Source organism: Anguilla anguilla, chromosome 18 (assembly GCF_013347855.1).
Source record: "Anguilla anguilla isolate fAngAng1 chromosome 18, fAngAng1.pri, whole genome shotgun sequence".
In the NCBI taxonomy this organism is placed as follows: Eukaryota; Metazoa; Chordata; class Actinopteri; order Anguilliformes; family Anguillidae; genus Anguilla; species Anguilla anguilla.
In genome coordinates, this window is record NC_049218.1 from 11,595,611 (window position 1) to 11,865,208 (window position 269,598).

Sequence of the window (269,598 nt, forward strand, 5' to 3'; positions counted from 1 at the left end):
GTTGGCTTCATTTTTGTTTAGTTACTTTGTTTTCAATGTTTTCCTTTGAGGGTATGAATTTAACTGCGATACAGGTATCAGTATTCCAAGCAGTTTAGATCAGCAGAAATAGCTCTATATTGGTATCATAAAAACACTATTCTGAGGCAAAAGAAAGAGAATTAACCACAAGAACAACATCAATAATAATAATTGTTACTTGGACTTCTAATAACAATAATACTAATCATTAGAATGACATAAAATATTTATTTATGAAACAAGATAATCTCTCTTAACACTTGCACGTTTGTTTTAAAAATGTATGTCAAACAAGGATATCAGAAAGAATTTACATTTGTGCATAAAAAAATATCATACAAAACACAAAACATAATATGCTAGCTATTAAATATAAAAACAATAATGCTATACATAACAAAACAAAACAAAAAAAATCTAGTAGCTATACATTGCAAATGTCTTGATCCATATGATTCAGCCTATTCAGGTGAGAGAGTAACCTCTGAGATTACATTTCCTTTAATTACCGCACAGGGTTTAATTTCTGGCAAAGTAAAAACACAAAATAACATCTGTCTGCTCCATCAACATGGGCCCCTGACACCAGTACATGATTTACTTGCTTTTAAGTGTTGTGACTGCATCCCATCTGACAATTTATGTCCCACAATGCTCTCCTTCAATGATATATAAGCACTGGCTGATGAAATCAACACAGTTTTTAAACCTGTAACTTCTATAGCATAGCATTCTTAAAGTCGCAGTATTGATTTCGCACTAGCTCTTGACCTGATTCTTTAGAGCAGTCACAGTCTGCTTCCAGCCAGACAAAACAAAAACCATAAAAAATGATATTGTTTTTGTCTTGTAAATTCTAAGAATTATAGAGTGCACAGTTTTAATGTAATACTTTTCAGGCAAATATATCGATCAAGCATGTGCAATGTAGCATTCCCAATGAAAATGTCTTTAAATTGTATTCTGGCTTTAAAAATTTAGTTGTTTGCACTTCAATTGTGAAATCTTGTCAGTGTGAACAAATAAATAATTATTTACAATCTGACAACAACAACAAGAACAACAAAAAGGAAAAAAAGACCTATTAAAAAAAACCAACAAATCACTTTTAATGTTGGAAGAGAAACATAAATAATTTACAGAAGAAATTATAATACACTCTTAATATAAACATCTTCATCCCCCTGGCAATAATAATCTTTCAAAAAACACTTGCTTGAAATTAACCCTTCTTTGGATATAGAAACTAACAAAAACACACACCAAACTAACCTTTAAAAAGGCACATATTCAAGATGGCAGGAAACAATGTGGTAACGATAAAAAGCTATTTGTGCAATTAAGATCATTGATGCTGTGTGGTGAGAAAAGGGAAAAGCAAAGTCACTCAGACTGAATTCTGTGAACTAATATTTGTCAACTATTGTACCTGGTCACAAGATGTTCTTATATTGAGAGTGAATGAAGGTCATGCTGATAAAAAAAATAATAAAACAACAAAGAACAAAATTAACAGTACAAAAAACGGAAAAAGTGGTTGTACAACTTCCAATTATCCCTTTAAAACACTGACAATGTATGTGTTTTGCATGTTCCCCCAAAATTTGTTACATATCTAGAAAAAGGGTGTGTCATATACAAAATGGTTCTTCCCTCTGGTTGGTAGAGCAGAGAGCAAGGATTGAGCCCTGAGGTGCTTGGAATTGTGACGGTCCATTTGATTGGGTGAGCCAGCAAGGGGACCGGCTCGATGACAAGGAAGTGACTGAGGTGAGCCTATGCAGCGCTGCATCAGTTCCAATATCAAATGCAGCTCAGTTATCTACAGAAAAAAAACATGACTTATTACAAACATAGAAATATTTCTTTTTTTAAAAATTCTTAATTCTGAAGGAAACATGAAGCAATCCGTGCAAGACAATGCGTGTGACAAGCAGCATTCCCATACTTGAATAATTGTGAACTTATGAATTATTAAAAGCTGTTTATAAGCACAAGACTGAGACAGTGAGGCAGGTGATGAGCAGAAACGACACGTGTTGCAACTGCCAACACAGAACAGACACTCTCTGCCACCATTACCTTTTGAACATAGAGGGAAAATCCGGATTATCTGAGAGTTGAAACAAAGTTTAAATGTCTTAAAACATGGTTTCTTTGCATTTCTGGATCTGCATTTCAAGGCTAAAATAACGACTGTCCACAAAAGTGCAGGTAAATTATTTTCATTGCACAAATGTATAAAATGACTTTAATATGACTTTAATTGTTGGAATACTGTAATATATAATGAACTGAAAGTTTTCTAGCCTCTGTAGTCTTTCCCTTTACGAAAGATCATCAGTTTTTATACATTCAAATATTGGCACAGGAGGTACAGGGGTCATATCACTGACACAAAATGAACAGACTGAGCTAAAGTGTTACTTAATTCACCTGTACTTGTCCATTCCATTGCCCTAAATGGATATGTATGCAGAGAATAGCTACCTGGCAGTCCACAGCAAGTTTTATTATAAATAAGGAATGTATTTGAATATGTTTAAAATCCAGAAGGTTTATATTAGTGTTCCAACATGGCTACCTAGCTTTCTTGTGCAAATTCATTGGTTGTGTCTAATGACCAGAAGTATTCAGGTAACTGTTTTTACATGTGTTAATGAAAGTATGGAAACAGGGCATCCACAACTCACCTCTGCATTCATATTTGAGGTCAGAGAAGAAGACAAGCTCTTGGGAAAAGACAAACAGCCCTAGCCGACCTCCAGCAAAGGTTGTGTCGTAGATAGGCCCTGAGTCAGCCATGATCTGCTTCCCTTCGTAAACCACCACCCTGGGAACAGATTAAAGCATGGTCAAATCTTCCATTTCTCCCATGATGCATTCTGTTTGCCACATGACCAGCCCAGTGCATGATCGGCGATTACTCACCTAATGAAGCCGGTCTTTGGTCTGTGGATCAGGTGCCACCTGTAGGCTGTGTAATCTTTCCAGCCAATGTTCTTGGGGTCATGCCATAAGGTGCGGACCTGAAGGGCGTTCAGAAAACAGGACACCCATTCAGGGGCCAAAGTAGGGAGCAACTCTTTTCTTGGACCACATTGTGGAAGAAACCATTGGTGGATCATTTGGGGTGGGACCGTTTACTCGAATAAACAACTACTCACCAGAATATTTTTAAGCGCTGAGAAAAAATGTAATCGAAAAATCGGAAACTTTTTTTTTTTTTTTTTGCATCTTTCAAAAATAATTGCAATATTAACAAGTGAAAGCATGTATAGACTACATGTTTACTCCCCCCCACCCTCATCAGCAATCGCTCCTACCATCCTATCCTATTATCATTAGAGGAAGAGAAGTGAATTATGGGCCATGGCTTTTCGCCGGGCGCTCACCTGTCCCGCGGTGTTGCCCGTGTGCCACAGCGCATTGCGCAGGTGCTCTCCGGTGCCGGTCGTGGAGTTGACCACTTTGAGGGAGACGCCGGAGATGCCGAAGGCCTTGGAGGGCTTGTCCTCCCAGTATGTCTGAGTGATCTGCTTCCACATCACCACGTAGAAGCGGCTGCTCGACTGGTACCCGAACACAAAGCCCGCGTAGTCGTCGTCCCGGTCCGTGTTCACATAGAACGTGCCGCTGAAATCCACCGCGTTGAACTCATCAAAACCTACGACAGTGAAACACAGTAACATCAGCTACTCATATTCAACACCAAATTATTATATGAGTGCCTGTTTTCAGTCACACAACCTGTCCTATGAGCCACCACACCAGAAGTATAACCTTCAGGGAAACACTGTGCAGATATATGTTTATATGGCACTGTGTCACTTACCCACTGCAATGCCAGGATCTGAGTTGGCAGTCTGCACCAGCTCCTTGCCCTGGTGCCTCACCACCCAGTTGGGATCGATCTGCGTCGTGCCCTTGGGATCCAAGTGCACCATCTGGAACTTCCTGAAGTCAGTCACGCTGATCTCGTTGTTTTCGGGGCAGACGTCGAAGATATCGGGAATGTTGTCGTTGTCAAAGTCGTCCTTGCAGGCGTCTCCCCTGCCATCTCCTTTTGAAGGGAACAGAGCGGGAAACAACATCAGATGAAAATACTGGCTGGCCCTCTGTGTGAGTGTGTGTGTGTAACTGAAGACATCAGGCTTAAAATCAGGAAGCAGCAAACCCCAGTTAGCCAGACTTTGGCAGGGGTCAAAGTTGATGAATCTAGGTACAGCTCACAAAAGCAAAACTTACCCTCCAAAAAATCCAAGTAATTACCACTATACCCAATGGTATGTTTGTTTGGTTGATTCATTGGAAGTCTTACTGAGACTGCATACTTTAAAGCTTTGGTAATCTTACTTGAAGCGCTCCTTTTTTAAAAAGCAATGGAAGAGGCTGCAACTGTCTAGTTCTGGCTCACGTTGAATTTTCATTAAAATGAATGGGAAAAAAACGATCCCAAGTAGCAAACCTAGCTTGAATTCAGTAACCTCTGCCAAGTCCAATAAGAAACATCAGCCATCTTCTCATGTGATACATGTAACTCTCTTACAATGTGAAGTCTATTAAAAACAGGCGTGGCACAGTGAAGCTGAAAACCCAAAGGTTGGCTCATCGCACAAACACTAGCCCTCGATAAAAGCAGACTAGCTACAGGAAGCCCACAATAAAAGCAGACCCACTACAGGAAGTGGATTCTGCCTCCACTTTGTTATCATACACCGGCCGTATCAAGTTAATACCATGTGAATAAGTCTGAAAAGGGAGAAAGGACCTGGCAGAGGTGCTTCCTTCCAAGAAATAATTTCCTGTTATGGTCACAAACCAAATCTACTTCACTTCAGGCAACACTTGTGATGGCAAAGTTAATCAAACAAGTTCATGTCTATCAGAATGATGGCTTCATTGGCAGGAGAGAAATTTATTCAGTACGACACTGATATCATGTGGTACTCACAATGGCCCCAGGCCCAGTTCCCTTCCTTACTTTTAAGTCTCTGCTTAACTTCAAACAAAATACATATTGTGCCATGGGTCTGAGATGGGAGACAGCCAATCACAAATCATCACTGCTGTCCCTCCAGGCGCCAGGACAGGCTACTACAGTAACAGCGTTCCTTTCTGATTTGGCGAGAAGGAAATGAGGCAAATCACATGGAATACACAGAGATAACTGTGTTTGTGCATGTGTGTACACATGTGTGTGTGTACACATATGCATGTATGTATATATGTGTGTGTATGTACATTCGCATGTGAGTGTGTTATAGCATGTGCGAGTGTGAGTGTATATTTATGTGTGCGTATATCCGCGTGCTTCTGTGTATGCAGTCCTGAGCATTTCTATGCACATGCGCGCGCGCGTGTGTGAGAGAGCCTCACAGGGAGGACATCCCGCAGAGCAGACGGGCAGGGCCCGGAATGTTCCTCTGTTTACTGGAAAACCCCTGACTTACGGCCTGGCCTGCTCTCCAGCTCCTGGTTGGCCTGACCCTGGCTACTCCGACGGTGATTTCTTTCACCGCTGCTATGGCTTTGGCATGAGGAAAAGAACAAAGCTCTTCCAAAATAAATAGATCTTCAGTTGGGTCAAAGTGTGATGGAAGATTGGGCTCCATATGACTGTGGTGGCATATTTTCTTTTTCACGCAAGAGATTACGTGAACAATATATTCCACATAGCCCTCTTCTGGGTTTCAGTGTTTCAGACGTTTATGGCCAGTGTCCCGTTGTGTCCCCATTCTCTGCCCATAAAAAAGTGATTTGTCTGCCTTCTGGCTCTGTAAACAGACCAACAGATGCTGTCCAGGAATTAGCATGCTCTTCTAGTAATGTAGGGTTCAGTTGTGGATTCTGGTGCGTTGTGGAACGTCGTTTCCAGAGTGAGACATTTGACCTTGCTATGCTGACCACGGTACCGCTTCTCTTTTGTTCCAGTTAAATTCCCAAAGGCTAAATTGCTTACATAATGACTGAATGTGTCACATGTCAGGGTTAACCAGTATTTTGAAAGCTTATAATTTGAGGTTTCTACCTAAACCTTTTTATAGATTTGAGATATTTGGATTTAGAATTTTGAAGTCCCATATCAGAATTTTTTTTCTTGAATGAAAACTTGACCATGACCAGAAATTTCTGAGGATTTGCCTATTGTTCAAAACAGTAAACAGTGCCGCCCTGGATAGAGGGCAACCACTATGCAAAGAAACACAGGAAGAGGAAGACATGAAAGGTACTCATGGCTATATATTTAAGGTGGTCAAAATGGTATACTGGTATTGTTTCTACTCCATTATTTATTATCCAAACAGATGTCTGCGTTCCTGACCTTGAATTATTCTCGCCATAAATTTGCGCAGCTGCATATTTTGTTGAATGATTCAGGTTAACTGCCTCATCCCAAAGGTGCAACAGCAATATCCTTTTCTGGGAATTAAACCTGCAACCTCTCAATCACAGGGTCCAGATTCCCATCCCACACAGCCAACTCTCTGTTCTGCAGCACCCAGCAGTCCCCCGCCACCCCCCCCACCCCCCCGCCCCCCGCCTCCTTTCCCCCCCGCCCGATCTCTCACCGTCAGAATCCAGTTGGTCTTTGTTGGGAACCAGTCGGCAATTGTCTTTATCGTCTGGTATCCCATCGTTGTCATCGTCGTAGTCGCAGGCGTCGCCTTTGCCGTCCTTATCGTGGTCAGCCTGATTGGCATTGGGGATGTAGGGGCAGTTGTCCTGGTTGTTCTGGTGGCCGTCTTCATCAATGTCCTGGTTGTTGTCGCACTGGTCTCCCACTAGGTCATTATCAGTGTCGGTCTGAGCAGAGAATGGGAGAATATGTTAACGTTACTTACCAGTACATCTCAAAGAGGAAAGAAGTGGTCTGTTCTCCAAAAACAGAAATGATTCTTTATATTTAATACTCATTTTCCATGCATAAAATGTTCTGGAATACTCTGACTCTGCAAGCCTGCAGTCCCTCACCTGGTCAGGGTTGTGCATCAGAGGGCAGTTGTCACACTGGTCACCCATTCCATCCAGGTCGGTGTCCTTCTGGTCAGTGTTGTACACATAGGGACAGTTATCGTCCTCATTGAGAATTCCTGGAGGAAATGAAGCATGGTGGTCAGGAGTTGTTATAGGTAACACACCTACGGGCATGTGCGCCCGTTTACCGCCATCAGGGGGAAAAATGAACAGTCTGTTACTGTGAAGTCATCGAAAAAATGTGAGTCTGCTAGCAAAATCCAGTGTCGGGAACACGGCCTGCTGGCTGTAATATATTTCTTCACTGCTGGCATTAGTGCCATTCATTTACCATGATATATTGCACATACGTAAAGCACAGTAATTTATTTGCATCTCTTAACCTGCGGCCAAACATTTATTACTGTTTCTTCATCATTAAGTAGCGTAGTTATCATAAGAGATAATGTCCGTCACGTCTTTCAAAATGAGCTTGCCTCAGGTCAATCTAACTTCTGTGCCATGCAATCCAGTTTCAGTGTATTTTGAAGTAAAATGGATGACACATGCAAACTCAGTCCCAGTTACATATATGTAGCTCCTCCCCCAGATACAAGGACCAATCGGATTGGTCTGGTATCAATTAGACTGAAATTAAGTGGTATTAACTGAGCTGAAAGGTGCCACCATTACATAAGAAATAAAACTAAACCATACGTAATCAACAATGGCGCAGGGTCTTCATGGCAAATAGAGTATGCGGTGCTCGTTAAGTCAAGTGGCTCACGCACCATCACCGTCGATATCGACCGCACAGGCGTCGCCCTCGCCGTTGTGGTCGGTGTCGATCTGAGCAGGGTTGTGTTCGTACGGGCAGTTGTCGCAGCGATCGCCCACGTCGTCTTTGTCGTAGTCAAACTGACGGGGGTTGTACAGCAGGGCACAGTTGTCCTGAAAAAAAAAACAGAGTAAAGAAAAACATCTTTACAGACTTCCCTCTTGTAAATAATTATTTATTACAAACAGCTTTCTCTTGTTTTCCAGAAAATCTGGAATGAACCTCCCATTCTTTTGGCCAAATATCAAAAACAATCCCATTCTCTGGCCCAAATATCAAAAACAACCCCATTCTCTGGCCCAGATATCAAAAACAATCCCATTCTCTGGCCCAAATATCAAAAACAATAATAACAACACAAAGTGAAAGTCATTACAGGTACAGATCTGAGTTTGATTGGGGTGATATTGGCTGTGTCTCAGATCACCCATTGGTGCCCTCCATAGTGGACTCTAGCCATGGATTCAGCCATTTTCTAGAAGGTGGCTCACACCCTAGTTAGTACATTATATAGGGAACTAGTGGCCCACCTGAGACATTATAAATCTGTAGTCACTGTATTTCACAGCTGTTATTGAGCCATTCTGGCTTTAACATGAAGAAGAATTAAATGGCGGGCCGGCCAATGGTGGCAGCAGAGATAATGTCTTCACAGGAGATGTCTCACCCTTTCATCCACAATCCCGTCATTGTCATCGTCCTTGTCACAGGCATCCCCTTGTCCGTCCTTGTCAAAGTCTTCCTGGCCAGAGTTTGGAAGGTCGGGACAGTTGTCCTACAATGTTGAAAAAAAGAGAAAAATTAAGAAAGTTAAATTTAATGAACGCACTGTTTTTTTGAGAGATATTTCCCTGTTTTTTTCCCTGCTTATCATATTCTGCCTTTGTTCTCTGTATCTGTTTTATTGCTCAATAAAGTTACACACACACACACATTGCATGTATATGTGGTATATATTGTGTGCGCAGTGTAACAACAGTGTAATTATAGATCTTTACTAATTACATTTCAACATTATAGCCCTCCTGTGCAGTAGGCATATGTATTTAAATCTTTTCTAATGTGTTCAAATAGTTTCTGCTAGTTCTTCCGACAGGTTTCTATTTTGCTAATGTGAGCCTGTTCATGTTGAGTCTTTGAAGAGACATTTAATCTTAGTAACATGAAAATAATGAATCACAGCAGAATGAATTTTGGGGGAAAAAGACTTTCGACCAACAAAAAATCAATTTAATTTAAACAATGTGTGCGTGGCTGGTCATAGCATATACATATGTAGGGTGGATACCTTCTTGCAGTGAAAGGTTCCGTTGGAGTTGCAGGGCAGATTCTGATTGGGCCAGCCGTCCAGGTCTGAGTCCTCCCCGCAGATGAGTCCATCCCCGGCATAGCCAATCTTGCACTCACACTTGTACATGGGGTCGCTGAAGTGGCTGAGGTAGATGCACTCGGCATGTTTGTTGCAGCTGTGGGTTTTGTCTTTACAGGGGTTCTCTGGCTCACAAACCTGTTGGAAAAAGAGAGCGAGAGAGAGAGAGACAGAGAGGGGGGAGAGTTCATTTATTGGCTCAATTCTACAGTCTTACAGACAGATATATGAGCATTTCAATCTGGGAATCCACTGCTCAAAGGAGAATTAGTTCAGTTTCCATTACGTGAGGGCGCTCTCCTCATGTGAAATGGAAGCAGCACAATGCCAGATATTACATCAATCCCTCTTTTTATTCTGCACAGTTTTGGCCCCCAATTTGCAAAGCAGTAAGTTACAAACAAAATGATCGAACAATTTGCAGTGGGCGTGATGTAATACCGGTGGAAACACAAGGTCGAACCTTCTAGTAAATCTGCTCAATCAACTGCCTCCAATTATCAAGCTACTCCGAGCCAGATCTACGCTGATTTCGGCCCAGCAGTGCTAACTTCAGGCCAAAACTGGCACAGATCCAGCCCAGAGTTGCTTGCTATCTGGGAAGATGACAGGTGCAGAGAGATTGAATCACCTTCTTAAAAATCACACTCTAGCTGCAGGTTGCACAGATTTTTTTGCTCACTGATGGGTATGGAAGATTCACAAATAGATGGCCTTTCAGTGTAGACACACAGGCGCAAGTTATGGCTTGCTCAGCAAGTTATGGCAAAGCTTCGACCCCTTTTCTCCTTCAAACTGGCATTTCGAAATAAGACTGCTTTTTTCTTCTGCGCATTGTTTGAGGAAGAATGCATTTTGGAAGCCCATGAAACAGAACCCTCAGTTTTTCAAAGGCTATTTGTAAGCTAAAACAGAGCCCGTCGGTTTGACCTCTTTTCAACATCAAACGGCGAGTCGAATGCTTTGGAGGTTACCGCCCCCCCCCCCCACCCTCCCTGGCGGCGGTTTGTCAGGGTGCTGGAAGCCCCATAAGGCCCGAAATGAAACATATTTGGGCAAGCTGGACGCCAGAAGGACCCAGATGTTAATCAGGCTCGAGCCCGGCTCGCCGACCACTTGTCCGCGAACGACCAGGAACGTTTGCGGTATAGTTTCCGTGGGAACGTGGGATCCTGGCTCACAGAGAAAATCTCAATGATACTTGGCACGTTCATCTACTGTAGACGGGGTTATGATTGAGATTTCCTGCCAGCGTGGAGTAACTACTTCATCCATTAAGCTGTTGTTTCTGTTTTTTTTCCTTCTTCTTTGCCCAGCGAGGCGATCGCTGCACTGTCTGACTATTAAGTAATGCTTTAAGATATTGAGATAAGATATTCTTTATTGAACCCCGTGGGATTATTTTGTCCTCTGCATTTGACCCATCCTAGTTAGTGCCTATGAACCAACTCAAACCAACCAATGGAGGCTCAACAGAGATTAAGAATTATTTGCAGTTGTTTTAAGCGGAAGGGCTAGAGTGTGTATTTCTTTTTCTATTTATTAAGGATGCGCCAGATGAAATAGACCTGATTCTGATTTTAATTTGGCACTTGTGAATAGTAATGGGAGCGGTGTAAGAAGAATTGTAAGGAGAGTTGCGTAGGCAGTTGTGAATTGTGAGAGTCGTGTAGGCAGTTGTGAATTGTAAGGGGAGTTGTGTAGGCAGTTGTGAATTGTGAGAGTTGTGTAGGCAGTTGTGAACTGTAAAGGAAGTGGTATTGGGAGTTGTGAATTGTGAGAATTGTGAGTGGTGGAGGCTTGCCTGTTTGTTCTTTTTGGCGGCCTGCACGCCCATACCAAAGGGCTGGTTGCCTTTGTAGCGGGGTGGGCAGGGAAGGCAGTGGAAACCTGGGTTGGTGTTGATGCACCGCTGAACCCCGTTCACCTTGAAGCACACATCTGAGACCATGTCACACTGCGGAAAGAAAGAGAGAGAGAGAGACAGAGAGAGAGAGAAAGAGAGAGTTCAGTTATTGGCTCAATTCCCAGTGCTTTTAATCAGTCAAAGTTATGGCCAAAAGTTCTTTGAATCCCAGACATAAGAGTCATGGCTTTGCAGCCAACCATGCTTGTGTAAATATATATCATTTCTTTATTTTTAATTTTTTAATTAATTTGGCACACAACCCAGGGCGGGGCACATCACATTCCCATCATAATTTGGAATGGGCAATTGTCTACAACCGTAGCCATGCACATGTGTGAACCCCACTGCCAATTTGGGAGAGTGTAGACAATCTTCCATAGTTCTCCGACAAAACACATAGTGTCGCCAGCTGTTTCTTTTCACACTGCAGACTACAGCTAAGCTTCCATAGAGTAGAGTTGGTGGAAAACATTTCATACGCCTCTTTGACTGCAATCGAGGGGCGTCCGATTGCCCAGCGGGAGTCACTAGATAGCAGTGCATCCGACTGAACCCACCCATTCTCTGGGCAACACAATCGCCAGCTGCGCATTGTCTATTGGAGCTACTGGCCACAGTCTACACTGGCACGGTCCAGATTCGATCCGAAGCCACAAAGCTCATTCATGCACCATGGTGTGGAGCCTTAGCCGTATGAACCATCCAGCAGCCCTTATATATCATTTTTCCCCCATATCTGACCACAGCCTTATGCGTTCTGAACCACTCTCCTGCATTCACCCTCTGACATTTCTGCTTTCGCACCTCATTCATGTCCTCGCAGAAAGTGCCGTTGCCACGGAAACCAACAGGGCAGGGTCCGCACTCCCACGAGCCATCGGGAGCACTGGTGCAGACCACGCCCCCGAAGCAGGGGTTCGAGAGGCAGCCGTCTGTGAAGGGTACATCAAATAAGATAAGAGCACAGAATTCCACCAGCTGGGAGTTAAATGGTAAACTGTAAGATGAAGTCTGGAGCAGGACTCACCCACGGGACAGTCCTGCTTGTTGCACACGTCGGTAGATTTGGTTTCCCCGCTGCACTTCTTTCCTCCATACTGGGGACGGGGGCTGTTGCAAACTCGGGTGCGGCCCCTGATGCCACCGCCGCAGGTTACAGAGCAGGTTGCCCATGGCGACCAGGGACCCCAGCCTCCATCGACTACACATGGGCAAAGATGATCAGATGGGGTTGAAAGATATACATTAAGAGCAATGCATTCCCTGCAATACAGTGCATGCAGTACCTGAACAACATAACGCTGGATTATTAGTCTATGTTTAAAAAAGATCTGAAAGTGATCAACTACATGTGTGGTCAACCAGTTTGGGAATGAATTGCAGCTGTGTGAGTGAAGTTGTGTAGTTGTGCTCACTGGGGCAGGGCTTGGCTTCGCAGCGCTGGGTCTCTCGCCCGTTGCCCTCGCAGTCCTTGCCGCCCAGCTGTGGGACAGGTGCGTTGCAGTGTCGAATTCGGGTGATCTGGCCCTCCCCGCACGTCACCGAGCACGAGGACCACGGCGACCACAAGCTCCATCCCCCGTCCTGGCGAACTGGGGCAGACAATCAGCCAAAAGAATTATGAAATAACGACGACATAAAAACATGAGCGTGATTATTATTCCCATAATTAAGAAAAAACCAAGCCTGTGAAGGACTCACCCCCCTTCATTTAGCGATAGATAAACCTGTGACTGAAAGTGGGGGGGGGGAGGGGGCTAAAACACATTAGCCCCCCTCCTTCATATTATTTATCGCTCCACCTCTCCTCTGTGATCTGGTCTACCCTTTCTAAATTGACGTGAGTTTGAGCCAAGCCGTTCCTCCCAGCAGGTCACTGGCCTCCCTCCCTGGCCTCCATTCTTCCTAGAGGGGGGAGGGGACTTTCCAGCATTTGTAATGCAGTGGGAATAAGCAGCACTTAAATCATTGTGCCATTAAGCAGTCTCAGTGGGATGTACAGTATGGTGAAACACACACACACACACACACAGCCAAGTTGGCTGACGTGTTATTCCAAGGGATTAAAACTTGCCTTGGTCGACAATAATAGAAATTCTTCTGAAAGGTTCAGCGGGTTTCTTTTCACCAAATCACACACAGTAGAGGGGTGTCAATGGTCAGTAGTATCAGGTTTCTTTTACCAAAAAGCTCCAACTCCACCGCCCCACTGCTGGGCCCCACAGAAGGCTAGCATTCAAAAAGGACCCATCCTGTGAGGCCAAAGTCTACAGAGAGCCATGGTTCAACCGTGCCCCATTTTTCTGTACCTCAGAGAACCAGGGTTCAGTAGGCCCCACCCCACTGCACTGCATTGTACAGTCAATGGCTTGGTCCTCCTGACCTCATTCTCTAACGTCTCCATTAAGGCACAAGCAATTCTCCCACCGCCTTTCCAGCTTCTCCCTCTATCCTTTCCTCTCTTCCTTTTTCTCTCCTATCCTCCCTTCCAGATCCAACAGCTGGGTTATTACCATCACCCTCGAACACAGCCTCTCTCACACACACATACTGTAAGGACATGTGTACACATTTGCGCATGCCTGTATAAATAATGACACAGTTTAAAGCATTTCCATGACTGGAGATGTGATAATTATAACTACCTGTCACCCCTGATCTCTCATGTTGTACTAGAGTCTATAAGGTGACCGGGGCTGATGCAGCTTTTAAATGGAGAGTGAGCTCCTCTATGTTAGTACTGAGTACTACTTAAACAACATCTATACAGACTATGTATGTCCTCTGTGTAACATACATGGCCCATGCTACTTGATGTAGTATACCCCTTAGCAGTGTAGTATAGACAAGAAGCTGTAGTCCTATCATATTCGCTGATTAACTGATGTTTGTATGTAGATTTGATGATGTCATAACTCACCGCGGCTGTCACATTTTCCCAGACTGCACTTGCGTGTCTGAATGGAGGGCCCGGCACAGGGGTTGCTGGTGGCGTCACACGACCTGCCTCTCTGCTGCGTTCCTGTTCCACAGGTGACCGTGCATTCTGTCCACTCAGACCAGGGGGACCAGCCATCCTCGCTGTCCATGGCTGTTTGCCAGCACACACAGACACACACACACACACACACACACACACATACACGCACACGTAAGCAGGCATGGAAAAATGTCACGAGATGAATCTTTAAAATATGCCTTATATCCCTAATAAGCAATTAATGTACTTCTATGTTTCCATACAAATATAGACTATATAAATAAACATCTCTTTCTCGCTCTCTCTCTCTCAATTCTGAATATCTGCTGGAATGTTTATGTTTAGCTGCAGTGAGAAAATTGCTGGTAAAAAGTTTCTGCAGCTAGGCTTTCACATTACATCATCCTCCTCTGTCCAAAGTGGCCAGTTCAGAGCGTGGGTGCACTAGTATTTGCAGTTAAGGACGGGAGGTTTGAAGCAGCAATAAACCATGTGGTTTTCCTTTATAGACACACACTTTTCGTTACAATAACTGCTGTCTGTTATTAAGACTTAATAAACAGGGAGAGTTACTTATTTTGTTTTTTTTATGGTTCGTTAAGGTTGATAAAAAACATGAAGGGTGTGCGTGCATGTGCACGGGTGGTGTATGTGTGTGTGTGTGTGTGTGAGTCAGTGTGTGACTGTGCTTGTGCGGGTGCATGTGGGTGGATTTCACTTAAGGATACAAACAAATCCACTTCTCCCTCCAAAGGCACCGCGCCCAGCTATTTTGTTCTCAAATTAAGCCTTTATAAGAGCGAACTCGAACGTCGTAAATGTAGAAGCGCGTTTTAGCGTGAGAAGGCCCTCCGTTGCTGAAGGGCCGCAGTGGCTGAGCGGAGAATAACTCACGGAAACAGGCGGGACAGCACTCGCCCTCGATGAAAGAGGGGCTGGCACACGACACAGCGGGACACGTGATCTGGTGACACACGATCTTGGACTCCTGCGGAGGGAGCAGCAGGCGCTGTTACCAATTAGACCCCAGCAAACTGACTCCAGTCTTTGTGTTAGCTGGCTGCAGGCTAAGCTGGCATCCAGGAGGCTGTGCGGTTATTCATTCGCCAGAAAGGGCTGACTCTTTCAGGGATAAAAAGGTGCTGTACATGTCATTTTAAAAGTGTGTTACAAGGGAGAAACTTGTCACACCCATAACAGTGTTTTAGTCCTCTTACCACGCCCTGTCTGCAAGCCGACATTTTGACCCTGCATACCCCCTGCCACACCCTCTCCACCCCTCGGCCACGCCTGCCCCACTCCTGGTCTCACCTGGCAGGTGCACTTGGTACAGCTGTCCACGGTCCAGTCCTCTTTGTCCTCGAACAGCCTGCCGTCCTGCCAGCACATGTGCTTCTCCTTGGAGTTCTTCATTTTTCCAAGAGCGTCCCGCATCACCGTGTTCTCCTCAGTCTGAAGAGAGGGGACAGACACACACACAAACACACACACACGCACACACACAAACATGCACACACACATACAGACACGCACATCACTCAACTTGCCAACAGCTTTCCAAACTGTGTTGCAGAAACACAGTTCCTAGCATGCAGTGCTAACTGTTGACCTCAGTGAAGATTTTGAGTGAGCTCATCGGTGATTGGTGGAGCTGTCGGCTCTGTATTTACAGTGAATGAGAGAGTCTGGGCCGTGTCCTCTGTGGCTCCAGCACAGTGATGGCAAAATTTGCGCACTGTAACCTTTGACCTGATTGGAGAGGAATCCTGGCTGCTGTGCTTAACCCCAGGGAACAGTCAGTGAGTGTGTGCCAGATTCCTCTTTTATGAGGATGTGGATGTGTGTGTGTGTGTGTGTGTGTGTGTGTGTGCAGTGTGAACAGTGCCTGGCTGAGGCACACCAGTCAGTCTGGAAGAGCCTGGTGGACCGGAGCTGTTCAGCGGTTTTCCCAGGATCTCGCCCAGACAGCCTCTCTCTCTGCCGCGCGCGTCTCCCAGAGGAAGAGCAGAGCTCCTTAAGCAGAGCCAAGCCCGCCAGCGCTCCCCCTCGCAGCCCGGGGAAAACGTCCTATCTACCCAGGAAATGAGCTGCGAATCAGCCAGGGGACGGCTGCACTTCCACCTCGTCCAGCCCACCGCTGGCCTGGCAGGCAGAAGCAGGGCTAAACGCTTTCTGCTGTGCTCGCAGCTTTCCGTCTTTCACTCGGCTCAACTCTGTGTTACGTTGTTTAAGTAATCGGAGCCCTGAACACGGTTACTACGCGTAAGATTGGAGGCACTGGGTGTGAAACTAAAAACTGTGATTCCCATAAGACCTCCGTCTCCACTTTAAAATTTGTCACATAGATAGTATCCTGTACTGAAACTTGGGGAGTGGTAGAAGTGGAGCCGTTTATCCTTACTTGAAATTGATATTTCATAGCCTCGTAACATCTTCATTTGTTTCAAAGTAACCGCCAGATTAACTGGACAAATTGCATTCATTTCCCATTACCACTTCAGACGCTCCCTGAAGTGAACAGCTGGCTCAGCAGATTGCCTGGCTCTGAGTTCTGACATCCACTTTCCCACCATCGCTCGCTGACTGTCTTTTTCTGACATTTAAAAAAAAACATATTTCTACTTCTATCTCTAAATCTGTTTGGATAAAAAAAGTGAGAGGGGTAAGCACAGCAGGGGTTGCCATCTCCATTCTCAGAGAACAGGGTGTTTGTGCAGGTTTATATTTGCACCAATGATACCGGCTCAATTTGCTGACTAACTCTATTATGGTTCAGATGGTTAGACCACCATGTCTGGGTGAAATTAGACCATAGACCGTATGAACTGAACTAACAAAACGGCAGAAGTTGGACAGGCAGTGCTCCTTGCTCTCTGTCAAAGTGGACCAGCAGAGACTCACCACTTTCTGCAGACCGTCGATGAGGTTGCCGACGACAACGCGGAGGCCCTTGAGCTCCTGGAACAGGCTGCCCAGCTCCTCACAGGAGCGCTCGCACACGTCCGGGCTGGCCTTCGCCGTCTTCTGCCCGATGAAGTTGGTGGTGATGGCGGCGCTGGCGTCCACTATCTCCGTGGTCTCGTGCATGGCGTTCACTTGCTCTGGGGACGGCGAGAGGAGAGCGGAAGGAAGGTCAGGCTCAATGAGGAAGAGGAAGGAGGAAGAGGAGATGGATGAGGTGGCCAGGCACAGCAAAGAAAAAAAACACCTGGGTGCTTCTGATGAGATTGGAAAACCATGCCACTGCAAGTAAGTCTTCAGCACCCTGGGGATGAGAACGCACTCAAGGGCCTTTAAGGAAAGTTAAGATTAGCATTTTATCGGCCCGTGCGATTTGACACGCATTTTACAAGCCGACATAAAGATGGAGTGAGCTAGAAACAGCCACACAAACCACACATTTACAAGGGCAGGAGAAGCACTGTTAGCCTTCGTCCTCTCATTTTCAGCTTATTTTAAGAACCGCTGGTGAGCCTTCGATTTTAAAGCAGAACCCCATTTGAGGATTCTATCAGGATCAGGATGTCTGGACAGAGTTCACTGGAGTTGAAGGCCAATATTGGGTGAGTCATGGAGCTGCAGGTACCAAGATTCATGGACAGAACCTGGTAACATCCACCATTTTATCTTTTTACACGGCATTTAAAAAAGGAAGCGTCTCTATCCTGCTTCTCAGGTGGGACGTACACCTTCTTCTCATCAAGCCGGATTCAGTGACTTTAAAAAGAAGCGAAGGTGGCCTCGCAGTCAGGGGCTCCACGTGTGTGTCTGGGCCCTAATCAGAACCAGCACTTTCGGTTTACCACAGCTTCCCATCTGTTCAGACACACCGATGTAGGTCACCACACGAGACGTGCTGCCCGTCCCGCTCTCAGTCCATCCAGCAGCAGCGTAAACGCCGCGCAACAACCTTTCCCACCAGATGAGCCTTTCTATCGTTTGGGCCAAGTATCCAATACCCTCCCTGCTCCATGTCACATGACCTCTCATGGGAGAAAGCAGAAGTCATTCAATAATGTGTGTTAAGGATGCTTGGTTTAAAAATTGAACGGAAGAAAAGTCATCGGGTCCTATCAAGCATTTTGTATCTTCCTTTAAGAAGCATTCGCAAATATGCTTTGCCTTATTCCAGAAAACTTCCAAAAAGTACTAAAAAAAAAAAAAAAATCCAATTAATTAGATCAAAACAGATAGATAAATGCATATTAAACCACTGCAGCTAAATTTACTGATGCATCTTTCAGACAGCAGCCTTGCATTTCCTTTAAGATTAACTGGGTCCCACTGAGCGACCTTCGAGGGGCACAGACCGATTCGAACCATGGGCTAAGAGACCAGGCATGAATTAGTGACCATTTCACCCGTCAGCCATGTAGATCCAGCGAGATGGATGGAGGAGAGGGGACTCTAAATCACCAGGTCATGTTGGCCTAGTTTGCCTTAGAAACTCCCCCTGGAATCACAGCTTTATTTTCATTTTCTTTTTTTTTTGCTGTATCTGGCGAACTCATTTACAGTATATCCCAAGTGTGTGTCGAGCTCACTCTCTCTGCATCTGTGTGTGTATGTGTGTGCATGTGTGTGTGTGTGTAAGTAAGTGAGTATGACAGAGAGGAGAGAGCAAGAAAGGGGGGAGAAAGAGGCATAACTGCAAACCACACAACTGCTTCCCATTAAAAAGCTGGATAAACTATTTCCTACGTGGCACTTTTTAAAAATTATAACAGTGACTTTCTGTGCTGGCATTAAAAAATCTGGATGCCAGGGAAAAGCTTTGTGTGTCTAGACATTTTTCCACTCTTTTCCCAGCTCTGCAGATGGGAGATGCTGTGAAGCATTCAGAGTGTACACATCCAACACAGAGAGAGATAGAGAGGGACAGAGAGAGAGAGTGGTTTGCCTAAGCAGGATTTAAAATGCACTCCCATGTCGATAGGGATGCTAACTGCGTAAAATGGAACCTGTAGCTGTCAGCCCTTGGCTGGGCCGAGGGGGATGCTGGCCCAAAGGAAACTTCATTTCCCAGGGCATCTGGTCTGTCTCAGCGGCCCTCCCCCCGTCAGCATGGGGCCAGGGGCCTGTAGGGCACCCTGCCCGGCGTGAGCACAGCTTCACCAGAGAGGGGCCACACCGCCCAACATATGACCTCACTGTGTGTGTGTGTGTGTGTGTTTATGTTTGTTTGAGCGAGAGAGAGGGAGAGAGAGAGTGTGTGAGAGTGAGAGAGGGAGAAAGAGAAAGTGAGAGAAAGTGAGAAAAAGTAGGAGTGAGGAACACAGAAAGGAGTCTGTGGGTTTGCCACCAAGTGAGCTACCACACTCCCTACTCATTCTTTTCCCCACCGAGGCGAAAGGGTGCGCAAATAAAGGCCAGAAACCGCTCCTCCTTTTGTTCTGAGCGCAAAATGGCTGATCTCGCGCCAGCAGGCCGCCCCCCCCCCCCCCCCATGTTTCTGGTAAGCATGATGTAGTACAGTAAGATATTTCCACGTATCCAATTTCCTGACCCACTTAAATCTGGAGCTGAAGAAATCAAAAACCCAATCTGGTGGGGAGGGGGATTGGAGGCGGGGCAGGGGGTAATAAAAGGTTGGCTTTCAGAGTAATGTGTGATCGCTACACCAGGACAGGGAAACCCAAAGGAGCCAAAACCATTCACCTGAGACAGTGAGACTCTACATGAACTATCTTCTTGGAAATTCACTTTAATATTTCTTTAAAAGACATCTTATTTGAAAATTCTCTCCCTAATTTGGAATTGCCACTTTTGCCTCTCAAATCACTGCTATGCCACCTGTACAAAAACTATTTTCAGCAGTAGCTGGAGTGTGTGTGCTCCTCCTGCTTGCTGTGAATAAGTGACTGTTTTTCACACTACAGGTCACACGGTGCAACAGGATGGTTATTGCCAATTAGAAAAGAGGTAAATCTGTCTCTAATATTAACCAGTAGCCTGTAGGTCTCTGGCATGACATTAGCAAGAGCTAATGGAGTGGTAACCTGAGAAATTTCAGTTGACTTAAATCCACCGTAAACGAACAGTACCTTTTAACATCTTTAGGGTGATGGAAAGTCTATTTTATTGGTGCTGTGTAAAAAAACCCTTACCTGGCTTGCTGACCTCACAGCCTTTGTTTCTCAGGATGTCGTCCACCGTCGTGTCAAAGATGAAGCGGATGTTCTGTAGCAGACCCTGAGAGTGTGAGAGCATAAAAATTAGTCTAGTCTTATTCTTGCAAAATTCCATTAATAAAAAAAAACTGCTAGTGTGAACAAAAATGAGTTCAGTTTCCGTCAACAGACACTTGAAAAACAGAACGGTTCTTTGGCTTGTACCCATTGGTGAACCCTGTTTAGTTCTTTATGGAACCCACTATGGTAGATGTGAAAACCATGAAAGCTCCCATATTTAACCATTTAGCCCACCAAAGAACCATTGAACTAGACAGCGTTCCTCTGTGGGACAGCCTTTTGGAACACTTTCTTCTGAGAATGTCGTTTGGAGGTGGTGGTGTTGGTGGAAGGGGAGGGTGTTTCTTTAAACAGCAGCTGAGTCTGTCATTCACTCCCATGTTCTGTGGTTTGTTCAGTGGTAGACAATGTGTCAGAGATTACAGGCTAGGCCAGTGGGTTTTGCGAGATGCTTATATAAAACTGCTCAACGATGACACAGTTCAGCTCTATTGCAAAAACCTTAATTGCAACTCAAAGCATTAAAAGCAAAGGGCTCGTTTTTATGCAGTTCTTAATTTCAACAAAACGTCACGCTCGTCTGACCACACCAACAATAAAGTGGCAGTGGAAAATTTGAGAGTATGCACTGTTTACGATCTACAAAAAAGACCAAAACGAGGCTGAGAGAAAATTTAAGTCAGCTTTTAGCTGCCTACCATTGACTCCAGTCACCTATATGTTAAAACTTAAAAACAATCACAGGGTTTTCCTCTCTAAAGCAAACCACAGCAATTGGATGAAATCACTGATGAAGCACTAATAGGATATGGCAGCTCCACCCGACCTTATTCTCTCGACACCAGGCAATTTGTTTTAGTGGCCCCTGCTGGCCTGGAAGTGTGAATGCGGGCCCCCTCACCCTGAAGTGGTTCTCGCGGATGGACCCCTTGGCGACGAACATCCGGCTCCCATCGGCTCGGAGGTGCTCGTAGAAGGGCTCGTCCAGGATGAAGCTGTCGATAAGGCTGCAGCCCACGTAAAGGTTGGCGTTCTCGCCGTGCACGTGCAGCGTGATGTTCTTCCACTGCGAGTCGGACAGGTCCACGTCCTCGAAGGACACCACGTTCTGCGAGCCGCCGGTCCAGTACACCAGGTCCAGGGTGTTGGCGCGGCCGTTGGACAGGATCTCAAACTGGCGCTTCGTGCCGGGGCCCTCCAGGGCCACCAGGGTGCCCCGAGAGCCGCGGTCCTGGCGCATGGTCGCCGCGAACACGAAGCCCTCATTGTTCTGGATCTGCCGCAGGATCTGCTTCAGCACCGGCGCCCTGACCGAGGGCAGGTGGTCGAAGCGGATGAAACGGTACGCGGGCGTGTCGGGGTCCTGGCCCCGGAAGAGTTTTGCGCCCAGAGTCTTGCGTGTGACGTGGCTGACTTCAAACAGGTCGAACATGGTCTCATCCTCCACCTCTCCATCTGAAGGCGTAAGTGTGGGCACGTGGGGAAGGGGAAGAGCAATGAGGTTCAGAGCAATAGCAATGAGGGAAGAGCCACCTGACTAAAACAAATCACTGTGAAACACCACAGGCACAAATTCCTGGAGACCAAAGCTGACAGTTGCAGCCCCTAACAAGTAATTCTATCCTTTCGGGGCATTTATTCAACAAATGTGGGTGAGATTCTGTTCTGGGGGGCTTGCCTTGTAATGAATTATATTGATAAGTATAAGCATATGTTTTTAGAAAATGTGAAAAATAGAACATTTTCCTTGCAACAGCTTTAATTGAATTATATACTTCAACAGACCTCATAGAGAAATTAAAATTCAATTAATTCTGCAGGGCTTAAGCCCACCTGCAAATACTCCCACGAACGCTAAAAAAATCAAGTTTCTCAGCATCACATCGGCAGTTAAATCCTATTTACTCATTCAGTAGGCTCCTCTTTATAAATTGACAAATTCCACCGTTAAAGTCTTTTTTTTTTTACTTTTGAAAAGACCGGCTGAACTAGCATACATTGCCTGATGTTTTACGTGTATTTAAACCACCGGCAAAGTTGAGCTACTGTGGACAGACACACAGAAAAACCTATTACCTTGAGCCGCCGCCGAAACGTACAGAAATAACACGGGCAGCCAGTGGACACTTCTGAGAATCATAGCTCCTTCAAACACAAATGACAAAATCAAATCAAAATCACATTTGACATGCATTCACAACCGATTCACCAGGATCGACTGTTCCCCCAATTTGGTTAAACAAGATGTTACCTACGAGGTGTCTTCTGTTTCCAGCTGTTTTCTTCTGATACATTTTATTTGCTTCAGGTGCTTCATTTGCTTTAAATTGTTATTTTTTAAATCGCGTTTACTGTCGAGGCAGAATATTATCGTACTAGTCAGATGACAAATTGACCGCACTATATAGCGTTTATTCCCATTGAAGAGTGACAGTAGCCACTTTACAAAAAGAGTCAATAATATATATATATATATTAAAATTAATCTAAACACAACATTAATCGTATTGTAGTGCCTTATACACGTGAACACACTTTAATTGCATTTTCAAAAGTTAACAAAACACCGTATGTGTGTTATCTTGTCTTTTTTTCTTTTTTTAAAAAGAGAATTATTGTGAATCAGCGCTATTTCACAAATCTGATTGTCATCATCGGATGAATCAAATACGAACATAAAATAAATGCAAAAATAAAGAGAAAATGAAGATCACCCATGGTGATGGAATATTTCAAATTACCTGGTACAAAAGTACAATCCTGGAAAATAGCTCCACAATGCCCAACGAGGAGACAAAATTGCCTTCTTATAAATATGAGACAATCAAAAAGTAAAATAAAAAGGTGCGCAAAATTCCAAGTCCACTGACCCCACTAGATCCACACACGACAGGACTTAAGTGTTAGTGACTTTGGAGCTACTGCGTCTCCCTCTTATATACGGATTACTATGATGCTGTCAATCACGGTGTTTGGATTTGGTGTTGAGGCGGAATTACATAATTCCGCTCTGATCGCATAATTTGCTCATATACCTGTTTGCGAGCGGCAGTGCCGTCCCCCGTGACCCCCGCCTTCCTCTAACTCCCACCCCCGAATCAAGCCCACTTCATTTTTAAAGAGCCCAATCGCAAACTGATGTCAGGGAGGAGTCTTGATGGGGGAGAGTAGTGGAAGAAGAACGCACTCACTCTGGCTGCAGGCGCGCTACTTCCCACAGAGGCAGAAGCTGCTCTGCGCGCAACGTGTCTTCAAGACCCTGAATGTGATTTATTTGAGAATATGTATACTCAAATGAATGCTATAAAATAAATGCGACGTACATTTTATCTCCTAAAATTTCTCTGCACACAGTACGTGATATTATGTGTCCGTTAATTGGGATGAACTATTGTTAACCCTTTATGGTGTAAGATTAAAAACAATGTGTGATTAAAATGTTATTCACGGAACGTTCTAATGGTGATGAAACAGTCACTACAGTTAATTGAATGTAATTGAGTTCTGGAACACTGACTTTAAATTTTGAAGAAAATTTTTATTTCCCAAAAATTACCTACTCTTCAAAGGTTTTTTTTTAACGATATAAAATTGTATTGCCTCCCATTGCAAATTAAGTTAACGTTACTGAGATTATAATTATGGAGGAATTACGGGAAGTGACTGGGAAGAAATGCCAATGATTCACTTAACCTTTCCGGACCTCTTAACACGGGGTTCCAGGATGTCCCAAAGTAATATTTAAAAAATGCTCATAACTTTCAACAAAAACATCCAATGGAGGCAACGCAGGAAGTACCAAATCATTCAGACTACTGACGCGTAGCATTGTGACACACTGTGGTTGCTTGATTTAATGCACTTAACAGCGGCTGCGCATTTTACACCTCAGTGGCGAGGGATCAAGCCAAACAAACAACGTACTAGAACAGGTCGTTTAGTCAGTAGTTTCATTAACACAATGGTTTCCACTGGCCACAATGATATTGGGGAAATAGCGCATGCTGAACCAACGACTGGACTTTCTGTCGCGTATTTTTGAGTTCGAACAGCTGTATTGGAAAGTCGGCAGTCTGTGTCTAGAAATACATTTTTTTGTTGTTCGGAGGTTCTGAACTGTGCGGTTTCGGAAAAGAATGACTTGTCTATTTCTCGCGAAGAATCACACATTCCTGGGTATCTGGGGAACGATAATATTAAAGAACAGCGAGCTCCTGTGCGTTAATAAGCGCGCTTTCAAGACAGTTGTCTGTCCGCGCTTTTACGCACGGGGTGAAAAGAACGTACGGTGTCAGATACTATTCAAGGACGTGACGTTTTCATCAAGACAGTACTGTACCGAAAGATAAAACACAAAGTCTTACAGTTCAGTTCAGTTTTGTTAGAAAAGTATGTGTATTTTCCTCCTCAAAAATATGTATTAAATCTTGGAATATCTATCAACGCACGAGGCATATTTAAAACAGACAATGAAAGTGCTTCCTCGCGTTGCATCCAAGATGAATCCTGACAAAAGAAGCCAGAAGAGACAGCCAGCATCCTGTTGTAATGTTTCTGTTGGAATTAAACTCAGTGAGGGATTCACATATTAACTCAGTGTGTAATGGAAAGTAAGTTCAAACTGAACAATGTTAAGACGTTTAAATAGCAATATGTATTACATATATTAATAATAAAATGAGGACATTACAACTAAAAAATGAACAGCGCCATACGATGCTGGGCTTATCCGTCTGTCTGCGTGCCGATTTTAGGTTGTATTAATGCTTTGCAAACCAACCCTTTGAACTGCAAAAGCAGATTCGCCAAAATTGTTTGTGGCTGGACCGCAACAGCGGGGCCAGCCCTACAAACGCGAATGTCTGTGACTGAGTGACTGAGTGATCTGACTGAGTGATGATGTTACACCATTGGTCGGCCGAGTTATGAAGTTACACCATTGGTCGGCGGGATCACGTGTGTTAGGTCCAGCCATATACTAGGTTTTGACCTGGTCTTGTTAAAGTGGGTGCAGTGGACCACACGTTAAGCTGCACTGTGTGGTCTCCTCTGTTTCATCTAAGCAGACGTAACAGAGATGGATGCCACTTCGCTAACCAACCATTCTCCATGAGTCTGCAGCATCGAGACCGTGACGTCCTGCTACGGGTATACGGGATTTAAAAAAAATAAATGAATAAATAAGTTAATAACACATGATGGAATATTGGAAAAAGGAAACCCATATTTAGCGGATGGTCTATTTGAATCACTCGCTGTCCCTGGCCTGTTTCCATTGGTTGGTACTTTTGGTAATTCTTACGTTGTTATTATGAGAACAAATTATTACACACATAATAAAATCAATGTGAAAAATAACAACAGTTGTTGTCCCAATGCCTTGGAGGACTCAATTTCTCAAATTACCCTATTACGATAGAGTCTTTACATGTCAGGTGAAGAGCTGTCCTGTAACCCTTATTCACATGATGGGGGAATAGATGGAATAAGATGTATAGGGCTCTGCGTTCCTCCACAGCCCCCCCTCCACCCCCGCCCCCACATGATATACTCCTGACAGGGAGTTTGCCGTTTGAAATTTATTAAATTCATCTGAAGTCTGTTCTCTCATGAAGTGTATTTCCCTCTCTCTGAGTAAATTGACTCAAGAGCATTTGTTCCTCCCAATACCAAGATTTATCCTATGGGCAATGAGTCATGGTGGACTTTGGATACAACTATAGACATAGTTTTTTCTTGTAACTTGTAAGGAGGTCTGTAAATTGCCTACATGAATCTGAATCTGCAAGTGTTGGCCAGTTTCTGCAGTTAAAACACATCCATTTGGGACTGCCTTTTAAAAAACACTGGCTGAGTTAAAATATGGTATTTATGAATTAATGACGACATGTTCTTTTTGCATAAGCAATGCGACCAGTATTTGAAGGGCACTCCTTTGAGAGATTCAATCCAACCTTCACAAGAAGAGCTGTTTATAAACAGGACATATTTCTGTGCTGAAATGATCTCCTCGATTCATATTTCAGGCAACTTGAATGCTTCAATTCAAATCATGAAATATTTATGGGCTCCAGGAGGTCTGACTGTGATAAATGCTGAACCTATGTAGCTGCTTCATAAACAGAGAACAAAGAAAACATAAAACAGACTTCTGGCCTTGGTCCTATCAGATGTATCTTGCTGCAACATTCTTCTTAACTGGATTCGCAGAAACAGGGGGCTGTGTAATCAGAATTCTATAAACATTTTCCCCACACTTGCTACCATTCCATTCTGATCATTAAAGCAAGTGATTAAAGGAATGAAGTCACTTTAGAGCCTTGAGGAAATTGGGTTTCAGTTAATTGGGTGAGTGATGTGATTCCTATGAGCCCCTCCCCTTTGCAGCTGTGTGACTGAGTGAAACGCCATGGATCACAGAGTTTTCGGAGCCATAATGGGGGACCAGTATTCCATAGCAACTCCCTAATTAATTACAGCAAAACAGGATTAAGAGAAACTGCAACATGCCCACTTACTGGTGCACTGTAAGTAAACAAGTCATGTAAACAAATGTTATAATAGAAATGATTTGAAACCAATGCAATGATGTGTCACAGTCTGTATTATAGTTTGCTGTATTTTAACAACACTGCTTCATGGTAAATGGACTGCATTTATATATAGGGTGCTTCATAGGGAGTAGGCCTCTGGGGGGTTGGTTCCTGTATGTGTGAAACTGTGATATCAAACTCATTCTGTCAACTTTCACCATTTATTCCAGAGATAAGAGTTTGAAGACTTATCTTACCAGTCTGGCTTTCAGTTCTAAATAGCAACATGAGCCCTATTCCAAATGTTTTGCTTAGTTGGCAGGACAGTCTAGTGGACCTGGATTGAGAAGTACTTGTTAAACTGTAGAAAAGTTGTGCTCTAACTCTAACTAATGTATTTTTGTTGTGTCTGTGACAATAAATGGATGGTCTGAAAGTGTGATACAGAATTATTTTGAGTGAATATGGGTATACATGCATATTTCTGCATGTTTGTATCCATATATGATTGTATATAATTGCTCGTATGAATTAGTAATAAAGTGTGTGTGTGTTTATGTACAGTGGCTCATGTGCATAAAGTGTGTGCAAGGAGGCAGATCTGTGGAGTGCATGGTTCTGCATTAATACGGTGACATGGGCTGGTCAGAGTCAGTGGCGGAATTTCCATCTGTGTAAAAACCTGAAGAGGGGAGGGGCTGGTATTTGGCTGTCTTTAGACAGACTGGTTACAAGAGCCCAGGTATGACAGATGCAATGTGGAAATACCAGGCGGATTTAACTTATCAGTTCAAAGAGAAGCTAAATCATATGAATTCTCTACTCTATACAATGTATCTCTCTTCTTTTTTGCGTTGCGTCTCCTGCTACATTAAAGGAAGACACAATGAGTGTCAATAACCTTAATGCTGAATGTGTTTTGAAACTGACATTAGAATGTGCTGGAATTCTGAAATATAACTCTCCTTCTGCATTCTACCATCCATCCTCACCTGACCCTCATCTTCCTTTAGAGCTGGATCTATCTGGCAGCCAAAGAGTACAAGATTGGAATTCATGCCAGTCCATCCCAGGGGGAACACATGCATGCACACATGCACACACGTACATGCATGCACGCAGGCACACACATACATACATGCACACATGCACACACATACATGCACACACAGGCGGGGGACACCAGGAGAACACACAAACCTCACACAAGAAAAAAGGAAAAATCACCAACAAGGAAATGTGAATTACTCTACAGGCATTGCCAGCCTGTCATAACCCTGTGGGTTTAAAAAAAAAGGGTGACTTTCCCAATTCCCAACTTTTCTCGAAGGCGTTGCTTCCAGTTCAAATTGACATAGCAATATTAGATTCCCAAAGAAATGTGCATTTAATCAGAGGTGGCACAGCCCTCCGTGGGTTTGTAAAAAAGAGCACCAGCCCTCTTGGGAAGTGGACTGAACATTAAGTATTTTTTCCCAGATGGCAGTTTTGATTCTTCATCAGGAGAATGGCAGGACCCTGAACACAACCCAAACTAAATCAGGTGCAGATGGGCTTTTGACTGACCTGCACGCAGGTTTACATTATGTGTAAATATCAGCCTCTTTTCCGTGACCCAAAGGTTTGAATCTGGGATGCTTATAAAAGGGCCTCATGGTCATCTGGGCCAACATGCAGGACCTTTTGCTTGTGACAGATGGTCCTCATTCCTCCAAAATGCTTCTCCCTGCAGTTAGACGTTAGTTTTCTGATAGAATGTCACAATGCTGATGGAATGTTCTATGCGTATGTTAGTTTATTCCATAGGTGAAATACTAGGGCAGCATTGAGAATGATAGCAAGTGGGCCTTGCTGGTTCTAATCCCATTACATTGCAGTAAAAGTCTCCACATCCCGTAAATGTGCAAGATAGCTTAGAAAATGAGGTGGATCTGATCACAGCTGTGTGAGTGGAAAAGGCTTGCAGACATTTGTTTTCCCTTTCTCTCTGATTAAATAGCTGTTGATGTGCATTCAATTCTGCCTTCAAAGAGTACTTTGTTTCTCAAGTGACAAATCAGCATGTTAGAAAAGCGGTACTTGGCCAGAGAATGTTGAACAGGAGTCCGTCACGCCTGCTATGTTGTCCAACAGCTTTGTTCTTCTGCATGTATTAGTGTGCACTGTAGGATTAAATGCATGGGCAGCCAAGCTATACAGTTATACATTAAGTCCTTAATATGATGACGAGTTTGTTCGGCGAGGTCCATTTTGTCTCCTAAATGTGGGAGAAGGCCTCACGCAGTGTAGTCCTGAGAAAACATGTGGTGTGTTTTATGTTGCTGGCCCACGCAAGGACCTCCAGTCAAGCAAACAAGCATTGGGCAGGTGTTCAGAATGTCAGAGATTGACAGCCGATGACAGCTTCACCCTTTAAGTCACTCATGGTGTCTCCTGGATCATCACAAGATCCTAGGTCCATAAAAATAAGCAGCAATCTAGCAAATATTGTGCACATTTGCAGGGAGTCACTGCTCCTGTTCACCACTCCAGCATGCCAACTGACTGGCTGAACCAGGGTTGCTGCCAGAAATGTCTCTGGCCTTCTAAACAAAGAGGCTGTAGAGAAATAAATACCAGAATGTCCCTCAGTCCTCAAGGTAAATGAAGGTTTCTGATAAAATGAAAAGAATCCAGTGCAAGGAAAGTGAAATAGCTCTGAACTGGCAACCTTGAGTCTGTATTGGTATGACTAACAACAATTTAGTGGAGTATAACAGCCCTTCCTCCATTTTGTCAAGTGGTGCAGAAGCACCAGTAGCGCCAGCAGTTTCGACCTCCTGTCATTTCGATGGTTCACATCTGTATTCCACACTTACCACAGAATGCAGTTGCAAGCTACTTTTCACTTAGTAGTTCCATTATCTACCAATCATGTTTGAAAGGCACTTTCTGTCAGCCATTTTCTATCATCTGTATGTGTGTGTGTGCGTGTGTGTGGCCATGCTCAAATACGTCCGTCTTATTACTTGTCATCTAAACAATAATTCATGACTTATCAACAATGAAGACCACCATGCCTCTGACAGGCGGTAGGTGACATCATAACTCTTTGCTCAGTGTGAGGGGCGGGTGCAACTGCCGCATGCTTGACCTCAGCAACAGCCTACAACCATGACTCTTATCTTGCAACCACGTAAAGTTGATTAGAAAGCTTCACGTGCGGAAGCTTGCCACCTGCCTTTTCAGCGTTTGGTCCTGGCTTCCCACACAAAGTCCACCACAGGAATTCATAAAGGAGATCACAGCCATAACCCTTTCTTTCTCAGAATGCAAATATCTCTTTCCAAGTTATAAATATACACCATCTAGTCATAGAGCAGCAGGAAAATGTGCAGCCTGCCAGTAAAAAGAATTTAGATTTTCTTTTTGAATTCCCGTTTGTCTGAGGCAAACAGTGTACCCGTGAGAGCTTCCATCCACCACAGAGTGACTCACCAACAATTGTGGAATTGTGGCTGCAAGTTTCTTGCTGTAGATTCTGTGTCTTTTGTTTTTCGTTAATCAGGCTTTTGTTTGTTGTTTCAAGTGTTTGAGATAGAGGAATAAAAAATGTGAGAAAATGAACTTTAAGAGACAGTATTGACAAATGAATGGAAATCAGAGAAGGTAAACAGAAGAGACAGAGCTACAGAAAGGCATAAAAATAAAGCAGAACACAGACTGCATATACAGAAATAATATGAGTACAAAAGAAAAAAGAGCTGGAGAACAGTAGAGTAGTATATTAGTGTGCTGGAGTTAAACAAGGAAGAGAGAGAGAGAGGCAATGCATACGGACAAAGAGAGAGAAATGTGCTCTGGAGAAGCGGAGAGTGCACTCTGCAGAGCTGTCCAGATCACCTCAGTGGAGGAGGAGCTCATGCCTGGGGTCCCTGGGCACAGGAGGTGCAGCAGCACTGCACAGCTCTGCAGCTACACTGCTCAAATCAAATACAACACTGCACAGCTCTGCAGCTACACTGCTCAAATCAACTGCAGCATTACTTAAATCAACTGCAGCAGAAATCATATACAGTACAACACTGCACAGTTGTACAGGTGCACTGCTTTAAAAAGAATGCAGCAGCAATCATCTCTACAGCTACACTGCTCAGATCAACTGCAGCACTACACACACATACGGCTACACTGCCATACTGCAGCACTGCATACATTACCAGCAGCCCCGCCTGCCTGATTTTCTTATAGAGTATCACATGACTGCATGGTGTATTTCTAAAAAATGTTGCCACACTGACTTTCCACTGTGCAGTGTGTGCAGATTCATGCTTTTATATAGTTAAATTGCAACAATATCCTCCCACCCACTTTCAATCATGCACAAACAAGACCACACAAACACACTAGCAAACTTAATATACCGCTGGACTGGTCCAATTGAGAGAGAATGAGTATACAGCCTGGAATTGTTTAGAATACATTCAGCAGATTTGCTGATGACACATATGTGTGTTTTTTACAAGCAAACCTTTAAAATTAGAAGATGACTTGTTTTGTACAAACTATTTCTTTCCTTGTTTCCTTGTGGTTTCTCAGTCTGGTTCAGAACAATATTCTTCTGATCAGTCTTTGCCTTAACTCAGAAACACCATCAGCACTTTGGTGTGCTCCGACTCACGCATATTGGCCATCTTCTTTTGACATATTGCACTTATTTTCTTGGATTGCATCCCAACATGCAGTTCAGCCCCTGGCCTAAGCCAGACATGCCGATATTAACTCGTTTTTAAACACAAATTAAAGAAATAGTTTTTAAAGTTTGCCAACTGGTTGACCTATTTGTTCAAACAAATTATGTGTTGTTTGAGATGCGACAAGGTCTCATTTCCATTTGGAGAGGTCTGTAAAGTACTGCAAATCCCCAGTGATTTCTATCTGACTGATACTAGCAGGAATGTCTTGTTTAGGCTCGGTTACCATATGCTTGCTTTATGCATACCTTTCTTTAATGAATACACATCCTTCATCATACTTATCAGAGTGCAGAGCTTTGGGGTTTTGATGTCAGTCATTAATTAGGAACATTTTAATTTTATCTGTCATCAGCTTAAAGTGAGCCTCTGAATATTTTTGTGGCAAATGATGTATAGTTTAAAACATCTAGTGTTATGTTTCAAAACACAACAGGGGTTTAGTTTTTCTTTTGGAAATTGATACAGCACTTTTTTTTGTGTGTGTGTGCATACATCATGGAATCATGGAACAAAGCATGCATAATATAAAACTATTATATATGCAGAAAGTAAACAAAAATAAATGAATTTATTCAAAACCAAAAAGGAACATATAGCCACAAGAATCCTGGCACAGTTCTGTCAGGCAATGGATCTGCTGATGCCTGCCCAGTTTTGATCCACTGTAAACACATCGTCCTGTTACCTCCCAGTCTAGTTTGACTTGGCACAAAAACACCGCATCACGATACATGCCCAGAACAAAGAGGATGTGAAAAAAGGCAATACTGTCTTTGAATACTCTAAAAACAGACATTATTACATTGTCTTGTGTGGCCTGACACTTGGCATAACGTGCATTACAGCTGAAACTAGATGTCCTCACACTGACATCATTTATATCCCAATCACTCTGTGGAAGTTATTTCGGAATCTGGTCTGTAAAAGTTTTATCATAAGCTGTAATATGCTACTGTGGCTGGTAAGGATGAGTGTTATATATTGATTATGGCTGTGTTATGTAGGCATTATGGTGTATAGTTCCGATATAAATGCAATGCCACTAGCGACAAGCGCCTGTCTTTTGGTTGGTGACAGTGAACTGCTGCAGAACATTGTTTTGGCCCTGGGATTATGGCACAGTAATGAGTCTGTAGGTCTATTCACTGATGAAGTAATGTGAGCCTGCCCCTCTCAATACAATTTGGCAAAAAGTATTTTGGCATTATATACACCTGTTGACAGGCATTCAAAACCCTTTACATCTGTAAGCCTGTTCCAGGTAAAAGTTTGGTGATCTTTTAAAACACAATTCAGGATTATAAACTTAATCAGTAACCTGTATTTTACATTTTTAGTAAATAGTTTTATTCAGTTTTTTTTTTCAGTTTTTCCATATATCAGTGGAACTGTACAAGCTGCATGATTCCGGATGCACTAACCCGAGGAGGGGGAGTGACTCTTCAAACTGTTCTATTTGTTTTGCAGTTAACCATCTCGAGAAGTATATTAACATTTCCTTACTTTCTGGAGCAGCTGAGGTAAAGTACCATGTTCAGGTGTCATGCAGAAGATGTACAGTCAAACTTACACCCCTCTGTACCTAAATCACTACCCCATCCAGCAGCACCTTGGATTCCAGCTCCAGTAGGAGTCCAGGGGTATGGCCAGCCCCCCTCCCAGCGCCGAGGGGATCAGTTGACCCCTCGGTCGAACGCTTAAACTTTCACGCCTTGTTCTCCTCCTGACACATCTGCTCTTAATCTCGACATCCATCATCGACTGTGAGACAAAAAACAGCAGGTGGGGCAAATGCACACAACTCAGGGCCTCGACAGCTCGGGTTCGCTGCGCCTCAGGCCGTGAACGCCACGCTCCCTCTGGCTTTTCGGGCCCCGCACGGATAAATCACGACCGCTGCTCTCAGCTCGCTTGAGTCCCACATGCACGGAATTGACGTGGTCAGCCGGAGCGAGGTGTTCCTGCCTCTCACTTCCTGTGACTCAGCGAATTCTCAATGGCAATGTGTCTCGTGGCCAGACGTCTTCCACGCGGGTCCACTGGAACCTGGCGTTCCCTTCAATCATTCCACCTGAGGGTTATGCGTTATTTCACTAATATGTGAAAGCACGTTTTGGAAACATCTGTGTGATGACTGGACCCTTCTGCTACTGGGTTACTCAGTTTCACAAAATGTACGATAAGGGCTAGGACACAAACAAGAAAATTACGCAAGAGAATTTGGTGACAGAGAGTTCATTTAGACCAAGGTAGAATAATCTGAGGAAATGTCACCCAATTTTGTGATGTAAAGACAAATATTGCTAACAAAATTTAATTGGGGATAGTGTGCTACTGGTACTGATTTTGTAACTGAGTAATCTTTTGCCAAGCAGAAAAACTGTTTGTAAATATTTATCTTTCCTAAGCTGCGCACTTGATTTAGTTTATTTCAGTAATAGCACCCTATGGAAGTTGTCTGACAATGTTGCTTCGTGGTGTACATCTGAATGGCAGATCAAATAAACCAATGCATGCTTGACGAAGTGCAGAATGAAGAAGCACAGGGATACTGCCATATAGTGACATCTATTATTCAAGCCACTGGGTGTCAAAAGGAAGATAGTCGTAAAGACAAAATTAATAATTTGGTATGAGCACAAGTTCATGTGTCACAGTGACATATAATGCAGTGAATATGTTGGCAACATACAGTATTGCTAGCAAGCTGTAGACTTGTCCACTGCTAAAAGGCCATGAAACACACGTTCAAGATTCTGGGGCCAGCTGACATCAATGGAAATGCTCTGGGCTAACTCTTTCCCACCCCTATAAAAATATAGGTTATAATTTCAACAATGAAAGAAATCAAAGCCAGAGCTCAAATAAATGTTTTAATAGTACAGTATTTTTATTAGGAAAATGTGTTCTATATGAACTTGACTTCTCAGGACAGCTGTTCGCTGACTTTAAAACACAGTAGAGAGGATGGTTCAGATTTACCCCAAGTATGTGTGTGTTTGAATGGAAAGAGTATTTCTCCCAACACATTTTCATTACAGGGAAGACATGATTCTGTAGGCCAAGATGTTGAACACAACTAACTATTTCAACATATAAAACTTCATTTAAAAAGCCACAGCCAAATTTCACCCAGAGAACCTAATTTCACCACCATAACAACCCCCCGCGCCCTCCATGCCCTCAGGGTTTGGCACTCCAGGAGTAATCCACAGAAACATGAGGCACTGGAAGATGAGGTAAGAACCCCCTCCCCCCACCCCCCAATGTAAAAATGCGTGACCCTGCATGGTTGTTCAGTGTAAAGGTCCGCCTTCACCCCTCACTGAGAATATGCACTAGAAGAATTCGCAATTTTCCCTAATTTCCCATAAAAGTTAATCAAAACAGAAATTCTGGCAAGACGGTAAATTCTCACGAAGACCTGGGATATGGGGTCGGTTGGGGTCCTCACTTACCCCATGGCCTCAAATTGCTGGGGTGGGGGTTAGCCGAGGTGAAAGAGATTGAGGGCCACATTTAATTTTTTTACACAGTCCCAGGTATAGCAGGAAGTACAAAGGACAAGGGGTGAACCCTCTAAAGAACATCTACTGGACAGTAACACAAATGAAGGGGGTGAACCCTGTAAAGTAAATGGACTGCATTTATATAGCGCTTTTATCCAAAGCGCTTTACAATTGATGCCTCTCATTCGCCAGAGCAGTTAGGGGTTAGGTGTCTTGCTCAAGGACACTTCGACATGCCTAGGGCGGGGTTTGAACCGGCAACCCTCCGACTACCAGACAATCGGTCTTACCTCCTGAGCTATATCGCCCCGGGCCCAGGAGAATATCTCCTGGACAGTGCCAGGTAAAGGCTTCTCAGGAATATCTACAGGAGAGGGTCACAGATGAAAAGGATGAACTCTCTCAGGAATATATACTGGAGAGCATCAAGGATGAAGGGGGTGAGTGCTGGAAGGGCTTTAGTAGACTGGCAGGAAGCCAGTCGCATGGGTCTCATCCCAAGGGCAAGGGAGAGGGAGAGAGAAAGAGAAATCTGTCAAAACCATAGCCTTGAAATGAATCTGCAGTTTGTGTGTGTGTCTGCTTGTGTGTGCAATTATGTGTTGGGGGGGGGGGGGGGGGCATTCCTGGGAAAAGCCAGTAATACTCCTAACAAATATTTAGGTTCCATGAAGTTGGTGTGGTTGGGGTTGTGGCGGATAATTGTACAAGGTGGTAAGAAAGCCATAGCTGCCCTACCGCAGAGGACGAGAAAATGTCTTTGATGGAGGAGCAGGGAAAATATTTTCCCTTTTAGTTCATCACCACCAAACACACATACTGTCAGCTCAACCATGGTCACTTATTTTGACAAGAAAATGTGAAGACATGGGAAAGCTGGAGCTCTGACACAGCCAGTAATCCCTGACTGTATATGTATATACAGAATTTACGCCAACAATATTAATGGCAATGGAATGTGTTACTACAATTTTATTTCTTTTACTTTCAATGGTCTGTTGCGGAGCGTAAGTCAAAAATAAAAATGTAAAATCAGCTTTTATACAGAAGCTCTGCCTGTGTGTGGATATGTGGCACTGGAGGGCCATATTGTCTAATGGTTTAGGCATTAGCCTTAATATTAGAAGCCTGCAAATGCTGGGTCCTAGAAACCAGGTGTGAAAAGTTCATTGGGTAACCGACTGCTTTAAATTGATCAGAAGTGCCGGTTAACAGTGAAGTTTAACAGATACTCTATGGCTCTCCAGGACCAGAGTTGTGGACCCCCCTTTGGCAACCGAGGCAGTTTACCTCAGCTGCTTCACTGCAGACGTTGTGAATTGCTAGTGTTAGGAACCCCTGCTAATCCGATAAGATGTAAGTTATACATATCTGTAACAGCAGGGCAGACAGCTCACGCAGGGCCTGACACATATCGTACGCACGCTCTTCATGGACACACGGGCGAGAGGGAGGAGACATCACTCAGTAACAGGAGCCATCCTCCTTCCTTTTCGTATCACACCAGCAGACAAAGGAAGCAGGGTCACGTCGGGTCCGCCCAAGCTCTCCCTGTCTGCAGCATGCTTCTGCCCTCTCCGACTGATGAACTGTCACAAAGAGTTGAGGCGGTTCAGAGAGCCTGTCTCAGCACCATCTGAGCCAGAGCTGTGTGTGTGTGTGTGTATTTGTGCATGTGCATGTATGTATGTGTGCATTTGCATGTGGGTGTGTGTGTGTGTGTGTGTAATGTATGTGTGTGCATATGCATGCATGTGTGTGTGCATATGTGTGTGTGCATGCATGCATATGTGTTTATGTGTGTTTATGTGTGTATTTGTGCATGTGTGTATGTGTGCATTTATGTATTTCAGTGCATGTGTGCGTATGTGTGTGTGTAATGTATGTGTGTGCATAAGCATGTATGTGTGTGTGCATATGTGTGTGCATGCATGCATGTGTGTTTGTGTGTATTTGTGCATTTGTGTGCATGTGTGCATGCGTGTATTTATGTGCATGTGTGTGTGCATGTGTGTGCATGTGTGTGTGTGCATGTGGTGTTTGTAATGTATGTGTGTGCATATGCATGTATGTGTGTGTGCATATGTGTATGCATGCATGCATGTTTATGTGTGTATTTGTGCATTTGTGTGCATGTGTGTATTTATGTGCATGAGTGTGTGCATGTGTACGTGTGTGTGTGTGTGTGTGTGTGTGAGCGTGCTCCTGGGAGGCCCAGATCTCACTGGCTCAAGCGGGAGTCTGAGGGATGGAGCAACACTGGCGCAGCAAGCCGGCCAACATTCCTTGTGTGAGTGGATGTGGCCATTCCCGGAATCCAGGGATTCACCAGTGTATATTCATATCTCCGCATGTTTGATTAGATCAGTCTGGAAAGTGATGCGCTATCTGACTTATCTGAATATCTAAAAGCCAAACAGGCCACCGGAGGAAATTAAAATGCAGCTGGGAACGTGCTTTCAAATGCTAATCTCCAGTTGACTCGTTCAAACTTTATGGTGGGTGAGACCATTCTCTTCCTGATTACCTTGATTCTATTGTGCTAACATCCATTTAGAGAGCTGAGTTTCACTTTTATTGGTGTAAGTCATTAAGGACCATGCTAAAAATACAACAGGTGTGACCGCCACCATTCAAACCCTCATTGGCCCCTTGGTTGTGGGTGTAATTGTGAGGTAATCCCACACTGAAAGCATAAAATGATCCTTAATTCAAGAGAATAACGGTGAATGTGGGAGGATTAGGATCTAAACAATGAGAATGAGTCAGATGGAAACAGAAACAGTAACTAGTGAGAGGATTAACTGCATTTCAAAACTTCTGATCTCAGAAAATGTTTCTGTGTATTACGCAACGTCAAGTAAACAAGGGAGAATTCAGTAATTGGAGTACTTTTAAATGAAACGATATTCTGAGATAAGCAACTTGCCTTTTTAAACTTGGATCTTTTTTCCATAAAACAAATGTAACAAAGTGGGATGATAAATATCTATGAAAATATAATAACAGTGCAAATATGCAGGATATGGCATCAGGTTTCAATAAAAGTAAGTGATACTGTTTGAGATTGGGGAAATGTAGTGAGTAGTGCAACAATACAATACGATAAGTACTTTTCCATTGCATTAGTGAGTAGCAGTATAACACAAGTCCTCTTGATCACTGTCACTGATGCCCTTTAGAATGTGGTGACATATAGAGGATTCACCATATTTGTAGTGTTATCTATACATTTTCAAGCTACAATTGACGCATGCACAAGCAGCCTTTTTCTTGAATGGGGTGCAACTTTCTTTTAAATTTTTGAAAGGAAATACATTACTTTTCACAAATTCCGCGGATACGAGACAGGAGACAAATATATAAATAACCCAGATTTATTCATAACGCTTTGTTCTTTGCTAAGTCTGCTAAACCTCCCACTGTCCCTGGAACACTAAAACCTGCTGAGATGACTTAGATTTATTCCATCCAATGCTCCCGTCCTTTAGATTAAACTGAACTGTGAGTTGGGGACAGTTTTACATAGACAGTCCAAGACAGTACTAGATTTAAGAGACTTTTGTATAATTATGCCAGACCACTTCAATCCTATTTCTGGGATTCTGTGTGTTTTTCATTCTGATAAGAACAAAATGGAGTCGGTTTCCTGTCCATTCAGACTGAATCACTGCTGGAATTCTGAACACTCATTGTGAATGTTTCATCCTGGAGAAAATGTTCATTTGTCACAATGGGGTAGAAGCAAGTCTGCCAAGTTTATGAACGGTGATGATGGTGATGACATGATAAAAAGGCACAAAGAACGTAGCCTCCAGTAACTGCCCTGCTTGTTCTCAGGATGAAGGAATACGAGCAGTAAGTTCATAGTGATACACAGCTGTGTACTCTCTTACTCAAACAGCATATGGGCCCAGGACAGTACGGCTTGGCTTCAGACCGGCTCGTTTGATGGTTTAGAGAATCAAACCATAATCTCCCGGTGTCTGGCAAGGGACTCACAAGACAAAGTACCTCTCCAACAATAATGATAATGAGGAAAGAAATCGCCATTCTGAAAGCTTATGACCTTGTAATCGTAACTTCACAGCCTTTAATTTTCTAGCCACAGATTTGTTTAAATCATACTATTAAAATAAGTAATACAAGTTATGTGCTATATTTTAAATCTCAGACATTTCGGGAATATTACACTTAATAATATTACACTCTTTTAGTTTTAGTTGTTATAAGTTTTAATTGTCTCAGCCGAGTGGTATCCTTTTTAATAGGGTTTTTCTATTGGGTGTCCCAGTGAAAGGAATGTTAAGTATATAGGCAACAGTACTTTTGAGTACTTAAAAAAAAATTATGTTATGGACCACTTCAGTAACTTTTTAACTTTTTATATATTTCGAGCACATAGTCTGTATATTTAGTTTATTATTTATTTGTTTGTAACCACCTACTGACTTGAGAAGGTCAGCATTGCTTTGTCTTGTTTTCTTCTGAGAGTTATTTGCTTGTAAGACAGGAGGCCTGGTTAAGGCCAGGCTTGACACAGTGCTGGACACCACGTTTAAGCTGTAGGGCAAACGAGACGCCAAATTGGCCTGTTCTTACTACCAAATATGCTCGTGTTCTTTAATAAGTTCAGCTGGTGTACACGACTGAGGTTTGAGCCTAGGCCCTTGTTCCTGAATCTGAATTGAATGTGCTGATCCAAACTTCAAAATGCTTGCAGAGCCAATGCTGCTAAGCAAGTTTTTTTTTAAATCCTTACAAGAATTACAATGCGATAGAGAGAAACCAAATCAAGTGCTCTCTTTGTTAAATCCTGCCCAGTTCACTAAATATCATCCAACTCTCCTAACCCCAGCCCAGAGTCTGGAACATCTCAATGTGATCTCTTCATTTTCCTCGTCATCTCACTCTACTGTCCATCCAGCACAACAATTCCACCCACACAGTGCTCGCAGACTAGTCCCCTTATTATCATTATTTCTTGGTTGCACTTGAATGTTCTGTCTTAAAGATGATGAACAGCCAGCGAGTGGCTTAGCTCATATCTAACCCAGCAGGGCCAGCTGTTTTAATAAGAACACTCAGATGTCCTGACGAATGGGTGAAACTGGTGAACAGTGGAGCACGGAGACCCGGGAGCTCAGAACATGTTGTTCACAGAAAAAATTACGCAAGTTATGATTGCCCCAAATTATTTGCCCCCCTTTTCGGATAAATCAAACATGCGATTTACAAAGAAAGACGTAAGACACATAATTGTGGAAAATCTCTTCAGTCTCAGACCTATACTTTTAAATGTCACTAAATTGTCATTTCAGGGTGAAATACATTAACAGAATGAATGGACATATGTGGGAATTAACGAAACATAAATTTCACACAGACTACAGATTCTGGAAACTCCTCACATAGTGACAACACATGGAGACACTGGGACTTGTAGTCAAAGCAAAGAACTCTGAGTATTAAAGAGCAGGTTTTACCAGTGTTATATACAGTAATAACTTTAGGTAGACATGTTGAAAGGCCTACTCTTTAGCTTTGTGAAGGTATTAAACAACTGAAATAACATTTAAAATATAGCTGTATGCGGCAATCAACAGGGTCCAGCATTGGGCAAATAGACAGTCTTATCTTATCATTTGTTAGGATATAATGAATGACACAAAACACCCGACCTGAATCTTGGAATAGAAGGATTTTGAATGTAGGCCAAGTAGTCAAGAAGCCAGGGTCAACAACATGAAAATACTTGCCTCGTGATTTGTACTCAATGACCGTTTGTGGACTACAGACAGTCATGGGAATGTAAGGTTCATCCAGAATCCATGCGTTATTCAGAAGCTTCGCTTCACATCCATTTTACCCATATTTGCCACAAAGAGCATTTGGGCCAACCGCTTTGGATTACAAAAAACGATTTTGATAACTCTTCATCAACATATTCCAAAGGATCAGAATCCTGCGTTTCCTTGATATTGGCTTGTCGGTCTCGGAGGAGTTCAATCTGACTGTGGAATGCAATATTATAGGCCTTACATTTTGTGAGATACGGGTCAAACATAGAAAAATAATGAAGAATAATAATAAGCTGAACAATCCCCAAAGGATGATGATGATGATGATGATGATGATGATGATAATAATAATAATAATAATAATAATAATGGGGTTCCTGCAGCTTCACTTCTTGGACCCCTAAAAATGTAAATGTGAGTGGGACAATGGAGACTCAAGACACAATCATCAATTACAGATTGGGAAGAAAAAGGAAACAGAATAAAATTAAATAAATTAAATAAAATTAGGACATAATCTGCTAAGCGACATTCCTTTTCCAAATTAAGTTAAAATATTTTAGGGATATTAAGAAAAACCACTTTCCAGAGTGTTATGTACTCTCCATAACAGCACTTAACTTGGCCAGGTAAAAATAATTTTGGACACGATTAGAATTTCACAATTGCTTGTACTGTCCACGATCCAACTCATTGCAATCTGGTTTATTTCTTTCATAAAGGAGAGAAATAAAAGCTTCCCTTTCTCTCTGGAAAATAAACTGCAGATGTTCTCTTGCTTTGCTGTTTTACGGTTTCATTTGTGTGTAATAAAGAACAGCAAAGAAAATGGGCTTTTAAATTCAAAGGGGCTTTCCATTACATCTGATCATTTCGAGTGATTACCAACTGCAATTAAAAAAAAAGAATAATAAAAACACCACATTATAATGCATTGTCCGTGCTGACTAGGCTGTACAGCTAGAGCAATACTATAACTAGCACTCCATCTTGAGCAGATGGGGCTCTCTCTCACTTTTATGATGTCACTGCACAAAATAATATGTACATACTTTAGGCTAATGGCCTGAGACACACTCTCCTAAACCTAGAGCTGAGGTGGCCTTTTTGTTGGCTACAAGGCTTTCAGAGTTGTTACATTCACATGCTCTGTGAGTCTGCGTGCATGTCTCAATCCTGTAGGTGGAGCTGATTCAGGCTTGATTGCCTGACGATGAGCACCTGTGTCCACTTAACAGTCAACTAGATAAAGCCTGAAGACGCCTCAGCTGAGGGGACTTTTTTTTTTTTTTTTTTTAGAAATTCCTTTGAGAAAAGAGATTCCTTTTTGACACAGTCTCCCCTTTAAGACTCCCTTTGCTTTAGTGTGTTACAATTTGCTGCTACCATGTTTTGTTTTATGTTTATGTTTTGGTCCTTTTCCGTTTTAGGTTGCAGGTGGTCAGGCAGTTTTCTTGTTTTAACACATTTTTAGATGGTTAGGCCAGAGCAGGAAGAAGTCTGCGGAAGACTCACCTTTTACTTCTATTTTCATTGCTGAATCACTGCCATAATAGTACTTTCAGGATATCATTTAAGTCACTTTTCAATAATAATAATAATAATAATGTCTCATACCTGTGTGCATGTACAGGAAATAATAAAATCAATTTACAATCACATGCTGTAATATTAGCAGTTATTCTTATCAGTAATTTATCATTACACAACAGCATAAAGTTGAAAAAAGCAATGTTCCACTTTACATTTTAAAACTATCCAGGGAAAACTGAGCCCCTGATAGGAACTAGCAGTGAATTCCACAACCTAGGTGCCACATAGCAGAATGTTTCCTCCCATAGATTTAAGCCAGGGGGATGTACTAGGGAGACGGAATAATAAATATATAATTAGCCAGAGTGATGCACTGAAAGTGTTCTTCCCTGTGTCTTTTCAGCATTTGCTGTGACCTCTGAGAGAGTATTTCGGGCCAGAAGTAAAGGCATTTCACAATGCTGATGAACTCACAGACAGTCATACACACACTGACACTAAAGGAGAACCATAGTAGCAGAATATTCAGCTTCAATAAAAACAGGCTAACCAGCCATGCTGAGACAGCACACTCAGGATAAAGTGCAGCCGTTTGCAAAAGCGGAAAATACACGTCAAAACATCAAAACAGTTTTTAAACTTTGCTTTATTGAGAAAACTTCCCGCTCCGAAACCTTCTCTCGAACTTTAAACTGTTCTGGGGAGAGCTATCTCAGAAATGAGGAGTAGGCCAAGATCTGTGGGTCCTACTTCTTAATATAAAACAGAGATGCTTCAAAAATAGATACTTTGTGAGGAGACAAATTAATCTCTTTGTTGATTGTAATTTGCAGCTGAGACCCCGAACCCTGGACCCGAGACCATCCCCCTGATAAATCCCCACATCCTGTGGTGCTCTCTTCCCATCAACCCTTCCCTTCTCTCTAATCTATTTCTTACTCATCACCCACTCTTTCCCTCCCGTCAGCAACTTTCACTATGATGCTGATTAAAGAACAACTGAGAAGAACACCCAGTCCTTGAAACGCGTCGAACCTGGAAGAGACTTAGACGTTGAGACACTCCACAGCTGCCCAGCGTACGGACAGGGCGATGGGATTACAGCACAGATGGGCAGAGGTGGACTGCTGGACAGGAGACGCCGCGCATGCGAAGGACATCAGCACGTGCGTGAAGCACACTGGGGCCTTTATTAAAAACACAAGGGCTGTTTTTCGAGCTGTGTTCGGCTTGGCTACGGTCATGTGCTCTCCCCATCAACCACTCAACCCCCGCTGTGTGAGTTCCCTGGGGCGGGACGGAGGAGAATAAAGCTATTTTTGTTCTGAACCTGCCGTATTATTTAATGCTATATGATACGTGAGGCTGTAGGCATGCAGAAAAGGCCGGGGGGCGGCCAAGTGCGATCATATGGCTGCTTACTCTTCCAGAAACACTCGGCCGTTCCTCTAAACAAAGGGGCTGTTTTCACCGTGGCCTCAGATGAGCCATCAGATGGGGGGGCTCGCCAGGGCCTCTGCACACCAGCAGTGTCCCGCCATCTTGCCGTTTGCAGAACTGCCTCTCAACAGTGGCGTGAGCTCTGTCAGCGCTACCATTTCCTCAAACCTTGGATAAAAACTGACATACTTCGAATGTTACCAGCAGCACAACACCAGCTGCCCCATCGGGCACTCCCGCTTCCCGCCAACCCACCCGCACTGCTCCACCACCATTTCCTATATGCGCTAATGCGTATTATTGTTTCAGAATTTAACACATGGAAAAACTAAATAATCAGTATTCACTGCACAATCTTCTGTCATGTTTAAAGCTATATTTCAGTGAAACTAGAAAACCATACACAGCAGTGTAGACTCCTCTACTTAACACACCAGGCATGCTGGATAAAACTGTGCTTGTACAGTATATGCACAAATGCATATCTGAATAATGTGCCTGCATGTGTGTGTGTGTGCTACAGGTTTATAATATTATGACATTATGATATTATTAAGACACCGAAATATTGGGCTGAAATAATCAAGTGTAAGTACTGTGATCCAAGATCAAAGGATTTTTTAATGTGTAATACTGGAAGCCTCTTTAGCTGTGAAGAAGGTCAAGTGAGTTTATTGATCAGCTGCGAGCCGATTCAGGATCCAGCATCAGCCAAACACAGGTCCAGGGTCAGGTAAGATCAGATTCAGGGTCAGGTAAGATCAGATTCAGGGTCAGGTGAGATCAGATTCAGGGTCAGGTAAGATCAGATTCAGGGTCAGGTGAGATCAGATTCAGGGTCAGGTGAGATCAGATCCAGGGTCAGAGGACAGCAGCTCCATCGCTGGGCCGGAAAAGCTGCAGCTTTCCATCCAGGGTCCCCATCACCAGCTGGAGAGACAGGAAAGACACATGAATGACCTGAGCCTTCACTTATTCGGGGTCCCAGTGACAGAGGGAGAGCACCTGGAGGAACTCCCACTCAGTTCTTCTGTCACCAGATAGGGAACCTAATTCAGTAAATGCTGGAAATGAGTGTCTAATGATTTTAATGCCATTTTAATGAGATGTGTGACGCATCCTTGGTGTTGGCATAAGATCAGTACATTGAAGTACACCAGGGCAACATACGGTTTTTCCCTCATTAATCAGAAGAAAAAAAAATAGCGGCCGACATTGGGGCTGGCATAGGTCACTGTCAAATTATCCCCAGAATCCATTTGTGAACTGTAATCGTAAATGGTTTTTGGACGCCTGCTTTTCATTACAAGGGTTCAACAGGCCCAATGATTGAAAAGTTCCTGTAGCTGTTTTTCTTTTCTCACATGTGGAGGGCAGCGCCACTTCACCCCAATGGCTGGCCTGTGGCTTACTGTGTAATTCTGTTTAATCAGCAGCTTTGTATACACAATCTTCCAGACCCGGGCACTGCTGAAGCATATCTGTTTACAGGCACATTACAGCGTCTCACACAGGCATGCACCCGCACATGCACACACACACACACACACACACACATGCACAGAGGAAACAACATGAGCACACACGCCCCTGCTAGGCTGGAAAGCATCCCATCCTCTCCCAACAGCCAATCAGCCAGCCTGAGGAGCATTACCTCATCGCCCCGAATAGCCAATCAGCCAAGCCGGGCCGCATTACCTCATTGCCTGTGATGACCTTTCAGCTGGGTTGAAGGTAAATACAGTACATAGCAAAACACCCTTTTATTTTACCCTGAGACTGAAGCTGGACATTTCTAACAGATTCTAAGGATGATGAAAAGAGAGACACAGGGCTGAGGGCCAGCACTTCCATATGAGCTCAGTTACATGAAAACAAAAAGAGAACAAAAAACTGACCCTGCCTCAAACAGGCCCCCTTACTTCCACCTTTCAGCTATAATCAATTACTGTGTACTATCAATTACAGTGGAAACCTTCTTTTCTTTGCTAGTACATGCTTGGGATGTATTTCTGAAATAAACAAAGTTTAAAAAATAACTTCATTTATCATGCACACAGCGGACTTGACAAGATTTTGGCAGTAGCATCACAAGAATCTGGGCGCTACCCTCCCTACCTGGGGGAGAGTAAACATATACATCTAAGAGGGTGGATTAGCCATGACGTTTTGGAGCAAATAATGACTCAAACACAAGTATGAGGAATTAATGTCTGAGTCTTATTTCATCCAGCCGTCTGTGATAGTATCCAGTTGCTGCATCTCAGCTCTACTTCAAATACGGAAACCTGAAGTTACATTACATTTATTTTTATGAAGTGGAGGGCAATCTGTGTATAAATGTACATGAATATGTAAATTAAATAATGAACACTCAAGAATAATATAAAAATCATAAATCATAAAAATAAATAATGATTTAAGTGACATTATTGAAGAATTGAGCATGTGCTTCAAACATGTTATATACTGAACAAGCTATTAGTGTAAAAGCAATTGAGTTGTGTTTCGGTGTGTGTGTGTGCATGTGTGTCTGTGTGTGCATCCGGAGCAGGGGTGTTGCACGTCATTAACAGTTAGTCAGTCCTTCGTGTCAGAAAAAAAATATTTGAGCTGTCTATCTCAGGTTTGAATACCGATCGCTTAAGTAGGTCACTATTTTTCTAGGTCCACTACTCTCCCTACCCGCGACCCCCCTTCACCACAGGGACTTGCCAAGGGCTCCTGAAATAGCTTTATGAACGTTTTTAGTGGTTCAAGCTGCAGGCGGGTCAATCCACGCCTGGTGAACTGAGAAATCCCCAAATACTCCCCTTCTCTATGTGTCCCTGAGGGTCTAAGGGATACTGTTCTGTTAATGTGGAAGGGAGGAGAAATAGAAAGAGAGAGATGGAAAGAAAAAGGGAGGTAAGGGCAAGCCAGAGAGAGAGGCAAAGACACAGAGAAAGGAGGAAAGCAGAGAGATTAATTGTTTCCTAACGGCTGCCCAGCTCTAACCCACACCATGTAAGGCTTATCTCCCTGTTATCTCCCTGTTGTTTCATTACTAATATTGAAAGATGAAATCCTTATCCTAGGATAATCGCATTCCTTGAACTTGACATACTGTCATTTTACACAGCTGTTTTTTAAAAAATAAATGCAAAATATAGACTTCGGCTGTGATGAGGGATATGCAGCTTTGCTTAACTGGCAGTATACCTCATTCTCATAATTTACTCTCATAAGGTTAGTTCCAAGATCAGGTGAAAACATGCCCTCTCGACTGAAGGGCTGACCATCTGGGACTGAAGACGTGGACCAATTGTGTCACCGAAAATCCCCGGACGACTGACTAACCCCTGAGGCTCTTTAACAGACACTGAGTGGGGAAGTATCTCACTGGGACTTGATACTTAGTCTCACCGTCAGCATTTGTAATGACTGCACTAACTCAATGACATTAACAGAGAAAAAGGAATTTGTTCTATGCATAATCACGTTTAGCTAATCTGCAATTTACAGTCACCTCCAAAACTATCGGAACTGTTGTCTATTGGAGAGACACAAAATCCTCCTCCATACTTCAAAATTCAAATACTAAGCAAGGTACTAGTATAATGTAATCATTTATTTAAATATCTAATGATTGAATTCCTGAACTGTACCATACAAATATCACAAAAAATAATAATAATAATAATCATCATTATCATCATCATCATCATAATAATAATAATAATAAACGTTGACTAATCGAATACCCAGAGAGAACATCAATTCCCAAGTCAAAATAATATGTTGACTGCAAAAAATGCCTGAATGTGTTGGCAACTATGTAGTTTTTTCCCTTCAAACGCACACTAACAAACAGGCACACACATACACACTTATGTAACAGTATCATTAAACAACAGTAACAGTATTGATAACTGTTTATGTGGCTGGTCCAGATGACTCTTTATTTTTAATATCTTCTTTCGTAAAAGGATTCCTGTACTTCACTACACAAATATTTTTACGATCGACAGAGCAATAAATCAGAATTAGAAATAAACCCCCAACCTGGTGTGGGTTATGTAACTTGAGTTATTGCCGCACGCAATGCTTGGACCCAACGGGAGAAGAAACACAAATCAAATATACAGCATAAAAAATAAAGAATGGAGACGCTGAAGATATTTTTCACGTCCACCTCATTAAAGTTCCTACCTGCCATGTTTGTGAGGTCTTAAATAAAGTCAAATTTGCCAATAAAGTAAATAAAATCAAAAGGATTGCATAAAAATGAGACAATGGAAAGTATGAGTGGCCTTTTTCCCATGCCCCATGAAATCGTGCATGTGAATTACCTGGGGTGCCCATTAACATGGATATGTTTTTCATTGTACTGTTTGATCAAACTTTACTGTATTAGCACTATTCAATCAAGCATTTTCCTCGGGAATTACGAGCAACTGATACGGTGAAGGTTTGGGGTGGAGCTGTGGGCCAGTGTGCATTCAGTTTAATCCCTCATCTCGTCAGATTCGGGAAGCCCGTCCCCAGTCCCACACCTCTGCCTGCACCCATAAGGAGGACTAAATCTAAATGTTTACAGCTGAGTAACCTGCCTGTTGCTATGGTTACTGATGTGACTTTAGAACGAGAGCGCTGAGATTTGGTCCGCATGCTGCGGTTCTCAGCCGTGAGTTCAGGACCGTGATGCAGTCACTCTTCTCGTGCGCATGCGTTCGGATATCTCTTCATCCGGTGAAATGGGGGTTCACAGGTGTTCACATTTCTCCCCCTTGGAGACTGACAATTTTTCAGCTGGTTAGGTCAAGTTATTTTAGGGAGCACGAGGCAATCATAGCCCCTTTCAAAAGCACACAGAGATTTTTATATGCTGGTATGAAAACAGCTACAGCTTTATATACCCAACTGAGGTAAAATACATGCCTTCTGCGTTCCATTTTCAAAGGTTGAAAGTTTCTGTTTGTCTCTATTTTTTATGTTATGTCCGCCTATCTGTCAGTGAGTATGTTCAAATTGAGTCTGCCAGTGTGTGCGCAGTAAATGTGTGTGTATGCTCATCAGTTCAAGTGTTTCTGTTTAACTGTCAGAGTGTGTTTGTGTCTGTCCGTGTGTTTCCCAGCCAGCGTATCTCTCCATCAGCGTGTTTTTGGGTCAGAGCGCGTCTGTAACTGTGTGTCAGTCAGTCTGTCAGTGCGTGCTTGAGCCAGAGCGTGTCTGTAACTGTGTGTCAGTCAGTCTGTCAGTGCGTGCTTGAGCCAGAGCGTGTCTGTAACTGTGTCAGTCAGTCTGCCTGCGCGTGTTTGAGCCAGCGTGTGTCTGTAACTGTGTGTCAGTCAGTCCGTCTGCGCGTGTTTGAGCCAGCGTGTGTCTGTAACTGTGTGTCAGTCAGTCCGTCTGCGTGTGTTTGAGCCAGAGCGTGTCTGTAACTGTGTGTCAGTCAGTCTGTCTGTGCGTGCTTGAGCCAGCATGTGTCTGTAACTGTGTGTCAGTCAGTCTGTCTGTGCATGCTTGAGCCAGCGTGTGTCTGTAACTGTGTGTCAGTCAGTCCGTCTGCGCGCGTTTGAGCCAGAGCATGCCTGTCGGTAGTGGCGTGTTTGAGCCAGAGCGTGTCTGTAACTGTGTCAGTCAGTCTGTCTGTGCGTGTTTGAGCCAGCGTGTGTCTGTAACTGTGTGTCGGTCAGTCTGTCTGTGCGTGTTTGAGCCAGAGCGTGTCTGTAACTGTGTGTCAGTCAGTCCGTCTGCGCGCGTTTGAGCCAGAGCATGTCTGTCGGTAGCGGCGTGTTTGTGGGTCTGTCAGTGCGCATAGAGACGGAGAGCGAGTGTGTGCTCAGTCTGCTGGAGAAACAATTTCTGCAAACCGCTGGGGAAACCGAACGCAAGGCCCCGGAATGTGGCTCCCACCGGGACGATGGAACTCTACCCGTCTGCTCCGGGACGGGACCACGCTCAGTATACTAAAATCCCCACTCTGGCTGCGAGGCATGGAGCGCTGAGGTTGGAAAGGAAAACCACCCCAGCACCCAGTCAAATTACCGCTCCTAAGAATGCAGCCTTAGAAGACCGAAATAAGACAACATGCCATTTTAAATTACCCGCTGCATTTATCTTGCATGACTGCCATGCAACGTTATACTGTACATTCTATACATGCACATTTTGGACGTGACATTATTTAATTCCAGCTTGATACATGAATAAAGCAACAGTGCTTGCTTACAGAATATTTACACAGACCACTGCAATCCAAACTTCAGCCGGACTCTAATTACAAACGACAAATCTGAGTCTGGAACGTAGTCTAAAGATTAGCCTATCCTGACCCCCAGGAAAACCACAACTCAGACTTTAAAGCTATCTGCTTTACCTGTCCTGAATTAGTTTAGGAATCAATTATGGAAAAACAAATCAATTATGAAAAGCTTGGAATCAGAAGTGAACTGCACTGTGATGCAGTTTCCCCTTACACTCTGCTAATCTGACTTCAGCCAGCGAGATGAGAGAGCTGATTAAATCTTGGCAGCCTTCCCACATATAAAAGTTCCGCTCATGCTGTGCGTCAGACTGGTGCGAAATTCCGATGGAATTCATTCCCGAAGCCAGAGGCGGGCAGAGAAATCCCCGGCCCCATCTCCTCCTGTGCTACAGAAGCACGGGGGGGGGGGGGGGGGGTCAGATTTAGATTGGACAGCAGGACGGGCAGCCTGTCAGAAGATGAAGGCCGGGTTCTGCCGACCAGGCGGGCTGGAAGAGACACTGACTGCAGCGCGAGTCTGGAGAGGTTCAGGTGGGATGCGGAGGAAGATAAAGAGGGTTTAGTGAGAGTGGCCAGGAGAGACAGAGGGATGATTCATCCCTCATCCATTCGCTGCGTCTGGAGCGCGCTGAACTCCGGAATGGGGGGAGGGGGGGGGACTTTTCCCCTCCGCGCAGAGGGCTGGAGAAAGGGAATAGTCGCATCGCCGCATTAACTTTCGCAGATCAGTCACAAGCGCACCTGAAAGACGTGAGCTGGGCGCACCCGTCACTCTCATGCTGATCAGATACTGCTCGACTTGTGCTCAACTGACAACTGAACTATAACACTCCGGATGACTCCTAACAGGCAGTTAGTCCAGCACTGAAGAAGGACACTCCCTCTCCCTCCATTCATCCCATTCATCCGATTCATCTTGAAGAATCATAGGAACAATAACAGGGAGCCCCTTGGCCTGTACCACAATTTTTTGCTCCAGAAATCTTTGCTTTGAAATTTAAATCACGGAGTCGACAAATCTGTTTTTAATGTGTTCATTGAGTTCCAAAGACACAGCTCTCCATCAGGAACTTGCACGGGACATGATTCCATTTTTCGGCAGTCGTCCCTTATGTCATCGCTTCACCCGCTGAGCGCCTGTCCCGCTTGGGCCGCTATCGAGGGGCCTCGCACATCTGCCGTCTGCAAGAAAAATAACCCCCCCCGAAAAAAGCGAGGACGTGCTCACCCCATCCCTTTCCCGTCAAGTGGGACTGTTTAAATTGAGCTAATTAGGACAACCCCCTAGCCAGGGTCGCTAGCTCTGAAAGGCATTAAAACAGGTCTCCATCTCGCGAGCGGGCGATGACCTCATGCTTGGCACGGCTTCCCCGTGTCTCTTCGCCGGCCCGCTCTGGATATGGGGCCCGGAGCGAGGAAGCCGACGCCGTGCGATGACTCACCGACACGCAAAAACTCAAACAGCGTGTAGCCTCTGGGGGTATTTCTCAAACCTGACCTACTAAGCTGCTCCACTGAACTGCGATCGCCCCGGGCCGCTTCTCTTTCCGCGCCGGGCCAGGGCTGCCGGTCGGGTCCCACGGCTCTCAGCCAGGGCCTCTCGGCGGAGAGAGGGAAGGGAGGCGCCGGATCCTGGACATTCCGCGCACTACCATTTATTTTAAGGAAGGAATCAGCTGCAACCACCACCGGTCCAAGGGCAAATCTCTGCGGCCTGATTTCAGGGGAGCAAGGTCAAAAGTTTTTCTGGAGCCTTATTGTTTGAACCAAAACCATTGGCGGCGGTTACTGCGAGAGGACCACGCGCTTCCCAGTTCCTGGGAAAGTCATTCCACCAGACACATCCATGACTGTGAAACAACGATGAAGCTCAAACAAATACGGCCTATACGGGGACAGGAGCCTGTAGCGGCGGTGTATGAGTGTGACTGGGCCAAATGCCTGCTGAGGTTTTAATAGGCGGGACTGCATACGACTCACTGGGGCATTCTGTCTTTTCATGGCAGCAGAGTTAGCACTCACACAAGGGAGCTTGTAAAAGTTTACAGGGGTACGCTGCAATAAAACTGCAAGTGGGTTTACAAGAAGAGCGGAGGGACGGTAAAGTTTGGAGAGGAGTTCACGATGACATGGACCATGAAAATGACTGAAACTCATTTCAGTAACCAGGAAACCTCACAGACTTAACTAAAAGTTGTAAATTTTACAATGTAGTCTCCTTACAGTACAAGACATAATGATACCACAATAGACTTGAAATTCAGTTTGGCGTTACTGTAAAATTGCATACATTCTTAAGGAGGAGTCCCCAAGGCAAAGTATGCATTTACAAGGCTCAGCATATTGACTCATACAGATTGAATCGAACATTATGCTAATTTTGCCTATGAAGACACAAAAGCGCATGCACACACACCCGCATGCACTCAGTTGTCAGAAAAACAAATTCATATGCTTTCAACAGGGCTATATTTGCTTTGGTTTCCAGGATAATCCCATAATATCTTCCCTATTTACACTTATAGCTGCTGGCTCTGCACAAGAGCGAATAAAAAGGAAATATATCCACTCGAGCCAAACATTAGATCAACAGCAATTAAACGTAATCAGAAGCAGCACTTTCCCATCAGGCCAAGTACTGGCCGGATCATTTCATACCAGGGATGAAAATTCGCACCCGCACAAAAATGTCTGAATGACGTTTCTGAAGCAGAAACATTTGTGCCTTTGGTCCCGGCTCCACGGGAGGTGTGTTTTCATGGCTCAGGGTCAAAGCAGACTTTAACACGATGACTTCCTGAGATTCCTTTGTCAACAAATAAAATGGCAAGAACATCTCGACCCTGTAAGTATTAGTTACAGAAGAAGAAACAGGGGTACTTATTTCTAATGGAGACACATTGACACAAATTGCCCACGCTTGTTAGGTGGGAATGTAATTACATTGGGTAGCAAAGCAACGGAAGGTGTCCATGACATTGGTCAATAGCTGAAAGGACCGAGGTAAAACGAGCCTTTAAAGCACAAAGACACAGGGATGTGCCGCTGTGCTGGGAAGACAGGGAGCTGTAAGCCCCCCCGCCCACCACCCCCACCCCCCCCCCACCCCCACCCCACCGGCATCACTGCTGGAGTCTTACTGACATGCTGATCCAAGGCCAGCTATGATCAAAGTGCAATAACACCCCCCCCCTGACCTCAGCACCACATAAAAAAGGCAGTGTTTCACCAGCGTAAGTCTATTAAAGTTTGTGGCGGGAGGGCTAATAGATACGATGGTAAAATCTGTGGAACGCATGTGAAATTCATGAGGGTGTTTGTATGGGACGTGTTACCGGATGTCAGGCTCCCTCCCCTCGTGCCCAGGGCTGTTTGAGACCCAGGTTTGCCCGCCTGGTGTAGGCCTTTCCTAGGTTTGGTTCTACACGCATGCACTGTCCTGTGCTCACAGTGCTGTGTGAGCGCTTCCGAACCAGCGCTTTTAAGAATAGTGAGCCAGGGCCGGAGTCCTGTTCTGATTGGCTCAGCCAGCAGGCGACCAGGCACAGTAACTGAGCCTGCACTTCCGTCATGTTTAACCATGGTGAGCGCAGCTTCTGTTGTGCTCGGAGATTAATACTGTTTGTTCTTGTGCTGATGTCCGCTACCATGCTGTCATTTCCCTCTCCGTAGACTTTCAGTTGAGATTTGGAGCACATATGTGTGAGTTTACCTTTGCCCCGCTCCCCCCCATAGTCATTTCATGGGCTGAGATCTGAGGCTTGCCGTGACCCAGTAATGTCAGGTGTAATTTTTTAGCGGGCAAACGGCGGGATGAGCTAGGAGCGTGTCGGCCCCCATCTCAGCCCCTCCCAGGCTGCAGACACCCCCCCCCCCCGCCCCAAAAAGACACACGTATCTCTCACATCTGTTTTCTATGCATCTAATTCTTGCTCTCATTTCATGTACACTTGTGTACCAATGATCCCTGCCCCCCCCCCCCACCACATCTGTACGTAAGGTCTGCCCCCAGAGTCTGTACATACTATAAAGTAGAGAGTAGAAAACTGGACCGTTCTCCCCTCCATCCTCTTATTCAAAGCCATTGATTTATTTACAGGTGGAAACCCTTCCCAGCCCTGCCCTACTGAGGGGACCATAAATCACGGGTGACGGCTGTCTGGTGGTGGGAATCCCCGTTTTACGGGAAGAAGACAGAACACTTTCTCGTACGGTATTTGGGTCAACACATAAGTTCATACCACAGTCAGACCAGATCCTTGACTGTATAGATCATTATTACGACCCAATTACTCATCTTTATCCTGAGAAATTTACAGTGCAGACTCATATATCTTCATCAGGTCCCAGAGCTAAGGTCTCTGTGCTTCACGGGTAGCTTTGATCCAGTCTGAGGCAGTGCTATATCCCCCACCCTGCACCCTGCCAGACCCCTAAAAAACATGAGAACTGCAGAGAGAGAAGGAGGTAAACAGGGGGAGAGGGAGAGACAAAGGGAAGGAGGGAGGAAGAGAAAGAAAAGAAAGGAAGGGGAGGGAGAAAGAGGGAGGGAAGGTAAGAGACAGACCGGGAGAGGGTAAACCAACTTCTCAAATTTAAGAGAAAGAGGGAGTTCTTGGACTTTTTTTTTTCTAGAGCAGGTGAGTCTCGTCTCTGATCTGGGTGGTCGGATATTTACGGGAAAGACAGTATGATGCAGAGGGGGAGACGAGTGAGGAGGCCCAGCTTTCTACGACCGGCATCCATATCCGTCCCGCCATTGGAGGAACCCGCTTATGCAGTCAGCTTCCCCATCCAATCAGCAGTACGGGCAGTGGTGACTAAGCGCACAGGAACCTAGCTGCTCATTCTGTTTGAAATTTCTTCTTTTTTAAAATTTTGTTTATAACGTCTGACATTTGGACCTGATAGCCCTCTCAATTCCAATATTTAAAAAACACAACTGTTGCAAAATCCTTACAGTGTGGAAAATATGAAGGCATTTTATTTTTCCCTCCAATTACTCACAAGGCTCTAGTTACAAACTTGATTAGCTGACCATTTTTACCCCTTGGCAACACATTTAAATGGCCCACGGGTTCATGGGTGTACACAGAAGTTGGTGGTCGTGAATTTTCAAAGGCAATTGGCAAGAAATTCCTTTGATTGGAGCTTTTTTATTAACAATTCAGCACTCTCTACTCTGTAATTTCATTTATGTGAACTATTTAAAGGTCCATAAAGGATTCAGCCTAGCTCCGCCTACTACACAATTCTGAAAAATGCACCCTTGGACGGGTGGAGAAGCTGCATAAAGTATTCTATATGAAAATTATTTGTACAGCGTAGGCTCATGAAACACGGATAAAACTGTGAAACAAGGCCTTGAAGATCAAATATGAACCAAGATTCAGCAATTACATGCCCTATTGCTCACCCTAAATGTTTTCAGAAAAGTATTTTAGTGAAATAATTCATGGTTGATTCTATCATTATTTTGTCACAAATGTGACATATTAGCAGTTACTTTTTTTAAAGCATATTTTCTGTCTTGGAAATAAGCCTTTCTTGGAAAGGTCCCCACAAACCTACATTTCACAATATTTTCAGCAGATGTGCAGCAGATCTATAAGACAAGTGAAGGGAGTTATTTTTTTATTTATTTTGCTCTCGCCTATTGCCCTTGCTCATCATTATACAGAAAGCTGGCCTGAACATACATACGTGCATACGTGCAAAGAGATGAGAAAGAGGGTATCCCAGGACAGACAGAATGAAGCCATGCAAGATTCTTGATGTAAGAGAAGCCATCAAACTCAGCCAATCCCACTTGTGCTCGAATCTAAAGAGGAAACTCTGCTGTGAGAGAGCTGTGCGTGCGTGTACACGTATGCACATATGTATGTCTTGTATGTGAGTGTACATGCATGTGTGTGTATGTGTGAACTATGTGTTAGTATGTGTGCGTGAGTACGTGTGTATATGTGAGTATATGTGTGCATGTGAGCGTATATGTGAGTATGTGTATGTGTGTTTGTGTATATGTGTGTATGCGAGCGTATATGTGGGTATGTGTATGTGTGTTTGTGTGCATGTGTGTAGGTTTGTGCATATGAGTGTATGTGCACACTGGGCGGTAGTGCCCTCTGTTCCTCATGCAGAGTGGTGAGAAGTGGTAAGTGAATCAGCCACTCTCTCCTGCCCCAGCTCTGGCATGGAGGGAGCTCAGCTCAAAGACTGATGCCTCCCAGGGAAGACTCTGCTCTTGAAACATCAGAACAATGAACTGCTGGTCCAATGACCAGCTTTAATAAAGCTCTCCTGCGATGTCGAGCATTTTCCATCCCCCTCAAATGGCATACGTTCAAAAACCTTTTTCTATAACAAAGGTTTTTAACTGCACAGATCTCTTGGTAAATCTATTTATTAAGCCGGTATCAGAATGATATGTGATGTGTATAAATAATGAAGGCTCTGGAATGCATTCTGCTCAAGGAACCGTCAGCGGTGTCCTTGTAGATGAAGGGAAGGACTAACGTTTCTGCAACGTATCACTGTTTGCCTTTGGTTTCCGTCCAATAAGCCAAGTCAACGCAGGAGCCAAAAGATACATCTACAGATGTTTGCGCAATACAACTTCACTCTCTGAGAAATAACTCAGCCTCCCTTCGTCCTGTAAAACTGCACGTGTCCATATGGTAATGCATAAAGAAAAGGATTTGATTTAATAAATACAAAAAAATGCTGAGAACTTTGGAGTCAGAAAAAAAAATCTAATAAAATACATGGCTCCTTTTCAGAAGGAAGGATTCTTTGTTCCTGCCATGTTAAGTCACGTACGCTCTCCTAACTTGATGCTGCAGACTCCTCTGACTTATGAAATATTACAGACATATTTCTGTTAGGCATCTCATTTTCCTCTACCTCTTCCAAATCCATAAGCATTCATACTCGAAAACAAGCAAACGGCTATGAAAACAAAGTCATCCTTCGTGGCTTTGCATGATACACAACCACACGTACGCTGATGTTTCATCTGTCCTGAGAAGTAGAACGTCTCATATTCCTTAGGTTGACACTAAGGTTAACATCTTTAAATAAGACATCCCCCCCTAACATCCCACAGAAAATAGAAAGGAAAGAAAAAAGCCATATTTACACTCCTCTACTTACATTTACTGGCTCTTAAAGGTACCCATAAAATACATGTATATGCCAGTGAATGTATGATAAAGGTCCCTGGCACCACTAAACGCTCCACTGATTCATACCACTGTGAGCTCCCCCTGCTACTCTGGTGAATGTGAAGAGAAGTGAAGCATTTTGCATGTTAAAGTAATACAGCACATTCAGACTGAAAGCTGGGCTTAGAGGCCACACCACAACATGGAGACAAAAGCAAAAAAGTGACCTTTCAGAAGCAATATTTCCTGCCACTTGGAATCTGAGCAAATCAGAGTGAAGGGCCAGAAAAGAAAAACAGAGGAGAACAGGACAGGAGAGGACAAGAAAAAGAAAGGACAGGACAAGACAAGAAAGGACAGGACAATACTGGACAAGACAAGAAAGTGCAGGACAGGACAGGACAAAACAAAAAAAACACAGGACAAGACAAGACAGGACAGAACAGGACAAGAAAAGAAAGAACAAAACACAATTTCCAAACGTATCCAAATCAAACTCTTTGTCATGATGAAAAAAAAAAAATGGTTTAATGTCTTCCCAGGAAACAAAGAGGTTTTATTAGCATTGTTGAAACAAGGGCAAGGGCTTCCTCAGGCCAACGGGACAGTGTTTTTGGATGATGGAGTATTTTGCTTTGGACATGCTTCATGGAAGGGGAGACATCAGGCATTCCCACCGTTGGGGCTCTGACAGCCGCTGCTGCTGCTCTGCTCCTCTTTCCCATGATGGCTTTTCAAGGCAGGGAAGGCATGCTTTTCCCTTTTTTACCTTCAGTAATTTTTCCTCCTACAGTCGCCATTAACCAACATCTGCTAGATATTACTGTTAAAATACGGCAACTGCCAATGTTCTGTATGGCCATGAGCAGAGAGAGAGGGCATTCTTCAAACAGAGAACTATTCATCAATGCACTTCAAGAACACGCATCACTGACAGCACATCTTCAAGACAATCGACTATTTGAAATTGCTCTATGTGAAATTATTATAGCACAAAGAGCATAACTTGCAGTGTATTTGCATGATAGCTAGCATTGCCTCTTCAGGGATCTTAGCTGGGCTATGGGCAGTAAAGCGATTCCCTGAACTCTGCTGGCATCATGCTGCCTCCGTAGTTCTTGTGCAGACTTTCCATTCCAAACCACTTATCTGTTCCTGCCAGAAGAACCTGGTTATCTGGCCTCAACTTGGCACTCTTGACAAATTTACCCATACACCCACGTCCACGCACAAGTGCACCCAGACATTCGTGCACAGAAATGTAGCACCCTGGGGAACTTCACAGGTAATGCTTCATGCTGCGCAAATAGTAAAAAAACAAACAAAACCCACCAAGATACCTATTTGTCATGTGGAGAAATGAGCTTTAATTTAAAATGAGGTCTCAAAAAGAACATGAAGCACAGCCAGAGGAGAGAGAATGACTCACAGTGCACATGCTCATATTTGTTACAGCCCAGACTGTTAAGTCTTCAGGAAGAAAATAAACAAGGATAAAAAATTTTCGAAAATAATTTTCAGTAAGTCTTCAGTAAGTTACTCACAGTGAGCGGGTTTATATATTACATCTCTAAAAAAATCAGAAAAAAAGACAATGGCTATTTGAGCATAGGATGACCAAGAATATGGCTAGACGTCCAAGGCCGTCTTGAAGGCAAATGGCTGATTGGCATATGTTTTTCACATTTTAACAACGTCGTTTGTCTGGATATATTCTATATTTTTCCACAGGATAATCCAAGCCGAGAAACAAGGGATCCCTTCACTCTCCCTCCTTCTGAAAGTCTCCCCCGGGGTCCTGAATTATGCGTGGAGGTTGCGGTTTCACTGTACATAAACTCCCATGAAGCTCCACATGAATCAGCACGCGGCGCGTGAGGCTGTCTGGCCTGGCGGAATGCGCCGGAGTCAGAGTGGAGCCGGCGGGTGACCTTACCCAGCGTGGCTTCGCTTCGCTTACGTCTTACACCTCGCGTCAAGACGCCCGCCGAGCGGGGATTTACTGAGCCGCCTCAGGGTTACGACTGCTCCTCAAGGAGGAACTGGTTAAACCCCTGACAGCCAATCGCAGACTGCTTACTGTAGGCCATGGCACGGGTCACTGCACAACACGCCAGCAAGGACCGCTGCGCACACTGAGACATGCGGAATGGCACAGTCACACAGGGACACAGAGAACTGCACTCAGACGCAAAGAGCTGAACGCACCGCAGTCTCTCACATAGACACTGAACCCAATGGCAGTCTCGCACGTTGAAACGCACAACTGCACTTGACACATACACTGGAGTTACTGTGAACTTAGCATGCACTAAAACATTGAGAACTGCGCATGACTTCTAACACACAAACACGAAGTGTCCGACCCCAGGCCTTGCTACTCCTGATCACAGACACTCAATCCATCTGGCAAGCCTGTCATGTTGGGGTTAAACTGAGGGGCAAACAATGGAACCGCTTTTCAGTTGGACTGAAATAAATAGTCTTCGGTTCAAAACAGGTCATTGTGTGTATGCAGCCAGTCACAACAGAACGGGTCACAGGCTGGCCGTTAACAAGGGAGTCAGAGACGTGCTTGGACAGAGTGCAAGAAATCTAAGCCTACACATATGTGTGGACGGGTGTTCAGCACCACCTCCATTAGCTATGAACAGCTCTACAAAGGCACCAGAGTAGTACTTCCATAAACTGTGTGCTTCAGTTATTACCTATTGCTTTTAAACTGTAAAATGAATTGGTCAAATGTCACTCATTCAATTTTCCAAAAGCGTAGTTTCACATTAAACAAAGCTAAGCTACGCTACGCTACGCTCTGCTAAACGCTAAACTAAATTAGCTTAAAGAGGAACTGCAAAGATTTACTGAAATGCACATTCGAGCGAGGCGCCCTCAGCGTTCACAGAGCGTTCCCGAGGACGGCGCTGCTGGGACGGTGTCGCCAAGGTGCTCCCGAGTTCGCCCACCTCCCCGCGACTCGGGGAATGTGTCCTGGAGGGAATTCACGGAACTCGGGGCATGCGAGAATCTAAATGTGAAGGTTATAATGATCCGCCTGTGTCTGTCTGAACAGCACATATCGCAGCACCAAAGCTGCCGTCTATATTAACAACAATAACAACAACAACAAAAAGGTGGAGAAAGGATGGGCTGTGGAAACAGGAAGGGAGAAGTCGGATGATCTAATATATCACCATCTCCCTGTTGCTCTTTTGCCTACACGCTGTTGTATCAATACACATTAGACCATGGAGGGAGCAATCCCATTGGTTTATTACAGGGTCTTATTACAAGAAAATCAAATCAACTTTATTTCTCATTCCTCTTCTGTTTAGTCTTCATATTTGTCTCGCATACACCCTCTCTTTCTTACTCCCTTTTCATTCTGGCATTTCTTTCCTTTTCACTCTCACTTCATTCTCTTGATGAAAGCCCTTTCCTTTTTCATTTTGCTTCAAAAACTGTTTTTCATTCCTTACATAAAGAGTAATGGACCTGTTATTTAGTTATGTAACCGCAACAAACACCGTGCATAATCCAAACTTCCACAGAGTACATTCAGTTCAAAAAAAGCCGGGTACAAATATCTGTCTGTTTTTCCAAGTTTGTTTGGAGTCATCTTCTCTGATAACACAACACTTAGTCCGTTTGATGCCTTTCACAGGCAGGGACACCTGCAATTATTCTCTACAGAACTCCCACAGAAACCTTCATAATTTACATCTGTAATGTCTGCCTTTTAACCTTCTAGAAAAAATAAGATGAACAATTCAGAGAACGCAGATGAATCAATTGTGGTGACTTGCTCAACATGGCCACATGACAAAAGCAGTCATGTTGTTCAAATTAAGTAAGAAAAAATACTAGAGAATGGTTTTGTATGCTATAGTTATACTTAGTTGTGAAGGTTCGAAAGCTTCCGAAAAGTCGCCTTTTTTGTGTGGATCTCAAGGGGATCCACACGGGCCTGAATGCCTGTAGTAAGACGCTGACTTTAATGAACGAAGGTTCGACCTTGGAGTAACGTAATATGCTCAGCTGGCCACATATCACTCTCCAGTTGTGAATGTCAAACACAAAGAAGAAACTTGGAATAATAAAAAAAGAAAAAAAAAAGTTAAATTCTTTCAGACTTATGCCATACAGGCTTGTATTAAATTGATTTCAGCTTTGTACATGAAAAAAATTGGGCTGAAATGAGAGTTCATATTACAAACCAGTTTACTGGGACAGTGTGGAAATTGGGGCAAGTCAAAATATGCTTTTTTCTTCTTGTGTGTGCTTCATACACTTAATTCCAGGAAGTCCAACCTTTCTATAGCATGCATTTATGCATTCAACTTGGTTCCTCTCCAGATGTCCTTCAGTACCCTCGATTCAAATGATTAAAAAGAAACTTGCTCTCCTTTCATGCACAAAAACACATTTTTAATCTATTTTTCTCTGCAGTACCTGCTAGGCTAACTTGTATTTCAGATAGTAAATGGGGTTTTTGGAGGGCTGCTGGTGCTTGACCTGAGAGCTGGTAGAGTCTACCCTCTTAAATTGCTGGTTAGCTTTTTCCCACTTTGACATCCCTCAGGAAGTCACATTTATTGTCACATTCCTATTAAATGACTACTGAACCCATGGCTCTGACCCCCGATAAGACTGAAGGCCACAACACTGTCTTTGTTTCAGGTTTTCATCTCTGAATGCTTTTCACGAAAGCAGCGCTGCTGCTGCTGCTGCTGCTGCTTGGGGGGATGTGCGGTTTATGCTTAGCTAAGTTTTTTCCTTCTGTAAAGAATGCGGCTCCGGCAATCTCTTCTGCAGATAGACGGATCCCGGAGTAAAAGGTCTTGGCACCCCGACGCGCTGCCGAGTCCAGGGGTTCCTGCTGAAGGGGCCTGTCTTTTAGGAGCGAGTCATTGCTTCTGCAGCTGGCTCTCAGGGCCTGAGAGCGACGACGCTGCATGAAGTCATCGCTGCCCCGCGCTACGGCGCTATTTTAAAGGTGATGATGGAGGCCAACCGGTGATGGGCAGGATATGGAGACTACAACATGGAGGGTCAGAATGGACCTTTTCCATTTCCAAAAACGTTTAGCCCAGCTCTCCACCAATCCAAAGGCACGTCTAGCCAGAGCTTGCCAGAAACAAGGATGTAGAATAGCGTGAACTGTACCTAGAATGTGTAATCGTCTAGAATGTGACCGCATGCTGTAGCATTAACATTTGCCTACACTGAAACTAAGGGGTTGAGCCCAAACCATAAAAAACAGCCCCAGACCAAGGGGTGTCCAGATACTTTTGGTCATATAGAGTACATGCTGACGAGGTTGATACGGCGCAACAGGGCCACATGTATACACTTCACGGAAGTGGTGTGTGGTCAGAGGTCAGCTGTGTTCCTCCTGAGCCAGCTTTGTGGCACGTGCATTTTACAATTTGTCACCCACGCGACCGCCGGATTTGGTTTGGGGGGTACTTACACCCTTCGTTGGCACACAAATAACATTCCTGGCAGAGTGGAGAAAAAGCAGTCTGCTTGTACTTGTGAGGCCTGACATCTGACTGGAGCTCCCTAAGCCCTGAGAGGGCCTGTGCAGGGTTTGGAGGGGTGCGGAGTCGAAACACTGCTGACTTTAGACGCGGGTAGCGTGGAGAGCTAACAGGGCTGTGACGGGCGGAGCAGAGGCTCACTCTGGTGCGTGTCTGGCGGCTGCGGCGCATGCTGAATGGCGGGCGGGGAGGCTCGTGCCGCGGCCCCCGGCCCCCTCCTTGCTCTGTCAGCGCGCTCTTTTAAAGCCCCAGCGGAGAGCGCCGGGGGCTTCCTGGCTGGGCCACCCCAGGCGCGGGGGCTATCACAGGGATATTGGGTTGCATGCTACACCCCCCCCCCCTCCTGACGGGGGCCCTGAAGCAGGGATTCCCTCCCTAGGAGGGTTTCAGGCTACTCACTTCTCGTTCAACTGGAAGCAGGAAGCAGGGTATGTTGTCTTATTCTTCCATATCAGGTTGAATTCTGGTCTGCTAAAACATTCTACTTTGTTCTGAACAACACATTCCAATGATTCTCCACCATTACTATATATAATACATATTTTTTGTTTAAAGACACCCCTGGTCATGTAAAACTGAAGAAGAGCATGGGAGAGTGAAGGAAAGGATGATGGAGAGAAAGAGGAAGCCAGCGGTGGCCTGTGAGAGGAGCTCATACCTCAGGTTTGGCGGGGTTGAAGGCCACGGTCAGGACGGTGTCCGAGTGCCTCTGGAGCTTGTGCAGGTAAGTGCAGCTCCGGACATCATAAATGTAGGCCTGCAGAAAGAGACGACAATCCTTATCAATCAACATGCATTCACACTTTTCAAACCTTCAATTAATCATTAAATTAACAACACTTAATTAACACAATTAAACATTGCTATTAATATAAATCCTTGAAATCCAGTGCTAGCTGTAGGACAGCTCGACCATGTTAAGTGGCTGGCCATTTGATGCAATCCAGACTGCAGCTGAGCTGGATAGGTGCTTTTCTTTTCAATGCACTTAATGCCGTTGACTAAAAACATAGTGGTTTTCTTCATTTAACATGCCACCAGTCAAGGTGAGTCAAATGGGTCATTGGAAATTTGGCCATTACCATTTTTGTTTCGCTGGCAAATAAAGGCAGCTATGTAAGGATGTTCTGCTTCCCGGTGATACTTTAAACTACTCACTCAACCTTTATACAAAAACTTTGTAGTGCCGGGAGTACACTTTGTTTTTACGGTTAGGATTCCCTCTGCATCTCACTTGCAGTATAACCAAAACTTCCAAGTAAATTCGCCTTGAGGGGTTGGTATCTCCAGCAGATTTAATGACCAGGATGTTGATCATTTGTCACAGAAAACTGAACTGCCATGGAATAATCTGGACATAGTTTGAGCATAATGAGTTTGTTTGTGGCTTAGCCCACATATCAGTAACATATTTTGTTGCTGCAATAAAACTTTAAACCATCTGTCTCTGTCCTCACTCCCCCAAGTATCAGCTCAAAGTGTGTATACACACACATGCATGCAGGCACACACGCACAAACACACGCACGCACACACACCCATAAGTGCACTACAATACAAATGTCTTGGCTTGGCGAATATGGCTATTTTTGCTGTCCCTGAAGTATTCAAATACATCACTTTCAGCAGTGAAAAGCCCATAATGCATCTTCAATGCAAGAAAAAAAAACTAAGCTTTCCATTATACTAAAAAGGATGTGAGAGAGAGCGAGAGAGAGAGAGAGAGAGAGAAAAAAAAGAGAGAGAGAGAGAGCGAGAGAGTGTGTGTGTGAGAGAGAGAGAGAAAAAGAGAGAGAGAAACCCTTGTCAAAGACACACAGACAGCAATTCTGCCATCTGCCGCAAGCACAGATACATCCAGATGCCGAGCTGTTTGTTACCAGACCACAGAACTGTGGAATTCCTTCAGATGTTTTCCATTAAGCTTCCCTGAATGCAGAGTGAGGCGGGATGAGAGGTCTCACTGGAAAGAGCCCACCAGCGCCGCCTCAGCGCCAGGCCGAGGAATCCACGAGGTAGATAATGGCTGACAGAGCCGCCCGCTCTTCAAAGCCTCCTTCGTCTTCACGAGCCCGGCCGCAGTCCTGCCACACCCCACAAATCTCTTAATTCCCTCATCAAACAACCCTCTGGCGCAGACTCATTTTTTTTTTTCTGACGAGATGAAAACGTGGATGTCCAAATCTCTGCGATCTACGTGTTTATTAGGCCAAGAAGCGAGGGTGTCAGCGCTGAGGCCTCTCATGGCAGCAGATCAATCTTTGTAACTACGCACACAATCTGGCATGATAAGCGGACAACATGGTTCAACGCTGTCCTTTTGCATCACTCGCAGCTCATGAAAAGCAGATCAGAAAGCTATGTCCCATCAGGCTTTGGCCCATTCAGTAATTCTGACAGAGGTCGTTCTTCCTTGACAATCGGATGAATACTAAATTACAGGTAGACGTATGCTCGATTAGCTCTACGCTGCACATGCTGTGCATTGCTAGCTGTGGTGGGCAACAGGTGGACAGATGGTGAGTGCTCCCATTGGCGTACATGAACAGCGCACAACATCAGCAGCTAATCGAACAAAAGCAACCTAAGCCTTTGCTAGGGCAGCACAACTAAAACGCACATCGTACTAGGTCCCCCCCTAACAAAACCAAAAAAAAAAAAAAAAAAAAAACTGCTCATATAAGTACCCATAACCCAACTTCACCCCAATCACACTCCTGGGACACATGAGATACAAATCCTTATGTAGGCCTATAATTTAAAACCTATGGCCGATACATTTGCCATTTGCCAACATGCAGTTTTCTCTATCCCTTGGGAGGGGCAAGAAAAAACACTTTGGCCGCTGCTATTATGCAAAGGCAAACTACTAAAGTACACTGGTTGCAATATGCACATGCTGAAATGTAAATGATAAAACTTTAGAGCATGAGCTCGGAAAATAAGCAGTAGTAATAACAAGGAGGTTCCAATAAATATTTAAAATAAACAAATACTGTAGAACCTCAGAAACAAGAACCTTCTGGTTCCTGTGAAACCATGCAATGTCTGTAACTCTGAAAGTTAAGTTAAAATACATGCATCTTATTCATTTTCTGGAATGGTTATTTGCGGTACGTGAGCTATAAATTGTTTCGCAAGTTAAAAACCAATAACCATAAATCTGAAAGTAGGGAGCATGGTGTTCCCAACAGCAAAAGTGAACCGAGAAGCTTTCATTTAATCAACTTAGTCAAACTCACAATTTGTGCCCCTCTTTAACTTCATCTCGAGTCCATAAATAACCTTACAGAAAAGCAATATACGACATGTTATATATTATCACATATTATATATTGCCTATAGATAGAAGAGAGAAATGCACTATATGTATTTTACATAACAGATCACTTTCTTGGGAGTCCATGTACCAAAATAGAGTTACACTTCACCCCCGTTTTAGATTTTCCCTGTTTGGGGTGGAAATTCAGTAATATGAACCTGCTCTTTTCTCCCTGAGATTGTCTTGTGAAATATTAAGACAAATACAAATGCTCCTGGCTTCTGCAGGTCTCAGAGCGGCCACAAATAACGGTGAAGGAGCTCACTACCGTGCACATTCCCACTTCCAAAAAATCCTGGAATCCTTCAACCCTTCCACAACGCGAAGGCCAGTCCCACAATTAATAACAGCTATCAACATGCATATATTATAGCACTACTTTTATAGCACACGGCACCTAAGAGGAGAGCCGGATCCAGGAAGAGGAGAAGTCTTCCAAAAACCTGGCTCTGTCAAGCGAAGCGTGTTTCAGGTTCACCCTGGAAAAGTTGTTAAGGCCATTTTCCCTCTTGTCTCACTCTCTTTCTCTCAAAAAGAGATTAAACGAAGGTAGCATTTTCTTTAAACTGAATTGTGTAAACATATTTTGTTCCTTCTTGAAAATTTGAAAGAACAAAAAAAACCTTGTAAGGAGCCAATTTGGGTACAATTAAAACAGATTTTGTATCAGGCAAACAGGGCTGGCTTTTTTACTGGAAAAGCCTGACTACAGCTTCTTAATGTAAATCTCAAAACATACCGACAATATACAAGGAATACTTTTCATGGTCAAATTCAGGCCTCAAGCCATACGATCCTTCATGTCCGATCAGCAGGATGTTCGAAAGCAAGGTTTTCTTACATGCCATCTGCACGGAGTGAAATCCAACTGTAGATACTGTACATACAGTAGACACTGAACAATGCACAGCACAGCACAGGGCTATGGATGAGGAAACAGGACCAAGACACACTGAATTGATTCAAGAGGCATCTGGCACAAAGATTTGGCAGGGGAAGCTTGCTTCCATTGAATGGGGTTAAATTTCAGACATACATCACAGCTGAGGGTATATAGAGAGAGAGAGAGAGAGAGAGAGAGAGGAGAGAGAGAGAGAGAGAGAGAGAGGAGAGAGAGAGAGAGAGAGAGGAGAGAGAGGAGAGAGAGAGAGAGAGAGGAGAGGGAGGAGAGAGAGAGAGAGAGAGATGCTGGGGATTTGGGGTCAGTGGGTCTGCAGGTACGGTGACCTGCCAAGGCCGGGGAGATTTACGCTTGCAGAGAGTTGGGTTGAGCGACGGCATCCAGGTCTGCATTTCTAATTACGAGCGATCTCCAGAAACTCCGCTCTCGGAGAAAGTACACTAACAACACACGCAAAGTTTCATGTTGTCAAAAAAGATTTTTAAAGTGGCAGCCACTTCATCATGCTCCAGAGCTCCTTGCTTACTGTATTTATCTGTGACTAGGTCTATGGTTCCAAAACTCTAGGTCAGGCCCTCTTTTGGGAATAGGAAATTCTTCTAAGCCCACCTTACACACCCACACACCCACTAACCCACATCCGCATCCTACACAGTACTTTTTTCCTTCAACCCTCACCGTGCCTGTCTGTTGTCTTCACTACCCCTCCAACCCTGACCCCACCCCACCCCCCCACCAACTTTGGGAGTCATTGTGGTTTTTGGTGAGATGTTTTATTATTTGGTGTTTTGTAGTTTAATTATACCAGCAATGTGTGTCCTATTCATTTTATAGTGAATATAATATAAATTACCAATTTTTTCACATGGCTATTTCGCAATTATTCATACGATGGTGCCATGGCAACGCAAATATTTTTTTTTATCGTCCAATGCAGCCACTTGAAGTGAAAATGAACTGAACAGAGAGAGAGACTCAATGTCGCCATGAGAAAGAAAACAGTGAGGGATAAAGAGAGACAGAATGGGAAAGGCTGTTGGATGAAAAGTAGAACAAAAGGGAGGACAAGCAGGAAGAAAGGAGCAAAAAAAATAAAAAGTATCTTGACAGACACTGAACGTGTGTGCTAGTGCCCTGGTACAGTCCTGAACAATCCTCCACAGTACATGTGGGAGCAATCTGAGGAGTTTCAATTCTTTTTCTCTTCCTGTCTCTGAGACTCACAATCCTTTACTGGCTGGCTTTAATAACCTACCTCAGTGCATCAATACCAAACAGGAATCTATTCAGGCATGTATGTAAAAAAAGAAAAAAAAAAAAAGAACATATATTTTTATAAGAACATACACGTCTAAAGTAAAGTGGCTCAATGTATAGTTTATAGTATATCTCCTTTTTCATTCTGGCTGAAGAATTGCTTTGTGTGTTTGACAAGGGTTCTCTCTCTCTCTCTCTCTCTCTCACACACACACACACACATTGATCTGCTCTGTTTTCCTCTAAAAGGAGTTTCCCTGAGCTGTCAGCAATTCCCTTGTCCAAATAAAATTGCAACATGCCTGAATGTCAAACACCACTCTCTTGGGCAAATTATTCCTCATTGATGGAGGAGGGCAATGGGTTATACTGCTTATATGAATGAAGGGATAAGTTGGCTTAAATTCAAGAGAGGCAGACAATACCAGTGCTGCAATATAAAAAAAGAAGTACTTGTGTTTCTTCCAATTACACTCTGATATGGCAGCACCATGAATCTAGAAAATAATATCTACCAAATTTTCAAAAGTAAAGCAGCAGGACACAGGGGGAATGACCTGTTGGCAGTGTGAATAAGGCAGAATCTGGTGTACGCCCCTGTTGACTAGACTCCTGAATGGAGAATTGCGTTTTTTTATTTTTTTTTAAAGCTCGTCTGGGATCCCTGCTCAAAAAAACAGTAACACGTCCAACAGGAGCTATGGTATGGGGCCCAGGAAAGGGCTTTCAGCCAAGCCAGAAATGGCATAACGCATATGTCATGTCACATCGCTGTCCATGTATGCCCTACAAACTCGACAGCAAGGCTCGTCCTGTCATAAGTCACTGCTGTCCGCCAGTGCTCCTCATGTACTCACCTTGTGGAGCGGTTAGGATCACATAGTAGGTGTGTGTGAGGGTGGTTTTGAGACAAATGCGCTAAAGTTAGCTCTTTGCACCAAGCTGTGAGAAGAACAGAAGTGGTCTTTTAAAAGCACCTAGCAAAAAAAATCTGCCTTCCTTCTATTTCAGAATTTTAGTACATGAGAAATAAGGTCCGTGAAGATCGAGGGAGTATTTTGATTTGTCCAAACTGGGCTATTCACTCACCGTAGATTAAATTACTTTTAATTCATACATATTTATAGTTTATTATATACGCTAGTCGGCACAGAGGGTTGTCTGCCTAACTGACCTGTTATATAAAATGACAGTGGTGCGACCTCAGACCTCTACTCAATGTGTTCAGTCTGATGTCACTTCCCCTCTCTACATTCAGTTCCTGTTCCTGCCTTCAGTTCACACAAGCAAAGTTTTTCCATTGTGAGGTAAGACACCTGATGTCCTATCAGAGCTGAAGGTGTGCAGCCCGTCTGGCCATTCAGACCACAGTATGGCACTCGCTCTCTTTCACAGGCAGCAACAGACACTGACATTTGAAATATGCAGACAAGAGTAAACTTGGAATGGAAGACAAACCGTACCGTGAGGAGAGAGCGTAAGGCCTGCATCCTGTCTAAAAGGTTTCCCGCAGCACTGAGGCAAGGGACGATGCAGAAGAAAGTGAAAAAAGCAGGAGGAGGAGGAGGAGGAGGGTGAGTGACAGCTGGGAAAGGTGAGTAAGGAGGTTATGAGAGGAACAGAAACAGCAGCAGCAGTAAGGCACAGGGAAAGCGCTGTGGGACTCACGCAGTTGTCCTCCGAGCCGGTGGCGATGTAGCGTCCGCAGGGCGAGAAGGTGGAGCTGCACGGATGACAGCGATTTGTATGGCCCTCGTATCGACGCACACACCTGGGGAGAAAGCGACAGAGAGAGAAAGAGAGGGAGGGAGAGACAGAGAAAGAGAAAACAAGAGAAAGATAGAGAAAATATTCACAGATAAGAAAAACATATTTTAATACGATGTAAATATTCCAAAACAAATTTCTCTCCCTTACAAATGAACAAAAGCTGTGAGACCTATTACGAAAAGGTAAATACTCCATGTTTTTGCCTGTCACAGCCTGAGGGACAGTGAGTAAAACATCTCACCAAAAAAAAAAAAAAAAAAAGATTTTATTGAGAGCATTAAAAAATTTAATTAATACAGCACAATATAGTATAGTAATAGTATTTAGTAGTTATTATTTAATAAATGTTATGTGGCTGTCATTTAGATGTTATTATTGTTGGTTATTTTTAAATATGTTCTTACTATGGTTGATTTTTGTTATCACTATGCTTTGGCAATATGTATTTTTAAATATGTAATGCCAATAAAGCATTTAAATATGAATTTGAGAGAAAGATAAAGGGAGAGAGATTCAGAGAGAGAGAGAAAGAAACATCACCACAAGAACACCTGTAGAAGTCTCCTCGGATCCAAGGGTTTAGATTCTGGTGACGAGCTGTACAATATATGTGAATCATCTGTTCCAGCAGATACCGTTTCATTTGATTTGTGTCACATCACTAAAAGCCTCCAAGGCAGTCCAAATGAACAGAATGCTACCGTACCTGAGGGATATGGTCTGTGAATTCAATAACAGCAGATAACACAGTGCACTTAGGGGCCGCTCATCTCTGGCAATTCTACTGATCGGAGTAATGCTACATTAAACAAAATCTTGACCAGAGAGAATGTGGCTTTATTATCTGGGGCACTAAATTGGTCCCACTTGGACACTTGGTCCTGGTCAAATGGTCCTGGTTGCCCAGGACAACATATCTGCACCTCATCTGCTATAAAAACAGAATGAAAAATGAGTTTTGATCACAGACTCAGTTAGCATGAAAAACCACCAGGGATTTGACTTGCGACCAGCCGTGAGAGGAGGAATTCCTTCTGCTGACTCAGATTAAATGCAGGAAACAGACAAGGGTATTACCTCCGACCCAACTGTTATGCTCATCAATTTAGGTATTAGGCATGGAACTGCCTTACCATGAAACAAACAAAATTCTATCTAAGTAATTTCTCTATTTGTCGAGATTACATTAACAGTACAGCAAATTATACAACATGTATCTTGAACTATTTAATCTGTTGCACAATAGTTAATATAATTGCATATTTGACCATTTGTCTTTCAGTATTTTAATAAGCGGTGGGTCAATGCAAATGAAGGTAAATTTCATAGAAGTTTTGTAAATGAAAAAATGCAACATGTTGAAGCATTGCGCTTCCTTTGTGATCATAATGCACACAAAAAAAAATGCACAAAAAAAAAAAAAACCACGGTATTCAAAAAACATTTACAAAGGTACACGTTTGCAATTAGTGGCCGTTCTCAACTTATTTTAGTAAATTCATACCATAAATGTTTCACAGAGAGCAATCAGATTTGACACTTAAAAGGAAAGAGGAAATTTACCACCAAAAGTCACAGTTAGTGAATTTACCCCAGAATGTGTTGGGGGAAAAAAGTGATGACACACAAGGTCTTAAATTCTCCATAGCAAACAAGAACAGCATGTGCAAAAATGATCACGTCTTCAAGATGCACATTAACACAACCTGGAACTCATCGAAGCCTGGCAGGGACACCATCAAAGACAGTCGCACTCACACAGGCCACAGAGATGCACCGCGGAGGTTCGCTGCTTCTTTTGTACTGTTTGTGATCCCGTTTTCTGGGTCAGTGCGCAGAGAACATGTTTTGGCCGTGCGCTGAGAGGGAGAGATACAAGCTCAGTCCAGGAATGCGTCTGTCGAGCAGGCTGCGCCTCATTACCAAAGGCGAGTTCTCCTGGGTCTACAAGGTTTCCAAAAACCAACTCCATTGATCAAAGGCACTCATCAAACTAATTAGCAGACTTCATACTTTCTTCTACAGGTCTAGAAAAAATTCTGTATCAAAAAGCAAAAAAAAAAAGCGATAACCTTCCTTTGGTCCTGATATTGATATATCGCCAGAGATCCTTTCAATAAAAATTTAAATTCAGACTCAGTTTTTTTGGGGACTCGCTTTTCCCTGTTTTTTGGTCCAAACCTACAGAAACAGTGATATCAATCATATTATATTTATTTAAAAATAATTAGCTTCTAACTAAACTGCTAATTTATACTTTACATTTTTGCATATATATATATATATATATATATAGAGAGAGAGAGAGAGAGAGAGAGAAATGTACATTCTTTTTAAAATTTTGACTTGGTCTGTAATGTTCTTATTGAGAGTCAACTAGGGAAACAGATATGAGCTTGTGTATGCCAGCTAAACTCATTCTTCAGTATTGCAGCATTTCCGTAAATCAGGCACCAGCTCTACAAACACAAATTACCCTAATCTGCAAACGATCAGATTAGCATTTGGCGGGGGGACCTGCCCTTTCAAACTCTGAAGCAGAACCATCGCTCTCATAACCTAATATACCCAATATACGGGATGTATCTGAATGGCTTTAATAATACACTTGTGTTCAAGATTCTGAAAGCGTGCTGGAGTATATTTAGGGTTGAACATATGCGTACGGCTATACATTCTACAGCTGCTTTCAGTTTTGCCGGATTTTGCTCAGAACACACACAGGAGAGGTGTGCTTGACCATTGCTTTATATTCAAAGCAGACAGTGAGTAACGCTGTATTTCACTGGGAAGATGCTGCTTTCTGCTTGTGCAATGTGTTTTCGTGGAGACTGAGGAGGCTAGCCTCACACTTAGCAGCGAGAAACCAGCAGACAAGTATGACAATTTAATGGGCTTTAACTCACTGTCCTCCCCCCTGGAAGGGGTCCGAGGCTACATCATCTCACGGAAATGCGGTGAAGCCACAAAATACATGTGCCACGTTGTGGACTGTCATTAAGGAGTGCGGAGCAGGGTAAACAGTGGTCATTCCAGCGGTCATCATAGCCTGCAGCGGCCAACATTCAGCTGTAAAGAAATAACAAATTTGAGAACCCACAGGATATTACTCCATTCTTTGGCAGTCAAGGGCCATTGGTCATTAAGTGATAATGAAACCATGAACCAGGAGTTTCCACTGAACAAGGTATCCCTCTCAATTGTGGTTTTTGCTGTAGGTCCGCAGTTTAATTGCTGAAGTTTAGAAGGCACACAGGGAATATTACCTCTTGCGCGAGGCCCATCTTTAACCGGTCATAAACCAGAGATTTGCTTCTAATGAGAGGAGAACTCCATTAAGAGTTTTGTATGAGGCACGTGGCCATATAAAGGGATTTAATACAATTTGTTTGCATTTTACAAGTCAGTCATTCATCATCAATGTTTATGGAGCAGCACAATAACACAATAAATTAACTCCCTTAATAACACTATCCAGACTGCCAAACAATCATTTAATTCCTTCCTTCCACCCATGAGAAAACATGCTATTGACCCAGCCAGACAAAGCTAGAATATAAATCTAAACGTCAAAATAAATGGGTCAATTAATTCCACTGGTGTTGTCCTATGTGAACGCCACAGATGAACCTCGCGCACGCGCTCCTATACCCCAGTCTGATCTATCAGGCCTGTCAGTGATTTAGATACGCCCTTTATTACAAGCCAAGCCTGCCTGCTTCTCATTACAATACAAGATTATAGCGGATAAACAAAATTACTTTAATACCCCTATATTTCCTAGGTATTTATTCAACCGTTCAAGCAAAACAAACAACGATCATGCACATTGGCTGCCGCGCTGAACCGCCAATCTCATGTCTCCGTTTCCACAGTTACACAAATGCTTGCTGATGTTTTAGTTTTTTTTGCCAACCGTCATAACGTCACAACCGTGCATGGAGGGACACAAGCAAATGAGCAAAAGAAAAAGAACAAACTTCCAGTTCACAAACCTGTCAGCATAATTAAATATGACAGTGAAAACATGGGGAAGACCAGGAGTCAAAGCAAATCACCACTGACCCATAATTTAAGGGAATGAGGAAAAGCCAAAAAATACTAACAGGTATGCTACCCATTGTCAATACATGCATGTGCGCAAGGGTTTCTGTCATGGGCTTAGAGCTTGAAGACTGAACACCAGCAAAGGCATCCCTGGTCTTGGACTGCCAGTGATGTTTCAGTTTGCGTTACATCCAAGCCTGATTGCACAGTCTGAATGGTAAAACGCTGAATACCCCTAACACACGGTAATCTATTAGGGAGTGTAACAAAAACCAGGAAAGTGCGTGGCATGCCACAACCACTGCTTCCCCCTGCCTTAACCAACTTCCTGAGCTTCAAATAATTTTCAGACAGTGATTTCACATCTGAAGGCAGGCTGTGCACCATTGGGCTGGTCTCACGAACAGCGATTAAACTGGATCAGGGAAGCCTACGCTCGGATACAGCCACGAGAACCCGAGTCCAAACTAACTCCAGCGGAGCCCAGAACTCCTTGGTGTACGGCCAGTAGAAAATGGGGCAATGACCGAAGAACCAGTGCTGAAAACACACCCTCCCCCCCCCAGCCTCACAATGCTCCACAGAACAGGGCCTGGTCCAAGGCTCATTCTCATTTTTAACTCAACAGGGAGCCTTTGGCTTCCCACTGCAACACACTCAATCCAATGTATATATAACAAATCCTCCGATAATCTTTTGCAAAGTGAACAGCTGTGGCCAAACATTTCCTATTTTTCTGTTTGACCTTTTCTTTATGCTGAGATGATGTCACTGAAGCATTTTAACGAGGCCCGTGGAAAAATAAAACCTTGCCTGCTCTTTGGTACGCAGTCTATTCAGGTGCTGGACATTAGCGTGCAGCTACAGTCCTGAGAAAACGGAAAATATGAACTGAGCAGCCACCATTAAAGGCAGACCGTGCAGGATTTTGTACTTGAAAATATTATAAAACAACCATGCTAAGGCATATCTATGATGCACTGGCAATCTATATTTTTACTTAGTTTCGCCAAATTTGTGCACCTTCTACCTGTATTTGTTATTCTAAAATGTGTTTGAGACATTTCTGGGCCTGGCACTATTTTTTGTGTGGGGAGGGGTGGGTGTGGCTACAGAGCCTGTGGTTTGAGATCAGATTCCAGAGAAGCGTTTGTTGCTAGTTAGCTGCTGCAATGGCAGATGCTAAGAAGATAACTAGATACAGCAAAGCAAAAAGACAAGCAGACAGGGCTCATTTAAAAACTAGAGTCAACCTTGGAATTGCTTTTGCCAAGGGGATGAAAAGTGACACAGAGTTGGCCTTTTTTCTGTTGGACCTGTAAGTAACATTACTTTTAGCTAGCTAGTTATGTTAGGCAGCCAGATGGCCATGGTTGGGTAGCTTTTGTATTGATTTCTGTTCTCCCCCCAAGATGTCTTCCCCGCTATGAGAACTGCTGTTACTGTTTATAGTTGCAACTTAGCTAGCTTTAATTCACCAGCAATTATTTCAATCGGGAACTGAATTGATACAGTATGCATGCTGTTCTGCAACGTGTAGCCAACTTCACTAACAAAGCTAACAAAGTTGCAAACAAAGACTTTTGTCCTCATCAGGGTTCACTGATAACAAAACACAGCATAACTGCCCATTGTATTTAAAATGCATACTGTTCAGATTTAGGGAATTTCCAAGGCAAATACGAGATGGAATTTCACACAGATCCATTCAAATGAAGCATCGCGCGCGAGTCCAGCTGAAAACTGGCGTGTTGCAAGTCCTCGCTTTCCTCTCCTTTCTCCGGAGCCGATGACTGACAAGCGGAAAGTGAATTTGAGGAGGGAGGCCCTCGGCGCAGATAAACTGCACCGACTGTAGCTCCTTCCCATGGAACAACGGCGTCAAGGTGAAGGAGGGACAGGGGAAGAAAGGAATCTTTCACACGTATTTCTGCGGCGCACTCTGCGCGGTTTCCATCAGCGCGGGCGGTGAGAGCGGGTCGCTCGATGACAGACCGCAGGACCCAAACCTGACCGAAATACGACCTGGAAATAAGGTGCAAATATTTATACGGGACAGAAGGAGGATTTGACAGTATCTGGGGCCTGGAGACAAGTACGGAAAGAGACTCAGACTGAAAGAATGAAAGCCAAAAAAAAGACATTTTTTTACTTTGCCAAGAACCCAAGTAAAACTATTTTAAACACTGGTGGCTGCATATTCTGTGCAATATCCTTCATTAAACCTTATATGGTTATTTATGCACAGAATGGGAGTCGTCTCATTTTCTTTTGAATTATCTGGCAATGACAAGGAGCATTTTTAATGGCGTATTACATATTACTTACTGAACATAATTACATTATTTTTAGGACAGCTCAGATCAGCCGTGATCCATATATGTTAATTTACATTAGACTTTGTTGTATTTATCAGTTATACAGCTGGAGACAGTGTGAGGTGGTCGAAATTAATTGCTTAGTAGGTAGGTATCCAAAACTGGAAAGAAAATGGCACCATTACTTTCTGAATCCAGTGCCCTGTCCTCCACTTCACGATAATCAGACTAATAAAGTTTTGATTCTGATTCCATGAACAATGAAAAAGCGTTCCACACTCCACAGAAGGGCCCACAGTCGAGTGAAACCAAATGCTGTTCCAACAGTGGGTTAAGCTGCACTCTCTTTTGCAACCGGCCAGCCAAACAGCCCTGCTAGGATGTGAACTGTCTGGCCCTAGGCAAATACTCCTGCCCTATAACATTTGACCTTTACCCTTGCCAGTGCAGCAGGTCCAACCAGAGACTGCTTAACAAAAACTGAGACCCCCGTTCAGGTGATGGCCACCCTCTTAAAACATTCATAGGCAGACGGAACATATTACAGCTGCAACTGATTTGAATTTTTGGCCATATACAATTTACAAGCAATGATGTCAGTCTTAATAAACGTCCAGGAGCTCCTGACTTAACCACAGCTCTACATATAAAATATGACATAAAATATATAGAGTACAAAACCTCTTTTCTAGTACTATATTATGATTGCTTCACCGCTTCTAACCAGACAAGACAGAGAGCTGTCTCATGTGATGTGGGTCACACAGAACAGCTCAGGGTCCCATAGCTCTTGATATATATCTGTGGATGTGATGAGGCTGACAGATTGATGTGGTTGACCCTAAATGAAAAATCATTATAAATACCTCTGCGATAGGCTTGTCAGTAAGTTCACCTTGTGAGAAGGCTTTAAATTGCAAATACCAAAGTTGAGACGTCCTACTTCCTTTTTGCACGCACGATACGAGTCCCTCTTCGCACACCGGCCGCCCAGAAGGCCGACACGTTGCTAAGGTACGCAAACTCTCGGAGCAGTCTCTGTGTTTTATGCGACGGTGTTAATGAGAGGAAGCAGTGGTCGAGCTGCTCCCGCTCCCACCTGACACATGAGGGAAGTGCAGGTCTTGCAGGGTCAGGGGTGAGTGGTGAGTGATGTGCTGGAGGGTGTTGTTTCTGTAGGAAGAGCTCCCTGGGATGCTGTAACTGGGTAGCGGGAACCTGCCCGACTCCCTCCCCGGACGCCGCCCCCCTTCCCCCGATGAAAGACGTTCTGGTCCCTTATGATATAGCAGACTGAACGTATGTGTGTAGGTATGTTGGTTGTGGAGTTTTGGGATAGTACCTTGGAGTAGGGGAACCACATACATATGTAGTTCAGTACATTGCATAAATATTCTTGGAATCAAGACATCACATTTTTTATATGCCAGCTTGCTAACAAGTGGTTCTAAATATTTGCATGGCTTTCCTATTGATGGGGAGAGATCAATAAGTCAGACCCAGTATATCAGAAACAATTCCCAGTTAGGAATGCTGCAGTGCACACATCACTTTATTTATCAGTCTTTCAGGTAGAGCTGCCTTAACCTAAAACTTACTTAAAAATGTACAACCAGTAACCTGTGAACAATTGTTGTCTCCCTGCTTAAGATATTAACAGATTTTAGTCTTAATAACATGGCTCCCATTGGAATGGAATACATTTATGCTTCATTTTAATTAAATAAAGAACAGAGGTCTGAATTTCTATTCCAGTAGGTTTTTTTCTTTTTGCACAGCTGTACAAAGGTAATAGGGCTTCATCTGTATGCCCCAGTGTCTGTGTGGCCCTGATTTTGAGGTAGCGATATAGACAAAAAAACAAACCTCAGTCCGTCCTTCAGCAGCAGGCCAGTGTCGGACCCAGGCCGAGCCGCCAATCCGCTATTTACCTAGCGAGAGACGAAGAGCTAACCCCGCCAAAACCATTCAGAAAATGTGTGTGGTCACACACACGCTTTGTGAAGACCGCCACTTTCAGCTCCTCTTATACAGAAGAGGATCACTTGATGGCTGTGTTTAAACCACCAGAGGGTTTTAATGCTGTTTTAATTGTAGACATTTAATGGTTCAAATTTACATGCCTTTGCAGAAATGCCTACGTAATTCTATCTACGTCAAAAGCTAAACTATTCCCGTCTAAAGTGAATACACAGATACGACTAAATTATTCTGCAACATCCAAAAATTATCAGTAATGGCAGGGTGATTCTCAATGTTTGACCATAGGAAAGGGAAAGGAAAAGGAAAGATAAATAACCGTCATTAGTGGTAATAAAATAAATAAAGTACCACTACCATATTTCCAAGAGCATCACATGTATAAAGGGGGATATGTGATGCTAAAACATCAATACTGCTGGGCAAGTGGAGGTGGATGGCAGAGGCTAATTGTGAGCAGTGTGGTCAGCCATAGACCAAAAGACGCAGTGTAACTACGTTAGGGCTGTTGAATGGACATTCCAATCCGCTCCAGTGTGTCTACAGTATTTTTTCAGTGTAGCGCCTTATCAATCCACACAATAGTATATTGCCATCACTGCGAAAGTCATAGCTTGCCCTACTGTTGCTTTACACTTTGTGTTGTACGGATGGTGGATGGAAACAAGAGTATGGCGATCATTAAAAAGTAAGGGGCAACCCTCTATCCTCTCTATTCACTGGTAGGGCTTAGGAGCCAATGGAGCCCCAGTGTTGTGGAAAACGATGCAGGGGTGGAACAGAGTGAAGCAGGGTGGTGCTGGGGTCTCATCTTTTTACAGTAACTTGACCGTTAACCACATCTGCACAGTCAGTAATAGTAATGCGGCACGACATTGAGATAAATACACTGAATAGTGGCTGAGCGTGAAAGGATCGCGGTCTGCATGGCTCTCCTGCGCTTTGGCCTGCACCCTGGGCCCATTCACGGGCCTGGGCGAGGCAGGATGACCCACCTGAGAGTGCGCAGGTCCCACAGCTTCAGTCCGTCGGTCGCGGCGCTGGTCAGGAAGAGGCTGTACAAGTCGTGCGTCTGCGAGCTGAACATGGAGCCCTGCGAGAGAAACCCAACACCTTTCAGTTCCGAACACGGCGACCCCACGAAGCCAGCAGTTCTCAACTCTCGCGCTGAACAATGTCTGCTGTCGGTTAAGCTTCAGTGCTACAAAAGCCGCAAGGGAACCAGGAAAAAATTTATCCAGAACATCTTTTTCCTTATCAGCAGCAGAATACAGTGAAATTTGACAGGAAGAATGTATTCCACTGCCCCCAAGCCCCCCCCCCCCCCCCCCCCCCCCCCCCCCCGGGGTATCTGAGAGCGTTGGGCAGGGTCCCTGGGGGATCTGGGAGATTGGAAGCAGGTCTAAGGTAACCCCCATAATGTGCAGTTTCCATCATTACGCTGAGCACTGGGGCCGACAGACAGGGCCAGAGTGGAAACATATTTGTGATTCTTTTCCTTCTCCCTGCAACCCTGCACGCAGAGAGGGGCAGGCAAGATGGTTCTTTTCACTCGCTAAGACAAATAAAGACTTTTATTTACCCTCCGCAGACACTCTTGGGCTCAATTTATGACGTCCACAAAGTGATGATACAGTGAGGTGGTGGTGTGCGTGGGAGGGGGGGTTAGGGGGAGACAGAGAGGGTTTTTATACACTTGCACGCATTTTTCCAGTATGCCTGTGAGAAACAACCTGGAAACAACCTTGATTTCCAAAACTTGATTTTCAAGCAGCCAGCAGCCTGAAAAATTCCAGGTGAGTAAAGGCGAGGGTAAACTGTAAAAGGGGGAAAGCTGATTGAGACTAGGCTGGGTGCTTAGGCGGGGGGGGGGGGGGGGGGGGGGGCGGATCCGCACACAGGAATTCCCTGTGTTCATCGTACGCTTACCCTCCAGGCCCCACGCTAGAGCGAGGAGGACCCCCAAAAGGGACAGACTCCATCGGTCTCAGCTGAGTCAACACCGCCACGATGACCCAGCATGCCGTGCACACAAAGGGTGGCGTGACAGGGAGCGGGGCGTCCCCGGTGTGGGAGAGTACACTGCTTCTGAATCCGCGCAGCCGTGCCAAAGCGCTTAATCCAGGCCACTGGGGGCAGTTTACTCTGCTAATCCACGCTGCCCACCCCCCCTCCCCCCATGACGTCAGCAGCACAGGCTAAGTGAACATCTGAACAATCACGGGCTCCGCCCCCATGTGCCAAGTAGCAGCTCCCATATTTGGGGTCAGTGAGTGCACCCCCCCTTAGGGCAGGATGGGTGAGACCTTTGGGAAAAAAAAGCCTATCAAAAGCCTTCTGAAGGCCTGCAAGCTCTTGTCTTACATAACCTTCTTACATTTCAAAGATATAAATGTGTTATAAAATCTGCCAGGAACACTGAATCCCTTTGACAGTTATATACATGCTGGAATAATAACTGTACACATAACATCTTGTGGTATAATACTGAAGAACACCCCTTGGGTAGGATGCCAACCTCTTGTATGGCTTTCAGGACCCAACACTTCATTTGAAAGTATGGGTCAATTCGGCTAGCTACATATTTAAAAATCATTTAAGAGCCTTTCATTCCTTTTTTAATGGCAATTATAGCCATAGCCTTTATAGATTTTTATAATAGCTTATAATATTCTTTTTGCAATACCCATTTATTTAAAGGACTATTGCTTTAACTGAGTGTGCCCCTTTTATGAACACAAAATCACAAAACTACAACTGCCTGGCATAAACATGTAACAGACCAAAGACAGGCCATGGTATTCCAATGGTCTGTACCAGGCTCCCCCATCATCAAACAATTCATTGCTCAGTTTTGTATTTGGAAAGAATGGCTAAAGGATTCACTCATACAGCCAGGCCACTTGACATCTGATTAATAAAATGTTATGCAATTTCAAATATTAAAATAAAAATAATCATTGCCATTACTTAATGTTGTAAAATGTTGATGAAAAATGTCATTTAATCCTGATGATTGATATTATCCCAGAAATAAAGCATTAATACAGGCTTTTGGAATAGCTTTTTCATAGCTATTCCAATTCCAGATCTCTTAAAAAAGCTATGGACTGTATAAAAACTACCATGTGCTTGTCTTGTCTTCTTTGTTTCAAAGAACACCGTTTCCCATGGTCCCCATGCCACAATGTATGCCAAATATAACCCTCTTAATTTATTTTAATATCCTCCTAAAACCCAGGATTCATTTTTGTCCCCTGTTTGGGACAAGAATTTCTGGTCTTAATCTCAAGAACCATATATTCTAATATGCTGAAACCTACATTTAGAGAGACATTCAATAAAAATAAAATTAATTATATTTTTGGAAATATTTTCCCTGCTGCAACATGTTTTTGTCATCCAAAATACTTCCATGTCAAAAAAATTAAAATATGGAAACTTTTTTTTCCCTGCTGGGCCTCAGGAGGATATGGGATTTATTTTTGCTCAAGAACTCATAAAACTCAATTTAAATGTCTTGACAGTTGAAAGAAAAATGATAATCACAGTCATTGTTCTGTGTGCAGTTATGACTTTAGAACAGGAATAAAAACATAGTAAATAAAAAAGACACTGAGTGTCTCACTGAATCCTTCCCAAGTAACGCTATTTTCCAGCTCCCGTGTTAAAATTAATCAGCACTAGCATTGTTGATAAAGATTTGTTTCTTTTTTAAATAATATGAAGCAGTAAAACACACAAAATAGAGTTGTTTGGTGCAGATACAGCAGGAACTACAAAACAAGGAAAGCCTCAACCTCCACTCCTCTTGTTTTCTAACACCTTATCGATTCACCTGTGGTCAGGGAACTGGGCTTGTCACTCCTGTAGGTTCAGTTTCCACATGAGGCACTCTCATTGTACCCATCAACAAGTTACCTATCCTGAATTAATTCAGTAAAATATCCAGCTGTAAAAATGGACTGTACGTAAAGAATGTAAAGAGTGTAAGCTGTTCTGGCAGAGCACCTGCTCAATTTAAATGTACAGCTGCACAGAGGAAGCCTATAGGGTCTATAAGCCTGCAGAGGAGCTCTGGCCAGAGAGAGGCAGACTGGCTCTTCTCTCTTACCTGATTCTGGCTGATGTGGTGGACGGCTCTGGTATGCGCATCAGGGATGTCTGCGCAAATGTGTCCCACATTCATGTCGAACACTTCGACAGACCGGTCCACGCCCGCAGCCAGTACGATGTCTCAGCACAACGGTCAAGGAGAGCTTCAGACCAGATCTACTAACTCAGCAGATGAACCAATGCTAAATTATAAGGATTTAATAACAATTAAAGGTTGATTGTCCTTGTTGGAGTACAACAGATGTGTCTTTAGAATTATAACCAAAGATTCTCTGGTCCCGGGGCTACTGGATGGCTCATCCTGTAAAGGCCCTTTTCTACGGCAGGAAAGGGCTCAACAGCCTGGCATCACATCCAGACCACAGCACTACCAACAGTGGCCAGCAGCCCCGCAGGGCAACACACAACTGGTTCTAACCATATATAGTGACCCCCACTGGTCGATCAGGCACTGCATGTGTGCCTGTTGAGTTGCACGTGAAGTGTCCTCCTCCAGCTCATGTCTGTACAAGCCTGACTTGAGCATCATGGCGCAATAAGATGCAGTTGTGGGAACTCTGCGTGCTTTGGAGGAGTGCGCATGCTTATCTGTGCTCTCCCAAATCGAAAGCAAAGGTTGCAGCAATGAGTGTGGTGCTAGCCTAAGCCTTAAACACTATTCCACACAATGTAGGTATTAATTTACGCTCCATTTTTATGCTCCATTCAAAGTTTTTTTTTTCCAAAATTGTGCATCATTATCATATTAATAAACCTCTAGTTCAAAATGAATACAGTGTGTGGAATAGTGTTTAAGGCCAAGAAAGATAAATTATATGGTTTCACGAAACTAGCCTGGATAACGTGGCCATGGGTGAAAGCACTGAATCTTCAGTTTGTGGCAAAATGTGACATGTAGATGCAAATTTTGTATGAAAATTAATTCTGTAAGAAGTTAATGGTGAGGTTTAGGTGTCTGGGGTTTCACACTAACTGCTTAATGAGTGGAAGCTGTCTCTGATTTCCTGACTGGAACAATACGAACACTTCTTCAGATGAAAGCCAAGGAGTTCATTTGTAAATATAATTCAATGACTGATAGCACATGGCAGCTCAACCCATTAATTGGTGTATGATGACTCACTCACAAATGAATCCACATTAGAAATGTGAAAGACTTCGAGAAGGCTTTGTTAATCAAAGTGTGGCTAACATTGTTCCTGATTGGCTGGCCCTGATTCCGATTCCCATTCACTGAGGCTCTTTTCTTTACACAAACCAATTCTTGCTGGGCGACTCAAATGAATCTATCATTAATGACACTACAAACCCAGATGTTTAAGTGAAGCTTAACGGTTATTTGAGTCTTGTTAGCAGCAGTAGCAGTCTCCTGGGGGCCTTCTTTGGCCGGAGCTTTGACTTTCAGTCACGGTCCATTGCAAGATCTCCCCTCCTCAGGTATCACCAAGCAGGGATCAAAAAGTCTGTCCTTTTTTTCCCCTCAAAATTTTCCATAAATCTAAGCTAGACACCAATGGGAAAACAGGAAGATGAGGATAAGAATGGTTTCTCAAGTGTGAAACCCAACATAAACAGTGAAAAATCTTGTTTTAAATAAATGTAATATTCTGATAAATATTTTCCACAATATCCACAGCCAAAAGTCCAGCACCTCGCACGACCTCAGAAGGAAACACACTCCTATGAGTAAAGCTAAACAAGGACCTGGGAGCAAAGCAGATTTATTGCTAAATGTGCGTTGTATGCCTTTAACAACAAGTAAGAAGACATTCCTGAGAACTGAAGCGATGTATATGATTTACAGAGAAGGTTAGAATAGCCTCCTCCCCACCTGGAGGTCTACATCAGCCTCTTATTTTAGCAGACGTTCTGGAGGTGTTTGGAAAATGATAGCGGACCACGTTACGAAATACGGCAGACGTATGAAATAAAAATAAACCTTATGGTTCTCTTCTTTTCTGTCTCTCTCGCCGGTTGAAAGGATTACAGTGCATTATCTCTACGATCGTTAAAATTCCAGCATTAGCTGCATGAGAGTGCGGTGGGTTCCATTTCACAAAGCATTCCACAGATTAAATAAACAGCCCTGTGCGCAGATGAACTCGCTGATAAATAACAGTCTGGATTTCACCGTTAAAGAGTCCCTGCTGCAGAGAAATTAAGCACATAAACGGATAAATCTCGGCCTTAATTGACAGTAAAACAGGAATAAGATGGAAAAGCCCTAAGAGCAAAAATGATCACATTGTTCCATTACGAGCTTTAAAATAGACAGGTGTCACTGGTTTTGTTTGTCGTAGAATTAATGGGTTTATGGGCCATGGTTTTTTTGCAGCTGCTCTGAACTTAGTGATCAAAATTTTACGTATGTAATTAAAAAAAATATTTCACCCATTTTTCAGTTGGAATTGTGAAGCTTTGGTGAAAGTGCTCAACAAAAAAAAAAAACAGACAAGCATTTCTTAAGGCAAAGGGCCAAAGTGTGGGTGGGGATGGGAGTTAAAGTTCTTAATGTCATAAAGCCAATATAAACACAAGCGTCTGGAGATCTGAGAGGAAAGAAGAGTCATTAGCATTGTGTAGGATACAGGAATATAACTGGTTGATGGCAGACGTGCAGGTGATGTCTGTCCCTGAACTCATCTTAAACTTCCCTACCAGCTTGCATAGGCTCTTCTGGTGGTATCTGAGAGACAAGATGAAGATTAAGACATGTTTAGAATCATTAACAGTGTGATATCACAGTTAACAGTGTGTGATCTGAAGATGCTCTGAAGTCTTAATTCAACTGTGAGACATGCATTTATAATAAATGTAGACAAAACCAGAAATGCAGGTAAATGGAGCGGATTGACCCTGCATTGGACTGTAGAGCTCAAACCCCAGTCATAATCTATTAAAATAGTATCAGTTGGCTCTCTGCTAGAGATGCCACCCTGCAGAGATGGCTAGGTGCTGTCCAGAGGGAAACATTGCACTGTTTCAGAAATATTTCAGAAAGCACAGAATAAGACCCCGCTTTACAGGTCCTTTTCTAGCTCCATTGATGTCGCCTGTCATGCATTTATGGTTCTGACTGCGGTCAGGGGGGGAAGATGCGAGTGTGTTAGCTGGAAGGGCTACGGCCTATCTGGTTCTCCCCATCTGCTCCCTTAGCAGCCCTCTAAAAGGGGCTCTGGCAGCCTGCAGCGCGGGGCAAAGCAAGGCAGTACGGACGACGAGCGCTAGCACAGAGCACGTGATCACAGGCTGACTGAAAACAGACAGCCACAGAAGAACCGTGCGAACGGCTAATGTTCGCATTGGCTGAATAAACAAGTCTGTTTTAACAGAGCTATACATTGGGGTTTTTTTTTATTTTTTAAAACAACAGGCAAAAAATGGCGGGAGCCCCAATGAGAATCGCACTTTCCCAAATCCTTCCGCCTGCCTCACTGGTGCTAGTTCCACCAAAATATTTTCATTTATTTAGCACATCTGAACCTGGTCCGGGAACAGCTGGAGCACGCTCAGCCGCCGCTCTCCGAGAGAGAAGGCAGCGAAAGGCCACTGCGGCCCGACGGCCGCCTGCAGACGGAACGCGAGGATACGTCACGCCTGAGAGGAGGCCGCAATAACACGGCGGACGGAAGGAAAGCCGGAGCAACGGGCACAGAGTCGCTGAGAGGACCTGGAATCCAAGCCGAAGCTGAATAAATGGGGATCCACACAAAGGGCCGCGGGGATGCCTTTCTGCACTGCTGGAGTGGTGCGCATCTGGCTCACGCGTACACTTTCCAGAACCACCCTGTGGGCTTCACTAGACTGGTTTCAGAAGGCAGCGGGCCAGCCATAGACTTATTTTTGGCCACTGATGGTGCCCCCACGGAGGAACTGAACCCTCTGAACTGACTACTCCGGGAGAAAATAGCAAAAATGGGTAGAAGACACGATGCCTGACTATCAGTCAGAGCTTGTTAAGCCATTCTGGGGCCTGGTGTGGGGGCAGCACTCCTGGCAGAGGCAGACCGATGGAATCCGTGACACAAAATGGAAGTTGAACTTGTATTTTCATAAACAGAAAGACAGGTTGTCTTGTTCGACCTGTCAGTTGAAACTTACAACTGTATTTCACCGGGCAAAACTTCACATGAAGTCCTGTTTGAGACAAATATAATGACAAACAGCTGACAGAGACATTCTGTAACTGGAGTAGTGCTTCTGCTGACTTGTCTCCATCACTTTGCTTTATGTGTGCATGTCTGATAGACAAACACATTAGTTCACACACGCACGCACACACACACACACACACACACACACACACACAAACACAAAACACACTAAACACATATGAATGTGCAGGCACTTGTACATGTCTTTGAAGTAACTTTAAACCCTGTACTGTTGAACTTATCGCGAAACAAGAAGGCCAGGATATAAATCAAATATGAAACTTAAAAGGACTGAAATATTTCAAAAGAGAGAGAGGTCAAAGTTCAAATTCAGTCCAACATGCATCCACAAGACAGCGAGAAATGACTGCTGTTCGGTACTGACTACTGGGTAGCTGAAAGTTCTTATTGGTCAATACCTCTTAATGTCATCACGGGCCATATCAAGGTGATAAAGGTACAGGTGTAGGGCATTCCCTGATGACAGCAACAGGAACTTGTCCAGGTAGTAAAACTGTGCAGACTTGACAGGTTTTGGGAATTTTTCACCACCCTGAGGAACCATTGGAAAAGAAAAAAAAACAATCACCAATAAATCACACAAAAACAGTGCAGTAAACAATAATCTTTTGCAGCAATCCTTAGCAGGGCCATTTTCAATGTATACAGGGTAATTTACACATTGCAGTACATTAACATTTCAGATAGCAAGTCAGATAAAGAGGTGATATTTTACTAGATTGGCAAGGGTAAAGTACAATGCTAAGGGACACAACAGGTTTGTCTCACTTTCCATGACTTAGCTATGAGTCAGATGATTTGACCACTTCAAAAACTCAGCAGACAAAGCTATTCACTCTTAAGCCCTTAGGCTTACAGACAACAAAAAAATTACATTAGATTTGTTTCATTTGCTCACAGATTAAATCTGTGCATCAACTGATCACAACATCATGGGGTTAAAAATCAGGAATCTTGAAAACATTTTTTTTTCAGTGTTACTCTCTCCATCTAGAAAAAAAAGGTTCCATTTTTGAGAATTAACGCTGGGCTCAGAGATGCAGGAATTTTCTCATTTCCATGTGGAAAGTGAAACACAGTGAAAGATGATACCGCAGCCCAGCGGGAGAAGTGCTGCCATCACAAGAGCAGTTGGCCCGGTAACGCTGATGTGGCCTCTGCAGAGGCGGCGGCGGGCTTCTGTTCTGCGCTGGCTGACTGCGGAGCGGGCGATTGCGTTCAGTCATGCTCGGCTACATGGTTCCTCTCAACGGGCTCATGAAAACGCAACATTACATATCAGATGCGTGTGAAAGGCAGTTAATCTAGCACCGGGTCTGTCGCGGTGGATTTTTTAAAGGCCAGCACGCGCTGGCTTTCGTACGGGGTCAACACTGGCTAACCGTGTCGGCTTCTCCGCAAATCTGCGTGAGAGCATTCCATTTCGAAGGACAAAGTCCACGTGTTGTCTTTTTTCCTTTTAACTCTCTCCTTTTAATACAGCCCATATTTCACATTGCCAAAAAGTTTAAATCACGCTAATTGAAAATGAGCTCTCTGACACATAAGAGCTTTTCCAAGGCTGGGATCGCCTGGATTCAAAGCGCTTTCTTGCTCTGGCATGATAAGATATGGTGGTTAGCAGCAGCCGAAAATATGAAATCCACTTTGGCTGACAACAGGCAGGATGTAAAGGAATAAATGAATAGCAGAGGGACTTCTGGGAAGACACAGCATCCCAGTGGGGAAGTGGGAAAGGTCAGCACGTGTGGCTCTCTCCAAACTGCAAACTGGACCACGTACAGCAGACACACTGAGCCTGAGGCAGCTGCTGTCTGCGAGACCTAGCATCCCTCCAAGAAATACACTTCCCCTAAGTTTCTCCTGATTGGCCGGGGTTACCAATGTATCGAGGTGGACCTCTTTTACCCTGAAAGCTGGAGCAGCGTGAACTGGCAGCAACGACTTATGATCTCTCATACACAATATTCCAAAAATACATTAATATCATTCTAACTACTTTATCCAAAATGGAAGCCGTCCACTCATTCACAAAGCGTTCTCATTGCATAAATGTGCACATGAGAGAGAAAACAAAGAAGGAAAAACAAAACCTGGCACTTTAAGGCTAAAATGTCTGATATGCTACAGCAGAGGTTTTCAATTACTTCATCTTGTGGGCCAACTTCTTTGCGCGTACGAGGATAACATTTTCTATACCCTATTTATAAACCAATGTATAAGATGTACTATACTGTACATGTGTGTAAACTAAAAAAATATGTACAAAGTTGTTACTTTACGATGATGTCACTGGTGAGATGTATGGAGTCACGGTACAGATGCAGAACTGGACGTGGCCATTTATCTGAATAACAGCTTCCTCAACGATCACCCGAAACCATGATTGACTATCACCGCAGAAGAACTTGTGCGACCTGTACTTGAAAAACACCACACAGAGCCAAGAACAAATTCTTTTGTCTGCGAGAACATCTGAAGTAATGATGTAACAGGGAAATAACTCCTCTTTTATTATTTAAGCGAATGAAGGCGTATTTTGGACTGGAGAGTTCTCTGTAATGGCGTCAAATATTTTGCCGTTTTTTCTCAGAAGTCACAATCACAATATTAAAGACATAGCTCAAGTTTTGAAGGCTTGTTTTAGATCAATCGGAGCTGCAGCGTGCACCACATTTTCGAGAGGGGGTGTTATATTCGAGTGACTTCACTCCTTGGGGTATGGTTTTTTCCATTCTTATAGCAAGTGACACTTTGAAAATAGATAAATTATTCAGAAGGTGGGGACCAAATTATGATTTTGGCCAGAGTTTCCCTTCAAATCTAGATGCTAATAAAGATGGGATCCTCTCTGTTCTCTGTGTTAAGTCAGATAGAGGGTGCAGTATGAGGAAACTTTTTCTTTCTTTCAGGATTCATTTATAATGTTGAAATGAATGAAAAATGTGTCATAGAAAATCATTATTGCAATAAGCGAATCAAATATTGTAAACCATAGCAGTGACAATACTGTAGTTATTATAGTTATTAGTGATCAACTTTTACCTACAAAAAAGGTTAACAGAGGGCGCAAGGGTACCATGATCAGAGTGGGTTCTGCGTTCCCTATGGGCCACACCCGGGCTGTCCGGTCCTCTGACGATGTTACGACCCACTGCCTGTTGAAACTCCAGTCCACACTGTTGATGGGCCCGTCATGACCTGCAGGCAGGCAGGCAGACAGACAGACAGACAGACAGAATGGAGGGGTTAATGGACATGCATCCCCCGAGACCTTGCAGCCTCTCAACTCCACTGCAATAGAAGATGGCTCCTTCATTTAACACCTTAAGGAGATTCTATTCTTTCATCAATAAACGGTGATTTCGGAAACCGTCCACAGTCTACCTCACGCTTCTGCTGCCCCCTAGTGAAAGCCTATCTACACTGCAGCCATCATATGGTGCCAAGCTCCATTTCCCTTATCTGTGGAGTAGCTTCAGGACTTTCAGTGTGACAGATACATTTGGGTATGCAGCTTTATCAAAGCAGAGAAAATATTTATATATCTATTCTGGGTTTCATTCAACTAACGCATGCCTTTGAAACCCACCTGGCAGACTGTTCCTCTTTGAAAAACGGTGTTTGGGGGAATCACAAAGCCAGAGAATTAAGATCCTGTGTTCTGACTTCAGACAGCACTTTAAATCAGCGCGCTTCCCCTCCAAACAGAGCGTGCCCAGCAGGGCTCAGGTGAATGTAATACCGCTCATCAAAGAGGACGGAGGGAGCGGTAGGGAGGTTAATTCGGGATGAAGCGCATGAGGCGGTCGGGGAAAACGTGCCGTTCCACCCGGACACAAATGTTTGGCTGTCTGAGGCCATGGCGGCGCGGTGAAGGTCCAACAAACCGTCTCCTCGGGCTGTCTCAGCCGCACCAGAGACAGAGCGTACCGTCACATCCCTCCGCTCAGGAAAAACAAAAACTGCTGGCTGAACACCGCCGCATGTTTTTCAAATAAGTACACAAAATCCTGATCTGAAGGCAGGACAACACAGATTAGCTAAGTGAACTTCTGGATCCTCCTACCATTCATTACTCTCTGGTATGGAGCCTGTTTTAAATCATGGCATTGTGAGCGAACGTGATTGAATCTGCTCAAGTTTCACAACATAAAAACAAAGCTCAACCTACTCGGAGCATCTAATGGAAAAAGGAAAGATTAAACTGTGTACTGAACAGGCCGTACCGCATGAATTCCTCCTGACTTCGTTTTCAGTCAAAATACAATACAGTGACCGAATATCTATACGGATGAAGATTATGCCCTTATTTAGAAGCTTCCAGAAGCTCAGGTTGGAGATTTTTTGAAAGTAGACCATTTAGAATTAATGGCAGGTGGAGAATGTGCTCCCAGGGGGTGGAGATAAGCTGTTTCACAGCCATGAACGCTTGGTTTCTATTCACTACTCAGCCACAGAGGCCCTGCTTTTCCTGCCACTGTGAAGAGCTTTCATCGGAGCTCTGGGTGACCTGGTGAGGAGGAGCTCTGGAAGAGCAGGAGACACATCCACTCTGTCCCCCTCTGTTAGAAACTCACTGCCCCAGGGTTCCCCCTGTGGGCTAACATTACATTCTGAGGGATGACTGGCAGGGGAGTGCCAATGGTCAAAGAACTGGACGGGGCTGGGTTGAGCTTTTTCGCGGAAACTCATTTCAGGCTCGCAGGCAAGGAAATGAGAGGAGGACAGAAAAAGCCCCAGCCTGGTGAAAACACTGCGCTTAGCTAAAGTAAACAGCGGCCTAAGGATGTTAATCAGGGCGCCTTCACACGGCTACCTGTGTAGACAGCTGGGGTGCCAGTGAGAGTAGACTTGTACAGCAATGCCGACGCGTTCCCCAGACCACACAGGATCTGCTTTCCATCTCCTGGAGGCATGAATAAAGAGAGAAAAACAAATTACCCCCGACACAGACCTCAACCACTTCCAGGTCAATAAAACACAATACTTATCGAGCGTGAGGAATAAGCCAAAAAAATAAAACTAATACATGCATAAAACATGCATCCAAAAAAGGCCTGTAGAATTTTATCCCTCTGGAACCCTGCTCCGTGTCTGTGTTCACTCAGTGTTCTTCTCTCCCTGGAGTCATAGTCTCTAATCAAGGATCTGCATTGTTTTCACACGGCTCTGGCATTGATTGTGATAACTAGTTTGCCACGGGTAGACTGATAAAGGCTGAATGCTCCGGTTTGACTCCAAGGCCTATTCTCTGGCCCCAAAGTTTCAGTATTAGCTGTGGTGATGTAGGGACCAACTGAAAACGTGCCCAACATTAAGCTTGGCTATCACATCATCCATCATTAGACTGGATGACAGTAAGTGAATTTGTGTGTGTGTGTGTGTGTGTGTTTATGCATGTGTCTCACCTGAATACTGTAGGCAACAGACAGGTATTGGTCTTTCAGCTGTGCTTGCTTGATTGCATAAAACAGTGGGCACTCCACTGTCTTCAGCATACTCAGGAAAGATACCCCGTCTGTAGGGTGAGTGGTGGTGAGGGGAGAGGGTTATTGAAAACAGCATTAATGGCAATAGAAATAAATGTAGTGACAAACTAAACTGCCTGCTGCACAGAGCCCATCAGGGTCTGCTTACATTTTCTTCCTGGTTTTTATAAGCGCTGTGTTCTTCTTTTGTGAGCTGGCCTTGCTGGTGCAGTTCCTGAAATAGAAAAAAAAACAAAAAACTGACCACGTATCAACCTGCTGGTCAAATCCCAGAGCTCGCACCACTTAAACTGAGCTATTGACTTTCCCCGTTCACCTCATTATGTCCAAAGTTTAAACCAGCCTGTCTTCTGCAGTGGTGTCCCGACACAATCAGAGCCGCAGATTAAACACAGCTGTTCGTTACCACCGAAATGAAGTCAAGGTGTTCATCTGGGGAGCGCTCCAGGTTTTCATCTGACCAATCATTAGCGCCCAACCTGGCTTTGATACCCTCGAACAAGCACATCTAACAGGATCGTGAAATTGCTCTCCAGCGTTTCAAGTGTTGTGGAAAAGGACCAGAAGTGATCGCGAACGTAAGCCAGGACACATGCTCGTATGCGCGCCGTGGGCAAGCGGCCCGAGCCGGCCTGATTGATGGGGGCCCGGGCCGCTCCTGCTAGGAGAGGCTCCTTCAGCCACGCTGGAACTGGGTTACATAAGGTTTGCGTTTCAGCGAAGCTCGCGTTAGGGCTCGGACCACCTGGACGCCCCAGTCACAGTCTGTTTGTCCGGGGCCTGGGGGGTTTCCTTTACGAACCATAGGTGGTTCCTGGGGAGGGCGCATAATGTCGCGTTCTCACGCACATGCGAAGCCGAGCACGCTCGTTGGGGAAATATGCAACCTCTTGCGGGAACGACTTTGCTCAGTCATTTACTTTCTAACTCAAGGAAGATGTAGAAGAGTCTAAAGTTAGAGAAGAATTAAAAACAGTTTACATGTTATGACTATGGGGGAAAAAAAAAACATATATTCCACGCTCTTCAAGGGCTTTCATTTTTCATTTAATTGTTCCAAATGTCGGCTGTATCAAAAGCACATCTTATGCTCTGTGATTTCTTCAAAAAAAAACGTAGCTGTGGACTCTGTGTATCTGTGAGGAGATTAAGTTAACACCTGCCAGTTTGGACCATCATGTGGTCCAGCTGAAACTGAATTGGCCTCAGATGAGCGGCACATGAAAGCTGAAGGACGCAGAAATGCATTTCTGTTAGAACCGACCGGTTTCCTGTCTTTCAGCAGTCAGATCAGACAGAGGCTTTCCAGCCAGACCAGTACCAAGCCCAAGCTCGTTATGTGGACAAAACGAGTACCATGTCCTGGGCTAGCACACACTAGATTAAAAACAGGACTAAAACCAGGATCAGGAACTAAACGAACATTTATCACAGCGTTCATTTTCTTGGGGAGGTACTTCCTTGCTTTGCTAATTGCTCTACTCTCTGCTCAGCAGTAATGTTAATGTGACATCCAGTGTGTTGAATAGTGTGGATGAGATTAGAAATTGTACTTTTCTCAATCAACAACTGTCCAATGAGCTCCTAAACCACCCCACCCCACCCCCATTCCAAACCCACCAGGGGCGTGTTGTGTATCCTGATGACTTCACGCGTTGGTGAAAGGTAACAGGCCGGTCCTTCAGAGCAACTTTCACATCTGGGCCTAAGTGACAGAGAGACATACAGACTGTGAACATATCTGAATCATTTTCTAGATTTGACACAGCAGCAACATCATTATACTCATATTTAGGCTACATAAGAATAACGTTCCAATTAAATCAAAGGTATAGAGCCTAAATATGAGTATAATGATGCTGCTGCAGTTACTGCTTCTTTTTAAAGGCTCATATTTTACAGTATCTTATTTTACTCTACAAAATCACATCACATGGGAAAATGCTTTAGCAACGTAACATCGGACAACAGCCAGGCCAACATGGATTTCTGAAATAAAAACTACAGAAGCTGAATTATGGAACATCAAATTCAGGATTATCTGCCAAAAAGAATGCCAATGACACATACCGAAAAGTCCAGTGTTCATTTATCATTTAAACCCAATCCACCTTCAATTGGACAGTTACAGGCTAGGGCTGACAAATTACAAGCATCATTTAAAGTTTGTTTCCAAATGGAGTTTCCAATGAAAAAGGTTTTCTGGGAAAAAGTCAAGAAACAATTTCTAGATGAATCCCACATCATCCAAATGAGTTTAGGTGGAGGTAAAAAAATACGCACCAAGTCCCTAACTGCAATAAAGCCCATTTACAAAGAAATAGTACGGCCAAAAGCAAAGAAAACGTTTACGTTTCCATAGCGGCGTGTCTTTCAAACACCTGCATGAGGTGATGAGGTAAGAAAGTCAGTGGCAAGGGCACCCTGTTGGACCTGTGTGGGGGGGGGGGGGGGGGGGGTACGCAGAGCTCTGCTGTCTAAGAGAAGCAGTCCGACCCTTTTCCACACTGGAATGAGATCATTTTTTCCCCATCCATTAAAACGTGTTTGTGCGGTTTTCCAAAAACACTACCTCTGCTCTCACTTGATAGTTAGCACGTTAGCCTTACATTTTCATGTCAGAGACGTGAAAATTACTTCAAATGTTCAAATACTGTAATCAGAATAGTTATGTTAATTAACTACTGTGGACTAGAAATTAAATAAAATGGATTGGTGGGACATAAACTGCAGGGACTGGGGAGAGGTGAATGGTGAGGTGGGGCAAGGAGGGTAGCAGGAGTCATAGCGGATTGCGGGGGGCCCTAAGTGCTCAATTCAGAGTTTTAACAATGGAAAAAAAAACTCTTTTGGGGAATATAATAATGCAGGCACAATGAAAAAATATAATCCCGTACTCACTTGATAGTCTAATTAATTATGTTAAAATTTAAAAAGGAGCTTAAAAGAAGGAATGCACGTTCATTGGCATTCCCTCTCTCTCTGTCTCTCCCTAGTCCCTGAGGCCCTGTGGAACTGAGCGCTGTTTCCCTGGCCTGAGATGGCATGTGAGAGAGTACGTGAGCCACGTAATGCACTGAGCGCGCTCAGTCACTCTTTCAACTATGACCCCAGCTGTGCTTTACAGTTTCCGTATGCTTCTATAGGGGCTGTGGACCATTTTGGCACAGTCATTTAGTTTGTATTTTTTGTTTGTATGTGATACTTATTATCCAATTCCTACTAGAAAAGTACACTTTCTTACTAAACTGTAGATGGGTGGTGGTGGTGGGGGGGGGGGGGGGGGGGGCGAAGGCTACACATCCATTCTCCAGCATTCTCAAGCACTTGTATCTACAGCTTTTTTATCTTGGACAATATAAATACACCCTGGTTGCATGAGAAAAGTGCATGACAGCAAGACTTAAGGGTCCCTCATTAATAACCATCAGTAAAGTACATAGAACAGTGGCCATCAATCAAGGCGTGGGTCGGAAACCGATATGGAAACCATTAAGGTGCAAGGCAGGCCACAGTCAAGTGTTTCTGGAACATTACAAACGTGGGCCCCAAAGACGGTTATAATTCATACCATCTCTTTTCCACTATGAGTCACGATGCCTGTCTGTACGGGCCCCACAGTGGTGGAACAAACTTCCCAAAATGGTCAGGATAGCAGAATTATGGGATATCTTCTGATGCAAAGTGAAATCTTGGTTCCCCACTTATCTCCTCTGAGTGACACCTTTTCTACAAATTCCGGTTATGGTATCTTAATGGTTTTAGGTTATATTTGTATGGTTTTATGTTTCTCTTCTTACATTGTGTTACAGGTGTAGTTTGTATGTATTTACAATTTGTACCGTTGTTCTTTGTTAGCATAGTTAACTTTCAGTCGTGCTTTTGTGGTGCCACATGTTTATTCGTTTGTGCAGGACTGCCATTAGCTAGGTCTGACCCTATTGCTCATTTTAATCAGGTAAATGCACATTTAAATGCACATGTTTCTCCTTTGTAGTAAGTCACACTGGATAAGTCTGTTTGCTGACTTAATGTAATACTACATAATCCACACAAAAATGCCAGGGGGGATATGGCATGGAACGTGGAGGGGGAAGGTAGTGATGGGTGGGGGGTACAAATATTTGTGGGCTTGGGCATCATGTGAAAGTCACGCACGTGGTTGCTCCGGCCCATTGAATACCCCGTGCCCCCCACTCGTTCTCGTCTGGGGCGCTTGTATCTTAAGCAGCACTTTCCCCAGCCCCACCTGCCTGCAATATTGGCGTGCAAACCACCAGCTGAGCTCCTGTCTCCAGCAGAACTCTGTGGAGCTGCTAGTACCTAATGACAAACCAATGGGCCTGCAAATAGTCCACGCACAAGGCCTGTGTTTATACAGTGATCTCTTCAATGTCATCGGCACAGCTAGCACAGGTATTATAAGGGCTGTGATTACCCAGCCTTTAATGACACTGGCACAGCCAGCACAGGTATTAATAGGGCTGTGTTTATCCAGCGATCTCTTCAATGACACTGGAACAGCCAGCACAGGTATTATAAGACCTGTGTTTATCCAGTGATTTCTAATGACACTTAGACAGCCAGCACAGGTATTATAAGCATTGTGTGTACCCAGTGATCCCTCCAAAGGTTCAGCACTCATCTGAAAGTTGCATGGGTGTAAAGAGGGGAGTAGGGCACAGGGCATCTTACCAGGCTTCTGGATTGGCTTAGAAACCTTTGAGACCTTAGAAACTTCCTTCTTCACCAGCACTGCATTCAAAGGAGACTCAGGCAACAGCGGACCACTGCAAACAGAAAATTAGGAAAACCACGTACTGGGGTAAAAATAAGTTTCATTACTGCCCAGTGCCACCTCACTCAGCAGTGCTGTCTTGTTTACATTTAAATTGAGAAGAGAAACAGAAGCTTTATTTCATTTCATTTTTAATTAAAATCAGTGGTGAGGGTTTGGGGGCGCTTGGCTCCAGTCCGGCCCTCCTGCTGTTTGGCCGGAAAGTGCTCTGGTGCTCAGGCCAGCACCCACCCATGCCTGTCTGGGAATTTGCTGTGTTTGTTGGGATCAGCCTTGGAAAAATTATTAGAAAAACCCTGCAGGAATTACTGTGCTCCTGAAAATGCAAATCATGGATCCAGCATACCATAAGCCAATAAGAAGCTGTTTCTACGCCCGAGGAATCTTCAGTGAAGGCTGACACTGGTATTCCACTGAGAAAGGGTGTTGTGCTTGGGCGCTGTACTTGGTACTTTGCTTGCCTGTTTCTCTGCTGAACATTAATATAGAAGAGTACTTGCGTTATGATTCACATTGGCCTATTTGCTGAGCTTAACCTTCTTACCAAATGGACTTCCCATCTTGGACATTCTCTTCAGTCAGTCATTGAGGTGCACACTCAACCTTGGGTCCCCCAGGGGACAGCTGCTGTGCATCGTTTGGTTCCTCAGACATCAGGTTTCTATTAAACTCTCACTGCACCTTCCAGTTCCTTACACACTGAGGTCAGATTATCCAAAATCTACTCATCGCAAATCACAGCGGTGGCGGTCTCTGTCTTTATAAGGAAACCATTTTTTTTTTGTATTTCTCCCACAAATTCCATCTGATTTGCGTACTGCTTTAGTGGTTCCAAGATGGATGAGAGATGAGACATACAGATAAGAGCGAACACGTGCCCAGGCAAATGAGCGGAGTGTGGCCGATGACGTCATGGCAGGACACAAAGATGCTGCCATCATCTACGACCAACAGCTTCACACTTCTGTCTGAGACGTGAAAATTCACCAAATAATGCACTGTAACTAGACTGTTACTCAGCGAATGTAGACTAGCAGAATCTTTAGAGTATTGACTTCATGCGATACACACACATGTAGTCAGGAACCCTGTTTCTTAAGGTTATGACCAAAATGCTTATGTCAGGTCCCAAACATTGTGGTGCAGGGTGACAGGCATTGCGAAGACGTGTTTGTGCCGTACCTGGGGATCACAGACAGGATCTCCTCCCAAGGGCAGGGGGAGAAGGAATACTCGGGAACTTGAACCTCAAATAGGGCAATAGCAGACTCAAATGGAGATGACATCAAGCACAGGGTCTACAGAGAGCGAGAGAACACCCAATCAGAGAGAGAAATGAGGTCCCTTTAGTGTGCTGTAATACATAACTGCTTCTCAGCTGGAACAGAGTAGCCTACTTTCCTTCAGGTTGTAAATTGCAGTCAAACATTGCAAAGCTTTAGCTTTTCAAATAGCCCTGGCTTAACCAAACCATAAACTGCTAATTGCAGCGTCGTAAAAATACCAGAGGTCCTATACATGTGAACGCTGAGACGACAGCTGTCAAAAACAACTTAAAGGACAAACAAAAAATATCTGTCCGCATAAATTATCTTCATGTTTATTATTCATATGACAAGCACAGAAAGGAATTTCAGCTGTATAAATACTGCATAGAAATGTGGCAAAAAGCATGTATAACTAGCATTATGGGAAATCACAGTCAATTGAACAAATGTTTTCACAGAACGATTGACATGCGAAAAGTAAAGGGATTACTAGCCGTGCAACACAGGTTATGAAAACTTCTTCATCCATGTCATGTGATCATTTATGTAAGTATGAAAAGAATAAACAGAGGAGTAATACATACCTTGCCCTTGTCTCCTTCATGTATGGCCCATGATCCAGCCATGGAAATTGTCAAATTTGGGTAGTCTATAACAGAGAAGAATGTCAAACTTACAATGTGAAAAGTAGTATGTGCGCCTGTTCCACTCAGGTCCAGTGCTAAAAGGCCACACTAAACATAACTCTCGGGCCCTTCTTAAAAATATTATAATAATAATTTGATTTGTCAAGTGGTTTTAAGCACCTGGCTTAAAAAAAAGGCAAAACATGGACAAATAACTTATTTTACTCTACAGAAGAATGCATCTCTCCTAACCACTCCTTTGGGGGGGATATGTTATATCCCCCCCAAAACACACGCACACACCCTTGAAACACAGTGTTCCATGCTCAGTATGAGCTGCTCAAAATAAATGTGCTATCTGATCTAATCTAATGTATCTAATCTTCAGTGTCCATCTTCCCCTAAACCTCCACAACAGACCCATCTGTCATACTCCATTCAGAATCAGTGTGAGGGGACTATGGAGCCTGAGTTACAGTTACAAGTGATAGTAAACAGTGAGAGCTTTGTATCTCTAGTTCTGCTGCCATTGCTGATAAATTACAGAGACTTTAGAGACTTTCTGATCGAGGCTACGATTATGGAGGGTCATTCACCAGCACAACCTTAAAAACACACATACACACACACACACACTCACACTCAACCACACAAACAAACACGCAAGCGCAAACACGCACACATACACACACAGACTGTGTATAAAAGAAGAAGGTCTAATGGTTACCTTTGAGATACAGTGTTGTGCGGAGCTCGGCGGCGTCTATGTCCAGCACGTACAGGCTGTCTGAACTGCCAATCCAGTAGAAGTTCCCGCCCCTGCAGGACAGGTCCAAGGGGAGACATGGCTTTAACCCTGAGACCGCTGGGAAGGACAAAGTAGCCCCGCGTTTGAGAAAAACACTGCATAAGGAGAAGGGGGAGTGTTGGGATTATCCAAAGCTGGGTCTCTCTTCACACTGTGTGAATCATACCCCGGAGGCCCGGAGCCAAAGGCCCTTCATCCTGCAGTGCGAATGGGGAGAGGATGGCAGAGAGGGAGGGGTCTGGCTGACCCTCACGAGTGAAGTCAAGGGGTTTGCTGCCTCCAACACTCAACCACAAACTCCACGCAGAAGCACAAGAAAAACACAAATCTGCAAACCATGTGTGAGGCGCCAAAGATGCAGTGTCCAGATGCTACCGATTGAATGCTGGCGATTCGTGGCTTGTGGTCAGCTATGATGTACGGCATTCACGCTTTTATTTTCTTAAGTGCTTAATTTTCCCTCTTTTCCCTCTTTTCCAAAGTGGTTGTTCTTCCTTTCAATAAAAGGGTGAAAGAACACCAGTGTCCTTTGTTCAAAGAGTTCAATCCTTCCAAGAACGAAGCTTCACAAAGTCACCTAACAAGGAACAGAACCACTTCAGATCTAGGTGAGACCTGGGACACTTCTGTCCAGTTTGTTCCATTATATCCCATTCACTCAAGTCCCCCCAGTGACCTACATTAAGCCCAAGCAGCTGCCCGCCAGCTTTCTGAGTACCTGTTTACCATGGCAACTGCTGCTGTTTTTACAACCTGGGACCTTTAATGCCACTTTAACTACTCTTTTAATACACGGCTTCCTGCTGTCACCATGGAAACTCCTATACCCCATTAGTCCTTGCTAATAAAGACATATGCCCTACATATGGAAACATTTCCTGACCTATGAGCCACGTTGACACCTCTGAAACTTTAAAGGCAAGAGGTGCAATAAACGTCCTTTTTATTACGTACAGGTTTATGATATTACATTTTCCTGGAGGTTCTTCAACTTTCTGCCAATGTAAATCAGAATGGTTCGAAGTGAGGGGAGGGGGCCCTCACTGACCTAATACACTGAAGGCACTGAAACAATAAATAAACTCATTCCGGGGGCAAAGTCATCTAGGAATGAGTCCCGCTAAATAATTAGGACAGAATCATCTATGAATTAGCCCTGCTAAATGTTTATTAGAGCGTGCTGTTATACTGCCATGTCCCAGCTTGCTTCATGCCTCAGGTTCGTTTTGCTTGGCCCGCGTGTTCAGCTCACTTCTTAGATTAATGTCATTGCCGTAGCTTTAAGAAGACAGGCCCATGGAAACAAAATAAACAGAGGCAAAGCAGGGCCTCTCGTACCTCTCCTGGTCATGGACAGAACTGGGTAGCACACTGCAAGGAGAGATTCTCAGAATTGGCCGTGAGATCTCCACTGTGTCTGCCTGCTCCCCGTGGACCGATCCTGGAAAAAGACACTGGAGTTGTCTCTCTGAGAGGGAGAGAAAGAGAGAGTGAGAGAGAGATGGAGGGCAAGAGAGAAGGGGGGAGATAGTGTGTGTGAGAGAGAATCATAGAAGAGGATATAAACCTCCATGTAACAAGCCAGCAGACAAATGTACAGAGGCTAGTCTAAAGCAATTAACAATGATGGGCATGAGTTTCAAACCTCAGTACTGTTGTACATTTTATAAATAAATTGGCTGAATAAACATTGTTCTGGATAATGGTTCCCAAATGAAAGAATAAAGAATATGCAATGGAATATTAATCAACATAAAAATGTTATATTTCATTTAATCAGTGGATTTATTACTTTCACGTTTCTTGCATCTTAATTTAAGGCTTGTCTCACACAGTTAGACACCTAATCATAAATACCTGTATAAACACAGGACACATCATCATGAAATAATGATCCATCATATATTTGAAAATCTAAACAAACAAAATAATAAATAAGTCAGGCAAACATTAATGTGAAATGCACTAGCAAATTAAATGGGAAGTGATATTTTCAGCAGACTGAAATCGTACTCTTGGGGAGCAGGAGGCAGATGAAACCCAAGGTCAGGGTTTGGAAAGCGAACCAAGGAAAATGTCTATTCCTTCAACAGGAAGGCGGCTCACCAGGCTCACCGGGTAGTATTGGCATTACTTGGCATGGGACCCACCTGGCTCATTAACTGGGCTGCCCTCCACATGCTTCAGCCGCCTCTGCTCCACCTTCTGGAGGTCGACACGGGTCACCATGCGACACCTGAAGTCATCGGGGAGGCTGAAGGCCCACACCTGAGACCATAGGAAGACGTGATGCAGACACTGTGTGTTTGTGTGTGTGTGTGTGCGTATGTGTGTGTGTGTGTGTCACGAACCTGTCCATTAGCAGACCCAGTAACCAGCTGTCTTTTCTCCGCACTGATGAACAAACTAAGCAATGGAGATGCTGCCGGAGAGAAATTTGACATGCTTTAAAGCTTCCCAATGCTGCACACTATACAGTTTCAAAAGTGAGCTGATGTGTTTGCTGTGATTTGAGTTCCCATACCTGACAGTACAGCTGACTGATACAGAGTCTCTTCCGTTCTCAAATCCCACACCTTATCCAAACAGGCAATTAACCAGTCATGTAGAAAAAACACAGCAAAATTCACAGTAAATTTAGGATTATGTGTCCTCATATACAGTTTGCAAATGTATGGAATGTTTGCTAATTTAGAATTAAATGAAGAGTATAGGCCAACTGCAGTGTTCTTTGCTGGCGTTTAAACCTCAAGTTTAAATCTCTCGGCCACAGAACTGCATTACAACTGGAACAGCTAATCCTTATATCAGATCTGGATAGCTGTTTCAGTTGTAATGCAGTTATGTGGCCCACAAGTTTAAACCAGAGGTTTAAACTCCAGCTAAGCACACAGCAATTGAGCCTATATGCCTAGCCCAAAGTCCAAAACCACAGCAGCAGAACAAAATAAACATGATGTGAGTTGGAAACTGGATATCAAGCCCAGTTTTTTGCATATATTTGCTTAGAAGGTGCCCTGATTTACTAAGCATTCGCTTCTGCATATTTTCCTTTTGTACATCTGAATATTATACTGAAGCAATTCCGCTTTAATGCCGTGCAATGCATCTAAATCTCCCAGAATCTCCACCTCCTGAACCACTGCTCCATCACCTTGAATGTCCGGTCCTCTGACGTGGTCACGAGGATGTGCCCAGTCCACGGGCAGAACTCAGCCGCTGTCACAGCTCCCAGGTGGCCCGACAAAGAAATAATGAGCTCCTTCTTCTAAAAGGCAGTACAGTGTGGCTCTGCATGTTTAGTGTACCCAAAACAACTCAAATACAACCGTTCATTCTCTCAGAATTAACCTCCATTACCCAGTACAAATAACAAATTATTATTACAGGACACATCAAGAACAGCACAGGAGCACCAGAAACTCCATTTTTGATACAGAGGCACAGGGGATGAAACGGATGAGGCCACAAGGTCAGCCTTCTTGGGTCTTGTTCAGTGTGTGCACTCCAGAACACATAGGGAATGTAAATGTGAGTGTCTGAAGTGTACCAGTTTTCACTTTAATTGAATCATTCAGGGTGTGAATGGGAGTGAATGAGAGCAGACAAAATAACCGTGAAGAGGCGAAGCAAACCTACCTGCATGTGTAATATGTATGTTTTTACACCTGAGCAAACTGCCACCTTCTCATTCTCAGAACACAGGGACAGGTGCTGCACCCTTCCCAGACATGTTCCAATGACCACCCCTGATGCAGTCAGACCTAGAATACACTATTTCACTTCAGTATCACTGTATTCAGTATTGTAAAAATAGAAAAGCTCCAAAAAGTGTGGTTTTCAATCTGTGAATTCTACACTGCAAAGATTAGGCATAATGCAGAGACAAAGTCCTTCCAGTAGAAATCATTTATCTGTATTTTATTGCCATGAAGCCCTATACCCATCAAACTAGCTTCATAACAAGCAACATCATATTACACTGTTCTTTTGCTGAGCAGAATTCATTACTCGGAGTGACATTTTTAATAAATGAGACATTTGTAAAGGTGGAGATTTACTGAAACCATTTTATCAACAGTATAATAGCAGTGTCCCAAATTCAATTTCCTGTTTTCAATATCAGAATAAAGACATTGATTTTTAGGGGACATTGCATTTTGCTCAGGTTAATGACACTGTGATTTACCACCGTATACTTACCCTCAATGTCTCTTCTGTAGCAACGTTCAATGTCCCACACAATGACGTAATCGTTAGAGGCAGAGCAGAGGAGGAATGGGTCTTGCCTTGTACCAAAAGCCAGGGCAGATATGTTTTCATGGTGACCAATAAGTTTCAGGGGCTACACGGAGCACAAGATTAATCAACGTTGGGAAGAACTATATTGATAGGTTAGCATAGTGATCAGTTTCGGAAAACGTGGGCAGGCGTACAGCTGTTTTAAGATTACCTTTGCCCCAAAGTCATTGTTGATGTAAACCCGCAATTCATTGCCCTGCCATGGGAAAGCGCAGTGGGAGCTGCAGCAGGCAAGCTGGACATGAGATACCGGGGTAGGAGAGGTCATAATCAGGGCCAACTTCTCTGTGACAATCGCGACTTGTTCGTCCTCCAAACAGGAGTCCCCATCATCAGCCATATCTCTTCAGCACAACTTGGCTTGGTTGCACTAAACTAGCTACAACAATTAAAACAGTCACTTACAGTACAGTGACAGTGGTTCATTGGTCAAAGTTTGTATGGCAAACAGTTTCCCTATAGTTGTCTAATGAAATTGCAATTCAGTCAGGCCCTACACAGGGTGGGTGGCAAGTCTAAATGCAATGTTTCACTACTACTGCTGTTACGTTAGTCACCCACTTGTCAAGCAACAGTCTACAGCAGTAACTTCTGGTGATTTTCTTCTGCTAGTTTTGACTTGCAACTGCGTCAGACAAATTAGACTATAGTCTAGGATATTATCTGCAGTTCATGCAAATTTGTAAGATACCATGCTTGATACGTTATAAAAATAGCAATACTTACATACGATCTATTTTTAAAAGGAAAAGTTGCGCTGTTTTCTCATTAGTTTTATAACGTTAGATGAATCGCTTGCCAGCTATTTTTAGCGCAAGTTAGCTAGACTAACTATAGTTAGATCTAGCTCGATTGTTAATGACCAGCTCTTCGAGCTATTATAAATAAAAATTTAGGAACTGGTACAAAATAAAGTCACCAAATCACGTAAAGCAACATATTCTTTCAAAAGTCTAATTTTTGCATTTTGAAAAATAGTCATCAATATATCTAACTACCGTTAACTGAGTAGCTCTTATTCGTCTGTTAGCAAGCTAGCTAACGATAACAGCTTGCGGTTGCCTAGATACAAAATGCAACGAAAGGTCATTTGCGTCTTTTTCTAGTGTAATGACATGACTTTCCCTACTGACAATACGGAGAGATATACAAAACGTAATTTCTACGATGCAATTCGATGCTTGGTTTTTCACTCATTCTGAATCATGCATACTTTAATTTAATGTAATGAAACATGAGTTTATTGTACGCCTACTATTGTTCGGTTTTGCAGAATTATATTTCAATTCAAAGCCGTGTCCACTAGGGGGAGGCAACGTCGTGGTTATTCAGGGAACTGTAGCAATGAGGGGACACGGGTATACCGAGGCCCGTAGGTCAACAAGGTTTATCCATGGCGTAACCTCATCTACCCCCGCGAATTAAGCAGTAGGCTAACAATATCCACCGTGTGATTGCGAAAAGCAATCTGGAGGTGTAATGAAACTTTCCATTCCAGCCTTGTGTGATTGAAAGCCAGGAACATAACATGCTCATATTTGCCCCTTGGTAAAATGTCAGATGGATGGAGTTTTCTTCCAAACCCAGTGCCGTGCAGGGGCTAGGCTGCTCTTTTTGCCCTGAGTACCAAAGTGCCCTTGTTTTTTTTTTTTTTTTTTTTTTAACCTTTATTTAACCAGGGTAGGTCAATGCCCTAAAGGGACACTTCTATGCTTCATTTCCGCCATAATGTCACACCAGAGGGATACTTTGCAATACGTTTTATGTATATTAAACATTATGCATGTTTGGTTTAGTTGCTGGTTGACAGATGGGAATGACAGAGGACCATCCAAAATAAATAAATTAAAATACTGAGAGGGAGAAATGTACAATGTCAACTGTTGAATCGTGTGAATTGTACACGAATATACCATACTGAAGAGATGTGTCAGCATTCATGTACTGTGCACTTTTGTGTCAATAAGGTCAATTATCCAGGTGTTACCACTTTAAACATAAATACATCATTAAATGAACAACGTGGCATTAGAGATTCATTCAGATACGAAGCCTGACACTTCCGCCTGTCCAACATGTTTGTATTTGCCTTGTGACCATGTGACCAGACCTGCGCTTGTTTGTTTTATTGTATTTTTATTTTTAATTATTAATGATGCAATGATCTTTGTTAAAACCCACGGAAACGTGTGAAATGGCTAATCTATCAACATCGACAAGAAAATCTTTCTTTATTTCAAGAAAATTATGTACAAATCAGTTCAAGAGACCATAAAGTTATATCCAACACAATACAAAGACAGATTAGATAAACAAATCACAGAAAAACTTTAAAGGAAGTACATACATTTATAGTTTTTACAGCTTTTGAATTGGAGGAAAACTCAATGGACTTTAAATTATGTTCCGATTCCTCAATAAAAACATAAAAAGAGGTCACTTGTTTGAACATTTACATTTGCATTACATTTGTATGTGGTACTTCTCTAAAATAATAATGTGATTTATTCATATGACTGTATCTCGAATCTCTTATCAAAGAAATCAAACATCGACAAACAAGTCATTCTCCTGATATATACCCCGGAAGAAGTTTTGTTTCACCTGGGATAGTTTGAGTCATGGCGGATATGACGAATGCTCTGTGAGGGGGCGGGGTTTAAATGTGTGCCAGTGTCTCTGTATGGAGATTGGGAATGTGTGAGTAACAGGGAGATTGAGTATGAGTGAATGTACGTATATGACAGTGGAGGTCAGAAGAAATTGGGATCCCCAGTGTCGACGTTCTTTCTAGCATCTACGGATTGACGTTAATGAAATGTCACTGTGTTCCGCCAGTTAAGCCAAATAAGATTTAGCTTGGTAGCTAATAATATAACTTTGTACGAGTTGAACACATAGAGCAAGAATACCTAGAGAGATAACAAAGGAAAAAAATAACGGGTTGGAAACTGTAATATGAAAAAAGACGAGGCTGAGGTATTAGGTTTTGTCCCTCAAAAAGACATCGTCTACAATAAACTACTTCCATACGCGGACAAATTAGACGAGGAATCCAATGACATTTTGGGCCAAATCAAAGGTAATTTGGGCCGGGCAGTCCAGCTCAGGGAGCTATGGCCCGGAGTCCTGTTTTGGACAAGGAAACTTTCTACGTAAGTAAGGGTGTTTTTTCTTTCTTTCTATGCTCGTATGTTCAGTGGGGTTTTTGAAACAAAGTGCACACCGAGTGAAAATAACATAGCACTAGGCCTGGTTGGTTTGGGATAGACCAGGCCCCGAAATAAACCCCAGGCAGCTGTCAAGAATAATGCTTGTTCTTTAGTCTATGCAGCTAACGTTAAATAGCTTGTGAATTCTCAAGAAATCAACTCCTAGAACATTATCTCGTTATATCGACGGTTATTTGCCAATGTTGGCTAACTGCTGGGTAGTTGGCTAATCTTGGTTTAAATCTAACTGATCAAAGTTGATTTAAGACTGAAGCCGGGAACGTTATGAAGGCTTTTTCTACCAATTTTGTTTGGCTATCTTGTTGGCTTTCTAGCTGCAGTGTTAGAAGTTAAATTCTAGCTAGCTAGCTAACTAGAAAGCTATCCGTTGCTACTTTGCATTTATATTTAACGTGTCAGTTTCGTTATCTTTATTTTTCACCCAGACTTGATGCCGTTAAACTGTAGCCAGTCATTCCAAAGCGGTTAACGTTATAGAATCTTCCGAGTGAACATTTTGAATATCATAATTGTCGATGCTACTGTAGCTAACTCCCAAATAGCTAAGTGGTCCATGAAGACCAGTTGCCAGCGTTAGCTGAAAAAAAAAAAAAAAAAAAAAACTAGCAGGCTAGCCAGCCAGCTAGACATGTGTGTTGCTTACTAACGGTAAAACTAGCCTGGTGGCTATGTTTTTGCATACAGCTGGAAAGCTAAATATCTTTCTGGTAGTTACGATGACATTTGAACACTAAAAGCTTCATGTTTGTCGGACCAGTTCCATCAAATTCGTAGTTGTTATAGATCTACTCGCCGCGTTACCTAACTCCATTAGAACAGGTTATATAGCCGGCTAAATTGCAAGGTCAAATGCAGATTATTAGAATGTGATTGTAATAGCTATATAGTTTCTGGAACTCCTTGCTAAATTAGCTGGTCTGGCTAATACGTTTCCAAAGCTTAGTCGACCAGCTCGGCAGCTAACCTACCCGGCATGACCTATGCAGTTTTTCATTATAGCTAGACTGATAACTATTGAAAACGTTTCATTTCAGTTTGAAAGCAACAGTTATAATTTCCACAGTTTTTGTTAATGTTAACTTAGTTGCGAAAATCCATACCATCAAAAAGTTACCAAAAGCCTCAACTAGTTTGGTAACGTTAGTTAACTTAGTTTTGCAAGTTATTTGTGTTTCACAATTGTTGCCTTAGTTTGACTAGGCTGCATACTGACAATCTTTGACCAGATACAATTTAGCTAACTGAGCTAGCAATTTTTTTGGTTTGTTTTTCTATATTCGTTGGATTCATGAAGTTTACATTAATTTCACGAATTCATATCCCATCCAGCTAATGTTTAATGTTAATTGGTTTCTGATTATTTTAAAATGGATGTTGCTAGTGGCAGACGAGACGCTGTTGCAGTGTCATCAGAAAAGACAATTCGAGCTTTTTCTCTCCTGAACAATATCATTTTATGAAGCTACTGCTAGCTAATTAAAACAGCAACAGTGAATGATGCACGACACACGCCGTGGTCTTTTCTATTTGTACTGATGGTTGTGTAAGCTCATTTTTGTTGATTGATTGTGAATCACGATTTAACGGTACGTGCCAGTGTCCATTGTACATAAATTGACTGGTCAGATGATTGCTCCAATAATATGTGAGTTTAGCCCAACTTTTGTGCTGTGAAGTGAAACGCCAGCTAAAGACAAGTTGTGGAATGACTAAGGCATATGGTGGATGACAACTTATTTATTAAGGGATGCTCAGATTGTTTCTGAAAAGCAGCATGTTCTCATAAATGAACCAATTATTGGTAGAAGTTCTGTGAAAATATGCTTCGGCTTAGTTAGCTGTGTATATAAGGCTAGTCTGATACATTGGTGCAGTGTCAGTGTGTGGTTGCTGAGTCACACGTGTCTTGCGAAAGAGAGTTCTAATTTCCCTGTGGTTTCAAACTAAATTCAGTCTCTTCTCTCCTTTTTTTGACCTCCTAACATGTCTGACCAGACTCTCTATACCAGACCTAGATCATTACATGCTTCATCCATGTTTATTGGATCAGAGGTTCAGAACTTCCACTGTAACTAGAATAGTTGGGCTACTTTTACAAACTGCGTGATCCTGTAAAGTACTGCACATTTCTTTATTTATTATCATGCAAATGTTTCATGCTGCAGTTATACAGAAGTTGCTTAATAGTGCAGCACAGTGCTTTGATGAAATGTGAGGTCTATATATTGCACATGATATTTAAGATTCTGGATGGTCTGTCTGTTTTGATAAACAGATGGATAGATCTAGCCTAAAGCTTAGATTACATGGCGGTGTCGAACACAAGCTGCTGAGGGTGTTCATTACCCTTCATACTCAAGCCAGAGCAAGTGATGTTGTGGGTGAAAACAACATTCTGAGATGTTGCACAACTGGCACCGTTAGTTATTTGACTGTCTGGGTTTGCATTAGTCAGCCAGCAAGGTGCTTGAAGCTCTCTCATGAATATTTTAATTAATAACATTAATTGTATTGTTGCACAACCCCCCCCCCCCCATTAGAATAAGCTTCTTGATTTGATAACTGTCGAAGAATCAATGCGTTTAGTTAAGCCCATTAAGAAGCTTCATTAGGGTGGTCTGGCATTAGTGCTGTATTGCAGATCAGCAGCGTGGTGCTGCATTCCTCTATGTTGTGGCTAGATCGTTCCATCTTACACAGAAACAAGGAGGTCATATCTCTGTACTTTCACCACTCTTCAGAGCTAACGTTGGAGGAGGAAGTGTTTCTCTGATCCAGCCACTCTTTTTACTGTTGGACAGTGATTTATGAGCATGGCCTTTCTAAGAGTGCTGCTTTCCTGCGTAACCCATGTAGCCCATATGACCTGCGTGACGCACCCCTGTCCCAACCAGGACTGCAGTAACCTGATGTGGGGTGTGCTTTTTAATGGTGTGACATGAAATTCGTGCTTGTTTGGATATCTTTTGGCATAGTCCTGTTGTGGCTCTGCTTATGTGGTGGCATCTTCTATTGGTCTTCCGAATACATTTCTTTTTCTGACTACACCAGCGCCTCTGATTTTGAAATAAATTTTCATTTCACAAATTCAATTCATTTGACTGCAGTCTTTTTTTAATATAGCTTGTTGATTGAAAGCAGAAATTGTCTGCGAGTGAAGCTGTACTTCAAGTGAGTTGAACTACTGGCAATATGTGTGCCTGTGTGTTACTCTACGTGTCAGTTAAAAACACGCAAAAAAAATAAAAAATTGGCTTATCCAAAAGTACGTGTTTAATTAAAAGGTTGCTTCTGAATGGTATTTGCATGCTTCTCTTGCTTTTTTCTCTTCCCAAGAAATGAACAGAATAGCTCCAACTTTTACAGAATCTGTTCAAAGTGAAAATGTCATGTAGCTGATGTACCTGCTTGTTCTAGTTGTCCCTTATCCTGTATACACGCATATTATTGCTTTTCATACTAGTGCTGTCACCAGGCTGTTCTGTTGAGTTCACACTTTGGTTCCCATGACAATTTGCTCACCACTGGCTTAGATTGCACTCGGAGATGTACAAAGAACAAAGCCGTTCATTAACGTTCTTTGGCTTTTGTCGTCCTTGAGGAAAAAAGGACCGATATGGAGTTGTAGCATGTCATTTAATTACAGAGCAAGGCTTCAAGAGAAGCAGGGGATTCTGCTTGAAATATGGGTCAGGAAGAGAAGTTGTGGTGTTCTTCATCAATCACTTGACATGATTTTTTGCATAATGGCATGAACTGATAGGCTACTTGTAGTTCTAGTTAGAAGCCAGTCCTAGGCACACAACAGTTTTCCAAATCATTATGACCCCTATCCATATGGAGACTGAAATGACTTGTGTAGTTTTGAGTACAGGAGAGGTGTATTTGCACATAGGGACCTTGGAATGTAGTGAATTCAGCTTGTGCTGTATTCAGCCTAACACTGGGATATTTGGACCTGTGCAGATTCGTTTGCTTTGTGTAGATGAAAATCACCTGATAGTTTTAATCCTTTTTTTATGTGTGTGGGTGTGTGCACATCTTTCACATTGATGTGTTAATTATACCAGGAAAATGCAAAGTGCTCTCAAATGCATAATCAAAAAAAGTGACACTATTTGAATAACTGTATTGTTGTTCGTGTGACTGACTCATTATTGAAACAGTAGCAGTAGATCCTGGATCCATATTACCAATTGTGAACCAAACATAAATTGACTTCACCTCAGATCATCCACTGTGGAAGGGAGTGCTCCCACTACACATTCAGTAATGTTAAATTGGAGAATGCAGTTAAATGAACTTGATTGGGACTAGTACTTCACCTGACCCCCCCACCCTGTACATTTCATTTTCTGCCGGGGATTCTCCCTGTTTGGAGCAGGACTTTTGGGACGCGGTGGCGGAGGACATAATGCCTGTTTGGCGCCAGTCCCTGGGCCTCAATCCCTGCTGGCTCAGCAAGATGGAAACTCTGAACTCAGGAGCTGACCTAGATACTCCTCACGAACTGAGCGATCCATCCTCCTGAAGCTTCTGCTTTCCAAGATGCTTTCAAGGAGCTTAAAACCCCCTAGATGTAATATACAATGAGAAATGCCAGAGGGCGGGTAAAGGGGAGTCTATAGGATGCGCACGTCTCTGTTCCAGTCCTTTTTTTCTCCTATCCTATTTATTTTTCCTTGGTGCTGAAAAATGTACACTGCTGTCATTTTTTAGGTAGCCAGTGTTTCAGTCTTTATATGTTCATGGGTGCTTTAATGTAGTGATTTTACTCAGTTAGTCTCGGGTTGCCCTTGTACAGGGGCGACATAGCTGAGGAGGTAAGAGCGATTGTCTGGCAGTCGGAAGGTTGCCGGTTCAAACCCCGCCCTGGGCGTGTCGAAGTGTCCTTGAGCAAGACACCTAACCCCTAACTGCTCTGGCGAATGAGAGGCATCAATTGTAAAGCGCTTTGGATAAAAGCGCTATATAAATGCAGTCCATTTACCATTTACAATAGGAGCCATTTTGTGGTTTCCCCTGGCTGACTGTGTTTGAGTGCCACTGAATGTTTTGGGCACAGGATCAATGAGTCCCCGTTTCCATCTGCCTTTGGTGAGGCCTTTGGTTGAGTTGACTCAACAGGCAGTTAACCATCAACAAAACTGCACTCGCTTAAAGGTGACACCGTCCAGCTAACCAGGAGCCTGTGTCTTACAACTGAAACCTGTTCTTCTTGTGTGCAAATATGCAGCGACAGCTTAGTGTAGTGTCAGAATAGTCACATTCTGATTATAGCTACTGCAGGACTCATTGTTTTATCTCTGAATATCATAAGTATGGTCCAGCAAAATTTCAGTATATTGATATCTTTTGATATGAAACTTATATTAATATTGATTGTGACAATTTCAGTAATATTGAATAAGTCTGTATTGCATTTAGCATAAATATCAATTCTAGGGATGGGTGTGATTTTTTTTTTTTTGTACATATTATTGTGTTTGTGTGTGTGTGTGTGTGTCTGTCTGCTGGCCCATATTCTGCTTGGTAGACATCATTTTTCATTATTCTGAGTTCAGATTATTTCCTGCTTTGTCTTGCGAGAGAGAGGTTTAAGCATGAATGACTTCAAATCTTATGATGTAGAATAGTTTTTTCCCTTTCACAAACTTGTGAAACTTAAAGGGTGTTATATATGTGGGTTGCTCAATCCTTCCCTTCTAATCTCTTCTGTGAGTTGTTCTCAAATGGACGCCAGCCAGCCGTTTGTGTGTGGGTGGCGGGATGGTGAGGCGGGACTGCAGGGTTCCACACTCACCTCACCGGTTGGTCATTTTACCAGCGAGCAAGGCGGCTAACCCGAATTGCCTTACAAATGAATAATATATAAAAAAGAACAGTTTGCTCCGGTTAAGGATGTCTGGGCCTCAAATGAGCCAGCATGCAGGGCAGATGGGACTGAATGAATGGTGGAAGACACGGCGCTGGAAGCGGGGGCTGCCTCTCCCTGCTGCCCGTTTGTTGAATTTGGTGGCAGTGTTCCATAGGCCGTGTAGCTGCGTAGGTGTTGTGTAGTTACAAAGGCTGGTCTTGTTGTCAGGAGACTGGCTTTATGTTTGTCTAGGTTCGTGGCCGTCGACCTCAGCTAGTGCTTTGTCAACAAATTTAGGAGAAGGTTCACTTTTTAACACTTTTACATCTTTAAGTGCAAAACCGATGTTAGAGATAAAATGTAACGGGCATGAAAGTTTAGTATGAAGTGCCGTCCGATTGAATCTTCTGTCCTCATGTCTGCTCTGGCGCTCACAAACATGATCAGGAGTTGAGTTTTCTGGGTAGCTATCCCAGGAGCTCACAGACTGATATGAATGATGAACAGTCATCATTTCTTCTGTGAGTTATAATCAAATGTGTTAGTCAGGCTGTATTTGCTTATGCATTTCTCGTGTGAAATGCGTAGCTGTTTGCTGGCGCTACAGAGTGGGCGGAAGCGCACTGTGAGGCCGCGGGGTGAATTTGCAGTTCAAAGGTGGCGCACAGCCATAGATACACAAACACACACGATCTCAGGTGTGCCTCCAGGAATCTCCAGAGATCCTTTAATGGCTGATCCTCTGACGACACGGTCTCTAGAGACTCTGACGTCTCTGGTGCCTTCGCACTGTGAAACTGGGGGGAAATCTCTGTGACACGGCTGTCTGTCGCGATTGGTCACGACAGCCTTCTGTGTCCGTGGCAGCTGGATTCTGTTTGTCCTACAATTTTATTAGCCTACATTATGGCTAAACCAATTATGGTGTGATAATTTGAATATAAAGAAAGCGTACTCTTTTCTGTTTGCTCTTTGTTGTACAGTATATTTTTAGTTCTGGTTATGTGATTGAGGTTGCACTGGCTAAATGCGCTGAATGATTTATTATTAGTTCTGTCAGTTTTCAGGAAGGTTGGTTTTCCTCTGCAGAGTGTTTATCAGGATTCTACCCCCAGAATGTGTTCGGTTACTTGTGGTAGTTAGCAGCACTATTGGCATTTATGAATCAGCCATGTATGTTCCCCTCAGCCTGATCGTGCCTTTTCACATTCTCCTAGTTCACTTGCTTTCTGTGTCTCACCAGCCTGTGACTTTTGTGTTCATTTTAAAAATCAAACTTCATATTATTGGACTCCTGTAATTTTCTCCTCAATTGGCAATGGAATTCAGAGGCTGGTCAGTTCTGTCAGATGTAGCCTGTATCAGGGATGAAAGCAGGCTGGGGAGGTGATAGGAGAGCGATAGATGGATAGCATTCCCCCTGACGGATAGCGTGCCCCCAGACGGATAGCGCCCTTGGTGAATGCCCTTGTTGCCTATGCCTCGAACCAGCCCTGCAACAGCTGAATGCGTGCAGTGGACAGGGAAGATATGAATACTACTCACGACTCCCCTGCTTGTGATTTGCAGAATGATCTTAGTGGTGTGCTGTCCCTCACTCTGCTTGTATTCCCTCTCTCCTGCAGGTACATGCGGCTGTACGGAAGAAAGTTCAGTAAGGAAGACCATGTTCTCTTCATCAAGCTGCTGTACGAGCTGGTCACCATCCCCAAGCTGGAGATCAGCATGATGCAGGGGTTCGCCCGACTCCTCATCAATCTCCTCAAGTAAGACTTCCTCTCAGGACTACCTCTTCATGCCAGTCTAGTGCAGCATTCTCCCCATTCTGTTCCAGTGCACACCCTGATCCAAGCTTGCTACTTGCCATGGATCTGGTACAGTGCACACTGGTACGGTGCAGCCCCATGTACTCCCTGGCCTGGTCCACTGCAGTCAGGTCAAAAAATTATTTATTACATCATGATGCATTTTAGAGAAATTTCAGACAGGGCATACTATTTAGTCAAATTACATGGTGTTTTGTGATAATACACACCACACTTATGAAATCTGGATAGCTTGCAGTGTTTGGGGATATACAGTGACAGACTTCAAGTGCTTACAAAACGGAAAAGGTTAAATTGTGTTCATAGGGTTCAAAGAAAAGTGGGATTGGAAATGTAAAAGGCAAGAGAGGTTTCCAGGAACGAAAGAGTGCCCAATCTGAATGCAACCAAAGAGACTGACTGGAACAATATTTTTCAAAGTAGAACCGTGGGCATTCCAGCCTTGACCATGCATGAACTCCCTGTTTGGCTGAGAGAGAGATTGACCTCACAGGCACTCCCTCCCTCCTGTCCCCTCCAGGAAGAAGGAGTTGCTGTCCAGAGAAGACCTGGAGCTGCCTTGGAGACCTCTGTACGAGCTGCAGGAGAGGATCCTCTACTCCAAGACTGAGCACCTGGGCCTCAACTGGTTCCCTAAGTAAGTCCCTCCCCTGCCCCTGTCACTCTCACAGGGTGGCCTTTGAGCTCCTGTTGTGTGTGTGAGGGGGTCATCTCCAGGGTCAGCTCCAGGCTGGCTGAATGTCCCAACCCCATGGAGGAGACTCTCTTTCTTCATGCTCCCGGAGGGACATCTCTGGGGGCCTCTGTAAAACACTTGTGCAGTAGTGTCCCGATGACTGTGTGTTTATATAGTGTGCTTTCCTATCTGATGTAGGATTCAATGCTAGGTTATCATTTCTTTTACACACAACCCCATTGCTCTATACCCCCCCCCCCCCCCCTTTGTTATTTAATTTAATGTCATTTTTTATTTCACTATTTTTGCTGAAATAATTAGTTTGGTTGTCTGTGTTTCTCTCCTGATTGTGTTGTCAGTCTTTACACCACCTACACCCACCCTCCAGCACAGGTAGATGAGCCCTCCTACACCCCCAACCCCACCCCATCCCCACTTCCCCAGCCTCATCACGCAGCCCTCAGAAATATCTAAACAAATCCACATTTAACCGCATTCCTGCTTGTACGCACAGAGACGTGACCAGCTTCAGCTTTATTTCATGTGTTTTTCTTCGTATCTTTTTAAGAATAAAGAAATCATTTAATGAGAATCATCTTCTTGTCGGAGGTTTGCCTTATTGATCCCACAGTGACTGTATCTGAATCAGCTGTGGGTTTGAAAAGTTGACTCTTCGTCTGATTCTGGCTGATCCCAGGCCAGCAGAGTGTGCTGAATGTGTGTTCTTTGTGCCTTTTTCCCCTCTCACGTGTAGTTCTCTACGGGCATGCCATTCACCTAAACATTTAATGATTAAAACGTTGAGGAGGTGGTAAGGAAAAGGCTTTTTTTTCCCTCTTTTTTGGTTGGCGTTTCTTCTCGAGGCACTTAGAGATTTTTAATGCATGTGTCTCTGAACAGAGGCTAGAAAGCCTGCTGGATAGCCCACCTCACCCCCAAACGCAGCTTGTGTGGCTCAAACTCTTTCTCAAAAGCCCAATGTTAACATCCTGCTCATACTGTAGATGTTGCACTGCAGCTTACGGTATCCACGGTTACCCCAGTGTCCCCTGCCACGCCTGGCTGGAACCCCTGTCTGGCTTCCTTGCCCTGCTTGAGGTTTGGTCACATGATACTCAAGCCAATCAAACTCTTGGCCCTCCCCTCACACACCTCTTATTTTATGCGCCCTTTCCCCAGCGCGCCTGAGCAGTATACTAAAATGGCGGCTGCTGTCCTGCTCTCTTAGTGACGGAGAGAGAGGGTAGTGTAGCTGATGGACGATGGCGTAAGTGTGGGGTCCCGGCCGGCTCAGGCTGTGAAGGTCCGTGCATTTTCAGGTCTCAGCGCCTCTATTTTGGTTGCTGAACCCCAGTCAGCGTTCTGGCCTGCACATGCAGATTCACAGTGCGGGGGGCCCCGATGGGGGGAGAAAGAGGAGAAATGAGAGCAGCAAAAAGGTCTCCCCACCCCCACCCGATATCCCCAGTGCACCGGTCCCTGGAAGATTCCGGCATGTCCTCCTGGTGTGACCACTCGCACACTGCGTACTCCCTGGTGCTGTGCAGTGTTCCTCTGGATGTAGCGCTGAGCCTCTTGTAATTGTGCACATTGTGAGCAGAAAAAGGAGATGAGGTCATTGCAGAACTTCCCCGTTCACCTGATGCTAGGGAGTTAGGCATCCTGGGATTTCACTCTTCCAGTTTGTATGCAGTTTGCTGCAGTCACACATTTGGAAATGTGAATCCATGTCTTAAAATAATTATTTACCTATGAGTCACTGTAAATCTATTCATTTTCATTGCCAGAGCTAATTCCTATATGCTGGGTAGTGTAAGAACGACTGCCTACTCCAATGTCCTCCTGAGATTGTAGGGCAATCAAACCTTAAGAGCGTAGGGTTTGGTAGAATCATAGTCTAGGCCACAGATGAAATGCAGTCACTGTGCAGATCCTGTTCCTCCGTGATGAAATACTTGAGTGTGTTGAATGAGTGCGGTGAAGGTTTTTATTGAATCCAGTATAACATCTTGGATGGAATTCACCTGAAGAGGTAGAGGTGGCAGGTGTGCAGAACATGTGTAGTATAAATGTGTGTGTGTGTGAGAGAGAGAGAGAGAGAGAGAGAGAGTCTAAAATGTTTTACATGTATGAGAGAGAGACAAAAAGACAATCACAGTAATTCCATGCTAAGACAATCTTGTTATGGCCGCTCGTATTGGAGCAAAACTTCCCCTGAATAAGCACCAGTGAGAAACATGGTTACCATGTGGATGTTGGACTTTAATGCAACCCCACTTTGATTTTGTGCTGACACCATGAGAAACAGTGAATTGGGAGCTAACTGGCAAATATAAGAGTGAATGATTTGTAAATTAAGCTTCTACAGGCATCATTTGTCCTCTCACATCTAAATGGAACACATATCCTGAAATTCAGTTAGGACAGCAGATGATCCCTTTTTTATGTGGTCATAGCTGGCCTGATTGAGAGAGCCGATAAGTCTAGTCAACCAATAAAAATAGCTGTAATCAGTTGGTGGGTTGAGTAAATGTATCTACCTGGGCAGATTGTTAGAGAGGTTTTGGCTGTGCACGTGGTCAGGCTGTCTAATTGCATTGGTGTGGTCAGCGCACTCATTGACTGATTAACAATCACCTGTGTTACTTCACTGTTACAATGGTGTCTGTATCCTCTTCTCTCTCCCCTCCATCTCTCTCTCTCTCTCTCTCTCTCTCTCTCTCCCTCTTTCTCTCTCTCTATCTATATCTCTCTCTCTCCCTCTTTCTCACCCCCTCTCTCTCCTCTGTCTCCTCTGTCTCGCTGTACAGCTCGGTTGAGAACGTGCTGAAGACGCTGGTGAAAAGCTGCAGGCCGTAAGTACTCTTGAAGTGCTGATGTACATGTTTCAGTATGTTTGATTCCTTAGCTCATATTTGCATGTGAAACAACGGTAAGCAGGATTCCCAAGGTCAGACTGAATAGGTGCAAGAGATTGTGTGAGCTTGACCATCTTCGTTTATGATGCATATTTCAACAGAGAATATGACTAAATGTGCACCACCGATAAATGCTGATCTTGATACTGTTTTGTTACTGAATTTGAGACCGTTTGAAAATAAAATCCACCCCAATCTCGTAATAGAGAAGCAAGTCAGGAAAACACTTCACGCTCAATCCAATAATAAAGGTCTTTATTTCTGTAATAAGAGTGCGCTGGCTGACAGAGTCAACACCGTACTGAAAAAGCCCTTTATGCCCTCTGGAGAGGCTGTGCAAGCACCTGTGTGTGTGTCAGTACCAGGGACAACCGCCTCGTTAGGTGAAAAAGTGAAGCTGGTTTCCCAGCGTCCTGCTGTATCTGCTATCTCTCGTACTCCCTCTCTGCTTTCTGCTCAAGGCCTATAGGAGTTGACAGTAGACCCTGGCCTTGTGGCACCTGACTCACATGGATACTTAGCCAGCCCTTATCTGCTGGAAAATACACGCAGTGTTGAATAGGGCAGAATACATTACTTTGTATTGCCTGTAAAATACAATGTAGTAATAATAGTGTGGCTAAAAACATGTTGACCCTTCAGAGATATCTACTATCCCGTGGGTTTTCACTCCAACCCTAACAAAGCACACCTCATTCAACAGCTCTCACTGATGTTAATTAGTTGAGTCTGGTGTGCCAAATTAGGGTTGAAATGAAAACCTACAGGAAGGTAGATCTTCAGGAGCTGGTGTGGCAGCCCGGGTCTACGGCATCTTCCTGAAATGATTCAGGATTCATTTTTTTTCAAAATAAATGACACATGATTCAGCATGGAAATTCCCCTATACAGAAGTAGGCTGGTTACTGTCCCAGGAACCATGATGCAGAGCCTGCATGTGACTGTGAGGGCAACAGCTTTCAACTCCATCTACTTACTGCATTTTCTCAGCAAGTGAAAATGAGCTGTTGCTGCATCTTGACTGCTGCGCTGTGCCAACCCGAGGGCATTGGATGGCTGTGAATAGTGCTGTAGTGACCTCCAGCCTCCTCTAGGGGCACTGCAGTGCGGCTCCTGAGTGATCGCAGTCAACTCTAAGAGCTGAAGCAGACAGACATGTTGCCTGACACATAAAGCGCAGTCTCTGCCTGTGGCCTGTAATCCTATTAAACTCCCTTCTAAATCTGGCCCGTGTGAGAGTTTCCTGTTACTGAGAGAGATATATTTGGGTGTCCGTGCTGAGCAGAATGCTTGTCAGGAAGTCTTAATGAGCAGTCATGTGGAGAGACTGTGGGGGACTGGGGGGGGGGGGTTGCCTGGTCTGTGTAGCTCAGACCTCGTGACTACATTCAAGGGAAAACCTAAAAAGCAACTGAGCATGCTCAGTGGAGGATTCCTTTAAAACACACATACACATTAATGACCAAATGAGGTGACTCCAACAAGCCCACTTCCCAGTGTAGAAAGCTCTCCATGATGACAATGAACAGTTCTATAAAAAAATCTTTTTGGTTGATCTGGGATTACAGTGGAGAGAAACTGCCTGGTATCCATTATCCATTTCCCCGGTTCCTGTCAAAGACGGTGGCCCCCAATTGGCCAGGGGATATGACAGTCAGGCCTTGGACAGTGCCTCTGCCGACTGTAGCATGAGGCTAAAGTACACTGCCCTGGAAAATCCCCTGCAGTCTGCACAGGGCTCTCATGAAACAAGATAGCTGTAAAGGGATGGGTCATTTCCTGGAGTTTATAAATATTATTTCAGCTTGTGTGTGTATATATAAAAACTCCAGGAAGTGAATTATCCCTTCATTGATAATATAAAAGAATGCTTAGTCATCCCTTTCAGTTCAACTAGAACTTTCAACTGGCACCAGTTAAACACAGCTATCTACAAATAGCTGAAGTCATGTGTTGTAGTGGTTTGTAGGGGGAAAAAAAGTATTGAGCAACTGGTTTATGAGTACACTTATGTAATGCCAGTCGAAATGGCTCTCCTTTGCCTAACCTTGGGTGATGGAACGTGTGTGTTTCCCATTAGGTAATGTGTGTTTGCTCCCTGTGCTGTCGCAGGTATTTCCCAGAATCCTGCACACAGGAGATGCTGGATGAATGGCGGCCGCTTCTCTGCCCGTTTGATGTCACCATGCAGAGAGCCATCAGCTACTTTGAGCTCTTTCTGCCCACCACCCTACCACCGGAGCTGCACCACAAGGGCTTTAAGTGAGTACAACTGTCTTAACTCTTCCCCTACACCCTAACCCTACCCCTGAGTTCTACACTACATGCTAACCTTACCCCCTGAGCTACTCCCCACACTGCCCATTGTGTGTGTACTGTAGCTTAATTAACTTTTCAATCTGTGCATTTTAGGCTGTGGTTCACCGAGCTTATAGAATTGTGGGCGTCAGTCCAAAACCTGCCTGGGTGGGAAGTGGTGAGTTTGTCTTCGTGTCTTGTGTCTCAGAATGTCAAAATCAGTTGTCAAAAACATACAGTGCATTAATGCTACTCAAGTCGCTATGTACCCTCATTACATTCTGAAGTTAAGATCTGATTCTGACCTTCTTCATTGCTTCAGAATCTTGTGAACCTATTTGCTCGCCTAGCCAATGACAACATCGGCTACATCGACTGGGACCCCTATATTCCCAAGGTGAGTTGGACGCTGTCCTTTGACCTTTTTATGCCCCTCCCCCCTGTCTGACCCCAGAGCTAGAGCCGCAATTGAAGCTTCACAATCCACCTCTTGTGTGTGTGTGTGTGTGTATTTGTATTTGTATGTTTGTGTATGTTTTTCACGTCTGCCTACATATTGGAATTCCGACTTCTGACCTTTGCGCTCTATGACCTGTCCTGGCAGTGTGACTGTCTGGCCTGGCCTTCAAAGGGCCACCTGCCAACTTTGACCCACTACCCCATTGATATGGTCACATGGCAAACCTTGCCACGTCTTTCAGTTCTTCGTGCAGATTAAAGCAGCGATGAGCTGTCTGGCCCTGAGGTTTCCCTGTATAATGATGTCACTGAGAGGGACTCAGTAATTTAGTATCTTTCCTGGTGCCAGTTAACTACACCTGGCTGTGCACCTCTCTCACTTGCCTCTCGATGGTAAAAAGTGCTGACGGGTGTTCCAAAGTAGCCTTAGCCCCCATACATTGCTTATCCTTGCTCATGTTTTTTTTTTTTAAGTATTTATTTTTCTGTTGCATGAAGAGAAGTATATACTGTGATGGTGAGATGTAACTGCTTAAACGAGGAATAAAAAATTTCAAATTGTTTTAAATTTCAGATATTTACCAGAATGCTACGGAGTTTGAATCTCCCAGTTGGAACCAGCCAAATGCTGGTCCCCAGGTACCTGACAAACACATACGACATCGGGCACATGGTCATCTGGGTGTCGTCCATGCTGGTGAGTAGCAAGCAGCAATATGACCTAGTGCTATTGTATGTGCAGGTCAATGTGACTCAGCACTGTCATACTGTATATGCAGGTCAATATGACCCAGCACCACTGTACATGTTGGTCTGTATGACCCAATATCGCCTGGTGCTGTTATATGGATGTGTAATATATTGATATTTGCTGATTTAGACCAGTTTTTTTATTTATTAGTTTAGGTTAATCCTGAAACACTGATGAGTTTCCATATAAACTAATCTGAGGCACTTTTGTATTTGGACAGTGGTTTTTCCTTAGATGCTATGCTATGTATGTTGCTACGATGCTTCACTTTCATGGCATGTTACCAAGCGCCTACCATGGTCTGGACCCTGGTTTATGAACGCTGAGCTGATTCAACCAATTGGTTCTGTTGATGAACAAGGCCATGTTTCACAATCAGGGATATGAACCTTTGTGTGTATTTGTGTCAGGGGGGACCCAGCAAACAAACGCAGAAACAGCTGACTGGACTTTTCAACAGCATCGCCTCTTTCTTCCACCCCTCCAACCATGGACGGTGGCTGGTGAGTCACTTCCTGCCTTCTGTCGCCTGTTTCCTGTGAGGTCTGTACAGGTAGACAAGGTTCAAATCACTGCAGCGGAACCAGATCAGTTCTCCTACAAAGGTGTGAGAGGGCATTGTCATATCTCAGCCTAGCGGAAACCACCAGTAATAACGGAAAGTTTCATGTCCACATTGTATATGTACATTTTCTTCCGTTTGACACAGTAACAGTACAGATATTCAGTGAAAATTCAATTTGTATTTTGAGAATTTTTTCACAATTGGCAGTAAGAAAGGAGGTGCAGTGTTTATTCAGTGCAACAGAGAAACCTTTTTTAAGAAACAAAGAGACAAGATTGTATTTTTCTTATAACTAATAAGACTGCTATTCACACTTCACTACCGACATCAGAGAACACAGGATGGCACGGGGATGAAGGGTGAAAGGTATGAGAGAGTGTGAGAGAGGCTTGGCCGCAGATGAGGGGAAGTCTTTAAGGACCATTAAAGATCGGGTGCTGTCAGACTAAAATTCGTTATCTACACAAGTAAGGTTTTTTTTGATGCATTATTTACACACTGGCTTACTTTCCAGTGTTAAAGATGCATGGTGGACCTCAGGATACCTCTGGACTTGCACTGTTGGAAGTGTTCAGGGCTTCTGCCTAACGCTTGCCAGAGCATTCCTGAAGGTGTCCGTGCTGCGGGCGTCAGGAATACCGCTGAGGCGCGTGCTGGATCTGCTGAGGCTCTATAAAAGGTCGCGCGACTGCGTGATTACGCTTGGCTCGCGCTGCTGTTTTTCCCGGACCCGAGACGTCATTACCCTTCTCCTCCGCCGGCGGGCCGAGCCCTCCCTCGGAAAGACGTCTACCGCCTTTTATAGTTTTTCTTTTTCTTTCCGGTGTCTTGTCAAATGAAGCTTTACCCAGCGGCTGGACCCAGTAACATGTTTGTAAACCGGCTTTGCAGGAGAGTACGCTGCTCTCGCTTGGCTATCGTTTAGCTGTGCGTTTGTCACGCAGGGAGACTGCATTGACGATCAGTCAGCTCATTATTCAGCCTCAAACAGTTGGAAGAAACAATGCTGCCGGGTAAAGTTCCAATGAAAAATCGATTTATGAAAGTGCTCTCTGAAATATGAGTGTGTAAGTGAAATGCGTTTGAGCCGATAAGCGACACTCTGAGAGAGGACCCTTCTGCCTGTAATTACAGAGCACCGCTGACCCCCCCGTAGCGCCGAGGCTATTGTTCTGTCCTGTGACTCAGCTGGGTCCAGCTGTAGCGGATCTTCACTGTGTGGGCGCTGTAGCGCAATGCATTCCATTCCACCGCTGCAAGGTCTCCTAACCCCGCCCCCCTCATCGAGCCGTAACGAACCCTCCTGTGTTGGAGGTCTGGGGCTCTTGGCAGCCAGATTGCGTCCTTGCCAGGTTGCGTGTCTTCGGCTAGGTCAACATGATGGCGCCACCGTGCTGGTTGCCATGCCAACTGTCCATTCGGAAGGAAGCGGCTGTTGGGTGGAGCCTGCATCTCTCTAGCTTCTCTCTAGCTGATTTTGCTGTTCGCAGTGCCCCCCCCCCAGTGTTTCCATACGCATGTCCGTGTGTCCAGATGAAGCTGATGTTGCTGTTCGCAGTGCTAACTGGCCCCTCCTCCGTGTCTCTCCATACGCATGTCCGTGTGTCCAGATGAAGCTGATGAAGCTCCTGCAGCGGCTGCCGGCCGCCGTGGTGCGCCGGCTGCACCGGGAGCGCTACCGGAAGCCCACCTGGTTCACGCCGGTCCCGGAGAGCCACAAGCTGACGGAGCAGGACATCACGGACTTCGTGGAGGGCATTAAGCAGCCGGTGCTCCTGGCCATGTTCAGCAAGACGGGCAGCCTGGACGCGGCGCAGGCCCTGCAGAACCTGGCCCTGATGCGGCCCGAGCTGGTCATCCCCCCGGTGCTGGAGAAGTGAGTCCGCCTGGCCCCGAGCCCCCCAAACACCTCCTCCTCCTCCACACTGGAGGTCCTCTGCTCTTCAGTCCACCACACGTCCTAATGGGCTGTCAGACTCATGGTTCAAAGTGAACCAATAGGCAAGGGGTACTGTGTATAGGATTATGATTATGCACTCAAAGTTCTCTTGGTAAGACGTGTATAGGAGTGAAGTGATTAATGCCTACACACTATATTTTCAAAGAGCATCTAATAAGCATTGTTCATTATTCTTCACAACTTTATCTATAAGAGAAGTATTGCTTCCCAAACTTTCCTAGTCCACAACTGGCTCATTGATTTGACTTGCCCCTCAAAAATATCCAGCATTACATGAATAAATATCAAAACAACTTGAAAGGCAGTGTAACTAGTGCACTGCATGTTGTGGGTGCTCTATTTAAGTGGTGTGGATGTCTATGGAAAGTGTGTAATGTATACGTTATTTTATTCACCCCACATAGACCCTATCTCACAGCCTGTGTTACAGAGGCCTGTGACCTCGTGTAATCCCTGCTCTCTTTCTGCCGGCGCCCCCTGCAGGACGTACCCCGCCATGGAGACCCTGACGGAGCCGCACCAGCTGACGGCCACGCTCAGCTGCATGATCGGCGTGGCGCGCAGCCTGGTCACCGGGGGGCGCCGCCTCCCCGAGGGCCCCACGCACATGCTGCCCCTCCTCATGAGGGCGCTGCCGGGCGTCGACCCCAACGACTTCAGCAAGTGCATGGTGGGTAGCTCCCGGCCTCTCCCGCCTTTTCCCCAGCAGTGTCTCTGTTTCATTTAATTGTACACTTAATCCCCCCAAGTGTTAATGCAAGTTTCAGTGCAAGTGTCACATCTGTGGTACAAGTGTTCTCTAATGGGGCTATCACTTCTTCCAAAAATTGAGTTCAAACGAATTCATTCACAATTGTTCAAATTTTCTACTGTCACAATCTCTATGAAATGTTTTTAAATGTTTAATTATTATGACCCGTGACCCATGCATTAACTTTATTTAGGCTACCTAACAGTACGCCCTCAGGACAAAACAATAACACGCTTGGTGCTTATCGGTCTCTCACTAACATGAGCGCAACACAGATGACCGCAGAATGTTACTGGGCTCCTTATTTTGCCTGGACAATGGGATTACTAGTTAATTATGTATTCAGAATTTGTACTCCTGAGTACTCCTGAGATTCGAACAAGTTTGCTTATCGAATAAAAAATTGACAGCCCATACCTGATCTGGTGAGTGCTAATATACCCGATGTACTTTGTTACATCTGGTATATTATTGTTGCCTTCGTTGCTGCCTTACGGTTTTGCTGCTTTTGCTTGTCCTCACTGCAGATCACATTCCAGTTCATCGCTACATTTTCTACTCTGGTGCCTTTGGTCGACTGTTCGTCCGCCGTTCACGAAAGAGACGACCTGACGGAAGTGAGCGACCCGCCAGGCTCCGCCCATAACCTGTCAATCAATGTCTCTCTCTTAATCTTCTGTCCATATGGGTTACACATTTCATCAATTGTCACTCTTCATTCTTCTCCCTCTCTCTGGCTCTCTCTTCCTCTCTGTCCTTCTCAAAGGTGGAGCGGGAACTGTGTTCTGCCTCTGCTGAGTTTGAAGATTTTGTTCTGCAGTTCATGGACAGGTACGGAGATCTCTGCAGGAAACAGTTTGTGTGTGTGTGTGCGCGAGTGTGTGTGCCTGTGTGTGCGCGCATGCGAGTATGTGCCTGTGTGTGTGCGCACTTGTGTATGGATGTGCGTGGAAGGTGAATAACCCCTCGCGTTTCTGTGCAGGTGCTTTGCGCTCATTGACAGCAGCACGCTGGAGCAGACTCGTGAGGAGATGGAGACTGAGAAGATGACTCACTTGGAGAGCCTGGTGGAGCTGGGGCTGTCCTCCACCTTCAGCACCATCCTCACGCAGTGCTCCATGGATATCTTCAAGGTCTCACACTCACACCAACACACAGACCATATTCAGACATTACTACGTGGACACTACTCAAGATTCACACACATACACACCTAGACTCCCACAATGCTCCTCTGCTTCAGCTGTACAGCTGCTTCAAACATACTCTAGACTCAGCCAGTCTATAAGCGTCTCTTCATTCAGTACTGAACACATTCTTGGCTGTGTTGTGCCACAGGTCCTGCAGTCTAACGGCTGGCCTTGTGTGTTTCTGCTCTCCTCTCAGGTGGCTCTGGAGAAGGTTTTTAACTTCGCCACCACCAACATTTTTGAGACTCGTGTGGCTGGCAGGATGGTGGCGGACATGTGCCGGGCCGCTGCCAAGGTGCGTGTGCCTTTCTAGCGCTCTGTAGACCCGCCCACCCGCAGAGGTCAGGGAGAGGTCAGCGGTGTGTCTCACCCTGTGTTTCTCTTGCTTTATCACTTAGCAGAGTCTCTCTCTTTCTCTCCCCAGTGTCACCCAGCAGAATCTCTGAAGCTTTTTGTGCCACACTGCTGCAATGCCATAACCCAGATCGCAGTCCGTAAGTGTTCTTACAGCCCCTCAGAGGCCTGTGCGTGCGTGAGTGTGCTTGTGTGTGTGTGTGCGCGCGCATGCGTGCGTAGGTAGGCGTGTGTGATTCCACTGGAGATAATGTTCTGATGTTCTGAGTTTCTGTCTGTTTGTTCCCACAGATGAGGAGGTGTTGAATGAAGAGGAGTTAGACAAGGAGCTGCTGTGGAACCTTCAGCTGCTGTCCGAGGTGAGGTCAAAGGTCATGAGGAAGCAGAAGCAGGTAGCAGTCATGCCATGAGAGTCTGCCTGTCACCACTGGAGACTGAAATGCTGAAGCACTTTCTGGGAAAATATGTGGCACCAGGGTCAAAACCAATTTCCTTCGGACACCTGGGTCAAAACAAAATTAGTTCTTTATGTAGACAAACTGCAGACTGTCAACAAAATGGTCATCTGATTCAAATATCGAAAACAGAAGACTGGTCTTGTGTGTGTCTTGTGCAACTGAAGTGTGTGTGTGTGGTGATCATCTACTGTACCTTCCACTCTGAACCCTTGCAGTGAGAATGACCTGTCTGGCTTGTTCCTCTGCGTCAGGTGACCCGTGTGGACGGGGACAAGCTCCTGCCGTACCGCTCGCAGCTGGTCCACATCCTGCAGCTCACCCTGCACCTGAAGTGTAAGCAGGGCTACAGCCTGGCCTGCAACCTGCTGCATCACATCCTGCGCTCCACCGCCCTCCTCTACCCCACCGAGTACTGCAGCGTCCCGGGAGGCTTCCAGCGCCCCCTGCAGGACTACCTGCCCATTAAGGTACTGAAACGCCAGATCCAGACTGCTGCTGCGTGCTGATTGGGTGTTTTTACAGGAAGCGCTCTGTGCTTTGCAGTTAATGGTCTGTCCCAGTTGTGTGGTCTAATTGTACTGACTGTGTTTGAGCAAATGTTTCAAAACAGGTTGTTGCATCAAAACTTAAGCGGAGGACTTTCCTTTAGAGAACTTGTTGATCGAGCTGACATTTACATTTCAGGCATTTAGCAGATGCGCTTATCCAGAGTGTCTTACATTGCTTACATTCTTTACATACAAAACAATTTTTGCAAATGGATGTGTACTGATTATGTTGTTGAAGAGTACAACAACGGTGCCCAAATTGGGGATATCCATAAATAATAAGCTGGTCTGCCATGGCAGAGAGTAGAATGCATCGGGTGCATCAAATGTCACGGCAAAACAGGAAGTGTGTCAGGATGCAATTGCAAGAACTGCCTGGCCCAGCTGAGTTCTGAGTTACACTATAATGCATCTCCCCGCCTCTCCCTTCCAGTGTAATCTCCTCCTTTTTCCTGCCCCGCCCACCACTGGATACGGGCTCACACCCCCAGGATGGCATCATTTGCAAATGGCCGCTTGCCCACTGACATTTGCACTTGTGTGCTGCTGTCTTTAGCGCTCTCCTGCGTCGGGATCGTGTTTGCGCTCACGTAGCGCTCTGCCTTGGCGTAAACACCGCGGTCTGCCAGGGCAAACGTGACCGCTGACTTTTCGCAGAGCCCATGTGAGAAGCGTTCGCACCTGCCAGACTGACGCAGTATTACTTCAGCGCGGTCGTATTTAGTGCGGTGAGCGCACTGACGTTAGGAGTTTGCTGTGACTGGTTCGGTTGTGCGAAGCTGCCCTGCGCGTCTCCTGACCCTGGCAGCGCACGCAGTGTTCTTTCCCGCTCCTCAGTCATCGACACGGCGCGTAACGGTCACGCGCCGTGCCAGGGGGAGGAAGTGCGCGTCCTTTACTGGAATTTGGCGCGGCTGAGTGCCATCTGCGGAACCAAAACCTTCAGGTGTCAAGGGCAGGCAGGCACTCCAACCGCAAGGCCCTGCTGCAGAACTTATTGCCTGTGCCTACAGGCCCTCAGTTGTTGAGGTTTCTCTCGCCTTGTTTTACCTTGAGGCAAAACCACAAAGTGTTTCTGGCACGCTGTCACTTTTAAAGCATTCATGTGAAATGTTGCATTTATACTAGCCATGATCAGTGTTTCATTACATTACATTACATTACAGGCATTTAGCAGACGCTCTTATCCAGAGCGACTTACACAACTTTTACATAGCATTTTACATTGTATCCATTTATACAGCTGGATATATACTGAAGCAATGCAGGTTAAGTACCTTGCTCAAGGGTACAACGGCAGTGTCCTTACCCGGGAATCGAACCTGCGACCTTTCGGTTACAAGCCCAGTTCCTTACCCACTGTGCTACACTCCGTCCTGTTTCAGTTTTCACTTCTTCTTTTTGCTTCCTCCAGGGTCTGCCGGTCAAAGTTATTCTCACATGCCTTTGTTTCATACCTTCATTAGTTTCACCACAGGCCCAATCGTTGTGATCTGGTTCTGTTCTGTTCTCTTACTTCTCTCTCTCTTTGGGTTTCCATGCTCAGTGTGTTCTGACCCGGCCTGATGTCACTGCTCTCTGTCTTCTGATTGGTTATGCAGGACTGGGGTCGTCCTGGAGACCTGTGGAACCTTGAGATCCAGTGGCACGTGCCCAGTGCGGATGAGTCGGCCTTCGTGTTCTACGTGCTGGACCTGCTGCTTCAGCCCGAGCTCCTGCGTCTGCAGAGATATGCTCAGGGAGAGCAGGGCATGAGCAGGTCAGGGGTCAAGGGTCAGGGGACAGGGGAGGGGTTATTGTGAGAGACTAGAAGAGTGGCTGTGGTGAGAGGATTTGGCTGGTACCTGTAGCTGAGATCTGGTGGAGCGGTGAATGATTCCTGGCTACTGGGAGAGTGTGGGACCGCTGGATTGGCTGCTCTGTATGGGGGGTGTTGTGTGCTGTATGATGAGCACTATGAGCTAATAGGCTGCTCTGTGTGAGTACTCTATATGCTAACTCTCACTTTCCCCTGTAGGGATGATGTCCTGCAGAGTCTGGCCATTGTGCAGCACTGCCTTCTGGGAGCTGGGAGCATGTTCCCACCCCTGCAAGGAGAGCCTGTTCCAGACCTGTGAGTATCTCTCTCTCACACACACACGTCTGCTCTTTCACCGGTATTGATGACTGTTTGCGAGTGGCGATGGAGAGGGCACACATGCGTACGCATGTCTGTCAGAGACTGCGTGTTCGTGTTGTGGTGACCCTGCTGTTGTGCCTTCTCCAGGGTGAGCAGCATGGTGAACCTGAGCGAGACCACGCTGTACACTGGAGTGGATTACGGTGAGTGGACCCTGCGCGGTCACATGGCTCGCGCTTCCCCGTCCAGCGGCGGGACATTCCGTCCCCGGGCCTGCGTCGTCGTGCCGACAGCATGTCCGCAGGCTCTGCCGCGCTCCTGTCGGTCCCGCCAAGCAAACGAACGCTCAGACTGATGAGTCACTCAGGGTCTTGGAGGACGTTTGTGAGCGTCATTAAGAGGTGCTAATGTGACTGAAACCTCGCCTTGTTTTCCTTAACGTTTTTGTACGGTACGGATGGTTTTATTACTGAGAAACGTAATTGAGGGCATAAATAACGGTGGAAGAGTGACTTGAAGACGGTTGTGGAGGTTGGGAGGTGGAGGGAGGCCTTTTCAGTGTTTGGAGGGAAATTAAAAGGCAAAGTGAAAGGAAAAAGCAGCAGATTTTGGAGAGTAATGACTCAAACTGTGACTGTGACTGTGTTGTGTGAGTGTAACGCACCCTCAGACCCCTCTCTGCTGCCCCCTGCAGACTACTCCAGGGAGAACTACAGGGAGGCCATCTGCAGAGTGATGAGACAGCTACTGCGTGAGTCTGCTCCCAGCCCTAACCACCCCACCCCCCAAAACCAGCTGTAAAAATCTAAACCTCAGGCTACCAACTACCCCACCCCTGAACGCGCTCCCCAAACTTTTCCCTCCTCTTTTCTGTACAACTGTACTACTGGTACCCCACCCAAATACCCCAACACAACCCAGTGAGAACCTTGTACATGCTTAGCACACCCCAACAAGTCATATCCCATTCAGCCCAGTTGTCCAGCTCTCAAAACTGACCACCCCCTTTACTCTGTGTCCTTAGACTATATTCTGGAACATTCTGAAGATGACACAAAGTCCCTCTTCTCTATCATCAAGGTAGGTCCACAGCCTGGAAACTTGTCATGTCACTGAACACTCACACCCAAACATGCACATACACGCGCATACACACCAACACTTCCTGCTCACACCGAATATCCCATTTTACACATAGAATTTAGCAAGGTCCATGGTAACTACTAGGTTTGTAATACAGTTTATTGTGACTGCAGTTGTAGACATCCATTTGATTAAAAGTATTAGCCTAAATGTAGTGTTGCCCACTTCCATAAAAGTACAGATTTAATGTGCAATGAAAGACAGTGGGAAAGTTAAAGATAATTAGAATCACAGTGGCAGATGTTAGTAATGTGGATCATAACTGTATTTGTGACTCTTTTGGGGTCCCTCTCTCCCACAGATCATCAGTGACTTGCTGCAGTTTAAGGGCTCTCACAAATATGAGTTTGACTCCCGCTGGAAGAGCTTCAACTTGGTGAAGAAGTCCATGGAGAACAGGGTGAGCACTCTGGGATGGTTAGAGGTTACAGCCGCAGGCTGAGTGTTTGGGGGGGGGGGGGGGGGTGGTTAGAGGTCACAGTTGCTGGCTGAGGGTTTAGGGGGGTTAGGGGTTATGGTATTGCTGGCTGAGGGTTTTGGGTGGTTAGAGGTCACAGTTGCTGGCTGAGGGTTTAGGGGGGTTAGGGGTTATGGTATTGCTGGCTGAGGGTTTAGGGGGGTTAGGGGTTATGGTATTGCTGGCTGAGGGTTTAGGGGGGTTAGGGGTTGTGGTATTGCTGGCTGAGGGTTTGGGGTGGTCTCCCTGGCTGAGGGTTCGCGGGGCCTTGCTGGCTGAGGGTTTAGGGGGGTTAGGGGTTATGGTATTGCTGGCTGAGGGTTTTGGGTGGTTAGAGGTCACAGTTGCTGGCTGAGGGTTTAGGGGGGTTAGGGGTTATGGTATTGCTGGCTGAGGGTTTAGGGGGGTTAGGGGTTATGGTATTGCTGGCTGAGGGTTTGGGGTGGTCTCCCTGGCTGAGGGTTCACGGGGCCTTGCTGGCTGAAGGTTTGGGCGGGGTCTCGCTGGCTGAGTGTTAAAAACATGGATATTGACACAGTCACTGATCTTTGCCTGTCTGGCCTTCCCACAGCTCCATGGGAAGAAACAGCACATCAGAGCCCTGCTGATCGACAGAGTCATGCTGCAGCACGAGGTAGGAGCAGCTCTGTGTCTGCCTGTCCTGTCTGTGTCCGTCTGTCCCGGTCTACCTGTCTCTGTCCTCCTGTCCTATTTGAGGACTTGGAAGTTCTCGTGAAAGCAAACTTTTTTGACAGAGGTACTTTAAAGATCAATAATTCTTAGTTGAAAGGTTTTGGCATCAGAATCCTCATTCTACACAAAGGTCTTGGGCTTTGGGTTAGGTTTGAGCCAGAATATTGAGGGCATTTAAAAATGATATAGCCCACACTGCACAGTTTTTATGGGCCCTTCAATTTGTGGTTGTTTGTGTTTTCACCAGCTGCGGAAACTCACAGTGGAGGGGTGTGAGTACAGGAAAGTTCACCAGGACCTTCTGAGTGACCTGCTGCGTCTGTCCACCAGCACCTACAGCCAGGTCAGCCCCGCCCCCTCTCCCACATGCCCCGTCCCTCTCACCCAGAGGCCTGGTTCACCCTGCCCACACGTAATCTAGAATAGAACCAGCACCTACAGCCAGGTCAGCCCCGCCCCCTCTCCCACATGCCCCGTCCCTCTCACCCAGAGGCCTGGTTCACCCCGCCCACACGTGTTCTAGAATAGGACTTCCCTTTGGATGATTTTCAGAGAGGCAGGCTATGTATTTACTCCAGTAAACAGGCCAAAGGGAAGTGCTTTACTGCACCTCCATTGCTGTTTTCATTCATGAATGCTGTCAGGGTTTCTGTGTATCTCCTTGAGCTACTTGATATGAAAACTCCACTGCAAATTAAGGTAACTTATTCACGCTGTTACTATCACACATCTGGAGTGTGACCTTGTGAGACTGTATGATCCTGTGCGCTTGCGTGTGACTGTGCAGCTGTGTGGTTCTGTGTGACTGTGAGACTCTGGGAGACTGTGTGTCTGCGACTGTTTGTGACGATGCGACTGATCAGTTATTCTAGCGCTCCTTTAAAGATGAATACCTTGATCAGGGAAAGGACTCGTCCAAGCTGCCGTGGTTTTAGCTAAACGTAAGATGCAAATGAAATATTTTTTTTTTGAAAAACAAAGCAGCTCTGGATTCAGGTGTGTTTCCTGTGTGTCTGCACAGTTTCGATCTCAAATTCAGGATATCCTGTATAAATCAAACAAGTGCTCTTGTTTTTACCAAAGCTCATATAGGCTAACCGTATCATTGTATAATCAGAAACTGAAAGACAGCAATCATGGCTGAAGTGAAGCAGTGGTCTCAAAATTTTATCTGAATGACCCCTTAAATCCAGCCGAAGATTCCCACCTCAACAGAAAACTGTACAGCCCCTCTGATCCCTGAGCCCCGGTCGGGTGGCTGACTGAGGGGGTGTGTGTGACCGTTGCGCACTGTCCTCTGTGTGTCTCAGGTTCGGAGCAAAGCCCAGAGCGTGCTCTTCACTGCCCTGGGAACCTACAACTTCTGCTGCAGAGACATCATCCCTCACGTGCTGGGGGTGCTGGAGCCCACCCGCACTGACATCACACAGCAGCAGTTCAAAGTATGGAGCAGCTAACTCTCGCTCGCTTGCTGTCTCTCTCACTTTCTTTCTCTTCCTCTCGCTCGCTCTCGCTCTTTTTCTCTCTTGCTCTCATTCTCTGTCTCTTTCCATCCCTTTCTCTCTGTCTCTCTCCATCTCTTTCTCTCTATCTCTTTCTCTCTCTGTCTCTCTCTCCATCCCTTTAAGTGTTGACTTTTATATCAGGAAAGCCTCTGTTGTCCTCCCTCCTCCTCCTCTCTCTTCTATAACAGCCACATTCTTGCTCAGAATGCCCCTCTCTCAGAATGACTTGGCCTTCTCTCACTCCCTCTAAGCACCCCACAGCCCTGTATTTACCTGCCCCGCCCCCTTCCCCCAGGGTGCCTTGTACTGTCTCCTGGGAAACCACAGCGGCGTGTGCCTGGCGAACCTGCACGACTGGGACTGCATCGTGCAGACGTGGCCCGCCATCGTGCGCTCGGGCCTCAGCTCCGCCATGTCGCTGGAGAAGCCCTCCATCGTGCGCCTCTTCGACGACCTCGCCGACAAGGTCCACCGCCAGTACGAGACCATCGGCCTGGACTTCACCGTAAGAGCCCCGCCCCTTTCATTTACCGGGGTCCGGGTTGGGGGTTATGCAGCAGTTCCCCTCAGGCACGATCCCAGTCCGCTGCGGTCCATTGCTAATGCTTGGTTTCGAGCAGAGATGAAGTGACTACCATTTTAATGTAGGGGGTTCAAGGATTGAACCCATCACCTTGAGCTGAGGGCTGAGGCTCTGTCATGTGACCCCTGCAGATCCCGGAGAGCAGTCTCGTCATCGCAGCCCTGCTGACCAAGTCTGGAGGCCCCTCCCACAATCTGCCTTTTCCCTCAGACAAGGAGCTGGAGGAAGGTGCCCAGAGGCTGCAGGAGAGGAACCAGGAGTCCATACAGTGAGTACACTCAGGAAGAGCAATGCTGTACCTCCATTCAAAACTACACACAGTGCTTTTACATTTGCGTTCATTACAGTACTGTCATGCTTAATGTGGGCTGGCTGAGCCGGACCCAATATAACCTCATTGTCTCGCTGTACTGCCCCCAGACTAACAGGATTACTCAAAGTCAGTTTCCCAGCATGAATCGCTGCCTTCACGTCCCTGTGTTTCTCTTTTCAGGAAGTACGAGAAGCTGGTCACTGAACTGCTGGGTCGCCTCCACGACAGAAACTTGTAAGTTATACTGTGCGTATTTGCGTGAGGGTGTATGTGTGCATGTGCTTGTGCACATGCTACCTTGTGTTTATACTGTATATATGTGTATGGGAATGTGATCTGTGCTCTGCTGCAGGCCCTGGAAGTTTGAGCACATCGCTATCGGCTTCCTTTCCTTGCTGCTTCGAGACGACCACCCCCTGCCCTCTGCTGCAGTACACTTCTTCGTAAAGAGCCTCAACCATGATTCGCTCATCGTCCGCAAAGTGAGTGACAGGCACGCTCGCACGCACACAGACATACATGCGCTCAAAAAACTATACACACAGTCTCATAGTTCCATCTTGCATAATCTGACTCTTTCTTGGTTTCTCCACCAGGTGGCAATCTCTTCTGTAGCTGGCATATTGAAACAACTGAAGAGGCCTCACAAGAAAATACCCATCAGTCCCTCTGAAATAAGTGAGTACAGACATAATTTTGCTGAAATAAACCAATTTGAAATACTGTTAATGCTGTACGAGGAAGGCTACCCATGCAGTATTGCAAATAACACCGGTATACAGCAGTGGCGGTTATACCGTATTCAGCAGTGACTTTGACTCCTGATTTCCTCTCCTGCTCCCCTCCTCTGTCCCAGCTGGGGTGAGCGAGCCGGACGGCCTGGTGGCCGGAGACAGGCCGGATAACCGCTGGCTGCAGTACGACAGCGGCTCCCTGCCCCACTCACAGCAGGCCTGGGAGTCCTGCCGCTTCGTGGACAAGACTCACTGGGGCTACTACAGCTGGCCACGGTACCTCTCACCTCTGACCTCTCACCTCTCACCCTGACCCCTCACCCCTGACCCCGACCGTGCCTGTGTGTCTGAGCAGCGCTCCGCTCTCTCCCTGTGCCCCGCTCCTGATTACCTCCCACTTCCTGTCTCCACAGGAAGCTGATGCTCTACGCGCCCCCTGAGGAGCAGCCCAAGCTGGGCATGAGCAGAGAAGAGATGACGGAGGTACGTGCACACGTACGCGTACGCGCTGGCGTGCTTTTAGACACGCGTGCGCACACGTGTACGACACGCGCAGTCACACATTCTCTCACGCACACGTTAAACATGCACGTGTGTGCAGGACCTCACAAGAAAAGGAATGATGGAGGTATGCACAGAACATGAAAAGAGTATACCCGCATGCACATGCTTACAGAGAGGAGGCCAAATTGAGAAATAGATAAATATCTAAATGTGTTTCATATTGAATATCGTGTGATTAAATGATCATGCTGTAATAGGCAGTGTGACAGCGTAACATTAGTGGTAATTGAGCTGTGTCACTACACACACCCGTTCACACGCAGCAGCGCTCACACGTCTGTCTCCGTACCTCAGAGAGAGCAGATCGTCTACGACCATTTCTCCGACCCCGTGTTCGTCAAGCAGCTCGTGGAGTTCCTGTCCCTGGAGGACCGCAAGGGCAAGGACAAGTTCAGCCCCCGCCGCTTCTGTCTCTTCAAGGTGAGCGAGGGATGAGGGAGAGATGGAGGGAGAGGAGGAGAGAGCAGCAGTGGCAGCGTCTCCTCACTGTTTCGTGTGTCCCCTGCCCTCCAGGGACTGTTCCGGAACTTTGACGACGCCTTCCTGCCGGTGCTGCGGCCGCACATGGAGCGGCTGGTGGGGGACTCCCACGAGAGCACGCAGCGCTGCATCGCCGAGATCATCGCTGGCCTCATCCGCGGCTCCAAGCACTGGAGCTACGGCAAGGTGAGAGAACGCACCACATGTACGCACATACACACACACACACACACTCACACGTATACACACACTCACACACGCACACACACACACACACACTCACACATATACACACACTCACACATGTACTCACACTCACACATATACTCAAACACACACACACACACATTAACTCCTGACCTTCCTGTGTAACCCCACACAGGTGGAGAATCTCTGGAAGCTGCTCTGTCCTCTGATCCGCACGGCGCTGTCCAACATCACCGTGGAAACCTACGCCGACTGGGGCACCTGCATCGCCACAGCATGCGTATGTGCCTGTCCTCAGCCTCTGTCCGTCTGTCCCTCTGTCTCTGCGTCTGTGTCTCTGTCCATCTGTCCCTGTAATGTGTCTCTCTGTCCATCTGCCCCTCTGTCTGTCTCTGTTCCCTTCTGAAGCAGCAGCCCCCCCCTGTGTGTGTGTTAGTGAGTGTGTGTGTGTGTGTGTGTGTGTGTGTGTGTGTGTCACCGGTGCTGTCTGTGTCAGTCTGACCCTGCTCCTCTCCCTTGCTCTGGTCTCCCAGGAGAGCAGAGACCCTCGGAAGCTGCACTGGCTCTTTGAGATGCTGATGGAGTCCCCGGTCAATGGAGAGGGCGGCTCGTTTGTGGACGCCTGGTGAGCACATTCACACGGTTACCCCTAAACCTGCAGTCCTGTCCTCTTAGAGTATCTGAGACTATCCTTTCTGCATGAAGAGAGGCCTTAGTGTGTGAGCTCAGTGTGCTGTGAGGGTTAGCAGGCGGAGATTCAGACGTGTCTCTCTCTCTCTCCTAGTCGTCTGTACGTTCTGCAGGGAGGGCTGGCCCAGCAGGAGTGGAGGGTTCCGGAGCTCCTCCACAGGCTGCTGCAGTACCTGGAGCCCAAGCTCACGCAGGTGTACAAGAACGTGCGCGAGCGCATCGGCAGGTGAGGCTAACGCGCCGCTGTGCCGCTGGAGCCCCCGCCGAAACGCCCCCTATTCAACGTCACGGGCCAGGCTGACTGTCTCCTGCCTTCCCTCTGTCTCCACCCCCCTGCCCCGCCCTGCCTCGCCCCTCAGCGTGCTGACCTACATCTTCATGATCGACGTCAGCCTGCCCTACACGCGGCCAACCACGTCTCCGCGCATCTCCGACTTCACCAAGCGGGTCGTGACCCAGCTCAAGCCCCTGACGGAGGGGGACGAGGAGATCCAGAACCACGTGGTGGAGGACAACGGCGTGGGCGAGCAGGACGAGAGGACGCAGGCCATCAAACTGCTCAAGACCGGTGAGGGAGGGGGGAATATGGGTGTTTTCAGTCTGAGTAACCCGTTTGTTTTTTGCAGTTCTGAAGTGGCTGACGGCCAGTGTGTAATGTTTGTGTAACTCCTGTGTGTAACTCCTGTGTTTCAGTGCTGAAGTGGCTGATGGCCAGTGTGTAATGTGTTTGTAACGTGTGTGTGTGTGTGTTTAATGTTTGTGTGTAACTCCTGTGTTTCAGTGCTGAAGTGGCTGATGGCCAGTGCGGGGCGCTCTTTCTCCACCGCAGTCCCGGAGCAGCTGCAGCTTCTGCCCCTGCTCTTCAAGGTCAGTCTCTGTGCCACGCCCGTCTGTCCGTCACACCCAGGCCACAGTGACAGGGGGAGCGGTCCATCTCCCGTCTCCCCTGGCCTCTGACTCCCTCCTTAACCCCTCCCCGACTGCAGATCGCCCCGGTGGAGAACGACGACAGCTACGACGAGCTGAAGAGAGACGCTAAGACCTGCCTGTCGCTCATGTCCCAGGGCCTGCTGTACCCTGAGCAGATCCCCCAGGTCCTCAGCACCCTGCAGGAGGTGAGTCTGAGGGGGCTGGGGACAGGAACACGCAGGCAAGGCCCAGGCGCACACGTGCAAGCAAGCCAACGTGCATGGTGTTGAGGGAAAAGAGCTGACCAATCACAGCCTGACTGAAATGGGGAGGGGGTGGCGGGGGACAGAAGTGAAGCAGTTTTTGATTGGTGGATTTAAAGGCTCGGCCAATCAGGAGAGTGTGAGCTTTGGCTAGTGTGTAGATGGGTTGAGTGACTGAGCCCGGCTGTGCCCCCTGCAGATCGCGGGCAGCAGCTCCTGGCACGCGCGCTACACGGTGCTCACCTACCTGCAGATCATGGTCTTCTACAACCTCTTCACCTTCCTGAGCAGCGAGCAGGCCGTCGGCCAGGTCCGAGCGCTCGTCATCAGACTGCTGGAGGACGAGCAGCTGGAGGTACACACATGCGGTACACATAACCACACACACACACACACATACACATACCCACACACACACACTCACACACACACACACATACACATACACACACGTGCACACTCAGAGTACACATAACCACACACACACACACATGCGCACAGTACAGACACACACACACACGCACACAGTACACACAACCACACATACACACACACACATACACATACACACACGCGCACAGTACACACACACACACACTCGCACACAGTACACACAACCACACATGCACACGCACACACATACACACACGCGCACAGTACACACACACACACTCGCACACAGTACACACAACCACACATACACACACACACACATACACATACACACACGCGCACAGTACACACACACACACACTCACACACACATACACATACACACACGCGCACAGTACACACACACACACTCGCACACAGTACACACAACCACACATACACACACACACACATACACACACGCGCACAGTACACACACACACACTCGCACACAGTACACACAACCACACATACACACACACACACATACACATACACACACGCGCACAGTACACACACACACACACTCGCACACAGTACACACAACCACACATACACACACACACATACACATACACACACGCGCACAGTACACACACACACACACTCGCACACAGTACACACAACCACACATGCACATGCACACACGCAGTACACACAACTACGCACATCGCAGACACAGTACACAAAACCACAGTACACATGCATACACACTTGCACACAGTACACATGCACATGCACACACATACACACAGTGTGCATGCACACATGTACACACTCGCAGACAGTACACAGTGTACATATTTCTTACAGGTTGTGCGTGCGAGCGTGTGTGTGTGTGTGGGACGCAGACATTTATATGGTAAAAGCTAAAGGTGTGTGAGAGACGTGGAAGTGTGTGTGTAATATGAACTGCAGGCGTGTGTGCTGAAGAGGAGAGAGTGTCTATCCTTAAAGCAAAAATGTGTCGCAGAGCTGATGGAGAATGGTCTGAAAGAGGGATCCATGTCTGTAAATGCATGTGTGAGAACTATGCGGTTATGTGTATACCTGTAACAGGAGAAATTGGGAGGAAACTAGTTGTCTGCATGCATGTCTATGGTTGTGTGTTTGTGTGCATGAACACAGCCTCTGTGTTCTATGGTTCTCTTCTTGGTGATTCAGCACCACCACCCCCCTCTCTTCCTCGCTATCCTCTTGCTGATGGCTCTGTTTCCATGGAAACCCCAGGCTGCAAGAGTATTCTGTTGCCTTGGTAACGGGGAGACCAATGTTGAAGTTGGCGGGGGGAGTGGGGAAGAGGACAGGTGGGGGATTGAGGCAGTCTTTAGGCTATTTACTTACTGTAGGACAGAGATGCTGCAGATTTCCTCAGCTGCTACAGTGCACCCCCACGGGCACAGCTCAACTGCAGCCGGTCAGTCAATACATCAGCCAGTGACATTTAATCTGTACACCCCCAACTGCTACCACCTCACTGTCCTACCACTTTTACGGAGGTCATTTTGTGCGTGTTTGTTTGTGTGTGTGTTAATATGTTTATGCTTGTGTGTGTGTGTTTGTTTCTACTCTTATGTTTGTGTGTGTGTGTGTGTGTGTGTCTGATAGGGAAGAAGAGGAAGGAAACTGACTTTTTTTTGGAGGTGACTGCTGTCAATACTCCATTTTGGTTTTGGGCTTTCATATTTTTTGCAGTTATCATTAGAGCGTCTGACTGTGAATCAACCTCTGTCTACATTAGAGAGCATCTGACCATGTGAATCCACCTCTCTACATTAGAGAACGTATGACCGTGTATGAATCCACCTATTAGGGACTGTCTGACCACGTATGAATCCAACTCTGTATTAGAGAGCGTCTGACCGTGTGAATCAACCTCTGTCTACATTAGAGAGCACCATTACCATTACCATTTACCATCTGACCGTGTGAATCAACCTCTGTCTACATTAGAGAGCATCTGACCGTGTGAATCAACCTCTGTCTACATTAGAGAGCGTCTGACCGTGTGAATCAACCTCTGTCTACATTAGAGAGAGTTTGACCGTGTGAATCAACCTCTGTCTACATTAGAGAGCGTCTGACCGTGTGAATCCAACTCTGTCTACATTAGAGAGCGTCTGACCGTGTGAATCCACCTCTCTACATTAGAGAACGTATGACCGCATATGAATCCACCTATTAGGGACTGTCTGACCACGTATGAATCCACCTCTGTATTAGAGAGCGTCTGACTGTGAATCAACCTCTGTCTACATTAGAGAGCGTCTGACCGTGTGAATCAACCTCTGTCTACATTAGAGAGCATCTGACCGTGTGAATCAACCTCTGTCTACATTAGAGAGCGTCTGACCGTGTGAATCCACCTCTCTACATTAGAGAACGTATGACCGCATATGAATCCACCTATTAGGGACTGTCTGACCACGTATGAATCCACCTCTGTATTAGAGAGCGTCTGATCGTGTATGAATCCAGCGTGGTTCATGGTTTTATTTGAATCACTCCCCCAGTGCAGAGAGAGGATAATCTGCCCTTAGCAGCCCTGTTTCAAAGAGCTGGCGGGTCACATCTCATCAATGATGCATGCGCACACAGGTCTACTGATACAGGGCGAGGCAGGTGAGGGGGTGGGGGCAGCCTGGTTTTCAACAGAGGATCCTATCTTATTAGAGGATGCTGCTATTTTACCACTTACGTTAGACCAGGGTTGCTCAAAGCTGGCCCTCCAGGCCAGTAATGCTGCTGGTTTTCATTCTTTCCCTCTAATCAGGACTGAGTTAAACCTGGGACAGCACATGAGTTAAACCTCTGGCCAATCAGTGGCAGAATCAATCACCTATCAGGTAGAAAAGAAAACCAGAAGTACTAGTGGCCTTGAGGGCCAGATTAGAGTATCCCTGTATTAGACCTCCTCTTTGTCAGTCTCCCCATCTCTCTTCTCTTCTTTCTCCCTCTATTGCTATCTCCACCATATCTGTCTCTCTTTCTCTCCCTCTCTCCAGCTCAGTTAGATTCAGAAAGCTTTGCACGCATGATGTCCAGTCTGTACACGTACACATTGCCAGAGACATCAGTCACGTATAACCTAAAACAACAGAAACTGCAGTACATTATTGAAATGGGTATATTATTACCACCTCCACTGCTGCCATCCTCTCCATCATAAAGATCGTTGCCACTATCAGATAAAGTCATGAACGGGCTTGTTTCTTCTTCAGGTGCGGGAGATGGCCGCCACCACGCTCAGCGGCTTCCTGCAGTGTAACTTCCTGTCCATGGACAGCCCCATGCAGGCGCACTTTGAGATGCTGTGTAAGACGCGGCTCCCCAAGAGGAGAAAGAGAGAGCTGGGCTCTGTGGTGGACACTATCCCTTCAGCAGGTACGATGCACTGCATGGTTAAAAAACTGGGGTTGCAGGTTCAAATCAATTTTGGGGCACTGTTTTAGTAGCCTTGCTTCTGTAGGAGATGCAGTTGTATGTAAAGCTGTGCGTGAAAGGCTGTGTGGTGTGGGTGTGTAACCCCCGTGCCCCTGTGTGTGCAGACCTGGTTCGCCGTCATGCGGGAGTTCTGGGCCTCAGCGCCTGCATCCTCTCCAGCCCCTACGACGTGCCCACCTGGATGCCTCAGCTGCTTATGGACCTGAGCGCCCACCTCAACGACACCCAGCCCATAGAGGTACCCAACACCACATACACTGCCCATAGATGTACCCAACATCACATACTGTACACTGCCCATAGAGGTATCCACCACCACATACACTGTCCATAGAGGTACCCAACACCACACACCTCCCATAGAGGTACTGAACACTAAACACCCAGCTTGTTGTGCTACTCAACACCGCATACACTGCCTGTAGAAGTACTCAACTCTGCAGATATACAGCCTTTAGGATATCTTTTTTGTGGCTCAATATCCTTGTGCTCATGAGCAGTTAGTGGGTTTAATGAATGTATCTATGTGGACAGATTAGAAGAGAGGGTTTGGCAGTGCATGTGGTTATCACCTACATTCTTCACTACTTCTTCGTTACAATGGTGTCTGAATCTTCTCCCCCTCTCCTCTCTCTCTCTCCTTCCTACCTTCCTTCCTCTCTCAGATGACGGTGAAGAAGACCCTGTCCAACTTCCGGCGGACCCACCATGATAACTGGCAAGAGCACAAGCAGCAGTTCACTGACGACCAGCTGCTGGTGCTGACGGACCTGCTGGTCTCTCCCTGCTACTACGCGTAGAGCAGGTAGCACCTCCCACACCCTCTCCCATTCTCACTTCTGTCAGTCGCACCGCTCGACTGTCAGCTGCACCTGCTCAGACAGCCCACGCCGTTGAGCTAGCAACAAAGGCTAACTGTGACACCTCCCACTTCCTGAGGTGCACACCCCCTAACTGAGTTTTTTTTTTTGGGTCACAGCTGAGGCAGGATGATTCCTCGGCTCTCTGCCCTCCTGCACTCGGGGTCCTGTCAGACCGAGCGAACTCAAGATGGACGCATGCACCTGCATGTGCGACGTGCGCGACCCGTGCGTCCGAGACCTGCCCCCGCCGGAAGGAAAAGGACAAGGGGGGGGGAGGGGATGGGGGGGGGGACATAACTATCTCGGAATGAAAAGAAAAACTTGTGTATTTATGTATTTAGCATTCATTTACATTTTTAATATACTTAATATTTAAGGCATATCAAAGCAGGTGGAAGTGGCCTGCAGTCTGTAATATTACTGTACAGTTTTTGCTTGTGTGAGTGTGTGCTGAGTGCTTGGGGATGATGCCTGCGGATTCCACCCCCACCCCCCAACACCCACCCCCATGATAATCTATTTTAACTTTGACCCCTAGGCCCAATACAGGAAGTGCAGCCGATGTCACTGCTCCCTGTCACTGGGATAAGAAGTGTTTTACGGGGTGAAACTGATTGTAACGGGTGTTTTTTTTGTTGTTGTATTTTTTTTTTTGTTTTTTTTTGTTTTTTTTAAAACCTCGAGCACACAGACTGGAACACGCAGCGCACATGCACACGTTTTCAAGTTTATGCGTGCATGTACGCCATAAACTCACACATGTATTTATTTTCTTGAAGTGCTTTTAATCCCCGAGAGGTGTCGCGGGTTCAGGTTTTGCAGGTGGTCGGGTGACGCACCCGTTAGTGACCGGAAGTTGGCGTGCGCGCTTGTGCTGGCCTGCGTGAGTGCGTGTGCTGGGGAGCGGGCGCACACTTGTGTTTTTGATCTCGACGCAGAAGAGCAAATGGGTCCGCAGTGTTCCCATGGGGACCTGGATATGACTGAGGACCCCCATCCCTCATGCCCATCGTCCCCCATCTAAGACCCTCCCACATTTTCAGAGTTTAACTGCGGTCTTATTACGATTACTCGTTATTATCAATCTATTTTTTTATCTAGTGAGAGAGGGACTGGCATCTCTTTTAGTGACTCCTTACGTTTTTTTTGAAGAATTTGAAAGTGGTCTGAATGAGAGCTGTTCAGTTTAGTACCTCACTGAGTGTAATACTCTACAAAACCACTGTATAGTGTAGTGCCAAAACAGCAGTGATTTTTTAGATGTACCGTTTGCTTATATTTAAAAGGCCAATAAATGGGTTGTTTGTAACGAAGCTTTTGATTCATATTTGTGAATGTGCGTGCATTTGTGAGTGCGTGCGAGTGTCTGATGAAAGTTGAGTCTGTCGGGTGGAAAAGGTTGGTGGTCAGTGGAAAATTCACAGGGTTCCGTGTCCTTTTTTTATGAAGAGAAAGAGGATTATAGCTCCTTTTAAAAAAATAATAATAATTGGGGTAGGAATTTCAGGGTCGTATGAATTGTCACCAGGTCCAGTTCAGTGGGCAGTGTGGTGACATTTGGATTCACGAGGGGCGGTTTAGTCTGTTATGCTGCAGCACAGCCGGGGGGAGGGAATTGGAGAGAGTTAGAGACGCACAGTCCCCTGCTCTCCCGTTCCTATGGTAACCCGCTGTTCAGCCACACTGGCTGGGCTCTGAACTCCTGACCTGAATCCCAATCTCTCCAGGCCAATCGGGAGTCCCAACATCTCCCAGCCACTTCCCTGCACCTGCACCCATTCACTTCCCCAGTCACCCCACATTAATGGACTACTGCCACACGATTAGCCTCATTGGAATACTAATCTACTGATGGCTGTACTTTTGACAGGGCTGTTCTACTTTGGTTCAGCATCGTCATGTATGTTGCAGGTGGTGAGCTTGTTAGCATTAGCAGTGTATTGTGGATGGTGATAGCCTATGTTTAGAAATAGTTCTGACCATTTTCATTTAGGTATGTCTTCTACAAATTGCAGTGTGCCATATATGTCTATGTTAGCCGTGTAACCTGTATCAGTTTACCACATAAACCAATATCACAGTCCTACAATTAATATCATTGCTATTCCTTCACTTGAGGGTGCAATAGTCATGAATGTTACTCTTTTGGCTTAATCCAGCAACGTTTGGACGATTAAGCATGCATATATGTCCATCTCCACACCAAGACATGAGTCTTGCTCCGTTTAATCCGCGCGCGCACACAAGGAGCTAGATGATCCCCACTCGCTCGATTGTTCCTGTGTTTCCATGGCAACGGGGAGTGCGTTCTTTCTGCATTATACTGCCTAGACTGTTGGCAGAGATGAGTTGACCAATGGCAGGAAGGACTTGAATTGACAATCTCGAGCCCTGCTAATTTCAGAGATAAAGAGGGAGGGGAGATCGAGAAGGAAAATCTGATTTAAAAGTTGTGACAGATGTAAATAGATAAGGAAAAGCTATGTAGCGGTGTCAAGATCTTTCCGTTTGTTTCCATCTAATGAAAATAAGATCGAAGATCGGTATAGGTAGGAAGATGGGGTTATGTGCTTGCTTGTGCAGCCACAACAATGCTTTTGTATCAATTATTGATTGCATCTATCAGTGTTATTGCTGCCTTTTTGACTCGGGCATAATATTACCCAGTGTTTTAAACCGTTTTCTTGAGTATTATGGCTCTTGGCCTACGTCCACCCCACCCCCACTTCTGATTTCTCCGTCTCTCCATCTTTTCACAAACGCGCGCTCACGCTTCTCCACAAGCAGCTGTCAGATTCCGGACTCGGAGGTGGACGGTGCGCGCAGACGTAGACTGTGTGACTTCACTCGATGCTCCGCATAGGTTACCGTGTACCGCAGGAAAGACGAGGGACTTGAAAAACAGAAAATATCATCGACGCTGAGAAATGAAAGAAATGATCTCCGCCGTTTTTTAATGGACTACTTAAACGTTCCAACGGGGATGTTGACGGCAAGTATATTCTGACATGTCATATTGCTCGTAATTATTTATCTTAATTTTGTTACATAACAGGGCTTAGCTTTTTCAAATATGTTTATATGGATGTATTTTACATTATATTTTTTGCATGAAATTGGCCTGGGTATCATCGCTCAAAATTTAGAAACCATATTTTATGCTTTTATTGAAATGATTAACGTCAGTCACTGTTAAGCATTTTCGCAGCGATGTATTTACATATTTGTTGCAATTTCATATTTGTGTTGTAACAAAATCTATTTGCTTTTTTAATCCTTTGTCATTCAGAAGCGGGGTGGGGGTTATTTTTTGGCCAAAAATATTCCAACTGAATAAACCGCCATCACCCGCTGATAAAAATGGCTTTGCTCTTTCCCAGTAGTAGAATATAAAAATGTGTACCCGTCATCTCAAATCAATTGTGTTTGTGTGTTTGTGTGTGTATTCTTGTTCATATTCATTCATATTTAGGCTGTTGTAAGCCCTACAACCGTTGCCATTCCCAAATGTGCTGAGGGAAGAGATTACATTGTGTATTTCACAGACCGAATCTAAAGACAGCTCAGGTCAGCCCAGATGTTTCTGACTCCCTGGCCCTGTCATCTCTGTGTACTTCACCACAGACCTTCCCAAATTGACACTTCATCCATGGAAATGAGTCCATTTAATTTCTCCAACTCTTATCAAACCAAAAACATGGTGTAAAAATGTTGATTAATACATAAATGTGTTGCCTAGCAGAATACTTTTTAAGGGCTTCTCATGACTTGACTATGTACTTTGGTGGGGAAATTATTAATTATATCAGTTAACTTGTATGTCTGATGTTATGCAGACAGGATTCCAGCATGGAATTAACTAAATGAGTACCCCCTGTAATGGGGCACCTTGTAAATTCTTACGGTGTATTTGTCTGTGAGCATACTTATCAAGAAGTAGCCTACTCCTTAATTTAATTCTTTTCTCTATATTCCAGGAAATTTTGTTTCAACCCAACTATGGCATGCTAAAAAGGGAGCACCATACCTGTCCGATTATGGGTAATTCAAGCAAAAGGGAATCATGGGAAATGGAGTGATGTTGTAAAGCGCACAGAGACCCATTGTGTACAATGAATACAACCGCATCACCTGCAGAGCTGCTGGACGTTGTGCGGCAGAATTCCTACAATGGCACCTTGGGGTCTCAGTCGCCCCCACGCTGGGCCCTCGTCCACACCGCCACCCTGGCCTCCTGCTCGCTCCTCCTCATCCTCATCTTCTGCCTGGGCTCCTACGGCAACCTCGTGGTGTTCCTCTCTTTCTTTGACCCGGCGTTCCGCAAGTTCCGCACCAATTTCGACTTCATGATCCTCAACCTGTCCTTCTGCGACCTGTTCATCTGCTGCGTGACCACACCCATGTTTACAATGGTGCTGTTCCTGGACGCCGGGGGCACGGGTGGGGTCGGGGGCGGGGGCATGGGCGTGTCCAAGGCCTTCTGCTTCACCTTCCACCTGACCAGTTCGGGGTTCATACTCATGTCCCTGAAGACGGTGGCGGTCATCGCCCTGCACCGGCTCCGCATGGTCCTGGGACGGCAGCCCGACCGCACCGCCTCCTTCCCCTGCACCCTGGCTCTGACCGCACTCCTCTGGACCACCAGCTTCACTCTGGCCGCCCTCTTCACCCTGCGCACCTACCCCTGGAGGTCCCGGCCCTGCCTGCCCCACGCCGGCCTGGTGGCGGTGGAGGGCAAGGCCGTGCTCTACCTGTACCTGGCGGACTTTGCCCTGTGCGTCGCCGTGGTGTCCGTCTCCTACGTGATGATCGCTCAGGCGCTCAGGAAGAACGCCCAGGTGAGGAGGTGCCCGGTCATCACCGTGGACGCCACCCGCCCGCCGCCCCTCATCACCGCCGGCTTCGAGGGCGTGCAGCGCGCCGTCCCCGTCCCCGCCCTCTACCGCAACCAGACCTATAACAAGCTCCAGCACGTGCAGACGCACGCCTACACCAAGAGGGGGAGCCAGGCCGGGGGCGGGGCCGGCGGGAGTGGCCAGGGGGGCGGAGCCGCCTGCTGTCAGATCATCTCCTCTGTCAACCTGTCCACAGCCAAGGACTCCAAGGCGGTGGTGACGTGCGTGGTGATCGTGTTCTCGGTACTGCTCTGCTGCCTGCCCATGGCCGTCTCTCTAGCCCAGGACGTCCTGTCTCCGGACAGCGGGTTCCTCCTCTACCAGTTCGAGCTGTGCGGCTTCACCCTCATCTTCCTCAAATCGGGCATCAACCCGTTCGTGTACTCGCGGAACAGCGCGGGGCTGCGGCGTCGCATGCTCTGGTGCCTGCAGTGCGCCACGCTGGGGTCGCCCTGCTGCAAGCGCAAGACCCGCCTGCGCGTGGTGGGCAAGGGCAGCCTGGAGGTCAACCGCAACAAGTCCTCCCACCACGAGACCAACTCGGCCTGCGTGCTCTCCCCCCGCCCCCAGCGGAGGCTGGTGGACCAGGCGTGTGGGCCCAGCCACTCCCGCGACAGCGTCCTCAGCCCCCCGCCCACTGCCAACCGCCGGCCCCGCCCCCCGAGCAGCTCCACGCCCATCAACACCCGCATCGAGCCCTACTACAGCATTTACAACAGCAGTCCCTCCGAGGGGCCCAGCTCGCCCAACAGCCTGCTGCCCACCAACTCCACCTTCGGCTTCGCCAAGTCCTACGTGGCAATGCACTACCACACCCACCAAGAGGCTCTGGAGGACTTTGAGAGTGTCGCCACCCACCAAATCCCCATGCCCTCCGTCTGACTGCCCTGCCAGGGCGGGCATGCAGTGGGCCCATGGGAAGGGTGCTGTTGGATTGGGATGGGATTTTTGTGGATTGGTACAAGCCAGTGTTTCCTTTTTGTTAAGCTAACCTTTAGGCACAGAAAGATTAGAAAGAGGAAGAGGTTTTTTTAAGTAGGTGAAAGTATTCTATGAAGAGATTTTTTATTTTATTTTATTTTTTGCTTGTTGTGTTAAAAAAGGAAAGCTATACATGGAAGGAGATTTCCTGAGAGCTGGATCAATTTCACAAAAAAAAAAGAAAATATGTCTCAAAGCGTCATTCAACACATTACATTACAGAAGGCCAGAATTATATTTTTACATTGATATAACATTTTTCATATTGTAATTTTGCAATTCTGTCTTTTTCATCCTCAAGATATTGTACTTGTGAAAGTCACACATTTTCTATTAACATATTAAATGTATTGTAAATGCACCTCCTCAATATCCTTCTTGTGTCCATTAAACAATCAAAATATTTAATTTTAGAATGAATGGAAAGTAATCAGGACTAATCACCACTGAAATATAAGACTAATAATGCAACCAGTCAGTTAGTAGAGAGAGGTCTGTAAGACCTCACCAAACAACAAGGGAGGAAATGTGTTATTATTATTATTATTATTATTACTACAATTACAATATTATTAATAACAATAATAATAATAATAATAAAATTGACAAGCATGTCTCATTAAATTGTAATTATAATTTTATTTACACAAGTTTCGGGAAAATATGGCAAACATTTCAAATGTAAACTGACAAACCATATAATAGTTTGGCTCGACTCTGATATTATGCAGGCTGGTATTTTTTTTAATAAGCTGATGTTCACATGATGAAAACCAATACAGCTATTGAGATTAATAGCAATAAATAGATTACTACATAGCTAGTAGACTGTATTATCTTATTTCCAATTTCGGTCAAACATTTTACACAAATTATGTACTGTCCTGGGAAGTACTAATCTCCATTTTATTTGATAGAGCTGTGGGAGATTTAATACCTTTTGCTTCATCAAGCACACCTGGTTCACATTTACTGCATCTCTATATTGTTTTACTGGTGATAAACAGTTGTGCAGCCAGTTAATCCACAGACATGTTGGAAAACATTCAGTGTAGCCTATTTAATGGCAAGCACCGCCCCCTAGTGAGCCAGAGTGGGACTCCATTAGACAGAGTAGACCAAAGCATAGTGATTCACTACCAAGGTGAGCAAAATATAATAGACAATAGACTGGTTAACTACAGTGAGCTTATCTGACCACTGTTAAGACTTGAGGATTGTCAGGTGGAAGATCATACTGTGGTGAGGATTCATAAATGAAATTCAAGCTTGACTACTGAATGCAGGCCAGCAATCATTGCATTGCAATCATTGCAGATAATGTGGTCTGCTTGTCACAAAATTCCCAGTTTAAACCACAGTGTATGGTTAAATCTCACAGGTACCACACACGCAGTCAATTTGACATGCAGTCTATATGGCATATTTCGACATTTCAGCATATGGCCTGCCGCTTATTAAAACGTAGTAAGTAAGGTAATATGTTGCCAGACATTGAGTGATCTCTTCAGGTTTAAGTGGTTCCTGGGTTCTGAAAGTTTTTGAAATTTTGGAAAACGATATTTTAATACCCATGGTGCCTTTTGGGATCATGGGTATTCCAAACACTATGATCTGTCGGCATCTCTCTTTAATATCCAAAGATTTTAATTTGCTGTGCAGATCGGGTGACGTGTCACATGATCAAAGCTTCAGTCATTTTAATTATAGTTTATTTATTGCGATAACTTTACATCCGCTTCCTCAAACTGTCCAAATGGCGAAAGTCCAAATGCCCAGGACCAGCTAAGTGTGTACCCAGATCACAGAAAATCAACCAATGGAAATTTAAATAAAAAGTACAAAAATGACCCAATAAGCGATGAACACGGATCTGTCTGTCTAGACGAGTCTCTTCAGTCACGACTTCAGTTCAGAGTTACAGAGCCGCAGATGCCGGAAACGCCTTTGCGGGACTTTGCAGAGCGATGCCTCCTCCAGGGTTAGGCAAATCAACAGGTCGTCCAATCAGACGCTTTTTCCTATTTGTCTACTGTCAACATTAAAAGCAGTTTTTTTTTTGCCAGTGAACTCTGAGTTTAATATTTACAGCGTTTGCAGACGGAGGAGGGGCAGGGCTGGAGAGAGATCTCGGGTCGAGGTTCAGACCTGAGAAGGAAGTACAGGTTCGTTCTCTCCTCTTCTTTCCCTCTGTGAGGTTGCGCTAGAGAAAGGCCGCGTTCCCTTTCCCCACCAACCCGCTCTTCTCTTCTCCTTCCTCTTCCTGCTCCTCCTCTCCCTCGTCTCCGGTTAGCTGGGGATGGAGAGGAACCCGTTCTCGTCTGCGGTGTCCAGGATCTTGCAGATAACCGGTGACTCCACCTGATTAGCAAACACACAGGTATGTGAAGCCCCAGAATCTGGAGGTGTGGCCAAAGCAAGGTCAGTACAAAGCCTTCCCACTGCGAGCGTCTGCAGGGGTCCCCGGCCTCGGCTCTGTCAACATTTGTCCACAGCTTAATGAAAGTTACTCTGCTTCTCCCCCTCTCAATTTGTGAGCTCAACGTTCACCCAAATCAACTCCTCAAACTGCAGAACAAACCACTTGCATTTATTTGAAAGTGCAAGTTAAAAGACAAAGTTGACAATCTGGTCTTGTGTGCGTGCGTGCGTGCGTGCGTGCGTGTGTCTGTGTGCGCCTGTCGGTCTGTCCCTCACCCCCAGAATGTACTGGCAGGTCTGAGGCTCCAGCATGTACACGGTCACTGCGTGAGGAGACTCTGATTCCTTGCACCTGAGAAGCAGAAAGAGACAGAGGTGAGAATCTGATTGGCTATCGCAGTGGTTCTCAAGTCCAGTCCTGGGGCCCCCCTGTGTGTGCTGCTTTTTGCTCCAACCACAATTGCAATCCCAGAATTTTAACAAGCTGTTGGATTCGCGTCACTCACTTCAGCTTCACAATGACTTGTCGAGGCTTCCCCGTCAGGTCACATATGTCCCCATGGCCATAGAAGTGGGAAACCACCCTGGGGGGAAATTGATAAGGGTCAGTCGTCAGACAGCTGGATGCTTTAGGTCCCTTTAATACAATATGAATTTAACTGAAATGATATATATTTTTAAAACTCCAAAGTGAACCATCCCTGTAAACCTGGATTTGGTCATGTCTTTATCACAGATGATATTGCTCTGACTGCAATCTCCCATGTGACCTGAGATGCCCGGTAAATAAGGCGCAGGAGAACCGGAAAGGGTGAAAGGGTGGAAAGATGGAGGGAAAATGAGAAATGGAGATAGAGGGATGACATACTTGACCTTCTGTGCTCCATCTTCTCTCAGCTGATAGGAGCGAGCCACATTCTTCTGAGCCCACTCCAGATGTTCCTCTTCGTTCCAGTTGCCGACCACTACAATGCTCTTCCCGTGCTCCTTATCCTGAGAGAACACAAACAAGTCAAGGATCCTGTGCAATGCATATGTCCACAGCAGCTAGGTTAGCTGGATACATATTTTAAGACTCCAAAAAATACTGCACTCTGAAGAATACTGTACCTCTGCAGATATTCTACAGATAATACATAAAGTGAAGAAGTGACTGGTTCTGAGAAAAGAGTCCATACCTCATGATACTGATAGACATGTTTTCCGTAACAGAACTCATACTTCCACCATCCGACTCCCTAGAAAAGGACATGTCGAGGTCAGCTTACTCAGCCAAGCAGTCATAATTAGACTTTCAGCAATGGTGAATGGTCACCACCCCCCAACAAGCTACCCCCACCAATGCTTCACAGGAAAATTCATTTTAAATCGAACAACATGAGATAGACGGTTAATGCACATGTGGACTGCTTCACAACTTCTGAGCAAGGCACAACCAGGCAGTGAAATCGGCCATCGTTTAGCTGGACTGACCCCGTGCAGACAGTATGAGCCACTGAGGAACTCCTTGATCAGCTGCTCATCGGTCAGGCGGGAGATGTGGGTAGTTCCCACGGCGATCTGAGCCTGACCACCCACTGCAAGAGGCTTGTGGGTGGAGGAGAAGAGCTCCTCTTTTGCTGGGGATGTCTCCTCCTGAGGTTAGATGAGAAAAGTCAAAGGTCAGGGGTGATTCCCATTGCACAAATTTTCAGCTGTCTGTGCAGCTACTGAACTTCCCTTTTCGTGCTTTGCTGAAAAAATATTAGTACTATCAATCAAATATCAATGATACTGCCAAAGGATTATATATCAGTGAATATAAATTAACAGTGATAAGGAACAGTATATTTACACACACACACACAATGTAAATGCTTCCAATTCAGATTACAATAAAATATAAATTCATAAAACTATGAAATTGAAAAAAATTACCTGCAAATAACAGAACATTGGTTGTTGCTTGCAGTTTTTGTAACACTTTATTCTGTTATTCTGCTGGGTTTTGTAGGATATTATGAATTCTAAGTCACGCTTCGTAAGGGAACCTCCTTCTCTCACCTCCTTGTCTGGAGCAGCGCTGAAGGGAGGTTTGAGGAGCTCCTCCTGCTCCTTATCCAGTTGGGAAAGGCGCTGTGGCCGCAGGGGAGAGCCAGCCATGGCCTGGCAGAAAATGGCATTCACTGGGGATGACTTGAACCTGCAGAGAGCATAAATCACTGTTACACCTGTATGTAAAGAGGTATACCTGTATGTGGTTACATTATCACACCTGCACGTAAAGAGGTATACCTGTACATGGGCACACAATCACACCTGTATGTAACGAGGTGCACCTGTACTTAGGCACATGATCACAACTGTATGCAAAGAGGTATACCTCTATTATGGCTCTTAATCACACATTATTCAAAAGAGGTTTACTTTTATTTTGGCACACAATCACACCTGTATGTAAAGAGGTTTACCTGTATTTGGGGTGTCCGCAGAGCAGAGGGGTCAGCACCACCACCTCGTACTCGCAGGTGGTGACCTCGGCGATGGACAGGATCTCGTGCTTGGCTTCGGGGTGACAGACATACAGGACCGAGCTGGACCGAGGCTGGTTCTGTTTCAGCACACACGGGGTCCCGTTCCCCATTTCCACAGGGTAGTACGGCGTCAGCTGCCCCTCCACGTTTTTCGTGAGCACCTGCAGGCAAGCAGGTAACCAGAGAGAGGGGGAGAGAGTGTGAAAGAGTGACAAAGGGGAATGAGGACGTCTTAAAATGACCGCAAGCAGTCTTTTTCGCTTTGTGTATTAATGAAATCCGGTTTCGCCTGTTTACCAACCTCCTTCTCACTCTCCATTTTATCAGTGTCAGCTCCTTCCGTTTTTTCAGAGTTTTCAGAGTTAGCTCCTGTGTGACAGAAGCACAGGCATGAAGTGAAATGTCATCAGCATCCATGACTAAGCATTTTCAATACAAATGTCAGTGTTTCCCCTTGGTCATCTGTGGCGACACGATGTATTTAACATAGCTTAGAGAAGCAGCTGAGGTAACATTAGCATAAAACTCTGTTGACGAGACAATGTAAATTGTGTTTGTGGAAAAGCGGGTGGGATAAACTTTTTCTTTATCATTGGAGATGCAGAAAATGTTACCTTTCCTTGCCTTGTTGATTTCACAGATTTCGTTCATCTGTGATGAATCTGCATCTCCGAATGTCTCGCATAAATAAATCCCATTACTGACCGACTTTCTATTTTGTGGTGGTTGTCCTGATATTGTGGTGGTGTGCTACAGATAAGTCTGTGTAGGGGAGATACTGAACGTGCACAAAAACTAAAGGTGTGCATTACGGAGAGCATGGCACGCTACGCGTAGAAACGTTACAGTATCCATGAGCTGATGCACTTCACAAATGGGGCACGGTCAAAATAGACCTAGAAGCTGTACAGACAAATCTTTTTATAGCTGAGCTGCTCACCTCCCACGGAGTTCTCACTCTTCTTCATCATATTTCCAAGGTAGTACTCCTGGACATTGATTTTCTGGAGCGAACAGAAGCATATGGTTAATTACAGAAAGGCAAAACAAACAAACAAACAAACAAATGAGCATTAAAAGTAAAGCCATTCATTCACTCCACTTCAAATGTCCCCTTTTTCCTGAAACAAAATGCTCTGAAATGCCCAGGGGAGATCTATTTGTGGCAGGGAATATTTAGCAATCAAATCCTACATTTTTTACTTTATTAACCCTTTAGAGGATATCAACACAAAAATTACAAAAAATAAATTAGTAATAAAATACCTTAGATATCTATACCTATGACAAGAGGACAGTGTGACTAAACAGCTGTCTACTAGGTGCTTTGGCATTTCACCATATTGCTTTTGAATTAAGATGAAAAAAGTGTGACCCTCATATTGTTTTTGCTTACTGTAAATAGGAAAGCTTTGAGAAGCTCCAGACACTACAGTGCATAACTATCATACACAGCAATTTTGACCGCAAAGTGGACCTTCACTATATTTGCCAATGACGATTACTCAACAGCATGGATTCTCAAATCCGGCCCTAGTTTTCTTTTCACCCAAGTAATTAACTGAACAATTAGTGGGTCTGACTCTCATCAGACCTGATTCCCAAGTAATGGGAGGGTGGAAAACCAGTAGTTCTCGGTCCTCATGGACCGTGATTTCAGTATCTGGGCCCTACAGGACTCCCACTCACCTGTCCTGTCTCCTTCTCCTCGTGGTACTGTCTTACGTGCTTGCCGTGGCACACCTCGTATGTCCAGTACGACTCAATCTGAAACACAAGAATGCAGAGGGGTTTACTAGCCTGGCCACTGGAGTGCCTTTTCTTACCCTAGATGGTTGCAGATCCAGAGATACCAACAACAACACAGAAAAGGATTGGCTAGCAAGTCTCTTAAAATTGGGTATGACATCCGAAACCCCTCCCTCCCACAAAGGTTTCTTAGGTAGTCATGTCATGCCCTCACAGCTGTCTGCTTAGTCCCTTTGTTCTCCCTCAGCTTGGATTTGGATTCTTTCACACTTCCTTCCTTCGTAGACCATTTCAGGTTTACTGAAGCAGTCCTCAGATGAAGATATTATCAATCTGTTTATGCCTACCCCCAACCCCCAAGACGGAAGCAAAAAACAGCTGAATGCCCTGCAAGTGAAACAGCAATTCATTGTGAAACTTTTCTCACCCGATATGAGCAGCTGCTCTGTTTGAACAGAGGCTCCAGTAGAGATGCTGGACTCGGCCCTGCGTATTCCCTCTCTTCATCCTGAGAAAGGGGAGGTTAGGGAGGTGCACATATGACCGTAACAGCTGTAAGCTAGGGAGTGGTGACAGGGGTTCTGCATTTAGGCGGTACAACTGGAATCAGCAACCTTATATGTCTGATAAGGGTTAATATCAGCAATCACTTTTGCTACAAATCGGACTTGTTTCTCTAACGTTTTGTGTGGTCCCCATTCTCACAGATACTTATGAAGTTCCATGCATCCAGCAGAAGAGGCCAGTGTGATCCCGATCACATAGCTTCACATATTTCCTACAATAACAGACACACACTCACCTCATCTCCGTTTGACAGTGAAGGAAGCAAACACTTGTACTTCTCCTTGTCTGTGGTTGTCATTATGACAAAGTCGTCCTCTTTGTACAGGGCTCCTGTTGGCTAGGGAAATTCAATTGGAAACGTGTCTATAAGCTCTCACGTAAAGCTATACCGTTACTCTTCAGGGAAGGAGAAAGTAGGAGCGCGCTGTCTCACAGCTAATGGGTATACCCATAGTAATATACATAACAAAGTATACCCATCAACATATGCTACGTGAGTACAACCATAAAACCGCACGGACATGCATTCGCGCATAACGTTACATGTCCATGAACACACACACACACACACACACACACACACAAACACACACGGAGAGAGAGATAGAGAGAGAGAGCGAAATACATACCAGTGTAAACTCGGCTCCGGGCCAATTGATCTTGAAGGGGATTTCATCGGTAAAATGAGAGGAGCCCCCTCTTGCTGCTGCGATGTTGCCATACAGCTCCAGGACTCCCCAAAACAACATTAATGTCCTCTCTATGTACATCGTCCAGCTACTGCAAGCTCGCTACCTTCTCCTACGTCCCGACGGGCTACTATCCCCGCTGATGACTGCGACCAGGGGAGAGCTAGCTCGGTTTCGGAGCCGATTCAAATAAGTGACTTGCTGGCTACTGATCATTCGACAACACAAGCAAACAGGAAGAGATGTAACGCTAGTGACTGCCACGTCTTCTTCCGGTACATGGAGCTGTCAAACCACATTTAACATCCGGTTCAGCCATCGGGCGTACTAGCAAAAATATTCGAATCTCTTTGGTACTAGTAGGAATTTAACATAATATTTCGGGGATTGTTTACTAGCATTTCACAAATAAGCGCCGGACAGTTGTATTTATATCTACATTCATTGAGGGGATCAACAATACATTTAGTAAATAACTTATTCCATAAATATGACCTAGCTAACTGCATTGTAACTTCGACCATTAGCATGTGCCAGCTATCCGCAGTACCTCGACCGCAAGTTATGATTGTTACCGTAACCAATGATTTTTGGAATAGCTTTGATAGCTGCTAGCTATAATTATCTTTTTTTAGCAATCTTATGTGGGTTGCTGTCTTACTAGTTTATGAAGATACCGCCTAATAACTATTCGAAATCGGGATAACAGAACAGCACAGTGAAGGTTAGTGCTCCACCTAGGGCAAATTAACTGTTTTGAAGGGTGGTATGATCAGTGTTACACCATTAAAATAATATCGTCTTATTTTAATCCAAGATGCCCTTACAACCAAAACGTGAAAAATAATGAGAGAGAGACCTAGGCAGCAGAATCACCAGTGATGAGTAGTGTGGTGGAATGTCCTCACTTTAGTTTTAAAAACTAAAACTAAACCTCACTAAACTTGTCAGTCATCACCTCTCAATCTGCACACTTACAACAATAGGAGCATTGTTGGAGGTGCAACAGACTTACACACACACTATGTGTGTTTGTGTAAACTCTCATGTCCTTTGCCAGTATGTGTGTGGCAAACATATTCCCTCCCTGAGTTCTAATGTGGGTAGATGGGTGGTAGAAAGTTAATCATAAACAATAGGGGTTATGATTAACTTTCCACAATATGCATTTATATGACTACACCCACTGGTTTATGCAGTTCCTGTATCACAATGTTTTGTTTTTCCTGGTTTTTTTTTTTTTTTCTTACAACCTTTTTTTGGTTTATTCCATCTCCTTTATTCTCCACTGTCCTATAGCTCAATTCTGGCAGTAACCCGAATCACCACAAGGTGATACTGTCGTGCACATAAGTACAGGTTATTTCCAAAGTAAATTATTTCCCTAATGACCAATGTCTGATCACCATGTTTATGATGGTTGCATGCTCATGATATGCATACCATCCACACTCTTGATAATACTTAATACTCTTTGTCTGTTCAATGGTTCAATGTAAGAATACTGTATTCACTGAAGAAACAAGATGTTAGGGTCTGTATGCTGTGCTATTTGTAAAAAAAAAAAAATTAATTCCTCAGCCAGACTCTTTAACTCTGCAATACCTTAACAGGAGACTAAATAAACTGACAAATAAGCCACATAGTGAGCTGAACTCTGCAGCAGTATCAGGACAGAACATGAGTGTCTCATTTATACATTTAGGTTTCTTACCTTCATATACAAGAACAATAAACATGCAACGTTAATAATATATGGCACATTATTATCTATCCAATAAGTAATTTCATGAACTTTTCTTTACCTAGCTACTGTCAGCAGGGTTTGATAAAATCACACCAATGAGCAGAACTATGGCACTAACGGCTATTTACAGATCATCATTAGCGTTTATTGTCATGACCATTATTCATTTCACCAGCAGCTGCATCTGGAAATAATAAAAATACTGCACTGCTGGGGAAAAATGCTTAGGCCTAATTCTTTCTTATTTTTAGTATAATCCTATGACCTCAGCAATCTATTAGAATTACTATGTTTATCCTTGAAAAACTTTGTATCTAATTGGCCTGACTTGTAAATTTCCACCACTGTTCATTCATAACTTTGACACTTTTAAAGCTGACATGTCTTGGTAAAAATGAAATATATATAGACAATGTGTATGCAAATAACCCTCCTTCCACCACAGTTTAAAATGAACAGATGTTGTGTCTTTGAGTGTGTGGCGTGGTGAATGCATGATACGTTTATATTGTCTCTGGTGAAACAAAAAAGACCTCTATTTTTAGAAAATCTGTGAGAAAAAAACATTAGAATATTTGAAGGATGGAGCTGTTTATGTTATGCTTATGCAAATTTCATTTTCGTTGTAAGTACTTAGGGGGAGATTTATTCAATTACTGCAACAAAAGCATGCAAGCATTATTCAAGTCACAGTAGTTTCCTTTCGTGATCAGAGTTTTGAAGTAAATTTGTGTAAAATCTGGAGTTCTTGCATGGTATTCAGAGAACAAGGGAAAGGGAGAATGGCGGCAAAGACATAAAGATGAAAGGCTTGTAAGTCCTACAATTGAAGACCTTTGTTTGATTGACAATTTTAAAGGAATGCTATTTATTTATCCATTTTTTAAAATTGTATTTGGCCATGTTTAACAGCAATATTAGGGATATGACAGCCTTCCAACAGAACTTATGCTTATATCACAGGTCTGTTCATTATGTTTTCACTTGGTCAACATTGCGAAAAACAGAAATTATCCAAAAGGTGGACAGTTTATTATTCTTTGTTTTCATGATATGCTGCCCATAGTTTTCCCAGAGACATGTTGGCTGAGTTGGTCCATTATTTATGAGTAAGACTCTGCTTTTTCTGCAGTTTGATCTAGTAGCCCAGAATTCAGTTGAAATACAGTATGTCTCTGTAGCTCTTCTTTCTGAATACATAACAAGTTAATTGGTTGTGATTACTTAAGTGAAAAATTGGCCAATATAAGGATGTTGTGGTAAGTGAATGCACTAAACTAGATAAGCTATTCTTCATTTTTTCACCTCATAATCCCTGGATTTAATCAATATTTTCCTTAACTGTTACAAATAAATGCAAGTGTTTTCTTATTTCTTCACAAATATGGTTTTGCCATATAAAGAAAGAAAAACACAGTAGCATCTCCATTTAAGTCAAATTTAATAAATAAATAAAAAAAGAACATTGACTGAATCCAAGCCTCTGTCATTTCCGAACAGCAAGTGGGTTAAACAACTGATAATGTTTAAGTTAACTGCTCACATACTGTTACACTGTTTAATGCAGGTGTGAGAAAATCCATCCCTGGAGGGCTGGTGTGCACGCAGGGCTTTGCTTCCAAGCCTTTACCCAGGCTCTGTCCGCTAATTAGCAATATGCTGTATACCAAGGCCAGGTCAATCAAGTTAGACCGCAGTAAAACATTTTGTATTTTGACACACAGGCAGTATTAAGCTGTGATTGATAGGAATATCAATACATTTAGCTAAACTGACAGGTCAAATAGATGCCAGGGCTAATTGAATAATTAAGGGCACGTTCTGACTTGAAATTCGGATATGGATACTGCCCTCCTTGCCTACCCCTGGCGTTCAATGGCAGATGTCTAGTTGATTGCCACTTTGCACCTCCCCCTGGTGGAATTTAGAGGGAAGAACATTCCAGCAATGTTTTCACAGCAAAGCAACTGTAATTATCCAATACTACTATGTAGAGCATAGGCAGAGACCTTCAGCACTTCTACCGGGTGAAGGATACCCTGCCTCATTAATTTCTGCTTATGAAGCTTCCAGTAAAATCTACAAATTAATTATACAGACAAACAGTTAAGCATGCATTGTTACAATACACTGCTTGTTATTTGCATCAGGATTGTTAATACAAAATGCTGTATCATAATGAAGTCTTTTTTTTTTTGAGTTTATAAGCTATGACTTTAGTTGTATAATTAGGCAAAGCTGCTATTGACTTTGGCAAGACTGTCCAATGCCATGTCAATAAAGCTGCTGAATCCCTGGACAGAGTCAGGGAGAGAGAGAAATGTGAAAGCAGATATACAGGTATGGATGTACGCATGCATGTACTGTATGTGTATACATGCGCATTTCCTGAAGTTAAGAACATATGTGTTAATTGGGATCTGCGTTTCTACTTGATCCCACAGGGAGCTCAGATTTCTGAGTCGCAAACCAAGAGTGGTCTGTCAGGGGAACACAGGATGAGAGGAAGATAAAAATGGCTCTGACACCTACGTAGCTCAGGGTGAGCGAGGAAGGCATGCTGGGACAAGCTCTCCAATGGAGGCGGAGCGACAGTGGAGAGAGGAAGAAGGGTGGTCTAAAGCTCCAACCATTCTGTACTGTGAGTGAATGTAAAAAAAAGAGGGTGGTGGTGGTGGTGGTGGGGGTGGTAGTGGGGGGGGGGGGGGGGGTTAGTGGAATAGCCGGGTAACCTCACTGTGACAGAGCTGAGGAAATGACGGACAAGCAGCACAGCATAGGGGATGTATTTTTGGCCCAATTAAATCCGGCCGAGCGAGAGAGGCGAGGTGAGAGAGTCAAGGCAGGAGCCAGCCAGAAGTGAGAACACACACTCGTGCGCCCCACTGACCCACGTCTTCTGCAGCAGGAGGCACAAAAACATAATTATTGTACATTGAGCTCTGCCACTCCAGACTCGCAAGCCCATGATCCCCGTAGAATTTGAAATGATCGAGAATGCATGCAAACTTCGGTGCAGTGTTTCCCATAAATTACAGTGTATAGTGTGGCGTTCCATATCCATTTGTTCTTGACATTTGAAATTGTATTTCAAGTGTTGGAATCTTGTTGGTATGGAACTCAGTTTCCACGGACTCGTCAGATAAGGAATTTGTTATTGAAAATGAAATCAAGGACAGGAAGGCTAACCTTACACAAGGTGGAAGTTGAAAGTTTGAGATTTGAGGTTTGAGAGGTTTTTTAGTTTGTTTGGAGAAGGTTCAGAGTGAAGTTGTTCAGATGTGGTTCATAAAGCAATTTGGTGATAAATGAAGCCAAATCCAGCAGTACAGTACATCATACACCCAATTGTTCTGTTTGCACAGAATCTTATAAAAGCAGTTCAAACTTAACTTATACTGAGAAATAAAGTAATTGCAATTTGCCAGGCCTCATTTCTTTGGCTGCCAGCTGGCCTGAAAAGAAACCGGCAGTAGATGCTATTCGCTCTGAGGGACCTGTCCTTATTTAAAACTCAGCCATACGAAGCTCTCTTCTCTTTCTCTCAGTATCTGACTGACGCTCACATTGTGCTCCAACCATTTCTGGGGCCAGCAGCTCATGTTGGCCACATGTAATACTCCTGATTATATGGCAATACCTGGTGTTACAATATTATCAATGCATCATATGCAAACAATTCATGTTATTATTAGCAATTACAAAACCTTAGCATCACTCTTATCAACCAACGGCCTATCCCGATGACAGATAAGATAAAACAAATATGAGGCAAATAAAGTTTGAGACGCACACAGATGTAGATGTAGACAAAGCCACTGTTGGATCTGGTTCATCCAGTATTACAGAAAAAATAAAGGAACCCTAATGTTTTGTTGCATTTATTATCATGGCCCCCTAAAACCTCCAAGACTTATTCGGCTCTTCCACCCCATTCCTCAAGACCCCCATGAACCAGACACAGAAGCTTCTTCATCTGAGGCTATAGGAAGGTTGGATATTTGCTGGGACAATAATTCTGTGAAGAAAAGGGAAAATGCTTCAGTGGCCTCTTGGTGGAGCTGGTGACAAAGCTGAGAGGCACAGGTACAGTTTGCATGTATGAGAGGGAGAGAGAGGGAGAGAGAGAGAGAGAGAGAGAGAGAGAGGGAGAGCGATGAAACAGAGAAGACTGATAAGAGCACACTTTGGCAGAGAGAGGGGAGAGAGCGGGCCGAGGTAGAGAGTGATTTCGGAAAAGACATTTGGAGACCGGCAGTGACAGGCAGAAGAAAGTGGAAGTACGTGGAGATAGGAAGGCGAGACAGACGGAGGGAAGCACACATACTCACACATGGACATTCCTGACCCTGCTTGGGAGCAGTCTCTCACTCTCTGTCTCTCATTCTTCTCCTGTGCAGTGTAGCATTCATTAAGAGGCTTTGGCTGTGCCCTGCATCAGCCGTTGTTATTAACACGCTCCCACCCCACCCCTGCTAATGGCCTTGTTACAGTAATTGCTACATTTGTACTCAGCTGATAGCATTATGTTTCTCGGTCCCCACGATACAACTCTTCTTTCTCAGCCGTACTGCATTTGCATGCATAGCTTTTAAAATGGAGTTCTCGGTCTCAAACGGCTATGCACTGTGGCTGCCGGAGAGCCGGAGATATCGGCACTTGAGATGAATTCCTCCGTCGAGCACGGCAACGTAATATATTTGGGTTTGATGATTCTCCGGAGAGGAAAGACATTGCTTTTGAAAGCTTGGCTATGAGGGGATTTGTCTTCCTGGCTTCCACTTTAGCTGCTGGAACTAAATCAAAGCTCCGACCTTTGACCTTTAACCTGGCTGGAAATCTGACAAGGACAGTTATGTTAGTTATATGGTTGCTGGATCAACAACGATATATTTTTGTGATATTTAGATCATAGAAATATGTTGATCCTGGGCAGCTAAGATTAATTTGTGGAATATAATATTTTGTGGAATATGTCATTTTTCAAATTACCAGTCCAACACTTGGTTCATTTTCTTTCTAACACTTTTTGCCTCTTTGTTATTAGTATTTTTATTTGTCCCTTTTCAACTCAATGTTATTTTTATTCAGCCATCTCATGATGCAAAAGTATGCTAATTACATGAACCTTTACTCTGTGTTTCTATGGCAACTGTGCTGCTGTCTATCACTAAATGATGAGGTGCCATATGGTATATTTTCCTTGATTTAATTGTGATGCCTTAATTCATTCAATGTACTGAATGTATAAAATATGCAGCCTACTTCAGTATATGAACATATTCTTCGTTGTCTAGTCCTCTCTCGCACCACAAAAGTTCAGAAAGATGGACAGACAGACAGACCCCATTTTCAGTTTCATTGCATGATTTAATAAATAAAAATTCAGAGCAGAATAAATTGCAAATGAGTGTGTTAAATATGTTGTTGTCAGAATATATTCTTTTACAGCAGCACGACAACAACAAAACCAACACCAAAAAATATATATATATATATATTAAATATACCTGACAAAATAAAGTTGAGTGCTTCTTTTAACGAGAGGCTTTGCAATTCGACCGTGCAGCTTTATGTATCCCGGTAGAGTATGCAGTTTAAAAGCTTTTTAAAATTGCTCTGGCAGCAGTCCAAAGGCAGACTCTGTGCACTGCCTTTTGATCAGCTCCGGAGTCTTGAGGCGGACATCACCTAAATGCCCCCGTTCTCCAGGCTTTCTGCCCCTGAGCAGATGTGAGGCAGGGGCTTTTCTCAGAGGTGGGGTGAGTAACCTGACTGCTGCTAAAGAGGTGCAGGTCCTGAATGCTGTTGGACAGATGGGAATTTTTTAAAATTCAAAATGATAATGAATGAACACACTCAGACCCACTGAGTCTTTATTTCATGTAGAGACTGAAAGCGATACGACTCCCAACCAGTTTGTAAACTCGGCCAGTATTGCCGTAGTGCGTTCATTCAAACAATTCTTGAAAGCTGTGGCAGAACTCTCTCTAACCCTCTCGAACAAGGAATACATTGCATTCAAAAGATTCACTTGTCCAAATGCACCCTTTTTAGCAGCTTTCCAGTTCCACTTTCGCATAATACACGCCAGGAGTAAGGGGCCTTTATTTTGAAATGGAGAGAGAGAGAGAAAGATCAGTTGTCCTGCAGAGAGTTATGAGCAAGAGACAGTACAAAGCCCTGTAGTTCTCATAGATTCCCTGTGAAAGGAGGAGTCGGGTACCCTGGTAAAAGTAAATGCTTCATAACCGTAGGCCAGGGCTGCACAACACGGGCCAATCCATTTCAGGATTTTGCACCAACTTCTGCCCTTAATTATTTAATTAGCTCAATCATATCCTGATCTGACATTTGTATGAGCACAAGCTACAGCCGCAGACTGCAAGTGTATCCTCAAGATTTTACTGCGCTCAAGTACAGGAGTGAACCCGTGTAGTACATAGAGCTGTCAGAAAACTAAAACTAAGATAATTGGCTGGAATAAAAATCAGCATGCAGACTGGCTCTCCAGGGCCAGAGTTGTACAGCCCTGCTGGAGGGGTATCATAACAGTGATGATGATCTAAATTACTGTGTATGAGTGCATGGATTCTGACCCCAGATATATTTCATTTTATTATATTTGAATTTTAATCTTTATTTTTAGTTAAGATCATTAAGAGGCTCATTAATAGTCTGCCTGAAAACAGAGGCTCTGATTGGTAGTTCCTCTCTAATTAGGCTGTACACCTGTGGTGACACTAAAGTTGGGTATAATGTGAGACTGCCATCAGATTCCAACTCCATTTCACTGATCAAGGCAATATGCTGAAACATTTGAATATTTTAGCCCCATCTTAACATAAAAGCATTAAGTGTGGATCTTTCCTGAAAGTAGATAACGAATCCTTTAAATCTATCACCTCCATTTTAAACTGAAGCTCTGAAATAAGTGTGATCCATTTGCACTTGAAATGTAGATTCGTTTTTGATTTGCTGCCAAGAGCTAAGTATGTGTTAATAGTCTAGCTGAAAACAGAGGCTCTGATTGGTAGTTCCTCCCTAATTACTGAAGCTTGTACACCTGTGGTGACACTGCAAAGTAAGGTATATAAGACTGGCACTAGCATACAATGCAATTTCTCTGATGAGTGCAATATGCAGAGATGGTTGACTGTTTAGCCTTAACTTAACAGCAGAGTGTGTCTTTCCTGAATGCAGTTACTGATTTTTTTAGATCTAGCACCTCTGTTTTTTAAACCCAAGTACTGAAGAGCATAATCTGTTTCTGCTTACTCTTTCTTCCATGAGTTTGTTTATAGTCTGCTTGAAAATGCAGGCTATGTTTGGTAGTTCCTCTTTAATTAGCTTGTGTACCCATGTGACACTGTAGAGTTTGATACCTATATTAGACTGCCATCAGCATGCACCGACCATGATTAAGGCAATATGTCAAAATATTTGAATTCTTTGGCCTAATTTTGACAAAAAACATTGAGTGTGAATTTAGTTCCTGAATTCTTTAGATCTATGCACCTCTTTTTTTGAACCAAAAGGCTGAGAGATGAGTACAATCAACTTCTATTTAACATGCATATTACTTTCTGGATTTCCTGCCGTGAGTCGAGTGCTGGTTAATAATCTACCTGAAAACAGAGGCTCTGATTGGTAGTTCTACCCTAATTAGCTTGCACACCTGTGGTGGCACTGGGGAGTTAGGCATACAAGACTGCTATCAGCATTTGGCACCATTTCACTGATGAAGGCAATATCCTGAAATGTTTAAATAACCGAAACATTGACCGCAGGGCCCTGTTTCAGGATTACGGAGTTAGCCGGATACCTGCACCGAGTAAAACCCGGAACCCTCCCAAATCAGGAACATGGACTGACGAAAAACCGGCTGTTTTCGGTTTTACTCGGTGCAGTTATGCAGCTACCTTGGTAACCTTGCTTCATGAAATGGCCCCCAGATCTTTCCTGAATGCAGGAACAGCATTTTAAGCCAACTTTATGCCGTTATCAACAGGCAGAGAAAATGAGCTTTCAGTTGGGTGGTTAAATTCTCATGCCGTGGGGCTACGCCCAAGTGCAGTGGTTCCCAGCCTGAGGACACCCTGTGTATGCTGGTACACATTCCAACCACAGTTGCAATCCCTGAATTTTAGCAAGCTGTTTATTTTTTCTGAATTAGGTGCTTTTCATGTTTAGAGGAATTATCTACATGATCCTAACTAGGTTGTACAACACGTGTTTAAGTTCTTTCATAATTTTTTCCTTAAACTTATTAATGCAATGCGGGCTTGGCTTGTCATTTTCATTGTCTTTTAATTCTTCATTATCTCCCAAATGGTTAGTTTTAATGGCTGTGTGTTCACATTTTCACCAACTGAAAAACCTATATTGTTTGCAGTATGACATGATTATCGCAATGTGAATATGAGACTTCTATTCTTCATGGCATGCATAGCTAATTCTCACATGTGTGTGTTAAGAGGGTAAATAATCCTTAACATGAAAAGCGCCTGATTAAGAAAAATTAACAGCTTGTTAAAAGTCTGGAACTGAAAATGTGGTTGGAACGAAAACCAGCATACACAGGGGGTCCCTAGGACCGAGGTTGGGAACCACTGCCCTAGTGCACAATGTTTTCAATCACGGCACAACAGTATAACGACTTGATTTTGTTGTACACACAGCCTAGAACTGATAGAAACCCATCCGTTACTATTGTAGCATTGCATGCGCGTGGTGTGTAGTTTTGGATACGCAGATGCTGCGTGTGGTGTGTAGTTTTGGATACGCAGATGCTGCGTGTGGTGTGTAGTTTTGGATACGCAGATGCTGCGTGTGGTGTGTAGTTCTGGATACGCAGATGCTGCGTGTGGTGTGTAGTTTTGGATACACAGATGCTGCGTGTGGTGTGTAGTTTTGGATACGCAGATGCTGCGTGTGGTGTGTAGTTTTGGATACGCAGATGCTGCGTGTGGTGTGTAGTTTTTGGATACGCAGATGCTGCGTGTGGTGTGTAGTTTTGGATACACAGATGCTGCGTGTGGTGTGTAGTTCTGGATACGCAGATGCTGCGTGTGGTGTGTAGTTTTGGATACACAGATGCTGCGTGTGGTGTGTAGTTTTGGATACGCAGGTGCTGCGTGTGGTGTGTAGTTTTGGATACGCAGATGCTGCGTGTGAGCGCGGAGTCGTGCGCAGCATGATTCCAGCGTATCTCTCTCCGCTCAGACGAGAATGCGAGGTGTCACGCATGTGTCGCTCATCTCCGGGGAAGCGCCCAGCCGTAGACGAGCGAGGGATCGGTCGCTGTCAGCGTGCTCGCATGCCGTCTGGATTCATTCCAATAATACACGCCGCCTATGTATTCCCTTCTGGTTATTCTTCTCCATCGTGTCATTTTCGCCCGTAAATAAATACTTAAAATTGAAGTTTCGCCTCTGAAAGCTTTACCATGCAGCATCCCGTCTCCGTGTTATTTGTGTCTTCCGCTAGCCGTGGTACGTAGACCTCTGAACCAGTTTCACGTTTCTTTTTGCATTGTAGGACATAGCAGGGGGGCACTTGTTCCTGTACATTTCTGTTTTACTGTGCGGATTAGATTTCAGGATTTTATTGTTAATTTGACAGAAGGCTTTACGATGGCAGCATCCCCATGGAGGCACGAGGATTTCCCTGGTGTGTGGGAGAGAAAAAAAAAACTGTTTTGACAGAATACTGGAAGTTGGGATTGAAGTCCTCATTTCGTTCCCATCTGATTCGTGGAGTCTGAGTGCCGTAAATATTCCCCCTGTGATGCTGCGACGGCTTCATTCTGCAGGTCAGATTTGGCCCTTCATAATTTATTTGTCCGGTGGGATAGAAAAAGCCGATAATCTTGATCAAGGTTACTGCTGTCACAATCAGATCTAACAATAAGAGTCTCGCATGATTAATTCCTCCGTGATTTCCCGGATTCTGGTGTTTAGTTCCGGGTGTTTTTCATGTGAGTGCCAGGTTCAAGCCCACGCTGTCATCGCAGTGTTACAAAGATCTGATATTCTCTAAGGCTGAGCTGCTTTGCACCGCATTGAAAGAAAGTCCCAAAAACTTCATCGGGAAGAAAATCTAAAGTATTCCATCGAGTAACTTTCTGGAACTTTTGTCATGGAAAGTTCAAGAGCAAAGTGCATTTCTGGCTTCATCCCCTGTGATTGCTCTCTGATCTAATTGCACAGCCCCATTGTATAAGATGAGCATGTCTCTTCTGTTTTGGAACTGAAGTATAGAATGGCTTCTTAGCCTGACGAGCCAAAGTGAAAGCACATCCTGACAAGCCAAGCCTTATCATGTAGGAATTATGCATTTAAAGGAGATATTATAACCGGTTTAAGCTCATATTGTAATGTTATTATTGATCCATTTCGTATATCAATAATGTTACGTCAATTAAATTAATGGGGATGATGACATGTTTCAGTTTCACCAAAAACAATAGTTTGATCCATATGGTCAATACCTTTTAATGGATACTGCTAGAAAGTGCAGCTCTTTACAACAGACAACTTTTCCATCTCTGTTGGCATAGGCGAGCAGTTGCCGCACAGACACCATTTCTAGTCTTATGCCCTACTCTTGTCTCCTCCGGTTTTCATTGTTTTGATTTATCTGATGAGGGCTGTCCTGGCTGCTTTCCTCCTGAGTAATGTCCCGCTCTGGCTCAAATCGAAAAGGCTGAACAGAAGACATTTTCAATGCCGCTCAATGGACAAGAGCAATGGACCGAGACCTGTGCAGCCGTTTGACGTCACTACCCAGGGTGCATTACGATTCTAATAACAATGGCGACCTACGTGTTGAAGGATTTAAAAAAAATAAATTAAATAACTAAAATCTTTCATGTGGTTTTTATAACATTTATATAACTGAGGGCATTCACACCATAGTAAGGCCTACAAGTCTTAATAGGCGGGTTTCCCTTTAAGAACACTTATAGACACTTAGTGTTTTGCTATATCAGAGTCCAACCTCAGGACTAACACCCTCTGTTGGCTTGAACAGACACTGACACTGTGACATGAAATGGGTAGTGTGCTGCAGCATCTTGAAATATGGAGAACAAGACACTCATGTAAATACACTCGGGAACAGACACTTTCACGTACATCACCTCCCTAGAATATTTTCATTTTAACGAAGGTAGATCTACTTTACTTTAGCATCTAGCCAAGGTTCCATTCCACCAGTAATTTTACATGAATGAAATAAAATCCACTGAGAAATTAAGACAAAAGCATGCGATTGGTGTGATAATTGGGCTAATTAATTAAGCATTGATTCTATTGAGGAACAGGGCAGCCTTGTAAATGGCATGACCAGTGCCACTCGAATGAGAAATCATTGAAACCCCAGAAGTGCACTTAGTCTATAGGCTGTATTGAAAGTAGGTTAAATGCTTGAAAAGGCTGCAAAAGCAGGCCACTAAAGCTGAGAGAGCACGCACAGTACAGTGGATTTCAGTGTGAAAAGCAATGTGGGGTGTTTTACTGCAAAGATAGTGTAAAACCACCATATGATGGCACAGTATTAACCAGTCACTCCAAACTGCCATGTTTGTTCAATATAAACTACAAAGTGGGGGTAAGGGAAAGAAAATCATTGACGTTATCAAATTGTGAAACAGAAGCCATCTTAATCTCAATTAGAAAATATAAGGAGAATAATAATCAAAATAATGATTTGTCTCTAACAGCTGATTATTACTTGCCTGTCCGTCACTTTGACAAGTGATGATCAAGCATTTTCCCAATGATTCTGCATAAATTACCAAGTATCAGTTTTGTGTAACATTGCTGGTAATCTACCAGCCGGTGACAGTACTGTGCAACATTACCGGTCCTCCACCAGTAAGTGTAAGTAGTGTGCAGTGTTATTGGTCCTCTACCAGCAGGAGTCAGTAGAGTGCAGAATACTGATCTACTAGAGTTGGGGTGAAGTGTTTAAATATGTTTACCTCTATCAAATGTTGGGAGAGTGAAGCTTCATGAGCACCAAAATGGGTGCAGATACCATGTTCTGTAAAACACTGACTGATGTAAACCAATCAAATATGCCTACTGCAAACCACTAACATTTTATAACTGTGTAATACCGCTTGACATGCATATTTCAAAGCCATTAACACACAACACATCTTATTATGCAAGTCACAAAGGTTCAATTAATTTAAAGACGTGAGTTTAATTGGAATAGGTAAATATATGTGTAAAGCTGCTTCTTTATGAGAGATCAGATCTGATGTTCATCATCTGTGACTGACTTCAGTATCCACATGTGTATTTCTTTTACCTCAATGCATCTACAGAGCTGAGTTTTCAACCCTGGTCCCAGAGATGCACAGGGTCTGCTGGTTTCTGTTGTACTTATCACTTCATTCATCAATTACTGAAGTTGATTGAACAGCTCGCTCACCATACCTGGATTCCTCAGTCTGAACTGTTTGCTGATTTTAGGGGGGGGGAACAGAAACCAGCGATCCCTGACATTCTTCAGGACCAGGGTTTCAGATCAGCGCTACAGGAGTTCGCAGAACATGCTTTTTCTCCGCTTTCTGTGCTGGAGAAGGATGAAACGGGTTTGTTTTCTCTCTGAAACTGAAGAGCCTCACTAATTAAAATTGGTGGTTGGCGTGAACCATGGAAACTTGATGCCGGCTAATTATGAACTGAAAAGACAGGAGGTTCTGCAAACATGTGAGATTATGTGAGCAGTCCTTGGGGCTATAAGGGCTTCATAGAGAGGTCTTTTAATGCAAACATATCTATGTAACTGTGTGCATTACAGCCTGACGAAAAATGTTCAGGCAAAAGAAAAATATGGAATACATTATTGTGTCAGTCTATGGAAAAGTTTGTGTTCATGAATAACGTCTGTCAGTTGTATGCTAGGTGTAATGCAAAGTGTTATAAATAGCCATCTGGTTGAGTACGCAAACAGTATGAAGTGTTCATGACAGATTCAACAGTTTATGGAGAATAAACTATGGAGGGAACATTGCTATTTCACCTGAAATGACTGTCCAGGTGCTTCACTTGTCTTTTCTTCACCTGGCTCCCCTTCTCAACAACTTCTATATTTGAATATGCACGTACTGTGGACACTCAGAAAAGTCAGCTAAAGTACAGTAAGAAGGAAGGACTGGCCATGACTCGCAAAGAGAGAGGTGTCAGTATCCTGGCTTAGTGTGCAGGCCCCGATGCAGCCTTCCTTCAATCCAAAAAATGCCACTTCCTGTCACTGCAGGCCCTAGTTTTGAGGGTGCGGTGAGACGGGCCCTGTGGTTCGTGGGGCCGGACTGTAATAATAACATGCATTAGACAGCAGAGACCTGCTGCTGTCTTCATACTGAGGACATCAATCAATCCCATTCGTTGACGTGTCAGTCTCCGTGCTCTGAGAGATCCCATTGTGACATCACTAGCACTGCTAAGGGCAGGTGGGGGGTTTGACCGACACCAGGGATGGGGCTTCTGGTGACTGCTAAGTTACACTGTCAACACACATACGCACAGAGGCTGATGATAAATGACGTGACCTTAACGCTGCAGATGTACACGCACGATCAAGAATCATATTAAACTGCTGGAATTTACTCAGAAACGAGGAGCTGGGACCAGCCAGGTCTGACTCCCCTTGCGACTGACACGTCCTTGCTCTCTGTCCACGTCAGTAGACAGTAAAACCCAAGGCCCTGTGTTTTTTTTTAAAAGCCTTTAAGAGAGTACCAACAGATGTCTTCGACACACCGCCCTCTCTCTGCCCTCCACAGCACTTACGCCCTGCCGTAAAGGCTGCAGGGATTGATAACCCAGCTCCTCTCGCTTTTTTATTTGCCTTTATTTTCTTCGACTTGCCAGCTCCCTCCTCGTCCATTCTCAGCCTATCTCATGGTGCCACCAGATAACCCTGGCCGTTATTTAAATAGTCCTGCTCGCCTTTAGAGTTTCTTTTTTTTTTTTTTTGAAGCCAGCAATTTTCACGCGCGAAAGCTACGAAAAGAATTTAAAGTAGAAGGAGGCAAGCGACTGAGCTCAAACACGTCCTGCCTCCCTGTCTTCCTTATCAGCTCCCGGACGTTCCTCTAATGCAAAGTTTACACGCAATGTAAAGGAACGATTGAAAAGATGAGAAAATTCAGGCTATGGTTGCTCCCAGATTTCCTTTTAAAAGCCTTCCGTTTTGAACTTAGTAAGGTATACAAATGTCGCTCACTAAATATAAATATAAATGAGTGAAAAGAAATGTAATTTTTATTATTGCGGTATTGTATCACCAGTCAGCAGTCTTAACAGACACCCTAGGTATGTTGTAGTTTAAACCTTTAACAGAAAAAAATCTTATCACTTCCTCAAATTACGTCTCGGCAGGCTTTTGCATTTGCTATTCACTCATGTATTTATTTATTTATTTATTTATTTCGCTGAAATGCCATTGGGAGTTTGCCCTTTCAGTGTTTGGAACGCTGTCAGGTGGTACCCTTCTGCAGCAGGATTGATGGAATGATAGTTCATTTTCAGGCGATGTGAGAAAGGCACGCGGCTCACCTGTTGCTGAGGAATGAGAATCATGCCCCTCCGGTTTTGTCAGAAAAGTTACCGTGTCACTAATGGGGCTGTTAATCCTTCTCCCAAAATGCTTTGCAGTTCTTCATCTTTTTTTTTCAGAAAGAGTTTTTTTTTTTTTCAAATAAGAAAAAATGTATTCAAATGTTCAGGCAAATGAATACAGCCAATGACTGTAAAACGAAATAATTTAAACTCAGATTGCGCATCTAATCCCTTTACTAATAGCTGCTTGAGATTATTAAGGAGTTGATTCATTTAGCGATAAGCAACCTGGAACACATTATTAGTGACTCTAAAATCCATCCATTTGGAAAGGTGATGGAACTAAATACTAATTTAAAATGGAAATGAAAGCCTTTCTTCAACATTTAAGAGTGACCTGAACGGTTGCTTTGGAAGAAAATATTTTAAAAAAGCTTTGATATAGTGGAAAAAGAGAGCTGAAAGAAGACTGATAAAGAAAAAGAGAAGGAACAGATCTGTACTATTTCATCTGATGCCCCTGTCATACATTCATCTGAGTGGCATTGTACTTGACAAAAATGAAAATCCTCACAAGATTTAGTCTATCTGGGAGGGGGCTCAGGCAGATGCAAGCACATGCTCCAGAAAGCAGTGGTAAAAGTGCATTGGATTAGAAAATACATTAAGCGGGGGGTGAGCTAACAATGTGCGCTGCAGCAGGGGTAAAGGAGCGTGATCCCTGTGTGTAACTTTCCCTGGTTTAGCACAGGAATCAGGATGCATCAAGCAACATTTTCTTAAAAAAAACACAATTCAGGATTTGATATATATATATATATATATGTATATATACACATATAGTAAATATACATGCAAATAGTTTCTAAATAATAGTAATATTGTGTTATGTATCTTATGATGTAATGCTGTTTCGGCTTGAGGCTAAAATGAATGAATGAAAGAGGGCTGTGCTCTGTTCACTGTACCTGACCACTTCAATGGTTTTCTTACCTGGTAGCTGGCAAAACTTTATTTAAAAAGTCACTCACGCTTCAGAAACTCAGGTGGAGGCGTCGTTTCTTTAGAGGCCAGGTGAGCCCGCTAGCCCTACGGTCTGTTCTCCTGAAGATTTCACCTGGTCATTATGGCGAAGAAGCCATCTGTCCACCATTCCTGTGGCCCCCGCCGCTTTGTCCCCGCCCCCCCCCCGGGCCCGGCTTGAGTGACAGAGTCAGAGCGCTGAGATCTCTCACTCCCCTGCTCTCGCTCGCCTGCTCTGGGCCAACGCTTCATCTGGCCGCCGTGTACTGGGGAACTTTCTGGAAGAGACTGTCAAATCAGTTTGCCACCCTTGCCGCAGCCAAAAACAGGGTATTAATGATGCATCTGCAATTAAAAATTTTATATTATTTTTTTTAGCCGATGGGCTGTTTGACCTTGCGCCTGTGGGCTGCTGGGATCGAGAGTGTCTCTTCCAGCAGCCTGACCTTTGGCACCCCCCGCCCCCCCCTTGACATAAGGCCCTAGTACCAGTAGAATGTGTGCAGGCATGTGTGTGTATTTATGTGTGTGTGTGTGTGTGTGTGTGTGTGTACATCTGCCCCTCAAAAAACACCTCACTCTGTATGCCGCTACAGTTGGGATTTAGTTGGAAATGGAAAGGTTGAAGGTGAACCATTCTATTTTTTTCTTCTTACTGAGTGTTTTTGGATAGAGGTTTAATAATTATGATAGCAATGGTAAAAAAATGCAAGAAATAAATGAAAAAAGAATTCAGATGATCTTTCACCCTTTTGTTTTCACATTCAGTATACTTATTATTCACAAAGTATTTGTACTTTATACTGCTACCTATTTTCTTTTGTTTTAAAAAGGAAACTAGAACATCAGATGCATGAGAACCTGATTGCTTCTTTTAGAAATAAGCATTCTGACAGAATTTCTCTAACTGGCTTGAGAAACAGGTGATAACCTCACCGAGTTACAAATCATTTCTTTTTCAACGGATTGCATTTACCTCAACAGATAATAATGTACTTCTATTTCACAGGAGACAGAGAGTCCCCCAAGGGTTCGCCACGGCTCTGACATCATCAGCAGGGTGAGGGAGAGAAGAGCACACAGCAGCGTTCTGCCCTAATATGCTCTACTAAATTCATTTTTCAAACTCCATCTTTTACGCCAATCTGCTCGTGTTCCATCTGCATGAACGCCCGGATCCGGACGACCGCAAACTCCAATACATTGAAATTGCCCCTCGCCCAAAAAAAAAACCTGCAGCACATGTTCCCCCACTCCCCTCATGGGACTGTTGAGATGAGAGCGTTCATTTAGCAGAGGAAGGCAGGTCAGTGCCGGGCGGGAGGAACAGCACCTGGGAATTGGAGATGATGGAAAAAGAAATCTCACTGCATGTGAAGTTCATACGGAGGTAGCAAGCAAGCAAGTGTCCACGATGAGGATCACACAGCTATTCAACCTCACCATGAAATCTTAATTAATGTTAATTTTAAACAAAATTATTAACAACTGCAGCACCAAAGGGCAAGACAGCTGAAGCTGTCAATGTCATAGTTACCCAACGTGGCAGTATATCGTCCCTACAAGGCGAAGCCATTCTTATCATTTCTCACAAAAGCTTCTTCTCTCCAATGAGGGAATCGAAGGATGAGGCGGGTGGTGCTAACTGATTCTGGTATGGTCTGTTTATTAATTTAATAGCGTCTGTGTCTTTTGTCTAAGAGGTGTTGAATGCAGGGAAGCTGGTCTGGGTCCTCAGTTCAGGAAGTAGAAGGAGGCAAGGGCCACTTCAATTTAAAACATGTTCCATTGTCCTATAGGATTCCTGATGATTCTTTATGGTATCGGTTTTTGCTTCCTAAAATGTTCCCATGCATAACTTTGTTTATCTGAATAGATTCCATTTGGTTGTGAGACAATGTTATGATGATAACTTTTTACATATCATAACATAATGATGAGAACAGGCCATTGCTCGCCATTTTCCTGACTAAATTAGTGCGCTGATTACCTACAGACTAGATAGTATCTAACAATGTATTTTGAGTCAGCTGGGATTATAGTAGCACCCTGTGTTATATGTAAGTTTTGTGAAGGCGGCAGGTGAATTACATTTGGCCAGAGTGATTACTGTACACTTTTAAAGTAAGCCAAGTGAATGTTAAACTCTGAAAGGCCTCTGCTGCTCTGCATGCAGACCTAGAACGTCTGGAGGGGGCAGTATGCTAAACCTTGGCATGCTTTAATTATAGCCTCTCTACAGAGATGGCATTCTGGAGTGACGTGGGGCTCCAGGGTGGAGATCCTGACTGGAGCTGACAGGAAGTTAATGACACCTGAGATGTGATGGCTCATTAGGATCAAGGCTAATTTCTCAGGTGAGCAGAGCAGCCCTGTACAGTCATCACCCGACTGCTGCAGAGCTCAAAAACACATGCACTCGCGGGGACGCACAGTCGGTGAGAACATTGGGAACACACACACACACACACACACACACACACACACGCACAGTTTTTTGAGCTCCGTGACAGGAAAGGCCTCTTGTATTTTTGATGCACAGTTTTATACACCAGTGCCAATGATATGCATGTCATGGCCATTCGCCACCTTCATTCAAGGTGTGCTAATTGCAATTATACCACCTCCAAAGTGGTATGGACAGTTTCTCCATAAAGAAAACTAAGCGATGCTATTTAATGCATGGGTACTTTTCATGCTGATCTGAAGCTGTCTTTACCTGGGGTGTGAATAGGGATTATCTCTTTCAGTCAGATTAAGAAAAGGTGCGATGGTTGGACCTGGTGTGATCTGAGAATAGGAGCGTCTGTCCCTATCACAGTGTAACAGTATCCAGGCTGGGATATCTTTATTGCACATGGGAATCTGAAGCACCTAATATGAAAACATATGCAGGCAGCAGCAGTACTGCTGTTGTGTGTTCCAACATCAATGTATTGACAACCGTGAATGTTAGCTTACAGGATTAACAATTAAACACTCCAGATAAACATCTAATCTTGATATTTAGCTGAGATACGTGGCTGAGGTCTTTGCTTTCCGTATAGAAGCTTCTTCTGTGTGGGTGAGATGACACCATATCAACCAGACAATGTAGGAATGTAAACATTTCCACATTTAAAATTTGTGGAAATTTAAAATGGCATTGTCAGTTTCTGAGAGCTTCAAAACTACTTTGACCGTAAATACTTTTTTTAAGTAGTACTAATACCCCTGATATTTGAGATCTGCAAAAACTGCAAATGCAGGAGAAAACGTTCTGCTTGCATCGTTCTCAGTGCCCTGCTTGCTCCCCTCCAACAATGTTGACCCCGTTTGGGTTCTCTGGCAGCAGTCAAAGAGGAGGCCTGCAGATCGGACCGGCTGATTGGCCGGCGAGCAGCTCCTCCCCTCCGCCTGTCCAAAGTACTGGTACTGCCTGGACCGGGCTGCACTCTTGGCTGGGCTCCCCACCCTTAGGGTCAGCTGACCCTGGTGCTGAGAAAGAGGGACCCTGCTCGAGGTGGGTCAGAATCGGGCCAGCTGGCTCTGTCCTGCTGATGAGACATTTTCATCCAAATCCCCCCCCAAAACCCACATTCTGGCTGTGCCCCCTCGCCCTCGCCCCCGCCCCCGCCCCCACCCCGCCCAGCCACAGGAGAGGCAAGGTGTTAAAAGATTTAAATAGCAATTTAAGGAGAACGTTCAGAACTCAGATTAAAAAGTGGAAAATGGCAAGAGATGGAAAGCAATAAAAAATAAGTAATTTGACCCTGTTGATAATGTGTTCCTTATATTGACCCTTTCTGTTCGATCTCAGATGTCCGGCAGAGCGTAAATCTTTAACACAGTAATTTCTGCTTTTTTAAAGTGTCAGGAGACATCACACCTTTAACACGGACCTTGCTGTATAATTGCTGAGTGATTACATAATGATCTGTATTGAAGTCTTTAATCTTTTAACAACAGTAGATAGCCAGCTGCTGCTGCAGATCACGAAGAAGCGGCCTTATCAGACAACCTTATTAGAAGCTATTTTCTGAATCCCAGCTATTTTAATTTTAAAATAAATGCGTGTGTTTGTTTAATATTAACAAAATACACTACATGGCCAAAAGTATGTGGACACCTGACATTCAACATCTCATCCAAAATGATGGGCAATAATATAGAGTTGGTCCACCCTTTGCTGCTATAACAACCTCCGCTCTTCTGGGAAGGCTTTATACTAGATGTTGGAGCAATGCTGCAGGGATTTGCTTCCATTCATCCAGAAGAGCATTAGTGAGGTCAGGCACTGATTGGGTGATTATGCCTGGCTTGCAGTTGGCTTTCCAATTGATCCCAAAGGTGTTGGATGGGGTTGAGGTTAGGGCTCTGTGTAGGCCAGTCAGTTCTTCCACACCATTCTCGACAAAACCATTTCTATATGGACCTTGCTGTGTGCCTTGGGGCATTGTCATGCTGAAACAGGAAAGGGCCTTTCCCAAACTGTTGGGGAAGCACAGAATCATCTAGAATGTGATTGTATACTGTAGCATTAAGATTTGCCTTCACTAGAACTAAGGGGCCTAGCCTAAAGCATAAAAAACAGTCCTAGACCAAGGGGTGTCCAGATACTTTTGCTCTGTTGAATGATGAATGTATTACTGCAAACTAATGTCTTATTTTATTAAACTGAGCTTATACTGTGTATAAGTTTTAGGTTCAATGTATATCCCTGGGTCATGGGACCCACTCTCTAAATCAGTTCTTTAATGCCTTGGATTCAACTGTATGAATTCTTATTAATAACAATGGTCTGTGAATTAATGTACATGTAGTACTTTTGCTTCTTCACCTCCATCATTGCAGTAGCTAGCTAGCTACAAACGCTCTGCTGAAACCTGATCCCAGCCCACAGACTCTGTAGCTTACAGGTTTAGGGCTGGATGTCCTCTTCTGGTTCGCCAACACAAGTCCACACTAGTTTGCCAACATGGGCTGAACCCATTCATAACTCACACGCAATACTGTGAAACTGAGTTTGAATGGAGGGAACACTTTGGGGTGATTCTTCATTCATTATTAAGTTAATCTTCGCACCAGCCAGTCTCATAACAAGTTCGCATTCATCTTGCCATATCTCAAAGCGTACTGGGGACATTGTGGAACTGCCAGTATATAAAAAAAAGAAAAAGAGACATGGGCATTTTGTGATACTCCATTGAGTTTATAGGCAGATAGTATGAAATGACATAAAATGGAAACAAAGAAAGGAAAAACAGAGAAAGACAAGAAGACGGGGGAAAGTGAAAGGGAAAAATGGGATGAAACAAATGCCCTGATTCTGTGGAGGGATTGTGGGGTGAGGTACTGCCTCCTTTTTTTGTATTGGAATTGTAAAAAATGAAACAGGAGAAGCGAATGAGTATGGCTGCGAGTCAGCTTGTGATGAATAAGACCCGGTTCGAAAAGGACTTTCTGATTCATTGCTGATGTTTGCCTCAGTGTACCTACGCAAAATGTAAAGCAATTGAAGCACAGCCATTTGTAATTGTTTAAAATGAGCCTCTCCTTAGCTGCCCCCCCGCCATTTCCCCCAAATCTCCTGTTCCCTCCTTCCAAGATGCACAGTCATGAATGCTGAGGATGCATCTTCCTGGTATTTCTCATTTGTCATTGGAGTGTGATGCTATTGCACAGTCCTGGCCTTGCAGAGTGATGTCATTTCTTTAATTTTATGCCCTAGGCCCCTGCAGTATGTTTAACATTGCAGTTATAGTAATACATTGATTTTTGAAATTTTTTTTGAACATTTTAGTATCAGGATACTTTTTTTAAAAAGATACAGAATATTTTCAATACAGTGACATTTATCTTTTCTTTTTGAGACACCAAACTAGTGAAGCGTCCCCTTAGACAGTTGCACTGAGGAATATATATTTTCTTTCTTGCACTGAGGGAAACCTGGGACACTGACAGTGATGACAGGTATTTCATTATTTTAAAGGTCCAGGAAACTGAAATGAATTTCGGAAACTGTGAATTCTTTTTCTGATGGCCCAGAACTATTTAAAAATGATTCTTGAAAATAAATAAATAAATATAAAGAAAATCTTGTGCCAAGATTGGCTTGATAACATGATTTACCCAAGTAGGACATATTCCTGGCTCATATCCCTTGTTGTTCCTGGAACAGCATTAATATTAACCAATCATTGCCCTCTGATGTTATCAGTGTGTGCTGAACAACCTTAGGCTCCTGAGCCTTTCCAAAATTCCCTCCGAACTGCCTCAGTTTCCAGAGACATACGCTATTATGTGCACTATAACTACATTTCTGTTGTGCAGAATTGAACAGAATCGTATATTTAGTAAAAAATGTATATACACAGCTCGATAGTTAGCTTGTGAAACATAATAGTTATTTAGTTTGAAAGCTTTCTCGGAGCACACCCCCACGGGTTAACATCATTGCTTTACGTTTACTGGTTTACCGTGATCCTTCACGTTTAGGTATACCCAGTGTCCATCCTCTGGTGCCAAGACCCATATATAGCCAAACATTTGTTCACCGCAGAGCCTTTCCAAGCTAAATCCATACCATCTCTGATGCCTACTGCTGTGTGTGTCTACAGATGAAGGAAAGATGCCCCAGCAGTGACTATACATGAAGCTACATTCTGTCAACATCAGTCTCTTTAATTAGCTTTGTTTTGCTTTCATCATGTTGAATCAGATAAGAAATGTGAGCTCCTTATTTTAAAAATGTCCGTCCAAAATATTCTGTCTGTTTTTAATGCAACCTCAAGTTGTTCATTTGAAAACCAAAACCATTTCCAACAAGAAGATGAAAAATGTTTTATAAAAGACTTGAGAACACAGTGTTGACAGCTCTCTTTCAAAGACAATTTAGAGATAAATAATACATAAAAGTAAGAGTGAAGAGCAACAATGTGCATTGAAGTAACTGTCAGAAACAAAGGATTTCACAGAAGCCAACCAGCAGCCCCTAGACAACACTATCGAGACACATACAATTTCAGTTAACCAAATTATATGAAAACATAAGGGATACATATATTCTTGGAATAAACAAAAAAAAATAAACTTGATTATTATCCACAGTCCCTAAAATACAATACCCTATAAATGAAAAATATGAAAGTGGGTTTAGCCACAGAGAAAATAGCAGCTGGCAGAGCCAGACTCGGCTCCCTAAAGAGAAAAGGCAATGCTCACAGCTGCAACCGAGAGGCCAGGGAAAAACAACAGTGAAAATATAAACGGAAACCTGAAATGTTATCTACAAAATTTCACTGGTTTTCATCAGATCTTGAAACTTTTTAAGCTACTCTACATAATGGTTATATCATACACTTATTTTGCACAGTTCTTTTTTTTGTTATTTGTATTGCTTATTGCATTTTTACTATTGTATTAATACAATAGAGTCACAGTGGAAGCTATGAAGGTTATAAATATTTTCTCCGCAGTCTCACACCTTGATTAATAGTATTATACATTAACTTTTCTCATTTGTATTTCTTCCTTATATCGTTGTTTATTCTTTGGTTAAATGCACCTGTTGTATGTGATACCATTAAAGGTTCATATTTAATTGAGAGAAAGAAGCTAAGATGGAAGGAGATAGAACTCCTCCTACACATGCACACACACACACACACACACACAGAAACTGAGAGAGCTTACACTATAACCTTTCTTTGAGAGACGGTTTCTGGGAGTTTGTTTTACTGTCTGACTAGAAATAAATACTCCCCGTTATCTCAATGTCAACAAAAGAAAACAAAACCCGAAACAAAACAAAAATAGGTCACTTTTTCAGACTTCACTGAGCAGTGTCTCAGTGACATGAATTTTATTGTGGTTTTTTTCTTTCTCCTTTAATTCATTTCCTGTGAGAAAGTTCTGGAAAGCACTCTGATAAACACAGAAAGGAATGCCTTTAGAAATGAATGATAGCTGGTAGGTGCCTGCTTACACTACTGACCTCAAATAATTATTCTGTGGGAAAAGGATAATTCATATTCACTGTAAAAAATAGGAACTGCTATGCCAGAATCTGTCCATTCGCACCAGTCATGTCTTATGTTGAATACATAGTGGGTCTTTAATTAATGAAATATTTTTTCTTTAATGACTGGGTCTTCACCTGGAGCATATTCTGTACACATTTCATTAACAATAATGTAGACAGTAACATCATCATTCCTCTTTTTGCTTATTGGTTTCAACCAAAGGTTACCATTTGTGCCCCATTTTTCTCCTGTAGCATCCAGACGTGCGTCAATGGTAGCAGGAGCATTACAGTTAGCACTGATCTGGCACTGTCCCATGTGCCAGGTGGGTTATGGCTCTGGGGTGCATTGAACCTTTACAGGATAAAGCCTTTCCCATAAATGGATGGGTAAATCATACGGTAGTCAGCAAACAAATACTGTTCAGGTCACAACATTTGTGGGCTAAAACACACTGCTGCAAAATCACAGAAATTTTCAGAAAAAAGTTCTATGTTACTTGAGGAGGAGTAAAATAATTTGTTTTATAAATAAACTACACACAGAACAAGGCTTCCATATGTCACAAATCTGCTCTATACTTCACTGCATAATGGCCAGAATCTCTTTATAATAGGTTTTGCTTCCACTCAAATACAGTGTAAAGAAATCCGTGTGAAGGGAATTGTTTTTGTTCGTTTATTAAAAAGCCGTTTTTAGGCACGCCTTGTGAATTTTTATCTGCCTCCAAAACTTAACTTTTCTTAGAGGTGACCAACAAAAGAAAACATGATCCACCCAAAAGCAACCACAACAAAAAAGATGAAGACAAGGCAATTTATTAAAGCTGGGTGAAGGTGACCTTCTGATGGATGTTGCTGTCAGAAAAGGATCTCTGCATATCGCAGTTACTGAATGGGCCTTGGAGTGCTTTTCTCCTATCCCATTTGAAAGCACTGATAAAGGTTAGATTATTCTATAGACTTCCCACTCTGTGCCCCTGTTCATACAGAGTCGTTAGAGGAAAGTGAGAGAAAAAGAACGGCAAGCTATGTTTACATCCACAAGGCCCTTGGTGTTTTCTGCCTGTTGTGATGATGCTGTCGCTGCTGCTGCTGCTGCTGATGATGACGAGGAGGATGAAGATGTTAAATTAAACCTTTTCCCAAATGGCGAGTTGCTGTTATATTTTAGTGAGGTATGCTTTTTAACTGTTTTTTTTAGACTGATTGAAAAAAAGCCTCACTGACAAAGATTTTTCAGTGTTCGCATGTTATACTCTCAATATTCACAGCTGGCATTCAATTCAAATTCAGTCATTGTGATATGTGAGGCAATTTCCTTGTACAACAGCAAAGCTAAGTATTACAACAGGTTCTTTCGTGCATTATTAGTCACCAACACAAATAATTACATGCTCCCAGTGCTTGGTTAAGCCGGAGTTATTTTTTTGTGCACTAAGTTTTGAATCGTATTGTGTAGAAATGAATTTATATTAGGAAAAAAAAGTTCCCACACATAGTATATTGTTCCCATTTTTGCTTTTATTTCCCATGTTGTGTAGACGGATAGGAGAGAATAGTCACTGCATTGGCACAAATTCAGGGGGACTGATTGACAGCAACAGTGGCCTGTTGTGTTTGTGGTGCCCCCCCACCTCAAATCGAGTCTTTCATTGAATCAGCATCACTCATTCCTGCACTGAACACCTGGAGTTAATTCTTTTTATTGGATTCCAGTCAACACTGTACTTCTTGAATGTCTGTGGACAGCATACAATATTCTGTAGCAGAAAAAGCACAAAAAACCATTAAAATTGCAAAAACAAAAACATGTAACTGAAATAGTGATTATTATCAAGCTAATTCTAACCAAACACATTCGTGGGGATGCTGTACAGTAGGAGGTTACTATATGGTACCAGCAGCATAGACACCAAAAAAGAAAAAGTTAAGGGAAGCAAACAGAGGAAAGTAATTCAAATGCAGCTCTGTTTGATTTCCCGGTGAAGCAGTGCCATTTCATTTAGCCCAGTGTTATTGCTCCCGGCAGGAGAGGTAATATTGACTGACTTGGAGGTTTATTAAAATGTTAAAGTGATAGACAACCTAAAACACGCACACATGCACCTGGAATGGCGGAGAGCGGGCGCAAATAAGCCACTGCCGGAGATTCGCATCCGACGCGCAGACAGCATCACTTTCAGAGAATACTTCTCCCCCATTTGATGGATGATGTCATTTGTAAAACTTGTAGTCAATGATAAAGGAACTTACAGGCCTGCTGGGTGCCTCACCCTGTTAAGGTGCTGTTACAGTGTGAGGAGGGACCCTACAGTCTGGTTTTGAATCTTGATTGTGCCAGTGCGGACTCTGGTTGACAGTCTCACAGGGCAGCGGGGGGGGGGGGCATGTCAGTCAATAACATGTACACGTCTTATTGCAGATCAGCAACCCTTTGAAATATGCACCCAGTGTGTGTGGTGTTTCTGTGCATGTACAAAATTATGAAAGATGAAGTAGAAATTACTCTTGGAGCAGAACAACTGTTCTGTCAGGGATAGCTGGTTAACACATGTGGATGCCTGAAATGAATGTTGGTTTACAAGCACGAAGTCACTTCAAACCATACGGGATATAGTATATAACAGGATCACAACAGGATGTCCAAGTCTGTTGCCAGCTTGTGCTAGTGAACCAAATCATTTGATGAAATGCCGTTGTTTGAACAGTCATGCTCGAAAGACAGCTTCACATGTTAATTTTGCACTCTGATGAAATGAACAAGATGTTAATAGCGCTAGTAGCAATGTTAATACTTGATAGTTACTGACTGTAGCATATTTGGCCAACCGCTGTGCTAACTACATATAGATATTATGTATTTTCAGACAGATGCTGCAGGAATAATATGAACTGATGCCATCCTAGCTTTGACGGAGAACAAGAGAAGCTAGGAGATAGCAAGGAAACATAATTGTATTACTTAAGGACTGCATTTCCACTAAACCCATGCTACGCATAATAAAAGGATATTAGATGGAAGAATTACATCTACAGAGTTCCTCAGAGACAAGACATCCTAGATATCCACAGTTATAATTTAAAAGTAGTTTCTGTATTTTGCGCGGTTTCTGTTTTAGAATGCTAATTAATAAATTATAAGCAAACAGCCATTCGGTCCTTTTGGGAAGAACTGTAAAATTTTCATCCTGCTGTGAATTCTGATTCATTTGTACATTTATGTAACATGGTAAACAGCAGTCTGAACAGTCGTTAGTACAAATATCTGATTTGTTAAAAGGAGAGCGAAAGGAGAGCTCTAACAACATCGCTGTTCTAGCATCGTAATATCTGGCAGTAAGAAAATCTGAAAACAGCACGTGTTGCAGTGTGTGTTTCTAAATTCATAATTATGTGGATAGTTTTCTTTTGCTCCTGATTTCCATTTGCATCATCACAATACTGGGTTTTACTTACAGTATGCAGTGCCTTTCAAGAATCCCAGACTGTTTTAGAGTGTAGGGAGGGACAAACATGTGTACAGAAGATGGCTTCATAAATAAGGGATTGCAAAGTAGTTGAAAAAGAGGCCTGTAGTTACACTGGTGAAAATTGCCCCCTTCTCAATATTGAGCAGCGCTCTGACATTGAAGATTTATGAATAATAAATGCGCTTTTTGCTGTTATCTAAATTGCACTGATATGGTCTCTCTCTCTCTCTCTCTCTCTCTCTCTCTCTCTCCCTCTCTCCCTCCCTCCCTCCTACCCATCTAAGCTCTTAGGAATTCTCATTTCTCATTTAAACTTTGGACTGTGTGTCCTTGGTGCACCCGTGGAGTTTCCTCCTCTGTTCTCGTCCACCCGATTTCAGTGCCCTTCCCTGCAGAGCAGCCAGCTAATCTATTATATAAATTAATACAAAAAATAACACATCACGCTCCTCTGGTGTTGTGGCGTGGGGGAAAAATGGATGAAAATGATAAAAACATTGGCTATCGAGTTGCTTGGAAGAGGAAGACAGTAGGACAATCCAAAGCATGAGGGAGACACCAGCACCCTGGCATAGGGTGTGCATGAGTCGACAGATTTAGACTGATGATGTGCCAGGCCTCTTATCTATTCATAAAACATGAATATTATCTTGTTTGTTGTTGTTTTTGTTGTTGTTGTTGTTGTTGTTGTTGTTGTTGTTCTTGTTCTTGTTCTTCTTCTTCTTCTTCTTCTTCTTCTTCTTATTATTATTATTATTATCCATCCATCCATCATCTATACCCGCTTATCCTGAGCAGGGTCGCATGGGGTGCAGGAGCCTTGCCCTAGACTGGGGAAAGTATGATTTTATTTTCTTAACTGCTGTTAAAAACAATAGAAATAACTGACTTATTGGTCTTAGGTGATTATAACCATAATTAGTCCAGCGTCCCTAAATCTGGGCAGGAGCGAGTTTTTGGAAGCTGCAAACCCGGCTTCCACATCTCCTGCTGTACCTGCCACCACAGACACTGCCAACATCTGCTGATGTCCTCAGGCATCCAGAGTGATCATCTCCGTCTGACAAACGGCACCATTAGTATGCAGCATTTAATACTTCCGAATGCGAGGAGGGGGCGACTCTCTGCTAAATGGTGCCCCAAGGTGCCGTTCCCTTTTGTGTTCAGCTGTGCTGTCAGTGTGCCTGGGAAGAGAGGGTTCCCTCCTTCTTTTAATCTCCTTCAGAAGAAAAGATTATTTTTTTTCTTTCCTTGCTTTCCTTACTTTTACTTTTGCCCCAAAACATCTACGTGACCAGTGTTTAAGGATCACATGCTCCTGTCTGCTGGAAGCATAATGATTTCTTCTCCCACACACACACACACACACACACGCATGCACACACACAAACACAAACCCATGTGAACACCCAACATCCTTATAATATCATTCATATTGATTGGTAGCTGATGTTACAGTGTTATGGGGACCTTTCAGGATGACACAGGCTGGAGTGAGCAGGGCCCTGCAGAGGAACAATTAAAGTCAAAGCGTGTGATTCCCTGGTCGCTTTAAGGGGGGACTGAAATGCCAGCACGCTTTTGGGTAACAGCCTGGCTACTAAAGCCCATAAAAGAAGGAGGACAATTCAAATCTGTGGTAAAACACGTGGAAAAATCTAATCTTCACCGAGCAAGTCAGTCACCCATCCTGAATCCAACTGAATGTGTGTTTCACTTGCTGAAGACAAGCCAGAACACCCCAGAAACAAACAGGAACAGAACATTTACAGACACCATAAATGCATAAGGTGTCTGCCAATATGGATAAAAAACTATTTTTACAAAACTTAAAAGAGGAACAGATGAAGGGCATTTTCACCATCCGATTGAAAGGAACCTGTTGAGCATGGTGGATGTACAGTAAATATGGAAATTAGACAGGCACTGTTGATAGGCCCCCTGGCTCCCCAGTGGGGCAGGCTAGAAAGTGGTGAATGATGATTGGTGACTCTTTCGCAGCATTTGCATAATTCCAGACATGAAGTAAATCTCCTTCCTTAATTTCTTCATGGCTTGAATTTGTGCAAATTTACAATCGGCAGTAAAACATTCATCATATGTAGATAGAACCGCTTTTCATCTGAATTAATAATGCCCTGAAAACCAATAAAACCAGGCCTGCTTTGGGAATCACACAGTCTCAAGGAGCAGTCCTTAAATTAAGTTTGCCTTGACCTCAGATGCACCCTATATGAGAAGACGGATTGTGTGATGAAAATGTATGTGCAATTATTTCATTGAAGGTGTTTGTGTGGAGGTACTAGTCCGCATGCTTTAAAAAGCTAAATAATTCACGATTTTGAGAGAAGTGGCCATTGAGGCTGTTGACTTGCATATTAAAGCAGTGTTCACACCATGGACCAAGCCAAATCTTTGTTCAAAAGAACCTAGACTCCTCTCCACCCCCCTGGGGTGTTCCGGTGTGTTAAAATGTGGCAACAGCTCTAAAAGGGTGAGAGTTCTACGCATCGCAGCCAACTAGACATGTAATCAGTGACTCCTGAAGAATGAGCAGGAATCAAGGGCTCACTAGAGGTCACGCACAAGGTTGTGTATTTTCATACACTTATGAATTCATAAGAAATGCTGTCCCAGCTCTCATGCCTTATTAACTGACATACTAATTATATGGATTTTTTTAAACTGAGGGTATTACATCCAAAACTGCCATTTAATAAACGTGTTTGCCATTTTAAGGCACAACCTTCTCTTGCATTATATAACAAGATAGTGGCTTGCCTGTAGACCTCCTATGTGCTGGGTACATGACATTCAAGAAAAAAACTGACATCCCAAAGGTAACTCTCACTGTAACATAATGACTTTCTGTCATGTACAATCTAATTCCTGCAAAAAGAAAGTTGTATTCCTTGTGTCCGTACCATGTGATCTGTAAACAGCCTAAGAATATTTGGTCAGTAAACACACTTCAAAGCCCAATATCTTATTCATCCCCATTCTCACCTTATTCATCTTATTCATCCCCATGTTCACCTTTTCTGAACTGGTATTTTAGATATTTCATCACCTTGCAAAATACTTTATTATACCACAATCAGTGGTATAAAGTATCTCCTGCTGAAATACCAGGATCTAATGGTTTATTCATATAGCCATTGACAGAAGTCATTATTTACAAGTGCTTATCTTTGGGTCTGTATGGTCTTTTTGTAGGTTATTCATGCACACCCTGCTTTGGCAAGTGAACAAGTGAGCAAATTCATCATTTTTCATGTTAAAAAATAAAAATGAGGAGAAACATGAGGAAACTGTAATCGGAAACCAAGGGAAACTCAGTATGCCTTTGGACGACAAAAAAAGAAACTGCATTATATAATAGTAGCAAAAAAAAAAAAAATCAATTCCTTTTTCACTTTAGTCGTTTGCTGACACTCTAAATATTTTATGACTAAGGAGTCAGAGGAGCCAGGACCACAGCCATCAAGAGGAACACCAAAAACATGCAAAGGCACACACACACACACACACACACACCACTCGCACACACTGGCCCACGCACACACACAAACACACCACTTGCACACGCACACACACACACACACACACACACACACACAGTATCTTCTCAGTCTGATATCTGTTGGCAAACACTGTCCTCTTCATGTATAGGGTTTTTGGACAGATAATCTTAACTCAATTCCATACACACAACTGTAAACGCTTTTGTGCCATTAATAATGCATGGGACTTGGGGGGAGGGTGAGGGGGTGGGGGTAGGAGTTGTCAGGCTGTGTCTGGCCTCCTATCTAACTTCTTTTAATATTGCAGTCAGAACAAAAGCGGTTAAATCCTCCATGTGCGTGGTTGGCCTGGCGCTCTCTCTCCAGGTTACTGCTGTACCCTTTTCCATCACCCCAAGGTCTTCATTAATAAACATGACCACAGCGGTTGGCTGGATGGCGCGGGAGAACCAGTCTGCTGTTTTTATCAGAGCCAATCCTGCTCTTACCAACCTCATAAAGGTAATGCTTATTTGGCAATTCCTATGAAGGTCCCTCACAGTTGTGTTTTTAATAAATGAGAGAGAGAAAGAGAGAGAGAGGCTCTGGTTGAATGTAGACACATTTAGAATTTTTAATAGATGCTTTTTTCTTTCTTCTTAAATATTCATGCCTCAACTCTGCGATTTCAATCGTAGTGCAAGTCTTGTACGGTAGGGAGGACTGTGGAGTGCATCTGCTGAAGTAGCAGGGCCCTGACCCCTGCTTGTTCCAGCTTCGGTTCCCTCTGCAGTGCACCACTTGTAGGCCTGAGTACTCCCCCGCCTCTCTGGCTTCTGCCCCCTGCGACTCACAGAACATCTGAGGAGGATCGGCGTGACTCCTGGCACTGGAGCTCACAAGACAAGTGACTGTCTCCCTCAGGCTCCCATCCAAGATCCAAGCTGTGAAATCTTAAATCCGGAAACAGGAGCAGGAATTGTTTTATTGACATCATAGCATTCGATTGACACAGTGGAATAAAATTTAGCAATCTTTTGCAATAAGTAATTCATCCCACGGAACTAGTAGAGGAACTAAATCTCGCTCTTCTATTTTTGATGGATACATCAGCACATCTCAGGTGCAATGATTCAGATCCTTAATACATACACTTGCAGACACATGCACATTGATTAGCTATTCTAGGAATTAGGACAACAGATACAGAGGGTGCTCTGTCTATGGAGGGGAGAAAAGTGGGGGTGCAAAAAGCACACCCCAGGGAGATTCCGATATTCAAGTGTTGCCACAGCCGCAAGACAATATATGCAGGGTTTAATTTAAGCATGTGTTTTATACGATGTAAAGGTCGCTATCTGTTATTTGGTGGCTGCCCTTTTCTGCAGTAGTCACAGAGGGTCAATGCAAGCCGAACGTGTCTGAGGTGATGTAACCATGTTATATATCACCCAGGTCCTCTGGTCTCGTCCGCACCGATCAGGTTACCATGACAAACAGTCTGCATCACTGACTCCATTAGGCCAGGCTCCACCAAGGGAAACTCATTCTCGGTCGCACTCCATGGAAACAAATCGAGATTTTGACCTGACGTTTCCAGCGCCGGTGTAGGAAACGAAAGGAGCGCATAACCATAAGGTTCCAGGTTCAAATCCCAGGCAGGGCAATGCTGTTGGAGTGTTGGGCAAGGTATTGAACCTGAATTTCTTCAGTGAACATCCAACTTTGCAGAAACCATAGTATGTACAAAGAAAAAAAGTAGCATGCCATGCAAGTTGCTCTGGATAATGGTGTTTGCTACACAACTGATAAATGTGATGTTCTCAAGTGACAGCCAACCAGTGAGAAGAGGAAACTTTCTGAATTTTCGGCTGGAAATAAAAGCGACTTCGTACAACAGTGTTCCCAACCAGATGAATCTGAATCCATCTGTGTTTGCCGATGTCATTTCAAAATACAGACATAAAAATAAATACAAAAAACACAGCACTCAAGTTCAATTTCACAAGTTTGCAGTGCACTCAGCAGTGTGTTTTGGGCCCTGTAAGAATGTTTTGGGTGAAGACAGCTGGCCCACATCTCATCCAATAATAAATAACGTACCTACAGCTTATTTTATGCTGTGTTATAATGTGATTGATTTATCAAAGTCTGGTTGAGATCAATAACCACCACCCTGTCACCAAATCCATACGAAAGCATTTCAAACACAGCCTCTTTGTGACTTATTAATGTGTGTGTATATCCGAAAATACTGCTCTCACTAAAGGTCAGGGTGAGATATGTTTTAAACTCACTAGGTCCAGTCAGCATACACAATGACTCAGAACCTGGGCATGTACTCTAAGCGCTCGACACATACACACAAACAGATACATACATTAACACATAAACGTTCACACACACTCACACACCCAATCAACTCTAATCTAAATCAAGGTAAACACTCTTAGAAATATGAGAAAGTCTTTATTGTGATATTATCTGAAAATGCCATGGTATAGATAATAATATATAGAGGTAAAACTGATGAAGTTTAGCAAAAGAAGGCTTAACCCAAGTCCCACTGTAACGAGATACAGAGTGAAAGAGAGAAAAAGAATTGTAAGAAAGCTTAAACTCCATCTGTTTCCCCTAAACAGTCCAAAATTTGGCTTGGTGATATTTGCTAAAAAGAAGCGTGACACATAAAAAAGGAATAGCAAGCAGAAAGTGAAAATATTCAAGCAGAAAATATGGAAATATGGACTGAATAAAATTTTTTGAAACGACCAGTATGCAACTTTTCAAACTTTACTATAAACCTCTGTCATTCAGTATAATTATCAGTATAATGTGAGTGTGTGTCTAGTCTTTTCCACCTCGCTTTCTGTCTTCTCCCTCCCCCCACTCCCCCGCTCTCTCTCTCTTTCTCTCCGCTGGCTGATTTATCATGACCTTACTGGAGTTTTTCCCTAGTGTCAGATGCCCTGAGGCACACAGTGGGTGGTCAGTAGAAGAAAAAAATGCAGTTACACTTGCCCCGGGGATTCAGTGGAATTACAGGTATGACCTCAGATATCAATAAGCATTGATAATGGTTTTTTTTTTTCTTCATTTTATTTAATTTTCGTGTTTATACATTTATTTTAAGCAGGTGATATATGAAAAGATATGCCTGTTGTGACCACACTCCAAGACTGACACTATGACAAGACTTCTCCAATCTGAGCTTAAAGAGGCGAAATCCCTTGTTGTTGTAATGGAAAGACGAGTGTGGAAAGACCATGCAACACTGTAAATATCTGTTTTCTCAGAAGGATTGATTTTAGTCTAACCGGGGGCAGACTCAGGTAGATAGCATGTTATGTTTATCAATAATAGACAACCTACACTCCAGTAGAAACCAGGGACTGACTTTCAGGTATAAACTGGGAGGTTGTCTATTATTGATAAATATAATATGATTTATACCTGAGTCCATCCCTGCTCAAAGTAAAATCGAATGCGTTCATCCATCACAGGGCAGTCCATCACACACAATCACTGCATTTATTTCCGTGTGCTCAGAAGTGAAAGTGACTGTCAAGTTATCTGAAATATGCGCAATACAAATTGAAGACAATAATGATAATTGATTACTGATTTGTTGGGAAATTTTGTATGTTTAACTGTAGATGACACCTGGGCTAATTGTGCACTGAAATAGTTTTAAATGCTTTAATGTTAGCTCTTCTTGACAGAGTGGTATGGTAAAATTGGTTTAATTGCAAAAGTACAAACTGGCCCTGTCCAAGCATCATAATGTACCATGTATAATCACTTTTTATTATTATTATTATTATTATTATTATTGTTATTGTAACAAATTGATCATTATAATTATTATTATTGAACAAATTGATTATTTATTTATATTGATTATGAATTATTTACACAACAGTCCAAAATATACTCCTTTAAAAATTCAGTGACCAAAACACATTCAGTGATATGATATGTTTAGATTTTAGCATCTTTGTTTGTTCTGCTGCCCACTATTTTCCATGAGAAACTTTCCAAACTTTCCAAGGCCAGTACTTTAGATAACAGCTGTGATGTGTCCCATCAGCAGGGATACAGGGAGTTGACCATGAAAAAGAAGCACAGCTGTATATCTGATTGAGACTTTGACTTTCTTGGACTGAGATCAATTCATTATAAATTCTGCACAGGGCAACTTATCTCATCCCTTTGTCTTTTCAGTCTCATCTCTTCCATCAATTCCACCCGAAAGGCAGCGATATTGTAAATCACCTTGTGTTTGGCAAACAAATAAATTTCCTTCTTCTCTATCTGATTTGGCTCAGCTATAGTGACTGAATAAGTACAACTATGAATGTGAAATGGAGGCAAATGTTTGTTGCTGGGGGAAAAAAAATGGTTTGATAGCTCCGTATCATATCCCCGATAAAACGTCTCTATCCTGTTACCTCTCCCTAAAATGTATTGTCATTTAGCTTTTGATAAGACGCCTCCTTTCCTGATGCATGAGGTGCCACTCCACACCGACTCCTGTCAGCACCCCATCCCTCTCATCCCAGCCCTATCAGGAAAAGTTTCAGAAGTCCCTCGCCTATCAGTGACCAAAGAGAACACACTGTCCCCCAGACATGAACCGTTTATGAAGAAAACATACACAATTCTCTCAGGGTGTGTCTGTAACCTGTGGAACATGTGGAACGATGGAGGAAAGCAAAAAGTGACAGTTTTGTGTGAATCTGAGTAGCAGAGTTGTCAGGTCACATGATCCTCAAACAGCAGAATAGAAAGTGAGCTTTTAACACAATGCCAGCCTCTTTTTAAATGCGAGAAACAAAATGGCGACAAGCCACGAGAGTAAAGTTGCATCCGGTGAGTGGGAGGAGTGGGCGGTGTTGACTTGACAAGGTGGTGGCAGGCATCCCAAAAGCTGCTGGGGAAAAATATTGAAATGAAATGAATTAATAAATAAAACAGTGTTACAAGGAGTTAAAAAGAGGAGTGAGAATGAAGATGTCTCAGTGAGAGGGATAGAGAGAAAGAGAGAGGGAAACGACTGGGAAGAGAGAAATGGAAAGGGGGTTTAAATAAATCATTGGCCCGGGGTACAAGTTCAGACAGACTGCCGAATGAGGAGAGGAGTGAGAAGAACGAGAAGGGGAGATAGAGGAAAGAAAAAAAGAATGGATGGAGGCAGTGTACAGGAGAGAGCCAAAGGGGAGAGAGAGGTGAGAGGGAAGAAAAGGAAAAAAACAATGAGAGCAGGGGAGAAAATGATAGAGGGAAGAGAGAGAAATCAGAGCTATTCTTGAATACGTTGAAGTTCAGGTGCTGGTTATAGGAGCACTGCTCGAGCACTGTCAGTACTGATGGAGACAGACCCTAGGAATGCAGGGTTATGAAACATTAAGGGCCTTAACCTGAGTAAAACACAGGGGAGAAGAACAGCCAGTAAGCAAATAATGTCCTCCCGTCTTTCCAATAACACCGTTACATTTCAGACACTGGGGATGGCGCTCACCCCACAACCAAACGTTCTCCAAAAAGGGACGTCTCAGACTTCGCTTAAGTGAGCAAACACAACTGAGACTAATACGTTTTGTTCCTGAGCTGGAGAGAACAGAAATAAAAACAAAACAAACAGAACAGAATAGAACAGCACAAAATAATTATACTGCTGTTATTGTTTGAAAATATCAAAATGTGACTGAGGGCATCCACTTGGAGTACAGAGCAATGTTCATAGAACAAGCGTACCTCAGAATCCGTGATTTATTTCAAATGATTATATCACTAGCTTTTTTTTCTCCCTTAGTCTCCCACAGTTCATGTCAATTGAAGAGACGAATTTAGATTTTCAGTCCATGCATATTAATGATATTTGAAAGGCTTCTTAGAAGAATGATCACGATGGCAGGGAACAATATCTTAGGGCTGTTGCAGTTTTTTCAGCACACTGTATGCAAATGAGAAGGCCGAAACTCTTCATAGATGATGTCCCCGATCTGATAGGACGCTGTGTGCTCTCAGCTGAAATTGACTGTCTGAAAACTCAAGCTCCACAGTTTCACATCCCACTGGGCCTTTTGTTCAAGCATTCTCCTATGATCCTTGACACACAGCCTTAAACAATGCAAGTACAGAAGCACTAAAAATATGCTTTATGAGAAGTGATGCCTATGTGAAAATATCTTTCCTGATAAGAGCGAATTAATGGAGTGAACAAATGTAAGAAAAACACACACATACACACACTTGTTTTTATCTCATTGTGAGGACGCATGTATACACACACACACACACACACACATACAGTGTTAGAGCTGGGTTTAGAGGCTGAGCTCTCTTAGTGGGGCAGAACCATGGCAGACGCATATGTTGCAGGGCATCCTGAGGCCAGCTTTTGGGTGACGGATGTGGAGGCAGATAAAGATGTACTCAGCAGCACCACGTGGGCGTGCCATGGGTCCCTCTTGCCCAATATGTGCGAGGCAGGAGGGCCGGGGCACCTGCTGTGTCTCTCCTCTGCCACCCATCCGTGTGGAAGGGGGTAATGTTGCATCCTTTCCCAGGCTGTTTTTTCCCTCTGACAGCCTGGGTTCCCGAAAAACCCTCGGCTCTCCATGCACAGATTTAAAAAAAAAAAAAAAACACCCTTCCACACAAGAAAAATAATAAACGGAAATATGACCGGAAAAAAAGTGACTCAAGTCCCACGGAAAGCAAAAAAGTTCATGATTATTTAAATTGAATCAGCGTCGGCTCTCACCGCTGTCGTCCGCAGGGGCGAGGGGCGGGGTGAGGCGACGCTTCGGCGAGCCGAAATGAGACGCGGGGCGACGGGCCGGTTTCCTCCTTTCCCTTTTTCCGTTCCCGCCCCCGCTCGACGCGGCGGACCGGCTCGGAGGCGGAGGGCCACGCAGCCGGCGGAACGGCGGACGCCGCGGTGTCGGTGGCGGGCTGACTCATTAGCATGTCCCCGGGGGACTTTCGCTCTACGCTGAGTGCGTCACGCGGGCTCCGGGGCCCGTCACGCGCTGGGTTTCAGGTCGCAGCTTGTTTTGAAAGGAAATCGAGGCCGATGCTAAACTTGGGCTCCGTCGGAGATTCGATCCGCTCGCCGTCCTCAGATTACGACTGCAGGGCTGACGGCGAGTTGTCCAGCCGTCTAGCTGGAGCATTAGGCAACACAGCCAGAGGGCGCTGTTGAGGAGTTTAATGAGACCTATGGCATCGATTGCCATTGCAGCAGTGACTGTTGCAGCGGTAAAATTATACCAATCGACTTATTCCTGGCCGGGTAACAGTCACACAAATGTACGGTACAAGTGATGATTCAAAAATGGGCACTGAACAGGTAAAATATCCCTTTCTGAGAAAGGCAGTCAGCCTACGTGGAAAAAAGCCTTGATTTACCGACACTTTTTACAATATGTGTAATTTGCTATCAATAATGGTTTTTCAGGATAGCAACTGTATTTTCTTATATGCAATATGTATTACTGTGATGAACGTGACAAAATGGATATGGAATTTCATTAATGAGGTCAATTAAGTATTTAACAGATTTTACAAAGGCCTGTATTAAGTGAACTCCTCATATTTGCATGGCAATTGCTTGCAAGGCCTCTTGAAAGCAGATGCTAACACTTGCTTTTTGAGTACAATGCATGGGTATTGCACAAACAAAGAAGCTAATGAATCTTCAGTTGTCAAATGATTGTGTACTACGGCAGTTGAGAATTTACTGAGACAGCTGCGAATTATGCGAGCGTGGAGAAAATGAGCACATGCACCGTTTGTCGATTTAGTGGGTGTCTACTAAAAATAATTATGCAAATTAACACAGCCTCAACATGTTTGCTTAAATATTGCTACTGTTTTGTAAGCCCGTTTTGTGTGTGTGTGTTGACAACATCAGCTGACACAAGAAGTGGCTCTGCATGGAGAGCGGGGGGGGGGGGGGTGTGCTGGAACTGCAGAGAGGAGCTCGGAGAATCACGCCACAGAGAAGCCTCTTTGCTACAGTGAGAGGAGAATGTGCGGCTCTGCATTTTCCCGGTCATATTTATCCCAATTATATCTCTTTGCTCCTGCGTTGTCACCAACAGCAGATTCCATCAGGACCTCACCCCTGGGCTCTGAGAGTCGATTGGCTCCCCTGCGGTTTAACGTTGGGTTGAGGGTCATTATCCCAAGACAACCGGACCACTTTCTCAGATCATATATTTGAAAAAAACTTTCTCCAATTTGACATGGTTTTAGCTAAGATCTGAGCACCCTAATAGACTTTGCAAGCCTGTCCAACTCAATAATGTTCCCTTTTCTCTGTCAGCAGAGGAGAAACGGTGTGGGTGGGTGTACTCCAGGGTGCACCCAATCAGCCACCACTCCTCTGTTCCGTTTACCGGCTGAACTGGGCTGGACTACACTTCATGAGCAGCTGGTGCAGGCAGACGGCAGGAAGGTCATAGATGATCTACAAGAGTCACTTGACAAGGTGGGAAATACCCCCGATGACCCTCTCCCCCTGGTGGAGACTACAGCAAATTATTTACCTTCCCACAGGGACTGTCAGCAATAGCTGGTGTGGACATGTTCAGGATTTTATTCTGAACTGTGGGGGGAAAATGCTATTTTTGTACCCATGCACCCATGAAGGCACTGCACAGAAATCCTAGCTAGCTGTGCCAAAAAAAAAAAAAAATTAAAAAAAAAACTGAAAGGAGTGTAAATCTAACAGTAGGGTAGCGGCGGGTGACTGTTCTCCAGATCGATCAGAACACTCAGTCATTTTTTTTGCCATCCTGTGCACTGCGGCGAGGATGTTCCGAGACCCCCCGTCGGACTGTTTTAATGGACTAGATGGTCACTGGCTGCGTCCGGGCAGGAAGAGCGGGGCAGTGCGTCATCCTTCCAGGGCTGCACTGCTGCCGGCCACGGGCTGTCTGCACTCCCCCTGCAGGGGACGGCACCGTGTTTGTCAGCAGATATAAACCATCTATCACTCCGCGGCTTTGTCTGTCGGAGCAGCGTGAGCCGTTTCAGACGCTGCCCGCTGCTGAGCGTGGCTGTTTTTATTTTATATACTGCCACTCACACCGTCCACCCGCCGACTAATACACAGGAAGAGGGCTATTGGGGTCTGAACCCTGCCCCTTAAATGTACTGCATTCACCACTGGCCCAGGCCCTACATCCACCCACTGCTATGGACCGGGGAGGAACTATTGATTGACACAAATCACGTCACAGTGCTTCACTCAAAAGCGGACGGTACATAACTTAACCGGACATCCACCCAATATGGAGGACACAAGAGCAATCTCCCTGCCAGGTCCTAAACACTAAACATGGTCTTAAACAAAGGCCATTTAACGGCCCATAAGCCCCGGAGAGCTGTTAGCACGGCCCTCGATGCGCATATCTCTACACCGATGGTCTACAGGCATCAGTAGCTTTGAATGGCTGGGCCAGCTCTCATGGTCAAGCCTTAAAACATTCAGGATAATTAGGTTTAATGGCTGTGCCAATAATGGACACATGCTTCAATTACAGCTGGATACAAAGGACTGACAGCTTAACAGTTGCACCAAGGTTAGTTTCTGGGCTAAGGTTTAAAGGCTGCAGTCACCAATGAGGTGTGAACTCTTTACATCCTGGGTTTTTAATAGAGGGCATGCAGACCACTGGGGATGCTTGAGGGTACTGTAGAAGGTCACTGGCCAGACTTGATATGCAATAACTATACAATTTAGCAAAATATGAAACCTTTTTTTTCTAGTGTTAATCAGTTTAACCTTCAGGGTCTAAGTTGAACTATGCGGTTGTTCCCTGCACTTGGACCCGGTACTTCTCTCTAGGGTTTTCGTCATACTTGTTCCTGGTTATGGTTATACACTTTGTTGTACGTCGCTCTGGATAAGAGCGTCTGGCAAATGCCTGTAATGTAATATAATGTAATGTAATGTAAAAATGAACCTCTTTTAATTGGGGTTCCCCTGGGTGCATCTGGATCAGAAAAGGTTGAAAAACCTTCTTTAGATGTTACAGCCATGCAATCCCATTACACAAGCTTTGACTTTAAATGACAACAAGCCCAAAAACTTATTAACAATATGCACTCATTTCGTATACTTATACAAGTAAAATACGTTGGAAAGGATAGAGTAAATTTGCAAGCACCAAATGGACAGTGTTGTCTCATAGCTCCTGTGAGAGGTAACAGATATCCAGCCAGCTGTCGATACAGGCAGAACCAAGCCCCTTTTGTTACCATACAGTCCATAAATAGTCTGGCACTATCCTGTCAGAAGCCTTTTCAGCATCTCGCAAAAGAGATGTAGTGTGTCAGCTGAATATGTCAGGAGAAGCGAGGAATGTACATTACCCAATGACAGGCTGGGTTTTCATAATCACTGTCTGAGAGCGGTGAATTAGAAAGTTTTCAGACATCGATCTAAGCTTTTAGCATGCGCATTGAAATCAGTATTATTTGAAAACATGTACTGTACGTATACGCTTTAATGTGTAAAAAAGAGTCAGGGTGTAAAATGAATTGTCTAAAATCATCAAGATGCATTTAAATGAAATACAGGTTTAATAACAATTGATAATTAAAAACAAATACTAGACAAAACGAGACTATACAATATCGTTATGAGAGAAAACGTTTTATCTGTAAGTTATTTCCCAGAGAAAAGCCACATTTCTGGTAGCATACTGCCCAATCCTGAAGAGTGATATTTATTCACTGAGCACAGCACCCCCCACCCCAACAGGCAGCAGGGGAGTCCCTGAAACTGGGGCGTAATGAGGAAGTTAGTTGAGCTAGATCTACCTGTAATTTGCTTTGAGAATCCTCAAAACAATAATGCTTACACTCGCTTCAGTAGTGAACAGTAAGTTTTAAAAACCTTATTTACTGGCACTGCCTGACTCATCACCCTTCATTTACAAACCTCTGCTGTGTCAATAGAAGCAAATTGCCCTGCTTGTTTTCAGTGAAGCGCTAACAATCTACCATATGCCGTTTCACCACGCTCAAGATCAGCCCAGGCTTGAATAACGAGGGCTCTGCATTGTTTTCAGATTGCAAGATGTTCAAGGCTTTTCCGGTGGATAGCTTATGTCATCCTCAGACTTGGCAGTCAATTGTGATAACAGTTTTAAAAGACCGTATTCTATGAAAACAGAAACAGCTGAACTTTAGACCGAACATGATGGACCGTACAGCCTACCCGGAGCGAACTTTTGAAGCAGTATGTACATTGGTATCTGTCAATGGTCAAGGTTGATGTATACATGTGTATAGGGAAGTGTGAGCATGTGTGTGGGCATGTATGTGTGTATGTATGTATGATATGTCTGTGTGTGAATGCATGTGTTCATGTGTGTGAGCACATTTATGTGGTTGCATGGGAATGTGTGTGTGTGTCGTGTGGACATGTATTACTATCTTTGTGAGAACCAAATATCCCCACAAGGATAGAAAGATGAGGAAAATTATGCAAGGTGGGGACCTTTTGCTGGTCCCTACAAGTTCAAGAGGCTGTTTTAGGGTTAGGGTTACAATTAGGTTAAGGTTAGGCATGTAGTGGTTGGGGTAAGGGTTAGGGTTAGGGTTAGGGTTAGAGGTTACAGAATGAATGGTAGTCAATGGGAAGTCCTCACAAGTATAGCAAAAAATTATTATGTGTGTGTGTGTGTGCATGTGTGTTCATTGGTAGGAAGATAGTTGAATGCTAACATAAAGGACCTTGTGCCTCATAGACTGTACTCCGCACATTGACCAAATGAGACACACGTGAAGCAAAGTGGTGCATGCTGCATAATATCTAATTAAGAGCGAATGGCCAAAACATTAACACCTGTTACACACCATGGTACTATAGCACCACACTGATCTGGAATCAGCATGTGTTCCTTTTCAGGAGACCTTCAAAAGTCAGGCCAGTGGGCATAATGAGAATAGCGAAATGGCACGGGCTGCTCAGCGAACACTCAACCTCTCTGTCATTCACAAATTGCTCCATAATCTCTACCATAACCTTTATGTCCGCAATTAGCGAGTCTCTCAATAACAACCCCCCGCCAATCACGTCAAGCCCACACCCTCGCTTTACGAGCGCTAATCAAGAACATATGGGAAATGACCAGTGCATAAAAAGGAGTGCTTGGCAGAGAGAGTGTGAGAGAGAGAGAGAGAGAGAGAGAGGAAGAGAGAGAGGGAGGGAGAGAGAAGGAGGGAGAGGGAGCATATTGAATTGAGAATACAAGAGTGTGAGGGGAAAAAGGGAAACACAATGATCCAAACTCACTCACCCAAAAAAGCCACGAGCTAAACCCAGATAAGAGTCCCCTCAGCCTGAGCAGAGCAGGCTCACCAGTGAGGACGTCAGTGCAGCAACACTTCCAGTTAAAATGAAACAAATTATCAAACACCTCAGACATTCATCTGGACCACTGATACACAAACACTGAAGCACAAGATAAAAATGGGAAAACTGCTGGACCATAAAAAAAGAATATGCTCCTTCCGGAAACCTCCGCACTCTCGGGATGTAAAGCAGAAGCACATCCTGACCAGATACCATCCCAGCGATCGCGGCCCAGCAGAGCTGGCACAGGACACACTGGCTAGCCAGGGGATGACTCTTTGATTGCTTTGGAAAGATAGGTGGAGACAGCGATTCACTTTACAAATGCTGTCATAAGCGCATCAAAGCAATAGGCACATTATTTAAAAGAACAGCTCCTATCACACCCCCCCTCCCATTTGTCAAATATTACTAATAAAGTCAGTTATTCCAGGAGAACAGCCTGCTGCACCATTAGTATTTGATCTTACAATAGGCTACCTTTATTATATTTTCAGCTCTGATTTAATCCATATTTTATATTTATATATTTCTATTTCTCTTGATTTGTTGTTGTTGACATAAAGACAATCTCAAATAAGTCTAATTTAATTGCTATGATCTGCTCATATTGTATAATTAAGGACAATGCTGTTTCTAGGAACAAGAAAAATAATATGGCCTGCTAGGCTGCATCCATTGCGTTTTGTTTAGAGAAATACCCCATATGTTAATATATTTTTACCGGACATCCTGATTTTTATTTTTACCAAATGACAGGAAGAACTATGCTCTCATAGTTTAAAAAGTTAAAGTTGTCATCAAGGTTGTCGTTAATGTCATTATAAACATCCCTGTGACTTTATTTTTCACAAACCTAAATAGTGCTTTCGCTGAACGTATAACATTTCCTGTTTCTGCTTGTCTTGCTTCTGCTCGCACAAGGCATTATTAGGCCTCTACACTCGGCTAGTCGTTCAGTAGACCACTGCAAAGTTTCTCATTGCAATATGAAGACTTTTGCGTAGCTAGCTCATCCCTTCACGTATTAATTCTTCAACGTTGCTGCTGCTTTCAGTTTAGGGACTGTTGCTTTTGATCACACCAACAGGAGGGGCTTGGAGAGCATACCCTGCTCAAACGGATCAATGCTGTCCTTGGCTAATTGCTAGTACACAGTCCAATGGTGAAAATAGTTAGGTCCAAATGAACGAATCTTTACACGGAGGTGAGTCTGTACGTTTTGTTCACCAAAAATTGTTCATGAACGACACACCACTACAGTGTACGTAAGAGTCACAAAAATCATTCCATTTGGCATTTGCAATCAGACATGGGAGGAGCGGACACCAGAGGGGCAAATGTCTGAGCTTTGAGTTGAGAGCAAAAGGAACGATTCTTTGATGGAGAAGACTCAGGTCAGTTCATTCATTTGAAAGATTAGTTTGACAAAAATGTGTTTGCGAATTGCCCAATTTTTTCTGTTGTATAAACTGTACATACCTTTTGTTACTACGAGTGGTGGTAATCTCTCTTTTTTTACATCATATTTTCTAGTTGTTGTTATTTTAATACTCTGGAAAATGTGTTCTTATTTAGCTCCAAAATGTGTGATTGTCTTTGTTGGTATTCATTCAGCAGAATGGTGCTGAATTAAACATCAATGAACTCATTACAATTATGTGCACAATGTGGATGTGTTAATGATGACAATTGTTTTCTCATTACCGATTTAATGAATGATATATCTTAATTACCCAATCTTGAGACAAACAGAAAACAGCTGAGGAACAAATTCCACTCCAACGTGGATGACACAGAAAAAGTGCGGGAAAAGAAAAAGCACGTCCTAAACACTTTCTTTTCCCCGATAGGCACGAGGACATAAAAAAGAAAGAAATAGATGACTGTGGCACACGGGTAAAATATGTAATTCATCAACCGGATAACGCTGTTCTGCAAAATCTGTGTGTTTGTGTTTATCTGCCCGTGGCAGAGAGTACAACATGTATAATAGATGTGAGCTTGTGTTGTGACGTGATTCCCCCCTCAAACTTTAATCAGACCGAACCAGTTCATTGCTTTCTGTTCCTCTCAGGCATTACCATGGTAAAGAGGACGCTGCTGAGAGACCCGGCGTTCGGTCATTACGTGTATTAGCCACGGGCGTAGATTACGGCAGGCTGTAGATGAAAGTTGGGGGAATTACCCCCATCACCCTGCCCCCCATCCATGGTCCCCATGGTTACAAGTCAATCTCTGCCTACAGTATTACCATGACGCCATGAGGCCATCTCAGAAGAAATGTGGCTGACCCCTTCCCTGCCAGCATGCTTTGGCCCCTGGATACATGTATAAATCTCCATCCATACAGATCTGCAAAGGGGCCCTGGCAGGGATATAAGTGAGCACTATTCTGGCGTGTGGTTCCCTGTGGACCAGCTCGGAAATGGATTCACTCACCTGGATGTATACAGAGCGGTGTTCTCATGCGTGCAACAGATGTCCTGTGCAACATAGCTGTATGTGCATGTGTGAAAGAAGGTGTATGTGTGTGAGAGAGAGAAAATGTGTCTGTGTGTGAAAGACAGAGAGCGTGTGTGTTTGTGTGAGTGTGTTCTTTTTGTGGTGGGGGGTGGGGGGTAACTGTTCCTTCGCCATCTGCTTCTAGCGTCAGTAGCCGCTCGGTTTGAAAAGTTTATCGCAGCACTTTAATTGATAGAGAACTTCCAGATTCAATGAGGCTAGGAGAGAAGGACAACCTCCTTCATTCGCGAGACGGGAATCCATCACACCGTGGATGATGGGAGCGCTGGGAGCCGGGGATTCTGGGTAACAGCGTGTGACAGACGCCAGCCTCAGTGCCACACTGCATAAACTCGGGCGCGGGTTTCGCTCCCACCGTCTCATCCAGACGCAGCACCCCAGGCACCGGATGGGAAAAGAAGCAAAGTTGAGATTTCCCATGGTGCCTCTGGGTCATGCATGATCCTCACCAGATTATGATAAAGAAACATTGTGAAAATTACTTGAGAGAACAGAAAGATAGAATAATGTAAGAATTAAATGCCATTGCAAGAATTAACTGAAGAGATGTCTGAGGATGCATTTCTGCCATTGATTTCATAAATTACTTAGGCAGGATAACTATCCATTTTTAAAATATTCTGTGCAGTGTCTGAATCAATTAAAGTGTCAGGCATTATTGTGAAGGTACGACACTTTTATTACTGTAGAGCGAACCAGTTCAGCAGGGTGAAATAATAGCGTAAAAAGAAATGTGTGAACACCTCTCTCACATTCTCAATTTTAATAATGTTATTTTAAAATTTAAATTACAGTTACATCTCCATATTTCTCAACCAAACCTGGTCTTCAAGGGGAATTTCACTTTACTTCTGGGGTCATTTTCACACCTACCCAGGCTTTTGTGTGCACCCCAGACAGTTTTTAGGTTGCTTGCTTCAATATTTAGATATACCTGTGTAAGCAAAACCTCCCCACCCAATAGAAGCCCATTCAACCACAAACTCCACGTTAGACTCGTTGTAAACACACGTCCTTGCTTCTCATGACTGATATTGTCCTGCTAATGAATGTGTCGCCCTTCATTTTTCAATTAGCTATTTCATTATGTTAATATTTTACACTGTTTTGTTGCTTTCCTTTACAAATGCTGGAAATAGAACCAGGCAGTTTAGTGTCGAACTCGAGGATGCATATCATTGCACGACTGATGTGAGCGTACCTGCAGACAATAACATTAGGTTGGTCGTAGAAATAGTATTGTATTACTACTAGCTAGCAAAACCGAAAATATCTGAGGACGAAATTAATGGATGGTGGCAACCCTATAACAACAGCCAGCAAGCTGCCTATCTGTTACCGTAGACATCCTATGTATCACATACAGACGCAATAGCGTTAGCCAGGCCGCTTAGTACTTACCTCGAGCGGTTCGACCAACGATGGGAAAACAGTGGGTACAGCTCCAGGCTTCAGACGGTCGCTTTGGTAGTCGGTGGCTTCAAAGTGGTCACTGCATATCCTTAGCCCTCATTTGCGAACTTCTTTGGCTGTTATGTTGGGGTGTCTGATTACATCCAGCCATGTCTGGCACAAAGTTGCATCGTGTAGAAAACTATGAAAATGTGCTTTCAAGGCAAGTTTAAAGGGGGCATTATAACAACCGGGTACAATGCACCTCATTATTACACCGATATCGCATCAAAAAAAAAGCTAGCAGGCGTTAGTTTGTTCGATTTCAATGCTAAATTAACAGAATGTTTTGCTTCCCTTCTTCTCGATTTTGCCGTGAAACGAAATTGTAGAAGAAAAAAAAAAACCGGAAACCGTACTACTATGTGGACTTGTGCTAAAAAAAATAGGTTTTTGTTTCTAACATTAGACATGAAATAACTAATCGAAAAATGAAGGGCGACACATTCAGAAGGACAATATCAGTCATGAGAAGCAGGGACGTGTGTTTACAATGAGTCTAACGTAGAGTTTGATGTTAAATGGGCTTCTATTGGATTGGGGGGGGGGGGGGTTGCTTACACGGGTATATCTAAATATCTAAATATTGAAGCAAGCAACATAAAAACTGTCTGGGGTGCACACAAAAGGTGTGAAAATGACCCCAGAAGTGTTATAAAGTGAAATTCCCCTTTAAGCCTTTGTGGAACGGCATTGTTTCTGAGCGAGATCCAGCCGACCTGAGATGGTACAGTGAGAATCAGGACGTCCGGGGAAATAAAAGGAGACTAAATGCAGAGCTCTGCGCTAGCGAAAGAAAACATACTTTTAAATGACTTATGCAACTATTCCATTTGTAAATGCCAAAAGTACGTTTGCGACTTAATTGAGCATGCGGCAACCGGCCTGATTGATACAAATGGCTTTGTGGGCTGAAAAGACGCCTTCTGCAGCGGACAATCGCGTCCTGATGGCCGCGCGCATTGAGTGTGGAAAGCTCCACGACCGCAATCACAGGAAGAGAGGCCTCCCGGGGTTCGGGGTGCGGTTCTGAACCGGCGGCGGACTGGACAATGGGCCCACTGCTCGGGGGATTGGACGCGGAGGCTTTGATTAGCAATCATCATTCATTGTCCACCTCACCATGCAGTCCCTACTGGCTTTGAGCCTTGGCCTGACTCGTAATAATAATCAAAAAGAAGCAAGAAGGGGCTCGGTGCTTCTTAATTTTCTTTTTTTTTTTTTTTAGAAATGAATGGAACTTTCTGTCTCTTTCCTTTTCTTTGAGTCTGGCTGTCTCCTTCCCTCCCAGGTCATCTCATATGACGTGGCTTTTTCAGTCAGTCGAGTGCAGTAAACATTTGTATGCATCCACGTGCAAAACTTTAAAAAGTCGAAAAGTCCAAATAGATGGATAAAGTATTGTAAAAGGTTTGTGACGGTGCAAACACAAATCAGATGATTTAATGTCTTGGCAAGCGACTCTAAAATTGATTATAACTTAGGTCTCAGTCGCAGAACGTGTGAGGATATTGCCTTCCTAGATACTCTAGATGAGAAAATAGTGAAACACGGACCAATCCAGCTCTCGGGAGTGCTATCAGTCGGGAAGTCATTATTCTGCATGTCAGCGCTGCTCATTCTGTCAGAGAGGGAAGGCAGGGTGCGTAGAATCTTTGTGCTGTATTTTAGTTTCTAAGAACTGGAGGTAGACTCAGACTCAGGAATGTATCCTAAACTTAGCACTGATGTTGCCAAGCGCAGTAAAATTGGAGGTGCAGTATTATGTGTGACAGTCTATAGAAACTTGTCCAAAGTCGCTGGGATGGCAGGATAAATGAACCGAGAACTTTTCATAAAAGAAGGCTGGGTATTATTAAGAAAGCTGTGTTTCTTTGTAGTGTCAAGGAAATGATCATGAGTCAAGAATATTTCTGATTTGGTTACCATTTCAAGAATGTTTTAAATTTTTTTGGCTCTTGATATTTTAAAGTGCAGAGGCCTATGTTTATAAAGATATTCGAGCTCTCTTCCACCAAAGTTGTCAATTGTAAATCTCATGGACTGTTCTCTGCATCCAGGGGCATGATTTTAAATGTTGGTGATTTGCATTCATCTGTTTCCATTCAACTGAATGTCTATGTTAAAAATAATTCAATAACTATTAAACCCCTGAAAACCAAAAACAATGGAAACCTAATATTTTCTTATTTTTTTACCCATTGGAGCTTCCCTTGAAATAAATGAACAGCCCAAAAAAAGAAAAATGAATAAATGAAATAACAAAGGAGCACGCAATGCTCACCAATTAAAAAAGATATAACAGAGAAAAGCAGGACTGAAGACAAGGTGTCAAAAAAAATTTCACCATGGAAATGTGCAATGCTGGCAAGAGTGGGAGGGGCAGAGAGGGCCTCTCTGATTGACTGATTTAAATGTATTCACTTCCTGAAGCCTTTGAACAGCAGCAGTATGTGTGCATTTAATCTTTAGCATCTGGTTTTTGGGATGTTTACTATTTGGTTTACTATATGGTTTCATTGTGGATATAAATTTGTGTAAAGCTGTTAGATCTGACATGTTTGTTTTTCCTTGCTTGCTGAAGAAATGGTGGTTGCGCTTGATATGTGTGATAAGGATTCCTCCAGACTGTCATATGAACAAGAGATTGGATGGCTTGTGGTGTGTATGACATGTATATAGATTAGACTGGTGGTATAAATCATGCATCTCCAAAACACTCAAAAATGTATCCAGCCTCATCTTGCTTCCATTCTTGTGATCCACTGAGTGAGCTGCACAGTCTTTGCATTGAAGGAGTCCCTGGCTTGTCAAAGGACATTCGATTAAGCACCAAGGCAGAGAATATTCTGGAAATAGACAGAACCCCATCCTTCTTACTCATGAAAATCGGCCCTGTCAGACAACTGGACGGGACTAAGGACTTTACCAAGCTCTTCCCCCCAGTTGGTGTGGTTGCCATATTCTGTCAAGGCATTTTGGGGATTCCACCCTTGAACAAGGAAAGGTAATGTCTGGAAGAAGGCAAAAACTCAAATTCACCAGCAGCCCTGGAATAAGGAAGACCACTTTGGACCTTCACATTTTGCATATTCTTAATGTCTGTGTTTATGCTGAACTTAAAAGAATTAGCTCCATTGTTAAAGAAAATCCCCAATAAACAATGAAAACATATTAAATTAGGGAATAAAAAACACTTGTGAAGGGTTAATGTGCTAGTATGGGGTAATAATATACAGAAAAACATATGTTTACCTTGGTTCCCAAGGGCAGATTTTTGTTCTGTAAACTGCACACTCTTAATTGCTTTTAAAACAGTGTGGGGGAAAGAATCTGATTAAGAGTGATTCATTAGAAAGCCAATCTCATTTTCACTCTCAAACTTACAAAAAAGTAGGAGCCAAAGTCCAATTACTGACACTTTCTTTTTTCGATTGTTTTCTAATTAATGCAAAGTCATCTGCCTCCGAAGGCAGCGGTGTCTCAGTTTGAGGGTGTTTGTCATAATTGGAACAGTAGTTTTATTGTATTACTTCGGTGTCAAATCAAGAACACAATTAAACTGGTGGTCTGGGAATGCACCGAGTTCCGAGACAAGTAGAGGAATCACAGACGTACGCAAGAGCAGACACGCGCTGGGATTCGCCCTCGTCCCTGGGAAAAAAAACAAAAGAACAAAAACGAGACTGGGAGGACACGTCAAAACATCTGGGAGTTTACTGTTTGTTGAATGAAATAATCAGAGAAGAGCATTAGCTAACCCATCACGTACTCCCCATTGTCATTGTGCGAGTCGGAGCTTGCGTTCATAATAAATTAAATAAATGAGTCTCGCTGCAGCGAATTCAAACTGAAGCAGATCTTATTTGTCCTCTGAGCACATACACTCTGGTTTTTTTAATAATTGTTTAGTCGGTTAACTAAAGAACGATTACGTATCTTGCATCGCTATATATGTTCATACTATACATCAATCCAGCAATGTTTAGATCCAGATGTTTTTATTGGAGCAATTCAAGTCCCACGCTCAAGGTTAGGATGTACCTGTCAATCAAACCTGTAAATTTTAGGATGTAATCCGAACACTTTGTGTATCCACACGAATGGAGCTGTGTAATGCTGAACTGCGTTGGAGTAGTGAGGTCTTCCAAAGGGGGGTATTCTATGATTACACCCACAAAAATGGCTCCATTCAGGTCCCCCTCCGTGCAGTCCAGTGGCCTGTGCATAGCTGCGGTGGAATTTGGAGACAGACACAGGCGGGTCCCTGGTGGGCACAGACATAGCGGGAACAAAAACAGTGACAGCAGCTCCGCTCTGAGAAGCTGGATCTGTGGGGAGTGAGGTTTAGGGAGCAGACAGAGTTGGCGCTGGCCTTTGAGATAACGAGACAGCAGGGAGCCTGCTCGTCTCTTTTCTCTCGCATTCACACGTGTGTACACACACGTGCACACACACACACACACACACACAAAGTACATATCATATACACACACACGTAAAATACATACACATACACGCGCAAAGACACGTGTACAGACATGTGCACGCACACACGCACACAAATATGCTAAACAAGGTGAAACGCTAAGAGGGAAGAGACTCCAGCTTCACGCCAAATGTAATAAACCAATGACCCTCAAGGCGTCGTCCCTCAAGCAAGGAATCCATCAACCTGGAACTGTCAGGAAGCTCACCACTAACTGGAGCTAGTTGGATGAACTACCATATTTTTTTTTTATAAACACCGTTGAACTGTGGAGGGACCAAAAGAACTGCGAAGAGATCTGGAAAGGTGAAGCGATGTGGTCCTCTTCATTAAACTCAGCATCTGAAATCCAGTTGCATTGGGCCATGCACACACACACACACACACACAAATGTATTGCTATACTTCTGAGGACTTCCCATTGACTACATTCATTCCATAACCTCAAACCCTAACCCTAACCCTTACCCCACCCACTACATACCTAACCTTAACTTTAACCTAATTGTAACCCTAACCCTAAAACAGCCTCTTGAGCGTAATTTTCCTCATCTTTCTATCCTTGTGGGGACATTTGGTTCTCACAAAGATAGTAATACGTGTCCACACACACACACATATGCAAATGCAGAAATGCCTTTTTAAAGATAGTTTACCAAGAAAGTTTATCTTCACTAATGAAAGACTTGAAAAAACAACCCACAGCCATTACAAACATTAAATCCGAGAATTTGACAATTAGCATAGTCTCACGGTGTGTGTGTACATTAGTGCATGTGTGTGTGTGTGTGTGTGTGTGTGTGTGTCTGTGTGTGTAAGACTGTTAAAAGCCTCAGTCTGGTCCTATGTTTGGTTATTTATGTCCTGAATTCCCTTGTGTGTGCTCGGGAGACTTTTCGAGAGCAGTAACCACTTTTCATGGCTTTAGATCAGCAGGGCTCTGACGCGGGAGACAATGAAAATTGCAAAACGACAAGCCAGGGAGGCAATTTAAAGACCTGAGCTACCGAGAAGGAAACCGGGAGAAAAGGACGAGTGAAAAATTGAAACCTTCAATTTTAAAAAATCTAGACATGCACTTTTTAAGCATTTCAGGCTGAATGACTATTTTCTGCATTGATTTCCCAGAAAAGTATGCATTGTACAAATTTGAACAATACTGCTGCTGATGCTACTACTACTACAGCTTATAATAATTATAATAATGATAATACTAATACTACTACTACTAATAATAGCAACTACTAAAATTATGTAAATAGTCTCATGATTTTTTACATTGCAAGTAATAACATGTACTAGAAAGAATGCATTCAGAACAGTGCTCTGCTGAGCCACAACAATCTCCCCATAACAAATGTCTTGGCAAACCGCCCACTACCTTTTCAAGGTATGTTAATCGCAAATTGAAAGTTTGGCCTGATGGTGGCTCTAGAAAAAAGGCCAAGGGGTCACCAAAATCAATGGGCTCTTTCCTCTTGGGAACATGAAAGTGCACCACAAATTTTGTGGTAATCTGGCTATTACTTGGCTATATCCAGATACGTCTGTCACGAATGGATGGACAAACGGACGAATGGACATCATTACATAACCTCCTTGGTGAAGGTAACAGATTATACTAAATAAATCAGGCTAGCGTATGCAGTATAGCACATAATTCTGCTTCAAATTTTCCCAAGGGTATATAAGAGGTTGCCAAAACAAATAAACAGGCAACACGTGCTGGAGTGCTTTCCTGCCAGCTGACTTTGGGGGTCTTGTTTAAATCAATAAAATTAAATCACATTATATACGATTTAAAACGATAAATTTCAGACTGCAATTTAAAGGTTTCTACTGAATGTAATAATTTTTGCATAAGTAAAAAATATGAAAATCGAGAACAAGCAAGTTTCTCGTATGCAACTACTATTTTGTTGCTTGATATAAATGAACCACAAAATGAAAACATGCACAGTCCATTTCTCACCACCTTCATTAGCTGCAGTGGAGGGCATAGCCTACTGTGTTGTAATGTTTTATTGATGGGTACGGCAAAAATAGCACCTTTTGAGAGGTTGTAGATTCAACACACACTCTTGTTGGTGATTCCCGCGGGAATATTCTATTCACAGATGTCTTCTCTCTTTTCAGAAGGCTTAAATACGCCACAGGCTAAAAGTGGGGAAATGTTTCACCTCTCTAATCATCCAACAGAAAGAAAGGGCTTTGCAGAGAAGAAAAAATTACTGGGTATTTGGCTCCCCTGTTGTTCTAAAGATTCTGCTTCTGAGTATGTGTTCCATTACAGTGGGTAAACACCAGGGGGAGTGACAACAACAGTCTAACACTTTGGGGAGTCTGACTGCATCAGAGCCAGTGATTCGGAGCATATGTAAAACCCTTGGCAGTGTAGTGATAGTAGAAGAGGGACAACAGTCCTCTGGCATCAGCCTTTTTAATGTACTCACAGCGTTTATGGTCAGTGGTCTCAGGTTTATTAAGTTTCGGTTTACAGTCACCGAGACCACTTTGCAAGCAGTTTTTTTCTACATGTTACTTTTATTCTGTGACATTTGACATCAGGCCTGTTCTCAGTTGCTGAATATCCTCACATGAAAATGTATTTATTCATTTAAAAAAAAAAATTACTGCAGGTTATTAGTGCAGCCTCAATGTTTTATTTCATTTCTTCATCAGTCATTGTTCGGATCAGCATTCAGCATTCATCTGGTGCTATCAGACAGCATCTAGTTTGGTTACTGGATTGGAATAATCAATTTTTTCAACATAATGGAAAAAAACATATTTATCTTGATATGAGTGATTGCTTCATGTTTTGAGAAGACAATGGTCTGTAGATGGCAAATGAGCACTGCTTTCCACAGGGCATAAAAGAACCTAGATGAGCTGTGGGGCGCTGATGGTCATCGGGAATAATGTTCGCTAGCCGTGCCGCTGAGGTACTGCACTTAGGCGGGCCCTCATGTGCTAGCTAAATGCCTTCTATTTTTCAAAGAGCAGACAAATAATAATAAAATAAGAGGCAAAAATGAGCTCGCTCTGAACACTCACACAGGAAATGACCCGGGCATCTCCATCGAGGGATTAACGAGATGTTAGCGGCGCCACTTCTTCGGCGGAAAACGCTCCCCGCAGCCACTTTAAGGCTCCTTTAGAGCGGCTGGGGTATTTTTGGCTTTCCCAGAATGCTTTGCACCTTAACTGTAAACTACAGCTTTTAAGCCCTGAGAATTGTATCCATCCCAAATAACGTCTCTCTATCGCTTTCTATTGCATGGCATATGCTGTATATACCAAAGGAAGGACCAAAGATAAAGCACAAAATATTAATCATAAGCTTTATTTAAAATTGAAGATTGGCCTTTTATTAACTGTTTAAAGTCTGTCCGTCATGCACAAATGCCTCTGTTTGTGTAGGCTGCGCCGTGCATGTATTTAATAAGCGTATTGGATTTCTCACTGTGCACTGCTAACCTTTATTTGTTTGAGCATGGTGACATGCAGAGATAAAGCCACTGGCTTTCTGGAGACTGGGGTATTTCAACCCGTAGGGTTTGAACCCTGTCTGAGTACCAGGGCTCCTTGCCCCATGTTGTAGAACAATCACTGAACTTTACTTGTCAACATTTCCCCCCCCCAAACATTGATGTTGCGCAGTCAAAGTTCAGATGTTCTGGGGGTGCATGCGGTGCTGCAGCCTTTTAATGTCATGGTTCCTCATTCCGTTTGCTGTGCGGCGTCGTGGGTTGTGCTTATCGACGCCGTTTCGTGCTAATCAACGCCATTTCGTGCTAATCGATGCAGTTTCGTGCTAATCGGCTACTCAGTATCCCTGTTGAGGAAACTGAGTGCTGTTTCAGGTAACTGACTGTGGTAATCTTCAGGACCGCCTGAGGGCGCACCGTGATTGCTTTTGATTACGACCGATTGTTTGCACCTGATTGAGAGAGCTTATATACGCTCACGTGAGATCGGTTCTTCGCTTTAGTGTCTACTTACGTACACGAAAGCCGGTACAGAGAAAAGTGCTCTTAGAGAAACTGTGGTAAGGAAAAGGTATAGGCTTTTTGAATTTAGCTTTTGTTTTGACTAGTAGTAAGACACCTGTCCTACTAGTCACCTAGGCTTAATTCTTTATTTTCCTTAAACACCTTCTTCATTTATGAGGCACCCTTTTCTTTTGCTTTTCTTCAGACTGCACTGCAGTCTTCCTAAAGTTCACTCACTCCTTACACCTTAGTTTTGTTCTCCTGCCGAGACATTTGCTTTGTGTAGGGATATTCCCTCTTAGGAGTTGAGGAAGGGGTAATAAAGTCTCTTACTGAGAGCTAGTGGTTTCCACTTCGGTGGTAACTTAAAGAAACCCCCTTTTGAATTCACTGTAGTTGTGTGGTCGTTAACACTTCCCCCACCCTCACACTTAAACGCAACAGGCTAACGCGATGCAGGCAGGATCGTACATCCTCACTGAAGCCGAGGGAGGCGAGTGGGGGCTTTGGGTTGATGGTCCACACTTGTGGCACAACAATAAAATTTTTTTAAAAAATGGCCACATTATGTTGAATAATTGGTGCGTCATTAATTTGAAGACCTGGTTTTTTTATGATATCTATATGAGGGCAACGCTAATTTTATAGCAGTTTTGACTTCAGAATTTACATCCCAGTCATTTAGCAGGTGCTCCTATCCAGAACAACCTGCGCAGCTTACATTCTTTACATGCAATCCGTTTATACAACCAGATACTTACTGAAGAAATTCAAGCACTCATCTCAAGGGTACAACAACAGTCTTCTATCTGGGAATCAGAACTACAACCTCACATGGCTAGTATTTTTCTGCCAACCTACTTAACGCTGCATAGTTTAGAAAAATGCCAGTGGTTCAAGATAATGTGCTGTCTTTTGACTGTTGCATGTTAGTTTGAACAGTGTCCACTCACACAAACACACACCTAAATGCAGAGAAGTCCAGCTGTTCAATTCGACTATATCATATGGTGCTTACTAGTTGGTTTCTTTCAGTGTGTATTTCTTTTTACTGAGTCTGTTTCTTCTCGATTTTTGTATTTCGAGATTGAGATTCCTTTGAATCAGCAGTTGATTGTAGAGCTATGTGGATCAGCTGTTGATCATTGTCTTGGAGACTGTCTGTTAATTAGTCATTGAGAACAGCTGTTGTGCATTCTTCTCTTGTCCAATCAGAGTGTGACACACCCTTTCTGTTGGGATTAAAAGAGGCGGGAAAGTTCACCTTCCTTTCAGATTCTGCTGTGCTCATCTTGGTGGTAGGAGCTAGTCTTTTAAGGCCTTCAGCTGCCATTCTTTTGCTTTATTCTAAGCAATGGAAGAGTCGTACAAATATTCAGGAGCCTAGCTATTTTTGATGTGTAAAAAAACACATGAATTTTCTGGATGACCTGTGTAAAAGTGGGTATTTGTGCTAGCCTTGGCTACCCATAGTGAGACCATGCAGCTTGCCTAAATGACTATCTTGCCCTGCAAGCTTTGTTTTGTTTATTTTTTTCTTTGCTCCAAAACCATCCTCCTATTTGCACAATTCCTTTTGTTATTTTTGTTGAATAGAGAAAGGAATTTGTGAATTATAAAGAGAAAAAGCTAAAATATTTTATTATCCTTCTAAACCAAAAAGGCATCTGTTCATTATTGCATATTGAAGCGGCATTTGTTTTATTAACATATCAAAGAGACATTTGTTTGGTAATACAAAAACCCGAAGCTTCTCCTCCCCTGAATAAAGATTTATTCCTCCTTTATTTTATTTTGGAACTGGTATTCGGACTCCTTCCAGATCAGCTGGGTTTCGGGAAAATGGTACCAATGCAGGGTTTTCAAAAAACCTTCTCTGTGGAAGTTGCTGTAACTAAACCCATGCATGCTGTTAAACCATCTGCAGAGAATAAAAGTTGTTCATCGCGAATACAGCTATAGCACTCGTACGCATTAAAAAAAAAAAAGACTAATCAGTAGCCTGTCTGAAAGGAATTAAATGGAAATCTGAACACAGAAAAGTGTCAATATTCTAGGCAACTAGGTGTGTACTTTAATCTGTTTTATTTGTAAAATACAAGCACTCAACCACACACAAACACATGGTGCGAACATTATGCATTCCATGTGTTATGTGACCCATTCTTACATGAAATGCATTCACAATGTTCATGACCACCGTTTAGCTGTTGCATTAGCTATCTACTCATGAGTGACAGCACTACCACAAATTTACAAAACCATTTTAGTTAACTCTTTCGCCCATGTCACGAAGACAACTTTGCAGCATATATGACTACTATTTTTTAAATGTCATGGGTCATCTTATTGGCTTCATGACAGTATCCTTCAGCACACAGATGTTTAATGAGTAACTTCTGTTGCTCTGTCCTTGGGGTTGGGACAATAGGATGCCGTTGTGACCCTCCTGCCCCCCAGCTCTTGATGTTCAATGGGTGTGTGTTCAGTCCTTAATCAGTGCCCCCCCCACCCTTCAGGTTGAATTTTTTTCCACTACATTGATACATGTGGTGACAAGTCCCACATACTGTTAAACCAACAGTGTCCATTTTTAAATACCATAGCATCTGAATTTTTACAAAAAAGGCTGTTATTGTAAAGCATCTGTAATCCTTTGAATGCCATCTGATATTAAATAGACCACGAAGAAAGCTTTCTTTTGGTGCAACCTTTGAGATCTTTGAATCTATAATATATAGAATTTCTTCCACACAGAAGGTTATCTTCAGAATTGTTGCTTTGGAAAAACATGAACTTAGAACTCTCACAACTGAAGGGATTATGGTCTGTTTGACATGTTATATCTTCTCGAAGGCCACTGATTCACCTGCATGATTATGTAGGTAGACAATTTGTTTGTATGTTTACAGCGTAACTACATTAGAATTCTATGCTTTGCTATACAGGCAAATCTCACTGGAAATGATCACTTTCAGAATAAATGATCATGAAAGTGTACTTGCAGTAAAGTGCACTTAAATGTGGTGATGCCCACCCAAAGAAAGTAATCAGATAATTGTTGTTTCTTGCTTGCATGTGGGAAGGTCCCATACACTGGAAGGGAGTTGAAAATGAAAACTATACACTGACATTTCCATGAATAGGTTCTGTGAGTGATTTTGCATAGTAACATCATAATAGTGTGTAATTTCTTTCATAAACATGAAAATGATGCAAAAAAGCAACTCTCATTATGCACAATTGTGTGTGCTGCAGCATGTGGCTAATGGTTCCATATAACTGCAAATGACTGGCAAAAGCATTGCCAGGGAAGGAGGGTTTTATTTGGTGGAGCCATACTCGTCTCATTGTGTGAGAGCAACTCCTCCGTTCTATCCTGCGCTGTAGTTTGCAACCAATGTGCTCTTCCAGTCACCATCACTGCGCAGTTCAGTTGGTGCTCTTCAAAGTCTGCTCAATCCCAGTTATAATAATTATTATACTCTTACGGCTACTGATAACATCCCTTCCTGAAAGTTTCCAGAAGAGCTCTAGGTCTGCTGTGTACTGCCGCATTGATAACAAATAAAGCTTTACTGCTGTTCTCAGGGACCAGAATCAATACTGTTATAACACACACACATTTGTGCAGGTATTGTATGGATAGCTCAGGAGGCCCATGACTTATTTATTTTTCACAGCATGTCTCAGAATCACAGCTTTGAAACGGTCAGCCACCTGAAACACGCTTGCTTTTTTGGTCCAGCCAACCAGGAAATGTGGCAAACGTGGGCAGCGGAGGGCCGAGAAAAGAGAGAGAGGCGGCGGCGGTGGAGGAGAAGGATAAACGACAATCTGATCCGAGTCCTTCGCTCCGACGCGGAGGCAGCCTTTGTGAGAGGGTGCCGTGGAAAATTGCAGCTCCAAACCGCATCGATCGCCTCCGTTTGCGCGACACATGCTCGCAGCCTCATTCTCAGGTTCAGAGACATCCTTATTGGGGTCTTATCTCTCCCTAACACACACACACACACACACTCGCTCACTCGTTCTGGTAAATCTGCAGCATTAGACCCATTTCTTCCAAGGAAAAAAGGGTGTGCAAATTCCCCCCCCCCCCCCCCCCCCCCAGAGGTGTCAACAGCATCAGCCGCAATAATATAGACATCAATCCGGCCTGCATTATTTATGCCGTTCGGGAAGCTGGGAAAATTGAGAGGGTAAAGAGGAGTGTGGTGTGGTGGTTAACATCAGTCTGCAAGGTAACCAAAATTAATATTTAGGTTTTTCATTCATATACCTGTAGAACATTTAGGCGATAAGGCTCACGACGCAAAATGATGCAGTGTTGGCTTGTTTTTTGTTGGATCTGGCTAGGGTTGACAGAAGGCTGTTTAAAAAAAAAAAAATGTATTTATCGGAATGTCAAATTATTTGTGTGGTTTGTGATCTCGACCGGACAATGTAATGTTGCTCCCAGCAATTGATGGGAGAAATATTTACCGGTATTGACTTCTGAATTTGCATGTAAGTGATTTGGTCGCATACTCAGGGTTGAGTTGGAGGGGTTTAAGATGGAGGAGGGGACTTCTTTGATGGTAAACACAGGCTAAATCCTGCATAGTAAACTTTGACATGTGCCCAATCACCCCCTGGACCGATAGCCTGTTATTTGTGTGGAATATGAATAATATTAACTAATACTGTATATTAGCTAGCTAAAATACCTGCTTGCTCACTACTATTGTAAGTCAATTAGCGTAAGTGCTAAGCAAATGAATAATTTGATAAAAAGAAAAAAGTAAAGCAAATGAAGCTTTGGAGGACGTAGGTATGCTCATAATTAGTCGTCTGGAGCTGGCTGGTAGTCTCCAGTAGTGGTGCCTCATGCATTTCAGTTTCCAGATCTTTAGGCAAATGGAGTAGGATGTCTCAATGTGTGTGTGTGCACGGGGAGGGTGGCGGGGGACGTGGGGGATTTCAGTGGCAGAGCTAAGTGTAGGAAGGATGAATGAAATCGTGTTAGCAGCATGAAAGCTCTGCTCAAATCAAATTTCCAGCAGCTTACCAACAATCAAATAGACAGAGAGACAGGTTATTACCAGTTTTGGCATTCCAATTCATAGCATTACATAAAGTACTGAATATATGTCCATTAGCATACGGGTGCAGACTGGGTTATGTAAACAGAATTCACATGTAACAAAATGTAGCGTACAGATAAGACCTCTCAAAGGTGTCCTTCTGACTTGTAATTGGAAAGGGTGATATATCAGATTAAAGTCTGCTGGTTTGTTGGCTTTTTCTAGGAACTGTTGCCACACAAAATGTTTTCAAAGGTTTTTTTTTTTTCTTTTGATTGAAATTCGGGAGGAACATGATGAAAGCAGAGGCAATGTTGAAAGGTGTAGCTGTACCCATCGGAGTGAAAAAGAATTAATAAAAACAGCAATTGAAATACTTTTATGCATCCTTTGGCTTGTTCATGTCTACTGTAGGGAGATTATAAAATCCTCTATTTTCCTGTAATGTGATACTTTCTGACTTTTCTCTGTGTTCAGTATGTGTTCTGTGTGTATAATAGTTTCTATAAAGTTGTGCGTTGTAATGTATGTGTACACGCATCGGTGGTGCACGGTGTGCAAGATTGAATGTGTCTGGGTGTGAATGAGCATGTACATGAGTGTAGGTATACGTGTGTGTGCGTGTGAGTGCATGCGAGTGCGTGACCCATGTCCAGCTCTGAGTATAAAGGGCCTATTGTGAGAGGGCAGGTGATTCTGATCTGCAAGCAGACAGAGCAGCATCATTGACATTCCTCGCCCGTCAGGCAGGGCGCGCGGAATGGGGTGATGGGGAATGCGGTCTTCAGAGTCCATTCCCGCTGTCTGTCCTGACCCGTGGGCGATGAGACCTGAACTACACCTCCGTGGCTCTGGCTGCTTTGATCAGGCCGGCCTCAACGGTCCGATGGTGAAGTGGTGTGGCAGAACGGGCCGTTTGAAGCATTCAGTCATCTGGAACTGATAAGGTTGTTATGGTATTGCACTTTCCCTTAAAGCTGTAATTTAATGTGACATGGCAAAACACATTGACACTTCTGATTGGGGGGAGGGATAACGGATGGTTAAACGTGTGTGTGTGTGTGTGTGTGTGTGTGGAGGGAAAGAGGGTGAATTTACAAAGCTTAAAAAAAAGTGAAGTGAAGACAAAATAATGAGTTGCATCCTCTGAAGGTCCTAATGGAAAGCCTTAACCCTGTACAGAGGATTGAACGTAAACATTAATACGATGCTCACAGCAGCCCTAACTGATGTGACTGTTTCAGCCACACATTTGTACAAATTAAGAATCACTTCTCGGCTGCCGTTGTTGGAGGAGCACTGCCCTCCAGCTATTGGTTGGCAGTCCTGAATTCTAATTGGCACATCCCAAGAAGCATGTCCGCCACTGGCTATTAATGCATTAATTGGCCTACAACAAAGGGGGGAGTCTTCTCTCTCTTCATCGAGGGAATAATAGAACAGGGCCATTCCGCTGAATTCTTTTTTTAGAGATTAAGGGAAAAAAGTATGAAATTGTGTCACAGGTTGCCTGTGTATATGGAATACTGATCAGGCACTGGCAGGCTTAGTTTCCTGGGCTGCCCTATATAAAGTCATTAGCGAATGCCACGTACACTGGTATGAAAAACGGTGCCTGACGTGGTTCGATATCACACTGTACTGTCTGACTTAGTAATTTACCACATCTATGTTTAAAATGTGACATCCTCGCAGCAGGTGGTAGGTATGGGGGTTGGGGGGCGGTGTCGGTAAGCCCAGGCCTTTGAAATGGGTGTATGAAAGCTCTTTGAGGCACAAAGCATTTCAGCTTTGAGGTGCAGTCATCACACAGGCCTAAGCCCCTGACACTGGCATCCAGATGAATCTTTTTTTTTTTTTTCTCTTCCTTTCTTTTTAAATCACAGTAAATGGAGCCATTTCAATACTGGCTTCTCCATATGGGATTGTCTGATTTACACAGGCGAGAACATTTGCAGAGTTACCTGGTTCTGCTTGTGCGTTTGAAGTGTTCCTGCTACTGACAAATGGCTCACATGGTGATTGCATTTCCACTGTAATGTCAGACAAATTTCTCCTCTATTTGGTCTCACTCTTTAAACCCCTCCTCATTTTTACCACTCCAGAACAGTGCTTAAAATGTTTTTTAAAACAATGTTTCAAATCAAATATTTCTTTCATTTTTTTCGAAAATATAATGACAATGGAATTACCCCCCCCCCCCCACATTTGTCAATGTTTCCCATGATCCACCTCTCAGGCCAGGACATCACCCCCCTCCCCAGGGTGAAAGAGTAATTCACTGTACTCAAGAATAATCACCCAGGCTTTCATACCATTAATATCTGACCAGGGCACTTTGAGATGGTGGTTTGTTACCAGGGCTGCGGTCCTGAGTAGACCCCCGCCCCCCCCACCCCCCGTTCCTTGATTAAAGTGGGGAGTTTCTGCTGACTCTACGGTAGTTTCCGGGAGGCTGGGACAGGAATACTGAATGTTGAAAAACGGGTACTCCCCTTGTTCTGCTAACCTCCTCTTTCAAGGCCCCAAATCTAATGGGTCAGGCCTAGCTTTTACCCCAGTCCAGCAGAAAGATGGAGATTGTCCAGGCAGAATTATTTTTTTTTATTGTTGAAATTTTGCATATGTAACAAACAGTGGTTAACTTCCTGCCCCTCCCCCGGATTTATAAAACAAATTTGTAACAATTCTTAAAACAATATAAAAAAAATATATTCATTTCTTTTTGTTTTCAGTTGCAAGCTTGCTATAAAATATTTGTGAAAAGATCACATGTTCACATCTACAAAAATATATTCTTTTATTGAAAAAAAAAACTAATTGTAAATTAAAGAGCGAAGAAACAATGTGAGCAAAGTCTGTTTCAGCAGCTATCAAGCACACCAGCCCTGCTAGAATTGCATTTGCTACTCTTGAGTATGATCAGTCTGTAGCTGGGTACAGAAGAGAAGATGAATACAGTTTTAAAATTCTTGCTAGATGCTCCATGCTGCATCTTTTTACCCGCAGTTCATTCTCTGACCCTTGGACAAGGGGAAAAAATATATATTTCTTAATCTTTTACATGAGGCTCCTATAGAACTCCTATATGTACCCTACACTGCTTTAGAAACCCTGGCCAGCACCGGAGGTTTATCGATTCCTGCATGGCCCCTAATTCTGTATTTTTCTCAGGGCTTATTTTTTTAGACAATTGCATATGTGCATGTTTTATCACCGGATTTAGCCTGATTTTATGTATAGTGCAAGCTTTCTTTTGCACCAGTGCATGAAAGCATGCTTGCGTACAGTAGTCATGTGCCTGTGCATAGCTGAGACATAGACACACACACGCGCGCGCGCACACACTTGCTCTGTGGATGTCGAGCTGTAATGCAATTTGAAAGACAGCGGTTGGCTCAGAATGCATTTTTCAAAACCCCTGAAAATTGACTCACATGGCAAGACGATCACAAAATGTCGAGCCCGGCGCACAGAAAGAACACACAAGCCATTTACAAGCAAATGCAATCATGTTCACTGCATTAGAGAAGGGTCCAATCCCCGCTCAGAAATACAGGGCACTCACCAGTGCTCCACTGCATGGAATAGAATTCTGTCAGACTCTGTGCAAAAACAGAGGGAGGGCGAGTGCCTGGGCGAGAGACCGAAAAACATAGAGAGAGAGAGGGGGAGAGAAAGTGAGAGAGAGGTAGAGGGAGAGAAGATGGAAAAATGGGGGAAGACAGAAAGAGGTGGAAAAGACTAGACTGCTAAGTGCATAAAGGGCAGTGGAACAGATACATAGACACACACACACGGCTCTGACACCCAATGAGCAGTGCTGTGTATTTAGAACTACCACGGGAAGGCCTCTTCATATCCCTTCAGAGTGGAATGCATTTGTTCTGTGCTAGAAAGAGCAGTCTTAAGAAAAAACACACAGGCAATTGAGTTGTGCACTCTTTGGAATTAATATACAAAACCACGTAGACCCTGGAGTGGCCCAGAGCTGGTGAGGGTAATCTAATTGCATTGGTCTAAGGGTGAACCAGCGCCCTGAGTGCTGGGTTTTCAGTTTGCATTTACAGCCCTGGACAGAGAGGCAGGGGCCCTCCATTTTCCTTCATGGGGGCAGGGTGAAGACCTCACTTTGGAGTCCAACCATGCCACCCCAATCTGTCCCCAGGCCGATGGAGCTTTTGATCCAGGTAACAAAGATCTGCTGGGGGAGTCAGTTTCCATCCAACACTTGAGCACATTTTTCGCAACAGTGCTAATACTTCACAGTTTAAAAAGTCATTACTCTCCTGATGGAAGAGACACTAGGCTAACAGAAAGCCTTTCCCTCTGAGCTTAACCACACCCAGTGCCATCACGGCTGCCAGCAATGCCTCCAATCCCATGCCAGTCTGATAACATCTAACTTGCACATAACATAACTTAAACATGTTACATAGAATGTGTGAGAACAGCAGTGTTTTTTTTAATTAGCATTTTAATTGGCCCTGTTCAGGCTGAATCATTGCTTATGAGCAAAAGAACATCAGTGCAACTAACAAATTTAGGAGCCAGCCCAAAGCCTCTAAAATCTTCCTGCCGCTAATGTTCAGAAATACAATAACAATGGCAGACTGAAGAAAACAAATTTGTCAAGAGAATGCCAAAGTGATGAAAGGCAATTTAGACAGAGCACGCTCGAAGGCAAAAGTCAACATCAGTGTGGCTTTCCCAAGATGGCAAGAACTTATAGACGGGAATGAATCAGCAATCATTTCACAAAGATGTTCTGGCCTTTGTGGCAATATACAATCTGAAAGACCTGCGCTGCAAAACATACAAAATGGCAGCGTGCCTGTCTGTCGTTTCTACTGTAGCTTTTGACTCGTGCGTACTTGCGCAGTACAGTCCAATTGAAATAATTCCATACCCTCCCTTTCTCCTCCTCTTGATCAATGAGTGTGTGCTTTGGTGTTGAATCACATTCTCTTGAGTGAACTGCACAGAATAAAGTTCGAGCAGAGCAGAGCATTTAGTGGGGTGGCGTGTTGCCCGAGTCTGATTTGAATCCTAACTGAATTCTCTGGCAAACACATTCTGGGCTGGTGATAGTGGTGGTGATGCTGGTGGTTCCTATGAGCGCAGGAAACAAAGGTGTTTGCAACCCCTTCATCTGAAGGTCATCAATCCATCATCCCCTTGTTAAATAATCAAAATGAAAATCAAAGCACAATAAAACAGGGAATCGATAGCAACTGAGTCTGGAGGATCAGGCTCAAAGCTTTCAGAGGGATTACCAGCCAAGCTCATTGGCTTTTAAATGGCAAGCCTGTTCGCTTCTGTCAGGGCTGGAAACGATCCGCCGTTCTTTATACACTCCCCCCCCCCCCCCCCCCCCCCCCCCCCCCTCTTTTTCTCCTTCCCTCCATTTTCTGAAGCAGTGACCTTTGCAGCAATTTTCCTTCAGGCCTGCGAATAATGAAATGGGGGCAGAAAGGTTTTTTTACTTTATGGTTTAGATGTGACTGTTTCAAATTTGGCTGTGCTGGTACATTGCCATTGTGGACAGACTGTCGAGGGTTTAGTGGAAGCAGCCACCTCTGATATAAATGTTTTATAACCACCCCCCCCGCCACGCAACATACCCTCAAATACCTGAAAAAAATGTTCAATTGGGAAGGAGATTTGTGAACAGGAATGTAGACACTGAATGTGTCCTAGCAATATAATATGGGCAACCATGAGTAATACGAATAAAATATCAGCTTCAAGTGCACTTTACTGTATGCATCTTGCATGTATTGTTCATACTCTGTCAGAATAAATGACTGCATTTTCAACCTAAAAAGCGAACATAATCTCAGTTTTAAATGTTATGTACAAAGTTTCTCGCCAGCTTGAAATTTCTCTCTCCATTACTTTGTGTATGTTTGAACTTTTGTGGTTTCAGAATTATTCTGCTTTGCAGAAAAATAACACTTAGGGAATGATTACAATATGTGGGTACAATAAATGCATTAATCATCCTTGCAATCTAATTATTGCAATTTATACTATGATATTTAGAAGCTTTAATTTCAAGAAATACTATTCACAAGCTATAGTGAATGGGCATACATTTACTTTTAATTCATTAGAAGTTTTAATGCAAACTGTTCACAGAAATAATGGTTAATCAATATGTGGTAATGATCACAAATAGTTCACATTTTCTGATAATATTAAATTCTAATGGTTGAATGAATCGCATAAATGGGTAGAGCAGGGATATTAAAGTCTTGCAACAGGAAAAGACGGTAAATGCAAAAATAGTAATTATATTTTTCCTCTTCAGAAATATCTACAAATGCAACCACAGTATTTATTTTACAAGGACGTCCTAATACAGTCTTCAAAGTGAGCTGGAAATGTGTTTCTGAAAGGAACCATATGATGCGCATGTCATAAACAAGAAAACAACTAAGTTAGTTGGTTGTCAAAGTCCCATTGGGGCAGCTGGATAAAACACTAACCCACACACTCTAGCCTACAAGTGTATTCCAGACATGTTCTTTATAAACACGGAACCAAGAAGCTGATTATGTTGCATGTATGTGTTTTCCACCTCTGGGAGAAATGATTGCACAGTTTGGGATAACAGTGGGGATATCATGCAAAAGTAAGGATTAAAAGAAACCGCACTGTAGATGATAATAAAGCGAAGCTAAGACACATAGCCAGGACAGGATTAATAATAATCATCAGACAGTCATGGAAAACAGTAGCTGAGAAACTGCATTTACCCTGGCTCGTTAACAATATACAGTACCACATTACATGTGTTTACAAAAAGTGATCTGGGTAATATCAATTTTGTTTCATTTTTATGAGCCAGACACCACTTAAGGAGTAATGGGATCTTCAATAACACAATGTAGTCTAGCAAACTGAAATAAAGCTGCCAAGAATGGCACTAAAAGGTTATGTGATGAAAGGTGTCCATTGCATTGTCCTATAATCACAGAGATACCGTTTCAGTATTTTTACTTGATTCTATACTTTTTTAGCAAGACTTGACATAATTAAATTTTTTTTTTTTTTTGTGAAAGAATTTGCACTTAAAATATGAGAGAACAGCCCTGAGAGAGCACAAATTTTTCCTTTACGTGTATTTTTTCCCCATTCATATTCTTATATGAATGAAGATGAATTGTTGAGTGTTATAATTACCATAGGCATATCTTTCTGCTCTCAGACTGTAAGAAATAATTCAACAATGGGCTCAAACAGAAGTGTCCAGTCAACAGGCACTCCACATTCAAGTGAGAAAGACGCACTTTCAGCTTGCTCTCAGCTTGATTACTGAAAACACCACAACTTAATTGCGCTCATTGTTATGCCTCGTCACTTGGCTGTCCGGCGCTCTGCTGAATACCAATGAGCACTTGATGAATCGCACTCGTTTCAAATACTTGCAGAAAACGAAAAGCAATTGGCTGGTGTAACCCCGGGACACAAAAACCTAAATTACAGCATCTGACCCATTGTTTTTGCAGGATTAAAAAATGGGAACAAGGCTGCAAGTAAATGCAGCTTCTGAAATGAGAGGGAGAGGGAGGGAGGGAGGGAGGGAGAGGGATGTTTTCAGGGCTGGTTCAGTACATTATCAATGGCTGAGAGGAGAAGCTTGTGGAAATCACATTACAACTGTTACAATAACGTAACTAAAAAATCTTAGATACATAAAAATCTTACAGACAGAATCAAATTAGCACAGAGGAGTAGCAAATAACAGTACATGATCAAGAATATCAATTACAGTTGATGGGGGAAAAGAATGGTTCGGTACAGATTAAGGTACATAAATTAACTGTTGGTTTTTTAAAGGTGTCAAATTGCTACAGTTGATTACTTAAGATGGGACTGCAGAGTCAGCACTGCCAGACCACAGCCCTGTGTTTAATAGTCATTTGTAAATGTAAAATGAAGTCTTGACTTAATGTAGGATTACAGTACGGATTCAAACATGCAGGGTCACAATACATATTTGACAGTCTACATCAAGGAAAACCGATAAATAATAAAATTTATACTATAAAACCACAGTTTAAAGAAACAACCTGAAAGGTTTTTATTTATTTATTTATTTAATTTAACCAGGTTAGTCTCATTGAGATTAGAAATCTCTTTTTCAAGACAGACCTGGCCAAGAAAGCAGCAGTCAATTACAGACACAACAAAATTTCAACATTTTAACACTATAAAAGCAGACAAACAGCAATGTTCAAAGTTTCACAATCTGGTTAACATGAGTAATCTGTAGTGCAACTAAGGGTCAAAACAATTACAAGTTTCACTTTCCTTCATAATCTTAAGCCTTTTTTAAAAATCATTTAATGATAAAAGCTCCTGTAAATTAAGTTCTTTCTGGAGCTCATTCCACGCAGAAGGAGCTGAGAACTGGAATGCCAGCCTCAGTACGAACCTTTGGCACAGACAATAAAACACTGTTTTGTGAGCAAAGTCGGTATTTTCCATTAGTCTGCTGGACAATGTACATGCAAAGGTAAGATGGAAGAAATTTCAATATGGCCTTGTAAATTAAAATATACCAGTGACACAGCCTACGTAATGCCAAGGAGGGCCAGCCCACTCTTCTATAAAGAATACAGTGATGTGTCAAAAATTTATAATTTGTGACAAACCTCAGTGCCCCATGATACACCATGTCCAACCGACGCAAAGGTGCATGCATATCAGAAAATCCTATATTGACTAATCTTTGTAGCAGGTAAGCACACTGCATGGTCCTTTTAGTGTAAAGGGCCATTTCAGATACAGTAGCTATACAATTCCAATTAGGATCAGGCAAGTCTGTTATTGAACCAACCCCATTATACAGCGTTGATGTGCACACTTTGCTTACTCAAGATTTTTCTAAATTGGACAAATGCATTGTGCCCTGCACCCTGAATTCTGTAAAACTACCTTTCTGCAACAAAACAACAAACAATGCATGTGGAGCAGAATTAGGCCAAAATTCATAACTAATTAGCATCCAGACTCATTAAATTCAGGAAGCAAAATGGAGCTCTTGTCTAATGAAAACAAGGCCATGATATATAGTTGAGAACAATGGCCCATTAATTAAGTAGCCCTGAGACTCACAAAACTGGTTTTTACAAGAAAATTATGAACTGATTATGAGATTTTTCCATAAAGATGAGTGAAAACAGTGTAAAATATTCTGAATACTATAAAACATTTTCGAGGAACTGTATATGAACATAACCTGAGCAAAATCTAAATCGTGGGTGAAGTCATTCATTATTAAAATTGTTTTTGAAGGAAAAACATATGAAAATGTATGAGAAAATTGTAGTTATGCAAAATAAAAACTAACCCATGCACTAATCCTTTTGCTAGCTTCTGAACCCAAATATTGCCTCAACATTGACATTAACTGTATTCCTGACCCTAACCCTAATCTAAGATACAACAGCGCATAAAAGCATAATATTTACCACCAAAAGGTGAAAATACTCCTCTTACGACTGATCCACAGCCAAGCTGTGAAAGGCAGGGCAAAATGAGGGCTGCTCACAAGGTTCACAAAGTGGACAAAAATGGAAAAAATATTCTTCCCACTTTTATGAAAAAAGTTCAATTTTTTGGCTAGAACTGAATAAGTATGTATCTTATAAGATTGTAAGATTAGTGTTGTTTAAATGGCATTACGTAAAATAACTGAAATCGCTGTAACAGTGATCACATTGCATTGCAGTCCATACCATAATACTTACACCCCCGACCCATTCCGTTTACATTGTACAATTTCCATCTAAAATACATTCTTCTACCGTCATAACAGAACTAATCAATTCTCGACTTAAATTACGGCTGAGCACAATGCGACATCAATCTGTGTTCGGTGGCTACTTGTCGGATCATTTTTTTGTTGGGTCACGTGACGCGTGTACGGTGCGCTCTGATGAGTTAATCCCTGAACTGCCATGCTGATGTATGGGAGCTGACCTCATTGGCGTGCAGGTGTCTGCACTGGGTTGAGAGGCATGACCGTGTGGATCATGGGGTGGGCTCAGTTGGATATATAGATCTTGCATGGCTGAACCGGTCTCTGTCACTGACAGGCTGATCCCATGGCATTGACACTCCTGCCCTAAAAATCCAGCAGCCCTGCCTCCTGATGCTCCTGTGGCAGCGGAGTTATTGTTGTTAAGCCTTCATTCATTATGCAATGGATTGCTAGGAAGGTATGAGAATCAAATTTGTTTGTGGACATAAACTTATGGGAAAGCCAGAAAATACTTGAGCCAAATTAATTTGATGCACAAAGCCATTTCTGTATGCAGAAAAGAAAGCATTTCACCTCAGGCATGCAGGCATGTCTTTGAACCTTTTCTTAATCCATCGCTATCTCTGACTATTTTGTCCACATTTGAATTCATTTTTTTAAAATTTACTTATCTTTGTAATCTGCCTTAAATTTACTTGTCTGGGGTATGCATACCTTGTGTTGTCTTCCACAAAGACTTTCCTTGAGATTCATTAAAACACACTTTGCCTGTGAAACAGGCTGACTAGTGCAGGTAGCATAATAAATTCAAACCAGACTTTTTTTCATTCAATCAAACTAACTTTAATGGTGACTGAAATTGAAAATTCAAAACACATGAAAAAATGTGGCCTGAAAATTGTGGGGAAAGGCTTGGCCATTGCAGTGTTTCAAAATGGTCACTATTAAATAAGATATAAACGACTAAAATCAAACATTCAAAGAAAGCTTTTATTTTTATGTTTTTATATTATTTGGGTTATCTTTTTAAGCATATGGAGTCAGAGTAATTGATGGAATAAAAAATCTGAAAACACAACTGCTGCTGAGGAACAGAGCTGTCCATCAGGTGCTACAGATCGAACTATTCTTTTCTCCCCGAAAACCGGGACAGGTATCCTATAAGTGAGTCCATAAAAGAAATAAAACACATTTTACCACCCACAGTTATCACCAGCTTCACCAGGTTCACACAGCGGCGGCAGCAGCAGGAAATGACATCTCCTTCTATTGCAGTCCTGCGGTTCGCCTGTTTCCCCTGGCTGAATGGACCCTCTCAGAAGCGCTCTGATCAAGGAAATGAAGAATATGATAAACCCATTTACTTGAAGACACCCGTCCCCATTGGCGGGGAGTCTCGAGGAATCCTGTAAAAGGCCGAGGCAATTCCTTTCCTTTCCCTGCAAACCCTCTCGAATTTGATTTGGCAAAAGAACAGGTGATGTATGCATGCAAAGGCCTGGGGCCGGATGAAAAGCTGTTTGAGGAGGAGCTGATTACAGTGAGTGTGGCAAAAGGAAACCGGTTGAAAATGGAAAATGAAATCGTGCCAAAAAAGCCTTGTGACAGATCTACAGAGAGACACCACATCTCTCTTTGAAAGCACAGATTCAGTTAAATATAAAAAAGAGATGCTTATTGTCCCAGGCTAATGGGTTTTCCCCCTAAAGGGTCAGGCGAGTAGGACCTGGTCACAGCGTAGCTTGTGGCAGCTCTGAATCAAACCCAGTCTTTTGAACAAGCGACAGAAGTCTCCTAAATGGTGTACTTGCATTAAAATGTTGAGCTTGAATGGGTGAGCTGAAGCACTAAATGGAGGCTGGGTTAATTGATGGCAAAGACTAGCTTATCTAACTGTCAACTTTACTATTAGTATATATTAATAAACTCCAAGGAGTCAATAGCAGAGGTGAGCCCGATAATATTATTATCAAAAGTTGTAATTTTAGTCTCTCTTTACAGAGTTTTTACTGATTTACTCCAGCTGTTAACAATAAAGTTGATGTAAATAAATTGTAAATGATTTTAAATAGTAAATTCGCTTGTAGTAAATAGTAAATTAAATTCGCACTTAAATCCCTCATTCTGAGGCGAAGAATATCACTGCCATGTGACATGGCTGGTCCTACAATGCCATCTCAAGAATGTACATTTCAAACTGGCAGACTTCAACAACCATTACCTTCATGGAAGATAAGACTTTTTAATTTTTAAAATACATTTTAAAGAATTTCGTTTGAATGTCACAGATTTGGGTGTTAAATTCTGTGGTATGCTGTAACCTCACTGGACCCTGACACACTGAATAGCTTTGAGTTCTGGTGATTCTTCAGAGAGGCAATAAAACCTTTCAGGAGAGGAGTCACCAGAACATTGGCAGATTTGTGAACATAGATAAGTCCCTCAGCATAAGGAATTCCACAGCATGTTTAGGTGTGAAACGGGCATTGACTTTATAAACAGGTCAACTGGTGCATGCCACTTTGTAACAATATGACATTGTATAGACTATGAATAATTAACCATGTCCTAAAAACTATGGGCCAAGTTTGCTAAAGGCTTTCTTTTTCTTTTTGTATGCTTCCTAACCACATGCTATCTTTTCTTTACATCATCTGCTCCATGTGATTATACCTAAAAAGTTCATTTTGTATGAGATGTCACTCCAAATTTTGATCCTGTCCATTGGTGTTGTATGCTATAGTATGGCACTGTGAAGGTATATGTTGATGACCATTACCTATATTTCCTGATCTATGAATTTAGATTTTTCTTTTTCTTGTGGTTCCCTTGCTACTCGTGCCTGGTCGCTCTGTATTCATTTCTTAGCATCTTGTAATCTAGACGTGCAAGCATCCCTTATTATTTCTGACCCTTCACAGGTGCCTCCTGCTGCAACATTGCGAATGAGGGCATTGAATTTATTTGATTGCGCATCTGACTTCTGACAGCATACTGAATGTTGGCTGTCCTTGCCTGGAATACCAAGAGAGTAACGGAGTAATGCAAAAGAACCACAGTGTACCGAGGGGGTGGGGGAAAAACTGATTTCCATATAAAATACAAGAGAGAATACAAAGGGACGATATAATTGTGGAGCGCAACACAAATGAGAAACAACCCGTCTTTGAAATTCATTTCTGACATGTGTTGTATGCTTGCAAGAAAGGGCAGGGAGGTGTTTGAGCTCTGAGGCATGGTATTCTTTCTGAGGTCTTCCTGACGCGAGCATCTGCTTGATCAATCAGAATTGATTTGGCGGTTGCTTAGTACTCCACAGCACACTTTGGTCTGGAATGAAGCTTTTAACAAAAAGAGGTCTTTGCCATGTGTTTACACGGCTTAGCTTAGCGCCAGGCCAGGGCTCTCGGATAGGTGGGGGAAAAAACGGGAACAGTCTCACAATAGCCAATCACGCGTGTCCGTTAACCGGTGGAAAGCTAATCTGATGTGAAAGACAACAACTTGCTTCTCATCAGGCGGAATTAAAAAAAGGACCCGGCGATTGTGATCGCTGTATAAATTACAAAGTGTAGCAGCACCATTCATCATTAGCACAACGTTGCTCGGCAAAATTTCTGCCGAGGTTACATCAGCTTTATTAATCAAAGCGGTGCTATGCAAATGCAAAGCAGCAAGGTGTGAGGGAGAATTTTGATGTAATAAAGTCTCTTTGATTCAAAAGAGGTGGTAACTATCTTTAGAGCATTTCTTCAAGCTCCAAGTCACCTTACAGACAATCATTCTCACAGAAACACATACTCATTTACAAGAATTTAATTTTAGCGTTTTTTTGTGTCTTAAACGTCTCACTTAAATGTCTGAGAGTCATTGCATGATATATTCTAGACTGAAACGGATACATTTCCTGTGGTCTTAAATGCTTTTCAGATGAAATCACTGGAGAAAGCCATGAATTTAGAGTTCCAGGGTTTGGATAGTGAGCCCTAGAAAACCAAAGCGTCTCCTGGCTTTTTCCTTTTACCTTAAATCGAGCAGTAAAGTTAGATCCAAGGAACCATGTGAAGCAAATACTTTAACCGACCAATTATGTTCTGAGTGACAATGAAAACCCATATATGTTGTTACTTTCCCAGAGCAAGGTTGTGCTTTCATCAATCTCTTATACATTATCGCTGCCTTTTTTCCCAGCATTAATGGGCTAAACCTGCTGTCTTTTGGTTTACTTTTTTCTGTCAGTATTCTTCCAGATGAAAGGGTGAACCAGATGAGCGATGCTTTTATTTAGTGATCAAGACCTGCTGATTGCTTCACACTCCCAGCCTAAAACCACAGGCAGGTACAGTGCAGTACCAATCCTACTCACATCCATAAAAACTCTGTTTAGGACTGGTGATCTAGGATCAGCTTTCCCTGGCCCAGACGCTAATGTTATCCATTGTGAGCTAAAAGGCTAAATGCCTTATGACGATGGGACCAGAGCTACGGGAGAGAAAGCTGCCAGACAGGACAGGACGTAAACGCCTCCACAGGCCTGAGCCGCCTCCGTGCTGGGCCTCCAGGTTGGGCCCCATTTCTGCCCCAGAAACAAAAAAAAAGAGAGAGCGCACGTCGATAAACTGCAATTACCAGCCACAGAGAAGAAACTCGGTGCGGTGAAGTAATCTATACTCCCACCACTTAGTGCCGCTCAAACGCAGTCATCCAGGGTCTGGAGAAGGCAACACATGGAGGGGAAAGATAGTTCCTTAACATATCGAACCTTGGTAGCCCTCTGTCACTTAGCACCCAGTTCGTTTCATAATTATTTGCCAGTTCTTTCTTTTCCTACATGTAATCTTATTTTATATTAAATAAGAATAAATAATTCTTATTTATTGGTGCAATCCTGTTTCTGAATTGCCTGTATTTATTGATGTGGTTCTACTTATGATTATAGATGGCTAGTTATAAGGTTGTCTGGTATCTTTTGCATTCCAGACCCTTGCGATCTTGGTGCTTTCACTAGATTTAGCTCAAAAAGGTGCAGGGACTCCCAGAAAAGAAAATATAATGTCGTCGAATGCAATGATTTTAGACTGGAAATCATTGCTCATGTTGCATCGAAATGGCTATCATTTATTTATTTATTTATTTGGCAGGGTCATCTCCCAGGAAAACATCAAGAACATTGCTGGATAAAATTACAGACTGCAGCAAAACATACAAAATACAATTTAAATGCAAATCATTGCCAGCCCATCACAAGTCAGTTAGTGGAAATCGCTGATCCAGATGTGAAGTTTCTGTGCCCCGGCCCGACCCTGAAGTTTCAGGAACGATCTCCAGCACTGCCTGCGTCAGAGATAACCTGGATCTATATTACAGTAGGTGTACTAGCAGAATCCACTGCCAGTACACTGTAACCAGGGAGAAAACTATAAGTATAAGAGACTCATTCAGTTAACACCTCAGTAGACAGACCCCATGGTGACCTGTGGACTTGACATACTTTACCTTATATTAGTTGCATTACACTTTGATCTTATTTATTTATTTTTGGTAATCAACATGCCTGTCAAATAGGCACCACGCAAGTAGATGATTCACTGCATTAGAGAAGCTTTGTATGCTAAATAATTATAAATATCGCTGTGCTTTTAAATCGCAGTGGTCTCTTTACCTGCAGCGCACAAAACGCGCTATCACAGATGCAATTATGATGCATGTAATGGGTGAGCCTTATTCAAATTGTGCGCAAAACAATTGAAAGAGGTTGAGGGTAAGTATCATATAAACAGGCAAGCTGGCTACCCTATTTGTAGCTCACTGTCCACCTCTGCTGCTCCTGCACTTGTACACATTTCATTCTCGTTGCCAAAATGGGATCTGTAACAAGTTCTCATTTGATGCACCATATGTGACCAGAATGTACAATGAAAGCACTGGGGGGGGGGGGGGGGATAAAAAAAGACCAGAGCAAGACATGATAAAACATGGACAGAACATACACTTCTTCTTGGGGCTTTAATTAATCTGGAGCTAATCTTTAACAGAACTGGATTCTACAATTCTACATGAGATGCCAGTCAGTCAGTGAATCAGTCGGTCAGTGAGTCAGTCTGTCGGTGACTCGGGGATGCCATCGCTTCTAGGGTTACTTCCTCCAGCCTAAAAATAAATAAATTCTAAATAAATAAAGTCTCCTTCAAGGACTCCCAGGCGAGTATTGGAGAGAAGTGTACCAGTCTGGGCCCTCTTGGCAGTTGGAAGCAAGATTGATGTCCTCGTTTTAAGTGGCGAACTGTTTCCAGGCAGTCCTGGGCTGCATATGTACATAATATTAGACAAGGGCTGGTGTTTGTCCTCACATGCGGTTATCTAGTGTGTGGTGGTAATAAAACTGGCTCCTCGGTGTCGATGCTCATAGATCAAGCTGTTGGGCTCCAGCGTCTCCGGCTTCATTGATACCCCGGGCGCGTAGAGGCATCTCCCAGCCGAGGGAGTCGCGGTCAAGAGGGGAGCATTATATTTATATATTCATATGCTTTACAAGGCTGATGTTTTATATTAAAAAGAGCCGAGCCAGACTGGCAGAAGATTCTGTGTGTGTGTGTGTGTGTGTGTATATATGTATATATGGTTGGATCATTGGCATCCGTTTCAAAATTTTATTTGCCTTAGTTTGCCAAAGCCTCCTTCTGTGAAAATGCCTCACAACAGCAATGTTCATACGTGGCCCGAAATGTAAGACTGGTGCAAATGACTTGTCAAATCCAAAGTGATTTTGTTTTTCCCTCTTGTATAAAACAAAAGCAGAAATTCTCCAGTTTTATGTTTTTGTGGCTCTTATCCCATTTTATTCTTTATTTCGGGATTTTATTCTTTCTCCCAAGGGTTTCTCCCCGCATTATTGTTCCCCACGCCGGTTAAGCCCAGCTGCTTCAAACCGGCACTGAGCGAGAGGCTTGAGAGTCCATCGGAAAGGAGGAGGGAAGAGGGGTGGCACAAAGATGTTCTTCATTCTGAGGTGAAGGGAGGCCAGGGTGCAATTTCTGAATCCAAGCACGGTTCACAGAACTCAGCACGCGTCACGACCATCTTTTTTTTTTTTTTTTTTTTTTTTTTTTCTCAGGTCCTTGGGACTGTTTCCAAACAAACTAAAGAAATTCCCAACTTTTAGTCTGCAGGTGTTTGTCTCTCTGCTCGTGGGACGTAGTGTTTCAGCGCGGTGAAATCTGTTTTATATCCTTTCTTCATTGTTTTGTTATTTTGCTCAGAACATGTCAGTTATGGATTTCCCCATAGCAAGAAACAAAGAGCTCTTGTTAGATAAGGCTCCTTTGTTGCAATCTCGCATTGACTGTGTGTGTGTGTGTGTGTGCGCGCGCTGGTGTGGTTATCGATCACAAGCTACCATATGTACTGCATGCACAAAATTCAGCTTGTCGCTAAAGCACAAAGATGTCGAGGGGATATGATTGGCTGAGATTATTCAGGGTTTGTGTTCAGGTTACTGTTGCACTAATCACTTGGATCCAGATGGTCTTCATGGATAAACAGCCTCAGATGAAGAGTGTCATCCCCCAGGAAATCAGCCCAAAGTAACCAAATGATCTTTTCACTCAAGCAACTGGTTGGCAGAAATGCAAGCGAATAAACAAATAAATAAAATATAATGTGATCACACACTTACTGCCAAGATATCATTTAATACTACTCACGATGAGACATCCACCTGCACAGACACAACACACACGCACATGCATGTGTGCACAAGCTCATACAGACTCATCTCACACACACACACATACACACACACGCGCATGCATATGTGCACAAGATCATACACAGACATCACACACTCACATGCATCAGTACACGCACGCACACATTGACACACTATTGTACACACTACGTGCATGCATGTGTGAGCACACAAACACACACACAGACACAAGCACACATAGACACACACACACACGCACACATTTACATACACAAACACACGCAAGCATGCATGCAAGCATTACGCAGAGACTGGACAGAAAAGTCTGTGTCAGGACACTGCCGTTTGCCTTCTTGAGATGCCAGTTCAAAGAAAAATTGAAAAAAGTAAGAAAAGGCAAAGAGCGCCAGGGTTAGCGAGAGTGGCTTCAGGAACGTCACTTCCAATGAGCCAGTAATCTATCATGCCTCCTCTCGCCGGAACTCATTCGACTGAGCTAACAGACCAGCAGCTGACCGTCAGGGAGAAGCAGCTTTGATTGGCTCTCGGACATGAGCCTGCAGGGTTGCCGTGCTCGGATCGCACGTCGCCAGGCAGGGATGCAACCCGCCGCAGGCCGAGACGCTATTTTGAAGCACGAGGCTTGTGCAATGTATGGACGAGGTTCCATTTTGGGTAACTGGTTAACTGAATGTGCCATGGCAAGGGCAAAAATGGCCTCTGAAATAAAGGAGTCCTGGACGATTGAGATGGGGAATTCGTTGTTTGTTTCCTCATTTATGTCACCCCCCCTCCACACACACACACACACACACTGTTGTTCCATTATCCTTCAGATGTCACTCTAGAGGCAGAAGAAATAAGTTGTTCATTCACTTTCGGTCACACAAGGGGTCCAATCACAAGCACAATGTCCTCAGTTTCCCTAGCTTCAATGCACAGAATTTCATCAAGTCAAATCATCCCCTAAAGTATAACTGTTTTATCATACACATACTGTAGGCACAAATGTGCATGCTCACACTCACAAATGTGTACATAGACATTTCAGCAGTTTTCTGTAATTACATTTTTATATATATTGCATGTATACTGATACCTGAACCGGCGAATACAAATGAGCTTTTTGCACTATTCGATATAGTAGAAAGCCACAACATTGCTTCAAATCGCAACCCATTGCTTTTGCACTTGGCTAACCACCATAAGCATGAAAAGAAATCATACTTATCCTCCTAAAAATCCAGAGAGTCCAAACTTGAGGTCTGTGGCACAGTTATTAAATCAGTTCTTGTGTTTCTCCACTGTCCAAAGCTAAAGTGGCATGGCGAAGCATCACGCATGTCTCACAGAGAAAAGGAACAGAGAACTTGAGCTAACTTTGCATTCTCCCTTTCTCAGTCATCTTCCGTCCCGGATTGTTCCTGGAATACTCGGTACCCTCAGCGAACCCTGGGGAAATAAATACTAAAGTGTTTCGTTTGACAGCGATTTCCCTGTGTATGCAATAAGGGGCAAGATTAATGCCTGCGGGCCGTGATGCGATTTTCATCTCTCTCTCCCTCCACCCGCACGCCCGCTCACATCTTCTCCTCTCACGGCACGTTTCAAACGGATTGACGGAGAAGGAAGGGGCGGGATGTGGATGATGACCACAGAGGAGACTTGGGGACAAGCTGATCTGGTGCTGGCTGTTTTTAAATCTGAGGCCAACACTCACCGAAGGATATGTATTTTTTTCTTTTCTTCTCGGCAGTAGTTTCTGCTGCAAGGATCTCCACTGAATGAAAACCTTGACTATTACAATGACTGCCTGTTACATCACCTTTTTCCTATTTTTCTGACAGGAAACTGTAATGTGGATTGAATGTGGACAGGGTGAAGCTATTAATATATTATCTTTATGAATGTATTTTGAATTCATGATTGAGAAATGTCATTCCTGATTGAGAACAGTACAGGTGTGTGTGTGTGTGTGTATATATATATATATATAATGTGTGTGTGTGTGTGGATAGGTGGATACATCCCTTCAGATGCAAGTGTTGGGAACAGATGCTTGTAAAAACCTGCATATATAAAAATATCTTTTATGGAACTGTGTGATAACATTTTCCCCTCACACATTTTACCCCCTGGCCTCTTAATCAAGCTTTTGACACAGGAAAATAATGCAATTTTCCACTGGCCAGGCAAGTTTACATGGATTACAATATGTCTGTTGCCATTTAATACATAATGGCATCAGCAGCAATAGTGTTGCTACTTTAAATTACATATTAATTTAATGTAAAAGCCAGTTTGTATGTTCATCAGCCATTATGCATGGAATTTGATTAAAGGGAGGGAGAAGGGGTGGGGGAGGGGCTATAATACAGATACAAGCATGTATAGACACCCTTATAGTCCTGAGAATACTATGATTGTATTCTTGTATGTATATTCTTATATGCAATCCTTTAGGGAACTGTGCATCTCTGTCTTGTCCTTCTGAGTAAGGATACTGATTGTCTTGGAGATTGATTTTGCCTGCAGTATCCAAGAATGACTTCAAAATATTTATTCATACGTCATTGTACCTATTCCTCCGGTACTCCCTCCGAACCATTTCCTGTTTCCTGTTCCACCGGGAATCCACCTGGCTGGAGAGTCTCAGATGAACTGAGTTTAACCGGTGGTAAAACTAGGCTGAGTCAACAGTTAAAACGATACGGCTCAACAGGAGGACGGCATGTAGCTCCATCAGCACGTTGCCCCAATGTGCCTGAAAGCTCCTGAGAACGTCACCTGCTGGCTCAGTTCCCCTGGCTTGGTGATGGTGCACGTGAGAGCAACCATTTGTCAGTCCCACCTGTGCCAATGTGCAAAGGAGCCTGGGAAGTTACGGGGTCATCAGTCTGTCAGCTACTCCTTTGTGAGCTTATTTTATTTTTTTTATGTATTTTTTTTTTTGTTGGCAAACAGATTTTGGGGCCAAGGTACGTGTCCTATTCATCCGTCCTTGATTTGGAAATGAAAATTGAGAAATTTATAAAAAGAGGAAAAGCTATTGTATTGATAGTTTGTTCTGATGGGAGATTGTGGAAAATGGAGAAGTTGGTTGGGGGGGCTATGCACTCTAATGTTGTCATGGCAACAGCAGTTCCTCCAGCCTGTCTGGGGGCTCCTCTAGCCATCTCTTTGAGGTGGAACATTCCCTCTCACTTCCAGCATCTAGGCTCTCTCTCTCCCTCTCTCTCTCTTAATCTGTCACGCTCTTTCTTTCCCTACTTCACCTCTCCCCATGCCACACCCCTCCCTCTGTCGTTCTTTATCTTTTCTCTGTCTTTTCTTTAATCTCCCTGCTCCCCCCCCCCTCCATTCTCCAATCTCTATCTTCTCCCTCCCCTTTTTCTCTCTGTTTGTGAAAATTCCCTGCAGATAGCAGGTGTCAGGTCTGGTTGTTGGAAAGAACTAGAAAGCTGATCTCTTAGTCTCCATATGCAATGCAGCGTTTCGAACGCCCCCCCCCTCCCCCCCCAACAGACTCCGACTTGGGAGCGGCAGCTTATAAACCCCCCTACTCCCGCTGATCTCTCCCTCTCCCCTCACCATTTCTGCCTCTCTTCCTCCTTGTGCCTTGTGCGTACAGATGAGTTGCTCAGTAATCCAGTGCTCGCTCGCGCGTTCTCTCCGTCAGCAGGGTGTGTTTTTTCTCTGCGGCTCTTCGGTGCCATCAATGCGCCCCCCCCCCCCCCCCCCGTAGCGCCCCTCAAATGGCCTCCTCTGGTCAGGAGTAAAGCGGCACTATCATTTTTGTGTCTTTAAAAAAATCTCCCAGCCTTCCTCCGGGGAGTTTCACAGCTCCGACTGCTGCCAGTCGCCAAGCTTGAGCGCGAGTCAGTCCGCACCTTCCGCACAAGTGCCGCTCCTCTCCTCCGCGCCGCTGCTGGGGGGGGGAGGAATATGCATAATGACTCCGTCGTTCATCACCGCCGGGCTGCCTCTCCCCTTCATTCACCCAGAGGGAGACCTGGGTGCCAAGGCCTGAACAAAGAAACCGCAGTGTTTATGGGCATCAATAAAAAATAAACATCTCAGTGCCAGGACGCCCTGCCAAAAAACCCTCTGAGATTAGCATTCCTCTTCCTCCTGCAATTTGTGCAGAGGTAATGGGGGCAGGGATCTGGGGAGGAGGGGGTGGGGGGGGGTGGGGGCGTGAAAACAATCGCTCCATCACAGCACACTGCACCGTTTCCACCCACAGTAGCTCAATCACTCTGGGCACATTAAGACGGGGGGGGGGACTTGTTTTTGGGTTTTCATTACTGTGCTTGACCGTGCCGGTGCGATGCCGTCATTGTGTTGCGGGGGGTGGGGGGGAGACACACCTCTTTGTTTTGTGTGCGCGTGCACACATGCATACTGCATGTGTACGCTTGTGGGTTTGCTCGTTTGTGCATGTTCTGCATTCGACCATGATGTGCACTTTTGTACGTCGCTTTGGATAAAAGCGTCTGCTCAATAAATGTAAATACATGTAATATGTTTGGATGACACATGCCCTTGTGCAATGTCCCCTGCCCCCCAAAAGCAAGCCCCAAACCCTGACTCATACAAAGCTCCCTTTTGATTCACAGCTATTTGGGGTCTCCTGTGCTGTGATGACCATGGGTGGTGAATGCTGAAGTAATGAATTTTGTGCACTGGACACCTTGCCCCTCCGTACCCTCCCTCTATCTTCATGGCGCTGTGCCCAGAATTCCCGGTGCCCAATCACAGGGACGGGTGTGGAGAGCGTCCTGCCCCTCCCTCGTGGTGGCGTCCGGCAGCCACGGTCCGCAGAATGGCAATTTCCCACTTGAAAGAGTGCGCTACATGGCATCCCATCACCCTCGAGCCATGGGGGCCCGTCTGGGACGGTCTGAGCTTCCATCGCTCAAGACACAAACAAAGGGCCACGCGGCTAATGCTCCTCTCGGCTTTTTAAATCTGTGCAGATGTATGCAAATAAATAAAATACAAAACGCAAAGTCACAAATACAAGAAATGCTCACGCAGGGGATGAAAAAAAGCATGTATATAATACCATTATGGGGATGGGACACTGCCCAATGTTTCATTTGCTTTTTAATCTTTTTCAGCTTTCTTTTATACATTATTATTACTTACAGGGACAGGATCATAACTAATCAACTCCTTGAATTACCTTCTACCAGGCTAGGGCGTATTAACATAAATCATTCTTAAAGGGGTGTACCAATTTACGCTACAAAAAATGTAACAGAGGCTTTGAAGATTTGAATGTGGTAGTCTCCGCTCACAAGCCAACACATTACCATCTAGTGAGACGAACATTAAAAATCATGAGAATGGAGCAGCCATTTCTCAGAGTTTCATTTAATCCCATAATTCAATTCAATTCAGTTCAATTTTACTTGTGTAGTGCTTTTTATAGAGACACTGTCACAAAGATGCTTTACAGAGGACACAGTAAAACTGGGCAAAAACCTGGCCTGAACCCACAAAAAGGGAAAAAAACCCTCAGTGGAAAGAAAAACACTCAAACAGTGGCAAGAAAAAACTCCCCAATGGGAAGAAATCTCAGGAGGAACCCGGCTATAAAGGGAGAGCCAATCTTCTGCTGGTCGGCCCAGTGTAATAATTAAGATCGAATGAATGGTAACAGAAATGAGATGAGGGATTTATCAGAACAAATAATCAAATGGGTTAGGTAGGCTACCATCTGAGGTATGAAACTACTTGGAAAAATATATGTGTATATAAGAAATGTATGTCCATATGCAGTTCAGTGGGATGGGTGATGCATCTAGAATTCCAGGTTGCATCATGGTGTGGGCTTAAATTATTGCTAGCAGTTGAGTGACTTAGACACTCTTGTCACTCTGACTATGGAGGACTGCTCACCATTACAGAACATCCACAGAGAACAAGCCAATCAAGATTCAATGGAAGTCCCTCACGTTTTACGATAACGAACAAACAAGTGTTCAATGTTGCTCCATCAGATATTGCAAGCACTTCCGTATTTCCCTTGGCTGTCGAAGCATATGCTTACATGTAATTAACACGGTATTAACATTCCTCAGCACAACTTGGGGGAGGGGGAGGTGTACAGAATTTCCCCACTGAGTGGCTAAACCATGAGATTTGAAGTCTCAGGCCTTTGGATTATGAATTGCTGTGCAAATTCAATTTATTGTCGTTGCACAAATGCCACGGCATTTAAGCTGCGCATTGTGACATCATGAGTGGACCGGCAAGAGACTGTATTATTTCATTCATTTTCCTTCATGTCATAGCTGGGAACTGTTCAGTTGCATGGTATACCTCCAGGGCATCTTGAAATAGAATTTAAAAAAATGAATATTATAATATTGCAGCGGGTCAGCAGCTTTGTCGCTACGGTGTTAGCCTTCACGCTGGGATTTTAACCTGTTTCATGTGAATAGAATGCGAAGGACAGGAAAATTAACAGCAGTGCAATGTTGACAAGAGTAACAGGGTTCAGGAAGTTCTTTGAAGTAGCACTGAATCAGATATACCCCCCCCCTCCAAATTGCAGTCAACGCATTAAATGCCTACAATAAATGATTCTTTCCATTCATCCTAACCCTTCTTTGCATTTGTTTCAATGGTTCCTTGCACTACAGCCCACATACAGTTTTTCAAGGCTGAACAGGATAAAAGAGAAGCTGCACGCAATAATGGTGGACATGATCAATGGATCGTGCTTGGATGTGCAGTGTGTGAGAGAGTGAAGGAATGAGGACCATCCATGGATGTTTCTCCCAACCTGCCGTGTGTTCCATTCTTTTATTTTTTCACCTCCTTGCTTCTATCCTTGCCTCCTAGTATGGAAGGCCAAACAGGTAAAAAAAAAAAAATATGTGAAACTGACATCTGGAATCATGTGTTGTCAGCATGGGCTCATTCCATTTTCTTATTTTAGCTCTTTGTTTCCTTCCCTTGCCGCTTTCTCCACTTATTGGAGGACACAAGGAAAGGGTGCTGGGACGAAAGAATTGAGAATCTGTACGAGCCAATAGGAAAGTCCATGCTCTTTCAAGCGTCAGTCTGAAGCCACATCAGTTACAGATGTGGCAGGTGGGGAGAGGTGGATCCACATGTCAAACATTATACGTCACATTCCGAAAAAATACTTCAGCAAAGGATGCACTTGTGTTTTCTGGACTTCGATTGAATTCCGGGTTAGTCAAGGACCTCGGAGACAAAGGACGAATAAAATAAGCGATTGGAATGCACCCACATTGACAACGTATGATTCCAGGAGTAAATGTCATGTATTTTTGACCCGTTTTGCCTTCTGTACAAGGAAAGGAGCCAAGGAAGTGAGAAAATAAGTGATTGGGACACACCCCTGGTCTTGTGCTGATTTCACAGATGCTATATGTCATCTCTGAGACAAATATAGAACAAGCCGGTCTGACTGGGTTGAAGTTGAATTGATACCTGCTTTAATGAAAAAGAATGCAATTAAAGCAATGAAGCTCTCTCCTCATGCCCTGTCAACTTTGGGGCTGGGGCTTGGGGGAGGGGGGAGGGGGGGGGGCACAGCAGATAGGGGCTTGTCTCTTCAGTACAGGCAGGGAAGCTGTGTGGCCCCGAGAGTGGGCGGGGTGAGGGAGGCCACATCTGTGTCTTTCTTTCTATATGCAGAGTTGCACATAATCACTGAGGCAGAGTTAAGTGCGCTCTTGCAGTCTTTGAGAAAATAATTATCTCTATCTCTAACCTGGCCCTCACACTCCCCTCACACTCTGCCCACCACCCCCAAAAAACAGTAACAAAAAATAAAAATACATTTGTAACAGCAAGGGAGTTCTGAAACATGTTTGCTCACTGAGGCAACTAAACATACGTTCTATTTTTATAAAAAGCAAATTGAACTGAATCTACAGCAGAAGCAACTAAACAGATTTCTTCAAATGGACATTACAATGTTAATAATTATCTTGCTGTAATGGTACACTGTCACATTTTTTGCAGATGTGTTTTCATTGTATAGACATGCATACATAGACTACACACATTTGGCTATCTTACAAATTACAGCTCTTTGACTTTGATGCGATGAGTGGTAAGGTCTTGCATTTATATTTTCATTTCAAATAAACATTTTTTAAATGTTGCTGTAAAACAGTGTGGTTTTATCGCAAAAAAACAATGAAAAGATGTAAAAAAATAAATAAAAATAAACTGAACTGAAAATCTGCAAGTGCCTAAACTGGGAATATATTAAAAACATCCTGTTTTTTTCACGGCTGAGTGTTTCATTGAGGTTGTGAAGGTATGGGAGCAGCCAGTCACAGGAGAAGCTAACCTGTACAGATTGTGGATCGTAGCTTGAGGGAGTTCTCTGGCCTACCCCATGCTTCTAACATCAACATGCAGTGATCTAATTTCAACTGACCTTGTTTTTTGCTTAATACAGTACAATTCTCAACAGGGGACTTGAATGGCTTTAAGATGCCACATGGCGAAACTCATTATTTTGTTATTTTGGTCATCGTGTGCTAAATCTTGACTCAAGGTCGAGTTGAGTATTCTGAGGGCTTAGCCTTGTACAGCCATCGAGCTGTCAAGGCGTCCTGTCTCAACTGTGATGTCATTTCCTGTGGGTAGAGAGCAGGAAGCTTGTGAAAATTTGAAAGAACAGCAAAGAAAGAAAAGGCTTTATGATGGCTGAGGCAAAAAAAAATGGGGAAAAAAAAATCTGTAGAAGCATTTATACGTATAATTATTAATTTTCCTTCCATCATAAACCTTTACTCCCTGCCTTTGTGATAAAAACAAAATATCTTCAGAAGGACAGCCTTTGGGACCTGACATCCTGTAAGCTCTATATGGAATGAAGAGTAATGACGAGGCTCATATAAAGAATTATCCCCTAGGGAACATTCTGGCTTTTTCCCCTCTTTTCTCTGCATCCCATTCCTATAATTATTACTCTGCCTATCATTTTCTGTACATGCTCCACCAAATGTTATAAAAATGGTCACCATCCTATTAATTACAGTATTTTTAACTTTGTGAAATACTTAGCCCCCCTTTACAAGAAGGGAATGGTCAAAAAAACCTTTGTGAAACATCATAGCAGCATTATAATTCCTGTGAAAATGCAATTCTTCATGAAAAATAATTTTTAAAATTCTGTTCATATATTTGACTTGCATATATTGAAGTCAATCCTCTGAACATAATTCTGGTATAAACATTCAGAAATGATTTTGATGTGACAAAATCGACAACATATGTAGATTACAAAATTTCGTTTTTTCAACAGTATTATGTTTTTGTTGATCACATGATACTGAAGAGGCTTTTTATGCCTTGTATCACCAAAGCTGTTAATATTTTATGTTAATGTTTTAATGACTATTTGCATCTCCCTTACCACTTCTTCATTAACTTTAAAAAAAAACTTTTGCACAGACTGTTAAAATTCAAATAGAAACTGTCATGCAATTTTTCATTCCTGTTAGAAAATGTTCATAAACAAGCTTAGGGGCATTCTTTCAAGATTCTATTCTCTTGTTGCCCAGTCACATTCACAGTCCAACACTTTCCATGAAAATGCATGTTCTGTATATATTTATGATCAAATTTGAGAATAAAAAAATAGGCCCAGTAACTAAATTTTTATTGGAGATAATGTTATGAATGTTGACAGCGATGAGACCGCAGAACCAAGAGGAAACACACCAGCCAACATCCTGTGTCAGTTCCTCAGGTCCCTACTGAAGTGCTGGGGAGGAATGGAGAAATGTTTGCCCACAGGGGGTGATACTCACGTCTGCGGTGGGCTTGCATATTAAACTGAGATCCTCTACAGAACAGCTCTTCTATGGCAATGCACCCACATTGCTCCTGGGTAGTCAGCCTACCTCGCTTCTGCTGAACAGCAGCAATCCACGGACTTACGCCCCCACATCAGTTCTGGGAAGTAACTAATCTGTTTCTTTGCAAATAGAAAGTTTTGTTTTTTGTTTAGTGTGACAATGAACATTTAATTTTTAACAGTTAATATAATTTATGGTGGTACTGAAATGACAATCTGTTTTTTTCAATGCTGTTTCAAATGCATTTGAGCTGCATTGGCACAAGATCACTTGGCCCATCGTTTCAGCCATCAAAGGCTATAAAGATCAATGCACCTACACTGTATGTGCTCACCATTGATCAAAAAAAGATGTGACCTTGTGGCCAACCAGAGGTTTTAACGAATTAACTTTTGGTTATTGACTTTGATGCAACAAGAGATCTGAAGATGTGAACATCAGAATGAGGTGAACATCTGAAGAACATCAGAATAAGGTCAGGTCTTCTGAGCTAGTCCAGGTAATCCTTTCACCACGTTTGTTTTCAGGCACTATTATAAAATTATTTCTTTTTTTAAATGGCAGATTTATTGAAAACAAAAGGGTAGGACAGATTGTTACTGCAAGAGTACCGGCTCAGATTGGCTACTGCTTTTCTACTGCTAAGCAAAGTGCTTAAAACCACTTCAGCCTTCAGCTTCGGCTCTGGATATGAGTATTTACAGGACATGCACTTTGGTTCACTGCATACAGTTATAGTATTTCCTGCATTTAATGGCTTCAGACAATTAACTGCTTCAGTAAATATTTATCAGTGTATTGGTAAAGTATGTGCTATATCAGAACTGACACAACTATTAATTTTCTATTCTGAAACTTAGCCTGAAAAATGTACCCAAATACAGACTGTCCTTGAAAAGCTTTGAAGATGACAATTTATGTCTCTTCACGGATGGCAGAAATGCTCGCTTGGCTCATCTAATCCTGGGTGGTTTCCTCCGTTCATATAAAATGTTTTTCCTCTATTTTTTTTCGCCATCTTGGTTCATAAAAATCCAGAAAAGCCTCTGCTCCCACTTCCTCATCATCATGCAGAAAATTATGAAAACAATTAAAAAATTTAGATTTAGTGCCATTGAGACAGATGTTTCCCATGTCACAAAGCAAACGTTCCCTTCTCAGGGTCTGGAACTCCCTCACCTGCAGTAAAACGTGCTTCCAAGTGTACCCATCAAAGTCATGTGGTTCATTCTTCACTAGACAGAAGGCACTGGGATTTCCCACACAACACCCAATTTTCAATACAAGAGAGGTGATTAAGAAGGTTGATCATCAACAAGTTAGTGAGAGTTTTATTAGTTCTACACATAACTGGGGTCATAAAACTGTTCATTTAAAATACATACAGTACCCTTGGACCATTTTCCCAGCTTCTGAGTGGAGACCCTGGGGGGCACTTAACCCCTATAATCCTGCTTTCACCAGGTGTCACAATTTTAACAGCCAGTCATCCCCAGGCCACACCCCTCCCCCAGACAAAATTGCCCATGGTGGGTGAGTCAGAAATGACATTATTAAGCGCCGTTAGAGATAAAGGTCTCTGCCTCTCCTCCGCATTCTCTTACTCTCTTTGTCACTCTCTCGTCCTCTTTTTTTAACCGTGGGGTTCCTTAAATGGTGGCTCGACCATGCTGCTGGGGTGCTGCCTTTTTTGGGGGTTAATTGCGAGTGTTCACTTTGCTCTGCTTTTAATGGAATTAAACAGCAGTGGATGTTTGGCATGCTGAGGTGGACCCTGTGTGTAGTCAGTGACATCATCCATGCAGGTGTTCATATTGAGAAACAAGGCCTTAATGGAAGTCTCAGATCTTGGATGAGAAGTAAAAAATTTTTTAACCATTTAATTAAAATAAGCGAACACTGAAAAAGAAGGCCTGGTCTGCCACAACTCTGAGTGGCTAAAAGAGTGTGAGTGTGAGTGTGAGTGTGAGTGTGAGTGTGAGTGTGAGTGTGAGTGTGAGTGTGAGTGTGAGTGTGAGTGTGAGTGTGAGTGTGAGTGTGAGTGTGAGTGTGAGTGTGAGTGTGAGTGTGAGTGTGAGTGTGAGTGTGAGTGTGAGTGTGAGTGTGAGTGTGAGTGTGAGTGTGAAAAAAGGGCACCATTTGCTGATTTCGCCCTCTTTTGCGCTGTTGCTAAGGCAGGGTTTCACAGACAAGGCCAAAGCCCTCGACTGAAGTTTTATGCAGAGGTTGCGTCACGTTTTCAAAACCTGACCTGTCGCTTTCATTCTTCCCCGCTGTGACCCATGCTCGCTGTGACCCCCACGAGCACCTGCCTGTGGATAAAGACTCTCAATTGGATGAAATGCAGAAAATCTTTATGGAGATGCAGCTCCAAGGTTATTTTATTGACAAAGAAAGAAAAATACAACAACTTTGTTCGGTCCATTGAGTTTTGGCACATCTGTCTTTTCAAGGTTTGACAACAAAAACACAAGATCATACTCAACCTGACCCTTTCATTTAAATGAGGCCGAGTCTCTCTTCTTCCTGACTGGAGTTCCCAATTGGTTCAGAGGCATGCTGATGAAGTCCCACCCTGCTTCCTGGACTGTGAACTTCAGTCTTGTGTCGCTGCAGGCTTACCTGTACATTTGCTTCAACCGATGCACTGAATATACGATAGAATATGTATTTGTTGAATTGAATTTGTAAAGTAAATATGAAGGGTAACCGGTCATAGAAAATAGTAATTATTATCTTTCTCATCATTGTCATCATCTTAGTGGTGAGGCATGCATCTACACATGCACCAGAAGGAAGGGTTGTCAAGAGTTTGTGAGGAGAGGTACACACACACACACACACACACACACACACACACGCGCACGTGCACGCACATACTGTATACAACATGTCGCACATAAATTACATTGGGCGGACGGAGGTTGTCAGAGACAGGTCAGGATGGAAAGCCACTCTATTCAGTAATCATCATTCATTAGAGTCCTCCTTTGACTCTCACAGTTTATCCCCACCTGTCAGATGTAATAACTGTCCTCCCACATGAAGTCACTGCGCCCCACCGTGCCGCAGCGTCCGGGGTCTACACGGCGGCCACGGACTGGTCATCCCATGTTCATTATGCATATTTCAGCCGGATCTGACAATTCATCATCGTGGACTTGTCAGCGCTCTAATGGCCATTGTGATTGTACGCTGCCATTTCTATGCCATTAGATGGAGAAATTGAATGTGACGGATGGGATGGTGTGACTCACAATGGGGACTGAATGGAGACTGAACTGGAGGTCTGTGCTGCTGTCAGTGGATCCAAATAGTTGATGTGCTTGATTGTTCATTTATTCATTTTTGGTGAAACTTTTTTTTTTTTTTGGGTGATAATAAGACTGGAATAAGATTAAAGGCAGTTGCTCAACACTGTACAAATTAAAGTCATGATGACCCAACAACCAAACCAACAATGGCCCATGTGCAATCTTGTTATTCTCCTTTCCAAAAAATGCAATGGGACAAAGACAACCAAACCATTTAAAATTATTTTTTCAATGTATTTTCAAGGTTGTGTGTGCTAGTTTGAACTATTTTACAATTATGGAATATATACCTGCAAATAGGCATTACAAAACTGGGAGAAGTTGCTCATGAAAAGTTGTTAAATGTTAGCTGCTTCATATGCATTTTCATAGAAAGGCCATAACATTTTATGTGCACTATATTGTTTGTTTTAGTGTACTTTGAAACAACACAGTCATTGTTGTGTAGGTTGTTAGAAGTTGCAACAGTGCTTTAAATCTGTTATTGGAACTAAAGGTCAGATGGCTTTGTGGGAGGATTAAATCATATCTCTGGAACATGAAAGATATCTCCCTCAAGTACTATCTGTAATATTTGCATGGAGAATCAGGTCACCACCATGGAAGAAACTTGTAGATCAGATACCCATGAAATCTTGATCTCGATCCCTGGTTTGTGGGCATTTTTCTTTATTTTGATGTGGGAGAAGCTAAGTTATATTAATAACTGACTTTTACTCAAATGGGTGTAAATTATTTAATCTCCATAACAGGTAAGCAACTTGTGCTTGCATTTAGACTTGACTCCTGATGTTGGTTTAGTTCATATGTCCAAACACACGTATTAATCAATGTAACATAAAGATTATAGCATGCCACATGTATATACAGTATATATTTTTAAAAAGCCTGATATATACCAGTAGCATATTTGCGAGAGGATACCCATTGCACTGAAAGCACAAAGCAGAGTCGACCTACATTTGGAGAGTGAATTGGACAGAAAATTCACATAACATTCATTTTATTTTCATTCTCATTTAACACAAAGTGAATTATTTACACGTATAGCATACATGCATATGCTACTTTACATGTTACATTTCCAACATTTACTCTCAAGGAAGTAATCCTGAGAGTTAATTGGAAAGTACATTCTATTATAGTTTAGGTATATTACAAGAAATCAGCACAATTTATTAAGGCCATGGAAGATACACGACCATGACAGGATTTTTATGTTCCGACTGTAATTGGAGGTCAAGATGACCATGCTCATGAGATCCTTTCACATTGTGCCAAATAGCATGTTGATAATTTGTATTACCTTAGATTTAATCTTCCAGCAGAGAAGCAAATTAACATGCTATTTTCTATTCTTTTTTCATATTGGTTGCCACGCAGTGTTGCTTTTTTAAACAACATCTGACTACACTACTAATCAAAGAATCAAAGTTGGTGTAAGTTATTGATTTTCTAGATTAATTAGCCATTTTTCCTTTGTTCTCTCTCTCTCTCTCTCTGATAGGGTGTAGAATGAAACATTTGAACATTTGACTGTTAAAAGAGAAAAGAGTCTCTTTTTTTCCATCCCTTTGGAGCTCACAGATTTTTCTGTTGCAGCATGCTGATCCGTAATTAACTGATTTGTATAATCCACACGTAGTTGCACCAACTCTTAAACTGAGGGAGTTAGAGAAGACTCCTTGCTGCTTTCCAACAAACTGCTTATTAGTGATGAGAGGGATTGATGAAAAGATCATGTCTGTCTGAAAAAAATTTCAAAGAATGTGGGTTGTGAAGCAAAGGAATGATGCATAGACTAAAGAAAAATTAAGGCCTACTACACAGTGAGCTGCATGATGTTTGGGAAAATACATATTTTTTCTTGATTTGGCTCTGTACTTCACTATTTTAGATTTGTAGTTAAACAATTTGGTCTCATCTGTCGACAAGACCTGTCTCCAGAACTCTCTAATGGCTTACATCTGGTGAATGCCTCTGTAGTTCTGTCTATAAAGACTTCTGTGGAGAAGTCTTCAATGACACATCCACGCCTACCTCCTGAAGAGTGTTACAGAATCAGAATCGGTTTATTGGCCAAACATGCTTTTTACACGTAAAGAATTTGACTCCGGTTCACAGTAACTTACACTGTACTTACATTCCACAATGTCAACAACAACAATGACAAACAACAACAAGAGTAGGTTTTACCTACAGTAAACAGTAGTGCTATCATGCACAGCAGTAAATTGCATTGTGCATATGCATTGAATAAATATGTAATAAATAGGAGGAGTGTATGAATAAATTATTGCACAATGAACATGGCTGTGGGTGTGTACGACTATTTTTGATTGACAGGCATTATACTGAGGACATGCAGTGGCAGGTCACATGGCTGGGTTAATTGTTCATGAGAGTGATGGCGTGTGGGAAGAAGCTGTTCCTGTGTCTGTTGGTTCTCGTGTGCAGTGCTCTGAAGCGCCTTCTGGAGGGGAGGAGTTCAAAGATGTGGTGGACAGGATGCTAGGGGTCGGCAATGATCTTCCCCGCCCACTTCCTGGCTGTGGTGGTGTATGTAGAGATCTTGGAGTGAGGGCAGGTTTAGTCCAATAATCCTTTCTGCAGACCTGATGGTGCACTGCAGCCAGTGTGTGTCCTGTTTTGTGGCAGCTGTGGGTAGTCAGGAATATTGATTATAGCCAGACTAATGCATTATAAATGCAATCACAGTAAGGTGACATTATTAGAGTTGTGGTAAGGGGTTCATTGTAACCACAAGAACTGATCAGGTTGCTTTGGGGATGTGATAACGCTGCTGCTTTACCACTGTACACTGTCAGGCAGAACCTTTTTCCCATTGTATAATCAAGATGTTTCACTTTGAGAGAAAATATATGTAAATGAATTAGCATTATGATGGGATTCATTGATCTTCGGTGCACTGATCAGATGCACATTTCTAAAAGACCGAACAAGGCAAAGCACACCTAAGAATTTTTCGATATTTAAAAATTTTTTTTATAAGCATCACCAATCTTTTATGTCTTGGTCTCTTTTGTAGCTTCTCATTCAGTAAGTGAGAACATCAATCTGAATCAGAAGATGCACGTGAGTTTTCCTAATGTGAAAAGTGGGCTTATTAAATAACATTTTTTTAAACATGGGGATTAGAGAAGTCTATCTGATGCACTGAAATGTGCTGAAATAAAAAAAAAAATATCTACTGAAGTTTTCTCCATTAATGTTGAAAGCACAAGCTTCTAATTAATCACATGAGAACAGGAAACAATAGCTTGAGAATAAGTGGTTAGCTGAGCTACTGTACCATGTTTACCTTGAATAGCTTAAATTCTACTGCCAATCCACTGTGTGCCAGAGTGTCCCTGGTGGGTGTAAGGTTTCAATTAATCCTTAAGAAATGTTTTCACAGAGGTTACTGCTTTCTCCCACGGACATTGTCTTCTGTATGAATTAATGCTGTTTTTTGTCTGCCTGCTGCCACACACTAGGAGCTTAATTGGTGGGGTGATGTCTCATCTGAGATTAATTCATTGATGAATTGTTCTTGTATGCACATGTAGAGATGGCTCCTCCCTCTCTCTGTTGGGCAAATCAATCAATTACCCATCCATTATTAATGTTTGCTTTGAAAATTACTTCCCTTTTATTTTCCTTTAAAGTACTACAATTGATGGACTAGTGCACAACTGTTTTATTTGTGTCGGTTAATCAGCTATGTGAATTCAAGTTAACTTCTCATGATATGTCCGGGTGAAATTTAAGATTCAATTTTATTTCATTTTTTATCTAAATTCAGCTTTTTTGTTTTAGGTCAGAACAAATCTATTATGTTTAGTTTGTTAGTAAATTTAAAGTTTATTTGGTAAATCAAATGCTGCTCCATGCAGAGAAACCATAATTGTTGGTTTCATACCTCAAGTTTGTTTACAATTCACCAGTAATGGAACATCCTAGAAAATGGACATGGAGTAGGTAGAGCACAGATGCTGTTCTACATGCTATCCTCTCTTCTGCTTGGTGTTATCAGTGTCTTTTCCAATTAACTTAAAAAATGGAACATACTGAAATCCTGCAGCCATCTGTGGAATGCATGTCTTCTTGGAAGCCGTTCACAAACAACATCTGGAGAACAGAACGTGGCAGACGTGCGACTTCAGGAGATGTCAAGTCCATAATTTGGTGCTCTTTTCAGTTTGAACATTGAACATTCTTAGCTTTGTACTGAACAAAATGCTTGGTGTGCCAACTAAGTTCTGTGATAAATTGTCAGATCCACACCACTTCAACTCAAATGCGATTGCATCACTGTCATTTACTTTGTGTACTGTAAGTACAAATAAAATGAATGGCAATTCTATTTGCATCCAACAGTCAAATGAAATTTAAGTGTGAAAGAACGCTTCCACTCATGTAACAAACTCAAAGAGGTCTGTGCAGACTTTAGCTGTATACCATCACTTAATGAATAAACACTGAACCCATGGTGGCACTAAGCAATTTCAGGGCCAGAAACTAATATAACGGTATTGCCCAACAATTGAGCTTGGCACCACTGCTTTTTATGCATTTTATTTAACAAGCCTTGTCCTGTCCAATAATTGATAATGATCAGAAATAACTCCATCCAAAAAGTACACTCTTACTGAAAGCAAAATAGAAAGAGAATGAAAGATTCACTGTTGATGTGGATGGACTCTAGAGTGCTTTAAACCAGAATTAAATCAAAATGTGAAAATTTGTTCTTAAATGTGAATCCCTGGAACTCATGGTGGATGCTGGTTTTGATTCCTGTAGTACTAAGTTAATTATGTTTGATTGGGCTGTTAATGGAGTGCTGAATTGAATATCTGAATATCTCTTAAGTGCAATACTGTGAGTCCCTTTTGCTAGAAATACATTGTTGATGGTGTGCTTGACAAAGTAAGAAGATGAAATGGATTACTTCCTACAGGGATCAGACAAAATTAATTGAATTATTATTAATGTTAATCTGTTGAGGCAGCTGCCCCACATTTGATGTGAAGATGATGGAAATAAAGTGGAAAAAGTATTTATATTCATAAGATATTCCACAATGAATCTTCTACAAATGCTTTACAGTAATAACAGCCAATAGATGAGAAATTCACAGCTCATTTAACATTAATGAAGAACTGTAAAACAAGAGGTAGGGCCTTGAAACTTTGCGTAAACCAATCAGCTTGCATTCACTTTATGATGTCAGCTAAATGCCACCAGAGTAATATTATCTTGATCCCATGTTTTTTGGCTGGACCGCAACAGCGGGGCCAGCCCTACAAATGCGAATGTCAGTGACTGAGTGAGTGATGAAGTTACACTATTGGCCGGATCACACGTGTTAGGTCCAGCCATATACTAGGTTTTGACCTGGTCTTGTTTTTTCATTCATTGCTTTCAGACAAAGGTCATTATATGCATGGTGAAACAATACTCTTATCATAAATTAATATTTCAATATTTTTTAAAACTAATGACTCAGTGGTCTTAAACATGCTCTCTCATTCTCTGGTCACTTGAATTTGTATTGATGCTTGTAGCTGCAGTTTATTCTGTCCTATATTCGGTGTGCACACATTTGTGCCTGTCTGTGTGTGTACGCACACGCACTTACAATGATGTGTAATTATTAGCGTTCTGTGTATTGCCGGAAACTTGTTCACTTTGTTCTTCAGTAAAGTAAATTGTGAAGTGAAGATTAGGCATTGTTTAATCCCTTCAGTACTAGCTCCTCTCTTTGAATATAAAAAGCTCCCAATAAAATAAAATGAATAAATAAATAAAGAAAGAAACACTGGAACACTTTGCCCACCATAAATCACTCAGACGGATTTCTGAGAAACCATTCTGGAGAGAGATACAGCTTAATCAAGGAGCAGCTTATGGCTTTCTTTAATTTGTTTTTGGGACTCCACACCTTCCACGCAATCGCTTAAAAGTTTTTAGCAATCTTGGGTGTCAGAGGTTACCGTGCCCCAGTGTAGCAGGTGGGCGGTAATGCTTTTTTTTTGTTTATTTTTTTATTCCTCCTCATTTGATAACTGTTGTAATTAATCGGTCGGCCCCGCGGTGGCTCCTCTGCTTGTGAGCGACGGGCATTTGACAGGTTCTTTTCTTCAGAGGGTGTGCGGGGAACAGAACAGAACTGGGATAATGGCAGGCCGCAGCCTCAGCTCTTCATACACAAAAGGATTAAAATACGGGGCTTTTAGAGCCAGAGACCTCGCCTCCTCCCGAGTTTGTTAGCAAGTATTTACAGTATACATAACTGAGAATGTATCACGGTAGTTTTTGTTTAGACACCGTTTCCTCCAAATTGCCAGTGCTTCCAATAATTGCTGAGAGAGAGCAGTGTCTTGTGAGCTGTTTGGACCAAATATTGCCTTTTCATTTGCCCAGGAGAAAAGCCAAACTACCAATCATTTAAATTAACAATTGGCATTCATGTGCACTTGGACAAGCAAATTTACTCCAAACTAATGAAACAAACTGTCTATTTGAATTACGTACAGCATTTCTTAATTCACAAAGACAGTGTCCAATGTATTTAAAAGTGCCTCATTAAATACATAAACTTTGTTACAATGAAAAATAGATGACCAAATGTTATACATGAATATCGAATACATTTTCATTTCAAACAAATATGTGCAATTTCACAGAACCAGATCAGGAAAACAGCAATACAGAGAAATATACAATTCTTTATATGAGTTACAGACATTAAAACTGTTTGCAACACTTCCATGGATCTTCCACAGTGAAGCTTTGAGCATTGCTCAAAGTCATTCTTAGCAGTAGTGCCAAGCTGGGTTTTTTGGGGGCATCTATAAGTGTACCTGTGAAAAAAAATCTCTCAGGAGTCTAGGCATAGAATAGGAAACTTAGTTATTCGAAAATTCCATGCCAGCAAGTTTACTGTAAAACTGTTAAGCTTGGAAATGTCATCGTGGACTCACTAAAGCTTGCACAATTCTCTTTAACTTGATAAATTGGCAGATGTGTCTTTAAATAATGGTTTTTGTAGAACTGATTAGTTTGGGTGCTTTTTATTTAGGTGAAAATATCCAATAGAACAGTGACTCCCAAACTGATCTTTCGGACCTATTTGCAGGTCTCAGGTGTGGCTGACCTGAGTTCTGTGATGCACATGACAAAAAATAACTTATGCATGTAATGTACTTTCCACTGGCACTGAACCCAGTCAAACCCTGAACCAGTTGATTGCACTGCCACTGGTTAACAATGTGTAGTTTTGGTGAAATCGTGCATGACATGTCAAGCTTTTTTTTAAGGGATGGATCACAGAAAATTAATTCACTCAAAGTACTGTAGGTTATGGGCTCTATAGCTTACTCACAACTTGTTTCTCCTTCTGCTTACTTGTTTCAGAAATTGCCAATTTATGGCAATTGCCTGTGAATATCATGTTAACCAATACACAGGTAAAATAATTTGGCAGTGAAAGGATCCTTCCCCTCATTATTCAGCACACAAGGCCTTCCCTTCAGTGCTTTGTGAGTTTATTCCATAGCTGCTAGGCTGAAGTTGTGAACTGCTTTGACAGCAATCTGACAAAGTAATGCTCTGGTGAGAGAAAAGTAATAAAAATTGTCTCTGAAAAATAATGGTTTATTAAGGCAAGGCCTTCAGCTGTCAATGGCTAAATCCATTTAAAGGCCTGACAGACTTTGCGCTATGGAAACCAAGAGATTTTTGAGGGATCCTAGATGAACCTGAGAAAAACAGTCAAGACATTTAAAACGTTTCTTCCTGAACCTTGGCTGAAGACCACACAATCAAGCGTTCTGCAGTCTGATGACTGAATATCGAAGATGAAAGTAAGACACTACGGTCTGGAGCTTTGCTGAATGCTAGATTTTCTCCACAGCCGCAGCGGTGGTGTAGTGCGACGTTAAGATCTTGAATGGGTGGAGCGTTCTTATGCTACAAATTAATTGATGATGAAACCATGGCAGTACTATTGTGAGCTTAGACTTTTCAGTAGGAATGCCACTGGGGTGCCCGTGTAGGTGCCATAATAAAGGCCCCAGGTGAAGCCAGTGGTTATAGGTCACTGAAAAATCAATGATAAAAATCAATCATACTAAAGTCTTTAAGAAACTGCACAAAGAGTCCTACTATCAGTTAAATAAAAAAAGTTGTGTCATTCCCACACCTGTCTGCATAAGAAATCAGGGCCATGAAAATAGCCTCAGCGTAAAGACGTTATATTGTGGCTTTGTTGTGGCAGCACATGCTGACACGTGCCTACACATACGGGCCATTTGAGGAAACTGATCCGAGCTGCAGTCAAAAAAAAACAAAACGCCATCATTCACTATTTTGTATTAGGAGACACTGGAGAGTTGAGAATCATTATAACTGAATATGAAGCAATCAGTAACATAGATTTACAGATTAGGAAATATACAAGAGAACGCGTCAAAATGTTATATTGCAACATAGAGAAACTCAACACAAACAGAGTGAAGAAATTATTGGAGAGAAATCACAAATAAAATGAATTCATTAGGCATAAAACGGATGGTAGATGTGCTATTGTTGTATTGCTGTAACCCCGATACAACAACAGATGGAGCCTGCAATTCCAGGAAAATGAGCAAATTGTGTTGGTGAAAAGGACAGATATGACTGAGCTTGTGACAGAAGGCTGCCATGCATACTGTATGAAGACAAAGCTGTATTCATGATTTATTCTATACCTTACTGAATACATACTGTATGGACAACAATGCAATACCCAGATTCACATTCAAATACTATTATATTTCATGATAAATGTGAAGTGATGAGTTTTTTTTTCTTCTTTTTTTTAAAAGATCAATTTAAGGGACAGATCATCCAATACCTTGAACAGCATAGTACAAAACATAGATGTGTGAATGTGAAATTCCATATAAGGAAATGTAAAGTCTTAAAAGCTTGACTTCACCCATGCTGTCAAGGAATGTGATATTTGGTTGTAAACCTGACCCTGGATGTATTGTGCCGTCATTTGCTATTCAGTTAACTGAAAGGGGATGATTATTGAATTAAAAGCCGCCTCCGGTCTTACTCTGTTTTTTATTTGTCCTTTCTGTCTTCTGGCTCTAGTGACTGCTGCCATTTTTAGGAGACTGTACTCCTCATTAACAACTTTTTAGAGCTAGGCTATATCGGCACCTGGCAAATTACCACCTGCTTTCAGGTGTTCTTAAAATATACATGCAAAGGTGAGAGCTACACAATTAAGGCATACTTAAGTAAATTATGAAACCTAATTAACCTCATTTCCGAAATCTCTGCACTGTTTTAGCATGTTGACCCTAGGTGTTCACATTCAAGTATAGATTTAACAATCAAATGTATCAAACGTCACAGTCGGAAAGTTGCAAAGTGACTTTATACCTGCAAATCACACCTTAAAAACAAACCACTTTGAAACACTGCACTTTTAGTCAGACTGTTTCAAATGCAGTCACTGTGGTAAATCTGGCCCTTAGTGTTTTAGGAGCAGGTTATTCACTTACGACCCACTGGTACTCATGTTTTAATCTTATGCTGGAGGGTTGGAGAAGGCTGTCATATTTGAGTCATTAATCAGTGAGTGCAACAACATAAGTAGAACATGTAAACAGGTTTTACAACAGCAGTACAAAACAAGGGAGGTCTTGGGAGCCAAGTGTTTTTTTATGGATGTGAAATTGAGGGCAGACAGAGGGCTGGCTTTGAGTCTGGTGGTTGTGTGATTGCACAAGCTCCTGAGGGTGAAACAACACCTTTTCAAATTTATCACAGCAATAGAAAGATCATATAGCTAACTTGCAGAATTTATTATCGATGCCTGTGTCATATCCCTCTATCCCCAACCCTTCAGATCCCCATCCCACCAACAGGCGTTCCAAAATGATTGATACACCTCCCTAATATGGCAAACGGAAATCATCTAGTTGAACCCTCCAGATGATTTATTCCGATTAATTCCCAAATTGAATAAGTGACACAGGCTTCTGACTTATTGGCTGAGACTGTAAGAATTTGGTGATAGAAGTTGCCATGTTTTATGAAAAAAAGCTTTGCCACGATATTTTCCCTTAAATCAGGTAAGAGCTGAGCAGAATATTGGAGGCAGTATTATGAAACTGAACATAGAGACGACATGATTACCTCAGCATCAGTCCAGGTGGGTATTCTGGCCAGTCAGAATGCATACAGTGCCATGAAAGTATTTTTCACCTTCCTGATTTCCTCTATTATTGCATATTTGTTAAACTGAATGGTCTCAGATTTTTAGACAAAATGAAATATTAGACAAAGGTAACCTCAGTAAACTCAAAACACTTTTAAAAATTATTTCAATTATCTGAAAAAAGTTATCAAACACCCATATCACACGTGAGAAAGTAATTGCCCCCTTAAACTAAATAACTGCTTGCACCACCTTTTAGCAGCAACAACTGCAACCAATACTAATGTGTTATTAGTCTGTCATGCTGTGGCAGGGATTTTAGCCCACTATTCATTGCATAACTGCTTTAATTCAGACTAATTGGTATCAAGACTCAGGAAGAGGGCAAATACAGCACTGTATTTTGGTAGGAAAATACCATAAATAAAACTATAGGCCCTTAAAAAGTATTTCACAGGAATGCCATTTTTGAAGTTAGTTTAAAAAAATATATATAGTGAAAATTTCAGTTTGGCAGTTCTATTGTGAATCTACAGTACTGTATCTCTGAAGCATATTTCTGTTACTCCTCAGCATTAATATTTCAAGTTATTTGCTCCCTGGTGAGTTTTCACAGCCTACACAAGTCAATAAGAGTATGGTACCAGCAGATGCCAGAAATGATTATTTTCAGTTCATTTTAATAATGAGCACAGCTCATTGCAAAATGAAATTTATTCATGTTTATTGTCAACGTTTGACAGGTCTTCTGTAGCAAGGATGGAGGTCAGAGTAACACCTTGAACGACAGAGATTCTCTTTACTGTTCATTTATTGAATAGCTTTTTTTAATTATTTGATGCTTGTCAGATTCCAACTAGATGCCCCCCTTGTTGATGCCCTGGCAGCCCAGCATTCATTAAGCTGGTGTAATTAGTCTGCTGTGTAATCCTTGCAACTCGGGGGAAATCAACTGCTTTTAAATGAGGAAGAAAAAAAAAACTCAGCAAAGCAAAATTAAGATGGATATGATTTAACGCTAATAACTGTTTTTATTTCTTGTTTTGTTTGTGTTTTGTTTGTGATGTTGTTGTTACTATTAGCTGGTTGACTTACCTTTTTATGCTTTTGCTGGCTGGATAGTTTTGGGAACTTTTTGTTACATGATCAGATGTCTCTCGTGGTGGATTCCATTATTCCCAAAAACAGATTTGGTCAGACATGGATCAGTGACGTTTTCTCACTCCGGAGGTACAGCTGAAATTTCTGTCCTTCCCAAAACCTCATTCCTTTGGCGTTACATGCATATTTACTCACACGTCTCAAAAAATCTTTATTTTCTGTGGATGTAACATTTCACTAGATTCCCAAAGCAGCTTGCAAGAAAGAAAGAAAGAAATAACTCAAAACTGCAGCTGTTTACATATTCAGCAGTTCATACTTTTTAAAGTCGCCTTGTCCATGTAGCTGTTGGAACAGCAGTCAGCCGTAAATGAATGGCGGGTTTTTTGCTCTGATAGGTAACAGCGGAGAGGAGAGAGGACCAGAGCGTCTCTTACAAGTGGGTTTCATTGGCGACCCTCTCCTGGAGGGAATCTCGCTCGCGAATGCGCATTACTCAGGAATACTGATGCACTGGAAGCGTGGGGAGTTGCGGGCTGAGACTGAATGGAACATACCGCCACGCTGCTCTGGACTCCGTAAACATCGGGGGCCTCCGCCACCACCCCTGAGGGACGACAACGGAGGCGTGCCCGAGAGAAGGGGTTTGAATCTGACGTGACATCATCAAGCAGGAAGCAGAATGCAGAGCAGAAACCTAGCACGGACTGCTATGGGAGCCTCTTCATTAAAAATTCCAGATGTGGCTCATGTGGCTCCAGTTGGGCTTTTGTGAATGTTCGCTTCTTTTCTTATGAGTGTTGGGTCATGGAACAGGAGCTCTAATGAATGTGGCTTCCGTCGATCGAAACCGTTTCATAATGCACGATACAGCCACGCTTTCCACAAAATACCTCTAAAGTTTTCATAAAGCATGCAAGACGTCTTCATTAACATGACATTTATATAACTCATTTATCAGCAAGTGCTTTATAAATGATGACATAAAGCATGTTACATGAATGCAAGGTGATGTTCTCAAATGTGGACCACCACATTATGTCACTTGACTTAAAGTTGCTTGTTTAGCAAAATAATTTCATGTATGTTAATGATTTTTGAATATACATATACTTATTTCTATCAGTGCAAATTTTTTCAAAATTGCTCGTTCATCTTTGTTAACTAGTTTCACCTTTAATTAACACATCGAATGCAGTTCTTTTAGACATTCCTCAAAGGTTAGTTTGTTAACTTTATTTGTTATAAGTTGTCATACATGTATGGCACTGAAAAAATGACTCCTACGTGAAACCGCAGTACGAAATCACCACAACACACACTCTCACACACACATTTATCAGATGACCATTACCCATTACCAGTGTGTTCTCCAACGTTCTAACATTCTGTAACAGACTACTGTCTAAAGGAGGACCATTACAAACGTGTGCAACAAGGAATTCACTGTGACCTACTGAAGGCAGTGCTAGCACTGCTATTTGTGTTAGCTACAGAATAATTTTAAGACAGTATAACAGTAAATAATAAGAGACTCTTGAATGAATGAGTGATTCCTTTGTCGGGCAGTCCCTTTTGTAATTTATAAAATAAACAGCAGGGAGCCATGCGCATATCCAATTATTTCTAATCCTATGCATTTTTATTTTCCACCTGAAAAACCAATGTGATTCTAAATGCTCACAATTACTTCAACATCCTTGCGAGGGGTTTCATTTATTTATTTCGTCTCCCCGTTTGAAAGACTGCATTCATGCCTTATCTTGATGGAAGGTTCTATTTCTCTATAAGATGGAGAGCCCCAGGAGGACTACAACACATGCGAGACAGGGCTGGATTCAAATGAAAATGTGAATCATTTATTCAAGTCACCTTCCCCCCCTCCCCCAGCCAGCCACCCGCTCACATTTCCCGCACACCCTGCCTCTCCCGTGCTGTGATGGAAGCAGTGTGCCCGCACACCCTGCCTCTCCCGTGCTGTGATGGAAGCAGTGTGAAATAGAGAACGGGGCTCAGGACCAGTGACCTGCAGATCGTGGGTCTGTGTCCCAGTCGGCACTCTGGTGTTTTGTATTCCTGAACAAGGTAATTGAATCCTGCTGTGCTCCCATTGTACATTTACGCGTAATGCAAATTTATATATTCGCTGTGAAACTCACTACTTATTCAAACCATGTGTTGTTGACTAGCAGACAGTCGATTCAATCACACCATCTGTGTTCAAGGGGCAGCACTTGTGAAATAATGAATTTATTTTGAATCATATTTAGACCTGTAAAGTTGAGAAGGGCTTCAGGGGCTCAGAATTTGGCTTGGCTCCATCTGCATTTATCATTGTTTTTTAACAGAAGAAAGATCGCAGGCTTCCTGGTACCTTGTATTTTACAGATGGTTCCCTCCTTGTCCTGCACCCCTCCATCGCCATAGGAACACTCTATACTCCTCACTCCAACATTTTTCTCCAGTAAGACAAAAATAAATCAATATAAAGGATCTATGTTTGATATATCAAGTGCAATGCATATTATTATAATGTGAATTCTGCACATCATTGTTGAGTATAATGTATGGTATATAATTAATCTAAAAAAGCTGTCACAGCATGTGGCATATATGCGTGAGTGTTCATATGTGTAGGTGTTTTTCTATGGTGCGGCTGTACACTTTTGTGCATGTTAGGCAATGTGTGCATGTGTGTGCATACAGTAGAGTGTAAGTCTGTGTGTATAGCATAGAGAGCCAGAGAGAGAGAATGTTTCTCCTGAATTCAACACTCAGAAATGGGGTTTAAATTCTGTCCTTGAGTGTAATCTTACCTGCGTTAAAATGGTTCACTTTATCAACCAGCAGGCAGCTTGTCTCCCTCAGAATAGCTATGCATCCCCAATGCCTCCTTCGCCACAGAGCCAATAAGCCTGTATAGGATTGGATTTTCCTGAACTGCCACTGTCTACACAAGCACAAACAATATTGAGAACAGAAATAACTATACAGTGATAATTAAAATTTCAATGACAGTTACCACTGCTGTCTGAAAAATTTTTTTTCCCCCACCAATATTGTGTCCAGTTCATGAATTACTATTTATAACAAAGTGGTGATATTATAGTGTACCAGTGGCCTTTACATGTAAAATAATCCTGACTGGTTTTCTTTGGTTTTGTTAATGGCTTTGGTACAGGAAACTGTGAGTAAGAAAGCTGACATTTCTCATTCAACATCAAATACATTATTTAGGGGAAAAAATATTATATTTCATTTTTGACATTTATCTTAATATTTTATTCATATGTCGTTTAATAACTTCTCTGAAAATATGTAAATAGGAGACACAGTGGCATAACCTATTAAATCAGAGTGTCACCACTGATCTTTCTAAAGCGGGACAGGCAGAAAGGAGTCTCATGTAATTCCTGACACACAGCAGGCTTTAAGTCATGCTGCTGTCTTAATAACATGAGCTGCGCATGGTTCCATTTTTTCATAATGTAAATGGATCCATTGAATTTTGGTTTTTAAAAAGAAAATATGACCATATTCTGTCATATATATATTCATGTACATCAAAAGAATTATGGCTTTTATTTTTTTTTATTTTATTTTTTTACAATGTGCTTTGCTTTACAATACTTGCTGTACAATACCACAACCCTGAATGCAATTGCATGTGTGTTGTGTCTTTAAAATTTTCTTTTTTGCTGCTCTGTGGTACTCTGTAAAGTGTCTGTGACTGTTGTCTGTAAAAAAAAAAAAAAAAAAAGTGCCATACAAATAAGATTTGATTTAAAGAAACACATAATGACATTAAATATTGATGAATCAATCCTCTGTTTGCTCTGATATAGCACTTTCCTGGAGTATTAGTTTTTTTATGTGTTCCTCAGTGGGTGTGGCCTGCCCTTTATTCCTCACTCTGTGTTGTCAGTGGGTTGGGTCTGTCTTTGCTTTTCTTGTTCTCAGTGGGATTCTCCCATTGGCCACTCCTCCTTGGTGACTGAACTGCTGTAGGCCTGATTGGTGCTCACCTTCCACTTGCTTCCTTGGCACACTGTTGCTCTGAAGTAGCATTAAGTTGATTGACTGTATCCTCCCACTCATCTGGTACAAGTGGCAACCCCTCCCTCAACCCCATCTTTGCTCCCGAACCCAGTCTAACGGCCCCAAATAAAATACTGCCACCTGTCTCAACATAGCTTTTTTAATACCTCCTAAAGCTATCTTTGTGGAGCTTAGGGCAACATAACTTACCAGAGCAGGTCGCCAAGATGGCCCAGGAATGTGTTTTATAGCTGTTGTCAAGTCAGTTTTGGCCATGTTGGAAGAGATATGAGGAACGAGAGAGAAAGAGAAAAAGAGAGAGTGAGAGAGAGAAAAAGAAAACAAGAAAGAAAACAGCCATCCCCATGAGCGCTTTTCATCCTGCAACCCCACCATCTCCCCACCTCCTCGCTGTGAGTGCAGCGTTTTGGGACCCTTATAATCCCATTGTGATTTATGTCTGGTTTTTGTTTTCTCCCTAGTACTGCTTGCATACACAAAACAAGCAACAAACAAGGGGATTTCTAATGAAGAAGGTAATGAAAGAGCACAGGGACATGGTTCAGACATAGGTATTCACTTTTCAGTGTGGTTCATACTGGTATAGGCATTTTTTAAAATCAATTTAGCATTGTGTTACACATAACAAATAAGGCCTATTTATTCTGTTTAGAGTTTTGAGACCTCATTTAAATCAATTAGCAGATCAGTAAGTAAAAAAGAGCCTTTTGAATTGCTTAAAAATAATGTGCACACAGACAAAATTCTTGCTTTTTAAGCATATATTCCTGATAAGTGCATGCAAACAGTTTTATTGAACATAACTAGTAGGTATTGGCAATACATGCAGGTTTGTCCACACATGCTCATATAACAAACCCTGAGGCACTGAGAAGCTTTAAATTGCTCCATATTTAAATAAATGATTTTCTTTTCAACCAGTTACAGCTAAATCAAAAACCAAAACAGGTCACTTGAGGTAAAGCAGTCTTAACTGGGTATTTATTTTACTGTATGTACTATGTTATGCCATGACACATAATACATTGTGTTTACATCTAATTATATTTTTCATGTACTCAAGTCACCATTGATTTTGAATTGTATATCATTCATTTTGTACTGTAGAGAAAGGTAGATTTTGTGATTTTTTTGTTTGTTGTGCTTTTTCCAAAATCTCAGTGTGGCTTCTCAGGCACCACCCATTACCCTTTACCCATAACTGGTCCTTTTCTATCACCATGTTTAACACAGAACAATACCCCAAGAAGGGAGTGCTACTGTCTGACACTCGCTCATTCACAGACTCAAGTGTACTGGGATTTTACTGAAGAAAGACTTTGTTGGCCGCTAATTTTGAGGGGCTTGTCTAAACTGAAATGGAGGAAACAGAAGTTAGCCAGCCCATGATTATAAATATTTGAGTATCTTTTGAATGTACCCATGATATATTCATTTCAGGTTATACATACAGTAATATGTTTTCTGAATTCACACTACTGTTGCTATGTGGGCGCTCTCCCACATTTCTATAGAGGAGCTGATATGAGGCTAAATGATTATTATGGGTTACTGTTTGTCGGAAGCTTGCTTTGCACTCAAACATTATCACAAATTTTGTCTCATTTGTACACTCATGCGAGATTACAGCACATAGATATTTGATGTAAAAACAGGTTATTTGTGTCATTAAACACAGTTAGTCTCTGTTTTCACCATTGCCAATATAATTGCACGCTGAGGCTATAATTACCCTATGATTGCCCATAATAACACCATTGACACAGTAATTCCACGCTGCCTCGTACAGTGCTTCATACTTCCGTCCCAGACTTGGAGAGGCCTCTATCACTGTGGATTGCAGTGAGATGAGTGTTGGTTAATATTTTAAAGCAGAGAGGCGGGATATAGTCATGTACTCTTCTGGTGTGCGTGAGGGGGATCTAGGGATGCAGGGACCTCACGGTGGAAGTGGAGGAAGCCAGGTGTCTGTCCTCGTTTTTGATGGAGCCAGGTCACAGAGACTGATTGGCTTTCTCCACCTCAACCCTGTGCCATTTAGAACTGGTTACATGATTATCAGGTGTACAGCACTGTACAAACTTGAAGGCAACTAGTTTGAACACTGTAGATGGAGGCAGGGACCGAGGGATTGGAGTAATTGGTAGGTGGTGGGGCTGGTTTTTTTTTTTTTTTTGTTTGTTTTGTGCAGTTCTGTCACTAAGTCAATGCCTAACTGAGGCGGACATGTCAGATTTGATGAGCTGCACCTAGTTCATAGAGTTGATGAAATAGAGAGACAGAAAATGAGGCAGAGCATTAGTTTTTTTTTTTCCTTTACATGTTCACAGGGTGTGTGTCCTTATGTGTGTGTCCATGCATGCACTCGCGTGTGTTGTTGGATAATGCTACACCTTTTTGTATGCGTCGGCCGGACGTGCGACTGTGAATGCATTTGCCCTCTCGGGTTGATGTGGAGAGATTTGTTTCCGTGTTTGTGTGAATCTGCTCCACAAGCTCACTTGTTTTTTGTGCCACTTCCTGCCCGTAGGCAAAGTCGGGCTTAAGTCAGACATTAGTCTTGCTGCGGCAGGAACTCGGAGCTAGGGAAAGGGCTCCGCACACACACCCACACACACACAGCTGGGTAGAGTAATGTCCGTCTGCCGCGGCGTTGCGGGGCCAGGATATGAGCTGCGGGCTGTCCTTCCGCAGTCAGACGCTGGCGCCTCTCTCCGCGCCGCGACCGGGCGTTTGCTGGCGCCAAGCGCCCCGTGGGGCCCCTCGCTCCGACACCCCGGCTTCGGGGACACCTTGTGATCAAAAGTTCCCGTCCCCCTTACCCCTTCGCCACCCCTCCGCTGCGTCCCGGGCGGGACGCACGGGCCGCTGTTTGAAGTATGACCCCAATTACGGACCATCCAGGCGGAAACATTTGGGCCTGGCTGAAGGGGAGAGCGCTTGTGTTCGCTGTCTGAAGATGGCCGTTTCCCGCGTGCCGCTGTTAAACCCCAGAGCAAACGACATACAGTGTACGACTTTGAAAAGCCAGTCGCGGCTGTGCCTCCTGTGAAAAATGCTGTATTCGCCTTGGCAGGGAACCATTTTGCACCTGGAAAGGTGTTATATTGTCATTTCCTTTAAGCCAGTTTGCCTCTTTACTGTGCATTGACAATTGCCATGTACATACGTACTTGTATATGAATCCATGAGTGTTACACTAAAAAAACTACATACACAAGAGAGAGTTTCCAAACAACAACAACAAAACAACAAAAAAATGGTGAAATTAAAAAAAAATCTTCATTTGTTTAGTATTGGAAAAGACTTAAAATGCATTTATATTGTTAAATGTGTCTGTGTATATATGCATATTTAAGATTGTGTGTGTGTGTGTGTGTGTGTGTGGTAGAGAGAGTACGTGCATGTGTGTGTGTTCACTTGCCCAAGCTAACTATGAATACTGAGAAATTCTAATTGTTTGCAGACTGTCTAGCAGAAGACAGCTTCCTGATTGATAGATTTAGCAGGCTGTGGAAGGTATGCACTGGCTTTCCGATCTGAGTGACACCATCATGCGAGTCTTCAGAAGACAGACACGTTCGACCCGACAAAGTGCCAATCAGTCAATATTCATTTTCGCCAGCAACACGCCAGTGCACAGCATGTGCAAACAAGTAGCAAAACCAGAACATGAGTAAAATAACAGAGCGACTGCTGTTGCACAAAGAAGAAACACAAACGAATGGGCTGAACACAATGCGATGTGAAATGAACGGATGAAACTGGCGCCGGTTCCCTGTCCTGTGGAGAGTCTATTCACGGCCTCGGGCCTACAGCACGTGTGCTTCGTGAGCTTTCAGGGGATTTAACTGACAATGTGCCAGGGGTCAGGAGTATATAATCCTAGGCATGGCACATTCGGAATATGGGTCAGTTAGATGAATGGCCCTTTAGCGATGCACTGCAATAATTCGGTTATGAGAAGAATTAAGCTTGATTTGAAGTGTCCATTCTCCAGCCGTCAGAAAAGCAGAGTGTAATGGAGCAAATGGTGTGAACCGACTCAGTCCTATAAATGAAAACGTATAACATCGCAATATCTGTGCATCAGAGCAAACTGATGACTCCAAAACAACACAGGGGATCCTGATGTGCTTGTATTCTTTTAAAAAATAAATAAATTAAACAAGACTCCCAATTAATTTTCTATTCCCAGCTGTCAATTAAATATGACTTGCTTGCTTATAACTATAAAGAACCAGATGGTTAGACCTTGCTTTGGGCTTAAATTAAAGAAATGAACAAACATGCAGTGGAATTTTTTTAACTAGTTGA

At 43.4% G+C, this 269,598-nt stretch overlaps 5 protein-coding genes across 8 annotated transcripts; 2 read left to right on the plus strand and 3 right to left on the minus strand.

The window, feature by feature from the left end:
- Positions 1-288: 288 nt before the first annotated feature.
- Positions 289-23,294, minus strand: thbs2a (thrombospondin 2a). 2 transcript variants are annotated; one of them, XM_035400795.1, is made up of 23 exons: positions 23,007-23,293; positions 22,342-22,410; positions 21,167-21,720; positions 20,182-20,266; positions 16,976-17,175; positions 15,386-15,526; positions 14,969-15,062; positions 14,015-14,185; positions 12,510-12,686; positions 12,122-12,295; positions 11,899-12,026; positions 10,990-11,142; positions 9,105-9,323; positions 8,484-8,591; positions 7,770-7,929; positions 6,997-7,115; positions 6,594-6,828; positions 3,857-4,084; positions 3,417-3,688; positions 2,953-3,050; positions 2,715-2,854; positions 2,104-2,134; positions 289-1,843 (listed from the first exon to the last, which is right to left on the minus strand). In XM_035400795.1, exons 2-23 carry the CDS (start codon positions 22,403-22,405, stop codon positions 1,840-1,842), a joined length of 3,555 nt encoding a protein of 1,184 aa, XP_035256686.1. In that variant the 5' UTR covers positions 22,406-22,410; positions 23,007-23,293; the 3' UTR covers positions 289-1,839. The 2 variants fall into 2 exon arrangements, with proteins under 2 accessions (XP_035256686.1, XP_035256687.1); XM_035400796.1 differs by lacking the exon at positions 2,104-2,134 and having other exon boundaries at positions 23,007-23,294.
- Positions 23,295-42,757: 19,463 nt separating this feature from the next.
- Positions 42,758-105,067, minus strand: wdr27 (WD repeat domain 27). Of its 2 annotated transcripts, none has more exons than XM_035399412.1 (25): positions 104,677-105,067; positions 104,102-104,325; positions 103,852-103,993; positions 103,288-103,412; positions 102,803-102,916; positions 102,173-102,224; positions 102,000-102,070; positions 101,799-101,916; positions 100,987-101,116; positions 99,568-99,659; positions 98,799-98,863; positions 98,129-98,244; positions 96,844-96,938; positions 93,769-93,853; positions 92,297-92,362; positions 92,068-92,177; positions 91,476-91,565; positions 89,736-89,857; positions 87,055-87,188; positions 85,070-85,167; positions 82,480-82,601; positions 79,361-79,458; positions 69,919-70,021; positions 63,429-63,527; positions 42,758-44,747 (listed from the first exon to the last, which is right to left on the minus strand). In XM_035399412.1, the coding sequence occupies exons 2-25, from the start codon at positions 104,288-104,290 to the stop codon at positions 44,679-44,681; spliced, it is 2,505 nt and encodes an 834-aa protein (XP_035255303.1). In that variant the 5' UTR covers positions 104,291-104,325; positions 104,677-105,067; the 3' UTR covers positions 42,758-44,678. The 2 variants fall into 2 exon arrangements, with proteins under 2 accessions (XP_035255303.1, XP_035255302.1); XM_035399411.1 differs by having other exon boundaries at positions 104,102-104,329; positions 104,677-105,066.
- Positions 105,068-106,607: 1,540 nt separating this feature from the next.
- Positions 106,608-144,506, plus strand: psme4a (proteasome activator subunit 4a). 2 transcript variants are annotated; one of them, XM_035399408.1, is made up of 48 exons: positions 106,608-107,105; positions 114,666-114,806; positions 115,387-115,503; positions 116,297-116,353; positions 118,353-118,397; positions 120,573-120,722; positions 120,873-120,936; positions 121,081-121,155; positions 121,792-121,914; positions 122,379-122,471; positions 124,144-124,409; positions 124,977-125,163; positions 125,772-125,861; positions 126,011-126,075; positions 126,227-126,377; positions 126,631-126,729; positions 126,859-126,928; positions 127,080-127,147; positions 127,498-127,713; positions 129,396-129,553; positions 129,812-129,907; positions 130,061-130,116; positions 130,608-130,664; positions 130,938-130,993; positions 131,358-131,456; positions 132,085-132,147; positions 132,454-132,549; positions 133,517-133,648; positions 134,007-134,216; positions 134,426-134,562; positions 134,788-134,841; positions 134,960-135,089; positions 135,204-135,285; positions 135,464-135,617; positions 135,755-135,824; positions 136,200-136,325; positions 136,419-136,571; positions 136,768-136,872; positions 137,126-137,217; positions 137,377-137,508; positions 137,642-137,850; positions 138,064-138,149; positions 138,269-138,397; positions 138,654-138,809; positions 142,108-142,270; positions 142,435-142,568; positions 142,996-143,135; positions 143,310-144,506. In XM_035399408.1, exons 1-47 carry the CDS (start codon positions 106,909-106,911, stop codon positions 143,128-143,130), a joined length of 5,544 nt encoding a protein of 1,847 aa, XP_035255299.1. In that variant the 5' UTR covers positions 106,608-106,908; the 3' UTR covers positions 143,131-143,135; positions 143,310-144,506. The 2 variants fall into 2 exon arrangements, with proteins under 2 accessions (XP_035255299.1, XP_035255301.1); XM_035399410.1 differs by lacking the exon at positions 116,297-116,353.
- Positions 144,507-147,173: 2,667 nt separating this feature from the next.
- gpr75 (G protein-coupled receptor 75) lies at positions 147,174-149,430 on the plus strand. Its single transcript, XM_035399413.1, has one exon. It carries the CDS (start codon positions 147,306-147,308, stop codon positions 148,968-148,970), a length of 1,665 nt encoding a protein of 554 aa, XP_035255304.1. The 5' UTR covers positions 147,174-147,305; the 3' UTR covers positions 148,971-149,430.
- Positions 149,431-149,688: 258 nt separating this feature from the next.
- erlec1 (endoplasmic reticulum lectin 1) lies at positions 149,689-157,269 on the minus strand. Its single transcript, XM_035399414.1, has 14 exons — positions 156,949-157,269; positions 156,555-156,656; positions 156,180-156,260; positions 155,693-155,770; positions 154,944-155,007; positions 154,305-154,372; positions 153,941-154,164; positions 153,534-153,672; positions 152,964-153,125; positions 152,669-152,728; positions 152,359-152,483; positions 151,997-152,074; positions 151,767-151,842; positions 149,689-151,430 (listed from the first exon to the last, which is right to left on the minus strand). The coding sequence occupies exons 1-14, from the start codon at positions 157,087-157,089 to the stop codon at positions 151,359-151,361; spliced, it is 1,470 nt and encodes a 489-aa protein (XP_035255305.1). The 5' UTR covers positions 157,090-157,269; the 3' UTR covers positions 149,689-151,358.
- Between the last annotated feature and the right edge of the window lie 112,329 nt (positions 157,270-269,598).

What these genes read in the sequence shown, in the direction of transcription:
- thbs2a (XM_035400795.1), bottom strand. Translation starts at nt 22,405, where the DNA reads ATGATTCTCAGAAGTGTCCACTGGCTGCCCGTGTTATTTCTGTACGTT. An exon ending in CGTTTCGGCGGCGGCTCAAG is followed by an intron (nt 21,721 to 22,341) that starts GTAATAGGTTTT and finishes TTACGCCTTCAG; the next exon opens with ATGGAGAGGTGGAGGATGAG. An exon ending in CCAAAGACCGGCTTCATTAG is followed by an intron (nt 2,855 to 2,952) that starts GTGAGTAATCGC and finishes ATCTGTTCCCAG; the next exon opens with GGTGGTGGTTTACGAAGGGA.
- psme4a (XM_035399408.1), top strand. Translation starts at nt 106,909, where the DNA reads ATGAAAAAAGACGAGGCTGAGGTATTAGGTTTTGTCCCTCAAAAAGAC. An exon ending in ACGACTTCAGCAAGTGCATG is followed by an intron (nt 125,164 to 125,771) that starts GTGGGTAGCTCC and finishes TCCTCACTGCAG; the next exon opens with ATCACATTCCAGTTCATCGC. An exon ending in AGCACTGGAGCTACGGCAAG is followed by an intron (nt 136,572 to 136,767) that starts GTGAGAGAACGC and finishes AACCCCACACAG; the next exon opens with GTGGAGAATCTCTGGAAGCT.
- wdr27 (XM_035399412.1), bottom strand. Translation starts at nt 104,290, where the DNA reads ATGGCTGATGATGGGGACTCCTGTTTGGAGGACGAACAAGTCGCGATT. An exon ending in TCAGTCAGCTGTACTGTCAG is followed by an intron (nt 102,071 to 102,172) that starts GTATGGGAACTC and finishes TCTCTCCGGCAG; the next exon opens with CATCTCCATTGCTTAGTTTG. An exon ending in ATGAAGGAGACAAGGGCAAG is followed by an intron (nt 98,245 to 98,798) that starts GTATGTATTACT and finishes CGCTCTCTGTAG; the next exon opens with ACCCTGTGCTTGATGTCATC.
- erlec1 (XM_035399414.1), bottom strand. Translation starts at nt 157,089, where the DNA reads ATGTACATAGAGAGGACATTAATGTTGTTTTGGGGAGTCCTGGAGCTG. An exon ending in GCGCTGCTCCAGACAAGGAG is followed by an intron (nt 153,126 to 153,533) that starts GTGAGAGAAGGA and finishes ATCTAACCTCAG; the next exon opens with GAGGAGACATCCCCAGCAAA. An exon ending in CCTGCCAGTACATTCTGGGG is followed by an intron (nt 151,431 to 151,766) that starts GTGAGGGACAGA and finishes TTTGCTAATCAG; the next exon opens with GTGGAGTCACCGGTTATCTG.
- gpr75 (XM_035399413.1), top strand. Translation starts at nt 147,306, where the DNA reads ATGAATACAACCGCATCACCTGCAGAGCTGCTGGACGTTGTGCGGCAG.